At 43.1% G+C, this 232,535-nt stretch overlaps 6 protein-coding genes across 9 annotated transcripts; 3 read left to right on the top strand and 3 right to left on the bottom strand.

The window, feature by feature from the left end:
• Positions 1-12,992: 12,992 nt before the first annotated feature.
• On the bottom strand, positions 12,993-14,674 carry CCDC70 (coiled-coil domain containing 70). Its single transcript, XM_032206214.1, has 2 exons — positions 14,078-14,674; positions 12,993-13,058 (listed from the first exon to the last, which is right to left on the bottom strand). Exons 1-2 carry the CDS (start codon positions 14,672-14,674, stop codon positions 12,993-12,995), a joined length of 663 nt encoding a protein of 220 aa, XP_032062105.1.
• An 11,299-nt stretch (positions 14,675-25,973) lies between these two features.
• On the top strand, positions 25,974-42,285 carry TMEM272 (transmembrane protein 272). The gene is made up of 5 exons (XM_032207554.1): positions 25,974-26,032; positions 28,979-29,058; positions 33,276-33,335; positions 39,523-39,605; positions 41,716-42,285. The coding sequence occupies exons 2-5, from the start codon at positions 29,001-29,003 to the stop codon at positions 42,076-42,078; spliced, it is 564 nt and encodes a 187-aa protein (XP_032063445.1). The 5' UTR covers positions 25,974-26,032; positions 28,979-29,000; the 3' UTR covers positions 42,079-42,285.
• A 10,402-nt stretch (positions 42,286-52,687) lies between these two features.
• Positions 52,688-76,340, top strand: DHRS12 (dehydrogenase/reductase 12). Of its 2 annotated transcripts, XM_032207771.1 has the most exons (10): positions 52,688-52,743; positions 53,280-53,413; positions 56,824-56,906; positions 60,184-60,276; positions 60,660-60,741; positions 69,122-69,183; positions 69,904-70,008; positions 70,563-70,653; positions 71,920-72,057; positions 73,871-76,340. In XM_032207771.1, exons 1-10 carry the CDS (start codon positions 52,688-52,690, stop codon positions 73,996-73,998), a joined length of 972 nt encoding a protein of 323 aa, XP_032063662.1. In that variant the 3' UTR covers positions 73,999-76,340. The 2 variants fall into 2 exon arrangements, with proteins under 2 accessions (XP_032063662.1, XP_032063663.1); XM_032207772.1 differs by lacking the exons at positions 70,563-70,653; positions 73,871-76,340 and having other exon boundaries at positions 71,920-71,983.
• Positions 76,341-80,998: 4,658 nt separating this feature from the next.
• Positions 80,999-136,875, bottom strand: WDFY2 (WD repeat and FYVE domain containing 2). Its single transcript, XM_032206599.1, has 12 exons — positions 136,609-136,875; positions 106,540-106,607; positions 101,524-101,597; positions 95,352-95,406; positions 92,740-92,890; positions 90,784-90,896; positions 89,775-89,901; positions 87,412-87,517; positions 84,097-84,198; positions 83,190-83,320; positions 82,796-82,904; positions 80,999-82,112 (listed from the first exon to the last, which is right to left on the bottom strand). The coding sequence occupies exons 1-12, from the start codon at positions 136,743-136,745 to the stop codon at positions 82,083-82,085; spliced, it is 1,203 nt and encodes a 400-aa protein (XP_032062490.1). The 5' UTR covers positions 136,746-136,875; the 3' UTR covers positions 80,999-82,082.
• A 17,966-nt stretch (positions 136,876-154,841) lies between these two features.
• On the top strand, positions 154,842-197,096 carry INTS6 (integrator complex subunit 6). Of its 3 annotated transcripts, XM_032189805.1 has the most exons (18): positions 154,842-155,110; positions 155,388-155,465; positions 156,154-156,303; positions 173,851-173,940; positions 181,376-181,559; positions 182,504-182,629; positions 183,473-183,627; positions 186,336-186,488; positions 186,620-186,752; positions 187,221-187,315; positions 187,601-187,711; positions 189,301-189,516; positions 189,625-189,751; positions 190,990-191,132; positions 191,559-191,793; positions 192,532-192,903; positions 193,365-193,458; positions 196,526-197,096. In XM_032189805.1, the coding sequence occupies exons 1-18, from the start codon at positions 155,000-155,002 to the stop codon at positions 196,617-196,619; spliced, it is 2,667 nt and encodes an 888-aa protein (XP_032045696.1). In that variant the 5' UTR covers positions 154,842-154,999; the 3' UTR covers positions 196,620-197,096. The 3 variants fall into 3 exon arrangements, with proteins under 3 accessions (XP_032045696.1, XP_032045705.1, XP_032045715.1); XM_032189814.1 differs by lacking the exon at positions 155,388-155,465; XM_032189824.1 differs by lacking the exon at positions 189,301-189,516.
• A 1,298-nt stretch (positions 197,097-198,394) lies between these two features.
• Positions 198,395-216,157, bottom strand: SERPINE3 (serpin family E member 3). Its single transcript, XM_032206083.1, has 9 exons — positions 216,137-216,157; positions 215,693-215,990; positions 211,138-211,371; positions 209,869-210,066; positions 205,019-205,217; positions 204,015-204,115; positions 202,386-202,472; positions 200,453-200,536; positions 198,395-198,435 (listed from the first exon to the last, which is right to left on the bottom strand). Exons 1-9 carry the CDS (start codon positions 216,155-216,157, stop codon positions 198,395-198,397), a joined length of 1,263 nt encoding a protein of 420 aa, XP_032061974.1.
• Positions 216,158-232,535: the final 16,378 nt, after the last annotated feature.

Below are 232,535 nucleotides of genomic sequence, written 5' to 3'. Positions count from 1 at the left end.
TCTGGAGTTTTCCCAGGTAAAGGGGAAGGGATTTGGCATGAGGAGGTGTGCGTTTTGTTTCCTCGCTTGGGCATTCAGCTGCCCCAGGCTAAGGAATCTCCCCTGGGAGATATGTGCTGGTTATTATCAGCGTGTGCTGGTTATTAGCAGTGAGTGCAGCAGCCCAGGTGGCTGCGTGGCCCTGGCTGGGGCTGTGCCACCTGGAGCCAGCACCCCACATCGCAGGGGACCACGAGATGTCACTGCAGGCTCGGCCCGAGGCGGAGAATCCCCTTCATCTGCAAAGCATCTGAAAATCCAGCTCAGTCAGTGCTCGTTGACTCATTAGCCACGAGGGGAAGGAAGATGCAAAGGGGGCAGCTTAAGTCAAAGAATACAGCATGCCTAAATTTTTGGGTTGACTTGACATTATCTAGCTGGGGAACAGAGGATTTCAGGCAAGCATTTATTTGCACGGAGCTCTGAATTGCTACCTTGGTTGTATTATTTGACAGCTCCGCATGTGCTGTCTGCTAAAATTATTGTTAGCTTTCTTTTCTTTTTTTTTTCCCTTTGACAAGCTGCAATGTAAGGAGAGGAGCAGAGCTGCAGGAAGGCTGAGTGTCCTGTCCCTGGCTGCGTGCTCAGCACCAACCCACGCCTTCAGGCAGAAATTTGAGCTCCCCAGGTACCCGAGGGTGCAAGACTTCTTGTTTGGTTGGCTTCTGTTTTACGCAGAATCATAATTTGGGTGAAGTCACACCAAGCCCAAATGTAAATCCTTTTGAAATCAGTCAGTGGCTGACTGTCGATCCTTCTGCCAGTCCTTTTGAGTCGGAGGCACGTGCTCAACGCTCCTCAGCTGCACCTCTCATGGGAGTTATCACACAAATGTAGGCATAAATCTGAACATCTGAGGCCTCCAGACACTTACAGATGACTTCTCTAAAAAACAAAGAGATGGGCTGGGTTTGAAAGAAGTCCACCAAACTACTTGTCCTTCACCGTCATCTCTTTTTACCCCGAACAGAGTGTGGGACATGGGACAGGGGCTGGATACGCACAGTTGAGAGCATCACCCAAGCCTCCTTTGGTTATAGGATGGTTGGTTTCCGCTTTTCTTAAAGCAAGTTGCTTTAAAATTCACAGTTCTTGATCTACTTCTGTTATATTTTTAGGCATTTCTGCTCTTTGGGGGAATACATTGCCATGCCCTGTCCCCATCGGGCTACCAGCAGGCAGGAGGAGTCCTGCTCTCCTGTTGAGACCTCCTCCGGCACCGTTCCCTTATTATGTTAATAATACAGCAGATTTTAATTGCATCTGATGAGGGGTCCGCTCCTCCCTACACCTTCATCATACTTAAGCCTGTGGATTTAATGAGGTCCCTTGAGGGACACGGCACGATCCTCCTCAATTCCTGGCATGTCAGTGGGGTGGTTTGTAGGGCTGAGCATCTCCAGCACGAAGGGCAGGGGATTTGGGGTTTGCAGGGAAGGTTGGTGAGGTTGTGGAGGCTTTCCTGGCAGGGAGGGAGACCTGGCCATGCACGGGGCACATCCCCAGCGTGCTCACATCCCTCGCAAGGGTTAACGTTATTCGGAGACAGCTCTGCATTGCAGTTGCAAATCTGAGGGGCTGGGAGCGACCTGCCGAACAGGAAGCGGCTCATTAAGCCCATACTGTCACCGATTCATAGGAGACAACATAATTACTGTAATTATGGCAGGTACCTGCTGCAGAGTTGCCGTTTGTGTCGGGAATTTTATCCTCTCTGTATGGCAGGAGGATTAAAAAAAAAAAAAAAAAAACAACAAAAAAAAACGTACAGCTGCCAATATATTCGTGCCACAAGTAACTTGCTCAGAGGCTGTCGTTTGGTTGTTCTGCTTGTAGAAAACGGAGGTTGAGCCTTCTCCATCTTAGGGATGAAGCAGTGGTAGGGAAGGAAGGCTTCTGGGTGCTGTGCTGCTTTCCTCATGCCAAGCAGAGAGGCAGGTTTTGGCTGTAAAGGTGACCTGGCCAACGCCACCCTGGTCAAGGTCAAGTTGCAGTAAGAAAGTCTACACCAGCAGCATTTGTGCTAAGCAATTCAGATAAATATAAGGCAGTAGAAACGTGAGCTTGCTCTTGAGCAATCATCAGAGTAATGAGAGAAAGCCCTGAGATAAAGAGGCTTCACAGCAATAAGACATCAAACCTTTTCCACGAGGAAAGTGTTGGTCGTGTTTTGCATGAGGCTGAACCACGGCAGGGGCTGAGTGGCCTGAGCAGTGCCTGCCCCAGCAGGCAGCAGACGTTTTGTGCTACAGCCCTGCTTGGCTAGTTTGTTTAAAAAAATAAATAAATAAATAAAATAATTAAAAAGGGGACTTTAAAAGAGCTCACTTAGCTTCATAAAAGCACATGAACAAACCGAACAGCTCACCAGCAGACAAAGCATTACTCTCTGATTCAGACACGGATCATTCCTTCTCCAACAGCTTCTTCCCCTCTCCATCCTCACCAGCTCTTGAAGCATTTTCGGCGTCATTCTTGGATGAATAAGTCAGAAAAGAGACACGCCGGAAAGGCCTCTAATAAACCTGAAGGGTAATGAAAGGAACAGATGAAAAGTTCTGCCAGAGCATTTGCAATACCCGAGTGTTACATTTACCCGTCCGCGCTAATGACAGCGCTGGCTGTGATTGCTGCCCTTCCACTTACTTCTTTAGGAATTAAAACACTCGTGAGAGATGGCAGCAGGTGTAATGAGAACGACTGCACCTCGATCGAACGGCTGTCCTCGTTCGATCTCCTGTGCTGCATATGTGCGTGTTTGGTGCTGCAAATGGCCACGGTGTTTTTGTAATGAATCCCCCAGTTTGGCAAAAAGAAACCAAAAAGCAACAGCCCAACCAAAACAAACAAACAAACAAACAACAAACAACAACAAACAAACCCCTCTCCTGCCTTACTGACAGAGAGAAAAAACCTCCTTGCAGTCTCTGAAGTTTGGGATGTGCCTGGTCAGATCAGCAGGACTCAGGTGTAGTACCCGAGGTGTGACTGGGGCTGATGTAAGTCAGATTTGGTAGGGTTTTTTCTTCCTAGAAACTGGAAGAAATGGCCATGGTCCCTCTGCAGGTAAGCTTTAGGCAGGATGTGCAGTAAATTCCGTGCGCTCTTACTGTGCCAAACCCTGAGCGTGTTTGCAGGGTCTCTTCACAAATTTCAGACCTGTAAATCCTCGACACAAAGATCAGTGGGGCAGTGGAGCAGGAGCATGGGAAGGAATCTTAAACTGCCTGGTCTGAATAACTGTAATTATTTCATTTGGCTAATAGCAGCCGAGAGTCACGGGGAACAAAGACAACTGCTTATCTCCCAGTAACTCAGCAGTGACTGTGAGAGTGCTTTTTATTGGGGTGATCATACATTTCCCTTGTCTGATGTTTACAGCTCTCATCTATTAGCCCAGAGAAAGGTTGCCTGCCTTACCCTCTCCTGTGCTTTGAAAGCAATTCCACACAAATGATTTCTTAAAAAAAGGTGTTTCTAATGAGGCGGGATGCTTTGGAAAAGAGGAGGCTGGCTGAGCTTTCTTGAAATACAAAGGAGACCTAGGCAAGACCTCTGGGCTGTTTATCCAAATAGTCAATACCCATGTGCTGGATGAGCCATTCTCTTTGGCTGATAATGTTTCCTTCCATCTTCTGCTAGTCTTTCATCTTAGGTAAGTTTCTCTTTTAAAATATTGGCACAGGATGCTAGTGACACCACTTGGAGAAGGAATGGCTAGCTCTGGTGTGACAAGTGGCTGCAAAGAACTGCAGAAAGATGTATCCACCTGGTTTTGTGAAGGGAACGCTACAGCTCTTAGACTGCAGGTGAAACTCTTTCACTGCTTCGTGCGTGGTGCAGCTCCCATTTCCCTCTGACTTCATTGGCATTTGGCTGAATCCCAGTTCCTTCCAAAGATAATTAATTGCAGAGCAGCTATCCTTGTTAGTGGCATTCAGCCCCCACTGAATTTACCACAAAAGCAATTAGCAAGGACTTGGTAGGTGGTTTTCCTACAGAAAAACCTTGGCTTGGCTACAGGAACCAGCATTTCCCATGGCCGCAGAAAGCTGGAGAAGGCATTTCAGCCACAAAACCGCACATGGACATCCCGTTTCTGTGTCCACATCAGATGTCCTCTTCCCACCACCGCTGGCCCTGTGCTGAGGAGTGCAGGCACCGTGTTGGGATCACACATCCCCCAGGGCTACACCTTTCACCTTCACAGAAGATCTTGCTTGTCCCTGCCCCTACAAGCTGAGAGCTGGGAAGAGGTCATGAACATCCACCAGCATTTACCAGCTTCTCTCCAAGTCTGTTCATGGCTTCACTGCCATGATGAGCACCGCAGGCCTTCTTAACACTCACGGGCACACTGAAGAAATATCTTTATGGGTGACCACCCACTTTGCTTCAGAAAGCGTTTGCATGGGCTGTGCCCTTTTTGAATGAGTTGCTGCCCTGGTCTTTCCAAGCTGGCATCATCTCCCCATGGCATGGCCAGGCCTGGAGGATGCCTGCCTGAGAGCTTCAGGGCATCCACCTGCATGTTCACTGGAAACACTCAATGTTCCTGAAATACTTTTAAAACTCTCTTTAAGGATGAAAATAATACTGAGAAAAAAAACAGTGCTGTTTTTAGGCCATGCCTAAGCCCTGCTAGAATCTCTCTTTATCTTGGCCCAAGGTTACTCTTAGTTATTTGAGAAAACCCATAAAATGTAGTAAGATCTGAGCTACGCTATATTTTGAACTGTGTCATGGGACAGCTACATGGCACGTGGACTACTGGTGCAGCCTTATTGCTGATGTAGTATCTTGCCATCTGGACCTTCCCTCACTTGTAAATAGTTGTCTTCTGGCTGTGCTTTGGGCAGGATAACTACAAGCTCTTTAACAACTACAACAGCTACCCACAGTAGCCAGGATATGTAGCCAGCTTCCAGCCTGGCTCCTTGCACGCCTGTTGGGGTACGGCTTCCACCTCTGCAGCTCTTCCTTTTTGTAGACTGGTTGGGCATGCTTTTCAAATCCTCAAGAGCTTGGCTGATAACATTCAGAAGCCAACTCCTTTATTAAAATTAAAAAAAAAAAGGCCTATGCTGGGCCAATGCAGTAAAATGTAAATAGCCCAACATAATCCCGCACCAACAATTTACAGTTCAATACAAGAGGTCTGTTTTTTCCAGCTCCCCGAAGGCTGTGCCTGGCATGTTTAAAAGCAAGAGGGTCATTTTGTCTCTCACTGCTGTTTCCTTCTGGCCAGCTCTGGGGAATGAGAGAAAAACCATATCACGGATCATCTCTCACTTTGATTGCAATTGCAGCAGTGGATATTTGGATGCTGTGATGATGAATACGGTGAGGCTGCCTGGTGAGGTAAACTGGAAAGTGGATTCTCATTATGAACAATAACTAATCAGTGAGGGGGGACAGAATTACTGATGGCATCCAGCACAGAAACACAAACGCTGGGGGGGTTGGTTAGGACTTAATCATCCAAATGATGAGTGTTTATTGTCACCAGGGTCACGCTGCTGCCTTTTCTTTTTGTGGACAAACCATGGAGCTGGTTTTGACGTTGGATGTCCCTCTTGGTTCAGATGTCCCTCTGGCATGGGAGGATTTTCACAGTGCAATGACTTAACAAATCTGCAGGATTTCTCTGATGGATTTTTAAGTGCTAGAAAACTTCTGGCGCCTTGGAAGTGGCTGGTTGGCTGGTGCTCAGCACCAAACTGCTGCCAGCTGCAGAACTTGGTTGAAAGAGAATTAAGGTTGCTCTTACCTTTAAGGTCACATCCTTAAAGGCAAATGCCTCTTGTGTATTGGAGTCTTCCCTTGCCCAATAGCCCAAGTCTCTCTTTCAAACATGTCCCTGGCCCCAAGAAAGCTTCTGGATGTGACCATCTGTGAGCGAAGGGAGGATGCTTGAGAGCATGGTAAAATGGGCAGAGTAACAAAAAATGCTGTGTCTGACATCTCAAAGCCCTTCAGAGAAACAAGCAGAAGCCATGGCTGTGCAGCCTCAGCATTGCAGTAGGCCCCAAAGGCCTGCCCTGATCTGAAAGGAAAACAGAGTCTTTTGGTCATTTTTTTTTTTTGCACACTGTTCATTATATGACCCCTCAGGAAGCAATCTTAATTCCTGCTGGAAAAAAAAAAAAAAAAAAAAAAAGTCTGCAAAATTATCAAGGCACTTCAAAATGGCTGCAAACGCCTACAACAGTCTAAAAATATGCACCAATGGCAATGTGTGCTGCACCAGCTATTGTCTCTGTACTTGAGGTTGTGAACTGATACTTTCACATGCCAGCACTCAACAGAGTGGCCCAGCACCACTACATAAAATGCAAATCATTTCAGCAGCCAAACATTGCATATATTTCTCACTGTTTGCTGTTCGGCAGCAAGTAGGCACGTTATGAGGAGAGTTACCCTGGCTGGAGCTGTTGTCTCTTTGGATTTTCCTGGCCATGGCCTTGCTGTGGTCACTGCCCTGTGTAGTGTCCCAAAACCCAGGGTCAGCCCTCTGAGAGATGTGTTCCTGCTGTCAGACAGGCCTTCAGTAAGGCCTTTGACACTGTCTCCTGTAAGATTTTTGAAGATGGATACCAGGCCAGGGGCAGTGGGCACCAAGGGGCAGGCAGGAGGCTCCCTCTGAGCACCAGGCAGCACTTCTGTGCTGGGCGGGCGGCTGAGCACTGGCCCAGGCTGCCCAGAGAGGCTGTGGGGGCTCCTCCTGGCAGAGCGGCACAAGGCGCCTGCACGGGGCCCTGGGCACCCTGCACTGGGGCCCTGCTGGAGCAGGGCTTGGGGACGGGGGCCTCCAGAGCTCCCTGACAGCCTCAGCCCTGCTGTCACTCTTTGACTCTGTGGATCCTAGTCCAGAGCTTAGGTTTATATTGTGGTTGCTGTCCTACCCTGACATCCAGACCTATCTGTGTCATGTCTGCCTGTGTTTCCTTCCCAGGTAAACTGCAGCACTCTGGGCAAGGACACTGGTGTGCCCCTGGACTTCCAGGATGGCAACAGTATTCACCCAGGCCATGCACACTGGTAGCACAGACTGCTCATTTTCCAGCCTGTTACAGACACATTAGTCCTTAGTGCACAGAAGAGCAATAGGATAAAACTGCTGGAGAGTGTCAGATGCTCAGCTGGTAGAAAGTGCTTGTGATGGGAGCTGAATCACAGATGTCTGTGAGAGAGGAGATGGCAACTGTGCAACATGTGGGAATAAGTATGCAGAGGTGGTGTAGCTATCTCCTCACCTGCTGTCCCCCAGTCAAATCTGGTTGGAGTAGGTTATAAATGCTGTTCTGTGAGGTTCTTGGATTGGATGCTAAAAATGCCAGGTGATTGTAAAGACTGGTTTCTGGCATTAAAATCCAGGATTGGTCCCTTCCATCCATGTATATGAAGCCATGGCCATGTCCCGACTCCTGGCTCAGTTTGTGTCTGCCCACGCCAGTCCTCCACCATCCCTGATGAGTGCACCAGGTCTGTGGGTCTGTGCCTGGAAGAGAACCCAGGAGGTGGGTGGTGCACTCCTGAGATGTTCTGTGGGGTCACTTAGGTGTGGGGACATGAGACGAGCACCAGGGAGCTGCTCCCCCAGCCATGAACCCACCAGCCAAAGATGCACACAAAAGCCCACTGACCTCTCCAGAGCTGGTGCTGTGGGAAGAAAGTGGCTGCAGGGTTGAGGGAGCTGTGCCCTGGGAAGCAGGGGTCTCCTAGGGACTCCTGGCAGTTGTCACCCTTGGATTTTCAAGGCAGAAACCCCTGAATGGGCAGCACGATATGTGCTGGGTGGGAAGCATCCTGCTGCTTTTGAGCAGGGTGGTGCAGGGCTGTTGCTTCCCCATGGAGGGATCCTTGCAGGCCTTGTTATTTACACCTTCATCGGTTTACACAAATTCCTTCTCCCCATGCTGCTCCCTACCAGGGCCATGTCTGCTTTGCAGGGAGGGGGATGTATTTCAAGCTGTATCCACACTGTTAATTGTGTCTGTCTCCATCTATCCTTGATTACGTCTCCTCTTGGGGAGGTGTCCCTCCTTGGCTGCTCTGTGTGAAGAGTCAGGTCACGCAACTGTTTCTTCATCTCTTAATTACTGCACAGTATTAATGACTTTCCCTCGGGCTGCTGTTGGGGCTGCCTTTTTAAATTAAACCTAGCTGCAGGCTGCACAGATGCAAGTCTGAGTGGTGCTGAGAAGAAAAGGCCGCGTATCTTGGTAGGATGCAAGTCCAGTAATAATCACTTGAAAAATGAAATGTGCATATGGCAGGTGTGAAGCAACTGGGGAACTTACAGCTTTCTCTGCAGTGTGACTTTGTGTGTCTGGGCTGCAGCTTGACATTGTAATGGAGCCTATAGGGAAAGTGGCTTTTTTGTGTGTGCTCACAAAAGAGGCACCTGCTTACTTTTGGTCTTACTCATTTCCTTCAGCCTGTAGTAAGGCAGTCAGGGTGCGAGTGTGTGGGTCCATCTGTAAGGACAAGGGGAAAAAAAACAAAACAAAACAAAACAAAACACATGCATGAATTGGAAATCTACTGGCAGGATGAGCAGCTAAATTACAGCTTTTCATCCCAACTTTTATTTCAGTGTTCTCAGTCTACCTGAGCAGCGCCCTGGAAATGTGTTCACATGAATAATAATAATAACAGTAATTCTACTGGAAGAGCTCCCACGCGAAAATGCTCAGAAAGCTGTGCCGCAGGATAAGAAAATCGTGATGCTATAGCTCACGTTAAAGACTTGGAGGGTGGATAGCTGTGTGAGATTAATTTTTGGCATGCTGTCCTTGAGCAGCATGGTGAAGAACTAATGAAGGTGGTGCCATGAAAGGTACGGTGTCACAGCCCCTCGCTGAGGTCCCCAGCATTACTGCTGCGATTTGGCCCATCCTTAGGTGCATGGCTCCTGGTGGGAGGAACCAAAGCACCACTTCCAAGAGCAGAGGTAGAACAGCTCAATGAGTAGAGCAGGGGGCAAAAAAATCACAAAGAAGAGGATAGTTTGCAGCCAAGGGAGGTCGGTTGTTTGCTTGGTGGCTTTGTGTCACTGGTAGTGTAGTGCAAAGCTGAAGATCCAAGACACAAGCTATGTTTTTCTTTAAAACTGCCACCATGGTTTCTGAAGATCCAGCAGAATCACAGCTTTTTAAATACAGATTTAGATTTTTATTTTATTATTTTATTTTTTTTTCGTATTTTTATATACAGATTTAGATGAGGCCTTGGGATATTCTGAGTACTCTGAGGGATTGCGTAGACTGAGAAAACTTCTGGATCAGGACCAAAATCTTCCCCCAAAGTCCCCATATTTCAAGAATCCGTAGTTCTCTCCCTCTTTGGCAATAATTTTCCTGCTTCAATCAATAAGTAATGGAAAAATAAGAAAAGGCAAAAAGAGAGGAGAGATTCTCAGCATTACAGAGTTGTTTAAAAAATACATCTTCTCAGTGGTTCCTCTCCAACTCAAAGTAGATGTTGAAGTCTAAAGGTCAAAAACATGATTATTTTTTGTTGTTATTTGATTCTAATTTGCTTCTTCTCTTTCTGTTACACCCTCTGCATTGACTCCTCAACAACTCAGCCTTGCCTCTTGGCAGAGTGGCAGGATTTGTATTTCTGGCTGGATGCTCTCCATACCTCCAATTTCTTGTGAGTCACAGCTCTTTTACACTCCTCCTATGCAATGACTGACACGAAGAGCTGGAAATTATAGATGTACGCGCACACACATGGATATATATACACACATATACTGAATAGATTTAATTTTATTCTCTTCCAGCTTATGACACCTGCAGACATGTCAGCTGCCTTAAATAACTCCTCACCATTTTTTCCTGTTCTGCGTCTCCCACAGGTTAGCTCCGCGGATGCGTCAGGAATGGTTTTTGATGACTGCATTTCTACAAACGTGCAGGTGAGCTCAGGAGCTATTTATTTCTCCCATTCAAATATTTATGCTGATTTGGCACTAATGACTCAGCCTCTATACTGCTCTGTGAGGAAGTTGGTGCCATCCCTCTGCAAGACACGTTGGGCTTTGGGTGGTTCTGTGTTTCTAGAGGTACAAAGTTGCAGTCTGTCACTTCCACTGTTGTGGCCCTGAACACAAAATAGCCTGCTGTGAATCCCTTGAGAAGAAATTTTGAAAGGAAAAACTCCTGAGTATCTGTTAGAAAGATGAGTTTTAGGTTTATCAGCATCAGTTGGCTTGTGACTGAGGTCAGGGCTGGCGTTCAGTGTGGATGAAGCCCAGACATAATTTTTCTGTAATGTTTTCCGAAATACTTCCATATTTTTCTCCAATTTACAGAGGATTTCCAAGGAAGGATAAGAAGTGCATTGGCCACACCAGAGGACAGGTAAGCTCTGGTACAAGCCAGGCCTTCCCACAGCACCAAAGGGAGAGCAGGAGAGTTATCGGCTTCCAGTGATTGGCACTGCCAACATATAAGATGTGTTTGGGTTCACCGTGTTTCCCTGTATTTAGGTGTTATCCCTCTGAAATTACACAAATTGTACTCTTTTTTTTTTTTTTCTTCTTCTTTTTGCCTGACAAATATCATCTGCAAAACAATATCTTCTGCTGTAACCTAGAGTTTTGACATCTTTGGGATTGCATCAGGATGCTGCAATCTATCTCAGTTTTTTCAGTTGTTTGGAGGGAGGGCCAGAAGCAGGGCCAGAAGCCTTCCAGATATGTAAAGTGTGTGGTCAGTGAAGGAGGACAGGAGATGGGACAGGTTAGTTTAAGGAGAGTTGGATAGAGAAGACAGAAACAGGCATCAGACAAATTAATAAAAGGTAAAGAGAAAGACTTCTCCATGTCTGCAGTGGACAGGGCTACAGGTAAGAAATCCAAAGTGCAACTAGGGAGATTCACCTCAGATACCATAAAAATATTAAAATGAGTGAAGCCTTAGAAGGTAGGTGGTGGCTGTACCACACCAGTGTTGAGGATGAAGCAAGCAAAAACTGCTTAGACGAGCATTTGGGCAGAGCATTACAGGTATGGCAGCTTTTGAGGCATGGGTGCATCTGTCAGCTTCTTTAGGCCCTTCCACCCTCCTTCAGATGAGTCCATGCTTTAAACTTCTTCAGCTCTTCAGGCATGTCCTCTTCTTTCTTGCCCCCCAGCAAACAACTCTACCAAGAGACATGTATTCGTGTATTGTTTTACTCTGAATTTCACGGCTCTACAGCATCCATCTGCATCTTTTAAAGGTGGCAAACTTCAACCACAACAATGGTTGTTTTATTTACTCCTCTCGTCATTTTTGTCAGTCCAGAAAGTCAGCAGAGACTGGCTTCATGCCTGAAATTCATCCTCAGTCCAGAGCTGAGCAGGTGTCCCCTAATTTCCCACTGAGAAATACCAACCCTGGTAAGCTCTTGGTACATGGCATGCTTCTCTCTCCAGCAATGTCACCCCAGCAAGTGCCACTGATGCCAGATGGGTGCAGTGTTTGGGGGGGAGCTACCAGCAGTCTAAAAGTGTATGAGTACACCCTTTTTTCCTGCCTAAACTTTGGTTTCTTCTCTGCTGGAATGTGTAATGTCTCAAGTTTCGCAACCATTGTATGGTACTGACAGCATTCTCACCAGAGAAACGCTGCTCTGCTCTCCTGTGCAGGGGGAAGTGAATAGGAGCTCTCATAAGAGCAGTTCATGTGCTTCGAGTTCTTTGTGAGAGAAAACATACCTAATTTTAGTTTAAATGGATGTTAATTTGACGTGTGGATTTGAATAACTGAGATAAATTCTTGGCTTTCTGACATTAAAATATATTAAGTGACAAGGGCTTTTTGCATACTGTTATTTTCTGAAAGGTTCTTTCTCTCTATAGCACCTAAATGATAAAGCTTGAATGCGTAAGTCCCCTGAATTTGCAGGAAGTTGCACTGAATGGTCTAATAGGTCATTTTCATCTCCGGCTTACATAATAGAATAATAATAACAAAGGTTGCAAAGCATTCCTACCACGGCCGAATCAGCTGGCTTTTTTATGGGCTGGTTATTCACTGAGCAATAAATATTCATGTTTTTTTTTCAGGATAGACATAGTGCATAATCTGTCCTGAGCGCAATTAATCAGGACACCCAGCCTTATCCCACAGCAGATCACAAAGGACTGAACTTGAGTGACAGCCCAGGCATGCCTGGCAGTTGCAGAAGTCACTCGATTCTTCAGCAGCAGTTGTAAAGGCTTCTACACCGTGTCCTTGAGCCTTTTCAGTGTAAAATCCCATATATATGGGATTATATCCCATAAGGGGGGTGAGCTGCTAATGCTAGCATACCAGAGAAAGATCACAGCCTGGTTTGACTGAGAGGAGGAGAAATTGTCACTGTTGCTCTTGTTCCCCACTCTCCTGGATGTGCAGAGGATCACAGGGAGATTTGCCTCTAGATCAGCCTCTCCAGCTCTGCCTTCAGAGGAGCAAAACATCTGAATTTAGTTCATTCTTGGAAAAAAACAAAAAACTAAACAAAACAAACAAAAAAAAACAAACACAAAAAAACAACATATCAGAAAGGCAGGGCAAGAACAACAGCAAGCTCTGCGTCACAGCTGCTTTTACCAGCAGAAGGCACCAGGTCTGTGCTCACACCACATAAAATATTGCTCAACATCCACCGTGTGTTGCACTGCAGCTATCGAGGATTTTCTTTAAGAGGCTCCTGCACCCTGCAGAAGAAGGGGGTGCTCTGGCAGTAGTTGCTCAGCAGGTGAATAATAGCCCAAATCCCTGCGTGTATCTTCTCCTGATCTTACACACACATACATACTCACACAGCTAAATTTATTTCCCCCTTGCTGAGGGACTTGCTGCCAACTTTCCCTCCAGCTTGCATGGTTCCCACATGCTGCTGACTCCTGTAATCTCTCCCACTTCTATCTCATCCTCTGCCCCTGTCAGCTAAGCAGAGGTTGTGTGGGGTTAAACCAAGCAGGCAATGTTCCTGTCATGCTCCTGAGAAGTTATGTGGGGAGTCAGAATCCAAACCTGGTGGAACAGCAAGAGTTCCGTCATTAAGACTCATAGGAGTCTTCACTGCGACTCTTAAATGTGGAGGATTGGAAGGTCATCATTTATCAGTTGATATTCTCCTGCACTCAGCTCTGGTGAGGCCGCACCTCGAGTGCTGCGTTCAGTTTTGGGCCCCTCACTACAAGGAGGACATCGAGGCCCTGGAGCGTGTCCAGAGCAGGGCTATGAAGCTGGTGAAGGGCCTGGAGCACAAGGCCTGTGAGGAGCGGCTGAGGGAGCTGGGGGGGTTTGGGCTGGGGAAGAGGAGGCTCAGGGGAGACCTCATTGCTCTCTGCAGCTGCCTGAAAGGAAGGGGTGGGGAGCTGGGGGTTGGCCTCTGCTCACAGGTAACCAGTGACAGGACCAGAGGGAATGGCCTCAAGCTGTGCCAGGGGAGGTTCAGGTTGGCAATGAGGAGACATTTCTGCTCAGAAAGAGCAGTCAGGCACTGGGACGGGTTGCCCAGGGAGGTGGGGGAGTCACCGTCCCTGGGGGTGTTCAAGGTGTGGTTGGATGTGGTGCTTGGGGACATGGTTTAGTGGGTGACACTGGTGGTAGGGGGATGGTTGGACCAGATCATCTCAGAGGTCTTTTCCAACCTTAAGTGATTCTGTTATTCTGTGATTCTACATAAACTGTTGACTCAGTTGGTAGAAACTTCAAAAAGTTAGCTGAGCAGTTGTGAGCTCCAAAACATGATCTCAGCCATGAAACCCTCACCTCATGGCTTTACCCACCCATTGCTCAGACTGCAAGACCTCAAAAGAACAAATGATGTCCTGAAAATGTGTGCAATGGCTTTAAAGCAAATGGCAGCAACAAACAAGCAAGCAAACTACTCATATTTACACATATATCTAGAGATGTTATTTCAGAGAAGTGGTTGAAGTGCAGCACTGTTAAATAAATGCCCATATGTGTGGCTTTCATGTTTCCAAGCCTAGCAGAACAATTTACGCTCTTCCTCTGCAGGCAGCAACACCCCAGGAACCAACCCCAGCGACAGCCAGGAGCAGCCCGTCCTCTCTCTCGGGACCAAAGGCCTCCTGCCAGATCAATATCTTATCCTCCTCAAGGGTTTTTTCGTCTTCATGGAGTGCTTCCTCATCTTTCCAGACTGCTCTCTCCTCTTCCAGGAGAGCTTTTTCATCTGCCCACAGGGCTTTTTCTTCTTCCCATAGGACTCTGTCCTCATCCAGAAGGACTTTGTCTTCCTCCCAGAGGAGCTGATCTTCTTTCCAGAAATCTGCATCCTTCTTCCAGAATGCATTCGAGTGCTTCCAGAAGTCACAATACTCCCTCCAGAAGGTTTCTGCTTCCTCCTGAAAAGCATTTTCTTCCTCCAAAAAGGCAGCTTCCTCCTCCCAGATGGGCTTTTCCTCCTCCCAGAAGGCTTGGATGGCCATCTTGAAAGCTCTGATTTTTTCTCGAAACGCCTTGATCTTCTCCCGAAAGTTCTTCATTGTCTTCTGAAAGCCCTGAACCTCTTCCCGAAAGGCTTTCTCAGCCTGCAGCTTCTTGAGGAGCTTCTCTTGGCGTAAGGAGAAATAGGGTGAGCAGGACATCACCTGGGAATGGCAGCTCTGGTTCATGGTGCTCCTTGCTGATGGAGGGGGCAGAGACCAAGCCTGGCCCCCACCTCTCACTCTGTGGCCCAAAGGAGAGAAGATTGATGGGTGCCAGTGATGTTATCATCCAAACCTATGTCACAGCTGGCTTAAAATGGCATTATACCAGAAATAAAAACATTTATCATGAGCAAAAAAGAAATCCCTGCCCAGGTCTCAGCCAGCACTTGCTGCGGTGGTACCTAAAAGGGAATTGGTGCCACGTGGGACAAAGGCCAGGATTTCTCTGTGTCATTTCCCAGTGTGACCCCAGGTGCTGCTGCTTTTGAGCTGTCTGTGCTGACCCCAACCAGTGACACCACACTGCTCCCCCTGACCCCACTTCATCTGGTCCCAAAGTGAAGGACGGAGGCACCAGCCTTCCCCTCTGGTGCTCGAGTCACTGCTGCCTCTCTGCCTCTTGGCTGTCTCCTGCCCCTTCACAGAGTCCCACGTAAAGACCCTGAAAATCACAGCTTCCAGAGAAACTTGAACAATGAAAACAAAAATGTGATTTTCCATTCATTAACCTGCCTAATAATTCTGCAGCTAGGATTAAAGCTGGTTACTTATTTATACTGTCTTGTTATATTTATTATGACTTACTGCACTGTGCCTCCAGCCCAGAGCAGGGAGCAGGCCGTGTCATAAATAAAATAAATAAATAAAAAACAAGCAATCAAACAAAAAACTTGCTTATTAATATATTACAAGCCTCTCTATCCCTCACTGAATAATCAGGAAATGCTCCAGGGTCAGCAAATGCAGCGCAGATGATGGCGAGATGATGTGCGCACTCTCTGTGATGATCAAGAAGGCAGGGAGTGTGCTGGGGGAGACCTTTTGGGGCTCTTTGGGTCAATACAGGAAAATTCTGGTTCTGCTGTTTTCTCCTCATGCTGCTTCCTGGCTCCTCAAGCTCCTCTTGGAGCAGGAGCTTTTTGTGGGTGCCAGGAGGACAGGAAAGGAGGAAGGCCATCTTCTGCTTCACTCTCCGGGAGTTCTGGGCCCACCAGTGGCTCCCACTTGGAGAAGTGGAGAAGAAGGAGTCGTTTCCTCTTCCCTCTTGCCCTTTCAGGGTTCAGCTGAACGACTCCTTAGGATAACAACTGGCATTGGGGAAGCAGCCCAGGGGCTTAAACGCAGGCATCCAGTGCCATTTGAGGCACTCGGCCATATCTAACCTATATCTGCAGGTGGTCTGGGAAATGGTAGCATGTTGGAGACCTACATCCTCCAGGAGCTGCAGGTGGAAGCTGAGGGAGATACCCGAACACATACAAGGGCACAGGGCACCCACATGTTTGTGTTAGTCCCTCCTTTAAATCTGTCTTTGATTTCCATGCTTAAAGCTGCCTTCAGATCCTGCCCCAAGAGGCTGCCAAATCAAATGAGGAAAATATTTTAATTTTATGAGGCTTCCATCTCCAGAACGTTCATGACATAATACAAGTAAAACTTTGAGGACTTTTTCTCACGTGGTACAGTAAAAATATTCCCATTAGTTCTTTTACTGTGCTCCATAGGCAGGCTTATGAAGATGTGGGGTAATTACATCAGAGTACATTTTTCAATTAGGGCATCATTAGGATCTCACAGAAAATGACTAAATTACATCATTTTGTTCCACAAGTCTGCAAACGCTCTTTCAATTGTCATCAAAATAATAATAATTGGGTTTTTGCAGACATCTCTAAGAGTGCAGAACTAATGGCTGACAAATCTGATCCAAGCCCAGATCCATTCTTTTACTGGAGTGAAGTCTTATGGATAGATGCAAAATGAAATGGATAAAACGACCCCTTTACTTCCTAAAACTCCTGTTCTCGCTCTTAGCATCTCCTACCATCAAAAATGTAAGACCCCAAAGATATCAAGTGATTGTGGTCCTGCTTTTGGGAGACTTAGCATTTGTAAAACTCTCTAACAGAGACGTGCAATACTTACAGAAGTGCAGTCCTTTATGGCCCCTGGGTATCTGACGCCCACTGGTGACAGTGACCCGCCGGCACCTACAGTGATGTAATTTCACCAAGCTTCAAATCACCCATTCAAAGCCAAGTGATGCGAGGTGGAGCTGAAAGGAGTCCCCGGGCTCCAGGCACAGCCTGAGCCAAGGCTGGTGCTTCGCTTCCTTCTCATCCCGGTTCTTCCTGACGAGCACCCACCTGTGGGTTGTATTGCTCTCGTCACCTCCCCTCCTGCTTTAGGGATACCTGCTGGAAGACGTGAACAGCACTTATATGAAATATAAGGATGTGGAAGAGGCATTTTATGACAGAAGGTATTGTCCCTATTTTTCTGCTGAAATTGTATTAAACCTTAGAGGAGGCTGTTTAGTTCCTGTTTGTTTGCAGACTGCTTCTGTGAGCCACAGGAATCCCTCTGTTTGTGAGACCTTGAGCCAAATTAATCTCAGTAATTGAGCCTGGTTGGTGATAAAAACAACTATTCAGCTGGCAACAGGTAGAAAAGACAGGTAGAAAGAATGAGATGCTTCAAAAGGAGTGTACGAGAAACCAGGATTAAAAACCGCCATGATTAGTAGGAGACAACTCTGGGAAGCTGTTTCAGATCTTCAATTTTTATTTTTATTTTTTTCTGACCTTCAAAGGTCATAATACTTCAGTTAGAAGAAGTTTCTACCAAAATACTTCTTTCTAGTGGAATGGCTCGTCAGAAACTATGAGTTTTTTGTTTTGTTTTGTTTTGTTTTGTTTTGTTTTGTTTGTTTTTGTTTTCTTTGGTTTGGTTTGGTTTATTTGTTTGTTTTACATGGAATAGTTCAAATACAATTCTGTTTACTGAGAAAGTCTTGCTGTCCTGGCAAGCCTCTTGTTGCCCCTAACCCCTTTTCTTCTTCCCAGATGAGATATTTCCCTCTTTGCAAGTGGGTTGCCTTTGATTATGAAAAGGTTTTTCTCTCCTTTTAGGCTTGCTTCATCCCTGCCTCCAGGGACAGTTTCTTCCCAGAATGTTTTTGTGTACTGCATGTTCCTGGTATAGCTCCCTGTTCAACACCATAACTGGAAAACACCAATGATGGAAGAAACACTAATTAGTCAACTGCTGTCTGAGCTTTAAAGGAAAAATTGTTTTTTTTTTTTTTTAGGCAAGAAGTTTTGGTGACACAAGCGATATAAGCAGCACAATAAGCTCTGAGTGCAGAGGTGGCCTGGTGAAACTTTTGGTGAAAATAAATTTGTCATTCCAGCTCTCACCATCAATCCACAGGGTTGCTGCAGCAGGACATGTTGTTTCTCCCTCTTCTGATTTGTTTTCTGTAGTCCCTTTCTTCCTCACCAAGTAGGTTGTGGTGCTGAAGAGGACAAAGAGGGTCTTCATCATTCAGCTGCTCATCCTTTGCCATTTCAACACAAATTTCCTGGTAAAAAAATGAAAACACACATTTTTCCTCTCAAGGTAGAAGGAATGGGGGAGAAAGGGACATAGGAAAGTATGAGGCGTTCTCAGGACTTGGAAATTTATCTGGATTCTGTGTATGGATGAGGGTTTTGGGGATGTTTTTGCTGTGAACCGCCCGTTCCTCACCTTGTGCAGCGATGACAGGTGGCTGCTGCCATGGCAACAACACCTGGAAGACAAAGAGGTGCCGGGAGACAAAAAGGCATCCGAATCCTTTGCCCAGAGCACCAAGCAGTCCTGGCAGCCCTCTGCCCCCCTTGGTTGTACCACAGAAGCACCCTGAGGTCCCAGTTAAGATTGTGGTCCCAGTGCTGCTGGCTGTCAGGCAATGCACAAGAGGAAGCCTCAGCCCTGAGGATCAACCACACCTAGCCAACATGAGCAACCCTACAGCTACCTGAAAGGAAGGGGTGGGGAGCTGGGGGCCGGCCTCTGCTCACAGGTAACCAGTGATAGGACCAGAGGGAATGGCCTCAAGCTGTGCCAGGGGAGGTTCAGGTTGGCAATGAGGAGACATTTCTGCTCAGAAAGAGCAGTCAGGCACTGGGACGGGTTGCCCAGGGAGGTGGGGGAGTCACCGTCCCTGGGGGTGTTCAAGGAGAGGTTGGACATGGTGCTTGGGGACATGGTTTAGTGGTGACACTGGTGGTAGGGGAATGGTTGGACCAGGTGATCCTGGAGGTCCTTTCCAACCCTAATGATTCTATGATTTCTGTGATTCTATGATTTCTATGTGTGTGTGTGTGTGTCACTGTCCTGGTGATGGCTCGGTGCAGTGAGGGCAGGCTTGCCCTTTGGTGACATTTCCACCACATACCAGTGGTCCTCAGGGTGGGTGAGTGGCTGCTCTGCCTTGGTGGCCCTTTATCCTTCATTAAAATGGCATCAATCACTTTCCAACCAATGTTTATAGACACCTTGCCAGATTTTCTCACCTGTCAAGAGCCTTTAATTTCTCTCCACATGGAGCTCAGTCATTCAAGGGAGCATCTGTGTTCCTTGAAATGTTACTGTACGTGAGGGATCAACTGTTGTTGCTGCAAGTGCTCAGGTGTCTTTGGGCTTTGGAAGAGGTACTTTTAGAGAGAAAATGAGATGGCGAGAGATGGAGAATCACAAAATATCTTAACTGACCCTAATGAGAGCCCCCTATATGCCATATAAAAGCCGTTAATGTTTGGTGTAAGGAACTTTGCGGACCTTCCAGTGGTGTATCAAAGCCAAGGTTTGGTTACAATCCCATTTAGTAAATCTCAGCCTTAGCAAAAATAAAATAAAATAAAATAAAATAAAATAAAATAAAATAAAATAAAATAAAATAAAATAAAATAAAATAAAATAAAATAAAATAAAATAAAATAAAATAAAATAAAATAAAATAAAATAAAATTTATCACATAAAATCAAATAAAAGGTGGCACCTTGAATGGCTTAATGAACTAGGCACATGTGAAAGGACAGCACCAGCACTCAGTATCTCCTGGGGAGGAAACTAATGGCCAAGAGCTCAGGGAAAGCAAGGATGAAGTTTTCTGCAAATGAAATGTCATGGGTTAGGGTGTAAGTAGTGTTAGGGTGTAAGTAACCTGAGGTAATCAGTGCACTGAGGGAAGACAGCACAGAAAGGACCTCAGGCTTCATACAGTGGCTCACCAGGAGGAACAGTCCTTGTGAACACCTTCCACAGAGGTTTCTGCAGTGTAACACCTCCAAGGTGAACACGGAGGGCAACACACCGAATGGTTAGGCTAAACAAAGAGAACCAGAACAGCCTCACACCATCATTTTTCTACATTTTAGCTTGGGACCAGATGGGTACCTGTTACATACAGGCAGGTGTGAGCTGAGCAGGCTCCAAAAGGGACACAGACCTTTTCTTTCAGTTACTGTTCAGATCTCCCTCATACTCAGGGCAAGGTATGGCCAACAAAAGTGTCACACTCTGGTTTCTGTGCCTCTTTTCCTACCCCCTGAAGATATTAAGTAGGCCTTGTGACATGCTTTCTTAGCTAATTTGGCTGCAGGTGAGGGAAGCTCCAGTCCTAAATCATTCTTAGCTAGGTCTTGCTGTTTCCTAAGTCCACCTGTGCTGGACTTACAGATCTGAGGATCCTGTGACCCCAGCTGTAACTCAGAGAAAAGGCAGGAAGCACCCAATTTAGTCAAATCAATGCTTCGGCCTCATACGCATGCTGTTTTTGAAGGCTAGTAGAAAATGGTGAATAACCTATTCTGCCTCAGAGCAGAAGAGCAGTGAGATCATCCTTCTGTGCTGGGTTTCTGTTGGGGACCCTACTCGAGGCCTGTATTGAAAATGGTGTCCCTTGAAACTAGCTTTGTCTGTGCTACTTGCAATTGCCAGCATGTATGCCAAGGATCTCCTTTGCTGCTGTTCTCTTTTCCTCCTGTGAATAAGAAAGGACCAAAATATAAAAGCATCTCAGTTATCTCAGTCTTCTGCTTACTCTTAGACCAAAACAAAAAGCAAAGCAAAAGCAGATGTAGAGCAGAACAGCATGTTGTTAACAGCAAGACATCCAGCACCTCTGCTTGGTGCCCCCATCCCTCCTGCTCCTTCTTCCCACTCTTTATTTCTCCATTCAAATGATGGACTATGTTGAATTTTAAATCGATTTCTTTGCGTCAGGAATTGCCAATCCTGAGACAGCTCTTCAGTTTGTGCCATGTGGGGAACGTGAACGAAGCCTGTGAGCAAGATGTTATTGCAGAGGGGATCCATGGACCAAGGAAGCAGAAGTGCTGCTCCTGAAGAGATGGTGTGAGAATACAAGGCACCCACAGCCCATATTCACACCTGTGCCCATATGAATGGGGTTGCTGATCTTGTGTGAGCACTGCACCGAAGTGGTGCTTCCCCAAAGGGCTGTGTTGGAGGCACTCAGAGCCGTGCTCTCCCCAGGGGAACGAGACTTCTTGTCCCACTCTTGACCCATTTTCGGCAGGCTGAGGTTGTGCACCAGCGGCTGCAGCTTGCCAGCCAGGTACTGGGAACTTGCTTATGCACCCAAACTTCATAAAAACACCTCTACATCTCCTCTTTGGACCTGGTCCTCCCCTGTGCCTCCCAGAGTCAACCTTTGAGCATAGTGCCATCTGCTGAGAATTGAGGTACTCGTGCAGCCCAAACAAGCACTGCCACATCTCACTCACAAAATAAAAATAAAACCCTTGGGACAGTAGAATTCATAACAGGGCCTCAAATGGTAGCAGACCTCTGAACCAGGTTTTCACCAGAAGATGCAATGATTGGCCTAGCATTTCACCAAAAACTGGACCATTTGCACAAGTGAGTCTGCTTGCTCATGTATCAGCCAGAGGCCCAATTTACTCTAGTTCCAGGCTGAGCTGGCTCCTAACCTGGCTTTCATACATCCGCAACTAGATCTAAAATTGGATTTAGTACCTGAAACTCAGGATACACGGAGTTCTTGAAGAGACCCAAAGAGAGCCCAAAATACAGGTCTTGTTATGCCATGCCAGTGCTGGCGTGTCCAGGTGTCTAGAGAACTGTGACAACCTCCTGCTTGCAGAGCAAGACCTTGGAGACCACAGGGGATCCTCTTGGGCTCTTGATGAAATAGAAACTGGCCTGGAAGGAAACATCACCGTTGCAGAAGGCATTTTGTTTGCAAAGGCCTTCATTGATCCTTATTGTCTCCCTCACCTGCTTAACACTCACACTCCTCCTTGGTGCTGAGCTCCGTCTTTCCTTGTTATCTGCTCCATGGAAAATGCTCTCCTCCTCTTGTGATCCGTGCAGGTGAGCATGCCCTTGGTCCTGCTCTGGATGCCTTCTTCTCCAGCCGTAAGACAATGCTATGTTCTGCATATGGAAACTCATGGCTAAAGCCCCTTTCTCACAAGCAAACCATGAGCAGGGACTCCCACCTCACACCTAAATACACACACAAACATACGCAGAGCTGAGGGTTATTTCTGCAGGTTCTCTCCCTCATATGGGGGTCCAGCACCTCCAGCATGGCCCTAATTGCTCTACCCTGGCCCCAATGGAAGTTCGTGGGTAGACAACTGCACCAGAGATTCCCGACTCCATGTATCTGAGCGCTGCAGTGAACCTCATCCTCCACCTGTTTGGAGTCGCTCAACTGTTCTGCAGTATTCCTGCCTTGAAACTCTTCACCAACTTTTTATTGCACACTGTAAGCACTCGACAATAAATGTATGGTTGTTTCCCCATAAGACTACAGGGAAAGATCTGGGTCCGTGCCTCTGGAGGGTTAGTGTCAGCCGTCCTGCTAACAGATATGGTGTCAAGCTTGTTCTGTTATCCTCTGAGTTAAATGCACTGACAGGTGGCAAAAGGCATATTTTATAAGTGAAAAAAAATCAAATAAAACACATGAAAATGCATGGTGTTTTCGTCTGTCATCAGCAGAACAATATATTTTATTTATGGCTGTGTACGGTGGGAATATCAGCTCTGATCTGCAGAAGTGCAAATTAAACTGCTGCTTTAGATTATCATATTTTATGCGTAGTAACTTTACAGGCTTTGGCTTTTTTCACTGTTTGTAAAACCTTTATGAGTTATTAACTTTTTGTGTTTTTGTCAACCATATTTTAGATCTGAGAGGTTTATTCCCGCTCTTATACTAAATGAGGCGTTTTGCTGCTAAGAGAGTTCAGCGTTTTATTCAGCTGTGATGACTTTCCCTTATTCTCTAGCACGAAGCACAATTAAGAGAGAAATGTTCAGTAGCTTTATGATGCCCTTGTCGTTGGAGCTAATCCTTTTTTTCCCCCACTCCATTTTTTCAGGGATTCCCCAAGGATTTTACAAACCCTACACACTTGTCTAGCATCTCCACAGTGGCACAAACAAACACATGGACCCCAGCAGGAGCCTTGGTTTTCATATTTTAAGTAATTCCACTTTCTATTATTGCAAGTTTAAAGAACATAGGAATTTCCTGATTAATATTCAGGGCTTATGGGTGAATTTTGCTCAGATTAATTTGCACAACTCATTACTTTGGTAGGTAGCAGTGGCAATGAGGACTTGACTTTTAATATCACTTCATGTGTTATGTCATGGGAAGCTTTCTTTGCCCAGGACATCTCACAGGTTCACCTCCCAAGTTGCCAGTGATGAATGACAACCTGTGATGAATGCAATTCAATACAAATGACAGAAAGCTCTTCATTCTCTACAGGAAAACAGCACACATTCCTGAGGAAGTCATTTTTTTAGTCATTTTTCCCATTTGATAGAGTCATTGAAGCATCAAAGGCACAAGCAAATGAGGCCAGAACACCTTGACCTGGACAGAGGCTCCAGACCCAGAAAACACCTCCTGGTACTTTCTTAGGATGATCTCCCAGCACCCAGACTAGAGGCTTGCAGATGTCTTTAGCCACAGCTGGTATCTTTGTAGCTCATAATCTACTTTCCTAGGCAAATGTAGTCCTCCTCTGCTTGTGGGTTGCATATTTGAAGCTATCCCTTACTGGACTTTAATAAAGTTACTCTTCCCATCAGTTATCCAGCACATTTGGTCCTTTCTCCATCTATTTCTTAGATTACATTAGGATAAATTGCCCTGAGTAAGGAGAAGCGTGAAGCACACAGTCTGATATTTTCTCATTTTCTGCTTTGTCTCTTGGGCATTGGCCAAGTAAACTGCCATGGAGACCAGCAAATGCAGCTCGCTTCCCCAAGACAGTCTTTGAGAAAGAAGCTGAGGAGCCAAAATAGCCACAGTGGCAGGCTTCAGGCCGCTCTGTAACTTACTGTGACAGTCACACGCACAAAAATCTCCATCGTGATGTGGGTGAGAAGAAAGGGCCTTGTCTGATTTTGCATGTATCAACAGGCAGAAGCATTTCACAAAGTCCTCCTTGCACGGAGCTCTGCAGCTCCCAGACATCCCAGGAGATGGAGACGGCGACCTCCTGGCTCACACTGCCCGGAGACTTTGGACCAAAGATGACAATTTGCCACCCCGATGGCACTACCAGCAGGTCACAGTCAGCATCTCCTCAAAGCCGCCTGAAATCTTCCTTTAAAACCACCAGAATGGAGCAGTTTAATGGCACCCCAAAGCGTCACTGCAGATTAGCTAGAACCAGCGCGGGTGGCGCTTCCCACAGGGACTCCTGGTCCCAGCTATTTTTCGCCGTGATCTTTTGTGATGATTGAATGCCATAATTTCTGGGATCCCCACAGCTGGTCATTAAGAAGCTGGGAAGTCAGTACTGATGACTGGTTTCCCCTGAGCTAGCAGAGCACTTCTCAACACATAAGTATACTTTTTTTTTGCCTTGAACAGTGGAAGAAATTAAATGTAAGCTGAATTTCTTTCCCAGGGGCTGTTTATATTTCAATGTACAAGGACATTTTTTGCAAGAAAATGTGACATCCCTGATCACACGCAGCACTTAAGAAAACCAAGTCAGATTCTTCCAATTGGAAAATAACAGCAAATGTCGGAGATGGGGACTGTTTTTGTGTTGATTTCGACTTCTGAGCCAGTGAGTTAGGAGAAAGCCCGATGGCAAAAGCACTCACTTTTGGTGAGGGTGAAAGAAAGGACCCCAAAAGAGGTGGGCAGCGTAGACTCAAGATGTAATGTCAAGACTTGTTGATGTTCCAGCTGTTTCTAGTGATGTGCCAGTGCCTGGGAACAGCTGGGAAGAGCAGCTTCTGTTGGAAGAAGGAGCTTTATTAGCTTATAGCGAAGAAGAACTGGGACCACACAAAGCCACACTGCCTGGGGGAGTTTCCCCTCTCTCTTCATTGACCATACAGAGGAACTGGGTTCCCGCTTAAGTGCTCAAACTCCTGCTTGAGTGCAGTGAATAAAAGCCTTTGTCTTAGCTGCCAAAGTCCCTCAGCCAAAACTCTCCAAGCTTCCAGCCTTCTATCTAAAGCCACATTAGCAATTATCTTTATTGCTACAATAAGCCTCCACCTGTACATTTTTCTGACAATTATCAATGCCGTAAGCTGGGAATTACAGCTGGGATGAGCTGCACCACCCTGACAGCTGAAGGCAGGACTGTCCCTTCTGAGTGAGAGCAGTCCCTTTGCCAGCTCGTCACCTGTCCCTTCTCTGCGGGGCCTTTCTGAAAGGGCTCAAAATGCACGTCCACCTTCACTAATGCTGTCGCTTATCCTGGAGAAGCGCTGTCCCTCAGATCCACTTTTCTCTTGCACCGAACAAGGGCTGTCCAGGAGGTGATGCTACACGCGTAATTAGACCTGAGGTGGCAAGCTGTCACCTGCTGATGGGACGCAAGCACCCAGCTAACAAACAGACCTCTCCCGTAGTCACAAGAAAAAAAGCAGCCAGCTTTCCTAGCTATGCAAAGAGCTCTGTCGATTGCATCAAGAGGAAGGGGGAAAATTGCATGAAGGATGGACTAAGGACTCAATATTCACTACTGATTATAGACGTAAAGCATTGTTCATTTTTTTTTTAGTAAGAGATTTTGAGAAGGAATTGTCTTTTCTCCTCCGGCACAGCCACAGCTCTGTGGGGCCCTTTGCTTCCCCCTGCTGACACTGTGAAGCCGCCCGGGTGGGCTGTGGCTGCAGCCAGCCGTGGGAGTGGGGAAACGAAGGAGGATCGGCTCCGACGGCAAGAGCTCCTGCATCCCACATCCCTCATCCTACATCCTACATCCCTCATTCCACATCCTGCACCCCACATCCCGCATCTCTCATCCCGCAGCCCCTCCAGCTGCCAAGAGGTGCACGAACAGGAGACGAGGAGGAAGAAAAGCACCTGAAAGCCCTTGCCACACCTCATCCCAACGGGCAGGGTCCCAGCACGCTCTCCCTCCTGGCTTCTGCCCAAGGCTGGATTTTGTGGCTCCCCAGCCCCATCTCCCAGGAGTGCCGGTGAAGGGGTTTGGGTCCCGTGGAGCTCGCAGGTAAGGGGGAAGGTGGAGGATGCGCTGGAAAGGTGTGTGGGGTAAAAGACAGTGTGGGGCTGTGGGATTTGTCAGGAGGAAATTGGCTTTGGAGTTACTTTAGAATTACCTTAATTCAGATTGTTCTCTAAACATTCACTTGGCTGCGAAATTTTTTTAAGGAAACAAAGAAAAAACATTTTCTCTAGCAACCTTTGGAGAAGAGCCCTTGCCCTGGAGGTGCTGGCTGGACCCTGAGCACTGGCCATGTCCCAGCAGGACCCTGCACCTTTCGACAGTTTTGGGTGGGAGCTGGGGTTTTGGGAAGTGCTGGCGAATCTGCCTGCTGTGCTCCTGAGTCCTGTCTGGGGCACCTGAAGCTGGCAGAGGGCAGAGCTAAGTTTGAGCAGAGACTGAGTGCTGTAGGGCAGGTGTGGAAGTGGTCCTCCTTTGGGCTGATGCTGTGGGTCACACTGCTCCTTTTCTTTTTTCCCTCGTAACCTAAATATTTAGGGTGAGAACAAAGACCAGCACAACAGTTCAAAGCCCAAACTGCCTGAAATAAAGAAAAGACCGGGCTGGAGGGTCCGTGCTACAGAGGCTTATCACTGCTGCTTGCTGGGGACAAGGAGCAGAGTTACAAAAGAAGTGATGTGGGACATGGCGTTAGGGCCACCTCCAGAGGGGGCACAGAGCAGAGAAGCGGTGTTGGGACAGGCTGCAGGAGGCGTAGGGGTGCCGTGGCTCTGTGCTCCCTGGGTTGCAACCTGCCACCCCAAAAAGTGGCAACGTGGAGAGATGTAGGGGCTCAGCAACTTGTCCCCCACATCGCTGGCATCTGTGAATGCAAGGGTAGTGCTGTCACCTTGTGGTAGTGACCCCAGGGAACAACTTCTGGGAGAAGTTCCAGAAGCTGGCTGTGTTTCACTTTATTATTTTTTTTTTTAATTTATTTTTATTTTTTCCTTTTTGGCTGAGTTTTCCATTGTATGTGACTTTTCTAACTCTCCAGCCATCGTTTCAGCTTTGGCAGGGATAGTTTTCAACAACGGCAAAACTGTTCTTGAGCTGCCTGCCAGCTGAATTGCACTTCCAGCACCCTCGTGCACTGGCAAATAGGAAAATATTTCAATATTAAATAAAATATTAACTTTAACACTCACGGTAGCTACTGCAGATTCACTGACGAGCTGGGGCGAAGGGGCAAAATGCATTTATCCAGCAAACACCGGCTTTTTCGAGGGATTTGTCAGTCTTGTAGGAGTCAAACCCAGGGTCTGAGGAATGAGTTGACACCACCTCCTAGTGGTTATGTGCATTGTGCCCTTGTGTGAGCAGGATTTCTGTGTAACCATCACGATTTTACCCAGTTTTACCTGGCACAACTGCATACCAGGGCTCTGGCTCACCGTCATTTCGGGGCTCCATCACTAGGTGGGGACATGCTCACACACACCGAGCCCTCCTTCGCTTTGTCTTCACCATTTTTTTTCCCCCTGTAATGTAAAAAAACCAGCAAATTTAGACAAAACATACCTTTTACCCTCTGGTTATGGACATACAGCATTCCTATCCAGACACGGATCTGCTCATGGCAATTTGGTGCTCAACCAACTTTTAACGTGGCATTTTGTTATTGGGTTTCCGTGAGACTTACTGCCACAAAGGTAATTCCAGGCATGAAGATACGCATAAAGACAAATCCTATTGATCTCTGTGCATAATTTAGAGCACTTATGTCAGTAGCCAGTAGTATACTCAAAATTAATGTCTACTTGTGCACTTTCAAGAATAAATCTTCACCTAATGTTTTAAGGCTTCAAATTAAGGTGAAATTTGGCTGTGAAAGCTACCAGTTTCCCTTTATCCTTCCAGTTTTCCCTGAGCATGTAACAGAGCTCATGTCCTCCCTGAAAGCGTTCGCCAATACCTGTAGTCCAAAGGCCCAGGACTTGCTCTTCTGAGGAAGGCCTGGATGAGGGATATGTGCTCCCCAAATTTGTTCAGTACTCACTGCGATGCCCACTGAGATTTGGGAGGCTAATTACGGTAGCTATACCTGATGTGATAGGAAATAAAGTTGGCAATGGGCAGGGAGCAGGCCCCATCCCATTCCCCACGGTAGCAGAGGGTCCTGGGCCGCTGAAACTCACAGGCCCTGGGGCTTGAAGGAGAAGACCTCTGGTCTGGTCGGTCCTGCAGACCACAGGGAGAAGAGGCATGATTTGGGATGGCTCTTCTTTCCTGTGCCATCACCACATGTGCCCCTTTCTTGTCACTCTTTCTCCTGCACTGCAGAGCATCCCCAGCTTTGTTTCTCTCCACCCATTCATGCCGTTGGTGCTGGTGATGGACCTGTGGTGTCTTGGAGGCTTGGAGCATGGGCATGTGTGTGTGAGGGAGCTTTCTGAACTCCCACCAACACTCCCACGGACACAGGATGCTATTGAACTGTCTAGTGGTGTCTTATGCCCTGGCCTTGGATGCCTAGCTTGTTGCTCATCCCTCACACCACCTCATAAAAATTCTCCATCACAAAGAGCAGCTTTCTAATCCGGCTACTTTTTAATCAAAGGCATCTTGTTCTGGGCTCCCTGGGGCTTGCAGTTTCTATTCCACATTCCTCTTCAGAATGTTCCTTGATCTGAAAACTGTTTTCTCCCCGCTCTCCCTCTTCCTTTTCTTCCCTGAATTCGCTTTTGCTCACCAAATAATCTTCACAGAGCTTTGTGTCGTGTAGCAAACTGTACCTGTTTCGCTGGGCTTTCTCACAGTGTCAAATAAACTTTGTGCTGCCTCCACCCCAACCAAAAGCAGGGCTCTGGGGACCCCCCCATATGGCTTTGGGGGGTTTTGGGGTAGTGAAAGCCTGCTGAAGTGCGTGAGCCACTCTGGGCTAAGATGTTGAGTCAGCTGAAGACACTGCTTGTGATTTTTGTAACTGTGTTCATTTCTGTATCCCCACAGACACCCCAAAAGGTGCTTCACGATGCCAGCCGGCCTGGAGAAAGCTTGTCACCGGTGCATCTCCAAAATTGCCAGCAATGGTAAGGCAGCTATGGGAGAAACCTCCCTCTGCATTTAAACAGACCTGTAGCTAATACATAGAGATACGTAACGAAATTAAGGTAATACCAAGTCCCACCTGAAGTTTCCTTTTCTTTCTCCCCTTCTGCTTTCTTTCCTGGACAATTTTGGGTGCTGATAGAGCACCCAATAGCAGTTGTATCTCTAAAACACCCACCTGAGCTGTATTATTTGGATTAAAGTAGATTCGGCAGGAGGTTAAAATGCAAGGATTTTAAAGCAACTTACTCCCACTGACTGTATCTCCTTTTTACTCTGAATCACAAATGCCTTTCACTTTCAGTTTTTGGTAGTAACAACTTCTAATTCCACTCAAGTATGTGGGGAAGAAAACTCCTTAATATACTCCACCACTCCCCATAATCGATGCTTCACCCACGCAAACAACTGCACTTGTCAGCCCGTGGCTGTTACCTCGGGGGCTTCTGTATTAATGCCTTGGCTTCACTTGCACAGCTCTACAAGTTCAGAATGAACTTTTACAGGGATTAAGCCTCATAGCTCCTCGCTGTCTTGCAGGCCTTCAGACAAAACAGCATCAGTGAAGATTCCCAAATGCATTTCAGTGTGACTGGATTTGGGAATAGCAAAATTCAGGAAAGCAGCTGGGGCTGCTCTTGGGTTTGGCACTGAAGGAGCACCCACGGTTACTGCTCCCTCCTGGTATTATATTGCCACTGGGGCTTTTAGGATGGCTGAGAAAACAGATAATCTTTCTGAACGTTTTTTGAAAGAATGGGATTAGTTCTGATCTCATCTGTGCTCCTTTACATCAGGAGCACCCTCCTGGATACACGCGGTCACCCATGCATGAGGAAAATACCCTCCCAAGAAATCCATCATCTTTAGCTTTTCTTTACGTTTAAGTTTGAAATCAGCCCAGCTTTAGCAATGGATCAGCCAGTGCATCCCAAATTGATTTTCTGTTCATTAAAATGCAAGCCCTTCTGAAGTGCACTGGTGCTCAATTTCACATTTTCTCATCATCCTGGGTATATTTTTCAGACTGCCTTTCAGCACAGCCCCATATTGTACCTATGGTCTCCAGGTATTTAAACGACTCTGAAGAGACAACCTACTTGTGCAGCATCATTTAAATTCTTTTCATTGTTGGCACAGCAATTGAAGTTCAGAACATCAGGGCAGCTTTAATTAACTGACCGAAAGGAAAAAAAAATAAAAGGCTAATTCACTATGCTGGGTCTATCGCAAAGCAAACCGATGGCTCTTTATGCAATGCCTGTATTGTGTTTAAAAAGTACATCTGGAAATTAATCACAAGGGTCCAAATAAAGGACTGAAAATGCGACATGGCTCTACTTCAGTAGCTAGAGACCTGCCATAACACTCAGGCAAGCTGTTCTGCAGCATTGCCTAACCCCCAAAGTACCTACAACCCATATACACCCTCCCCAACAGCTTGAAGGTCCCAGGTTATCAGCACCTCCTTCTTCTACACCACTGCAGGTGAGAGAAGCACTGCTGGTGTCAGTGCTGGAGCCAGCAACTTAATTTCTAGGTGTCGTGGTGCTGACATTGCTTACCTGGGTGCCCAGGTGCTATTTCACAGCAGCACAAGCTTTGCTAAGCAGACGGTGATGGCACACAGCAAACAGCTGCATCTCTGAGGCTGGATTTGGTTTGCAAGTCAGCTCTGTCACAGCTCTCTGCTCCCCGTGGTGGCTTTGTACTGGGGCTGGAGTCCTCCCCAAGCCCCTCTCGGTACTGTAGGGGATTCCTGCAGATACCATGAAGGAATAAATTGGGGATGAAGACACCTGCTACACATACACATGCTGGTACGCTGCCAGCTTCCTGCTGATTTCCAGTCATCTCCAAGGCTGCACCCACACTGTCATGTGCATCTGCCCCAAGGCATGATCCGTCCCAGGTCCCAGCACCTGAATTTGGGTGTCAGAAGGGAGTAATGTGAATTCACACATGGGCTTCTGCTCCTCAGCTTGCCCATGAAGACAAACCCAGGGGTGAACGCAAAATTTGGTTGGAAGCTGGTAGCAGCTCATAAAAAATAAATAAATAATAATAATTATAATTCCTTTTTTATCAGGACATAGACTCGTGGCAAAAACCTGGCAGGCCACAGAACAAACAGCATTTGAGAGTGATGGCTAAAGGACCCAACACCCCATTTATTCCTGTGTTTGGTGTCAGGGAGCTTGTCACACACTCTACTGGGTAGGCTGCCCACTGCCATATCAGTGTGCCATCGAAGAAGTGGGTAGGTTAGGATTTACACCCATAAATCACTCCAGAACGGAAGAGAGAGCATGACACAGCCATGGTGTCAGTGGTGAATGGAAGTTCATTTACTCCTTGCAGTGGAAGAGCGCGGGGAGCTCTGGCAGGAGGCTGAAAGCTCCACTGAACGGTGGGTTTATGGCAGCGAAATGTCCTGCTGGGCAGGAGGCAGGGGCTGCACCCACCCTGCTGCTTTTCCTACCCACAGATTTCAAGGAATGTGCAAGATATAAAGCTATCTCCTCTCCTCTTTCCCTGCTGTGACTGCACACTGGGACTTGGCTCACTGATACCTCCCAAAGCAGGACCTTGCTCATGTCAAACACCAAAGAGGTGCCCAGCGGTGATGCTCTGCCTGATGCCCTGACACCAGCTCCTCGGAGCAGATGTTCTTCTGAGCCATGCCTTGGAGTATTTCCCTCACCTGCCTGTGGTTTTAGAGACTACTAGCTTTATTATTTTATTTTTTTTCTTGCTACTTTTTCTCAGAATAGGTCTAGGGGCGTCTCTGCCCAGTGGTGGTACCCCCAAGTTGAAGCCATCACGTGTGAAACCGCGCAGAGAGCAGCTCCCTCTCTGCAGAACTGGGCTGCCCTCACAGCAAATATCATTTTCCTGAGCAATTTGTCTTCAGACCAGGCTGGGGCAGCACAAGCCAGGCAAATCCAGGCAAAGCACGCGTGTGTCCTGCCTGAGGAGCGTTTCTGCGAACCGCCCCTCCACGCTCACATTTTGGGGGAAACGCTTTTCCGTGCTGCTAGCAGCGCTCAGAGCCACGCAGAGCCCTGCCAGTTGTGTAGGCAATTGCGTCTCACGCTGGTGAGCACGGAGCTGGAAACCTTCCCAGACTACGCATCTGCCCCTCCAGTTCCAGACCTGAGAGGCTGGAGCTGAATGGGGAGATAATGAGTAAATACATCCCCGGTGACTGCTCTGGGAGGGGAATTAATGAGCCATTATCTTTCCCTCCCGAGCAGCAGCGAGCGGTCCCTGCCTCCCATTTCTCTCCTCCAAAACCCAGCTTTTGGGTAGACGCAAACCCGGCCACCTGTGAGCCAGATGCACAGCCCCAAATAAATGCGGGTCCTGGCGAGCCTTTTACAGAGCTCCCCACAGCATCCCTGCGGGCAGATCATGCACCACACAGGAGGAGGAGGTGAAGCCTCAAAAATACGGGTGACGCCTGAACTTTGATGGTGCCCCTGTGTCCCCTGCCTCAGTTTCTCCTCCTGTAACAGGAGGAGAAATTGTTTTGCAGAGGCTGCAGTTCTGGGCCACGAGCTGGGATTTTTTTCATAAGCTTCCGAGGAGACATCCTACTCTTTTTTTTTTTTTTTTTTTTTAATTGTCCTCAGCCCCTGTGCAATCTGTGCCTACCTCCACGTCCTGCTCTGTTGCCTCCTTGGGCAGCTACTTGCACAGAAGTGCTCTGCAGGGATGCTCGCCACAGCCATTTCCTCATTATGCTTCCTCCTCATTTTTCGGAGCAGCAGCTCGCTTTAATATTGCGAAGTGCTCGTGATTAGGCACAGAGGTGACAGCTCTGGTAAAAGACAGGCCACTCGCACTGTTATTGACGCTATTATTTCTGGGTTTCTGCAAAGGTAAGCACTCATCCTCTGCAGCAGCAGGCTGTGCTGGGGAAGTACCAGGGCTCAGACACACCAGAGGCTCTCCGAGGAGTAACTGAGCACCTCAGGTCCACTTATTCCAGGGAAGAGTTCACGTGCAGCCCCAAGAGCATCCCTCTGTGAGGCCTCACTGCACAACAAACATGGCATCCCCCCACTGCACTGCTTTTCTTGCTATACATCTTTATGGATAAGCAGCATCCAGAAAGCACTGGATGGCACTTCTGATCTTTAAACTTCAACCAGCCCCAATAACACTGTATTTTCTTTCTTTTTTCCATTCACAGCATGCTTTATATTCGGGCTCCTTGCTTTCCTTGCCTTGCCGTTGTCCATGACTTTCACAGGTAAGTCGACTGTTACAGCAGTGTACCAATATGAATTTCCTGACGCTGTGAAGCAGGTTATCCTGTGGGAGAAATGAGTAGGCGACCTTAAAGTTCCCAACTGTTAGCCCCGTGTGTTGGTATTTAAGCTTCAGACAGAGAAGCACAGCCCACGCTGTATGGCGGGGAGCAAGCAGTTCTTGAATTTTGATCCTGTTTGTCTCAAATACATCTCTGGTGTGAGCCACCTCAGCACAGGGCAGGGGTCAGGACATTTGGAGGCCTTACTGACACATGTTGGAGTCTAACCAGGTTTCAGTTTCTCTATATTTACCCATAACTCTGAATTTTTTGGCTGCACATGGCTTATTTCGGGGGCATCTGAAACACTTTCCATCACTGGGTTGGGCCAGGTGACCTCTAGAGGCCCCCTCCAACCTAAACCACTCTGTGCTCTCTTTTTACCATGAAGTTGCTGACATGCTCTGAGCCTCAGCCCTGTTTTAATTCACTTTGATAGCAGTGTATTTACTTCAGCTCTGTTGCTGCTTAGGCTACCAGCAGCTGGCAAGGGGCTGGGGGTGTTTGGGCTCAGTCTGTGGGAGGAAGCTCAGCATCCGAGACACGAGAAGATTTCATTAATCAGGATCTGAGCCACAAAAATCCTAGAAGCATAGGGCTGGAAGGGAGGAAAAGATCATCTAGGCTGCTATTTCTCCGCCTTTTTGAAAGCTCGACCTGTTTTTTGGCTCATCTGTCTCTTTATAGCCACCTGAAGGCTGGATTTGCAAGCAGCATTAAAGATCAACTATTTAAGAAAGGAAAGAAAAAGACTTTGACTTGCATAATTTTATACATTGATAAACCGTGTGAGGCTCTTTCCTTCCCTGAGCAGCAGTTTTTCCTTATCATTAATACAGATTTTAAAATAATGTATTTGCTAACCCTTCGCTGCTTCCTTTGGGCCTTCTACCTCCTCCCCAGGGGCTGTGACCCACACTTGAGACACGTCGGTGGAGGCAGAAGCTCCCTCCCCTTTCAGACAGGCTCAGGGCACCCCAGCAGACATCAGACTTGTCCTTACTCAAGGAAATTCCCCAGCTTCTCAAGGAGATTATTTCAGCCTTTTATTGCTCTCACAGACAAAATATTCCCCCCCCCATCCAATCTAAATCTTCCCCATGGCAAATGAAACAGATTACAGCCTGTCCTACGCCCCGTGATCACAAAGATAGATTGGCTGCTGTCCTACCCACGAGAAGCTTTGAAGTACTTGAAGGTTCCTGTTACAACCCCACTCCATCTCTCTTTTCCCCAGAGATCTCAAAAACCCGATTCTTTCAGCCTGACCTCACAGGCCACTTTTTTTCTAGAGCTCTTTTGCTCTTTTGCCTCCCTCCTTTGGCCTCTGGAACTTACTTTTTTCCCCCTCAAAAAAAAAATATGACAGAACACAAGGCTCAGCTGAGACCCGAGGAACGAGCGGTGCAGGATAATTTCCTCCTCTGCTTAACCTGCAGGATTCCTGTAAATGCACCTCAGAATGAAGGATGCTCTCCGTACCAACTCGTTGGCTCTGCTGTAGTTTATGGTGCGTTGCAAGCCCAGATGTTTTTTGGCAGTGCTGCTCCCTATCTGACATTCCTCAATTTTTTTTTACTTACATTTCAGTTTCCTCTCCCAGACGTAGTGCTTGACTTTATCAGGTGTCATCTCATAGATTTTGGATGTCTTTTTCCAGAGTATCCAGGTCACTTTACATTGTAAGTCTTGTCCTCAAAATCCCTACCAACCATTCCAGCTCGGTGTCCTTGAGAACCTGCCCACCTTCTGCCTCATTATTAACGATGGCCTGGCTCAAACGAGCTCTGCATGCAGATGCTGTGGGCAGGATGCGTCCCACCTGGCTCTGGACTGTACGCATCTGTAGCCAAGCTCAGTGCTGCCTGTTTCCCCTGCAGCCAGTTAAGAGAGATGAGCATTTCGGGCAGCCAAAGTCCCACAGCCTCCTTCAGATGTCTGCACTGGGAGGAGATGGCTTTCAAGGGAGCTGGACAACCAGCCTAAATGTAGGCATCTAGAATTTGGCCAGAACTGTAAAAATGTGTTCAGCTACAGGCTGGCACTGCTCCCTTCAGCTGGGGCCTTCTGAATACCACTGACGGCTGTGGCAGGACTCTGATTTCGGTGTCCTAATTAAGAATTAGGGAGTTCTAATTAGGGATTAAGAAGCAATTAGGAGCTAGGGAGATGGGCTGAACTGTTACATCTCAACACATAGGCTCTTCTGCTTAGCCATGACTTAAAATTACTATTTATCCCATAAGAGGATTTCAGCTTTAGCTTTTCCCTAGGCTGAATGTGCCTGAGCTGTGGAATAGGAGTGGGAAGGTAAAATTTCAAGTGCAGTACAGCTTGCATGCATGTTGACAGCTAGCCTCCTGGAAATGAATACGTGGCTGGAATCTGACCACTTTTAAATATCATTTCTTAGGAATATTTCATTAGATCTTTAAGATCAGAGAGAAGTGGAAAGCGTAAATTAAGACACTAGCCTGGAGCTGTGGGTATCTCCTCCATCAGATACAGATCCCTTTTTTTTTTCTGAAATTAAGACTTACTGAAGACTTACTGAAATTAAGAGATAATGTCACCGTAATATGGTGTTGTCAGAGGATGTTGGTTTCCAGCAGCTACATATCTGCAAAGGCATTTTTAGGAAAACTAAATGTCAAGGAAAATGCAGATATTTATTATCTGAGCAAAAGCCTCTGATTTTTTTTTTTTTTTATAACAGTCTGTTACCATGATCTCAGAGAATAACTTGCTGATGTGTCACCAGTCATTTTGGCTCTTGCATTCTGCAGAGGAAAACTGTGAGATATTTTCAGACGTTAACAAATAAATTATAATAATATTAGTTAAAAAACGGAGATGAATAACTGGTAGCTCTGGTAATAATTATACACGAACAACATACATTTTACAATTTTAGGAGTACTGTAAATCACAGTGTAAGTCATGACACATGAAAAGGAGTCACAACATTTTCCAAGCTCCAGACTTGTGACATCATTTAAGCCATGGCTTGTTCAGCAAATTTCTAACTTCTACTGGTAGGGCTGATACATTTTTCATTAAACACTCCTATAATAGTGACAGCGATGGAAGGACCTCCTAGACTTTAGTTTTTTGGAGATTTTTTCTAGTTTTCTGGACAATGAAAGATTGCTCCCAATAACACAATCCTGTGCATTGTCCAGGCTGTCTTTATGAGCAGTGTTCCCCAGGGGCAGCTAAATCAGATCTGAAGGCTGATGACATCATTGTCTCAGTAGCCAGTCTAAGTCTTCCCCTGTTCAAATTTAACACAGTACTACTCCTTGTGCTAGTGTCTATACCAAATTAAATAATTCCTCAACCCTCAAGTGCTCCCAATAGTTGTCTGAAGACTGCTCTGATACTCTGTACTGTGTTTAGCCAGTCTTGATCTTTAGTGGCTGTTGTTAACATAACCTTTCCTTGCATTTCATTCCTGCAGCCACTGCATGGATTCTGTGAGCTTTCCCTGAATTGCTGATACGTTTTCTGATAAAATGGTGCCCAAGGTACTCACTCTGCAATAAATCCTCTGCAGCACCTAGATCCTAGGGTAAGGCCCCCAGACCAGGGCCTGCCAGAGGGCTGGGCTACGCGATGGTGGCTGCAGCCATCCCCTAGGAACAAGAGAAAAAGGCCTGGTGAGAAGGTGGGGGGAAAGGCAGCAGACATCAGATTGATCTTACCTCAGAATCAAAGAATCATTTGGGCTGAAAAAGACCTTCAAGACTATCAAGTCAAACTGTCAACTTGACCTACTGAGTGCCATCACTAAACTATGTCCCTCGGTGCCACGAAGCCACCCTCCTTTGGTACGAGGTGCATCGAGGTGCATTTCAGCGATTTTCAGCTGCCTGGGAAGAGTAAAGCAATTAAAATGAGGCCAATGCTCGGAGCCAGGACAGGTTGCAGGGAGCACTCGACTGAAAGCAGAGCTTTGATCTCCCATGGTCCATCTACCCCATCATTAAGAGCCGAAACGAGCTCCTGCTCATTTTGATGTTCCCAAATAAATCACGCATATGCTGTGTGTGAACTGCTTAGCACAAGACACATGCACCCAGATTTCACTGTAACATGCAGCACTGCCCATCTGCCAACACTAGGTCCATATTTCCTTATCACCCACAGTCCTGCATTTCTGAAGTTACAACTGCATTACTTCCTTTCACCTCCCCTTTTCCTGTCATATCTGTCTGGAATATTCTCCTGTCATTCAAATTGTTCCCAAGACTGACTGCTGTCATGCTACATATATGAAAGGACCCCATAACAGATTGGTCTGGGAAACAGAATCTTAGCTCCAAGAAAAATATTGGCATGTTTTCTTGATTCCTTTCTTCCTTTTTTTTTTTTTTTTTTCCTTCTCAAATCAAAATCTCAGTAATACACTGGAAATATACTGGAAATAGCAATTGCCTGGGTTCCTAAACTGAAATATATTCCTTGAGCTCCCTGACCAGCTGCTTTTGAGGCAGGCTATTGCAGGGCCAAAGACTCTGGAAACACTGGCAGCTGCTTTCTGAAAAAGATATAATTTTCAGTGATGTCCCTGCTGCCCACCTCTTTACATTTGAAAGTCTGAGCAGGCCTCAGTGTTAGATAGTGGCAAAATGGACAAAAAATTGCAGCTTTGGGAATAGCAGACAAAAAGGGAGAGAGGCCAAATCCAGCCAAGTCCAACCCTTTTGAATTTCAAGAAGACTGATATAAATGTTTAGTCTAGGAGAATCCACTGGACTCAGCCCAGAGACACGGCAGATCACTGCATCCTACAACTAACCTAAAATTAGCAAGCAACCACAATGCAGGACACCTATATTATGCTATGAAAAATGTGTGGGAGGGGTTCAGAGCATCAGCAATATTCTGGACCAGCAACAGGAGTGGATTTGGTGGGCAAATTGAAAAGCTGAAGAAGGCCACAGCTATAGAAGCAGGAAAAACAAACAAAACCAGAAAGCACTGGTACCTCTTTCTTTATCCTGTGTCTTTTTTGGTGTAGTTCTGAACATAGAGGCAAGATGTTCTACCTAAGAGACGTTTACCACTGAGAGCAGCATGTTGCTTTCAGTGTCCTGCATCTAGAGAACCCCAGTTGTTGAGAGGGAAGTCAAAAATGCTCCTAGAAAACAAGTTATGCACCAAGAAGAAAACAGAAAATCTCTTCTGGCCTCTGCAGCTGATCAGCAGAAGTCCTGAAATATGGGATCAATGACAACAAAATTATAGTGTAATGAAGAGTTTAAAATTGAATAAAGATGCCAGTGGGTAGGAGACTTGGGCAAATGATTCATCCCTGCTAACTTTAGGTATTTACAGCTGGCTGTCTAGATTCCTTGTATAGTTATAGAGAGAAAGAGGCACTTTCAGGGCACAATTCATCTGACCTATTTTAAACGCCTATCTTAGGACGAGAGGAATTGAATTTTCGAAGTGTCTATTTCTCCCTGTTGACTATAAAGAGTCTAGGAAACTAGTTCAGATATAGATGCCTGCATTGCAGACATCTAAATTTGGACAGATGAGTCTCACTGCCACAGACCTGTATCACAAGCTTCAGTGTCTAATGCCAACATCATCCTTGCACTGCCATATATTCCCTTCCCTAAATCCTACTCAGCTTTCTAGCAGTAGATCTGAGGGTTGCCAGGATCCCTGGCTCCATAACAACCAGCGCTTTTAGCCTTCAGCAACCCAAACAGCCTGGAAACTTGAGCTTCTCTGGTTCCCCATGAGCTGGTGGGGAGGCTAAAATGGCTCCAGGAGCTCCCACATGTGCTGGCACCCAAGCTTTGAGGCATCTGACTTGGGAACATGCCTCACGCATGGAGCTAATGAGCAGGAAAGACCTGGGAGAAGCTTATCAGAATTCATTTTTTTTTCCACAAATGGTTTTAATTTTCAATTTTCTACTTCCGATGAAAATTCCCTGACCCAGCTCAGTCAACTGATCATTCAACAAAAATGAGGTGGCTGATGCTAAGGAGCAGCATACCTGGCTCGGATTAACTGTGCTCCTCTTGCCGCACCTTTAATTTCCACTGCATAGCTCGTTGCACTATTTGATCTCTCGAGATAACAAACGCTATTAATTTTTGCCGTTCAGGAATGAAGTTTTTGGAAGACTGCCCAGTTCAGCCACTAATTCCATTATATCTGCTGGTGGGTGGCGTGATTGGCAGCTTAAAGGTAATGTGCCTCGTATGTGTGAGAAATATCTTGTGTGACTAGACTTTGACTTGCTAGTTAAGACATAATGATGGCTCCAGACAGCTACGTGCACGCAGCACTGAAGGCAGCTCCCTGGATTGAACCGTGCCTGTTCCAGCACTTAAAGCTCCCATCAGGCAAGCGAGATGCTAATGAGTTTTCTTCAGCGGTGTCCCACACAGCGTGGTGTGACTTTCTCCTGCATCACAGCATCTGTGCTACCATCCCTGCCGGTGGAAATGCCTGCAGAATGTGGCTGGCTGTGGCAAACGGGGTCCTGTTTCCTTGAGGAAAAAAGCAGGCTTTATTAATTTAGGCACAGTATTTTCTAACCACTGCTCCCCATTTTCTAGTAGACTATACTTTTATCTTTGCTGAGCCAGAGCCTGGCAGCTTGACAAGTCCAGGTACCCCCATATCTGTGTCACACCCTGGGCGCTATAACAACGCTTCAGCTCTGCATAAGCTCCAGGGCAAAGGATGGCCCCTTTGATAATGTTTCTAGCTCATTTTCTTTTGCCAGGATTAAAAGAAGGGGGAAAGAATATTCCCCTGCAGGTCTCTACATCCCCTGCGCTCTTTTCGCAGTGGTAACCACACTGTAGCACATCACTGGGAAATGAATCATCACTGCGAGGACCTCTGGTCAGTAAATAAGTAAATGGGGAACAAAGAAAGTGCTTAATCTGGCTGTATGGATTTGCTACGCTGTGAGTTCGCCTGGCAAATGCTTAGTCATTCAATCACAGCATCGGGCCTATTTGTATAATCAAAGATTCATTTAATAATGGTTTAGAAAAGATTAGATCAGAGTTGAAAGGAAATTTTCAGGCTAATGAATTGAAGCATTCATCAAAAACGTTGACGATTTCCTAGCTATTGCTGATTCGAATCCAGTTTTTCTCAACCAAAATGAGTGGGTCGCTTAATAATTCCTGCTGACATCAAACGATGGCTTGAATTTGGTTTCAGCTGACAGCAGGACTGCGTATTTTGCAGCCTGGTGATATATCTGGTTGGAATTTGATTTGCCTAACTCATGTCATCTCATAGCGCTTCATCTCCAGCTAAATTCCACTGCCTAAATTCTACCCTGTTAAAGTCTGCACTGACTGGTACCGGGTGATGGGAGCAGTGCCTGAGCAGTACGTTGGGCTAGCTTGAAATCAGAGACCTAAAAGTCATTCTGGTTGTAAGGATCTGGGCAGATCTGTAGGTTTCTCATCTGTTTCTTTAGGACCTCCAATCTTTTAAAGGCAGTGGTGACCTGTAGGTGTTCACCAAGGTGATTGAGCCATCCTACAGTGCCTGGAGAGCCCTGCTGAATTCATGTGGTGGTGCTCCATAAGCAGATAGTTCTGCAGTTATTAACAATGTGAGCGACAGCCAGAACGTGCTTCAATCGCAGCTTGGCAAGGCAATGAATGCAGGATTTAAATGCACTTTTCCAAAACTTGTCAGATACAGCTGAGATCTATAAATCCAGCTGGGAGGGCTTTCTGACTTCCTCCAAACTGAGGCTCATCCACCAATTAACCCTGCTTCCATCACTGAGCATGACGAGGCTTGAGCACAGGCACCAGCCTGTGTCCTGAGCTCACCTCGAAGCTAACAAGCTGCATGGAGCAGTCAGTTTGACAGGGAAGAGCAAGAGAATCCCGTTCCCAGGATGCCCACCCGATTAACCTATATGGCAATGCTACATGGAACTAGGAGAGACAAATCCACCCACTACAAGGCAGGAACTACTCTCCTCAACAAATTTAGCAGTTACTCTGATCTGTTCTTAAAAATCCCCAGTGAGGGAGCTGCTGCCATTTCCCCATGTAATCTGTTCCCATGCCTTTCTGTCCTCACCATTGGCAAGTTTTTTTCCCATGACTGCCCTAAATCTCACTGGTGAATCAACTGTATGCAAAAACTTATTATTTTCCAGCAGAATCTGCCCCATTTGTGGCTGCTCTGATTCCTCTTACACCATTTTCCCGGGCTCAATTTTAATTTGCCCAAAAAGCTGGCAGTGGTCAGGAGGTATTCAGACTCTCCCCACCCAATTTACTTCCTGCCTTTTCTCCCCCAATGTCTCCAGGTGACCCTTCTGCTGTACGACTCCACCAGGATGAGGCAGCTGCTTTCCAAGTCTGTTGTGATTGATGACGACGACGACGACGAATATCCCTGGAGGCAGAACGCTCACAAATACTACATCCACCTGACCCTCAGCCTCTTCCTCTTCCTCTGGTTCATTCTTGGGAACTACTGGGTTTTCTCCGTGTACCTGCCAAATTTCATCCCACCTTTCCACCAGCCTCAGGATTACTGTGACAAAACCCTGTACATTTTTGCTGTTGGTGTGCTCATTATCAGCCATACCGTGCTCTTTCTCCTTATCTTTTGTAGCTGCTGCATATACTGTGTTTCCAGGCAGAGATACTCTTCTGAGGAAGACTAAATGCCACAGAAATTAAGCTCCAGATGTTTGGGAAAGGGTGTACAATGAAGAAAAGGCAATAACTCACCCTTGTGTGTATCTTTGTTGTACTATAGATATGTATGTTAGCAGTCAACTGCAAGAGGAAATTGTAAAATACATTCCAGTGCCATCTGGAAATAGCTGAGCTGGAATACAGCACATTCGATGTAAAATTGCTGCTACAGATGCCAGGGTGCACTCTTGCTCACTTCTCTATCTCTTTTTTAACTCTTGGATTTTCTCTTTGTAGTGTCAAGCTCTGCAGTAAGCCCTTGCAGATGACGAGCTCCTCTAAAACCAGGTCCCCTTATGTTATTGCAGCATAGCACATCTTTGCCTGTTACAGTAGCCGTGCTGTCCTCTTTCCTGGGACCTGAACACCTCCGTAGCCTTGCTGTTACTGTCCCTGCATTAAAGATGAAGGGGCTGAGGCACAAAAGATGAAGGGCTGTATTCAGACTGCCTTGTGTGGCACGTGGACTGCGACAGGAACTTAGATGGCCACCAGAAAGCTTCTTGGGCCAGTGTGAGACCAGCCAAGGCATAGCTGTGATAGCAATATGAGCACGTATAAAAGGCAGCCTGAATATGGCCCCAAGATCTCTCCTGAACCTGGATGAGAAAGCATCTGTATCTATCTTTGGTGCTAAAGCAGGTGGTCTGAGTATATCCACACATATCCAATACATCCAAACCGAGCCAAGGCCACAGTGCAAGCCTCTGGCAGAACGAGGAACTGAGCTACTGAACACCAGCTCAGCGTTCCCGAGCTTGGGGAGACTCCTCTTTCGCCACTTTTTGTATAACAGCAACGTGTCAGTACCACACCAACACAAAGATGCTTGCCAAGCCATTGTGATTAAGTTCACAGAAAACCTGGTGACGTTATGCTGGTATTTTCACTTTATGATAATGAGACACGGGCAGGGATGTGAGAGGCTCGGGTGGACGTGCTTCCTACAGCAGTTCTCTGGTTGTGGTGTGAGTGTACGTTTGATTTGTTCACCGTGGTGCTGTACTTATGGAAATCTGTACTCAGTGGGCAGACGTCATGAACACAGCTTGTAAGTCAACAGCAGTGTCAGCTCTAAAAGCACCGGCATGCACAGAGACAATTGTTTTGTGACATGCAATGGAACAAGCCCATAACTGGTCCTGATGGACTTTTTTATTTTTATTTTTTAATGTGTTGGTGAATGCAGTGTAAAAGTGCTCTTTCTGCGTCTGCTTTTATGCATTTCTGTTGATACGGTCAAAGTGGAGGGGCTCCCCTCTACATGAGCATGAGGATGGCCCCAGATGGAGGAAGCAGATGTCTCTTTGGGGTTCTTTTCTGTTAAAAACCACACAGCTGAAGCCTGTGTTTTAGAGAAACCTGAGTTGTAGGACACCTGTGGAAGGGCAAGATTTGTTCAAGAGCAACAAAATGCCATAGCTGAACAGGCTTTGCTCAACCTTCCACCCTGGGACTGAGGCTAAACGGTACAACACCTGTGGGAATCACCTGTCATCAGCCGTGAACAGTTATCTCAGGGGCTATTGTGTAGACAGCTAAGGGTGCATTTGGTCCATGCAGATTTTAATTCACGTCCTGGCTTTAAGAATTATTTATTTCCAGAAAGCTAATCTTAAAAAGAAGGTAGGATAAAGGGTGGAATAACCTGCCAAGAGGGAAGCAGCAGTGCAGCATTCCCCAGCCCTGTAGCAGCCACTCAGAAAGAGTCACAGTTAAAGCTGTCCCTGCCCAAAAATCCAAGGAATGGGGATTGCTAACACTGCTGTGGTTGTGTGTTAGGGGTACAGGACCAACAGCATCCCTTCCTTTTAGCTGTGGGCTGCAAGAAGAAATCACAGGCTGTGTTTTTCCATGAGCTGCTCCACCCCACACTCTCTACTGCCTCTCTAAAGGCACTACACATTTCTGAAGGCATATTTCAGAAACATAATTTAAAAAAAAAAAAAAAAAAAAAAAAGAACACAAACATTATTTTAGCTAATGGTGGAATTCCTCCTTCCCACCCCAAATATTTCAGTGGCTCAGCACTTGGGCTCCCGGGCTTCAGCATAGTCATACGTTCAGAGTTCAGTTCTGAGGTGATCTAAGTGATTTTACCTTCAGTGGAGAGCATCTTTCATTCATTAAGATGCCAAAGTGTTTAAGAAATTGCATCTCAGCAGGAATAACTCCATCCATCACTTGAATGTAACAAAGCAGCTGTTTAACATTACACAGGAACTTCACCCAAAACCATAAAAAAAGAAAATTATACTCAGTTGATAATGCAAAGGAAAATTTTCAAGAAAGTAGCTACACACTCTCATGGGACTCCAGTAAAAACGTCCCTGTTCTTGCAAAATGCTGCTGGGATCATTCTTGATCACAAAGAATTAAGGGCTCAAACTCCTGAGTGAGTCAGAATTGATCACCATGCCGCCATGCACCCAGCGATTTGGCAGCAAGTGATGAAGTGTGTGCTCCTAAAATGAGTGGATTTCAGTTCAGTCCACAAGAGAAGAGATTTAAGCTATGTGTGCCTGCGTGAGGACAGCTACAGCAGCTCAGTAGATGAGCAATGATTTATGAAACCCCAGTGACACAACAGTGAGTCTGAGGCCCATGTCTCTTTCAAGGAAGACTAAGACTGAATAATTCTCTGCAGTCTACTTTGGAGATTTAATATTTTAGGTATGAGAATCCAGTGTGTTTGCTGACTTCTTGGGAAACTGCTGCCAAATCATGTTGCTAGTGCTCGGTACATGGTTGATTCAAGTGGAAAATGATGGAGGAGGGATTACGGAATATAATGGCAGCTGTAAAATACTTTAAAGTTCTACGGAGTAAACAGAAACCTTTGTTAGGATCCGGAAAGGAAAATTCTGAATTGACAGCATTTACCTTTACTTGTGTACATGAGTAAGCTGAACATCCACACCTCCAGAACTGCTGGAGCCATCCACTCCGTGTCCGGACAGATCTGAGGATGCCTTCTGCATTTTCACTGCCACTGCCTTCTTCAGCAGGGTAGAATCTCACAGGTGTGGAGCAGGGGCACCTGGTTTTGGGCACTTGATTAAACACAACTGAGTTATGGTGGCTTCATAAGTTTTCACTATTTCTCTGACCCACTGCCATCAGCAGAAGAAGTTCTCTTGGGTTGCTCCAATTGTTAAATAAAGCACGTAGCTTAAACCCAAAGGAAGGCAGTTTAATTGAAGGAATTTTATCTCACTTTGGGGTAAACTAGGAATATTTGCATGATCCACAGCACCTTATCTTGCAAACAGCAACTTCTTAAATTGCCACAGACCGACAGTGTCCCAGGCATATATATGCTCAGTCCCTGGAGGAATAAACACATTCCCTCAGCAAACTGCTGTGGGGGAACTAAGTCATTACAGTCCAAGTGTTGAAGGGCTGAAAATAGAATATACGCCTCGGTATGAAATTGTTTAACATTTTGCCACTAGACTAGAATTACAAATTGAAAAATACCCAGTTTTTTTTTTCTACAGTAATACAAATGTCTTTGGGAAAATCAAACAAAATACACCCTTAAACCAATTACTGTGAACTCAGAAATGTACTGATTGCGATGGAGGAAGTCACCTGTAACTGTTCTAGTTAAATCATCTTCCCTTCTTGAGAAATAAAGCTCTCTTTCTAGCTCTTAAAGGAAAAAATAACTATGATTTCAATGGATTAGATAGCCTGTGCCCTGCTAGTATCTGATAATACAAAGACACAAAGACATTTCTGCTTGCACATACAGACCACAGACATATACATACCATAAATGCAAAGGCAGCAGCCATAAAACACAATATGCTTGTTACATTTTATTGCCCACATAATATTTCTCCTCCCTCTACTCCACCTTCTTTGGCAATAGGCATAATATCCCAAGGCTCTGAGGAGCAGCTTCCCATAGCTTTTCCGAAAGCCACAGCCAGACAAATAAACGTTTCAGTCCTTCATTTCAAATGCTGAGCACAGACAGCTCTGGAGTCCCACCTGCTGACCCAAAAAAGGGAAAGATGGACATCAGCTGTACCTCACAGACTTTGTCTCCTCTGGAGTAGAAACAGGAGCTCCGTACTGCTGGGGAAGCAGGAGATCGTTCTCACACAGCACTTGCTCTCTGAGCTTTATGAGGTCCCAAGACACCAGACTTTTTAAAACGACAAGGTGACTGTGCAGGAGAAAAAAAAAATAAATGAAAAAAGCAGGAGCTATCCCAGGTTATTTCAAGAGCTGTTTTAAATGTCTCAGATCCTGAAATGTGAACACTCAGTGTAAATGAACCTAAATGTTTGGGCTTTACAAGCAAAGGGCTACAAATCTCAAACCAGTGACAGCTCCCATGCTTTGCACAGCATTTTAACAGCTTAGTTTCTGTAAGATGCCTTGAATTTTATCTCTGATTCTGGTTATTCATCTTCCCTGAATTCTAGTTGATCCGGGCTTTGCCTCACGATGAAGACCCATGTGTGTTCTGCCTGTAACAGAGGCAGGATTGTTACATCAGGAATGCAATCTGAAATTGTTGCTTCTTGGCTTATGTTTCCTGATCACTACCGGCGTACGTGAAAGTCCCACAGATGTTAACCATAAGGGGAAAACCTAAACATTTTTAGAAAGTATATTTAGAGGAGGAATAAAAGAGGCTGACAAGTACAATCTGATATTGCATAGTACAAGAAAAAGTACAAGAAAACTGCTGAAAAGTACAATGTTGTATTGCTAGAACAGGTTTCTGAGAAAACTGTACAAAATGCTGAGAAATCACATATACATGTTTGTAGGAGTGAATTTCTATCAAATGTCTCATTTGAATAAAAATACCGGGAGAAAGATATTGACCAACGTAAGCGCATGAGCCTATGTGATTGGAGGTTAAAAACTAAGGAACGCTACATTTACTAGTCAGGCTAATTATAATCAACCCTGCTGCAATTTCCCTGAGATGAGTAATTATTTCAGAGGCTGATTTCCCCCGCAGATTTGAATCCAAGCCATGCTGACTCCTCTGTATGGCCACTAATGCTCAGGCAAAGGGGAAATCCGTGATGCTTTTCCCCACGCTGCAATCTAGCAGCTCAGATGTGAGAGGTGCCCTGAGATACAAACCGTAGGCTGGTGGGCCAGCGTGTATCAAAGATTTTTTTGTAATAAGGTCCTCGTGATTTCCATGTCGGTCAGTTACCTGGGTATCTTAGGGATTTGACTCTCGGTCCTTCAGAAAATAAAAATAAAAATAAAAAAATTCACAGAATCACACATGGTCAGGGTTGGAAATGGAGGTTGGCTGCATGGATAGAAACAGGTAAGTAGGATAATCAATCCTACTAAGCTGTAAGATTTGCAGAAGAATAAAACTAAGAGAAAAAGAATGGAGTGTGGCAGAACTCAGCCAAGTCAGTAAGCCCATGAGCAGCCCTGTCCAGGAGCCAGCAGGAAGAACAGTAAGACCCAGGAGAAGGGCAGTAAGAAGAGAATCAGGTAGCCGAAGGAAATATTGGTGCAGATGTTAGTGCAGATAACTGCATTGCGGCCGCCGCACAGCCACGGACATGGATGTGTTCGAGTATGTGGTGTACTGTAAGGACACATTTTTCAAGATCATTTTTCAATCAAGGGGATCATAAAACTGATGTTTTACTGACTAAAAAATTGATTTTTTAAGATGAAAATCGATTATAAAGTTCCTATTATTTTTTTTTTTTTTAAACCAGTTATATGCTAAAGCATCTATAAACTCTATGATATCCAGGAGCTGAATTAGCTAAACCTGCTGCACCCCATCAGTTCTGTTCACTTGGGGGGGTCACTCAGCAATTCCTCCTCTCCTTTGCCAGGAGATGCCTGTCCCTGGTGGACCCCACAGGCTCTCGGAGACCAGAGCCCTCGGCAGCTGATGGCAAAATCTCTAAGGCAGAGTGAGAGATTCCTTTTACTGGCCACTGAGAGCAGATGATGACAGGCTGGCATTTGTTTTTTGAGAACAAAAGGCTACATGGTCTGGGAAAGCCTGGCAGTTTGTTGAAAACCCCACTGATGACAGCTGCTAGCAAACTTAGCAATGGCTTGGGCGTAAGAGCACACAACAAACACCCCGTTGTTCCTAAAACCACCACCACCAGAACTTCAATTCCTCCCGGTGTTCAGGATGAGCAGCTTTTCCTTCTCCCTCCCTGTTAACAGCGTAAGTACTTCAGACGTGTCCCTGGGACCTCGGGGCCTGGATGTTCCTCTTCAACCACTCACCAAACCCTCAGCTTCAGCCAGGCAAGAGGAAGCGTGCCGACTGCCTCTCCTTGAGCTGCTGACAGCTCGTCACTGCTGTCACACTCACTGGGGCACCGCTGGGCTCTCAAGTTGTTTTCAAGTGCTCTGCATCCGGAGCTGAGGCCAGCAGCATGGCAAAAACTCGCTCGCTGGTGGCTCCCCCAGGGACGGTGACTCGCATGTGGTGCCACTTGGAAAACCTGGCTCCGGCAGATGCTGAGCCTTGCTGCAAAAGCCTGCTCCCATTCCCCTTGCAATCAGCGGCAAGGCTCTGATTGATTTAATGGGGGCAGGCACAGCAAGTTAATTAGAAAATTGGTGACTGCAACGCAAGGAGGGGATGCGCAACAGCCTGATGGATCTCCTGTAGGAGCCAGTTGTGCTTCAGACAGAGATTTCAGCCTCTCCAAAAGAAAGAAAAAAAAAAAAATGATAGAAGAGACTGGCAAGATGGCCTTGAAGCTGCTCTTAAACATCTTGCATAATACATAATTGCTCTTCGGCTCTCGAGTACTCTACCTACCTTTTAGATCTGTCCCCTGGGAAGAAAATATGAAACAGGCTGAAACACAGAGCCCTTACCAGTAATCAGTATTTTTGACTCTTCTTTTGCATTGTGAGGCAATTAAAAACTTGCCTAAAACTCCTTGCTCTTTCACAGATATAATGATGGATCAAGTCTAATATTTATTTTTTTTTCCTGAGCTTGTTTTGGACAGATATTATAATTAATATCTACAGAGAACCTGGGCACCATCAAGTATTTGTGGAGCATGGGCAATACGAGGATCAGGACCTGGGAATAAGCCATGAGTTATTTGACAGCGTAGACATGTCTGAAGTGTTACAGTCCTCAAGGGAAATAGTTAATATGAGTAGATTATATCAGGACTAAGCACTGACAGGGTGAAGTCATCTTGGTTTGTGCTCAAATGAGGGAAATGCTAGGAGCTCAGCAGTCTTGTGCCTTTTTTGATTCTTCCCCCTCCATCGTAGTTGCTGGCTGGCTGTGGTAACTATCTCAGATGTTGGCTGCCAATCCACGAGAATTCCTTGTCCAAAAAGTCCCTCCCATCCCGATTAGCCTCCTGTCTTTGTTTAATGCTAAACTAGCAGTAACCCTGAAAGAAACCAAAAGCTGTAACTTCCCATATTTCCCAAGCTCCAGGATGGACTCTGAGTCAGCTAACAAAGTGTGTCGACCTAGAATTCAGTACAAAAGGCAACATGCAGCCAGAAGTCTTGATGTGGGTGGAAAGTTTGCCTGTGAGAGCACTGCCAGGCAGGCACTTCACTGGCACCAGCCAGCTCCTGGCAAAACTGTCTCAGCTTTCTCCTGCACACAACCCCTGTGGCGTTACCACTGTGACGGCTGGGTTAGCTGAGAGCACTCGTTCAGTCTCTAGTCTCCTGCCTCTGGAACAAGAGTACAAAAGCAAAACACATCAGGGGAGGTGAAATGAGGTAACAGAAACATCTAGGCGGTAGGGCAGTGCAAGAGCTCGCTTCTGAAATGAAGCTGTTCAGACAGATATGAGAAAGAGATTTCACAGCTGAAATTCTCATGCACAGATGTATCGACACGGTACTGGCACAATTCCTTTCGTGGCGCTACCGTAGGCCCTCACCATGCAAAAGAATAAGCGATTCTAAGGGAATTGGGGATTGTTGCGCTAACCCTTCAATGACCAGGACACCATTTCGTTATGCTTACAGAATCTACATTCAAATCTCTTCCTAACAATATCTTATCTGAGGCCCTATTGTTAAATAACAGAAGCATTATGCTGTCATTTACCCCTAAAACCCCCAAATACCATAAGCTATTCTCACTGTCCAGCTGTCTCAGTGTGTCATTGTGCTTGACTAGTGGACAGCTTCTGCCATGCATACCCACACTGGTCAGTACCTCAGTGCTGCATCACCCAGCATCTTCTTGATTACAGTTCAAATGGTTTAGCCTGGAAGAAAGGCAGTATCTTGAGTATCTGCACACTCCCCATTTACTTTTGGAGAGGTCTGCAGACTGCAGAAATGCACCGCCTATCTTTGAGAGCATAGACTGAAACTGCAAACAAAATGTATCAGAGCCACTTCTGCTTTGTATTAAGCCATAGTCTGAGTGCTTAATAAATACACAGGGTAAAAAAGAATGATAAGGGAATAAAGCACAACCTGGCTTAATGCATTTACTTACAGGAACTTCCACAGGGTTTCTGTTTCGTTTGGGATTTACTAATGTTTTTCAAACTGAAACCGTGTTTCCTGTAAAGAAAGCAGCTAATTCTGCAGGTAAGCGACCCTGAAACATTACTGTTCTTGTAACAGCATACTGAGACACACCACAGGTTACAAAGCCCAAGGTGAGACATTCTCCAACTAGCATAAAAATGTCTGGGACATTGGATGTTCCTAATGGCAGGCACGCCCACATCATTCTCTGGTTTTCCTGTGCTTGTGTTTTCCCAGAACCAGCATTCAAGGAGAGTAACCAGGCAGATTTGTATAGGCTGTGAGGGAAAGGGGAAAGCTGGAGGGCTACCAGGGCCAGGAATTCAAAGCAGGGAGAGGGAACATTATGTCAGACTGTACGCAGGACTCTCACAGGCCTAACATCTGCTCTGTTCACAGTGAATGTGATTATCTAACATCATTATAGCAGTCTAGGCTGTGCAGTTCTGGTTGCTAATTGCAGGCTGTAGGTGATGATCACAAACCTATTTCCATATAGCTCACAATTATATATTTACGCTTACCAAGTACATAACTATAGTTCAGGCTGCCATTCACTTTTCATTATAGGAAATAATGTGCTGCCAATTACACCACTGCCAAGCTGTTCCCTTCTGGGCCAGAAGTCTCCATTTTGAGCATCAGAATCAGGATGAATTGTTCAGGAACGCTTCAGTCAAAAAGTCCTAGGCATTTCCAAGAACAAAAACAGTTAAAACTGACTCACTCTGCTGGTTTTAAATAAATTCTTTCAACTGTTTTGTAAGAACACGCATTTTCAGATTTGGTGCAAAGGTAGGGTATTTATCTGGATGGTGTCTATGGGGAAGAAGATATCCCTGTGAAAACATGTCTTTTTGCCCTCTGAAAAATCTTATTCCATGCACAATACCTACTACAAGCACAGTGGTGAGTTCAAAAGTTTTAACTCCATGGTGGGAAGCACCTTTTGTGTGAGAGCCTAACACTTACACAACATGCTGAGAAAGCTGAGTGCTTGAGTAGGAGCTCTTTGCAGGTGTGAAGAGATTTAGGAAAGGAAGTATAAGGCTACTAATAGGGTCAAAAAAGATGGAACATTTCTCCCTGTCTCTCCTATTGAAGCCAGGTAACTTAAGCTGCTGAAAACAGTGTGTTCCCAAAGCAGCTTGTGTGTGTGGCCCTGCATGCTACATAGGAAAATGTGAACTCAGCTAAGCTTGTACACTGAACTTTGTTAAGTGCATAGTCCTTAACTGCTTAAAAACTATACCTATAATGACAATTTCCTTATGGCTAACATAGATTGTCCATATGCACGACTACAGATGATTCTCTTGGGCTTAACATCGTTAACACACACACCACAAGAACTGAAAACACGTTTTAACGTCGCTCCCTTGCTGTAATGGCTACTTGCCTACCCTTTCCTACAGCCGCACTTTACCCCATTAGTAGAGGCAGGGAGCTTCACGGGCTTATCTATCGCATAAAATACTCTGTTGTGGTGCAGTATGGTTGTTTATGGTTTTGCAAGAGCTTTCGTTTAACATTTTTTTGCAGAGCAATGGGTTCACAGGATGCAGGTCCCAGCCTCTATTAGCAAAACCTGCCATCTTTTCTCCAGCCCTAGCGAGGTTGACAGCACCACTTGCCCTGAGCAGATACTCAGCAACCCTTTTTCTTCTTTCTTTTTACTTCTTTTTCTTTCTGTTTCTTTCCTTCCTTCCTTCTTTCTTTCCTTCCTCCCACTGCTACCACCCCTGCCAGACGTGGCCTCATCTCTGTAGCAGCCTCCCGCACAACGTGCCAGAGGCTCACAGCAGATCCCTTTGCTTTCTGTCTGATTAAGAAGGGAAGTAAAACAGGGAAAAAAGGGAAATAAAAAGGATAAGGAAGAAGAAGCCCCAGACCGCTGAGGTGGCTCCCCCTCCCCTCGCACCCCTCTCCCCGTAATGGCGGCGGGGCCGGGCCGGGCCGGGCGGGCCGTCACCTCAGGGCGGGCGGGCGGGCAGGGCTGCACCGGGCCCCTTTATGTAAGGGCAGAGGCGGGGCCGGCACCGTGGTGGCGGTGACAGGAGCACCGCCACCATGTCCTGGTACCGCAACACCGTGTGGTTCGTCAAGGGGCTGCGGGAATACACGAGGTACCGGCGGCCGCAGCCCCTACAGCGGGGCCGGGGGACGGTGGCGGCGGGGCGCTGCCCCGGGGCGGGCGCCGCGCTGTGGTTTTTGTCGGGGCGGTGTTGGTGGGGGAAGGTGTTAACTATTTGAAGGCTTTCCGCGTTTGTTTTCGGCTTGAAACCGAAACTTCAACGCCAGGGCAGGCGAATTTCAACCCCTTGTCTCTGGGTGCTGCCTGAGGATGGGAGGGGGAGCCCGCCTGAGCTCACTCGGAGCCGCCCCAGGTCCCCAGCGCGGTTTGTGCCGTGCAAAACGCTCCCAGATTTTGGCACATAACTGGAACAGTCCCTGGCACGGGGTGTTTCCTGTCCAAAGAGCACAGAGAGCAGTGGGGAGAGGGGAAATTAAGCCTACATTGCATCTGCTGGGAAAAAAAAAAAAAAAAAAAAAAAAAAAAAAGTATCTGAGCTGTGCAGGGGAAGCGCTCCTCAAGCTTCCCTGCGGTTAGCTGGGTGTGCTCGCTTCTGGTTCCTCACACAGTGGTCTCTGATCTGCCTAGGAGCGGCTATGAATCTGCCTCCAAGCACTTCAACCCCGCAGATCTCGAGGTGAATGTGTCTGGAAAATCCTTCCTGATCACCGGCTCAAACAGCGGCATCGGCAAGGCCACAGCCAAAGAGATAGCAAAGAGAGGTGAGCCAGGGCAGAAATGAGGAACCCCAGGAGATCTGTACAGAAAAAGCTCCTTTAAAAAGGCCAGGCAGTTTATTTTACAGTGCTATTAGTATGGGTTAAGGGATTAAGTGTGAGAAAACTGAAAGAGTGGAACAAAAAAATCAGTGGAGAAAACCTACAAAGTTTCTCACGTGCATCTTTACCAATCTTGCCTATGTTATAACATCATCTGAACATGTCAGTGACTTACCAAGGTCTATTTGAGTACAAGTAGCAGCCTGGCAGAATTTGAACTATTTGAACAACTTACAAATGTGTCATATGATGAAAGAAAGCAAATTGACTTTGCAAAGCTGGAGATGGGAGAGTGAAGTATTGTGCTTGATCTTGAAAATAACAACCTGGAATTTGTGCCCCTTAACTGATTACATGCAGACCTATTTTTTTTCCTATCTGTAAACAGGGAGATGGTATGAACTGAAACTAGCTACTTTTTAAGGAAAAAAAAAAATCCCTTTAGGCTAAAATAATTCTCCTTGTGTGAGAGTGACAGGAGTTTGGGCATATATAATAAAATGGAGGAGCTCGTTGCTTTCTTTGCCTGCTTAGGCTCTAGCAACTCTCAAATAAAGGAGAGTGGGGACCTAGTTAAATTAAACTAACTCAAAATTATTGGCATAAAGAGCCTTTGGGTTAAAGATCCCATCAGTGCCAATATATGATTGATCTCAGGTTCCCATTACTGCCATTACACATAATGACCTTACTGCTTTGCCTGGTGGCTGTTCTGCTCACTGCCAGGTGTTGCATGCTGTCAGGCTGGCCTGATACTCACAGGATTTGGTCACGTCTAGAATTTGGAGCCTGGATAATAACGTTGGACTCAGACTTCTTGTCTGATAGATACCCTTTTAGGCCATGGCTGTGCATGTGAAGTTAAAATGTCTTTATCAGTGTCTTCCTGATGCCATCCTTGCATATGTTGCTCTGAAACTCTATGTCAGCTGTTGGGACTCTGGGTTCTAGTTGAATCTCTTCACCATGACAAGAAATTAAGGAGTTCAGACTTGGCAGAAGAATAACCAAGCTACATTGGCTTTATGTTCATGCACATCATACCTATGGTAGTCTTGAGATGACACCTTCTGTAGCCTGATTTCAGCTCTTCTCTGAATCAGTGTCATATGGCATAGTGAGTTAAATCCAGTAGGCAGCAAAGTACCACACATCTGCTTGTTCACTTCCCCTTCCACCCTTGGTAGGATGGAGGAAGAGGTGTCCTGGTTTCAGTTAGAACAGAATTAATTTTCTTCCTAGTAGCTGGTGGAATGCTGTGTGGAAGAACAGAAGTGAGAACTTGTGAGTCCAGTTTCAAAAGAAGAGGGAAAAAAACCCCACCAAGTTTATTAAGTGAAAAAGTGAAAGAAGAGACAAAGAAAATAAAACAAGTGATGCAAGAGCAATCCTTTTCCACCTCCCACAGGTAGACCAATGCCCAGCCAGTTCCCAAGCAAAAGATGGCAACTCCTGAACCCCCTGTATTCCCTCTTTACTGTTGAGCATGATAATATGCAGCACAGACTCTCTGTTTAGCTGGGATAAGCTGCCTGGCCGTGTCCCCACCCAACCTCATCTGCACCCTCCAGTCTATTCACTGGAGGGGCAAAGTGAGACATGGACACTGTTGGCACTGTGCATTGTTCAGCACCAGATAAAGCATCAGTGTGTTACCAGCAGTGTTTTAGCACAGCATTGTATGAGCCACTATGGCGAATGTTAACTCCATCCCAGCCAGACCCGGTACATACGGGTGTTGTGGAGTTGGGCTTTCCTGTGGGACTTATGAACTGCACTTCTGGTTTGATGTGGTCTTGTCCCAGCCGTGTTGACAGTTGCCAGTGTTGTTTAAATTTGGATAATTTTAGATCTTTACCATGGAAAATACATTTAAATGCTTTTTGTAGTCCATGAGTCATACCGAAACAACTCCCTCTCCTTGGCAGCAAGAAAATGCCCATATTCAGAGCCCTTCAAACCCACCACTGGGACTTTACCATGGACTGTGAGAATGTTCATGATCAACTGGAAGGCCAGCCATCTCTTCCTTGTGTTTAATTTATGCAAGTGCACATTACTTTGTGCTTCAGGAAGAGCTCTTCAAGCACAACTGCCTTGAGATCTCTCACTAAAGCCCTCCTTTGCAGTGAAGCCTACGGGTGCTGAGTGGCCGAACAGATGAGCATTGTACACTGCCTCTTCTGACGTTTGTCTTTTCTCACTGGTGAAATCTAATCTCACTGGGGCACAGTCTGCCTTTCATTCTGATCTGCCTGTGTTCGGCGCTTCACTGAACTCTCCACGCACAGCGTATGTGTAGCACAAACAGGTTGAAGATGAGACGTGTCTTAAGCATTGGGTAGTGTCATTATTATAATTATCCTGGATTCAGGAGTTTCAGTTGGGCACTCAGAAGAAGTAATGCGACCAACTCTGACTGGTGACGGAGGAGTCGCACCCTGTTAGAAATTTTCACAAGAGCCTCGAAGCACCAGCTGTGTGCCAAGAATGCTTGCTGTAATTGTGCTCCATGGAAAAACATCTCTTATGGACAGACAATTGCACTTTTGGAGCCCAAACGGGGCCGTGCACTACATGGCTGCTCTATGCCTAGGATAGACTTGGTGTCTTGCATTTGGGTTCTGGATCATCACTCCTTTGGGATTGCATTGCTTAAGCCTTCTGGCACTGGACTGCTTGCAAACTTTAAAACCCCTTCAAGAACAGATAAAAGTAAAGAGTTCATGTGTTCCCGTGACTGAGATTAACAAATTGCCTGTAACAATCAGGGAATCAAAGCATAAAGTCATTTCATCTTCCGCTGCTGAGAAGAACTTTGATAGCTGGTGTTTTGTGTTCCCTTTTCACAGAGCAACTCCAGTCACCTGTGCTGTTCAAGCCCTTTAGTAAACTTCCTAAGATGTGCCAAAACAAGCGTTTGTGATACAAATGCCTTAGCTTTAATTTCCAGTGCAGCCCTGGTATTTCATCAACACTAAAAATGCTGTGCAAACCTAACAGAAAATAGTTTGAGCAGACAGTGCCTAGGCTGCAGTGGCCTTCTCTGTACGTACAGCCGTACTTGGGGACCCTGTTACATTTCTTCATTCATTCACTGTGTCCTAAATGTTTTGTCGAAACACCCTTAATAGCCCGTGGGCCCTGCCAGGAATGCCACTGCTACTGGAAGGCTACAGATATCCCACAGACTGGAAGCAGTCACTAAAGGTTTCTCATTTTTTCTTACTTGTACCAAAAACTAACCCTAAACAAGAACTCTGAACTGGAAATCACTTTCTAACCCTTTTCTTTTTGCCGATGACATATTTAGGAATTAGTTGTCAAATGTGTTTCTCGTTGAAATCCACCAGGTGGCACGGTTCACCTGGTTTGCCGGAATAAGGAACGAGCTGAGGATGCCAAAGGAGAAATAGTGACAGAAACGGGCAATCAGGTGAGCTGTTCCTCAGTCCTTAGCTTACTTCACTTTTTTTTTTTTTTTTTTTTTACTACCACAGGGGTCTTGAGATACTCTGTTTCACTGTTTGGCTGTTTTGCTTTTCATAGTATCTCCATACAGACATGGAAACACACAGTAGCGTATCATTGATACAGTTTCAAGTAATTTAATTTCATATGGGGGATGTTTTCAGTTCTCTGTGGTCAATGACATCACCAGCAGCATGTGTTACTTAGTGTTATGCTGTCATTATGCTTTGTCATGCCCTGCTTACTATTCCTAGCAGTGTGGCTGAGGCTTTTGAAAGTTAATTCATTGCAACACTCTCGCAATAACATTAACGCGTTTACGGCATTGGAGTCGGAGGTTTTCTGTGTATGAATGACATGTTATTGATTTCCTGTTTTATCAACTCCTGTATGTGGTCCCAGCCCCGTGATCTTTATAGGATCTCTTCCTTATCTCCTTGCCTTCTGTTAGGGATTCTTTTTGCTTCTGCTTACATCACTCTGCAGCAGCCCCCTGTAGCTGTCAGTGTTGCTGTGCTAATTATTCAGGAGGGTGTGCTTGTGGGGAAGTGCAGCCTGTGACTTTCTACCTTGGGTGGAGAGCTCTCTTCACTTTAAGTGGTGCCTCGGCTCTCGAACACGGTATTTGGATTCCAGTAATAGTTTTTTAATATGGATCAAAAATCATGAAGACTTTTTATGGTTAGGGATAACATATTGACTACATTTCTGCTCCTTGGTTTCAGCTCCCTAGCGTGACACAACCAGCATTACACTTCAGTTCTTTACTGGAGGTGAATTAGATCAGTCCTTCTGTAGAGATAAATGCTCTCCAGCTGTCTGTGAAAGCACAATCCCTTGGCTGTAGTAAGACACAGTTGTGGAAGGACGGGTGATTTTCGGTGTTACTTCCTTTTCTAGCTGCAGTCAGACAGTCAAGGGGTGAGTTTGATGACCTCTGGAGGTTCCTTCACGTGTTGTGCTCTACCATTGGGTGAAACACAACCCGAGACAGACAGGGTTCTTCCTCTGAAAGCAGCACCTTTACTGCACACCCAGCTTTGGCAGGCTGCAAACCTGTAGTTGGGTCGCGGAAGGGTATGAGGACACTGCAGAACTTGTGGGTGACCTTAGGGACTGGGCGCTTGCATGGAAAGGAGCATTCAGGGAAGTGTTAGATGAGCTGCCCAGGAGGCCCTGTAGGACATGGGACTGCACTGGGAAGAGTCAGTTTAATAATTTGTTCCCAAGAACATCCTTTTTTATAAGTACCCATTCAGAAATAATCCAGGGAGTTACGAAAATGCCTTTTCTGCAACTTGACAAGCTACATCCAGACCTAATTTACTCTTCCTGATCACCTGGAGAGAAATCCTGTTGTAACATACACCAGAGATTATTTCCAGCTTCCACAGCAACACATGCCAAAGTTCAGTGCTGGGAAGGAGTCACTCTTTGGCAGGCACCTGCACCTTGACCTGGGAACTAAGAAGGTCTCCTGATCTGTTAATTTAGATCTACTCGTGGAGATTAGCTTTCACCTTGAAAATGGCTTTGCTGCCATCAAGGACTTTGGTAGGGAACAGATCTGTGGGTCCTTTTTCTGCATCAGCATGACAGGCTTCAGCAGATAAGTGTTGTTTTAGATCTTTTTCAGTCTCTGAAATCACTTGTGATATTGAACATCTGCCCCCAAATCTCCTACTCCTCTGTTCCAGCAGTTCGTTGTAGTAGCTCTAAAAGTAGAAAGCTTTTCGAGAGGTATCTGGCGTGTAGAATAGAGTCAAGGTTTTGGTCAAGAATGAGCATGACAACGAGAAAACTCTGAGCTAATTCAAATAAGGAGCTAAAATGCTAAAGAGAAAAAGCCAAATGTTTTTATCTTCAAGGAAGCAGAGTTATAGGCTGGGAGCGATGCCTTATAATTTTCCCAGCTTCTTTACTTATCTCTTCTGCTTGTATAATGAGTATTTAAAGAAACAATTAGGGAAAAGAGGAGGCCCTTTAATGATTATTTGTTGTTTTCAGTGAGAACATATTCTCTGCATAATTATTTTCGAATGGACTTTTCCAGGGATATGCTCTAAGACGATCTGTGGTATGTCTTTGAGATTAAGGGCTATGCAGGAGAAGGGTAGGATTTGACATCCCCTTTGTATGCTGATAAGTGTTACCGAGCAGGAATTTACAGAAACCAAGAGAATTGCCCTTAACAAGAAGTAGAAGCTCTTAGATGTTTTGGAGAGAGGAAATACTTCTGGCTTTAGTGGCTTGGAAAATTATAACTTCGCTCAACGAAAGGATGGGTGGAGGCTCCTAAGATGGGGAAGCCTGGCGGTTTGTGACTGCTGGCAGGAGAAGGCAGGCTCGTTGTCAGCCTGCAGCTGTGCGTTTGCAGGATAGGTGCAGTGCCATGGAAACAGGGGAAGAAGCAGCTCTGTCAGGGGAGCTGGCAGAGCCTCAACCCTTGTCAGCACCGGGAGGAGGTGGTGAGCATGGCTGGAGGCTCCCTCCTGTAGGATGGAGGCGCCCGTCCTACTGTGATCTGCTGCCACGTGTTGGGAGGGCGCAGAGAGGCAGTGCCGTGCTCCTCTGGCAGGTGTGCAGGGAAAGGACGAGAGGCAGCAGATGCGGATTGCAACACAGGGAAAAGTTCTGATTAGATAGCAGGGATTTTTGTTTTCTCACCCTGGGGGGGGTCAAACACTGGAGCAGGTTGCCGAGAGAGGCTGGCAAATCTCCGTCCTCGGAGATAAAGGAACTGTCCCTGGATAACCTGATCCCAGCGACCTGCCTTGAAACAGGGGCGGGACCAGGGGGCCTCCAGAGGTCCCTTCCAACCTAATATTTTGTCAAATGCTGTGACCTTGAGCATCCCTTCACTATTTCCTGAGCTTTCCCTTACGGGGCATCCATGCCACATGACGCAGCACTGGTTGAACGATGCGTAGGTCAAGTGGGTTCCCTGTGCAGGATTGCCAGGCAGAAATAAAAGCTGGGGTCTCTTCAACCAGGCAGTCAGCATTCAAAAGCCACGGCTTAGCAGCAACTGAGTGAGGTCACTAAACTTGTTTTATGGGCAAGAATTAGATTTCCCAGTTGTGCATGTTAGCCATAAGTGTTTTAGATCTGCTCTGGAGAGATTTAAAGCCATATTTTTTCATATGGCTTTAAATGCTTTTCACCTAGACAGGCCTTAATGGTGACCAGGGCCTATTCACTGTTGATGCTGACTGTAACTTGTTTTTTTTTTTTTCCTTTAGAACGTCTTCCTGCATATTGTGGATATATCTAATCCCAAGGAAATCTGGAAGTTTGCCGAACAATTCAAAAACGAACATAAATTAAACGTGTTGGTAAGTTCGCATACTTCAGTCATGTGTCTGGTTTTGGAGCGCCTGTCCTCTGAACTTATCCAGCGAGGAGTCTGGATTTCACAACCAGTGCTGCAATTCTCTGCTTCATTTTCCCTAAATGCTGCTGCAGAAGTCTCTTTTTTGTTTGCTCTTGTCCATTCTCAGCTCACATGCACAGATCTAATTATAAAAGAGAGAGAGAGAGAAATGCAGTCATTGTTTTGGTTGCAACTTTTGAGTTTCTCATGCCATGTTTTCTGTTTCATGGTTTATAGAAACAACCTGTAGCTTTGTGTTGCAGTGTCAAAACCCAGCTAACTATTATGGGCTGCTTGTATGGTTAGTTGTGTAGGTTGCTTGTGTTTACAGGAGTTGTCTTACAGATCAACAACGCAGGATGTATGGTGAACAACAGAGAATTGACTGAAGATGGACTTGAGAAAAACTTCGCAACAAACACCTTGGGTGAGTGGTGGAGGCTTAGTTCTGAAAAATGATACTAATTTTTGGTTACAAAAGTGTGTGTTTACGGCTGGGTTCATGAGCTGTGTATTCCTGCTCAACGAGGGTTCATATTGTTGCCCTGTCAGGGAAGGAGAAAGAAAAGAAGTATTACAGCTTGTGTGGAGTGTCACTGTTGAATTTCTCCATTTTTCATTTTTTTTTTTCATATCAGTGCCTTTATCACAGCAGCAGTGGGCAAATACAGATAAGATTTAATTCAATTGATTCTGAAATTTGATAGGAAATTTGGTTCCAAGCAGTGCCACTAATGACAGGCTGTGTAATCAGTGTGCTCCTGTGGCTTGGAGAGAGCTCAGAGCACGTTCAGGTGCTTAAAGAGACGTTTGTATGTTTTGGTGGTCCTGAACTGCCCTGTGCATGTGATGGAGGCACTGCATGGGAAGGCTGTGCCCTCTGTAGTGTCCTGGGTGCTCTCAGACACAACACCCAGCCAGGTGACTGAGCAGACTGGGTAAGTCTTCAGCACTCCATATTTAAGGGGTGTATCCAACGAGCTGTATGGTGGAGGTGTAAGAGGGACAAATTAAGGGGAACAAGTAGGGGGAGATGTGGCTGAGCAGGGAATACTGAGCAAAGTGGCAAGTTCCCCCATAAAAAAACGTGGAAAGCTGCAAGCACACAGGCAGGCAGCAGGGAGAAAAGCTGTCTGCTGCCACTGGTATCTGGAAGGGAGAAAGCTGCACTTTTTGCCAAGAGAGGTGCGGTGTGTGCGTCGAACAGCAGTCCTGTCACTCTCGTTTCCCTTTGCTTCTGTGCAGGGATGTGGTTTTCCCAAGTGACTGGCTTTAGTGTGTTCAGAAGTGACACATTAAGGGGGAGCTGCTGTGCTATGTTTCTGCGTTTCCCTCCTCTTCATCAATAGCTGGGATGAGGAAGGGAAGAAGCTTGGGCTGTAGAGATTGGACATTTACAGAGCTCAGCATTCAGCGGCTGGAAACCCTTCTTGGGTTTTATTTATTCTTAGCTTTGTTCCTGCGTAGCTTTCTTAACTCCTATTTACTTCTGAAAACCAACATTTTGGGCATAAATATCTTGTGCTTAGCTGATACGGCACACGCAGCTTGTTCTTCTGCAACTCCGAGTACATTAAGCTGACAATTAAAAATTCAAGCGTAAAGGCACAGTTTTCATTTTCCTCAAATTAATCTTTCACTAACATTCTTCTGCTTCTTGTGGTCAGCATTCAAAATGAGTTTTGTTTTGCCATCAGTTTTCCCTTGTCTATAGAAACACCACATCTTTTACCTCGCGAAAATGTATTCCTCTTAAATTAGCTTAACCCCCTAGTGGTCTGTCAGACAAAAATCCAGCAATGTGCAGAGATGTAGGTCTTGCAGAGAGAAGCAGAGGGGAACAAGCACCAGTTTGAACATGAAAGCAGGGCTTTGTGTAGCTTTAAACACTGAGGAAATTGATTGCTGAGGTACTGTGCTGGTGCATCACTTGAATCAGATTTTATCACGCAAGCAGAAGCAGCAAGGTTCTGCTTTCCGGGCTGTAAATCAGCCTCGCTAGGAGTATGCAGCAGAATAAAGCTGCAGGAAGGTGGTGGAGGAAGCTGAATTATGATTGTTGTGGATTAGGGAAGTGCTTGTGCTACCTCCTGGGTAGGTTATGTATGGATCTTTATTCATTTGCTGCCTGAGTGTGTACAAAGGTCAAGGAGGTGCCTGCACGTTTGAGCAGATGAGGTACATCAGGTAAGTCGTCCTCTGTTGTCCAACCTCTGCAGAGTTTGAGCAAGGAGTGAGTTGTTTGCTTGGGCTGCTTCTCTCCTGTCAAACGTAAGGAGAAACTTCCGAAGCGGAGGAAAAGAGTGGGGCTTGGTTGAGCTGGAAGAGTCTGTGCAGGGGAAAGCTGCTGTGCCTGCAAGTCAAACACGTTGGAGGACCGCTGCTATAAACATCACGGCTTCTTTTCTTCAAAGCCAGAGGTGGGGTAATAAATCATGCCTGTCGGAGTCACAGTAGGAGAAAGTTTTATGGAAAAATGCACGTCAGAGTAGATGCCGTGTCATTTCCCTAAGCACCGTGTGCCTTTTGGGCGTGCTTCACTTTCGAGAAGTTACTTCTGGATCAGTAACTACCTGTGCTTACAGGTTCCTAGAGAAAACCTTGGCTAAATTAGGCATGGCTGGTGTACAGGTTGGCTGTAACCCAGGACGTGGTCTGAGAGGACAAACTGAATTCCCCTCCCTGCCTTTCTCCCCAGAAAAGCTAAAGCCTGGCCCATGGTTTGAAAATCTGCAGCTTTCCCCCTCTTGTCAGCAGCACAGAAACAATAACTTGTGATTGCCTGGTTTCTCCAAAAATAAGATGAAATGTTATTAAGATTTTTTTTTTTTTTTTTTGCGTTTTCACATGCAGGCATTCTTTTCATCTTTGACTATTTGTTTTTACCCTGAATCTTAGCTCTGGTCTAATAAAGGAGTGTGTAGGTTGTAACTATCTAAGAATGCAAGACTCTGAACTCTAAAGTGCTTTAATTACAGAGCACAGGCTGTGAATTCTGCAGCTGATACCTGATTAACGTTTACATAAGCTGCAGAATTGCTCATTTGGGGGTCTAAAATGCTCTCAAACTTTTAAATCCAGGCGAGGGGTATTTTCCTCCTGACTGCCTCCTTAGTCTGTTTTCAGGTGTTTTGCATAATGGATGGTAGAGCTCAGTCCTAATTGATCACCTGACTCGTGAAACCCACTTTGTAGCCTGACCTTTTGTTGGACACAGTGGGCAAAAAAATGAACGTGTGAGTCCTCTGATAGCTGAGATGAATTAGGCACAAAAACAGTGCTGGTACCAACAGCAAGTCAACCTCCATCCCTGTGAAATGCCAATGACTGAGGACAGCCTGCTGAAGTGGGAGGTGCAGCGTCCTCTCTGGTGGAATATGCAGGTGGGTGAGGGTCAGGAAAATGTGCCACACAGGTTGATGGTCCAGGCTTTGTAGGGTTTGTGTAGTATCTGAGTCCAAATCATAAACTGATTTGAGCGCACAGCGTCTGTGCTGACCCGCCACAGTCTGTGCTGGTGCCTGGCATCCTTAAAACGGGGCTCAGGCACAAGCTCTGCGTGGCTCGCTGTGCTTCTGCTGTCGCTGTCAAAACACCTTGCCTTTTTCCCCGTTAGATCCCCGAGGATTGTTGCTGTCATTCCCAGAGCTCGGTGGAGGTGTAGCGAGCAGAATGAGCCGTGGAGCAGTCGGGCTGTAATGTGGGAGTGCTAGCCAGGCACAGGGCTGTAACAGCACCTCGAATCGCACCTTCAGCATCAGATCGAGTGAGTGCCTTGGGTAATGCAGCCTGATTTCTGGGGGAGCTGCAGAGGCTGACGGGCAGGCTGGTTTTGTGCTTTGTCCTTCTGTTCTGTGTGCTCTTGCCCCCGTTTCTCCTCCCGTGGGCTGGCCCTGTACTCAGGGCAGCACCCGGGAGCAGGGCAACGACAAGCAGTCATTTCTTCTAATGAGACTTGCTTGATTTTATTTTGTTTCCTTATTTTGGGGCCTGCCTCACTTTACTTTTCCTCAGCTCATCTTGCTTGACATGGAGAAGTGGTGTATACGTTACATTTTATTGCTACTTTCCAGCAAAAGGGATGCTAAAACACGCTCCGAGATGAATAAATGATGCTCCCAGTATGCATCTTCTTCTCAGGCTAGTGAAACCTCCTCTGCTCCCTTGTTTTAATCACATAGCTGCACATGTTTGCTCTGTGTGCAAGGAGGGGTAGGGACGGAGGAAATAAATGCTTCTCTCCCATAATAACTGTACAGCTCATCTGGGGCAAATTGCCTAACCTCTACGGGTATTTTTCAGCCTCTTCCCTCCACATAACCCATAACCAACTGGTGTCTCACCCAAGCCAGCGCTGCCTAGCAGATTGTGATCTGAGCTACGTGCAGGTCAGGCAGCTTGGATCTGCCACAAGGTCAGTGCCTGAGCTCTGCAGACAGCCTCACCTGTGGAAAGGAGGCTGTGATGCCAGTTTTCTTTTTAAAGAGCTTTGAGACTTCCTGATGAGAAGTGCTGCACGGAGGAATGAAGTTGAATATCGTTGTAAAACTAGTAACAGGCCTAAAATCTAGATTCCCAGGACACAGGGGAACCCTTACAGAGCTGAGCTTTGTAATTCAGGGGAAATGTAGGCCTTAGTTTTGTCTTTCATGTTCATTAGCTCTTCCCATCCTCTCTCAGTTGTCGGTAGCGTGGTGGAATTGGCCCTCAGAGACAGCACACTAAAATCTTCATTCCCGATCTCGTACTCAGGAAACGGGCTCAGGGATGTCTCTTACTTGAAGCTGCATAAATTGAAGGCTTGAAAAGATAACCAGGTCAAGGGAGAATGTCAGTTTGTGCTTTATTTTTTTATTTAAAACTCGGACATAGGAAGAGCAAGCCAATTTATTTAACTGATTTTTACCAGATGAATGAGCCATTGAAATACGTACAATAAAACTTTTTTTTTTTTTTCTTTCTGTTCCCACTTTTTTTTCACAGTTGAAACAGCTCTGTTCCTAATAATAATGCAAAGCTCAGGCAGATGGAAAACTCCACTGAGTGTGGTGCTGGCTGCCTGCCCTCCTCTGAACGTTAGCAGATTAAAAACCTCACCACCAATTTGCCACTAATTGCCAGATAGAGCACGGAGCAAAAACTATTCGAGACTCCACCAAGACACTTGGGTCTGCAGCAATTTGCATCGTCAATTAATTTGATGCTCTAACCAGGTAGTGGCTTTACAGCACGACTGCTGCTGAAACAAGAATTTTCCCTATAAATCAAGGCAAAGTCCAGGTTTTGGGGTCACTTTAAATCTTTTAAGCATGTGTAGCAGACGTGTGGGAAAGACCCGTGTCTGATACACTGTAGGCTTCTGTCCATGCAGGGGGAAGGATTTCACTTTGGTTGTGCTGTTGTGGAGAGGACGAGGCCCATGGTGAGTTATTTGTTACGAGAACAAGCAGAGCTACCTTCCAGCAAGACCTGAGTTTTCCACAGTTCCCCAACTTCTGCTCCAGGTCTTGTGAAAAGCAGCCTAATTTTACGGAGGAGTTTCTGAAGCAGCCCAGCTGATTTTTGTAATATATTTTAAATCAACTTTATGTGTATGAGTAGACCCACGCTGTCTAATCTACCATGTGACAGAGTTGGTTGAGTGGTTTGTAATAGTGGGGTAACCGTATCCTTATAGGAAAGACTGGAATGACGCTGGTTTGTGCACGATTTCCTATGAGGGGGGCTCAGCTTCGAGGCATAAAGCTTACAGGAATTTTTACAGAGAAAAGCAAACGCAGAGAGGACGTTTATCTTCACGAGGAGTTGTGCAACGGTCCCAGGAGCCTCTTTAACTCGAGAAAACGTGGCCAGCGAGGACTGTGTCAAGCCGCATTCCAGGGAACAGGGTTGTCACTTGTCCAGTCGGTTTCTCTAGCTTCTTCACCTCCGCAGAGCTCAGCGAGGGCAAGAAGAAATCCTGGACATGTGGGTGACAGACCGGCCCCTTCCTCACCCGCTTCCGCATTCCTGCTGCTCCTCCGCTCGTCTTGCCGAGCTCCTTTGTGGCACAGCAAATGCTCCTTTTCAAAGGGAAGTGTTATCTACCATTTTACTGCAAAAATGTGTTGGTTTTTCTTCACCTTTTTGCCAGTGGGAGCCGAGCTTTCAGGCCGAGGCAGGCGATAAACCTTCAAAAGGTGGGAAAAGTCTGGCCTCCGTCACACGTGCGTCGATGCAGGCAGTGCAGCCGTGTCCAGCACCTGCCAGATCTGAGCTGTGTGATGGAGACAGGCTCCTGCTTGAGGAATTCATGGCAGGAATCCTCCATGAGCAGTCCTCAGACCTGTGCAAGAAACGGGTCATGGTCCAGGCGAGCTGTTCAGGCACAAACATTCCCGATTGCTCTGTGTCCTAGCCAGGCAGCTCAATTTATTGTGCATCTTCTTGAGACAAAGGCATGTTTTCACCAGAGTAGCCCCAATATCATTGAAACTTTTTGTCTTTCCAGAAAAAAAATCTTCCTTTGTTTCTGGCAGAATCACACAGGTCCCCAGTGGAGGGGCAGGATCACCGGGCTACCCAGTGCTCATTGCTTTTCCAGCACAAGGAACATCGCTGGTGGTCATCGTCTTTCCCTCCGTGCCCCTTTTAAATAAGAAAAGAAAAGAAGCCTCAAAAAATCTGTACTGTTTGAACACGGTGATAATTAAGGATTAATCGCATTTGAAACGCTTATTTTAGCTACGCTCTGGGGAAGGAGGTTTAACAGACAAAAATTTTAGTGTCAAGGACACGTCCTAGAGTGATGAAATGTGAAGGCAGCTGGCCAGCACTTTGATATTAACAGTCAATTATTAGCAAAAAGATCAATAATTTGGATCTTGCCTTGATTTCCTGAAGAGGGGTGGGAGGAGGGGAACTGTAGTCTCTCCTCCCAAATTAAAACCTTGGTTTTCCTGACACAAAAAATAGCTAAAAATAACATTTTCCTCTTTCATTTTTATACTGTCAGTGCAATTCCTGTTTTTATGAGGACTGTGGCAGGCAAATCATTCATTTTCGGCGTGCCCTTTTGCTCCGAAATTCATTCCTGTGTTGCTGCAAGCTGCACTGCAGCCCTGCCTGGCAAAATGTGTGCCGTGAGGTACAGGACCGGCTGGGTTTCACGTTGCTCTTACCCACTTGAACATGACGGTGAAGCCACACGCCAGCTTTACGTGGGTAAAAATGCAGAGCTTTAACTTGAGAACGATGGACACTGACCACTGATACGCTTCATTAATCTCATGCTACCAAGTTTCTTCTCCAGGCTGTTTCGCCTGACAGCCCAGCCCGTGCACATACGGATACAGAACATCTGAAAATATTTTTTTAAACTACTGAGGAATTTGTGTCTGGATGCCTAAGGCTGGGGCAGGAGGCGGAGGAACGAAGCACTGCAGGCGCAGTGCCTGATGCATCACAGCTGGGAGTGCTTGGAGACCCCGATGCCTACCCTAGGAGGCTGGGATCACAACCGGTCTTGTCCCGCTGCCTCAAAGCAGATGCGTGACTGGTTTTGCGGGGCAAAGTCCGAATATTTGGGCTACGGGGGATTTACTGGGTTCTTAATAAGCTTGAGGACGAGAGGACGGCTTGTGTTTTAAATCTAGTGAGTGAATATGGATGTCCTGCTGCTGACACAGAGAAAATGAGGACGGTTGTGACCCAACGGGGGAGCTGAAGAGTTTGTTCACCAAGCGTTCAACTTTGCTAGCGTATTTATAAACAGGCTGTGGAAGAGAGGTTATGAAGACACACGCTGAAGTCTTCATGTCCAGTGAAAAACACGGAAAGCCTCGGTGGCTCGTGGAAAAAAATTGCTGACAGAGAGTTGTTGAACTCGGGCCATGTCTGGAGAGACAGGGGAGAAGTGGTGCACTCAACACAGAAATGCTGGGCTAAGTGAGGCTGGGTTCGTTTGCAGTTCAACAGAACTTTTTAAGCACACTTTAAAGTGGGGGGAAAAAATGAAAGAATCGCTCGTAAGAGATAAAAACAAGCAAAAATCCCTCTATTGCAACTGAGTGCAAACTGCACGAGGTGTGTCTGAACCAAGCACAGGAGCAGATGAGCAGGGTTGTGAGTAACAAAGTGCTGGTCGTGGGAACAGCCGTGACGGAGCATATCTGGGCTGTGTGTGCACCTTCTGCTACATGGACACGTGGGGAAGGATGCAGTTAAGTTTCCCCAAGTAAACCCAGCTCAGCCTCGGACACACAATACGAATACTTTTTTCCCCCAGGGGCTCCCGATCTTCTGTCCTGCTGGGGATTTACGAGGCAGTTTTTATGTGCAGCAGGATCCCGAAGTGTCGGGGTTCTCTTTGATGTTTCTCCCTTCTCACCGTGCAGTTGCTTGGCGTGATGGATGAGTCTCCAGTGCACACGAGAAGCGTGGTTTGCTTCTCTTGTTCACTCTGCAGCATAGACGTGTGCATGTGGCATGCACAGAGGGGAAACACCTCCCCTGTTTCTTCCCTGGTGTCGCCTCCCTTCCCAAGGAAATCCATATTTGCCTTCAAAGGCCTGGCTGGAATGTACCGAGCAGCTTATTCAGTAGGTCTGATACACAGAAAAGCCTGTAAAACAGCAGATGTACCTTTGGAGAAGTACGAAGCAACACAGACAGCTATGAGTTGAAAATTTTACAAGAAAAGCAGCACCAAAATCATTAAACCCCACTGAAGTTTCAGAAACAGACTTCATATTTTTGTCGTAGGGGGCAGGGAGAGAAGAAAGCTTTTTAAAAAGCTAAATGAATGTTCATGTCTGTCTGTCCTGTAGGTACGTACGTTCTGACAACGGCCCTGCTGCCCCTGCTGGAAAAAGAAGCAGACGCCAGAGTGGTGAGTTTGTGATGCTGTTGAAAAGTGGAATTTTATGGTTCTTTCCTTGTGGTTTGTGACAGCATCCCCTTGACTATGTTAGCAATGCAGGATTATTTATAATGCATTAAGCATCGCTAGAATCCTCTCGGATTTTGCCAACAACAAGCTCCTTCTCCAGGGCAAAGGTCCTGCCTGCTGCCCTGAGCCCTGCATTGGAAAGCAGAGTAAAACACTTCTGGAAACTTCTCCTTTTCCTTTCCCTGGGGCAAGTTGTCTCCTGCAGCAGTGCAAATTACTTATAGGCTTAAGAGAACTTCACAGGCCTTGGCGTAAAACAGGAGAGCAAGGACATTTTTAAAAGGAAATTTCCCAAGTTTTATAGAGTTTCTCTTGTTTTCTAATTGGCTTATATGCTCTGCTATTTTCTTTCTCCCCACTGGTCTTTACAAAAAGGAAAAGGACAAATTGATTCCTGATGGAGTTGACACCATTTTGAATGAATATCAGTTTTTTGCTTTGTTTCTTTTCTTTTTTCTTTTTTTTTTTAATTATTTCTTCCACGTCATCTCCAGGTAAGCTGCACATCTGAGCTCAAGCACAGTGCAAAGAGTATGCAGAGGATTCCTGCTCCGAGAAACTTCAAAATATGGCCTGAAGCTCACATTGCATGCATGAGTACTCATGCTGGGGAGCTGCTGATTTTGGTTTTTCATTAATTTATTATTCATTTGATTACAGATAACTGTCTCGTCTGGGGGCATGCTGGTTCAGAAGCTGAACATATCTGATTTGCAGTCAGGAAGTGGGACATTTGATGGGACGATGGTGTACGCCCAGAACAAGGTACAGTGCAAGGTTTTGGAAACAAAGCCCACAGCCTGTTTGCTAGGTGGCTTGTACACTGTCTGCTTTGCAAAAAGCTTTGCAAAAAGAACCAAAAATAAAACCATTGTGGCTTTTCCGTTGCATCTGACCTGTACAGAGATGCACGGGCAATAATCTTCAGTGGATGTCCTGCGCTCACTGTGTGTCATCATCTTGCATAGGGAGTGTGGCTTTCAGTTGATTTAAGTCTCAAAGGAGAAAACTGTCTTTTGCTGAAAAGCCCTTTCTGCTTGCTCAGCTCTCCCCTGCAGTCTGCAGCAAGCGGACTCGGTGAGGAAAAGCACTGCAACTGCTTTAAAAATGAGCTTTTGGCTAGGGTATGGACTGCAGTGATCATGATGGTCTCTGACAAAATCACCCACTAAACCCAGTCAGGGTGACTGAGGGTATTTTTCTGCTGTATGTGAATGCTCTGATGTTCACAGCACATTTGTAGTTTATTTCCCTGGGAACAAACTCGGGGACAGGCTACTGAACTTGATGCTAGTTTGGCTGTTCTTGCTCTATCCTAGAGACAGCAAGTTGTCCTGACAGAACAATGGGCAAAAACTCACAGAAACATCCATTTCTCTGTTATGCACCCCGGCTGGGCAGACACTCCAGGTATCATCTCTGTGAAACGTATTCTTTTTTTTCCAGATTAATCTAAAAGCAAAGAGAAATCAGACTTTCTGGTAAATTCCTCTAGCAGGTGCTGTGATTTCTTGGCTCCAGACTGGTGCTTTGAGTAGTTTGGTACCACTTGGTAACCCTGCTCTCTCTCAGAGGGCACAGCATCTGCTCTCTGTGTATGGCTGGAGAATAACAAAGGGCTGTGAGTGATGGCAGCCCCACGCAAACACACAGCAAAGCCCGAGTGCTTTAAGCTAACCTTTAAGTTCTGGGATACACAGATTCTGCCTCCTTGTTCCTCTGCTCTTCCTCTAAACGTTTACAGCCCTCCCGAAGCAGTGTGTTTGGCTGGACAGCCCAAAGTCTGAGCTGCAGCTGTTCTTTGCTGACTGTGCCTCAGCAGGAGGGCCAGCAGGAGTTATCTGGTATGCACGTTGTGTTCTGCAACGTGTTCCCAGCCCCTAACACCCCAGCCTGAGATGCAGACCAGCAATCCAATATCTAGGTCTCCTCCGGAGACACGGTTTGCCGGAGTTGTTTCTGATCAGAGAAGCATTTAAACCCATCTACTCAGGCTTGGAAGCTATGCTTTCAAAATAAATGCCTTGGTGTTGCCTTTTCCTTAAAATCTATTTATTTTTGCACATCGTTCATGGGTTTCCAAACCTAACGAGCTTTAAAGTTATGCCACCTTAAAGTTCAAGGCTGCTCCAGCCCTCAAAATAAACTGCTGCAGGGGATAGGCCCTCAATTGTCATCTGTTGGACAAAATAAAAAGAAGCCAGTGTTTAAACATGAATAATGTAGTTGGTACCACTCAGCATAAGATTTTGAAATACTCTGCTGCAATTGTTTTCCTAAAACTGGTGTGAAAATAAGAGCTAAAAAGCCTGTGATTTTAGCTCTTCTCTAAAAATCCAGAATACCTGTGTTGCGTTATTTATGTTTCCCCCGTGTTTAATTTCTTTGGGATTTAGAACAGAACTGGATCGGAAACCTCTGGCCGATCCTGTGCTCACCTCCTTGCAGCTTTCTGCCTCCCATTTTAACCCAAGCAAACGACTGTTTGATCACCTGGCAGCTCAGCACCGTTACCCCACCACCGCCGTACCCCTAGCTATGTGGGAATACTTCTTCTTCATGAGCTTCGAGCTGCCTTCTCTTCATTGTAAACCCACAATGGCAATTTTTAGCATTTTCTTTTAAATCATAAAAGCCTGGCGTGGCAGCCCACCATCCCATTGTTCTTCTCTCTAGCTGTGAGGTCCTCCATGCCAGATTTCTATCAGAAGATGAAGAGCAGCTTGCGCACAGAGGCCCAGGGAGCTGACACCGTTGTGTGGCTGGCAGTATCATCGGAAGCAGCAAAGCTACCGAGCGGCTTGTTCTTCCAAGGTGAGGCAGCAGGGTCTTACTTTGCACGTCAGTGGGGACAGCTGAGCTGCCTGGAGCTGTAGGATCCCCATCTGGCCTGGAAGGGGATGAAGGCTTGGCCTGGCAACAGTTTTTCAAAGGATAAAATGTTTCTGAAAGTTGTTCCAAGGCGAAAGGTTTCAGTGAGCCCTGTGCAACCAGAGAAAGACTGTATTAAGCTGTTACGTTCCTGCTTTTGTCCTCCAAATCATCTGATACAGACTTCAGAGCGTTTCTTTAGGGAGCTTGTTTTTTTAAGTGAAGATGGCCGCATGCAGGCCCATGCCAAGGGAAGGTAAATCACAGCGGTCAAGCAGAATCTTCAGCCTTTGTTTAACCCCAGCTTTAGTGAACAGGAAGCACACCTTGGCTCTTCAGCTGTACACGGTGATTTTGAGAGCTTCAGTCCTTGCGTGATGGCTTTTAAGGTTGGAAGAGAAGTTTCTTGTTACGTTATTACTGAATAGGGATGAAGTCAGACAGGTTTTTTCTGTCTGCAGCTGCCCTATGGAAGCCCCAGCTGAGTGCAGGATCTCCGGGCCCCTTCAGTAAAGGGCTTTGCGTCCTGGAGCTCTTTAGCAGCACAGACCCTGCTTTTCTGGTCCTAGACAGCTGTTTCCTGAATCAGTAACACCTTCCCTCCGTTTCCTCTGTTTCCTTTTATTCTGTTCCCTGTGAGTGCAAACCAGCATTTCTTTTTCCTGAGGAGTAAATATGGAAGTGAGAACATGACTTGTACAACCAGAATTCTCTGCATCTGCCAAAGTAAATAAATAAAAATGTTTGATGGAGTCCTGCTTGCCAAAGCCTGGAAGCATCCTTTCCGTGATGCCGAGTTTGGGTTTCGCACACAGTTCCCAAACTTTAGCACACGCGATTTGAAACACTCCACTCAGGTAGGGAGCAATTCATATTTGGGGATGGAGAAGGGGACTTTCCTCTGCATGTTTCTTTCTCCTCGGGTTTCCAGGAGCAGAGGTGATGTGGCGTGTGCAGACAATTGCTCTTAAGAGAGCAAACATCTCTGCTCCCCTGTAGCAGTGGCAGTTGCTTCATAGACATCTAGGAACATTGCCACCAGGTTCCTAGGCTCTAGATATCATGCTTTTGGAGAGAAAAATCCCTTCCAGTGGGCAGTGATATATTAACACTGAGTGAGGAGGACAAGATTTGGAAAACCAAAGTAACAGAAGCTCAGTCACACATCTTCATGCTGGCTATGTGTTACTTCTGGCAGTTGAGTAATTAGCAGTTCTTCAGCATTTAGAATTTAAGCATTTATTATTAAGGATGAAAGTAAGCATTTTGAGACTGAAAAGAATCTAAGCTGCAAAGTCCCAGCTGGGGAATTTGTGTCGCCCTAGAAGCTCTGTGCAGGAGACTGGGAAAACTCATGTCTGATGCTGAAAAAGCAACTTCTTCCTGCAACAGTGATCTCAAGTTACTGGTCTTACAGGAGCTCAACTACTGACAGAGAGCAGGTGTAAACCCCACAATAATGCTTCCTTTCTCTTGTCCCAGCTGCAAAGGAGATCTCACTTTCCACTCTTGAGCCATATTGAGCACAAGGGCAGTAATTCTAGTTCCCGAATACAAATGGAAGTAGTTCAGTTTCTGGTTTGGAAGCCATACATAACTAACATTGTTTACAGAAACATAGAAGGTAAATTTTCTGGCTTCAAGGCCATAAAATATGTTTGGGAAATATAAAGTCTAGCAGAAAAATCTCCTGTGTGATGCTAGAAGAGGTAGTTAAATATATCCATAAGGATTTTGTTTTCTTTCTTTCTTCCAGACAGGCAACCAGTCCCTACACACTTACCGTTAGCGAGCACCCACAGTCCACCAGGAGACGAGGAGAAGCTGATGGAGCTGCTGGAAGAATTCTCCCAGAAGTTTAAATCCCCTTCTTCAGGAACTTAGCAGCACGGTTGACGCAACACAGCCACAAAGCTGCTAATTACAGAGGAACAGTGCTGTAGAGGAGAGGTAGGATGCTGTAGGCCTGTTAAAAGTAAATTGTGTTCAGGAGTAGTGGTGCCTGCAAATCTGTTTTGTTTCTGAGAGTCTCGACCATTGTCAATATGCAGCTGCTGTCTCAAGGCTCAGTATGGTTGTGGTCTTCGAATTGGAAGGAAAATGTGGAGGCATCAAAATAAAACCCAAGCAATAACTCTAAGCTTTGTGAAGTTGCCCAAAATCTTCAAAGCACTGAGCACAAACAGAAATGCAAAGGAGCGTACCTTTAGTAGCCCTCATGAAGGACTTAGCAAAGAAGTGGGTAAAGTTTTAAACAATGTTTAAACACTATTTGACAGGTTGGTGGCTTCCTTCGGTGGGTGAGGGTGATGAGGCTCAGACATGTAACTGGGAACGCAAAAACTCCCGCATCGCCTGCTTAGGTTAAATGGAAGGATTCTTCACAGCCTTCGGTTTCTGTAAATCAATGCTGGTATGCAACAGTGATCTGCTTCCTCATGTTTAAGCAGCAGGAATTTAGGAACGCTGCCAAGTGCCTTCCACATTACTTTATGGAGCCAGGGCTGAGCATTACCCCGTTAATGTCAAGACACCATGAAGTATGAAGCTTTGATACATACTGCACCCAGTCGTGGCTGGATCCCTCCCCTTCAGGAAGAAGAGAAATGGCTGAAAGACTCTGGACATGAAAAGAAATAAGGTGCTAAGCCCTGTGCACCTGTCATTTCTGTGAAGGATCAGGGAATTGCTTCGTCATTGTGAATGGAATATGAAAGGGAAGGGAGGCACAGCCTTTAGAGGCGAAATCCACCTCCTGATACGAGGGCTGTATTTTGCCTGGAACTGTTTTATTTCCAGACACAGAGGATTGGATTTGTCTTACCTGACTTGTGGACATTTGAATAACTCATTGGGATTCTCACTGTAAATCATTAGAGAGAAAAGAGGCTCTTTCACTGTGATTTATTGGATCTGTTTTAAGAAACAACCCTACATTCCTACATCTTTCTGCTTACTGTAACTAGCTCAGACAAAGACATTCAGGGGGTATTTTATCTTACATATTTCAAATTTACTGCAGAGCCATGATTGTTAATAGCAGCAGTGGTAACGTTTTTCTCCTGAACCAAGTGTGTTTGATGGCAAAAACAAACAAAGAAGCAATAAAAACCCAAGAAAGTTGCACAATTCTTTCTACACATGGCTGCAGACTGATGTGGTAGTGCAAACGGACAAGACATTAAAAAACCCACGGGTTTTCTTTGGGGCTCTCTACAGTGACTGGTAGCTAAAGACCATGCTGATAGACAAAGAACTCATTATGTCCTCTTTCCATAATTTAGTTTTACAAAAGATATCCTCCTGGCCGATGCCTCAGAGGTCTGCCTTCACTCATTATTCAGAGCCATTCTATTAGCAATTTAGAAAAAACCTTCCCTTTTCAGCGTTTTGTCAGTCTCCTCAGAAAAATGGCTTTACTGTCAGAGAGGCACTGAAATAAGTTTTCCCATGATAAGCAGCGCTGGAATACTTTAGGCTGTCACAGCTCTTCCTGCAGAGGCTGGAACATCATTCAAACTGTTGCTTTATTTTAGAAACTTAACTCCTTCTTACACTGCACTGGAAGATAATGGTGGCAAGGCTTACACATTCCCAAAGTCTTGAATTAACAACATTTTAGATTGTTCAAACTAAATACAGCTACTGAAAACAAAAGCACAGCTGAGAAAGGATTTAGGAACTGCGCTTCTCAATCTAGTGGCTGCAAAGCTAATAAAGACAACGTTTGTCTACTTGAGTGTCTAAGCCAAGTTGCTTCACTGCTCTGCAGAAGAGAAGTTGAATGACAATGATATTTATATAGTTCATAAAAATAATCGGAAGTGCACCTTAATGTGTATTAAATCCACGTTCTTTACCAATGCATGTAAATATCCTGGATTTGTCATTTTAGTCACGGCTTATGTTGGAAATAAGGCCAACAGTATGAAAACTGCGTTAATCAAAGTTTGGTCACAGCGTTAAAAATAGCCAGCTATTGTGTTTTAAGAGCACTTGGGATTTTAAATAAAGTTAAATACGGGGCAGCAGTTAGAAACAACATCTGGAATCTCCCCTAGTGCTGTTGTTGTTCACCATGATGCTTTATTTCACCCCTTTCCACAAAAGCAAATGAGGTATGTGGCCATAAAGCCAGCCAGACGCTTTGTGTTAATGCGATTCAGAATAAATTTTCGTTTAAAGCAAATACATTTGGTGTCACCTGTAAAATTTTTAGGGGTGAGAGAAAAATGGCATCCAGTGACAGAATCAGAAATGCAAGGCAGCACAGACTCTTGCTAAACAGTTTACATCAAGGACTTCAGGACACACCTGCTTTATGGGAGCTGACATACAAGCACAACACTTGTTCTTCCTTCCCTTTCTATGCTCAGCCCAACACTTCTTGTATCAGCTTTCAAGCTGATGTGACTCTGACCTCAGTTCTTTAATTATTCACATTCTGAAGGCTTTCTCATTTTTCTTCATTTTTGTAATGTCACTGAATCAGAAGATTTTTGCTCTTGGGGGTTTTGCACAAGCCAGAGTGCCCAGCCCACACGTAGAGCTGCAGGACTGACCGCGGTGATGCAGGTGCCACTGAAACTTTTCTCATTAACAAGCGAAAACTTTAGGAGGTTCATGCAACAGATGGTCATGTACATGACATTTCCTAAAGTTTCATTGCTGGGCCATGTTTATTCATTCTTAAAAACAAATAATTCATATTTGGTTAAAGGTATAAACCATTGTTTATAGTCTGTCTTTGAGTGCCAGGACGTACCCATATCTATCACTTTTTTGGAGTAAACTGCAAGAACCAACTGTTGCATTTGCACCACCGTACCCACCAGCTTTTGTGCTGTCCTAGCTGTGCACACTCACCCTGCTTCCACTCGCTGGTAAAAAAGGTTCAGGCAGGGCCAGCCCTTTCTGTTAAACAGGATTCAGGTGTCGTGTTGACCATGCCGTGCTTGGGCCCAAAGATCACAGAATCACAGAATCACCTAGGTTGGAAGAGACCGCCAAGATCACCGAGTCCAACCTCTGACCTAACAATAACCAGTCCTCCACTAAACCATATCACTAAGCTCTAAACCTAAACCTAAACATCTTTTAAATACTTCCAGGGATGGTGACTCAGCCACTTCCCTGGGCAGCCCATTGATGGGAGTTTTTCTGTAGACTTTAAGGTAAACAGCTAAGTCAGTGCTGAAAAACTCATCGTAAACTATCTATTTGGTGGACCATAGTCCTGGGCCAGACATGCCAATGTTTAATTCCATCAACTGCTGTATTTTTGGAACGACAGAGCGTTTTTAAAGGACACAATATTAAGTCACACTCTTAAATCTCACACTCCCTGCAAAACTAACGCTCCCCTCGTGATAGCAGATCCTACTTGTCTGAAGTTAGCGCTGGGCAACATTCACCCAGCGGCTTTTTCACGGAGCTGTTAACACTTCGGATGGAAGCAGGAAGCTTCAGATCTCTCTCTTGGCTCAGAACAGTTCCCTATTTGTTTCTTTGTTTTATTTTATTTTCTGTTTGTCAGCCTTAACATTTCATGTTTTGTTGGGACAGGTGGTTTGGGTGCATATGGGCAGACCCAGTGGTGGGTTACAGAAGATAATTTTGAAATGCAAAGAAGATAACTGGAAAAAATCATATTCCAGCAGCACTCATCCCAGCACTGAGCTAGGCAATGAGAAAGAAGGCATTGAACAGGCAAGAAACAAAACGGAGAGGAGAGTAACAAAGCATTTCTGGGACTAAAAGTGACTGAATCCAAGAGCTCCGGTTTGCGAAGTTGGTCAGTATTTGTGCTCCTCTCTCCCTAGAGGGAGCCATCAGATAAGTGTTAGGAAAATAGCGCATTCTTCTGAAGAAAACTTGCTCTCCACCAAGCCTGCACAGCCTACGAAGAGACACAACATCAGCCTAGCCAAAGGTCTTCAGCTGGCCAGGTTTTCAGCCTTCTGTTGAGCAAAACAGCTGTGTTTGCCGTGCCAGCAATGTCAGAGGTACTGCACAGATAAAACTTTGGAAGAACAGAAGAGTGGCAGAACCTGAACAAGTACAGCATCTATGAGCACAGCACAGGGAACCTCCATGCCCAAAGCAGAGACAGCGGGGATTGCCCCAGGCTGTACACCAGGGAGCTGGGCTATGGGCTCCAGGTGGGGTGGGAGGAGAAGAAATAGATCTTCATGGACCCCATCTGCCACCCCATCACCAGAACAACTGCACGCTCCTCCGGACTTCAGGATCCTGACCAGAGCTGCTGCTCAGCTCATCGTGCTGGGACAGGGATGGTTCAGCCTTGTGCAGGTCTTCTGAATATTCATTGCAACATTACTGTTGGTTTTTTTGGTGTGCTGATAATAGCATATATTTATATTTGCAAACACTTTTCTGGTAGACTGGTCTCTATTGTTTTCATTTTGTCTTGAGTTTTATGCCCACACATGGCAGAAATTTCAGTGTTTTTGAGTTCAACCTCTTGTTGTCCTGCAGGAAACAGTTTCAGATATGGCCAAAAAGTCACAGTGGGAAATCCCCACGAACTGGGAAAATGTAATGAAAATTCACATCACGCAACCACTGGGTTAATCTCTGAAACTGAAATTCCGGAACTTCAGGTTACTGTCAAACTAGGGAATGTTTTTGTTTTGTTTGTTTGTTTCTTCTGAGGGGCAAAGATTTCCTGCAAGATTTCCTATTTGATTTTAAAGAGAAAATCCGAGAAATTCCTCATTTTTACACAAGAGGTCAACACTGAAGGGACTCATCATATAAATCTTAGTATTTGACATTTCAAGATACTTATTTTTTCTTTTTTTTTTTTTTTAATTTTCTGAGTCATGCAGTAGATGTAGACATGGACTTTTATTCATAGACTCGTGGAATGGCTGAGGCTGTCAGGGAGCTCTGGAGGCCCCGTCCCCAAGCCCTGCTCCAGCAGGGCCCTAGCGCAGGGTGCCCAGTCCAAGTTCAAGAGGACGAGGTGGGGAGGTCAAGTGGGCTTCACTGTACCAAGCAACTCTAAATGAGTGCTGCCAGATGAGGACATGACCATCACCATTCGGGGCTGTTCCAACACCGTCAGACTGCCAGCCCTGTGCATTACCCTGTTTTAAAACGTCTAACCATGGTGCTAGTCTTAGAAGGACCATCAGTGCCAGCCTTGCACTGCCCACGTTTCCCTTCCCTCGTGTTTCCCCCTGTCCTTCCCCATCACCCACACGACCATCACAGATACAGTTCACGTTAAGAGCAGGACGGGCAGGTGGATTCTCCGAAGAACACTGCTCCTTCCCCCAGAGAAACGCCAGCTAAGAGAGAAACGAAAACCAAGCTTTATAAAAACGAAGAGCAGGGGAAAGCCAGCATTGTTTGCGCGCCCTCTGGCAGAGCAGGAGGGAACACTAAAAGCTTGCCGCTGTAATTCAGCAGCCCTGGGGATGAGAGACTTTGTTTGGCTCCAGTGTGTGTGGGTGCATCGTATGGTTTACATCTGTACCAAAAGACACAGCACCCTCCGTCCCTCCCTTCTCTCCCCCACACACCCCAAAATAATGTAATTCTTGAAAAACAGCTCGGATTCGTTATTTGGCAGCTATAATGTAAAGAAAAGCACCAGGCAACAGGCATCCCTTCTCGTGCTGATCTAGAAGACAAAAGAAATCAACATGGTTACACTAAATAGCACAAGACAGAGAGGTAGGTATTTTTACCTCTCCCACTGTCAAAGCCTCCTCGTTTCATTTTTCATTTGGGATGCAGAGGGATGATCGTTAGGCAGACTTATTTATCCCTCATATCACTACATTATTGCTCTAAAGGTCAGAGCAAAGGAAAGCATTCTGCTTTCCTCCCCAGCTTCCCTTTCACCTTCCCTTTTCTAAGCCACGACCAGTCCGACCTGCGATTGCAAGGTAACCGAGCATTCGTGTCAAATTCAGATCACCCTCCAGGTAGTGTATTTGGAAAGAATAACAGAGGAAATTTTGCAAAACGGGCTCGCGTACCCAACATCCACCCACAAGCAACACCAAAACCACAACTGAGAAGATGGGGACAAGAGTTTACTGCAGGAATTTGAACAAACCTCGCTCCCAAGTCCAGTCACCAGGAAAGAAAGTATAAGGGCTTACAAAAATATTAACATTTGAGCGGGAAAGAGTCTTTTTAGTGCTATGTGAATGATGTTTGAAAATATACTTTAAAAAATGCTGCCCAGAAGGGAACCACCACCAGGCTGTATGACCAGGAAAGCCAGGGTGGCATCATCTCAGCCAGCTGCAGAATGCTTCAGCCCCATTTATAGGTTGTACAAATAGAGAATTGTCCCTGAAAATATGTAGCTGTCATACCACGCACACGTGAAAGTCCAAGCACTCTTCACGGAGGCAGCTCATCGGTCTGAGATTAACGCCATGGATTGTGTTTACCTTTTTGTTTCCTCGAAAGTGAATTACTGCCAGGCAAGCAAAGGAGAAGGTTTGTTTTCTTTTGACATTCCCTCTCATGAGAAAGCAGAAAGCTCTTCTCTACGCAGCAACATGCTTTGTAGTGGTAGCCATCATGACTTCCCATTTAGCAGGGAAAAGTAAAGTACAAAATGGGGCAAGACTGAGCACCACTGACCCGCTGTGTCACGGCAGGTAGGAACCGACAGCCCTGCTTAAAGAGGAGACACAGGAAACCCCCAGCCTGCTGCTCCATGCCAGTTTCTTCCAAAAGCATTGGCAATAATGTGTTAAATACTGCAATGGATGTAGAGGAACTCAAAGATGACTCCTCAGATAACATCCCTCTGGAAAAAAAAAGCTGTGGGTTTGTGTTGTTGCTGTTTATTCATCTCGACAATTTCCTTTTAAAAAGGTAAGTTAGTAACCCAGGTTTTTAAATACTTTTTATTTTTTAAAAGAAACTGTCAAATATGACAACAGGACAACGGGTGTCATTCAGCAATATCAGTTTCTGATCTAAGGAGGAAATTAATAAAAACCATCAGCATTTTAAAAAATAAATATGACTAACCGTATGGAAAATAAGGAAAAACAAATTCATGTTCAACATCACCGACAGATATAAATGCTGAAATGTTGCTGCGCAAGGTAGAGGTAGAGGTAAAACAGACTTTTCAGACCCAGACCAGCTTTAGAGCCGCTCCCCACGCCCCCATGCACACCCTCCCCAAAGCTGCTCACAGTTGTCAATGATTTCATTTGAATCAGCCCGCAGCCTCATCAAAGCAGGTCTGCGTGCTCCTTGCAACGCTCTGAGCTGGAAAACTATTTCAGCTTTTGTAGAAATGAGTTGCTATGCAACCTGGCCCCCCGGTTTTGCAACTTGTGCGGCAAGGAGAGCGGCTGGAAGCTGCACTTCAGCTCCTGCGAAACAACACAGCGCTCGCCAGCTGATATCTGCGAGGAGAAGTGGATGGCAGAGCCCTTTTTAGGAATTTTAAGTCCACCAAACGCAGGGAACGCGCAGCGCCGTGCCTGGAGCTCCTCCACGGAAGAGAGCATCGTCAGCAGGACCGTCCCCAACGGAGAGGTGCTCGCTGTGGGGAGAGCCGATTGCCTTTGTGCCGTCTGTCGATACTGAAAACGCACGTGGTGAGACACAAACCCAGAGCCCTCTGTACAAAGCAGCAAGTATCCTGACACAGGGAAATACAAAAACTAAAAATTGCACCGCACACGGGTTTTCCGAACGAACTCAAGACAACCGACGTCAGGTCGTACAAACCATTAGTTAAAAAAATACCTTCTGGGATATTTTGAGAGTAAGTGGAAAGAGTCTTCGTGCAAATGTTCAGCCTTGATCAAGCAGAGGACATAAAATCGTTGTAAACACATTAGTTCCTTTCTCATCTGCCGTATGCGCCCGGCGTTATCTATCTTCTGCAGTATGATTAGGGTTAGGAAATCTGCTTCTTCTGTCAATGTCACCCTTCCAGTTCCACTGATGCATCATCAAGACACTACTGGTGTCATATCCCACAGCTGTTGATGTAAGAACATACAATAACATAGTGAATAGTGGCAAAATACAATAAAATACAGTATGTAATGTCAGATCTAAGCAATTTGTATTTATTTATTTTTGCCTAAGGGAGGCTACTTGGCCAGGGCTGGATGCACCAGGTCCAATGGTCCAACAAAGCTTAATTTCATTTTCTAACACTCCTGTCACTTTACGCTTTATTCCTACAAGTTGAGTTTATAGCTGGCTTTAAGAGAAACTAAACAAAATCCACACTGTATTGCTAACCTGAATGATAAGCAGCCATACTATGATTACGAGGTTGTGTTTTTTTGGTTTTGTTTTTAATTGCTGGAGCTTTGTTATAAACTTACTCATCATTTTAGCTATTTCTCTGCATGGAGATTTGACATCTGTGGGGCCTTTCTTCACCTGGCCACACAAACTAATTAGCCACATCAAAACATGGTTTGTCTTCCTTGAAAAGAAGTCACCGTGAGCACTGACTTTGCTGCAGTGTCGTCCCTGTCCCTTCAGGCAGTGATTCATAGACCAGGACCTCTTTGCTCTTTACTGAGCAGAATTGCATCAGTTGGTGAGAGAGAGCTCTAGGTGGAAGACAGTGGGTAGGACGTACATGGATCCACAAGGGAGAGAAAGGGGAAATGAAATAGAGGAGCTAGAGCCATCCCCTCCCTCCTACCTTAATAACCTTGTCTGTCCCCGAGGTCAACAGCCATCCTCTGGTGGCATCGAAGTGTACGTGAACTATGTTGTGCTTGCTGTCGTGGAAAGTAGCTGTGGGCGCCCGCCTGAAGGAAGAGATCAAAATCAGCAAAAAATGTGTCAGCAAGGAGCATTTGAGTGCTTCTGTAAGCCACCAACTCAGCAACCCCCCTGTAAACTGCAATTTGAGACCTTCCCAGCATGACAAGAGGAGGGTTGGACATCCCTGCACCCCTCTCCAGTCTGTGAGGCGCTTCAGGGGCTTCTCTTGCCCCTTCTCCAGGGGCCACCCCACCGGCTGCTCCCTCCCACAGCCCCACAGGCCCTCCCAGACGGGGAGTTTTGTCCTGCCCCAGGCTGTCCACACTTACTCTTCATCCGTGATGGACTCGTGGCAGCTATCGCAGACCCTCACTTCAAACTCGAAGCCCATCAGGGGGATGGAGGAGCGCTTGGAGCTGCACTTGCCGCAGACGGCCTTCCCGCACTTGCGGCAGTGGTGCTGTAGGAGACAACAAAAAAGTTGTCCAAGCTGTCCTCTTTTTGTTAGGAGAGAGAGAGAGATGGGAAGATGGGCGTACCTAGGGCAGGATGGACATCTTTTGAGTCTCGCTTTGGGGCTGTAGGGGACTATACCACCACCAAGCAACGCCTGCCGTGTTGAAGGATGTCCAGGTCAAAGCAAGAGAGGGCTGCGGTGCTGCAGCATCATTCTAGGGCCTTATCCCAGCCTCTCCCCTAACACATACCACCAAACCATCTCAGTCAAGCCCTTGGTGTCTTTCAGCCAAGGCTGTGTTTTCTCACACGTGTTCCAGGCAGACCAGTAAGCCGAAGCCATTTCCAACACAGCCTGAGCAGTTACAGATGTTTACCCAAGCCCATTGAAAACAGCTTTGCTTCCAGCACCATCTCCAAAAATCATCTGCAAATTTCTTTCTACAGCAGCCTCAACTGACAATAAGCAAAATCCCACATGGCTAAAGCTACAGACAGCCCCAAAACAATTTATTCAGCCCAGGCTCTATTATGTGCATTTGCTATTGGAACTGGCTGCAGAAAGAAAAAAAAAAAAGGGAGAAAAAGCTTCTGCTTCTGACGGGGCAGGTTTTTGGCTCTCAGTGTGTTCCTCCCAAGCAGAAATCACAATTGAGCACTCAGCAGAAGAACAAAGTGCAAGTTCTCAAGCTGTTAGGGAGGAAAAAAATAACCAAAATACATAATGAGAGAGAAGAAGCCTAACTGCATCACATTATGCACCAAAGGACCCACACGAACCTGCCTGAGGCCTATTTTCTTACTGTCCCACATTTGCTTGAAGTTCCAGAAGAAAGGCTGGTCACATTTTTGGCAGGAGTCGCTGTCCAGCCACTCAGGGGTCTGCAACATAAACGGAAGGAATGAGCAACAAAATTCTGCAAGAGCCCAGAGACAGGACAAGAGAGATGTGTTGGGGTGCAGTAATGTTGTTGGATTAAAAACCATTTTCACAAGAAGCCATTTTACCTGTTCGTGGGGGCGTCTATTTGGGCTCGGCTCCGAGCCTTGAAGGACGCAGGAGGAACACTTCTCACCCACCACACGAAGCAGAGTTTGATTATAAGACCCTAAAAATAACCCAGGAAGAAACAAACCTCCCCCCACCTCTTCGCTTTTGGAATTAGGCGTGTAAAACCGAATGTCCTGTCTGGGCAGCATTTACCATCTGCTGGGGGAACTGGAGGCAATGAGTACTTTCAGTAGCTGAGCTCCTTATCTGGAGGGAAGGGGGAGGTATCTGAAATGTGGCTTCCCCCTCCACCTCTCCCTCTCTTTCTTTCCTTTTCTTTCTTTCAGTGCTGTAAGAGGCGTTCCTGCTGTCAGAGGTATCTGTGCTGCAAATCACACAAGGCAGGCAAAATGAGGTTCTCCTGAACAAGCCTGAAACCCAAAACAGCTTTTTTCCCTGCTTTCACACAAAGATGATGAAAGGAAAGCCTTCCAGTTCCTAATGCAATGCACAGATTGGCACTCACGCTGTGGATAAAGAGGGTAAAAAGATTTAAAGAAAAAGAAAGAAAACGTCAAAGGCCTTTCTCTCTCCTGCAGCCAGGTTTTGCTGTGAAGAGCAGCAAGGCACAGACTCCCCATAGGGAAGCAAGCCTTGTCAGATCCTGCAAGATCTCAGAAAATGCCTGAAATGGCAGAGGGGGGCTCGTGGAAGGAGCAAACGACCTCCTCCCCTACACTTGGATCCTGACACGTGTCGCGCATTGAGCTGCTGGTGGACATGCAACCCTTCTCCCCACAGTGTTTAGTATTAATATTCCTACATTATTATTATAGGAATATTCCTAAATGTATTTCCATGTTCCTAAATATTGTGACAGGCAGGCAAAGATAAGGTAAGGCTGATGGAGACCCTCCACTCCCACAAAAGGTTTGACCTCCAACAATAAAGCAACTTGCCTGCTTCAGCTTCTTCTGTCACTTACTTTGAAGGCTGTTCACTCTGCAGGGGCAAATCTGTCTTTTCTACCCACAACAGCATTTTAGATTAATGCCTACAGATCTGCGTGAATAAAGTTTTCATCTCTTCAGCATCTGAACATGAAACATGAAAAAGGTGTTTTGCTCATGACAAGGAATTGCTTTGTAATCAAAACAGAGACACACTGCTAGGATTTTTCAGATGTTCCCTTCTCACCGTTTTTTAAAAATAGAGATTAAAACAAGGAATCGAGGGATAACATGGCTTAATTCACTCGAATGCAAATCTCAGAGATGTAGGAAAACCTGATATCAAAGTGAATGCTGAGCAAACATCAAGTGGAAAAAAAACAAAAACAAACACCTTAAATCACGGGAAAATACCAAAGCCAACATCCAAAATAAAGCGCTGTAGGACCCCAAAAAAGGTGCTAAAATCTCAAAGGTTTATGTTTTGGAAGTGTTTTAGCACAATGGAGAGACACCCTATGGTGTTGTGGGTGACAAGAAGAACCCAAATAGCAATAGTCAGGGAAAGCAGCGCACCCATTAGCACCTGCTGCTAAGCCCTCATTTAGCTAATTATATTTTTCCTCCAGTCTTCTCACATCACTTCTGTCTGTTTTGCAACAAACCAACCTTCACCCCTTCCTGCAGCCTCTCGAAGGCAGCGGCTAAGTAAGGTTTTCATTTCTGGGTGAAGTAAGGTTTTCATTTGTGGCTGAAGTAAGGTTTTCATTTCTGGATGCTCAGGCTGCAGCAGAAAGGAAACATCTGGTGGGAGGGAGGAACCTGCTTTGCTTTCGTTTCACTTTTGGAGCTGATGACATAATTGGCCATTAGATGAGCAATTAAAGAGAGCCAACTGGAATGCTAATTCATGTTAAAAAAAAAAAAAAAAAAAAAAGGAGCAGGAGTAGCTCGGCTCCTGCCTAGGCCTATTTCAGTCAGTTTTAAAATCCAATTTTCCACTTATCGTTCCTCCTTGCTCAAGGGAGACTCACACAGCCCGAGGAGACCAAAACCCTCGTGGAGAGGCAGCAAAGCTGATTAGAGACGGTGCTGCTACAAGCACAGGCTGCCCTGAGAGAAACTCATCACCCTTATCCCTCCTTGCTTTTCTCTACTTACAGCGGTCTTCCCCATCCCGTGCTAAAAGGATAAGGTGGAGGAAAGCACCCAGAAGTGTGTTTTCAGCTGAATTCCTTGCAGCCACAGCCCCACGCTGGCTGGGATTAACCTCTCCTTACCCCAACCTGCCTACCAAGGGCATTCGGGGTATTTGTGGTGCCTGTGCCCACCCGCAGCCTCGCCCACCCGTGGGAGCAGGGCAGAGCATTAAGCACGGCTGCTGCCTCCGTGCAGGAAAGCGCAGAGGCTTGCCGTGACTCATTTTGCCAGAATGTGCCACGTTCACCACCAGGGCTGACGCCTGACTCACTCGCTCACCCCGCTGAGCCAGGTCTTCGAAGCTGCTGAGCAGAGGCAGCTCCCACAGCACCGAAGACCCAGGGTAGGTTTCTGCACGTGGCTGCGTTTGCTGGCCATGCAGCACGAAAGGAATTGGGAGTGCGTGGGTGAGATCTCACTGTCTGGGGCACCAACGTCATCATTTACCCAGTTATGTGTGTTTATACCAGAAGGGAGCAAGACCTGGTAGCAGGTGAGGCTGAAGCCCTAACTAAACGCCTTTTAGCAAGAATAAGGGAAAAAAAAACCACCTGGGTTGCAGGTTTCCAGAGATGACAAAGAGCTTTCTTATTCTGCTTCCTTAAATAAAAATAAAAAAATATCAATCTATCCATTTACCTCTGAAATATTTCTCGTGATGTCCTGAAAAAACAAAGCAGAACATCTCACGATACCCTCCTCAGAGGATGTCTTTTAGAGTAGTAAAGAACAGAAACCATTTAGCAGCTTACCTAATACACATTTTCTGCCAGATAATTTCCCCTGTACCGTGTTATCAAAGGCATGGCATAATTGCTGTATAATAACTGGAGCATGTCCAACAACATTTTTAATGCCTGGAAAGATCTTGTTTGAACGGAAAGCTGCACACCTTAGGAAGACCCCTTCTTCCCAAGACTGTTTCAGACCGAATCGGCAAGAGCAGGCCCCTACCTCCTGTCTCTCAACATCCATGTTCCAGACAACGATTCCCCCGTCGGCACCACACGAGATGAGCTGCCGAGTGTGGTGAGCATAGGAGAGGGACTGAACTCGGTCACTGGAAAAGAAACAAGACAGTTACTAATCAGCCATTTAAGGCTAGCACAAAAGTAAGCACAGAACGTACAATAAAGCAATATAAATCACCCGTTTGTCTGTATGCTGTTGTTTCTTTCTTTTTTTTTTTTTTTCCTTGTTTTTAATTTTCTTGGTATTCACTGGATGCAAATTGGTGGCTTCGCTGTCCAGGTGGGACCAGAGCCAGAGCGTTGCTCACCTGGGCAGCATCCACAAAAGCAAGGACCGGTTCTGGTAACTGGTTTCACTGCTCCTGGGACTGGGAGCTGAGCTGGGAAGCCAGAACAGGGCTGCAACTGCAGGGTCTCTCCCACTCACACCTGAGTGCCCCGGTAAGGCGGCCACAATGTGCCCTTGTGGCCAAGAAGGCCGATGGTGTCGTGGGGTGCATTGGGAAGAGTGCTGCCAGCAGGGCAGGGGAGGTGATCCTCTCCCTCTACCCAGCCCTGGTGAGGCCACACCAGGAGTGTTGTGCCCAGTTCTGGGCTCCCCAGTACCAGAGGGACGTGGAGCTACTGGTGTGAGTCCAGAGCAGGGCTGCTTAGGTGATGAGGGGTCAGGAGCACCTGTCATGAGGACAGGCTGAGAGAGCTGGGCATGTTTATCCTAGAGAAGAGAAGGCTGAGAGGGGATCTTATCAGTGTCTATAAATATCTGAAGGGAGGGTGTCAAGAGGATGGGGCCAGACTGTCTGCAGCGGTGCCAGAGACAGGACAAGAGGCACTAATTGAAACACAGCAAGTTCCACCTGAATGGGAGAAAGCACTGTGAGGGTGACAGGGCACAGGAACAGGCTGCCCAGAGAGGCTGTGGATCCTTCTCTGGAGATATTCAAACCCCACCTGGATGGGATCCTACGCAGTGTGCTCTACATGATCATTTTTGGCAGGGGTGTTGGACTGGATGATCCCCAGAGGTCCCTTCCAGCCTCAGCCATTCTGTGACTGTGTTTTGGTAACACTCTGCAACATCTAGAAACAAAGCCCTGAAGGACTGCTGAAGGTTTTCTTTCAGCACTAACAAGCATGGAGAATTTCAAAAATAACAGAGGAATTGCTAAACTGTTTCTAAGCCTTCCCAAGGTAAGGTGGATGATTTAGGTGCTTTTGCTTCTTCTTTGAAAGAAAAAGCAGCATTTAAGAAACAATACAGTTTAAACCCACTATGTATTTTTTGATTCTTTCTTCCTTCAGCCTACCTTCACAGCGCTGACCTGCTGGCTCCAGCGTCACCATTAAGCGAAATGTTTCCTGATCCCCATTGTCATTAGGACCGGGTCTGTAAACAGCATGGAGCCAGCCAACAGCCATGCTACCGATTAAGATCCAGAGGCTAACTTCATACCAGAAGAACTAATTTCCACAGCAATAAATATAGCACAAGTGCATTAGCAAGCGCCAGCGTTAGGGTTCAGGAGTGATCTAGGAATTCCCACAAGAACTCTGCAGTGCTCTGAAATCCCAGCGGCCTGACCAAACCACTCAGCAGAGCACAGCATCACTCGAGGGAACTGGATGAATATGGAAGAAGCTGTAAATACTGCCAGACCAGAACCACCACGGGATTTTGCCTCTCCACACCTGAGCCTGGCGTGCCAGTCCCACATGTGAGCCAGCATTTAAAAGGCTCAGAAGTCATTGCAGCTACAGCCAGCCTACCTCTAGCCTAATGAAGGCCCAGCACAGGCTTACTCTTCTTCAAAGACTTCTACTGTACAATGCACGTGTGAGGTCTGTACGTGCAGAGATGAAGCCTCTTAGCATTACAGAGATGTTGAAGGCCCATATGGGCAAAGCACATCACCTCCAGCCTGAATTACAAGTAAAGTGAGACGGAAAAGACCCGGTTAGCATGGAGTAAAACGGAACTAATTGTCCAAGCCTGATGCTCCCTCTAGGGGAATGAAAGAACCTGACACCTTAAAGCAAGAATTTCCCTGCAGCTGTTTTCGTTTGAGGACCCTTCCTTTCCAGCAGAGGTGCACTAACACATTCAGGACTGCAGATAGTTGTGCTTTCTTTCACTACCCTTTGCAGACTTTTAAACTAGCCTGTGGGCCCCAAACTGAAAAACTCACTTTAAACAATTTATTCTGGTTGTATATGGGCCACAGGGAGTCACACATACAAGCTTGAGGCATGTGAAAACTGTAACCTCTGGGCTGTTTCTGTTTCCAGATGTGGCTTCTGCCTTCAGCTTTTCTCCCATAAAAGCAGAAGGAAGGGCTTTGAACGTACTTATGTCCTTGCAGCTCGATGGCTGTTCCTTTTCTTCCTCCAATATCCCACATTATAATGGAATGATCAGAACTGCCTGAGAATAAAACTCGCTGTATTGGGTCCCAACAGAGAGCAGTGACGCCGCCTGAAATAGGAGATGCACAGAACACTCATTTCATTACAGAAGAATGCAGCTAAATATACAGGTACATATTTAAAGATATCACCAAATATACAGATAAATATTTAAATATATCACCAAAAACAAAGAGAGTGATTAAAAGCGGTCTCTTTAGCCAGGGCCATGCAGCCACTGTACTGGCCATCTGCCTGGAAATGTTACCGAAGCCCTAACCTGCTCTTCTGCAGCCAGAGGGCTCAGCTGCTGCTCCTGTGGATGAGCCCACTGAGCAGCAGAGTGCAGCAGCAGGAAAGCCACCATATGATGGTCACGGTGTGACTGCACAGCTTTTCATCTCCACCACTCCCAGGTGACAGATTTTACAGCAAAACAGAAGGCAGTGGGAAATGTACAGAAATCTGCACAGTATCACAGCATTTAGTCACAGAGGAGGGACACGAAGGGAAGGTGCTGAGGAATGATCATTTCTTCTGTTAAGCAGCAAGTTCACATCCCAGGGCTGCTGTTTGTAAAGCATGATGGAGCACAAGCCCCAGCAGCAAAGCAACCACTCAGCTCCTCCAACGAGCACATCTTGGATGTGCATATCCCACCGGGGCAGTAACATCTACCAATATGGGTCTTTCCCCAGGAAGCATCTTTTCCACCTTCCAGAGTTACTGCCACTTTTGTCCACATTCTACTTTAATTAGCAGTAACTGATTGGGGTATTTTCTGTACTTAGTCTAATCCCTCTTCTTTTCACCAATAAAGAACAAACTCCCCTGAGCTGTAGGGACAGTTTGAGCTCCCTTCCATGCTATTTACTGTTTCACAGGAGGGTTACATTGCTGTGATGCCACGCACAGATGAAGAACCACATAGGGTCTCCTCCTCAAGCCTTACCTGTGTGTCCCTTAAATGTTGTAACAAGGCTGCAGGACTCTTGCTCTAGCTTGAGTATGGTTACTTGCCCAGAATGATCACCAACAAACACGTGCCGGGTTTCCACATCAAATCTGATGGATAAATGCTGAGGAATATACACTGTTTACACACAATTTTGTTTTATGCACTGCTTTTCATGACTTTTTAATGCTTTTAACGTGAGTGTGCTGCAACCTCATGAATAGTGCTCCAGTTTCAAGGAGGTACTCAGGGTGTACTTTTAGATATCAAACTCATAGCTGTTCATATTAATAATGCAGTCTCCCTGAGTAAACCGAACAGCAAGAAAAAAAGAGACTATTCCTGAGGATATAAGAACATAATAAAAATACAAATTATGAAATGCCTTGGAAGTAGCTCTTTGCCATGAACAGAAGAGACTCATCTCCCCAGGCTCTCTAGCTTAGGTGCTAGAGTCTGATGGTGTTTATTATTCCTCTTTCCTTCCATAAAATTGTTTAAAATAACTGTTCCTTGTTTCCTGCTTCTTTGTTATATTTAGGTATACAAATAAAACTCTCATCTTTTTTCCAGACCACTGGCCAGTGTCACAGAAGTCCTCCAGAAGATTATCTCCGTAAATGGTTTTTAATAGCAATTGCTCATGTTGCAAGAGCCAGTCAATGTTTTATGTCCAATCTGGGGAAGTGCCGGCTACACCAGGTGTATCACACACCATATTCTAAACAGAATAAAATCCAGACCTGTTCAGCCACCTACTGGAACAATTTCAACAGGTTCTGACCTCTTCATCTGATTTAATTGCACATTTAGATTCCATAGTGCATATTAAAGGATCAATTGCTTCACATTGATCAAATACAGTCAGGACACTGGGGAAAACGACAACAACAACAACAACACAAACAACCAAACCCAAACATTCATGGTTCTGCCAAGTTTTTTGCAGTATTTGTTAATGGCTGTCTTTTCCCCAGCCCCCCACCAGCATGACCCAATGATCCAAATTAAAGCGTCCTCCAAAACTTGGAATCACTCGAACCAGTCTGCTCTCTAGAGAGCTTTAGGAAATGCAGTACCAATTTCTATATCACACTTTCTAAAATATTAATTAATTAATTTAAAACTGAGTTCACCCACTATGCCATTTAGATCAGTTTGCCCTTCATTCAGCCAGAAGATATAAAGCAAGTACCTAAATTTCCCTTGCTCAGAGTATAATTTTGAGTCAGTCTCATTTCCCATGAACTAGCAAAACACACATCATCTCTAGCACATATGCTATGGGGCACTAAAAGTCTGTTTATGCTAACCCTTGCTTTCAGCCTAAGAGCTCATACTTTTCTACTTCCCTTTTCATTTGCAATAAAGCTGAATTAATATTTCTTTTATTGTCAGGCAGCTGGGGCAGCTCTAGGTGAATAAGCCACTTGAGTGCCATTTCTGGAGCCATTTATTCTTTAGTTGGCCCAAATTCCCAATGCACAGTGGGCTGTTCCAGAGTGAAGGACAAGTACTCATTATTTCATATTAAAGTCATTTAATTCTTCCCATGCATAGACATACACACACACACATGCTGACCTGATCGCCGACCTACTTTGCTACCATTAATTTTTAGAAAAAAAAGAATGCACTGCATGTTTGAACGAAGGCCCTGTCCTTATTTATTACAATAGCAGACCACAACAGGTTGCAGATTGCCCATTGTTTTGCTCAGAAATGCTAAGACCTAAATATGCCACCACATATTAAGGAGACAAAGCAAGGAGAACAGTTAGTGTTGGGCTGTTGTGTTTTTTTTTTAATCGGCTTTAGATAACTGTTTCTCTAACAAAACACTGAACCTACACAAGGCACTAAAAACGGAGGACAATTAGGGAAATAAAAAAAAAAAAGAAAGCTAACAAACAAAGAGGCTGTTTAAGTGCCAAAGAGCTCAGCAAAGGATACTGCAGGCCACAGGCTCCCGCGCTGGTGCGGTACCCTCCCAGGCGCTGGCCGCTCTCCGAACAGTGCCACGTGAAGTTCTTGTCTTGGCCGGTGCTCAGCACCCACTCCATCTCCAAGACGAACAGAATCATTATGACCCTGCTTTGATGAGCTGAAAATTAAGCAGACAGACATATAATTGTACTACTGCAAAGAACATGCAGGCAGAAGACCCCTGGAAACGGCACCCCTTGCACCCAGCTTTGCCATTCCCTACTCATCTGCTCACCCTCCCCTATAGAAGAAGCTCCTGGTCAATAATCCTCTTGACATGAGATACCATAAAAGCCTGTAAGGTTCTTCCCCTGAACATTCAACATTTGTGTGAGGAAGAGAAGCAAAACTTAATTCCTTCCACGCCTACAGCAGCCATCTATTGTTTCAGGTAGCCCATGTCTTCCTTCCATCCTTGTACCATCACCGACAAAGCAGCCATTGTGGAAAAGGCTCTGTTTAAACCTGTCTTGAGCTGGTTTTCTGACAGCAGAGCAGATGCCCACGTGGCAGCATGCTGCTGCTCCTCCTGCTGTGAGCTCTGGTGGCTGTGGGCTGCCGATCGCGGTGCCCCAGCAGCAGGAGGAGTTAGGGGCAGGCACAGCCCGACAGCAGAGGGAAGCTTTAGCATCGCATGGGAATCAGCTAAAAAGAAAATGGGGAAAAAACAACAAATAAAAAAAGGAAAAGATCACAGCTGGGCAAGATGAATAAACCAGCTGAATGAATAAATTGCTGCTGCTGCTACCTAAATAAAGCCCTCAAAAGCTTTTCATTAAAGCAATGGAACCCAGGCTTGTACAGAGGGCTTTTTGTATGAATGACCAGTGGGTTTGGTTGTGAAGTGCTGATTGAGCTGACGTTTTAATAAAACAAGTGGCTTGAAAGATGTGCCGAATTATTCCCAGCTGTAGCTGAACAGTGACTGCCGTGCTCCTCAATCCATGGGCCTACTGGTTTATTACTGTTCTGGGACCCGGCAACATGTGTTGCACAAAGAAGGCTGCTTGCATTTGTTTGTGTAAAAGCTGACACTCTGGAAAGATTAAATGCCTTTGGAAGCATAAAAACCACCCCAAACCCTCCATTTGAAATGCAGAGAAGTTCCTTGGAACAATATGGAAAGATTGCTGTCTACCCTACAGGAATTTGGGTACAGAAATTGAAGGAATCTGGCCCGTGCAAGGCTTAAAGAAGTAAAGTTTCAGATGGTTGGAAGTTGGTAGTAGAGCAAGGAAGAAGCCTGAGCCCTGGGATCAGTAAAGGCTCAGGAACATGAAGCAGCAAAATAGAAAGCTGGTCCTTCATTCGTGGGTTTGACCACTGCTGGTGTGCAGAAAAAAAATGATTTGAATTGTACTCCTAAGAGAAAGCAGCAGCAAGTGCCATGCAAGGAGCAGGCTGGAGAGAAGATGGAAAGGGGAAGAGCCATGCCTGGAGAAAACAGGCACGAGGGTCTGCACTGTACATAAGGGAAAAAAGGTAACAAACACAGCCAGCACATAGCCATGCACAGTGCAGGGCAAGAGGTTTTGCTGGGGGAAAGCTGCAGAAATGAAGAGCAGCATCAAGCAACAAAAGAGAGGTAGGAGTTAGTAGTAATAAATAAAAGGGATGGACTGCCTGTTTCCAGTGTGAAGGGGATACATACAAAACCTCACTTCAGCTCACCCACCCTTCCTAGGGTGTGATTAGCCTGCAGGATTGAATCCAAGCATGCCACTGGATAAGCTAATTGCAAAGGGAGTTGCAGAGCTGATAACAGGACTCTGCATTGCAACAATTTGAACATGAAACCCAGCTGGGTCAAACTTCGGTGACCGTGGAACAAACCATAACCTCAGATACTAATGACTTGTAGAGCAAGACTGCAGCAATCTTATGATTTTCATACAGAGACTTTCATAGAGAAGCATAATGCTCATCATATATCACCCAAGTCTAATAGCTAAGGAGATAAAAGAATAAACTGTAGCATGTATTTATTACTTTTATAAGAATACCTACCCCAAGTGCAGCATCGTTTATAAGTTTAACAAGGATAAATAGCCAGGCTTCTTAAAGCATCACATTAATGAATATGAGAAGGCAATTAGAGAAGTTATGGTTTAATATTTCTTGGCCTTTTACTATGACAGGTATCCAATGATAATCTTGAGACTACTGAAACAAACGTTTATTGAAATATAACCAGACTGACCCCAAAAGCTACAGTCCTAAATGCCTCAGCCCTAAAAGATGGTTAGTCTTCTAAATTGCTTCATTAGATACGCTATATTACTACACAATAAAAATTAACATTTCCTTTCCCTCCACAGCCTGGATTTTGGACTGTTTGCTGTCTAGAATGATATTCCTAAGGAACATTTAAAATGAAACACAGAACATGAAATAGCTCTTTAAAAGTCTTGCAATCTCAGAACAAAGCACATTATTGATCTACTGGTAAAAACAACATTAATATTAGTTTAAAAACAAAATCACAGAAAAGGAGGCTTCTTTCAATTCACAGCCCTGAAGAGCACTTCAATAAAAATTAATGACAATACAGACTCATTAACATGGATCAGAGGTCTTACCTTGGTAACTTTTCACTAGTGTCATCTTATTGTAATCTTCTGATAAGATGAATTCCTGAAGGAAGAGAAAAACACAAAACAGAGAAACAGTGCTTAGCTATGTGAAGTGTTTGGGAATGTTTTCACTTGAATTTGTTACCAATGTAAGCTCTCCCTTTGCAACCACAGCACTATCTACACTTTTGCTAATTTTGAATACCTCGATCTAAAAGAAACCCCACAAGTTATTTCACTTTTTAAAACTGCCTAAGAAAGCTTCACGAGTGCTTCTGAACAGAAAGGTGGAGATAAGGGAGGAACTAATGAAAAGAAGTTCTAAAAGCTGGCCAAAGTGGCTGGCACAGACCAAACAACCCCTGGTTTAGGATTACTTGGGCAGACATCTCTATGTGCATCCAGCTATAAATGCATGTGTGTGCACACGTGCATGCACACCCCAACTCGTACACATAGGATAATTAATTTAAATTTGTGTGAGTGCCCCCTGAAGTTGCTCATTCCAAACTACACACCGATAATCTGGGAGGGGGATGCAGTTCAGATTTCTGTTCAGAAGTCTCTCTGTACTCAAATAAACCCAGACCTTTTCCTCCTTGATTTTATCCCACTGTTGGTTAATATTTACTCTGGTATCTCAGAGGCAGACCTTCCTGCTTTGCTACTGCTCCACCGCGGCTAACTGTGCACGGGCAGGGAGGGCAGCTGAGCACAGACTTCAGCTGCCTGGGGACACATGCATGGGGTGACCCATCCTGCTCCCCTGCAGCCAGGGAAGAGCACGCCTAACAGGAGATGGTCTGCAGTCCTGCTGCCTTGGATTAACCACTGATCCAGCTTTCTGAGGAGGAAATTATGAAAAACAGCAGTAAAGAGTCTGCATTGCAGTCTCAGCTCCTGGAAAAGTCCCATATGGTTACACCAAAGGAACACCTGGGTGTTTCTGCCACTTGTTTTAGAGAGGGGAGTTGCTCAGGGCAGGGGAAACAGCGCCACAATACAACCCCTGCAACGTCACTCTGGAGGAAAAACCCAGGCAAAGGGTAGGCTCAGCAGCACCACCACATGAAATTAGCTTTCAAACCACTCTCAGGTATTTGTGTGCACACGCCACGTACTCAGAGAAACACAAGAAAAAACAAGGAGCTTGAAAACACATTGTATTAATTATTTATAAACAATCTTTACAGAAACTCCCCGGGCTAATCTCCCTAGGGGATAGAAGTAAAACCTAATTTGTTTAATCTAGAAAGAGAGTGAAAACAAGAGGAATGTCATTAAACACAAGATAAACTGAATTTTAAAGCACACAATTGTGAAATATTCATGTATAATAAGCACTGCCAAAAGCACTGTGCAGCAGACAGGTAGAGAGGCCTGAGCTTCATGAGACTACAGACTATTATCATAGCAAACCAAATGCTTCGTGCAGGAGAGTATGAGAAGACAGTCTAACCACTGAAAAGCTGATATTTACCCACATTTTCTAAACTGGAGCAAAGACGGTTGCTCTGTGCTTCCTGTGGGGTCACTAGGTGATTAGCATGGCTTTGCAGCACCAGGATTACCCCTAACCCATCATACCTAATGCTTGGCATCAATGTGGAGAGGCCACCATAGCCGTCTCTTGAAAAGCTACAGAGCCCAGCTTCCAGGAAAACAACTGTGAGTGGGTTGAGGCATTTATGTATTTTGCTGTTACTAGGTTTCTGCTTGTAAATTAGTTATAAATATGTTCTCTTGAATTGTGCTATTTCATCTTCCCCTCCTTTATTCTGATCTCCCTCCCCTCAGCTTTCCCCAGGCAGCCGAGGCCTACACCGGGGAGCGTTATTTAAACAGCAGCAACAAATCACTTAGGGCAGCTGGCTTTGTATACCAGGGTCACCTTAACTCGACGAACTACAGAGCGTTAAAAATCTGCTGCACCTCCCTGCCTCCTTCTGGGGGAAGTGGTTTCCATTAACCACCGCCTGCAGAATGTTAAAGCCACCACATGAAATGCTTCGCTACAAAGCCCGACTGAAGCAGCACGCTTTGCTACGAACACTAACTGTCTGCTGTCGTCGCCCCTAAAAACAACAGCTTTAATTGCTGCAGCGTGTGGTGGGAGATGATGTCTGCCTTCCCCACCGATGTGCCCGGCCTGGTACTGCCCCCAGATTTCACTGTGGTGACGCACGGATGCTGGTGACCAGAGCGTCAGAGGAGAGGAAGAACGTGGTTTGCTTTCTCACTATATTTTGGCATTTTGCCGTTGACAAACTTGATGTGGCCAGTCTGTTCAGCTACCTGCAGTGGAAGACTGAAAAAGGCGTTTGAAACTCTCCGTTGTAATGCACTGAATCAAAACACGACTGCAATTCATAAGGTTTACCCCGGTATTGACTACCTATGTCTGCTGTAATGCCAACCACAGTTCCACACGACTGCTACACCACGCCTTACAAACAGATGGACACAGTCCCAGTAACATGAATATTGGATATCATGTGTTCTTTTTTATGACCCCAAAAGACTCCTTGCTTCTCCTTTTCTCCCCTGAAAGCACACGTTACTCTGAGAAGCATCTCCTTGGCTTTTCATTTTCTAATCTTCCTCCATTTCTTTTCCTTCTTGCTCCCCTGCACGCTGTCACATGCTCTTCTCTTCCACTGCCCTCCTTCCCCTATCCCTCTCAAGGCCAAATGTTTTAGTTATGTCAACAGACAGGTATTTTAACACGGGGCACCTTGCTCCAGAAATTCATGCCCCGTTGCACATACATTGTTGTCCGCACCGCAAAAACACTGACTACATCTTTTTAACGTTAATTATTCCCGTTAAGGTAAACAAAACCCATTCTGGGGTGCATGTTTTTCAGGGTCCTTGTCCACGGGGCTGACCGATGTGACCCAAGGACTAAAGAAGAGCCGTGCCCTTGCAGGGCTGCAGGTGGATATCAAGTGATGTATCACAAAATAGCTCTAGAGACCTCTGCACAGGCAACTGAATCCCTCTGAGAGTCAATAATGTTTATATATTAGCCATGTGTTACCCATTCACAACTGAGTTTCCACCCCCGGGAATTTACAGCCTGTGCTCTGATAGATGCTGCCATTTCGACAGCACCGTGTGGATCTCCTTAGAGGTTTGACTTCATCCTATTAACACAAGTGACTGACAGCGCTCTCACCACGTCTGCCAGGGAACTGGCTTCATAAACGGAGGAGAACGAAGACCCTTAAATCTGCTGCCAGAGCCCATGTCTACAACTGTCACAAAGAAAGCTCTAAAAAACGATTACAGCGTTTTCACTTTATAAAGCACAAAGAGTGGAAGGGGATAGAAGCTATCATGTACTTTTCTTGAGGGAAAAAATACAAAACTTCCCACTGTGGCAGAGGTGCATACCAGCAGACAGAGCCTAGGTATTCAAGTGCTGTTTACAACCAAACCTGTGGACACCTGCAAGATCAAATGATGTGGACAATGAAACTATCCTAAGTGCCACCCCCAAGGGATAATTCTGAGGGGGCTGCTCTGATGCCCTGTTTCCTTGTGGCCCATCTCAAATCGTGTAATAGCTTCAGTTGGACACGTGCAGGGCCAGAAAGATCATTGTCATTCAGCTTCAGCTATTTAAAAACTAAATGCCTCTGTTAAATCTTCCCAGAAATAGGGAGGGAGATCTATGCCATTCTAAGACAGATTCAAGGGTAAATAATACGGGTATCTCCAAGGGCAATTCACCTCTCTCTACCAGTGGCAGAGCCTAGTGATTGACTTTGTCTAGGAAGCTGACTTTTGGATGAAATTAGGTGAGGAGTTAGATCGTGGCTATGGACGTCTCCTGTTTATTCCAAGCGATAAACCTTTCCTCTGTTGCTTTTCATTGTGATTTCTTGAGGGACTTTGCACCCATTAAAGTATTTTTCCTCCCATTCAGAGCAAGGAATTTATGACCACTGTAGCATCTTTTGGCAGTCTCGAAGACGCGAAGTAACAGAAGTGCCATTTCTCCTAAAAAAGCAAGGTACATATATATTTATGTGTATATATATATATATATATTTATGTGTATATATATATATATATATATATATATATATATATATATATGTGCGTGTATATGAAGATCACAGGAGACTCTTTGCTTGTTGGTTGGTTTTGCTTTAGGTACCAGTGCTTTTCAAGTAAGATGCTTGACAAACTTTCACTCAAGAGAACAGTACATTGTGCTGCACCAATGTTTGTGCAGCCTGAGAAGTTATAAAAGGTTGAAAACAATCTCTTCATCTTTGTAGGAGCAAAAATTGTCACCCTGCTTCACAAGGAAAAGCGGGGCATAAAAGCTCACCTCATGGTGCCAAAGCTGGAACATCTCTCAGACAATAGCAGTGCTGCCCATCCATCTCGAAAGGCATCATCAACATTGCTGGAGCACCAAAGTTTAACCAAAAGCCATATAACTTTCAAAAGTTTCATGTAAAAGGCAGTTTCACTTTCTTATCCCTATTTACATCTGAAAGTAATATCAAGACTCCCTCTCACTGCAAAAAGATTCATTTGACAGTACGTGAACTATGTTAGCTTATACAGCCCAGGAGTCTTTTAGCCCTCACCAGGAGTCCTTTGTTCCTTGTTCTGCCTCCATCACCACCTTCAGCCCTCCTTATAGCATATTAGAGTTGTGGCTTTTCTTACAAGCCTTAGGTTTGCTGCAGAGGGAAACTTTTAATTGCTCGTGGAGCTTTGTGGAGCATATTTTCTGCAAAAGCCTCCACCACACAACTGCCTGAAGCTAGGAGGGACTAAATGAAGCAACACAGACCAGCCCTTCCCTGCCCTATGCAGTTGTATACAGAAGAGGGGAAAAGAAAAATGCAGCATGGCAACAAATACAATCTGCCTTAGATATGGCAGTGTAAGTACCCTAAGTGGCATGTTGTTTTACCATCTGAATATCTCATTCACATTCTTTAGTTTTAGAATGGAAAATACTTGACTCCATTCAGACTCTCTGACTCTTCAAAGGAAAATGCCCCAAAGACAAAGGACACATCTCTTCCATCGAGCTGGAGTACTTAAATGCTTTCTTTACTGTCGCATTCACATTCCTCAAAGGCCTGGTAAAAACAAATGTCTCCAGTAGGACTGGAAAATTAAAGCTATTTCAGAGAGTGGGAAGGAGGGAATTTCAGAAGTTCAGGGAATTCTCTGGCAGCTGTCCCACCTCCTAGATACAAATAGAGAAATCTCCTACAGGCACCCAAAATCTCTGGTGCTGAGCCATTAATATTTTTATGGGTCAAAACCTTCGCATCTTTGATACAGCTCACAGGCAACAGCTAAAAGGGTCACACATCCATTCCCAAATGCTATCTTGGCTTTAGTGCTGACAGCTGCCTTTATGTCAACCTGCAAACATTCATTCAGTTATTAAGCCCATAAAGCAGAGACAACAGCAGTAAGAGTCTGAAATGAGGATAAAAGGTTATTAAACTGAAGAGGAGTCTATTGATGAGGCAATGGTGAGACCCTCTCTGACCCATGGCTCCCTTCTACAAGGTGACATAGCACTTCACCAACCATTCCACATGAAAAATCCAATGATTAAGATCAACTGCTACTCTCTGTCCCATATCTAAAAGACAGACTCTTGTTTTAATATCCTGCCTCATTTCCATGTACACAGATCTTTCTTAGATGCTAATGAACCAAATCTTTCAGCAACAGCACTACCAACTCCTATGAAGGAAATGAGATGAAAACAAAATCTGAACCCTGAAATTTGGAAAAGCAGCTAAATATGGAGCAGAAAACCACCTTCTGCTTCTCAGAAGATGATTTTTCCTCTCTTAATTGCTGCTTTCAGGAAACTTTGGTATGACATGATTAACAAGGCACTCATTTAATAAAACAACAGCTGTTTTCTGTTGTTGTATTTTTTTTTAAGATATATGCAAATTAGGACAGTTTGTTTAGTTGCCTAATAAATATTGCAAACTTATTGCAAACTCCACTCAGTCTCTGTGTGAGGGTTGGAGCAAAATTTGCAATAATCTACCATTTTCCACACTGCAGCTTCAGTTCCACTAGCAGTAAAAATTATCTTTCCCAAACGCTAGCAAAAATATCCTCACCACAGCACACATGGGAAGCATTCCAACTAGAAATCTTTGTATGTACTTACTGAGATTGTACCATTGTCTAGACCTATGGACAGCCTTCTGGTTTCCGGGTTAAAAGACATGCATGAACATGGAGCTGAAAAAAATGAACATGATGATGAAGTTAACAAAACTGCGATTCTCAATTTCTTGAAGTTCTGGAAATCCTAAAAGTAGCTAGCATGCTTCACGATGCTTCATCATTTTGCCCCCTTCTAATAGACAAGCATTTAAAAAAAAAAAAAAACAACAGTGTTCGTGCAATTCAATCAGTCCTATCCTATTAGGACATGGAATAACTACTATTTCTTGCTCCAGCTCTTTCATTTTTCCTTACTAAAGTTATCTGAAAACAGTCTTGAGGTATGTCATACAAGAACAGCGCTGATGTCTTGATATAAGCAGTACCTGACATTCCTGTACGAATCTTACAGTTACTTAGCTGAATAATTTAGGTAGGTATTTTGTTATTGTTGGTTTTGTTTTTACTTTGCTAACAATAAAAGAAAGCACTGTAGTATGTCAGAGGCTCACATCCTATACCTGTGGTAAGAAAGTTGACTTGAATCAACGTTAACAGAAATCAGCTATCAGCCAATATCTGATATGGACTATGAGTCCAGCTGCCCCCTACTCTAGTTTCACCACAAACAACACTACTACAGTACTGCAAAATATGGCCAAGACTATTGAAAACTAGCCATAGTTTCTTATATCAATACTACTCTAATAAGCATCAGGATACACTCTTAAATTGCACGTAAGTCAGTCAGTCCCTCGAGGACCTGGAAAGGTAGGTATCAAGGGTAAAACAGACTTTTCTTGTAAAAACTCAAGAGCTATGCTTGGCTTAATTGAGAAACTGTGAAGCTGCTTTCAGAAGGCAGGGATTGTTTTCACTGCTCAGCACAACATGCAGCTGGGGGTCCTGCTGTCCCAACAAAACATTCAGTAATCGTTTTTCAGCATCAGTTGCCACAGGTAGCTAGGGGCAGGCATTCTTGCCCTTTCTGTAGTGATAAGAGTGTTTTCTAAACTGTGTTCTTGTGGTAAATATAGAGTACAGTCAGGTGTGCTTTTAGTTCTGCTCCGGGCACCCCTTGTTTTCTATTCTCCATGATGATGACTTGCAGTGCTTCAGTGACTAACAAGTTTGGAGTTCTTTCTTCCACAGTAAGCTGTACTTGGTATATTCTCCATTTGAGCAATGTCTCATCTAGGATTAAACACTTCATAAATCAGCTGTTCATCCTCATTAGTTGACCACAGAGCTGTATCAAGAAGAGGACAGTCTATGTTGACTGTTTAAAAAATAATAAAATATATAATCTCCTACTTTCATTATTGTCCCCCTTCTGTCCCCCTTGTACATTTCCTAAAGGACAACTAACTGCAAGCAGAAAGCCTACCAGATTCACATCCAGACTGACTGAATTAAACCAAAGAAAAGGCTTCAATTCAAGGAAATTGCCGGGATAGAAACAGTATATTATGGCTACTAACAGTGATGAAATTGCTCCTTTCTTTACCCCTTCCTCAGAAAAGGCAAATCCAAAGCCTCCCTTCAGATGGTGGTGCATTACAGTTATATATTCAGACTTCTAGGGTAGTAGAGAATTAGAAAGTTGCAGAAAAAGCTGAGAGAGACAAAGCAATTCTGAGCAGAGTAAACATCAAATCCTTTTAAAAGGCACTTTATGCCAGAAGAGGCATATTCTACATACCAGCTTTAAAATGCCAGACGTTGCGCATACATTGAAAGAACTGTTAGTAACTCTGAAGATGATAAACAGCTCACAAAGAAAAAGTCTCAGGTAAATTAAGCCATTTCAAGTATGCTTTTTTCCAAACAGCCTGAAACACTTCAGATACAAAAGGTGCAAGCAACTGTTTGAGACAGGCTGCTAAAAAAAAGTCACTTCTGAGTTCCAAACCCACGTGCACATAGTCACGACAGCGTAAAGAGATTTTGCTGTAATCATTTTCCTAAGGGAATTCTTCAGTAATATTTACTCTTCGAAAAATTAACATGTCAGCACTAAGCTTATGTCCACACTAATGTGGTTAAAACGATCCCAGTTGTGACCAGACTGCAGCAGCTTATGCTTTAGATGAAAATTAGACAATGCCATTCAGATACTTTAGCATGTAGGTTCATTAAAAGGAGGGGTAAAATGTAAAAAACCCTAAGCCTCCAAGATGTTTAAGAGCCCTTCAAAATAATAACCATGAAAAATAATAGCACTTTGAAGGCTCTTGACTTTAATGCCTAGCTGATTTGGATTTCAGACCAGAAAAAGATTGATCTGAACTATGACAGAGGATGTGTGGGATATTCCTGACACAGAGGTCTGGCTGTATGCTTTACCTTAAATACAAATTCAGACTGATGCTGAGATTTTTGCCTTTGGAAACTGAATTATGCAGGGAAAAGAAAAAAAAAAATAATGTCCTTCATGCACTCAACAGTGCGTCACCTCAATCAGAGGCTGACAGAAGTAGAAGAGAAATAAACTCTGTATCCGCAGTTTCAGGGACACCCCATGAAGTGCCAGAAGTGGCACAGTTTAAGGAACACATTTTGCTTTGCACAGTTTTTGACCTTCCTCTTCAAAACAAAGTGTTAACTATAAAAACCATCGTAAGACAGACATCATAAGTCATTATCTGACTCAAACCCTGGGTACTCTTCTGTCCCTCAATAAAACCTTTAGTCAGTTCTCCATCTGAGACAGTTTTTTGTCTAGTTTGGGCCTTTCTGTGTGTTTTATTTTTATGCAAAGCTTACATTTACAGACTACAATGCTCTTTCATAATTTTGTGAAAAGCAATGTGTTTTTTTTCCTCCTGTACAGATACCACCCAAAAAACGTAAAGGTTACACATATATCCATGAGGAGGATTAACTTGCTCATCAGAGGTCCATTGTTAATACAGATGTTGAGACAACTCTGGCATGAAGGAGCAGATTAGTCAGACTTCCAGTTCAGCTAGTTAGCCATACTGATACTATTCAGTGTGTATTTTTAAATAGGGGTTCTGCCTGTGGTGGTTTTTGAAAGCAGACCGAGTTCAACCAGTGGTTCAGCATGGCTGAATACAACCCACTCTGGCCACCAGCCTCCGTGACCATGCTCTGTGCAGTGCTCCAAAAAGGCCTCTTGGTGCTCGACACTGCCGTGACACTGGCTGAGAAAGCCAGCAAAAGACCACAGAAACTATACCCACCACAGTATGTTTCCATTACCCCTTCTCTTTGTAAAGGCTTGGCTGTGCAGCAATCTGGTTTGAACACCCACAGCTCTCTCTAGGCAGTCTAGGTGGGGCCGCCACTCTCACAGCTTGCTAAACAGCACAAAGGCACCACGATGACCACTTTTTTTTTTTTTTCCATAGAGAACCTCTGTGCAGGTTTGTTCTCTAGACAACAAAAACCAATGTGAAGCTAAACCAGAGGACCATCAAAAAGGTGATCCATGCAGAAACAATCATTGCCAGTCAAGCGGAAACTTGTGCAAAGGCTGACTTGGAGCCCTTGCTATGATTTCCAAGCTTAAAACCATGGCTGATAACAATGTAAGTGATGTTGCTCCAGTCTTTAATTATACCTGATCATTCTTGAAACCGGTGAATAATTCAGCATAACTTAAATGTCTCATGACTCAAAAATTTACCAGCCTTAAGTGAAGGAAGAGTATCAGATGTTCAAATCCATGAAGGAGCTTTAAAACAGCCCCCTTTGAGTGGGGCTGAATCTACTCAATCTTTTCCAACGTAGCTGTTATTACTGGCAATAATGCAGCCTCTCTTAAGACCAGAGGAAAAGCTAACAAGATTTTAAAATGCAAGCATATGCAAAAACACCACATGGAAAAAGAGAAGTATCAATGCCTAACTGTGAGAAGAACCATTTCATAACTATTTGACAGAGGTCCACAAACTGCCACATCGTTAGTTGCTTTCCAATACCCTTTTGAGTATAATCTTGAACAGAAAATAATTCTGAGGCTTGAAATATTCTTATGAGTTTGCCTAAAGGAAAGAGATCTTCCTCTCCATTTACCAGGCAGGCAAACATCAGGGCTGCTCTACAGTCCCAAGCTGCTGCTGGGTTACTAAAACTGTTTAACATTTATAGCTATTAAGTATTTTATGCATTATGGAGACAGGTGCCCTTTTCCAAATCTAGCCATGTGAGCTTAAAATACTACCTTCTCCAGATAGAATACCTCAATGGGATTGATAAATACTCCTTGATCAGTTTGATTTAAGGTCAGTTTCATTAGCTTTCTAAAGATGGGCTAACCCAGCACATTTGAAGGCAAGGGAGGAATATTCGCATACTCCTGCTGCTGGTGACCTGAGGAGTTATACCCCTGCACTCAACCCAGGTTATGACAGGGCAGTACTTTCTTCAGCTGCCTCCTGGAAAAATGGACATTGATCTGCAGTTTCTTTTAAAACATGAACACTCTCTTTGGGAGAGGAGGCCTACAGCAGATTGTACTGAAAGGATCCATCAGGGAGACTTGGTTTTTCCACATCTAATTGCAGGGGTAAAATGATTCTGCTCCTCCACTGGAAAATCTGCCTAGTATGCCCTCTATCATATTAGCTACTGCAGGATTTTAAGTTCTTATCAAATAAAATCATTTACCATTGCACTCTAATGGCCTGAGCACATGAAATAGGAAGGGCAGAGTGATTTATACTGGTGACTTACAAAGCTTTATGGACTCCATTAGAGGCAAAATGCAAGCCTACATTTTGAGCTCCCACATTTGTTGATCTATGTCTGCATTACATGCTCATCCCTTGCTAGCATATTTGTGTTCTTTCGCTGCTGTAATCCCTGATGTCTCTTGGGAGCATTAGCATACAACTTGGTAAAGCTTCGCAGAAACCAAGGGGACTGTTGAAGCATTGAATTTAACATGGATTAGTAAGCTTGCAAATGGCCGTAAACATTAGGCTTCATCAACATCAGAAGAGACATTTTGTAAATACACGGTAGATAATGAATGCTTCCTTATACTTACATGGCATCGCATGGTATATGCTGGGCCAGTACTGCCCGCTGTCTCTCTTCAGCCAGACACGAACAGTTCTACGAGAGAACAAACACAGCGCACGTGAGGAAGAACGGAAAACTATGAAAGAAAACAAAGTGGTGGCGATGAACGTGGAAGACCATCTTCAAAACTGAATTATTTCACTGAGAAGAACAATAAATGCAGAAACTCCTACAGCAGGCCTACATATCAAGCTTGGATGGTGATGAGGGTAGCTGATTCCTTGGCACGATGCAGTACTAAGCTGAATGCCTCGTAACAGTTGGCTGCCTGGCAGCCCTCCTCCTCCTCCTCCATCAGTACAGAGTTACTGAAGTGCTCCAGCCTCTCCGCAAACACATCAGTGGTTTTCCTTAGCTAGAAAACTTTCCCAGTCTTTAGGTTTCTCATATTCGTATCATATTTGCAGCTCTCTGGCACTCAATCAGCATGCCCTTCGCACAGCTGAGACGCTTGTTAGTTGTTTCCTGAACCAAGGACTGAACTGATGTACCATCCAGGTCATTAAAGATTTATTATTTCAGCTCTCAGTATCATTTACTTCGTCGGACCCAACCTCTAAAACTTCTTTCTTAACAAGACTCTCTCAAACTTCAGCTAATTTCATCAAAATGTGAGTACTAATGGTGTCAGTAGTTAAAGCAGCTGGCACACAGCCCCTAGTTAATCTCAGTAGTCATCTCCTGCTCGTTGCTGCTCATCTCACTGCCATCTATATTTCTGCCAACTCTTACCTGCCTTACTGCTCTTCAAATCCTTATTTTCTCTAATTTTAACTAGTGATTGCTCCGTCTAAAACTGCATTCCATGTTCTACTGATTTACACTAAATGTGTTAACCTTATCTAGACAACTTAGTTATCCAAGACAGCATCAAGTTAGTGTTAGCACAATGCATTTTAATCCATGCCTGTTTATTTTTTCTACCAAAGTTAGGATATAACAATAGATACAAGAGGGATCTACAAAACTATTGTTAAGTATAAGCCTTATTCTCTAGCAGCAAATCTATAACTTGCACTCAATAGTATTAAAAAAATAAATACATCAATCAAGAATGGCTCTTTCCAGGTATTGAAACACATGGAAATAGGGGGTTATGGAGAGGACTACATTGCTATTCCTACTGTTACCTCTTTTCCCTGGAAAAACGGATTCCATCCCTTTTTACCCAGTAAAAGTTTAGAGCAATACATTAATATAATTTAATATAAATCGATCTGAAATGTTACATGTACAAATCATGTCTGAACAGAGATGCCACATGATAAAATAATGCAATTCAAAAACTAGTTATTTGCCCTGTCAACAAATGAGTGTGCAAATTTCAAGTTCAGGGCTACATTACTCTCTGTTCCTGGATAACATATATCCCAAATCAGTTTTCTCTTCATCGTGCCCTGAATCCAAACTGATTTTTGAGCAGATAATTCAGGGACCTGCATATCTGGCCACCATGCAAGCTGTATCATTCTAAAAATGTCTTGTGTGTAGCTGAATTCACTGTGGGAATGAACATGGATGCACAAAAAAATAATGGGATGAATCGTGGGGAACTGATTTGAAACTGCCTTGAGGAAATACACCGATACCCTGTGAGAGACCAGCATTTCTCGGCCATCCCAATCCATACATTCAGTGCCACTGGTTTCCAAAATCCCAGGCTTAGAGAAGGTCGCCTCTCCTTTCCAAGTTAAGGTCCTAGCAAATAATAAATCTAGGGAGGTATGACATATTAGACATTATTCAACTTGTTAAAAAAAAAAAAAGGTGGTAGGAGAAATAAAAATCAAATTTATTTACAAAAATAGCAATAATTTGGAGGTTTTGGTGGTTGTGTTCTTGTTTTTGAAACTGTACCCACTGCAGACTTACTGTTTAATTTGACAATCATGACACAGTTAAGACTGTTAACCCAGTTATACTGAAACAAAAATATTCTCTGCCTACATTAAAAAAATGCAATATCTGGTGGTGGTTCCTTGTTAAGAGAGAAACTACATTTACTAGCGTATGCCTCTTCTGCAGGCACATAGTAAATTCATTTCATTACATAGTCAAATGTATCTCTATTCAGTGACTGCTCATACAAAATGAGAAAAAATATTGTAAGAACAAAGAGTATGAAAAGATGTTATCTTCCTCTAAGGTGTCTGAAAGGGAACATAATCAGAAAGTCTGCTCATGTAATTCATTACAGAAGTGCTCATCTTCCCAGCAAATTGTTTTAAATAAAGAAAAACAAAAGGTCTTGTAAACAATTTATTTTTTAAATTAAGGATAATTACTATGCATAGCTTTAAAACAACTACTTAAAAGTTATGTTAAGCATTATAACAGACTTCTAATGTCTATGTATAAGATAGAAAAATAGAAAAATCCTCACATCAGAAAATGATGAATCATGACTTTCTTCTCTTAGATGACTGGATTAGGTAAAGACTTGTATTGAAAGAAGAAAAACTGACCTCAGTTCATTAATCTTTTTTGGGTAATTGACATTTTTCTCAAAGTAGGCTCAGGCTGAAGAACAAACAGCACCAACAGCTGAATCCAGAAGCCCTAAGAAGGGAGCATCTTTTTCAGCTCAAGTTCTGCACATTTTTGTGTACCTCTTGATACAATACTACCCACTAGATGTGGAAGCCTGATCTTTTGAAGCTTCTAAAGAATGCAAAGAAAAAATGTGTGAACGAAAACATCATTTTTTTATGGATATATAGAATGAAGAGTACTTGCTAGCTGCATGGTTATTGGACTGCAACCCAGCACCCACCCAGGTCAGGATCCATCCTTCAACTGCTCTGGAGTGATTCAATTGGCATCACCATGGAAATGAATTGCCCCTTCATTTTGTTGCCAGTGAATTGGCTTGGAAAGATTTTTTGAACCTGTCAAATCAATGGATACTCTTCTGCTGCTTTTATAAAAGAGATGATTTATTTTTAAATGAGACAGGCTATGCAGAAGTAATCCTACCAGGCAAAATACAGGTTTAGTCTTCATATATTAATGGGATGTGAAAAATGCATATTCTAAAAATTGCTTTTTCTCTGTTATACTTGAGAGCAGGTGTCTCGAGTCCAGGTTACTGTGGTGGTACCAGCAGGTCTCAAACGCAGGGCTAGGCTGTGCATATGTGCAGGAGGTGGGCTTCACCTGCTTGATGCTAGTAACGGTGCTGCTGAGGAGGTGCTTACATCTACAGCAACATGCACACCTCAGCGTAGGAGCTCTGAGCTTCATCACCTACAGAAGCTGATTCAATTACTTGTATGTACCCAATTCTACCATTACCTAGAGGAACAAGTTATCCTGTCCTCTGCAGTTCTCCAGAATACCTGGAGAAACACTGGCTCCAGCTGCATAGATACATGCTGTGGGTACAGAAATGTAGGGTATTGGTTTTATTCAACAGATCCCACCTCTCTTTGTAAATGTTTTCCTTCCTTGCTCCTACCTTTTTTAAAGGTCTGTGTTCACGGAGATGCATGCTGTAATGCACCACTGCCTTCCTGCCCCAGGGACACGCTGGCCGCCAGCTGTGCAAAAGAGCAGGGGCAGCCCTCACCACATACAATTTACTGTAGTATTTGTAGGTATTCCTGGGCTTCAGGAAGGTGTTTCGAATAGCATTTTAACATATCCTTCAGCATTGTTTATAGATTAGATCGTATATATGTGTATTTTCAAACCTCCTGTCTTACTAAAGGGCTGGGAAAGGAGGGGTAAGCATCAGACCCAGCAGAAGGTATGAACTGAGTTATACTCGTGAGTGCCTAGCAGAGAAATTTCAACCTGTCACCTTCTAAAGCATCGGGCTCATCCAGAGATCAAAGCCTGCCCTCTTGCTGCTCTTTGGAAAGGGAGGGAGGTCATCGGTGTTAATGACATTACATGGTTAAAAATAAAGGCATCCGCTTCTGCCAGCTGTCCTAACCCCAGAGCTGATTTAACCCACTTACAGACCAGTTTGCAAACAGGGAAAGGATCCAGTCTGGAGAATTCTTTAAAAGTTGTGGCTAGATATTTAACTGGCATATTTAACTGAGTATTTAACTGATTCCCACCATCAGTCTTTTAAGTTTTCTTTAGCGTTGAAACAAAAAAAATAAAAATACTACCTGTTCCTAGATATCCAATAATAGATAATTTAGGAGTATTCAAAAGCCACACCCCTGGAAAAAAAAAATGGACTGGAAACAGCAGAAGCTTTATCTGCTGTCATTAAATAAACATGACAACAGTAGTATGTAAAAATCCAAGCCCAGCACTGACAGTTTTACAGCCTTTAACAGACAGACATTGTCATTAGAAGCAAGATAAAGAAAAATATTTAACCACTGCACTAAAGATACTACAGCATTATAACCCTCTCCCCCGGCCCTCCCAACTTCTCCAGGGGCTTTTGTGGGCGTGAGACGTGAAGAGCTTCTGGCTCCTGTCAGTTGACGATACGAGCCACTGCTGGGGTTTTCTGCAACAATAAGAAGACCTTTCATGTCTAGTGGCAGCTCATGGACCAGTGCCAGTCACCGGGACCAGTGACAGTTTCATTTCTGATAGTTTTTGCAAGATGCGAAACCAAAAGCCAAAACCAGACCCGATTTCCAAAGCAGCCTGTGCTTCAGGGAAAACAGAAAGAATTTTAATAGCTGAGAGCCAAAACCTCAGGCACCAAGAGGAGTTTATCTTATATATCCTCAATCCTCTGTCTTTCTGGAAGCAAAACAAGCCCCACAAACCCCCCAACACTTCCACCACCATCCCAGGGAAGCCCATGACTGTCCCTCGCATGCTCACCCATAGTGGTCCCCACGGAGACCACCACACAACTCTGCTGGATGCTTCTGCAGGACCCATAAACACTGGGGCACATTTCAGGCTTCATCTCATTTTCACTGGTTTTGTGGAACAAAGCTGTAGGAGGGGTACGACCTGGGCCACCTCCCAGCAGCCAACCCCTTGAACATCCTCCTGGGGTATCCGAAATCCCACCACCGTTGCCACCAGTCCATCAATCCCCGTGCACAAAGCTGTTCTCAGCACCACAGAAGCACAACCACTGCTGAGGAGCCAAAGCAAGCCGTGCACAGTCCTAGAGGTGAAGAGCACAGTGAGCACACCAAAACCCACAAAAAGAGCTGGATCTGTTAGCAGGTAGCACAGGCACCAGCTCTGCCAGAGAAAGGCATCTGATGACTCCTTCAATGTTCAAGCACACAGCGAATCCCACCCACTGATATAAAACCCCACTGCTCCAATTTTCATCCATGCCCAGGCTATTAGAGAACCTTTTAGGGCCACAAGGATGATACGGGGCCTGAAGCATCTTCCCTGTGAGGAAAGGCTGAGAGACCTGGGGCTGTTCAGCCTTGAAAAGAGAAGACCAAGAGGGGATCTTATTAATGTCTACAAATATCTTAAGTGTGAGAGACAGAGGGATTTGGCCAGCCTCTTTTCAGTGGTCTGTGGGACAGGACAAGGGGCAATGGCCACAAAATGGAGCCCAGGAGGTTGCGCACCAACATGCAGAAGAACTTCTTTACGGTGAGGATGATGGAGCACCAGGACAGGCTGCCCAGGGAGGTTGTGGAGTCTCCTTCGGAGATAGTCAAGGCCCGTCTGGACGCCTACCTCAGCAGCCTGCTCTAGGGAACCTGCTTTGGCAGGGGGGTTGGACCCGATGATCTCTTGAGGTCCCTTCCAACCCCTACAGTTCTGTGATTTTTAGGTGAAATTTAAATAGCATTATTAAATCTTTGCTTTCCTTGCTTTGCCTCCTGTGAATGTCTCCTGCTTCATGCATTCTGAGTAACTAGTGTAGTTTCTTGCCATGGACCACAGCAAGAGCCTGGATCCCACAAAAACTAAGAGACATATGTTTTATGAAACTTTTAATCATGAATAATCTCATTTTGAGCCAACATCTGCTGAGAAGACGGGGAATGAACTACTCAAGAGTTGTGCAAAGTAAGATCAGAGGTTACTGACCTTGCAAAGCACTTTGCTAGTTCCTCTCTCCTCAGGAGGGAAGCAGCAGAAGAGCCCTGGAATGAAGCTCTGTGCTGAAGTGCACTTGGAAGAAAACTGCAGACTTTAAGGACTGCACATCTACCACCTATCTTCAGGAAAAAAACACATTGCACACAACAGCGTGCCAAGCAAGCAAGCAGATGTATCAGAAGGTGGGATTTTTTCACACAATGTTCTGTTTGAAGGGATTCGAGCCATTTTCAAGAACAGCTGCAACTCGCACTCAGATGACACAACATTCTAACTCGAAGCTTGCTTTTCAAGATATTTCCCCATTTAATTCATGCTGCTGTAAACCAAATGCAAATGCATATTGCATAATAGGGAAAATTTCAGAGTTTTGGCAGGTTATATGCAACCATGGAGTTACATATCAAGGAAAAACTTATGACTATCAGTGGTACTTTGACCTAAGAGAAAGAGACACCTCCTTATTTAACACAGCTTGGTTTACAAAGAAGTTTTTGTTTGTTTGTTTGTTATTTTGTGGAAAGCGTCTCCTTCATTTTCTAGTCAATCTCAGGAGAAGTGGATTTTTATTATTCAGGAAAAAAAAAAATGATAGCAACATGACAGTTTTTCTACTCAGCTGTGAAACAGTTTCCAGCCATTTCTCAGCTTTCTGGACAACGAGCAGCACAGTTCAGTGATTTTTCCAGTTACTGGAGCATGTATGCCTGGAAGCTGTGTGCGCTCTGCTGTTCAGGCACTGGACCAAAATCAGATTCTGACCGGTTTCCACTGCAGAGAATATGGGCAAGTACAGACTGACCAAAATGGACTCAAAGTCACAACCACAGAGAAATAATATGTTGCCTTGAGGTTACCAGCACAAAGTTCAGGACGCCGAGCTGCCTCAGGTCTTCAGCAGCTCCACAGAAGCTCTGTAAATCACATATCACATGAAGCAGTGCAGTGACTACACCACATTCCTGCATAAATGCTGTAGGGAAACTAATTTTATCTGCAAATGCAGGTAAATGCAGGGTTGAAGTTCTCAGTAAGCATCGGCCTACAGCTTGGGAAACCATTCAGCACAAAGTGTTATGTCACGCTTGAGTTCTTTTCCAGCAAAGTTTCAGAATTAACTCCCTCATCAAGACCTGTGCATAAATCTTCCTTTCAGGTCTTTGGGGGAAACAAAATAAATTTCATCACTCACTCACCCACAGATTTCCCCCCTCTGCATCCCACTGAACGATTTTATTCCAGGTCAGATGCAGTTTTGGTGCTTCTTGCTCTGATCGATTCCTGTTTGCATGTGGGAAGCATGAACACACAACCTTTTGAAGGTAATCACATTGGCTAATTTAATTATTTCAACCCAATTACTTTCACCTCCTTCCCACATTCAAACCTCTAAGTAATGGAAGTTATTAGAAAGATCCTCATTAGATTAGAATAGAGGCCTGCTATGCAATAAGTGACTCAGTGGAACCACGCTAAAAATACCTGGAGGATCAGTGATTTGCACGAAAGCCACCTTCCAACTCTCCTCTATGTTCTCCATGAAGCAAGAGGTGAAGAATAAGAATCTACCAGGTGATCAGCCTGCTTCTACACTGCCCTGCAGGAACACCTCTTCGGCATTTTTTTTTCCTCCAGAGCTTCTATGGGCTTTCAGCTAAGTTAATGATCGATTTTAAGTTTGTCGTTTATGCATGCTTCACCCTGAAAAAACAAATTCTTTACACAACAGATTAAAAATAAGATGCTTTTAAATCTTTTTAGTTAAAGTTGGATATACCCATGTCAATATACCCACCATCAGCATTACATTTCGAAGAAATAGTGTTTGTGTATGGGCTACAGGGTGAGGATTGATGTTTGATCCAAGGACTAAATGAAGTCCCTAGTTGAAATTTGTAACAAAAATGACTGACAGATGGGGCAGAAAGAATTGCCTCGGTTTTACTCTTCATTCTCATTCTGCTCTGAAATGATACCACGGCATCAGCGAGGAAACAGCACAGCACCTGAGAGGAGAGATGAGCACCGAAGAACAAAAGCTTGCAGGTAATAAAGGGATATGGAGGAAGACGAGAGATCCTGGCTCAAACAGCCATACCCTAAGGCCTCGATTTATTTTTCATATAAATACTTCCCTTGGTTAACTATACAGTGCAGCACATGGTGAATTATGTATTTACTGCGGGGGAAGGAACCCACAGTTCCACTTCCACAGGATGCTGCTCCCGCAGCATTTTAATTTCTGGGTGTAAGTCATCTGCATCATCTGTTGCAAAAGAGCAAATTAAGTCGTGAACTACTTCACCACTTCTTGAGGGATATTTTATGTATTAAACAGAGTATGACCATTTATCGCAGATATTTGAGAATACCAGTGTAAATGTACCAGAAATAGGGGTCTGGCCTCTAAAAGAGGAAAATACAACAAAGTTGCAGGGGAAAACCTGTTTCCATGAGTTTCTTAGATTTCAAGAACAGCATCAATCATACCCTGGCGCAAACAAACTCCTTTCCAAGCAAGGAGCTTTTAGTCCTAACACCCACATAGCTCCCATTACAGTTGTTATCTCCCAATTTACACGTGCATTTCTATCACTATATGAACTTTCACTTTAATTAACCATTTTTATTTTTTTTTCCTCTGTGCAAAAAAAGAAAACCCCTAGACCTGTACTATAGGGGTAAGTTCCTTAGTCAACAAATGTAACCAGCTGATTGTTCTATGTGGCTGTAGATGCTGAGGGCTTACTGAAATCCCCTCTGTAAGCACAGCTGGGCTCTGTTTTCCACATAGGGATGAACAATCATGGCACTGTTTTTCCAGAGACAGCAAACACATCGGCTTGGAATGCGTTTGCCTGCTCTGCACCACACCAAGACGCCTCTGGAAATGCTGCCCTTGGGGCATCAAGGACTTTCTGCACAGCCCCCCCATTTCCAGTTTGTCCAGTTTACCATTGAACCATGATTCACAGGTGATAAAATGTTCCCTCAGCTTTTCTGCTCCTTGCTGCTTCGTTCTCAGGGCAGCCTGACTCAGAGATGTTCTCACTGCCCTTGCACAAACCCAGCCCCTACCTGCTTTGGTCTGCCAGAGGAGGCCAGAAGCTCCAATCAGCAGCACAGCTTTGGCTGGGGACTCAAGCGATCATCTGGGAACGAAAGCAGCAAGCCCAGCAGCTTCAGTGCCAGCAGAAAGGAACAGAGAAAGCCAGGCAAAGCAATACAAACCCAGCCCAGTCCTAAAGGGCTTGCTCTTCGGCTGCAAAACTGCAGCCCCGAAGTGCCATGCCAGGTGTCTCAGGTTTCTTCTTTGCATGCAGACTGAAAAGTGCCTTGTGAGGTGCGAGCAAAGCCCAGACCTCCGTGTGTGTGTAATTTAGAGGCGATCTGACATTGAGGGGTTAGCAGGCAGTCACAGCTTGTCACCCCAGCATTCCCACGAGGGCTGTGTGCAGGAATGGAAAACAACACCAGTCAATAGGATCTCTTTTTAAACCTGTACTGCGAGACCGAACATCCCACCTTAAACTTTAGATGTTACTATTAAAAAAAAAAATAAATCCATTTCAAACATGCAAAGCCTCTTCACATCCAGACACCTCTTTCATACAGCCACATTGCAGCTTTCCCACCCTGTGGTATTCAGTTTCATAGTGAGCTAATTTTGTTTTGTCACCTTTGAAGTTAGTTAACTGCTAAGTTCACAGAACATCCTCCTGCACTTGTGTTACAAGACTGGAAGATTGTTGTCCCCAGTATCTCTGTATGTTAGTTGGTACGTATAGTCCTACAATTTCTTACGTGCTTCCTCTTTAATGTAATCGATCTTTCCAGCCTCTTGGGAAGGCTGCTCGTGTGGCCTGTTCTCCTCACCTGTCTTCCACTCCCTCCAGTAAGGCAACATCCAGACAGAACTGGCATCTTCTGTGCCAGACACTGCAATCCAGACAAACCTGCTGAATTGTAAGAGCTTTATCTTTCTTCTCTTTATCCATCTCCCCCCACCCTTACGTCCCCCAGCAGTGTTTGCTTATTTGACAGCAGCTGCGCATGTTTTTTCATTCAGACCGGCATAACTTAGAAACTTCCAACATATGGATGAAAGAAAAAGAAAGATATATTTATCAACATTAGATTCTCTCTGCAATACACTGTCATCCACTCGCTATGTTCTCCCACCGTTCTTCCCATCTCCCCAGTCCCCAAATCAGCTTATCTGCTGATTTGGGGCAGCTGACTGGCCCAGACTGCATTAGGCTGGCAGGAAACAGCAGATTCACCAGCTACAGCCCCAAGGGGCGATCCCAGAACCACGTGTTCCTTGCAAGAAAGGTGGAAAGAAAATAAGGAATGAGAGCAACAGGCAGAGGCAGTCACATACCAGGGGAAACCTCGATGGTACACATCATGTTTTCTCCTTGTAAAGATGAGCCCAGAAAGCAAAGTCTGTTGCATAAGCATAGGGGGGACACAAGACCAGCTCCACCATCAGGTCTGGAAACATGCATCATTTAAACATGTCAAATGATGCAATGCATTGCAGTGCAGCTTTGTAAAGGGATCTGGAGGAACTCTGTACTGACAGGAGGCCATTGCTTAGGCGGCTGTTAGCCATCCACCAAACCAGCAATGCCTGCAGCAGCTCCTGTTCGTTTATCCAATTGCTACCTTACAGGTAACTGCTGCTTTGCACTGAGACAGCTTCCTGTTCATGGCAAAACCATCAAACATTATTAAAGCCTCTCTGCACCTCGTTATTTTTTATTTTTTTTTTTTTACTACTTACTATACCTTGTAGTCTGCATTGTGTTCTCCTGACTGATTTTTCTCTAGAGGGTTACAAGAAGAATCCTCTGCAGTTCCTGCCCAGACGCTGCCTCTGCTTTTATTCTCCAGGTCTTGATTGCTGCCACTCATCGGGGAAGTACTGGCCTTATCTTGGAAGAAACAGATTTGAGGTCTCAAGATAAAGATCAGCTCTGAAGATCTGCTTCTGTGTTTTGCAGCCCTTCACGTTTAAGTCTTATTCCAAGCTAATACAAAAGGCAACATCTTGAAGTCCAAAAGTTCTTACAAGGTCATGCTACTGGGCACGGGGATAACAATAAAGGTGTTAATATTTATATATTCAAAGGAATCAGGTATTTGAGGCAGAGCACTTCAAAGCAAGGACTTTCAGCTTCATTTCTCTTTTTAGCTCCTGGGCAACTACGTATTTTCATGGGAAACCTGATCCACTTTTCCCATCCGGAATAAAGAGAGGGTTCCTCACCAGAAAGCTTACGTTCAGTAAGCTCCCATCCCAACATGTCCAAATTCAGAGAGAGAAGGATTCTTGGACTCACGAAGAAACACCGAGAGCTAACAGATGCACAGCTTACAGCAAATGCAAACTACTTCATAACAACACAGAGCTGGCCTGTAGCAGCAGCACAGCACATCATCAGCTGTGCAACACCATTAGAGGCAGCACACAGCATCCACAGCATGGTCAGCGTGGTGCCTTGCCTGTTACTGCTATGAACAAAAGGCAGTCCTGAGCTATTCTGCTAGCAACTGGAGGATGACTTGTAGGATTTCTTTTTAGGAAAAGGGCAACGTGGTGTAAAACAAGACAGATACACACCACAGATCGTTGGGTTAAGAAATATTTTCACGGTGGCCAGAATTACATGCAGAGGTGTTGCATGTCACAGCTTCTTCCACACCGCTTTACTCACAGATGCTGCCTTCCAGCAAGACACTGCTAGTTAGCACAGAAATGCAAAGAAAAGTGCCCGAAGTAATGACCTGGGCTATTTGAGAGCCATCAAAACCAGGGGATGGCAGCAGATTGAAGCGGACCTGATCCATCGCTGCCCTTGACAGAGGACACCAGATTTTAAGTGGTAATGCAAGGCAGGAGCCAGCTAGAGCCTACCCAGTGGGCGAGTCAATCCTGGTGTTATCAGTTAAAGCCCCAAATCAGCTCACAGCATCTGCTGGGGGAAAAACGAGCTGAGAGGAGGTAAAGGCAGTGAATATGGGAAGGCTGCTTTGCGATTCTGCTGAATTCAGCAGGTTCAGCACCGCCTGAAAAACCAAGTCAGGTTTGTAATTCTGGCTCAGCTCTTCACAGATCAGACAGGATTGCTTCTTAAGTGGAGGGCACGGGGGAGAGGAACAGCTTTCCCTGCAGACAGTTAAGCTACTGTGCAAAAAGTCGGAGAGGATACATCCAGTTACCTCAAGCCAGGAGATGTGCTTCCCACAAGCTAGAACTACACCCTTCTGGTTTCAAACTCCACGCATGTTGCGCTGTATCAAGCAGTGCCTCCTCCCACTCTCCTGCTCTGGCATTTGAGTCACGCCGAAGCCATCCAGGTGAAACAACCTGACAGTCCGGTCAGCCTCTTCCACGTTTCATAACTTCCAGGAGTGAATCCTGTCTGGTTATCAACAGCTTTGGAAGGATATGTGCAAGCCAGGAGCAGTATTAAAAATGTAAATGATTAACAGCCTTCAGCAGATTAAGCAGTTTACTTAATTCAGCCATGTCCCAACTACAGCATCTGGAGGGAGGCAATGCACGGGGTGGTGGAAGTGTTTTAATAATTTACTCAGAGGCCTTTGGGAGCTAAACATTTTTGTTTGTCCCGGGGGTAGGATCTGGCCCCTAAAACAGATCAGCTGGACAGTTTGCTCTAAATTACACCAACAAACAGCAACTGCAAGTTTACAGAGAAGACCCAAAACAGTTATGACCTTGAACACTGAAGTGAACAAATGGGTTGTTTTGGAAATACACACAGATTGTCATCATCTGCACTGCACAGGATAAATAAGGGCAAGCTAAAAATGCAGCAACCAGATGATTTCACAAACACATCTTCCCCTCGCTTGTACTGCACCTTTAAATACTTACTTCACTCATGTAAGTCTGAAAAATCGAGGTTTGTCTTTGCTTTTCCCACTCTCTTTTTATTTTTTTGGCTTGATAATTTAAGCTTATTTTGGTCAAGTGTTTAAAGGAAAATACCTCAGTGTAAAGAAACAAGAGCTCACGGTGCAGCAGCTCCATGCTAATCAGAAGGCACTGATCGTTAGGGATTTACATCCTGACTTCCCCGGTGCTTGACTACTAACTTGTATCTAAGACATACAGGCACCAAAGACAGTCCATTAGTCTCCTTCCCTTCCAAATCAATCACTTAAAAGCTTAGAGCCATTTTTCTGGACTCCCATCAGTTCTCCCAGCCAGCCCACGCTGCCTGCTCCTCTGGCACCCCTCACGCTCACGCGCATTTCAGCCATGCTGTTCCTCTCCCCAGAGCTTTGGCTCCAGCACTCTGGTTACGCGAGGGCTGACAGTGATTTACACGTCCTGCTAGGCTCGGCCATTTAAAAACACTCACGCAATTGGCAAGAACATAGATTTCAGATGTGTGTGTACGTGGGGGAAAGGCACAGACGCTCGCTCTGCATCCCAGCCTTCCTGTTTTCAGCAGCGCCCATCAACCAGGGACCAAGGTCACCCCTCTCCTTGGCAGCAGCGAGGTTTCAGCATTGGTGCATCCCCAAATAACTGCAGTGGTAGCCCCCATACCTGCTCCAGCAGCTGTTGTCCCCTTCCTCACCAAGTCAAACACGGCTTGGAAGCTACAAGGCAAAGGTAAATATTGCCATCCCCTTCGTCTCATCTCACTGCAAAGGAAAATCCCTTCCCATCTAAAAACAGTAGAAAAATGCAACTCAGCATCCCAGCCCACTCCCCGTTGCCTGAGAGGCATCACGCGTTTGCTGTCTCAAAAAATCTGAATGCATTTCAGTAATAAACAGGTTTAATCAAGTCCACTGCTAAACTGGGGACTGCTGCGGGCTGCTGGTGGGAAAAGGGATGCAGGAACACAAAGATGCAACGGGACTTCAGGTTTTCAGAAGGCGACATCTGGTAGATAAAAACAGCTGAACGTGCCAAATACCTTTCACATCACCAATGCACGAGGCTTTTGGTGTTGTTTTCAAACCAGATTTCTGGTGCCAGTGCTTTTCCGATCCAAGCTGTCCCATCTCGCTTTCGTATCAGATGACTGCTGAATATTGCTAATGCTGAATGCTGTTAAATACCAAGGATGTGCAACTGCTCCAGGACTTCATGCAGGAAGTCTTTTTTCAGCCTGCCTCTTCTGAATATCAAATGGCTAAGACAGAGCCAGGGAAAGAATGAATAAACAGGAAGGTGAGGAAAAGGAGAGAGCGAGGTGAGAGGAGATGTATTATTGATAGAACATGAATGGGAAGAACAAGCAGTAGGGAGCAGGTTATAAACTACAAATGACACACAGCCTGCAGGAAGGATGGCAGTGAGCATTTGATTTAGCAACCCCTAGGCAAGGAAACTGAACCAGCACAGTATTCTGGTAACAACAGACCTAGCCAACTGAGGCAACAGGCTGCAGACAAACCCTCCGAGCCCCAAGACTCACCCTGCACCCCAGTTATTGAGATGGCTGGGGCATCAAGGAGGTGTGTGTGAGGTCACCCCAACACCAGAAGGAAGGGAGAACTCAACTCGTGTTTATGAAGCAGCCTGGTGGTGACAGACGTGGTAATGAAAACCCTTCCAGCTGCACTCGACAACTGAATATTTCCCTGCTTGTAATCTCCAAATATGTAACACGGAAAGTATTTCCTCCATTAAGGCTTCTCTGCGTGGTGTGCTGGCACCTACCTCAGTGCTTCACAAATGGGAGGTTGGGACACTGCTACCTGGGACAGGAAACACATCAGGCTGATTAGCTTTTGGCTAACAGGTTAACTGGATTATTTTTTTTTTCCCAGGAGTGGGAGGAGGGGAATGGTATTTAAGGCAAACAAAGGTTCACTATCTATCATTGTGAAATAAGCATATTGAAAATTAAGCAATAGTTTAAAGTTTAAAAAAAAAAAAGAAAAAAAAGGGAGTCTAATGAAGACTATTTACCCAAATTCAAATCCAAGGTTTATTCCCCCCTGCCCCAACAGTGAAATTTGTACTCGAAAGAAAACATTTTCACTGTGCATTTTTTCAGGGAGAGAAAAAGCTTCAGTCCAAATGGCTTCCTCTGCAGGGCTCACAGAAAGTTTCAAGTTTCAGCACTGGCTGTTAAGAAGTTCCTCCTCTTGTGCCCTCCCAGATTCAGTCAAGTTGCTATTGAGACTCAAGAATAAAAACTTTTGTTGTTGTTCAAAAGAGCTTAGCTAACAATAAGGAAACACACACCGTGGAATCAGACTTGGTCCTGTCTAGAAAACATTTACAAAACACGGATATTAGTTTAAAAAACAAAAACAAACAAAAAATGAATCAAAGCATAGATATTTGAGATTCTTCTAAATCAGCCCTGGGTGGGTAGAGAAAGGATCCACCAGGATCCAGCTCCACAAGAGAACCTAAACACAGTGATACCAAACGTGAGCAGGTTTCACTAAGTGCACAGATTTGGTAGCGCTGCCCTGACAAAAGAGGCAGGTTCTCAAAAATGGGGCCGTTCAAGCCAACCACTGCAAAATGCCAAAAAGACAGTCTTCCCCAGACCCTGACACATCCTACAGCTGTAGATTGGACTGCATAAGCACAACAATCCCAACCTGCCTCCTCGTGTACTCCACAACAGCTTAGCTGTAAGAACACGTAACGGGGAGGACCAGGAGGGCTCTGAGATCTCCTCAGCGTGCAGGCGCTGACACCACACTCTCCAGAATCGAAGCTCAAACAATCTGGGGGAATAAAAACAAATTAAATGAATAACTGATACTAATTCACCTGGCAGGACGGCCAGCTTCTGAAACTTTCAGTTTCAGCAATTGATTCCACCCTTCTTCGCCCAAGCTGCTTGATTTTTTTTCCAGGTACTAGATAACCTCGCCAAACAGCAACACCAGTGTCACTCTGATCTGTGATTTCTGGAAATCATATCGATTTGGTTGCATAGGAGGAAAGGGGAGCCAAGCTAGACATCTTGTCCTGTTTATTTTCATGTTACTCATGCATAAATTATGAGTAGCTATCAGTTAAGTATATTTGACTCCAAACCTTCTCCCCTCCCTCTTACTAGCTGGTTAAAATTGTTTCCATAAGATTGATGCAATGGGTCCTCAAGGACAACTTCTGTGTGCATCTGGAGGGAGAAAGTGCAATTTAGTGGTACAGCAAAAGAAGCAGATTTTGTAGACAAACGCTATAAAAACTGCTGTAAAACCACTATCACCTGGGTATTCGAGGTACACAGGATTCTAGGGAAGTCTTTTTATTTTCTTGATCCTCTGATCTTGGACCTTGAAGAGGCAGTAAGCCTTGTAGCTGGCTGAGCTGAAATGATCTCACACAATCTCCTCGGTACCAGAGGACCCAGACCAGGGGATAGTTTCAGATCAGTCATCCTGCGAACAGCTGAAATGATGTTAAAAAATAAACAAGAAACTTTCCCTAGAAGAGGAATAAAGACAAAAGGCTCCTCCAACAGGACACCCCGCCGTGGCAGTGGAAGGTAAGGGACCCCTGCGATCCCTGTCTCGTGCAGCGCTTCAGCAGCACTCATCTGATCCTGCTCACGAGGTCAGCAGCAAAACTCTCAGATGACATCGGAGCGGGGTGAAACCAAGCGTGATACTTCCGTGTTTGTTTACATGTGGAAGCAAAGCAAATTAGTTGTTCCTCCTAGCAGGAGACCTATCAGGGTTAGTGGGATGGGAGGTGGATAAAGCATGCTTCAGTTCAGGATAGGGTCTTCCCCAGCTCCCAGACTCTGTTCTAATAGCACAAAATTGAAGCAAGCAAAATGAAGTGGTGTGGGGGTAGGCAAGCAGCCTGTAAGCAGCCTGGACAATTTTGTCAGTGGCGGGCAAACTGGACAAGGCAAAAAGACCTGCAGAACAAGTGTCACTCCCTGGACAGTGCTTTCTGTTGCAAACACATTCCCAAATACTTCATTTAATTTGTGTACTCAAAATTTCCCATGCTTTTCTCAGGTAGAGAAGCTCACAAGCCGTGGAAGTTGCACGCTTCCTCTTCGTGGTTCCTGTGTGGCATTACCAGCTTTGACTAGGAAACGAAAGTTTCTTATCTCCTGTCCACCTTGAAGTTTTAGGCCAGCCTATGTAGGACAGTTCTCTACAGTCACTTGGCAGCAAAACCAAAGATCTTACTGAAGCCTTGAGTTACAGCAAAAGATGCTTGAGGTGAAAACAATGCTTGGAATAAGGCATGGATACTCCACACTGGCAGCCCTCAGAGCAGCCCCACTGCCATGAAGATGCCACCTGAGGATGATGCAAGCGGGGCACGAGCTGGCGTGCAAAGATGAGTTCCCATCTCTTCTCCCCGATCTCCAGGACACGATGAAGCAATGCTCCGCTCAGACCAGTCAAACGTACTTCTCCGGGCATCACATGAGAGGAAAGGGCTCACGCAGAGAGATTCCCTTTACTGGCTGATGTCCCACGCAGGAATTTGGCAGTGCCTGCACTTCTGCTCAGTGCTGCAGCCTCCACAGGTCTGCCCTCCCCCAGACATCTGGTTAAAGTTAATCTTAAGAACCTCAAGCTACTTTTGGTCTCAAATTCAGGCTTTTCAAACTTATTGTTACACATCTCAAACCAGCAGAAATGCTGACAGATTGACCATTATTAAGGCCCACGCCTTGTTTAAACCAGCAATTTTATTTTATTTTTTAATCACAGAACCAATATCTCTTAGGCAAATTGATACCTCATCAACAGGGGCAGCCACATGAGCTGGGTGCCCTGGACGTGTGAAATCTATCTAGGTTAATTAATGATATAGGCCTGGGACAGGACTCTGGCAGTGAAGCCATCTGACACAGAAAAGAGAGGCTGCATCCAAGCTGTGGATTGGGAATGGTCCCTGGCCCAACCTCATTTCCACGGCTGGGGTGGTTTGGGACCAAGCGAATTGGCTCACAGCACGGACATTGCCTGGTACCAGCAGTCAGGCAGGACAGCCAGCCAGATTCCCCTGCCTGAAAAAATACACTGGCACTTTTAATCTTATTAGAAATTATCCATTATAGCCACTGGCTCTAGGTTCAGCTGCCTGTTTCTCCCAGCTAGTTGATGTAGTTACTGGAAAGATGGAGCAATACTGATCTTGTTGAAGTCTGTCCTACATGTACTGCTATTTGCAATTTTGCGCTCATCTACAAGGACTAAAAACTTGGAACAATGTGGGGCTTATTGTCTCTACTCACAACAGCCTTCCTTTTCTGGTTACATTGTACCACAGTAATACACCAAGGTGGTCCACGTTTTCCCATTTTTCCTCCTTCATTTTTATTAGCCTGAGGTCACTGTAAAGGTATAAGCCAGCAACTGAATAAGCAGCAATTTCTGGATTAAAAAGAGCCATGACTCGCAGCCATAAAGGGAAAAATCAGACAAGAACAACAACAAAAGAAGGGCAGACCATGGCCAGGATAATGCTTCAGAGCATCAACAGCTGGCTTGCAAATCAGGAGCCTGCCAGCAGACAGAGACAATGTCTCTTGTTTCTGGAAGAATACCATTGAATCTGGGGTGTCAATTCATGCACACACACCACTTTTTGAAACCACATTTTGCACTTTTCAATCTGCATGCAACAATTTTGAGCACAAAATACCATGTCATTTGTTGTCCCACATCCAATTTTTTTTTTTTTTGGTGGTCAAAACAGTCATTTACCTACTTCTTCCTTACCACCCACTACAGAAGAACACTTGCCTACGTATTAATGGACACATTTTTGTAATTAAGTGATGAATAACAATTATGCTTGTTTCTAAATGAATCTGACTCTATAAACCATGTAAAAGTGTCTGTTCATGTAAAAAAAGTGCACATGAACACAAGCTCAGCTTTAGAGCAAACAAAAGGAAAGACGATGGGAGACACTGACCTAGGTGCTCCAAGCCATTTGTTAGCTTCACCCAAACTTCGTGCTGGGCATCTCAAAGTTTGCAGGACTTGGGCCATTCGTTCAGACTTGTTTACACCCCATAAAAAGCAGACAGCTACGTTCATCCCTGATTATTCAGAAATGGTTTTCAAATCATCATAGCTTTAGAAGGACAAATATAAGCTGTTACCTAAAGGATGCTATGGATGAAACTAGTTGGGGATGGAGACTTCTTAGATTTTCTGTTAATAAAAACTTATTAGGGAAATCCTCACCAAGCTCACCTGCCATCTACCAAAGAACCTATTTGGGAAGAAAGAAAGGAGGTGTCAAAACAACCTAAATAATAGAGGACCTTTCAGAATTCAGATAAATTTGATGCATTTCCAAGCATTACAGCATGTATTTTTTTAAAACAATCAGCACATTCATTGTTCTTTCCCTACTGCTTTCTCTGGTATCTAATATGGGTCAGCCACAGCATTTGAGAAAAAAAAATTAATGACTGGAAACTTAAGTACCAGGTCAATCAGTACTCACAGAATTTCTGGTTAGAACAGAAACCCCCTATTTTTTCTTTTAATCTCCTACTCCAAAATGAAGATTTTGGAACAGAATTAGTGGTACAAGCTACTGCGGGATTTCCTACCTTCCTGCTGGTCTTGTGCTCCCTCATCATGAAAGCAACTACAGGGAGGAAAGAGCACAGAAAGGGGAAGATAAGGTGCCAAGCATCAGTGTCAGAGCCCCACTGATGCCTCCCAAAGCAACATGCCCATCTGTGCAGCCTGGAGAAACCATGCCTGCAATGGCTCATTGCACTCAACAGGGCTCCTCATCTGCCCGTGCTTTACAGCTTCAGCTGCTGCAGGACTCCAAGCACCACAAGTTCTCTACATTTTTTCAGTGTTTTTGCTTTTTGGCTACAAATAAATGTAACAACAACATGAATAAGAACCTGAAGGATGTAGCTCAGTAAGTTTTTTGTATGAGGCTGAGCCGATGTCCCTGCTGAAGTCTGACAGAGCCATTTGCTAGCTGGTATTTTGGAAGCATGGTAACAGATTCAACTATTCCCGTTCATTTACTGGCAGTTGCAGAAGTCAGCGAGAAGAGATTTGTTTATGAAGTCTGATTCATTTCCTGAAGGGAAGAGCCTGCGCTCTTCTTAGGAAATGGATTAGTGTCTATATGTTGTGTAACCAGCCCCTTCTACATAACTTACTGTGCCAATTACAGTGGTCTACTATGCATCAGAGCTGAAGCTAACTGCTTCCCCTGCTCCCTCCTGCCTGAAGAAATCCAGCATATGTCTATTCTTAGCTGGTAATGGCAGCTAATACAATTTCAAAACCCCTATTACTCCTGACTTCGGATGCAATGCAACCTAGAAAAACGATGTGCCATTAGACAGACTTTTGCCCTTCAGACAGTGCTAAAAGCCTTAACTGTTAAGGCAGCACACAGCACAGGTGGGGCAAGGCTCTGGTGGACCTAACACACACTTTTGGAGCTTTATAATTCAGACAGACTGACCGGGTGGAACATAAAATAGGGCTCTGTGGCAGAGAATAAAATGCATCATTTCCCTGAAACAAGAAGTATCAACTTTTTAATTCCAGCCATTAAATAACTTTAGCCCAAGCTAAGGGTACAATAAAGCCAAAGGTGTCCATTCTGACTTGACAGATGCATTATTTTTTCATCCCTCTCCCTCAGCACGATTACTATAGAGCTGGTTTATTCCTCCTCCCCATGGCTTTTAGCACAAGCAGAAACTGATTAAAACCAACCAAACTAACAAAACAAACAACAATTGTCATAATGGCTTATTAAAAGCAGTCATTTGGCTCTGAAAGCCAAACGCAGGGCTCTTTGGAGAAGGCCCTGCCACCTCCCCCTCAGCTGCCGGCCTGCAGAAAGTAGGCCTCAGGGAGGCCGCTGGCTGCTGAGGGGATCCTGAAGGGATCCAGAGGGACAAAAAGTGGCCCCAGGGACTACACGTCCAAGCCCAAGACTTCCTACTGGTCATCTGGCAATTGTGGAAGTGTGGTCAGCTATTGGGGCTGTTATTGGGTCAGCTATTGAGGCTGGAGCTGCTGAAATAGCTGGGGAGTGAACGACACGATTCGTAATGCCAACCAAGACACCATGAAGAGAAACCTGCCCGCCACCAAAATGCTGTTGGTGATTTTTATTATATTGTGTGTGCAAAACTATCCTCTGCACGTGCTGCTGTAGAACAAGAGGCTTTCACAACATCAATTTTTGAGCCACTCTTTGGATGCCACTGTAGCCTACATCTGCTCTAGCAACATGAAGGGGGAACCAAAGTGACCCTGTGTCAAACACAGAAGCAGGGATGGAGTAATGAAATGAGAAGACACTGCTTAATAACACTAAGGACCAAGAAGAAATATTTAAAGTTAATTCAGCACATTAATGAAATGGGTGCCAACTACTGACAAATAAAATGTAAGCCATCATTTCCAGTTTCACAGCGCTGAAATTCCTCAGGTTTCCAACACACATAAAGGGGGCAAAATACTTAATAAGGAGCCATCTATTAGAAGAGATTACTTTACGTGGTTTTCTGAGATAAGAGGCAACTCGATGATATAACCAGGCAATCCCTTCTAGATCCCTGAATAATAAACAGGCCTAGAAAGAATACAGATAGGCAAATACCTTACAGATTATTGAGTCTGACAATATATTCAGCCAGAATCTGTAAAGAAAAAAGCTTCAGTGTGTACACTGTCAGAGAAGCAAGCAAATCAGAGGACATCTGTACGATAAGCCGTGCTGTGCTGCTTCAGAAAGGATGAGCAGCAACCCAAAGGAAAGCATCATAGCAGATGAATTTCAGTGCTTTCCTGCTTCATCTTATCATGCATCACAATAAACATACCCATTTCTTATCTTAATCACTGCCCAAATATATTTTTTTAAACAAAAAACCCTACAAGCCATGGATAAGCTAAGTAGTGTGGAAGTAGGAGACCGCTGGTACCTGTATCTCGAAATCTTGAAATCCTTGCACGCAGAGGATAGGCCCCACTGTTGGTGTCCTGAAGCAATACCAGAGCCTTCTCTCATCACTCATCTGCTGGCAAACACTAGTTAGCATCAACGTAATTGTGTGTTTGCTCTACCTTATTACCTTTAAAGCTAAGTAAAAGCTTTAGCACCAACTCATGATGAGACCTTACTAGACCTTCAAAAGCAGAAAAACTGTTTACTTTAAGACCCTAAAGTACTCCACAAGGCAGATGCACTGCCTGCTTAAAAATACAATTAAGCCTTTATTTGCTATTTTAAGTGAATTTGGAGCTGAAGGTAAATTCATCAAATTTGTACTCACTGCTGGAGGTGCAAAATCTCATTATCTATCACATTTTAAACACAGGAATGGATCTTCCTTCCGTGCCCCTTCGAGACAGCGCAATGCATTTGCTCTATCATCTGAATCCAGAGAATCCAACCTGGTGGCAAAATAGGCCAATTCACATTAGGACAGCCTTTTCTCAGATTTCTCTCGGCAGGACTCGGCATGAAGGAAACTGCTGCTACAGGCTGGTAAAGGTCAAAAGCATTGCCTTGTGGGGTTGATCGACCACCCACCACTGTTATTTCAAAAACCTGCTAGGATCATTGATCTTTACCTCACAGTAAGACGGAACGATGCAGAACTTGAAGAATAAAAGACTACTGAGAAGTTTGATCTGAAGTTAACTTGGCAGCAGAACAGCCATGCTCTTCTACCCAGGACTGTGCCTTGGCATCGCCTTAGATTCAGTGCTCAAAACCTTAAGAGTTCCCTGAAAAACTTGATTTAGATGGAGAATACACATGGTATGATGAGCAAAGCCCATATGTTCAAAGTCTGGCCAAGGTTAGTTACACAACAGTATTTCCTGCAGCCTGACTAAGAGAAAAATTAAAACACCACTTTTTTTTTTTTTTTTTAAACCCAGCCCCCACAACTGTTCTCCCTTTAATGAGGATAAAGGCTGTATTTTCACTATACAAAATTTCAGTGCAGTCTAATGTTCAAAGCTTATTATCCACTTTCGGATACACAGATATTCATTTTGACCATTATTTATTTGCAGTTTCAAGTCATTAGGCACACAGGCTATGACACACAAGGGTCCTAGGAGATGCATATGGTTATGTGATTATGCAAAGCTCCCTCCCTGGAGGGCTGCCTGGCAAACTCACCCTCGCCTGCTTCTCCTTTCACGTAATTGTTCTTCCCGTTCTCCAGGCTTGCTCCAGCCACTCACCCAACCTTGGATAACATCTACAGCATTTGATACCTCACCTAATGAAAGGATAAAGGAGGCCATTGTATTTTCTCTTTGCTAAAGTGACCGACGTGGGATGAAGCTCAGCTGAGCAGCCTGCCTGCCACCACTCGAGGCTGTGCCCACCACCATCCCAGCCTGCTGCATCCTACAGCACCGGGGCTGCATCCATCACTCCCCCGAACCACATGCGGAAGGGAAACAGCTGTTTTCTTTCTCACTCCTGTTTTGCAAGAGCTTACAGTAGGGATTACTGCGAGATCATGTAGCTAGCTGCAGAGTTTTACATAAAACCACCCGTATTTGGCAGGTGTGTGATGGAAGAACCACGGGCAGGGCAATTAAAATGCAGCTTCTGGAGAGTTTTTATGCGAATGGCCCTTCAACATCCGAGAGGCTACGGTGCACAGAATGCAATGATGTACAGAGGATGTGTGTGCAAAAGCCAGCTTCTCTCCTTGGGGCACTCTCCATTGTGTACGAAGCTTTCAAAGCCTCCTAGCACAGGAGCAGCGCATTACGCTGTCCCGTATTCTCCTCCCCGTTTGTTCTCCGAGACACCAAGCATGTTCTGACTTCAGACTGTTGCAAATGGCATTCTGCAAAACAAGGGACAGCAGGTTTTTGGAAGCACTCCTGCACTACTTTTCAGCAGTTTTCCTGCATACATTATTGTGTACATGGCAGCTGCTGCACACAGATCACAGGCAACACACAGCTTGTAGAAACCAGTGCAGCTGGAGAGAGGGAATGAAGAGAGGAGTCTGCCTCAACAACCCAAATCCTTCCGGGCAGGCCAGACAAGCTATTGACGTATTTTTAAGGTGCCACAACTTCATACAATATTTGAGAGCTTCTATCTGCTAACTGAGCTTCAATGAAAAGCCAACCTTACCACACTAGCCTGGTAGCTTCAAAACCATTGCAATGCATTTATTTTGTGGTATTGCAGTTGTATAACACTGCAGCATCACTGTCTCCTCTAAACATCTTCAGCTTTAGGAGAAAAACCAGCAGGTTTTCTGCGAGAGTCCCTTTTGAGTTATATGCCAGCCCCGTGCTGCACAGCCACTCCGTAACGCCCATTTGTGTTTCTGCCAAGGGCTCAGGGCGCACAGAGGTGGCATTGTGCTGTCCCCTCTCTGCAAGGGGCATTGTTCGGCTGCGGAGCTGGAGCAAGTGCAGGGGAAGGTCACCGAGCCACACAGCGAAGCCTGACGGATGGGAGATGTGGCGATGAGAGATCTGCGTAAAGAGATGCCGGTGAAATTAAGCTGGGGTCAGGGAAGACAAAAAGAAAAACAAACCCCAGTTAATGTGGGAGATGGGTGTGCCATCCCAGAACTTGCAGAGCACTGTGCAGCAAGCGGCAGAAAATTAGGCTGCTGCCAGGCAGGTGTATTAGGCAGCTCTCTACTTCAAACAGAGCTTTTCCGATATGAAACACACATTACACTTCTTCTACAAACGATAATCTTTAAATCAGAAAGGGGATTAAAAACCACCGCATCTCCGGCTCTAAATGCTCAAGTGCCTGATCTCCCGCTGTATTTTGATGCCCAACCACAGCGCAGACGCTGGGTTTGCAGGAGTTGTGGTCCAAGCCATGCTTTCACATCACATTTTTGCAGCTGCCACCTTGCAGTTAAGGCACGAACTTCACACAGCTGCAGGAGCTGCAGCAATTTGTGCACTGACCTACATGAGCTTGCAGTAGCCAGAGAGCTCACGTCAGAAAAACAAGAGGGAATCCTTGTGCTTTAAATCTTTAAATGATGCCCAGTGGAGAGCATCGTAAGGCAAAGTGCATACAAGCTTTGCCAGCCTCCAACAAGTTATGTGCCAGTGGCACAAAGTGCATCGCAAGGTCGCTCAGGAACCTACAAGTTCCTAAGCAGAGTTCCTCATCCCCAGCAAGTGCTCAGCGAAACATTTTATGTCCTAGTCCCCAGGTTTTGGCATCTCCACGGGATACATGTTAGTCAACTCAGGAACAGACGCTCTTCAACATCTGGAACCAGTTCGGATTCCGTGAGCTTTTGGGCCTCCTGTCTTCTCTTACGCGCCCTGCCAACATCCACTGGAGCAGCCAGCACTAACCTCCGCCCCGAGCTTTAGTCCAAACGCAGCCGTCCAGTTGCAACGCGTCCAATTAGCTGACAAAAAAAAACAGTCTGAGCAAACAAGTTCGCATCTGCAACAACAGGCCTCAAACTTTGACACCGTTATTGCAGGGTTCCTCCATTTCCTCTCAACAATCTTATTTGCGCCTGATGATATTAACCAGAATTTAAAGAACAAGTCCTTTTGCACCTGTGAAGAACGTCCAAACCTGCGTGCTGCTGTTCGCACTGCACTAACCTGGGTGTGAAACCGACGGGCTTGGACTGAGAGACACACAAACAGCCCCCAGCAGAATCCCTCCTCACACCACCTGCACTTCTGCCGCGAGCCAACAGCCACACGCCAGGCAGAGCTGCTGTCGGGGGCACAACCCTGCGCTGAGCTGAGCACGATAAACCCATTCTGCAACCACTGCTCTGCAAAGCAATCGCTCTGCATCGCTCCAGCGCAGAAGGGAAATTCGGAGAGCTTACCAGGAGCCTGCAGTTCCTTAATTCCTGCCTGGATGCAGGACAGCGTGATGAATCCCACCTCACCTGGGCACAAACTATAACTCCGGGCTGTCGTTCACCTTTGCTACCCCTACAAACCATGCTGGTTAGCTTGTCCAGAAGAGCTTAAGCGTGCATCTGCGTTTCGAAACCACAAACTGTAAAACAAACCTAGCAGGACAAGTTCTGTACCGTTTTCTCCACGTGAGACAAAGCCACTAATATGAATGCACATGACAAACAGCCTGGGCTCACTGCCACTTGTGCCTGTACAGCGATCCCTACAAAGAAGCCAAGACATCCCAGCACAGAAGGAACTTCAGATGATAAAGGGTAGCGCAGATGGCAAAGGTTTCTCTTCCCGTATTTAAAAATACAGAATTATTTCCTGTGGCATAAATTTTCCTCCTGGATTTTGTCTCCTTCTAGGAGACAAGAGTGCCTGGGTTTTGTTTTTTTAAAAGAATCCCGAAGAATTTTGACAACTTTCAGTTGCAGGCTACAAAGGTTTCTGAATACTTTAAGGGAAACAATTCTCAACTGCAACACTGACATTTTAAAGGTCTGTCGCATGGAAGCCAGCACAAAAGTCCCACCTAAATGAGGGCACAGACCAGAGTTATCAATTATCAGGGAAGTTGTCTGCACCAGCAGATATCTAAGATTTCCTCTCCTACAATATAGCAAGCGGTACCACAAAAAAAAAAAAAGAAGGCAAACGCAGGATTACCACCACGACACCCAGCCACCTCCTGCCAGTTCATGGTGACACCAGCTCAGCACATCAGGCACCCACCTGAAACAGCACTCACATCACTGGTGAAATGAGATATTTCCCACTCGTGGGAAATACAGAAGCGTGCCAACGCCAAAGGGACTTGTTCGTGCTGAAAGCTGGGTGAGTCAGTACACTGCTCCCACCGTATCGCCACGCTCAGGTGAGATTAGCGATGCTAAATCTTCTCCGGAGCGCTGCGTGGATGTGCCTGAACTTGACACGCCGGTGACCTACTTTTCAGAAGTGCCCAACACCCACATCTCCCTCTGAAGTCAACAAAAGACGAGGCCACTCAGCAATTTTGAAATGGTGGTGCATGCTTTTTACATAGGAAGCCAACGATAGCCTAGGGCCAGCTGTGCACATTAGGAAAACCCCATTTTAGCTCCCCATGTAGAACCCAGTGCGTTCAGTGCTCTGGATCCCTCAAGACTCTACATGTTTGATGTACGTGCCTGCTAATTCCACCCCTTCGCTGCCAAGGAAAAGAGCATGCATGAAAGCTAATAATCCCTTTCTTACAGCCCTACTGCATCAGGCACATACATTCTTGGACAACAAATGCCGCCACTCCTTTAACCTTCACCTGCCTAGACAGGTGCATCCCTTTCCCTTAGAAGGAAAACACAAAATAAAATTACATCTTGTCCTTCCCAATGTACGCCTGCTGTCCTGCAAAGAGATACTGGCTCGATCTACTTTGCCCTAACAAAGAATCAGCTAAAACAATTAAGATTAGGAGACGATGCACGCTGTTCAACTGCTGTGATTCTGAGTAGGGTTCAGAAGAGAAAGTATGTAGAGGATATGCACACTGAAAACAAACTCTAACCCTGCAGGTTATGTATAATTTAGATAGTCTTAATTAAATACGTAAACCCTCCTGAGGTTCCTTCTTTCCCCACCTATGCCCTTCTTTATGAGGAACAACCATACTCTGGTTTATTACTTTGTTTTCTTTTTTTTTTATTATTACTAAGTTTTCATTTTATTCCTGAAAACGTGTGTGTGTGTGTGTGCTATAAGCACAAACAATTCAGGGCTACATAATGCGTGGCTATGTCTGCAAGCTATAGCTGGAACCACTTCCGCAGTCTTTTAAAACCAGATAAAACCACTGGTGTCACACGAAATACAGACTGGAGGCCAAGCTCCTGCTTTGAAGGATTTACAGCTATAGGGCCATACCACGCAGTAAAGAAAACTGCAAAGCGATGCCTACGTGTTGTGTTAAAACTTGTTGTGTTAAAAGACTACCAGCAACTTCAGCTTCGATACGCTCAGCTATTAGCTAGCGAGCCAACAGGGAATTGCCTTCTCTTTCCAGATGAGCTCCCCAGTCCAAAGCACAAGCTGGGAACAGCAAGTCCTTCCAGCTGAAGTCCTCTGCTAAAGTTTCAGAGCATCTCTCTCATATGACCGACATATCCCAGGCTGGTAAACTCAGCCAAAACTTCCCTCATTTCCCCAAGTAAAGAGACAGATAACATCTCCATAACCACCCTTTGCAGTTTCCAGGAATCTCTAAAAGCCCTCCAAATTCCAAGGCCATTAAACAACAACCTCAACACTAACACCAGGAGGCAGGTCCAAACAGGAAGGATCTGCAAAAGCCTGATCATAAGGCACAGGTACTGAGAGGCTGGTAAACTTTTCACCAGCCCCAGGTATAGGGAAGCCTTCAAGATTGAATTCCATACTGCTAGGCCTTCCAAATAAGTTTTGGCCCCTGAATCCTCTAATCACAATAGAAACGCAGATGGAAAATGCAAGGAAAAGGCATCAATTAACATCTTCATGCCTTAAGAAATAAAAGGCAAGATCACAGCTTATAGCACCTCACATACACCACAAACTGGCCCATGAGCAAGGAGGTTACCTCGTAAGTGCCTTTATACAGAGAATGACCTCTGAGCCTCCAGACTTAACACAGCACTTGTTTCCTTTGAACTATCCCGTATCACCTTTAGACACCTAGCAGCAGATTTCTTTCTCCAGCTGCAGCAGCAAGCAGGACGGACATAAATTAGGGTCCTATGTTAAGGGTTAGTGCTGGGATAGGACAGAGAGGGTGATGCTATTGAACTAGCAAGTTGTTGAGTGAGAAACCTCTGAGCTCTGCTTCACCGCTGTTTTGTTGAACCTAACATCTCAGTTATGAGTGAAGCAAACACACGTCACCAATCCCTTTCTCTACCAAGAAGTATTGACTTGCAGCACCCACCTACTCTCAGCAATTCATACCTGCTAAAATAGCAGAAGCTAGACACTAATTGTTTTGTGCTGTGGGGGGGAGAGACAGAGGTTGAGAGAGACCCATATGAGAGCACATTAATATCAGGAATACTTTCTTACTGATAAAAAGAATTAGCTGAGTAAGTGCTATTCAGTTTCACAACAGACAACTAAAAAACACAAATAAAATAAAATCATGGCCATGTAGCACTTTAAAACTCTGTTTAAAGTCTCTTCTACAGTGTACTTGTTTGAAGCAGCTCTTTTCTTCTCGCTATGAGGCACGACAGCTCACTTGGAGACCACGGCTTAGATGAACTTAAATCATCTTGGATTTACACGGTTCACATGCCTGACAACTAGCTGGAAACTAACGCACAGTGAGGACAATGACAGGATGAAAGAAATGCTCACAGTTTTCAGGATAGCTGAGAGAGAAATAAAAGCAGACACTGAACAGGATAACGGGTATCCAAGAGAAACAGTCCCCCCAAAAAACCCTTGAGAACCGCGACATATTCACGCGTTGGCCAGTGTTTGCCCTTTGAGCAGACAGCTGGGGACCCGGGTTACGTGCACCTGAGCTGTAAATTAATTCTGTTTAAAATAATGATGGATGGATAGTGCAGGAAAACTGGGCTTTAAAGGAAGGCACCTTCAAAACCCGGTGTGAAACTTCAGCAGGAAGGCTGCATGACGCTCGGGCTCTTGCAGGGCAGCACCAGCCACGCGTCCACCCCACGCCGCGCAGCTGACGGGCCCGAAAACATCCTGCTCCTTGGCAGCTCCACAGCACGGGACCGAACTCCCAGATCTTATCACCACGATTTTTAAAGGGCATTTTTAAACAACCACCCAGAAACACTTGGGAGAGGGGGGAGAGGGGAAGGAGCACTGCCTCGGCCAGCAGCGCCGCAAACTGCGGGCAAGGTCAGGAAGGGTCCCTGCGGCACCCCCAGCACCCTCACCACAGGACCTGGACCACCACCAGCAGGACCAGGACCACCAGGACCACCACCATCACCAGGACCTGGACCACCACCATCACCAGGACCACCACCAGCAGGACCAGGACCATCAGCACCAGGACCAGCAGGGTGGCACCACCACCACCACCGCCCTCCTACACCCCCGGCTGCTCCGGGGGAGCCAGCGCCCGGCTGCCCCTTCCCGCTACCTGTCCTCGGAGACGCTGATGACCCCGTCCTCCTTGGGCACGATCGCTGCCATGTTCACCACCTCCTGCGAGCCCTCCACCTTGTTGAGCAGGAGGGGCTTGCGGGTCAGCGCCTTGGGCTGCGGCTCCGCCGCCATGGGCACCGCCGCTGCGGCGAGGGGAGGCTGCGGCGAGGGGAGGCGGCCGCACCGAGGAGGAGGAGGAGGAGGAGGAGGAGGAGGAGAAGGAGGGACTCGGTGCACGGTGCCGGGCTCTGTCGCTCATCCCCCGGGCTCCCCGGGAAGCAGGAACCGAGGAGGAGGCGGCACCGCCCCCGAGCCGAGCCGGGCCGCCCCCCTGGGCCGGGCCGGGCGCTGCGGGGGGCTGAGGGGGGAAATGGCGGCCGGAGGCGTCGCCATCTCGCAGCGCCCACAGGGGTGTCCCAGCGGCAGGGCTGCCCGGGCGCTGCGGGCAGGGTTAACCTGCTCGGAGGAGCCGGGCTGCTAAAGGGAGGCCTTAAGCAGGTCGTGGTGGTTAAAAAACGGGTGCAGATGGCTGCTTTGCCGAGAGGGGGTGCGGGTCCGGGTGCCGGAGAGCAGCCCCCCCCTGCCCCGTCACCACACGGTGGCCGGCTGGTTGCGAAGCTCCTCGCTCCAAGGCTTGTCTGTATTTAGGTTACAAACTCTCTCCTGGTGAATTTTTAAGGGAAATGCAATGGGGCTCCAGCAACTGTTTTTCAGCGAGATTCTGCTTTTTGCTCACTTTTCCTGTTGGATTAATGGAAGTCCGAAAAGGGCAGGTCATGTGCCCAAAGCTCTGTGCTAAAGTCAGCAAAACAAAAACAAACTAACACGCTTTCTCTTGAAGTGCGTGCCAAAGACAATCTTTCATAATCTGTCTGGAGAACTCTGGAAAACAACTGTAGGTATCTGAACAGTTGTCCTACATCGCAGAAGTGATTTGCAGCCTGGAAAGCGTTACTTCAAGTGTAACTTCAAACTTAACCCATGGTAAGATGAAGAGCAGCAGTTCTCCGAAAATAAATAAATAAATAACAGGGCTCCTTCCCATCAGCAGAGAAATTGAGGAGGCTTATGAGTTTAGCAGATAGGGCTATATTTGTTGTGCAATTTGTGACTGTCACTTGTGGAAGTGAAAACTAAACTCCAGATAGTGCTTAGTAAACCAGCCATATTATGCTAAACAAACAGGGTCTGGAGGTCGGCAGGACCACAGCAAGGCATTTAAGCTCTACTTGACCGAACTATTTGAAGTTCACAAGTGTACTGTGGAGGGAAGTGTCTGGTCAGCAACAGATAATGGCTTGTAGGAAATGCATCTGCAATCTCAAGCTGTTTCCCAGGGGATGTATGATCACATTAGATAACATCCCATTCTCGCAGTTCTTAGAAGGGAATTGCTACTAGAGAACCAAAGATGGAAACCAGCCCTTTTACAGCTACAGATGACCCTGCAATCCTCGGCTAGACCTACAGCTAGAAAACCTTGCATTGCTACACAATGTATGAAATATTCTTTGAAGACATTGATACACTTGACAGTTTTCAGAATGGATGTATACCTTAAAATGTCTTGGAAAACTAAAGTCTGAAGAAATCTGGCAAGGGCTGCCGTCTTTGTAGTTTGTTTGCATTCAGGATTTGGCACTGTGCACTATTCATAGATAAACATGGTCTGAAAGTATGCTGGAGGCAACATACTGCAGGCTCTAGGGAGATGTAGAATACTTTTTGCCAAACAGACCTTCAAGAAAATGAGTAAGGGGGAAATGAGTATCTTAATAAGGTATGGGTTACGGGACCAGGAGTAGTCCTATGCATCCCTCAAAATACCTGTTTTTTTGTTGTTTCTTTTTTTTTTTTTTTTTTTTTTTTTTTTTTTTTTCAGCAATTGCCTATTGAGACATTGTTTCCCTTGCCTCTCCTTTATCTTTAAACATTCTCGGACACAACACTACTCCTTCAAGATTTAATACACAGCCCTTCTGGAGGAAAACACTAAAAACAGTCCTAGATGGACATTTTATTTAACTGTCCTGTTTCTAAAAAGGTGCACAAGAAACTCCAATTGGTGGCTATGACATGGTTCAGGTGCACCCGTTGAGTGCAGGTTTCACAGGCAGCAACAGCCTGGATGCCAGGGGCGTGTATTTGGATCAAAATCAAATAATGACTCTCTGAAATGAAATCTATGCTTTATATAAAGGTCTAATCTTTGGTAATGATTTACCTGTTTTAAAAAAAAGCCTACAACGCAAGAGATGCTCCAGTGGGCTTATAGTCAGTCAAGATAAAAATCATAAGGGCTTATTTTAAAGCTTATCTTTAATGGTGACTTCCTCAGCAAGACCAGGAAGGTACTTAAATAATAGAAAACGAAATCCTGAGCTCTGGTACATCACTTTACCAGGTGTCCAAATCTGGGGTCAGTGCTCTCATCTCCCTTATAAGGTAGAGAAATATGCTTGGGAAATTATTGCACACAAATAATGGTCTTGCTGTGACTGAGAGAAAAAGAACATTGCTTGAAAAGCTGGGGAAAGGAAAGAAAGCAGAGAAAAAATAGGATTTTAGAGTAAGGCAGAAACCTGGAGCTTACTCCTGCTTTGTACCTGACAGGCTAAAAGAATGTGGTCATAATGGTGGAGAAGGCATTGAAATTACCAACAAGATCTGAATGTTTTCCCAGATCTACCATTCTCACACAAAATCCAATCAAAAATGATTCACTTTTGAGAAACAATTTTCCTATAACCACGTAAACTAATGGACAAAAAGACTTCAAGCTAGAATAGCTGTAGTCATCAATTTTAATGACTACCTGCAGAAACAAAATTAGGGTAGTTTAGAAAAGTGTTTCCCCATATAACGGGAAAAAAATCAAGAAAATAAATCTTACCAATACTTATTAGCAGATATATATTTTTTTTTCATTTGCTATCATAGCTTTATGGGAAAATTGCATGGGTTGAAAATATTTCTAGGATGACTCCTTGTAACTGAACTAGAAGCCAAGCAAAGCAAGCATATTCAGTTCTTTTTCAACTTTCATAAAAATGATAGGATTAAAAATTATGGTGTTTTTTTTTTTGTTTTGTTTTGTTTTGTTTTGCTTTGTTTTTTTCAGGTACTGCTGTGGTATGCTTGGAATATTTGAACTGTCTTCTAAGAACACATCTGCCAGTAGCATGGGCTGAAAAAAAACAAACTGGAAAAGGCAGCTATATATCAAATGAATATTGCCTCATCTTTGTTTCTTAGTGTCCCTTCTCCTACTCTGCATTTTTGGCATGCCACAAGGTAAATGAAGCACTCAGCCGGCTTTTTTTCTTGGTATGGGTTGACTTTCACTCCTTTGATTCGGATGGAGTGGATTGAGCCTGCCTGCCTGCTAGCAATAAGTCTGGCCCACGTCTTCACGGACTGGGTGAGGACAGAACAGCTCTGGGAAAGGGTGCTGCTCTGAACCACTGTGTTCACGCACAGTGGAGCCAATTCCATGCCGTCGTACCACACCAGAGTCTTGGTTACTTTCTCCGGTTTCTCATCTGCAGTCTTGTGAGCTGGAGCAAATTCAATTCCCGATCTTTGGCACTTTGCTTTAAAAGTTGCTCTCTGGCTCCATCTTCTGTTTTATCTTGTTTGCTGACTTTTGGTTTTGTTTTCTCATTTCGGTATATCGGAGTGAGATTTTCCTGAGTTTTAGGAACTAAATTTCTTTTAAAAAGTAGGCAATCACTTCTCGCATGACAGTTGCAGCAACATGGAGAGGATCTGGACATGCAGGTGAGCAGGGGGCCCAGGGAGGAGGGACCTGGACCTCTCCCAGCTCTGCTGTCAGCCCTATTTTTAGATACTTGTATCTTCAAGGTTGTTGCTTCTTGTTAGAACAAGAGGAGTAATCCCAAGCCCCAAAAGCACTGTCTTGGCATAAAGGTAACTGTTCTGCAAAATGATGATCGTGACATGATCTGGCAGCATCGTGACATCTCGCAAACCTTTCAGCACAATTCAATAAATATGTTGGCACCTTTGCAGGTACTAACAAAAACTGTCCTCTTTTCTAAAGTGCACAACAATAATTGGAGTAATATTTATATCCCCAAGAACAAGCCTTTCATAAAGGAAAAGATATTTTATGGTGATTAAAATTTAAGAACTATTTAACTTGTGCCCCTTTGAGCCATTTCGTAAACTGATTGGAGTTGCTCTCCCTCTGCAAGAGGGGACCAGTGTGGAAGAGAAATTGCATGTTGCCTGAGTTAGTGCTTAGATTCAGAAATGCTCCATTGACAGTGAGCCAGATTTCAGCTTCTGAGGCCTCTTCCTCAATTACCCATGTAAAACCAAAAGGCCTGTACACACAAAGGATAACCACATAAAAAAGGTAAAAACACTTGGCAACAAATAGAGCCACCTCTCAATAGCCATTGAATGTAGCAGCAGTTTACCCTCTCTCGTGCTTTTCTTCTCTGCTTGTTGGTAAATTAAATGTTTTCCCACTTTGCAGTATATGGGATTTACTATTTCTTCAAAACTCCATGAGCTATGCAACTGCAAAGTGTTGTGCTTAAAACACTCTCCTTTGCAGTTCCCTTGTTTTGCCAGCAGTGATAGCCGTCATGAGATAGTTACTAAAAAATATTTTTAATTTCAGATGCTACATCATTCTTAGAAGCATGTGGGAAACAAATATAGATCCATTCTTTATATAGAAAGGCAAACTTCGCAGAGTACCAAAGCGTTCTGTGGAAAATACACTTGTCCATCTTGCTTAAAAATACAAAACCTTGTAAAAATACACCCTTATTTTGCTCCAGGTATTTATCATTCACACAACGAATAACACTGCCCATCACATTTCTGATAATAAATCCTACATGCTCATTATGACAGTTTTCTTCTGTATTTCATTAGTTTTGCTTCATGTTGGCATTCAGAAAATGGGGACCTATCAAAAACTGATCCAAAATTCAATCTGCTATATGTCGAAGTTCTGGAAAAAAAAAAAAATTAGCTTTAAACTATGGGCAAGGCACTGTGCATGGCACTCTGTAGAACCTTACTGAGAAGTACACTAATTTCTAGCTGCTGTGCAAGTGCTGTTGGCTTTGTAACTGACTGTGAACATGTGAGAACAAAAAAGTGATGCTGTGTCAGTGTGTGGGCTGCAAATGAGAACTCCTGGCTCATGCATTTTGCCCCATAAGCAGTTCTGGCATTGTATGCAGTCTTATTGCTGTTTCCTTTGTCCTCACTGATCCAGCTATAGTATTACTCACATTTTGGGCTTCCAACTTGCTGTCAAAAATCTCTCTAATTTTATTCACTGTCTTTTTAGTAGAACTCTCTGATCATTAATTCTAAGATCATTATTCTTGTACTTTTCTAGGCTTCGGGACTTCAGAACTTGCTTTTCTAAATCTTCCTTCCCTCTGTGATGTTGAAGAATCATGGAGAAGCACCAATAAATACATTTTCTATTTGGAAAATAGATTAAATTATGTAATTTACTTAAAAGGTAAATACATTTCTTTTACATAATACACTAACTATATGAAAGCTTTGAAGCTTTTTTTTTTTTTTTTTTTTTTTTTTCCTGATGTGTACAATTAAGAGTGTGTCTAGGGAATATCAAAGAACATTTTCTTACAACTTGTGTCTTTTAATTATTTTCTTCAAGTTTCTTACCTCTATGGGCAGTCATGTGGCCCAACAGTGGATGACAAGATAATGAGCATATAGAAGTCTGGTTTGAGAAAACCAACTTTTTTGTTTGTTTTTGATTGCTAATATTGAAAGTTAGAAGTAGAATGGTGGAATATTTTACAAAGCCAAAACAAAACAAAACAAAAAACCCACCAACTGACCAACCAAAAACAAACAACCACAAAACAAACAGAAAAACCCGCAAGGAACTCTGGTACAAAAAGGTCCCAACAGTGCTATTGTGTTTTTGAGAGGAAGTTTTATGAAGCTGAGCAGTTTTCTTGAAGTGGAACCACTTTGTAGATTACCTCTTACTGCAATCCCATGGAAAGCTTCAAATTGTACAAAACCAGCATCTGAGTCTTAAAAAAAATAGGTAGACCTCCTCTAAAGCTGACAAATTTTTTCAACTCAAACCTGTAACAAAAGATTTATTTAAAAGCTTGTGGTTTCTGAACCACGGTGGGTAAAGTCATCCTTTAAGTGGAAGAGGATTCCTGCAAAAAAGTCCTGAGAGGCAGCTTATGACTCAGTATGATAGGGCTGTTTGTGGAGTTAAAAAAACATCCCAGATCATCTAATCAAACTCGTTCATGTGTTGTTCTGTGCAAATGTTATGAGTCACCTCCACGCTAGCAGGTAAGCCGGCATTTCTGGCCCTCGCTGGAGCAAGGAGTTTCTCAGTCTGTGAGCATGTCCGTACATCGCAGCGATGCTGGATTCAGATGGCACTATTGCAGATGGCGTTGTGGAGCATTTGGTTCTGATTACCTCACGGCCATTCCCGATCAGCATCTTTTTTATTCTAGATAGATTACAGCCGGAATATCTGATTGCCTTGGACATCTTGCACAGTAGTAGGCCCATATGTCTGTAGTCAGAATCTATGGAGTGCACTTTGATTTTGAAATGATAACCATATCTAACTCAAATTTAGCTGCTTTGGGGAGATGTCCTTTGGAGAAGAGTGGGTGCGGAAGCACTGGCCCGTTCCAGGGCAGACACCTAATGAGAAAATCTGTGAAAGTGAGAGTAATGCTTTTTATTTTTAAAAAAGCAAATGCTCTAGAGACAAGAGGCCACACGCTTGGAGGGGAAAACCAATTATTTGATCATGTCCTCATCTGTAACTTGGTGACTTCCTTGTGCAAAAATACCATCTGGCAATTACCTCAGTGAAGACTGAGTGGAATTACCTCCGTGAAGACTGAGGAACTGGTGAATCTGCATCTCATACCCCTGAAAGTGGATAAGGAAAGTCCAAGTGGAGGGGAAAAAAAAAAAAAAAAAGTTCATCTGGGACAAACTAAAAAAAAAGTCTGACACTTTCAGTTTAGCTTTTGATGTTCAAGCTAACTGGCACCAGAATAGCCTCCATATGTAATATCAGAACAAGAAAATTTTCACACAGAGGCTCCAAATCAGATATCAGTGTCAACAAGAAGATGCTCAAAAGATTCCATGTGAGGGCAAGTGATGCTCTGAGGTCAAAGGAACTCATCTGCTGTGTTAGTTAGGTCAGCTCTCAGTAATAGGAGGGAACAAGGCAATAGTTATTTTTTTACTGAACCATGGCAAGAAACAGTGTAAAAATTGGCCATGCTAGTGCTCCTGAAGTGTTCAAATGCAAAGACCTTGGATAAGGGACAGACAGTAATTACGAGCATGTAAAGACCCTCAAGTTGTAATGAGGCAGTCTTGGAAACAGGTTTCTTCATTTGAAAAGCCCCATGCATATATATGGATGTATGCACATACCTAAACACATTGAAATGAAGAAACCTTTCCCAGAGGCCAGAGAGCCTGAGGCCATAACTGCAGCAGTAAGTTTTGCTCCAGAATGGGTCTGGTTCTATTGGTTCATAAACCAGACCTTTTTTTTTTTTTTTTTTTTTTTTTTTACCAAAACCTTGCTTTTTTGGTTTTGTGCCAGCACAGCCCGGTTAACATCACAAAACTAAATTTTCATCTTCCCATCTTCCCCCAAGACAGTGTGGTGATGTAAAACTGACTGTGGGGAATGGTGCCTAGTCCATCATAGAATTATAGGAAGGCTTGGGTTGGGAGGGACTTCAAAGATCACCTAGTTCCAGCCCCCCATGTCTTTTTCCATGCCATATCCAGATACCTTTTGAGAAAATGCCCAAAGTCACGTGCCAGAACTGCCAGGTGACGTGCCCACAGTTCAGTTTTAAGAGCTCTGCGTAGCACTGCCTGAGCATTGGCCTCTTCAGTTTACAGCGTAGATCCAGGTGATGAATCTCTCCATAGTTTTGGTCCCTCTCAACCCAGCAGTTTGGCCACAGCGACTCATCCACCACAGGAACGGGTACCAGCAAGGCATCTAGCGAACTTTTTTGCACTCCTAGGCAGCTGCTCAGGAGCCTGAGTGCCCCAGGAGTGCTCGTGTGTGGGCAGTCCTGAGTTAGCTCCTCAGTGGCACACAGCAAAGCACGGGCCGTCCTCTGAAGCACTTTGCTGTACGGATTCACATTTTAGGAACTTCAGCATCTGGCTTGCAGAATCCCTCTGTAGAGATGTCTGAGCAGGCCTTTATCAGTCAGCAGCCAATTCCTCTGTTCCCTCCCCTGCGAGATGAATGCCAGGTGTTAGGGACTCTCTTACCTCCTTGGTACAGCCCTGCCTGACACTTTTCTTCTCCCTAATGCCAGCAGTTGAAGAGAGCATAAAAGCAGATGACAAGCCAGGACAACTTTCCTGTGCAGGGCTAGCTCCTGATATGAATGGCGAGGAGGACGGAGGGGATGGTTGTGCAGCTGCAGTGCCATATTACAGTGTGCACACATCACTACCTGGGGCTAATGATCTGGCACCAGTGCCTCAAAATCCTCTTGTAACACATTTGCCAGACACATAAAGGTGACAGTCAAAGATTTTCCTGACGTGGACTTTTCTAGGCATTTACCCCTTCCCCAGCTGGAGGGCTGACAGTGTCAGTTCTGGCTTGTCGTTATAGCAGTGCTTTTTCTTTGAGTTATATTTTGTTTCTTTTCATATTATTTTATTTTATTATTATTATTATTTTTTTAATTCATGTCCTTTTTTGAATGGAAAAAAACGTAAGTATGCATGTTTATATATGTACACATAGATGAACATAAAAATTCAAAAGAGAACAAGGAAGAAATACCCCTTCTGACCAGGCATAATGATTCCGAAGGGGAAATTATACACTTTTTGTGCTTTTTTTTTTTTTTTTTTTCTTTTTTAACTAAGAGGTGACATGCTGCCCTAGTGCTGACTTGTAGCAGAAGAGATTAAAAATTCTTGGGCCATCAATAGCAAGAAATCACAGGGCTGTATTTACAGAGGCCATTAACTGTCCAGACATCTGTTGGGTAACAAATTCTGCTAAACATAGATCATGAAATGATTCTTGAATTATGCAGAGGGCAATTTCACAATCCAGAAAACAGAGAATTCAAGTGGAGAAAAAGCCATGCACGACCCTCTTACTGCCAGTCGGGGAGGAATTCACGATGATGTCAGGATTACAGGAAAGTTTGGTGCTAGTGACAGTGGTCTGCTGGATTGCTACCAGTGTGATAAGGAACAGCTTCAGATGATGGTCACAGTTACAGCTCCGTTCTCAACAAAGTAACCGACATTATGGCAAAATTGGTCATGGTAATTAAAGGAACACTGTGATAAAGCTAGCTGGACAAAAGTAAAATTTGCAAATGTCTTCGTGAACACTGCTGTTAAACACGTTAGCACACGGGTAATAGATTTCAATACAAAAAAAAAGGACTTAGGGAATGACAAGCAGATGCAGCAATGGAAAAAAAAATTGCACTCTGGTGGAATTTGGAGCATTCCAAGTGATATATAATTAAAGCACAACAGATCTTAACTCCCCTTGAGAAAGGCATAGCGCCCCTTTCCCTGTAACTTAACTGCAGCAGCTGCTTGGGAGAAGATCACAAGTGAGCCCAGTTCTGCTGCACTGTACTGTAATTGGGTTAAAGGGCTGTCACTTACCTCTGAAATGAGAGCTCAAGTGATATCTGTCAACCTTTGGAAGCTTTTGCTGGATCAGGAGTTACTTATTAGCTGCTGCTGAAGTCAAGCACAGAGCACAACCAATCATCAAAAACACAGAGAGTGAAGACTTGTCAGGGCAAATTAGTAGTTTTGGCTTTTTTTCCCTCAGCCAGCTGAGGAGAGGCATGCTGAATATCTAAGCTGAAACACCGAGAAAAAAATCCTGTAACTTTTTTCTGAAGGAAAAGGTAAGATAGAGAGGATGTGAGATGGAAGACATGAAGAAAAAAAATGATCAAGGAAAATCAAAGAAAATCAAATAAATAAAATCACAATACCTTGAAAATAGGTGCAATGGATATAACAGTTAAAAGCCTGGATTTGCCTCCATTGCTTTATTAACCTCCATCTTCCTTCAAGACCACAGTTATATCGATCAGTGCGAGCTGTGCATTCACAACCCACATAACCCAGTCAGACATGAATGACTGTAACAGAATCGAGGCCCTCACAAAAGAGAAACAGCAGCAAATAGAAATATCTCAGGGGAGGGAAGGCACAGAACAATCTCAGAGGAAACGTTAATTCATCACACAACCAGTGTACACAATATGCTTTGCCAAAACTGGCCAACTGTACGCTTAGCGTCAGCCTGAATTACGGGATGGGCTTTCTTGGGCTTTTTGTTTTGGAACCGTGCTTGGAAAATAACCATAAAGTGTATATTGGCTTTCAAATGGCTTACCAACAGGAAAATATTAGAGCTGATCCTGAAACGGTCAAGGCTTTCCGATTGCAACATCGTGAAATTCAAAGCCATCTCCAACAACAAAAGAACCATTGCTGACCAAACAGCGCTGCTGGATGCAGGCTGTTATTATGAAGAAGGGTTACGCTTGCAATTCAGGGTTCATTATAAGCTGGTCTCAACTCTGTTCTAAAATTTTCCTCATGAGAAACGCGTTTGTGATTTCAACTTGGTAAGAATTATCCTTTTGCACTTTTCAAAGCAACACTTTAAGTGTCTTTCCTTCCCATTCGAAATATTTCTACAAGTCACTTCTTTTTCTGCAAGTCAGTGCAAAGCAGATTTGCCCGCCGTGGCATCCACTTGACTTCCTTGTGCAAGGCTCTCCACCTTTTAAACAAGTAGGTCTTATATCAGGGCTTCAATGTGCATGTAAAAACAGAAATAAAACCCCTCTCCTTTCATTTCACCTGTACCTTCTGAATAACATGCTCAGCACATGGTCCCAAATGTCTAGCCAAAGGTGCTAGAAGTCAGAGAACGCAGATGGACAGGTTTCTTCCTTGGATGAGAAGCTTTTTATATTTTTATCAGGTTTGTTTTACTGTAGAAGACCTACGTCTGTGCTTTAGAGAGGGCTTTTGTTCAGGTTTCCAATTATCTGCTTGTTGAGATTTGATACGTTTTCATTAATTGCTAAATGGCAAAAGTCAGACCGCGAGGTATATGTTCCTTTTGACACCAGTCGTGCCAGCTGCCTTGCGGAGGGAGAGCAACCAAGTGCGTCTTTCTTTTACAGCGTTGTGATTTGGGGCAAAAGATGGCAAGGCATAATAATCACATTTAGAGTAAAGGCTGGATAATAAACTTCTACAGCATGGCAGTATTTTAGGGAAAGAGTTCCCAGCTCTCAAATACCACATGCAGGTGTGCTACCTCAGTGGGAAACATTTTAGGGATGAATGAATAACTCTGCCCTCTTGTTTACTAAGACAATACCCATTACATTGGCTGTTAAAAATAAATAAGAATAATAAAAAAAATACATGTTTTGCTTCTCTGGGAAGTGCTTGTAGAATATCTTTTAGCTGTAACCACTTTATGCTCCTAGCTGCCTGTAGCTGGGATTGGTGTCCCTTAACCACTCGATTAGTTAGATAAATTCTGCACGCCTGTGTCTGGGATCCATGGTAATAGAGTTACGTTGCTATGCTATGAAATGTGCAGGAGGGTCCAACCCTTCAGAAAGGATATGATTTCCGGGGCTACTGAAACTTTGCAGTGAAGGCAAGAAAGAATGCTTAAAGGAGCAAACAAAAGAAATCTCTGGAACGGTGACAAGTGGGATCAGGCAGATCGGCGGGTACGGGCAGGGCACTGACCTCCCAGGGAAAGTTTTCCTCCTGGAAGGTTTAACAGCTCTCTGAAAAAAAAAATAAAAAATTGTTTAAAAATGGTGTTGTGGGGGAAGATTATCCTAGTTCTGTTCCTGACATCCTGAGGAGAGCCTACATGGCAACACCGTGTGTTGCATGTATTTGTGCGAAGGAAGGGCTGAATTAACCCGTTAGGATACCCAGAGGAGCCTTCAGCCCAGGCTGCAAAAATGAGACGAGAAAAAACAAACACAACCAGGATGGGCTGCTACAAGCAATCTCAGCCTACCCGACTGATGTAACTATTATCTCTGGCCACACTGATGACAGGATTCTTACTTCCCTGGCATAATAAGCAAAGGTCTCCTCAGACCTGTTGTTTTAGAGAGTGCAGAAGCCTCCTCCTGTTTTCATGGCCTGGGGAGAGGAGGGAAGATGAGAAGTCTGTACCTGTATTTCCCTGGGCACTCTGGTCTTAGCAGGAATCAAGTGGGCTGCTGCTGCTTGCTGCTGCCGGCATCTCAGGGATGGAAAATAAGTTTAAGAAGAAAGGAGGGGGGGAAAAAAAGGTAAAAATACCTTAGCTTTTATATGCTAGGGAGTGTTTTCTGTTCTCTTTGGGTCTTGACACTGCCAGCTGAAATACCCAAGGGGCAGAATAAATTTAAAGGCTCAGAGCTGAGACAGGTTTTTGTTCTTGACCAGGATCCTACCTTAAGTGAAAGGAGCAATGTAAAGCATCAGGAAGGATATATGAAGACAGTAAATCTATTTGAATTCTCACATGCGCTACCTTATTAAAACTGTAATTTTGCCATGTTTGTTTGAAGCAGTTATCTCCACGTTAAATTTCATATTCCCTCCCAGTACCAGGTGGAAAAGGTCCTGCTCTGTTAAACACTGTTAAATACATATGAAGACAACACGCTGCCTAGAAGACCTTTCAATCTAAGGCCAGTAATACCAAAGGAAAAGCGTGTATCAAATATACAGTTTAATTTGATTTTTATCTTTCTCTTCTACTCAGGTGCCTTCCAACCTCTCAATCATTAACTGACTGACTTCTACTGTCACAGCACAGATGGTCCTCAAAGAGATCAGTTTTTCCTCTGAAAATAATCTTACCGTGCACTTCTACCATAACGTACTTTCCAAGAGCTTAAGTACTTCACAAATATTCATGAACTTCATCTCTCAGTGCCCACATTCAGCCGGGACATTTAGAAAACAAACTACTTCAGACTACTCTAATCCCGCTTTCCTTGCAAGCCCGCATTAGCTATGCTGCCCCTGGATGGCACACCGCTGTTCACTCTGCTTCCAACTACCGAGCCAGAAAACAGCAAGGGATTTGGATGGCTGAAGCGGTGGTGGAGAATACAAAAATCCCTGGGAAGCTTCAAAGGCTATCCTCTGGGTTTCCCGATCCCCAGGCAATGAAAACGAAGCTGTCTTTGAAGATGGGCCAACAGAAGCCAGAAAGCAACTGCTTTTAGGGGTCATCGTTCCGCAAAGCGGTGTAGGTTCACCGTGTTCTGGTGCTGGGAAAGCCAAAGTACAGACTTCTAAAAGGTGCTAGACGGTTTCAAAGGCAGACAGCTGCCTCTGCAAATTTTAGAAGAAAAAATGGGCAAAGTCCTAGAATACACACAAAAAATTGAGATCCAGTTTTCTCAATGCCACTTTTCTGAAAAATTTTGAGGGTTACATCTTATGTGATCCCAGTCTTCTCAGTAATTACTCATCTAGGAAGAGTTCTATACATGTATCCAAGCTACCTGAATTACAGGTAACAATTTCAGGGAGAGGAAAAAAAAAAAAAAAAAAGCAGGGTCAAAAATCACTGAAGAGAAACTCATGAAAAACAACCCCAAACCACAATTTAAGCTCTCATTTATTCAAGTCCAAAACAAGTGGAAAATAATATTTTATTTATGGAGAAAGCAAATAACTTGAATGCACAGAACTTGGCTGAAGGAAGGGTAAAAGGAGTAGGATACAAGTATTAAAAAATAATAAGTAATACTCAGAATGATATATATATACATAGTGATGAACAGTGGAATAAAATTAACCAATGGAAAATTTAAGACTCTTAAGCATGGAAATAAAAAATGTTTAATGATGATAATCTACAAGACTATGGAATTGCATTCTCATGGGGGCTCTGAAAAATTTACCTCTGTCACTAGAACCTGGGCTGACCAAGATCTTTGTATCTTTGTGAAACAATTCTGTCTGAAGGAGAAAGCCAATTAAAAAAAAAAAAAAAAATAATCAAAGCTGAACTGCCAGTTCTAGTTCAAGCCTGTGGTTCAGGACAGACAAAATAAGCCTAACACAATCTGATAATATAACAATAATTTCATGGCTATCGACTGGGAGAAGCTGTTGTTTATCTTCAAGACAAAATAAATAAATAAATAATAACACTAAATGACACCAAAGTTGTTTTTTAAAATGATGTTTTTTCAGGCATCTTTTTATCCTCTTATTTTGCTTTATTGAGTTAGAATTAAATTTTAAGTAAAATTTGCATTTTTAATACTGTCTTACTTGTCCTCAAATGGACAATGCCCACTCTGAAGATCAGAAAATGGGTGTTCATAGATACAGATTTGTGTTCAAGCTCCCTCATGGATGAAAAATAACAAACAAAAATTATGTATGAAATAATCCTTCGCAGGATATATGCAGGAATCCTTTGTAATTATCCTTTGCATTATCAATACAGCAGAGGTATTCCTTCAGACAGCACCATGCTGAAATAATTCATCTAGATTTAGGAGAAAAGACAGAACTGCCTCATTTAGCCTGTACAAGGGGTATAATTTTGCCCACCATGTAAAAGGGCTGAATCCAAAAACGCATCTGTTTTCAGTGATAGTCTCAAGCTCTCTCCCTGCTCAGCTGCATCAGCTCTCCCAGTAATGAGCATAAGCACTAATATCACTGGGTTTTGTTCCTTCATAGCAAATCCCTTGTACAGATTTATAAATGTGGCTCTGATGGCAGCACTAGCCATTATGACTCTCGCATTAAGAGGCTGATACAGACTTAGGCTTGGGTTGATTATCTTTCTTTGAAAGAATCTTTCTCAATATTAATCAAATTGGCCAGCTCCCAGCAGAAAAGTACTAATGCCTACCACAGACAACACAAAACCAGCCTTGATTCTGCCCTATAGGGGATCTAATATGGATCTAATATAACATGCACAGGAGCAGGGAGAACTGAATGTTCCAAATGGCTTCAAAGATAATAGCAAAAAGAGAGTACGTACAGAATTCATAAAGTGTTTTTGCTTGTATAAATCCCAATGGAGCTGCATATAAGTTTTGTCGGTGGGACTCCTTTATCAGTGACAATCCCTGGACTGAGGGGACTAGGAGCAGGAGAGGCCCAGCTGCTTCGGTCTCACCTTCCCCTCATGTTGGTGAGAAAAACACGGTGTGCCTACTGCATCCACTTTTCAAGGTGACTCCAGAATTCAAGCTGGTTTATGACCGAGTCTACCACGAAGAGTTAATGCCTTCCTCCCTCTCTTCCCGCCCCCCCTACTGGCAACAAACAGAAAAATTAAAAATTCCAAATGACCTTCCAGGATTTACGTGAAGTCTCCATGCATGTCCCAGGCTGCCTTTCACAACATTTTCCTAGTAAGGCGAGTGCTCTAAAATGCCTTTTTTTTTTTTTTTCCCCCTGCACTTAGGAGAAGGCTACTTTCCAGAAGTTTCTGAGTTTTAGAATGCTCTCCAAGAGGATGGATGCTTGACACATAAAAGAGGTGCTCTTTTATTAGGCCAGTCAATGAAACATCAATGATATTACACATAGGAGAGAAGATGGCATGTTTGAGGAACGTGCCTGTCTAAGAGATTTAAAAGGAAGCCAATTAAGAGGCCAACAACATACACTCACTCAACACTACTCCCCAAAGGAGTTACAAATCCCAAGGCATGACTTGTTAAAGTAGCACCACGGCCTTTACTTAACAACTCGAATCCCACCACCTTAGGGAGATAATTACTAGTCTAGCAGTAGGCAACCTTGCTGACCTCCTCAGGAGCCGCACACCTGACAGGGAGCCAGAAGATGCGTGCAACTTTCTGTGGAGAGCCAAGGGGACAAAAGGCATCCCAAACCACAGATGTAGACAGCAAGAGACTGTGTTGTACCAAGGCTCTCCAACAGACCAAATATTTTATTGTACAATGGGGGCTGGCATGCAGCTGGATTCCAGGGCAATCCAGCAACATGGCCTCAGCAGCACCTGCTGGTTTGCTTCCTCTAGCAGCAGGGGCTCAGATTAAGCAGTAGACCCTGGACCAGCACAGCCTTGCTGTCAGTCACAAGACACAGCCCCACCACCGGAGCTTTGAAATTGAATGGCTGGAAAGATGCAAGCGGCTTCAGACTCACACCAGCTCGGCTGGGCTTATCACTGCCCGCAGGATCCACGCTGAGTACTCACAGCAGAGGACGTTGCTTCTGAAGAAATACAGTTGTCATAATTTGCCTGTACCCACTCCAAAAATCAAGTTTCATTCCCAACTCCCAAAGTCCTACAGGACTCCGAGGGGTGACCTGGGATAAAAGGAAGCACCCCTGGGGTTGCTCCAGCGCCTCAGAATGGATGGCACAGGCTGCAGATACCAATGCGCAAGCCAAAATATCAAAATACCATGCTCACAGGCCTAAGAATGCCTAAAAACTGCAATGGAAATACAATTCCACCCCTCTCTCTCCAGCCTTCCTAGAAACTAAATGCTAATCTTTCATTAGTCTTAAAGAAAAGAAAAGAAAAAAAAAAAAAGCCAGAAACAGCTCTTGCCTAACAAGACAGAAACGTTGCCTGGAAGAACAAAATGAATCAAACCAGGCCACTGCCAATTTTATCTTGAGAGAGGGAGCACAGTGGCTTCGTACCTTCGAGAGCAGCGGCTGTGGGAGCACATCAGCCGGATCGGGAGAAAAACATCAGGCAGAGAGGATGCGGAGCAACCCCCTGAACAGATTATGCTAAAAAATGGCTCTGGAGTTAGTGCTCGAAGGCTAGCGGAGCAGAAACAGCAGAGACTCAATTGTTGGGGGAAAACAAGCAAACAAAAACCGAGGACAGATCTTCATCGCTAATTGGCTGGAAACGCTCCACGATTGTATGATTTATAGGAAGTAAACTCAAAAGAGTGCCTGAGCACGGATCAAAGGCACATTAACGTTCATCTCCGCCTGCACGTAGGGGAAAAGGTCACAGCGAGGGCCGGCCAATTTTTTTACATTTTTATTTATTTATTTATTTATTTTTACACAGAAGATCAGACCGAGTCTGTCGGAATTCCCTGCCACACGCCGAACCCCGCTGGACACGTCGGGCTGCCAGAGGCTGAACTTTTCCCTGATAAACGAGCCCCCTTTCAGCCAGGCCGGCGGATTTCAGCCCGACTTTGGGTTTTCCCCCTCGGCCTCCTGTCCCGAGGGGTAATTTGGGGATCGGAGCGCCTCAGGGGGCCTCTCCTCCCCCCCGGCAAAGCCGGCATCAAGACGGGTGAAGCGCTGCCTCAGGGGGCGCCTCGCAGCCCCTCAGCGGGAGCACGGCTCCCCCCCTCAGCCTCCTTTCCCTCAGCCTCAAGGAGATCATCTCCCCTCACCCCGCGGCTCCGCCGCCCGTTCCCGGCGGGGCCGAGCCGCCTCCCTCCCCTCAGCCCCGCCGCAGCCCCCCCGCCGCCATTTTCTGACGAGCGGCACCCCCCGCACCGCGCTCCCCCCACCCCCCCCCCCCCCGCCATTTTCTGCCGAGCGGCGCCCCCCTGCCCGCACCCGGCGCCCCCCCCCCCACACACTGCGCATGCGCGGCGCCGCCGCTCGGGCCCGCTCCCCCCCGTATCCCCTTCGCCCCGCCCTCTATTTGAATATGCTAACGAGGCACCGCCCGGCGGCCCAATGGCGGGGCGGGGAGGCCGTCACGTGGGGGCGTGTCCGCGTGCCCTGGGGGCGTGGCCAGCCCAGCCCAGGCGGCTTTAAAAGCCGGCGGCGAGCGCGGCAGCTCCTCAGTTAGAGGCGGAGGGGGGCGGGCGGCGGCCGGGCTGCGGCTGCTCCGCCCGAAACTTCGGAAAGGGGGGGGGGCGGCGGCGGCAGCAACAGCAGCAACAGGGGGAGGGGAGGAGAGGAGGAGGAAGGAGAAGGAGAAGCAGGAGGAGGAGGAGGTGGTGGTGGTGGTGGTCGGGGCGGCGGCGGGGGGGAAGGTCAGCAGCGGCGCAGCCCTCCCCGCCGCTCCCTCATGAGCCAGCCCGTGCTGGGCTGAGCAGGCCCCGCACACAAAGGAGGGCAGGGCAGGCAGCGCTGCCCCCCCCCCCACCCCCCCTCCACCTCCCCACCACCTTCCCTTCCCCTCGCCCTGAGGGCAGGGGCGGCGGGGAGGCGCCGTTCCCCGTGCACAGCACTCACGGCCACTCATTCCCCCCTCCTCTTCCTCCTCTTCCTCCCCCTTTGGTCCTCCCCCCCCCCCCAGCCCCGGTCCATGTAGCCGCCCCGGCCGCCGGCCCCTCCGCACTATGCCCATCTTACTCTTCCTGATAGACACGTCCGCCTCCATGAACCAGCGCACCCACCTGGGCACCACCTATCTGGACATAGCCAAAGGCGCTGTAGAGACTTTCATGAAGGTACCGGCTGCAAGGAGGCGAGGAGAGAGAGAGAGGAGGGGAGAGAAACGAATTTGGGATGGGGGGGGAGAGGGGAAAAAAGGGGAAGGGGGGGGCTGCGGGGGGCGAGGGCGGCGGTGTGCGGGCACCCGGGGAGGGGGAGGAGGGAGGGCTGGGGCTTGGGGGGGGGCTCCTGCACCCCCGCCTTCCTCCTCCTCCTCCTCCTCTTCCTCCAGCCTCACCCTCTGCTTTGTGTCCCCCCCCCCCCCTCCTCTCCCCACCACCATTTACACCGCAGCTCCGAGCCCGGGACCCGGCCAGCAGGGGAGACAGGTACATGCTGGTCACTTTCGAGGAGCCTCCCTACGCTATCAAGGTAAACCCCCCCCCCCCTCCCCATTCCTCCCCTGCTAATCCTTCCCTTCCCTTTTCCCTTCCCTCCCCAGCCTCCTTCCTGCCCCCTCGGCCGGGCCGGGCAGCTCAGCGCACGCCCGGGCTCTGGCAGCGGCAGCGCTGACATCAACATGGCCGACATTTTATTATTTTTTTTCTTTTTTCCCCCCCCACCCCTCCTCTGTCCCTCCCCTGTGTGGTTTGTGAGCAGCAATGAACTGTGGGGGATATTTAATTCGAGTTGGGAGAAGTGACAGCAACTCCGAGGAGAGTTTGTATGGCTGGGGGGGGGGGAAGGTTCCCTCTGTCCTGCCCTTTTCAGGGGGGGAAACAAGGCGAGGGGGTGGTGGGGCCGCATGACACAGGGCTGTGAACCTGCTGGAGATCGCTTCAAGGCTGGGCAGAGGAGTTCAGATAGCTGCGAGGGCTATTCACGGGTGGCTTCACAGAAATTTGCCCTTTGGATCATCAGATAGATCCAGCTTGTGAGGATTTTAAACTATTTTGAGGCTTTCCATAATGGCATTAAATGCTCATAACTTCCAAGGTATTTTGCCTTTCTGCTGAGCTGCATGCGCCTACAAAGTGTCTTGCTTAGTTGCTGAACAGAAAACCCTGATTCCTTACAAAGCTTCTGTCTGAAGAATGCCTTCTCACGTTTCTCTTTTCAGGCTGGCTGGAAGGAAAACCATGCAACGTTTATGAATGAACTGAAAAACCTTCAAGCTGAAGGACTTACGACTCTTGGCCAGTCCCTAAGGACAGCTTTTGATTTATTAAACTTAAATAGATTAGTAACTGGCATAGACAACTATGGGCAGGTAGGTTGACTGTTAATAGGTGGAAAAAAAACAAAACACAAACTTCTCAGGGACAGCTATTAACTAAATGTCCAAAGAGGCATCTTCGTGAAATACGTGATGTGGGGGCTTCTTCAAAAGTAAGCAGAGATCAGATAGTTTGAAGAAGTGTAGTTGATGTTGATAGTTTTGTACCTGACTGTTTATTTCCCCCCCATAATTACTCAGTTCTTAAACAGTGATGTAGCCTCCAAGTTGATCTTCTCAGTTAAACTTTGTAATTTTTTTTCCAGCAAGTCTTATGTTTCAGAACCTTAACTGATGAGCCTGGCGGGGGTCATGAAAACTTGGCTTTATGTATATAGTGCTGTATGATCACATAAGTACGGTTTGGGAGATGAGCTGATTTTTGAGCAGCACTGCATATTCCAAAAGTATTGAGTGGAACACACCTTTTTAAAAACATTTTCTTTCTAACGAGATTACTACAACTTTTCTCTGAATACCTGTATTTTCATAGACCTGCATGCTGTATCAAGCCTCGAGGAGCTGTGCTTTCCTAATGTCTGTGTTGCAGCTGTCCCTTTAAAGCAGGACTTCTTTTGGGGTGGGCCTGAATTCTCTTGCTCAGTAGTGAGTTCCTATAAGCCAGTGACTCTAGCCTAAATATGTGCTTTAGGAAGAGTATCCAGTACTTTCTGGCACTGGATCAAACCCTGGATTTGTTTTTTATAAAGCACGTTATTAGTATTGGGCAAAGTATATCATGTATTTTTCACATGGGACATGCTAACTTGAATCTCCCCTTTTCATTTGTTTGTTTGTTTTTTTTTTTTTTCCATGTAATGTATCATCTGCTATCTGAGGATTAGTTACTGCTCTTGGTATTTAACATGGGAATGTGGCTGTGAAAATAAGCCCCCTCTCTCCCCCTCCCCTTTCCAGTCTGAGCAGAGTTTGTGATAACATGCCATGTTTGTTTGGGAAGGAAATTTCTCTCTCGTGTTGCGTTGTATGGCTTTGCCACTAGGTGATCAAGTGAGTCTAAACATTTTTAAAATGCCAGTTTGGTGATGAAACTTTAAAAAAAAAAAAAAAAAAGTGCTAGTTCCACACATGGCTATTTTTTTTTGTCTATTACCATCTGCTGTCCTCTTGTACATCTGTGTGCTAACCTTTCCCATTTTATGACATTTTTCTTTAGTTACGTGAGCTATGTGAAGCTTTTTAGAACATTTGCCATTGTAGGCATGTACATGGAATACTTGCTCTTTACCATTGCTCTTGCTAGTGATAATACAGTGTTTAAACCCAAGTATTTAAGCTTTCTCTGAGCGAAGTTGTGCTCAACAGCCCTGTCAAGTAGGCAAGCTGACTTGTCACTCTCTTGACTAGTTAGTTTTCATTATTGTGGGCTGTTGCTGTTTTGTCTGTTGAGCAATTCTTGTCCGGTGTGTTTTGGTTACAAATCTCTCTAAGATTGAACCCACCATGATTATGCGTGCTGTTTGTTCTGTCCACATGTTGAACAGACTGCTGGAGAGGTGTTCAAATGCTCAGTCAAGTGACTGAACAGAACTTCTGCCTTCTTTTAGCATCTGCAAAAGTAGATGGATGGATTGCAAGTGCCAAATCATCTGCTGCTGAAGTCTCTGGTTCCCATTCTGGCTCTACTGATCAAAGTAGCAGATTATTCATAAATAAAATTAAATTCTGAAGCACTTAACTGGTCCATCAGCACTCACAGGATGATATCCAGGGCAGTTAAGATGCCTCAGATTCACATTGGCCTTTGAACAATGTCATATCTGTCAAACTTCCTATCGTTGAAGTCTACTACCTAAAATTAGCTTAAGATAAATCTGATCTTAAACATACACAGTATGAGGAACTTACAAATTCAGGGTAATAAAAATGATCGGAATGCTCAGTTACATTTGAAAATATTTCACTCAGAATCACTTCTTAAGCAGTTTAAAATATTAAGTCCACAGAACAACTGAGTAGTTTACTTCAATATAGCAGATGTTTGAAGAGTGATTATCTCAGAGTGGGAGGAGCAGATAATTTTAGAAAATGCGACAGATTATTTTAGGTGTGGTATTGCATGAAGTAATAAATCTAAACATTTATTAAGCTTTTCCCTGAAAAAATGATCTGGCTTAATATCTTTTTTACTAACATGCTTGGCTTTTGGTTGCATTGACAAGCTTCTAAGGTATTTGCTAAGATCCATTTGTTTCACATGTGGATTGTAAAACATATGTAAAAATGACAAGACATGATGCAGACTCAGTGGGATTGCCTGGTTATGTCATTCAACAGCACGATGTCTTGTCCCCCTGCTAACTTTGAACTGTTTGTTTAAATGGCAGTGCGACTCACTATGCTTGATTTCTTTCAAAGTAGACCAGAGTTCTCCATCAGCTCAGCTCCTGAACAAGAGTGGTGGCTGAACAGTCATTCTGAAATTGAGGAAAATCTCCTGCTGCTTATGTGCTTGCAACATTGACGTTCATATTTTTAACATGAATATTTACTGCTATTACTTTTTCAGTAAATACATACAGAGTTGATAATGATTGAGTGTACAACTACATCAGCTGATTAGAGTGTTTCACATTCAGGTCTTAAAGGGGCACCGTCAACATGTTTAGATTATCAAGAACCTGGAAGATTTTTTCAGAAGGTGTTTCTGATATTAATGCTATATTATTTGTCTCTAAACCCTTTGTCTTACCTAGGATTTTTTTTTAGATCTACATTTTTGATGGTTTTTGTCAACAGCACAAGAAATGTGCAAGGAGGCAGTAAACCAGACAAAAGGAAAATAATGTGACATTCTTAGAGGTCAGCTTATTAGGATTTTAGAAAGCTTATATATTTTAAGGTGACTATTTCATTTTTTTGCAGCTCTTTCAGATGGGTAAATTCTGTATTATTCTTGAGTCTGCATACTGTGCTTTGTGCTGATTACGATAGCAGAAGAATGAACTTTCAAATAAGGTGTCAGCTTTTTGTTTGCTAAAAATAGTGGTCCTCTTCACCTTCTGCATTTTTTTACAGAAAACTTTGGAAGAAAACACAGGATTTGGATGTGTTCAGGAAGAATGCAATTTAAACATGCTAAGTTCAGTAAACTCACAGTCATCACATAAAACACTTTATAGGCTCAGTTTGCACTTAGCTAATTGACTTTGCCATATTTTCCCCAGTTCAGCTTCCCCATTATTTCAGGCAGTCTGAAATACCAAACCTATAACTAGCAGGTTTTCCTTCCTCTTGGAATACACTCTTACATCTCACAGATATGGCTTGCTCAGCAGCATGCATGCAGTCACAATTCAACTGAGTGTTTTTGAGTAAGGCAAATGGATGCAGGTTGTTAGAGTTAATGGAAGGGTTAAATACTAATAGATGTTTCTGGAATGATTCTTTCTGTGTAAACAGAAAACATGAAGGTGGCTATTATGTAACACAGTAAAATGTAACCAAGTGGCTGAGTGGAACTAAGTATCTACTTCAGTAACTTGCAATCTGTAGCAAAGTTTCTAAGTATGAGCTGTAAACTCAGGTAGGTAAAAATGTATCAGTGGAGTTTTGAAACTTACATGCAAAGCACCATTGCAGCACTACCATAATGAATCTGATGGATGTCTGAAACTTCTAAAACATACCTGAAACCCCTCGTGTTTCACCTTTCCTATTATTTGTATAATGAGGGTCTCTTACTAGATTTTTGTGCGCAGAAGATAAAATAAGAACCTACTGGTACTTATTAGAATGGATTTTGGTGTTGGTGTATCAAGCTATTCTTCAAGTTTTTCTCAGGATGAAACTTTATTTTAATATTGCCAGTAGAAACAACTCTTTTCAGTAGCAGAAGCTTTTTGTGAGCTTTTTATCTAAATAGAGTATCTTGGACATATTCTTCAGCATCGTAAGTATCAGTATGGTAAAACCTGCCTAGAGGTGAGTTGGTCTTGTTAAACAAATATAACTAAATATATTAAACGTATATTAAACAATTGTTAGCACATGCTAACATAATTGTTTTGAAACCAAGAGGCCAACTATGATGCTTCTGTAATCCAAGGGGACTTGAGATAGGTATTTTTCATTTGCAGTGTTGGGAAAGGTACACTCTGTATTTAAAGTAGTAGCAGAAGTACTTTTTTGATGGCTTACCAAGCTGTGCCCAGTCTTGGTGAGAGCCTTTTTTTTTGGCAGCGTATTTCACGTATGTGGAAAAGTGAAACGAATCTTGAAGCAAACTAAAATCCAAATGGAAACCAATTGATTATGGATATTTTGAGACTTCAAAAACATGCGGAAGGCTAGAAAGACCTATTTCTGACCTGGAAGTTGAAAGGTGTCCTGCATTGGATGACTTTTTTTAATATTGCTTTGGTTTCTGAAGGCTTCAGTCACATCATATATGAGCATCAAACAATCTAATCTTAGGCTAACTGCTACTTTATAGTTCTCTGAATATATGATTAGACTAATGTGTAGCTACAGTATTGCCGAGGTGTTCACACAGTAAAGCTTAGCGTTGGTCTCTAGAGATCAGCGTGTTTTGCCATAATAGCTTAAATATTCTAATATTCCAAACACATGTAGATAGCATGCTTAGGAGATCAATTCTAATTGTTCCTTTAGGCACACTTCAGTTTTAGGTTTATGTCATGAATTGCAGACTAACTCCTTGCTCATGTGCATATCTACATCTAAGATACACTGAGCTTTAAAAAACAAAACACCCATATAAAATATTGTCCCCAATATTTGTATATGTTATGCTTTGTGTGACCTGTTATTTTGAGCAGTTTTATATTTGGATTGTTTTTTTGAGGGTTGTTACTGGAATTCCTTACTTTCTAAAGTCAAAATCCTTCAAGCATGACTTTTGTCTTGGCGTTCTGGGGCCATAAACACTGCACTGGAATGGCCTGTGTTGAGTGTGCATCCAAATTTGGAACCAAAGTTTAGATTAGGGTTTCCTGCTTTGTCATGCTGGCATGGTTGCACAAGCAGTTTGCGTTTCATGTTGGTAGAGGCAGAGATTTGCACTCCTAGTGTAGCTCTCCAAGTTCTCTGTTTTTCCCCTGCCCCAGCAAAACTAAATGGGAAAACTTCAGGCAACAGAGAACAACATAGCAAGCTGAAGCATGGCAATAGCAGAAATATGTAAGAAAGGATTATTTGTAGTTGCCTATTTTCTGTAGATTAGAAATGGTATTAATGTAAATTTACATGCCTGTTATGTCCAAGGTCTATATGTGAAATGCTGATGAAAGTCAATCCTGATGTAATACATGATGAAATTAAGAATACTGCTTCCTAATTTATACAGTTTATACTGTAACTTACAAACCTGCCATTTTGTTCACTGTTGAAATGTTTTAATTTTTAGGTAGCTTTGTTTCAGGGTGTCCTTTAACGAGAGCTACACCGTCCTTTTTCCCCACATTTTCCACATGAGGTGGAACTGCGTTGCTTTCAGCTGTCCCATACCAACCAAGTTCATGGAGTCTCAAGAGTAATAATCACATCAAATTTGGATGTTATTAAAATCACTTGTCTAATTCTAATCCATTGCATTTTTAAAGAAGAGACAAAAAGTTAAAACAAGCTTACACAAAACACTATATTTTTTCTTGGCCAAAATGATCTCATCCATCTGTTTTGTTAGCAGAAAGAAGTGAGATACATCCCCATGTTCCGAATATTAAGTATACTTTGGCCACTTTGGTTCTTTAAGTGCTTTATTTTCAATAAATCAGTTCTGGAAGGGCCACTGCCATAACATGTCTGCAGTGACTTTGACTTTTAGGGATCAGGTGGGGGCAGGCTGCCAATGCTTAAGCAGCTGATATAGCTTTCTGTCTCAGGCTGATACTTGGCCTCACTAAAAAGTCAGCAGAGAAAGTCCGAGGACAGTTTGGAGTTGCAAAATTGTATCTCTTGCCTTTATGCCTTGAGCAGTGTAACTGCCTCTGTTAGTCATAGACTCCTTGAATATGTATGTTAGCTTTCTTATTTAGGTGTTTAAAGGTATGTGTCCCATAGCTGAAGTATTCTCTGAAGTATTTGCACTTGGCAAATGGCAGCTAGTTGTCAGGGATGTGAAGCAAATGCATATAGATACAGAGCCTGGAGTGTTTTTTTTTTTTTTTTTTTGTGAAGCACAAGTATTTTTATTTTCCCTGGTGTCTCGTTATATTTATTCTCTTTAATTTTTTCCTCCTTTCCTTACTGAATAGTTATGCTCAGTCTTGGAGTTTTGTGGTAGACAGTCTGTACCTCTGAAGCTTGAAGGGAAGAACTGTGACTTGTTATGCATCTGACTTTACTTGACCGAGGCTCAGTTGAAACTGGTTGTGTTGCTTGAGAGTCCTGCTTGCTGTTGCTTTTCTTTTTAGAGTGTATTTTGTGCCTGTAACAACACAGTGAGTCCTTTAGTTCATAGAGTATGTCTGTATATGCAGCTACCACTTGAACACATTCATATTTGCACTTCATGTGTTTTTTAGCATCATACTGTGTGGCCCTTTATTCAAGTTGTTTTCATCTGCTTATGCAACAGATTGGAATTTCATATGATTTGTGAGCATTAGCATCTGGCTAATAGAGATCTCCACGGAATGTGCGCTTTGCATTGTGTGACTGTGGTGCTAAGTTTAATTGTCCAAGTGTGTGCCAGGCTCATTTCAACAAAAACTACTTCAGACAGGAGATGGTGATTGTGTATATTTAGGGTAAATCTTACATATTAGAAGATCCTTGCTTGTTTTTCTTAAATGGGACTAGTCAATGATACAAACATACAAGATGTAGGATATTTCTGATAATCCTATAATATGTTGTTGTGCTTTATTGCTTGTATACTTGATCTTAAAGTTAACATGGAAGCAATGTGTTCAATCATTCTGTTACTGTAAAGTTGACCCCCTAATGGACTAGATTTCTCAAAAATGTATAGGCCACTTCAATCCTACAATAATGAGAACTCAAATATCTGTTATTTAAGTACCTGTTTTCATTCTAGAGATAGTGTCTGTGCCTCAGTTAATTGATTTGCCCTAGCTTACATAAACCTACAGTGTACTATAGATAAAAGCCTACATTTTTCCAGTGGGGAAACTGGGTTAGTGTCTCTAGCTGACTAGAAATAGGTAAGAAGTTGCTGACTGCAAGGCATTATATTAACTTTAGCTGGGGAAACATGAGTGAGCATGACTGGGAAACTGAACAGATAAGGCTTCTGGTTGTATGGAGAGGACAGGAGGTTTTACCAAAATCTGATTCTACTCTAGTTGCTCTGAAATGTGGATCTTGCAGCACTGCAGTGGTAGGTAATCAGAATAATAGATAAGGAATTATGCTAGACATAACACGGCTTTAATGGCAGAGGCCTTTGGTAAGACTGATCTAGCAGAAACTGGTGCATTTTAGTTCTCTAATATGTGGTTCTGAAAGTAATTCAAGGATGTACGTACTGAAAATCATGTTTAATGTCCTGTTGTTAACTGGGCCAGGAAACTTACCGGAATAATCATATTTGATGGCTGTCTGGTGTAGCCAACCCTATTTCCTTAAACGTGTGCATTTTTCAGTCTATATGCAATTGCTACTGCTTGTGGAGAGCTGAGTGTTAATCTAATATAACCCATTAACAGTGCTTGAGGATAAATGACTTGAATACGATGTGCATTTTGCCAATGTCAAGCCAAAAAACTACATTGAACAAATCTAGAATATTTGTCATTAGAATCAACGTAAGGTGACATTCTTGCTTCTGTTGAAGAAGCCACTTGCTCTGTGTGTGTTTATCTCTTTTCCTTCACCAAATGCCCTACCTCACGCCTGGGGCTTGGGATCCCAGAATACCAGCTTAATCGCATGCATTACTGTAGGACTGCTGAAGTGACATCCATCCTAGCTCTCTGCTCTCCTCCACTCCTGAGCTTATTGCCTCTCACAAGGTCGTAGTTATACCAAACCTGAAGCAAGCTGTGACTGCGACTTCATGTAGTAAATTAAACCAATGATTGATTCAGGTGCCTTAATAAGCTGGACTGCGAACTGAAGTGGTTCAGAATCAATTTTTTAACAGCTAGGTTGCTCCTGCTGAAGTGGCGATAAACTCCGCGAGAGAATCATTGGGAAGCGTTGGGGCAGCAATCATTCAGCAGAATCATCCTATATGCATGAGTCAATAAGCTACCTTCAGTCAGTTTGTCAGTACCCTGTGCTGATAACCTCCCGAAGGGTGGAGAATTTTGTATACATCCCTCTCTTTGGCTTTTCCACTTGGGTTATTTGATGTTTCCCTACTCGGTATGCTGGCAATTCTGAAATTCATTACCCTTCTCCAGTATATGAAGAGCAGAGGCCTGGCCTAGCGCTCTCAATTCCACAGACTGAGCCAGGACTAGCTATGTAAAATCACTGATGTGAAGCAGAAAAGCTGCAGTAATTAGGGACTCGGTCCAAAGCATGACAAGGTCAATTATTTTTGGAATAAAACATTCAGAAATATTTTTAGAAAATATGAAAAAAATCATCTTCAAACCCAGATTCTTTGGGGCTGGCTCTGAAGATGTAGTTGTGCTTGGTATGAATAGTTATTCTAGCTGTTTTTTAAAAGGGTGTAAAAGCTCAAATGTAATGTATTTTTTTAGCAGCTTGTATTTACTGTATTCTGCCAAATAACTCTGGAAACCACCAGGATTTGTTGGCTGATTTATCCAATTTAAGTGATTCCAGTAGTGATTCATTTGCTAATCTGTAACTAACTGATAAGGTGCATCTTTTTTTAAACAACTGTTTCCATTACCTTAAAATTAAGGTACAAGATGCAATCACAGTTGTTTTGCAGCTTATATATTCCAATTAATTTAATACAAAGAAATGTTAATATTTCTGTTCTTGTGATTTTTTATAAACTTCAGTGCTTACATGTTGAAAATATTTGTAGCTTTTCTTCTTGTTCTTCATTTCATTGCTGCTTCTCCATGTTCAGTTCCTTACTGGAGTTCATGTGTTGGGTCACAAAGAACATGGTGTTGTTTCAATTTATTTGAGAATGTCACACAGGTATGTCATAAATTGTGAGGTTTAAGGAGTGAATTGTTTTTGAAACTTATCAAGGACCTAATCTAAATTGGAGCACTTAGAAGTTAATCAAGAAGTTATCACTTACATAATGTATTATTTAGAACTCAATTAAATTTGTTCTTAGGCGAAAGGAACAGGACAAAGCTTTATAATGGAGTGTTTTAGAAGCTGATTTAGGAATGTTTGCATTTGAGTGATTTAGGAACTTCAGAACACCAGTGAATCCTGGGATTTGAAGTCTGTCGTAGTACATCCTACTGTGTATTCATCATTTCTGTATTATTCAGTATGAACATGGTCTCTAAAATGCTTCCTTCTGTTTTCACATGTGCACTATTCAATGGAGAGATTTTGTATTACAGAATGATCACCTTTAGTTCTGAGTTTCCATTTTAGGCTGCTTTGTATAGCTTTTTTTCGGTGCTTCTTGCTGTTTGTCTTGGTTTTGTTCTTAGGACAAATGTTTTCGTTAGCATTCTAAGATGACTGAAGCTGCACAACTAAGTCTTTAATACATTACAGTCTTCAGTACATTCAGTACCAGATTTCAAACCCAGAATTTGTAAAGTTAATAGCATCTACAAAAACGATGCTCATCACAGAGCTTTCGTTGCACATTTTGAGATGGATCTGCAATGAATTTATTGGCTAACTCACAAGTTCAGGTAATGCAAGCAGATATGCTTGTTATATAATAATACATATTTAAATACATTTCTGTGACCTTTTTTCAAAGGTTTTGATATCTCTTATGCAATTGGTGTTTTGTCCCTGAAATACTTGTAATTAAGTAATACCTGATTGGGCCTTGGAATTCTTGCTCTAGGGCTTCCTGATTAGCAAGTAAAAGTATATGATAATGTATATTTGGAGCTTCAATAGTTAAAGTAATTTTAAGATCTGTTCAAAAATACTCTGGAGAAAGTTATTTTTCATCCCATTTTCTTAAATATGTTACATTTCTTAAGTGGAATTTGCGTAACTGATGTAATGGAGTTGGCAGTTGTTTCAAGAATGCACCTTTTACTTCAGTAGTCTGTAACTGGTGTGCTGTTGTGTGTAATTTCTTTCCTGGCTTTAGGAAAAGTCTGTTACACTTGTTCTCCTTTGATAAACTTTTTTTTTTTTTTTTGCCAGTTGTTTCATATTAGCACTTTAAACCTGCAACTTATTTGCTCCAGTCACCAGAAATACAAAAAGCCTCAGTTTTACCATAGAGTCAGTGTCCTAACTGTGTGTGCAGAAATCACTTAAGTCTGTTAAGTCTAGCACCAGCAAGAAATGAAGCAAAACACATGTAACTACCTTGTAATCCTTTTCAGACACTTCAAATAAGAAACTGGTTATTGCATGTATTGGGCATCGGATGAGTAACTCTTAAATATTTGTAAGGTAGTTAACTAAAGAAGAATTGCCTTGGAAACAGAAAATTACTTTGTCTATAATAATCTTGCTGTAGCCTATAGGGAAGGATAGCTGTACACAGCTCAATCTGGGTTTTGAATTCCCTTCACCTCATGGAGGAAAGATCCTTTGTGGTGTCCATCCTTATTGCAAAATCATTGGCATCAATACCCCGACTTTCAGAGTGTGAATGAGTGCAGGACAAAACAAGTCTGCTGGAACAGCATTTTCCCATGCCTTGAGGGAAAAGATGGTGAGTTAATGGAAGTATGAGCTCTCACCTTGATAAATTCTAGGAGAATGTTTCTTAATACGATTCTTAAGGCTTTCTCCAGAAGATATGTTTCTTTGTATCTGTTAGCTTCAGGAAACAAAAGGGGGGGGGAGGAAGAACACAAAACACCCACAAAAAACTATTAATTTTGTGTGCTGTCCCTTATGTTAGAAATTATGAGCTAAACATAGATCAAGAGACTAGGGTCAAGTGACTGATTGCTTCTTCTCTGTATTTATTCAATTGTTTATTTTTTTTTCTGGTATACACAATCATAGCAACAGGTAGGTGCTCTTTTCTATATATTTTGAGACAGTATTCATACAGAACATGCCTCAGGTTATATCACTACTCCTCAATCACCTCCTGAGGATAAATTTTACTAACTTGTGCCCCCTCTGCTGGCTAGCTTTCCAATTGCAAAGTGAAAAAAGTTTGCCTAGGTACTACTCTCAAGCTACTTTAGTCAAACACTAATTTATAAATCAGTCCCATGGGGGTAAAAGTGTAATGAAAAACCTGTTAATCCCAATCTGTGGGAGTCAGTGGTGATGCTGGGAGTTTTCTTCATAGTGTATTTGTCGTGGACTCAGTCAAGACTCCTTTGGCATTAATCAAACTTGTTTTTTTCCCCACATCCTTCTGTCAAAGACACTTTGGTGTTTTTTAGCTACGGTGTGCATGAAATCTGTAAGGACTTGTTAAGTTGTTTCCTTGACAGAAGAGCTAGATCTGTGTTTCTTGGGACTACCGAGGGCTCTGCATTGAGCTTCTAAAATCTGCTACTGTCATCTGCATTTCTGATTCACTTTCTCCTCCGGATGTGGAGTGCTCTAGTAAGGAGTCTCAAATTACCTTTAAGACATGATTGCTTTATCTATGTTGTTCATGAAACCTGTCTTTAAGGGTGAAGTAGTATTCCCAGCTGTCTGTCAGGAACAGAAGGTAGAGTGTAAATCCTCCCATCTTGGATACTGCGGGGAGAACAAAGATTTGTGTTGTGGTTGGGAGTGGATATCCATACTGCAGATGCTTATTTGGACTATAGAGCTAGAGTAATGGTAAGAATCCTACTTCTGTGCTGCATCCCTTTCTGAAAAATGCTGGGTGCTTTTTCCTTGTGGTAGAGAATTCCTGGAATAGTGTTTCATTAGGTTATTTCTGAAGATCCCAGTCTCTTACTGATCCATTGTTTATCTCAGCTGTTGATCAGACATCAAGGGAAATGTCATAATGGACTTCAAAACACATATCCTGTGTAAAATTCAAACCAGTTCAGCTTTCCTGAAACTTGTAAGGCTTCTGAATGTCATCTTGAAATTCATCTGCTGTATTACAACCTGATGTTGTAATAGTGAAACAGTTGCTACTATTACAAAGCTGCACTGTCTACTGAATGATCAACACTGTCAAGGGAATATAGCAAAATCTTATGGGTAGCAAAACAGATGAGTTAGCAGTTTTTCTCATGTGAAGCCTGGCATGTCAGATTTTAATCCCATGCAGAATTCAAGTGCCTTCAACTCTTCGTTCTTGAGGCTGAAATTACAGAAGTCTAACGCTTACCCAACTTTCATGGGATCAGTCTCTATTCTAAGACCTCCGTAACAAATCCAATTTCAAAGCTGGCTTCATCATGCATCTTCAATTGCTTGGATAACACCATGATTCAGTTCAGAGTTGTACTTGTCAGCCTGGCCACAGAGTACTGTAGTCTGTATGTCCATGTACATTAGCTATAGTATGGCTACAGAGATTTGATAAAATCTTCAAGGCAAAGTTTCTGTGAATGCTTGTATTGCTCTGAGTACAGCTCTTAAATGCCTCTGTCTCCTTGACTAATGATGTTCTGCTTTGAGTAATTGAAGGGTGAGGTCTCTAATAAGTGTTAATGTTTTGGACATTTCATAATTTTGCTAGAGCACAACTGATATTGCAAAGATAAGTGAGGAAAAAAAAACATGATAGATTTGGATCATATTTTCAGTTTACCATAATTCAGGTTCAGTCTTTTTAGTATTATTAAAGTTGTTACCAGCTTAAAATGTGCAGATCTTCCAATTTTAGTAATAATTCTACCATAACTCTGACTTTTTTAGAGTTCATTTTAAGCAGTCATTTTTGAGCCATGGCTGTTCACAGATTCTCATCACCATTTATGAAAATCTTGACCTTTTAAATTCTGAAAAAAATGGACTGAATTGAAAAGTGCACTCTTGTATTTCCTGGTCAGATGACTAAATTCATTTTACTGACAGTTAGGGCTGGTATTTCTGAAAATAAAAAGGGGTTACTGCAATAATATGTGATAGACGAACAACAGAAGTTTAGTTTTTCTGTTACAGTCTGTGATTTACTAAAATGAATGCATACTTCTCAGAGGCTTGATCATAATCTGAAAATGTGTGAGAAGGGCTTTCCATGAGAACTTTTTTTAGTGATTACTAATATATTCTGTTAGAAGTATTTACTTTAGCTCAGTTTGCATTTATTTTCCACTTGAAGCCTTTGCAATTTACATGTGTTTTTCTTTCTTAGGCACTATCTTGTACTTTTAATAGTAGCTGCTTGTTGAACATGCTATTTTCAGTACTGACGTGGCTTTTTTGCCATATTTCTACTTCAGCTATTTCTTAAATTTTTCAACACTTCTGACACTGAGATTAATATTTAAATGTATGCATGATAGTTGTCAGTAAATATTGGCTTACTGCATGTGTAATAACGTAAAATACTGTGTTTGCTCATCCAAAAGTCACAGTAGCTCTTGAATTGCTTTGGTTGTGCACTTCGAAGAAAAAGATCCGTGAATGTATTAATCATGTTGGAAGTGGTTGGTGGACTTACCTGTGAAATTGAGGTTTTAGTTCTGATGGTCTTAACCAGACAATTTGATTCAATAACTTTATAACCAAGGCTCTTAATGTCACATCGGCCAGCGTGGGCTGGGCTGTGCCTCTTGCTGTGACTTGGGAGAGGTCAGAAGCTGTGGTGTTCACAGCTTTTTTTGGTTGTTTTGCATGACGTGAGCACAGATTTAGTTCATCTGGACACAGAAGAAATGGCTAATGTAACTGGGGTTGCGTTGTGAGTTGGAACAAATAGTCTCCTAGCTATCAACTGTTCAAAAGTATGCATGTTGCATCACAGAAGTTAGTTTTTTAGGACTTTGAATCTCTTGCTTATCTAATTTTAGCCTAGTAAACCTACAAGATAGCCCTGGTATTTATATTCATTTTTAAATAACTTCCTTCCAAAATTTTTTTTTTTTTTTTTTGTCTCTTTGGTGCATATCTTTTTTAAAAAAATGCAAACTGTAGGTGAATGAGAAAAAAACACCTCTTGTGTCACTTTGCAGTACTTGGGGGTTAAACAGATCACCATTAAAAACATTGGTGCTTGTTTCTCAGTACGTTTTTCACCACTGCTAGGAGCCCTCAGAAAGAAGACTGTATTAAGAGTCTGCAGTCAGTTCACTCAACTTATTTGAACTAAAAAGGATATCAAGTGAATTTACTGATATCATGCAATTAGCTGAAGTCCCTGTGGGAGGTAGTTGCCACTGAATTTTCAGCTGGAAAAATATTTATTTTTTCAAAGGTGCTTCTCTATAAAAATGTCTATTTAAAAATACGAATTTAAAATAAAGCTTGAAAATATCTCTCTATTTACTGTAACCTGAGCAGTAAATTGAGACTCAAACTGGCACGGTTTAAACATAGCAATTGAGTTTCTAGATTGTGAAATGTTAATACCCTATAAGTGGTTATAATCAGTCTGAACACAGAGAACCCAAGAACAGGAATATCTGCTTGTATGCTAGTTAGGATAGGTCTATATAATGCTAGCTTAAATAGAGAGTGAGGTTCTTGTTTCCAAAGTTATTGGTACTGAGGCAGAGCTATCTTTACCTTATTTACTTCAAGAACTGACTTTTCCACACTTATCTTTGACTTTCTTGTATAGGAATGCCAGGTGTTTTCAAGAATGCAATATTTCTAAGGTGTAAATTAATAAATTGTATACTTCTCAAGGAAAAGCAATGGAAAGTTATTAGTTTGAAATGAAACTCTAAATTAGTAATTGACAAACCGCTACATCTTACTTAAAAGAAGTTATAAATGTAAGTCTTTAGTAATTTAATTTTGCCAGAATCACTAATACACCTCTGAATTTTAAGAGCTTATAAGAGGGTACTTCTAGGAATGCCTGACAATACTGGTTTTCTGTGCCTTTGTATGGCTGAGGAAGTTTGAAAGAGTCTGTGGTGTTCTTTAAGAATTTTAAGATATTTTTTTAGTTAAAAATAGTAAACCTCAAAAATTGGCATTTCATCTGAAATTATTCCTTCTTGGTATATTCAAATTACATTTCTGCTCCTCTAGGTGGAATGTAGATACTCATTTCATGCTTCTAAATTGCATGGAACTGTGAACTTAAGTGCAGCTCAGCGAACTCGTGACTTTAAATAATTAATTGATGAATTGTGTACTCTGACTTGATTTCATACATCCTTTCTAGCAAGGTTAATATTTATAACACTATTGATGAACTCAAGATTACTCAAGTAATTTCCACAAGTGGAGATGAGATTTCAAGGGGAAATGTTTCCTTATTACTTATATACATGAAATACTCTGCAGCAGTGCACTGCAATTATTTCCACAGATAACATGTGGGTTATACATGTGAAAATGGGTTACTTGGTTGTTGGGATTAGAGCTTCACAAATATGTTGTTACTCTGGCCATAAATGAATGTTGCTGTTTTTCTGGCTTAAAAGAAGTCTTGTTTTTGTAAATATGTTGCTTTATTATTTCCATTCTAGATGGTATCTTGGTTATCTATTTTACAAGTAAAATACTTGTGAAATTATGAAAGAGTAAGGCCAAAGTCATTATTTAGATAATCTTCCTCCTAGATAATCTTCCCTCCAAAAAAAAGACTTTTTTTTTTTTGGACTGTAGAAAGGGAAGAAGGGGGTTGAATTTTGCTTTCCATCCTTATCATTTTATAGTTCTGAGTCCAAAGCATTTAAACTTAAGGCTTAAATCTTAGATGGGAAGAATTGAGAGAGGTGATAATTGGGTTACACAAAAGCATTTAAGACAATGAGCAAATATAGATAATAAGGTTAGACTAAATTTTTAATAATTAGATTTCAAATTGAAGCAGAGCATTCACCTGGAAGAACACTGCCTATTATGTTCTAAATCTAAAATATTGTATTTTTATTCTCCTTCACACACTTTTTGTAGTGCTAGGATGAGTGTATTTTATATTCCATATTCATGAGAAAAATATTTTCCTCTAGCAGAAACTCTTGTTTTAAATATTACTCCAGTGCAACATAATTAGCTTCCAGCTGATATTTTGCAGTTGGGGTGAAGTACTAGTTGGCAGAATAACGTACTGTAACTGTTCTTCAGAATTAAATAAGGCTAAATATTCTTAAATTATTTTAATTAAAACTGTATTTGGAGAATCCTTAAATTCTTGTAATTGTTTAAATAGGATTATGAACTAGCTTACCTTTTGTGGAAGAAGTGGATCTTCACTGGTTGATTTCCGATTTTGCCTAGTTTTTGTAGTGGTGGTGTGCTGTTTTAGAAGAAGAACAGAGCAAATAACTTTTTCTTTTGCTGTCCTAAACTAAATTTTGTCTGTGGTAAAGACATTGACACTTAAAAATGGGCAACCCTCTCCAAATGGAGTTCAAATTCAGTAGTGATATTTGTTTTAAACACTAGGTAGTAGGTAAATGATCCTATGTAATTAACTTTTAAAAATGTTTTTACAGAGTTTTTTATTAAAAACTTAATTCAATGTCAATTATTTTAGAGTAAATTACTAACATTCATGAGAGTTTGTGTTTGTAAATGAAACTTGGCTGTGGGTCTAGTGGCATCTATTGTTTTCTGAAGAAGAAAAATGAGGCTTCAAGATTGGCAATAGAGAGTAGGACCTGTTAAACAAAAGCCTGTGGTGGCCTTTGTCCTGTTCTGTCTTTAACCCCAGCTAGGATATAACATACTAACTTGATTTGGAGCTGAAGTGTCAATGGATTAATTTGGGATCCTGTTATTCGGGGGGAATGAAGGCTGTTAGCTTACTCACAGTAGCACAAAGGAAGTGTCAATAGCAAACCAAGACTCTTCTTTTGTTACAACTGAACTTGCTTAATGTCTTAGCTTGTGTATGTTCATATCTTAAATAATTATAGGAAGTTTTTTCTGAAGTATTCTTGTGGGTTGAATGGTTATGGTTGAACCCCTTTGGTAAAAATGTAACTGGTTATATTAATTTCAAAATTTTCCTTAATATGTTAACATCAGTTGTTAACCCTAGAATCGTGATCACAAGGTGCTGTGAAAATGATCTAGTTCGTTACACTAATTAAATTGAGAATAAAATCAACTCTGGAATGGGGAGCAGGATGTATCTTTGGTTTGAAGAGCAAGTTGCTCCTCTGAATAGCGGCAAGGTTATCTGAATACTCAAGTAAGCATTATTCTTGAAGTCACATGTTAAACATTTTTGCTGTATTTTTGTATGTTTTTTTGAATAGCGATATATTAAGTGTCCAGCTTTCCATGACCAAGTTCCAAAAGACTCAAACACGTAGCACTATTCTGTAGTACATGAGCACATTCCTCAGGCCCTATTGTTTTGTCAGTGGGTATCAGTGACTGTGTAATGACTGAACAGAAGCTTACAAATTTGTTAGAGCATTTTAAATGAAATTGCTTTTTTTTTTTTCCCCTTAGGGAAGAAACCCATTCTTTCTGGAGCCAGCAATAATTATAACAGTTACTGATGGAAGTAAATTAACTACTACCAGTGGAATACAGGAAGAGGTAAGAACAGACCTCTGTTTGTAGTGATATGTATTAAACATAGTCAAATGCTGTTTTATAACATGATCATAGATGACTCCTCAGAAGTATGTTCATTAACAGCTTAAACTCGCATGTTTTCTCCTTTTACTTGGGGTAATTTTATGCAAGAGTACTGCAAAAATTGAAATAGCTCTCATTACGTGACAGAAGCATGTAGTACAACTGTCAATCTGTTTAGACTCATTAGTTGACTATTTCTAGCGTGTGAGTTCATTGCATTTCAAATGTTAGTGGAAGAAATTCATTTCTGTAAAGCATGCATGTCTTTAACTGATAGAGATGTAAATTCTTTATATATAGATAGATCCAAGTTAATGTAGTGATTTCCCAGAGGAAGTGGCTGCTAGGGAGTATGTGCAGTACATACATCTTTCACAAAGGGGTCTTAAAAGTGATTGAACTTGGATCAGTTAGTGCCCTTATCTAAAAATAAAAGCTGAAGAAATGTATTTCAAATGAAATCTGTAGTGCAGTTTAAAGCACCAGGTTTTAATATACTGGAGTATCTGATCAGACATCTAGCAAACTCAGAGCTATAGCTAATGCAGAGGCACTGAACTATTTTTAATTTACTGACTGCATTTAATTCTTTCCTTAAAAAGATGTAAGAGGTCAATAGGGATAGGCTTCATCTGGCATCCTCAGTGCCCATTCTGTGCAGTAGGAAAAACAAAAACTTAAGCTTATTCCCTTTTCAGGAAAAGGTTAATATCCAAAGGTCCATCCTGAAACTTAAGGAAAAGATTCAGACTTTTCCATGTGGTACGCCACGTTTGTGCATGCAGGTTAACTTGGCAGATATCAGTGTTCATTAGCTACTTGAACTTTTACTCTGTTATATGGCATTCTTAGAGCACTTACAGAAGTTGTATGTTTAGAAAGTGATATTTGAGTGCTTTTGTAACATATTTGACTTAGAGGAATAAAATTAAGAGACTTGAAAATTCTGTATGGACTGCAAAGAGTCACAGCTGGTAACTGACAGGGAATGCCTGGATTTAAGGTATCAAGTAGGTTACCATTATAAAACCTTACTTTAATAGTATTTTTAACCATGCAAGCTATTTCCGACAAAAATCAGTAATTGAGTGTGGTCCAAACCACTGAGAAGAGTAGCAACTTGATATCAACCCTGATGCTCAGTGAGCAAGTGTTAACTAAAGAGTAGACACAGAGAGCTCTCAACAACATGTAGTACTGCTAACAGCAGAGTACTGTGTTTTTTTTTTTTTTTTAAGAGCGAATTGGGTAATTGCTCAGCTATGTAAGTCCTTCCTTGAGGATAAGGAGTTTCTCTGCTATCAGGTGACTTGTAAAATCTGGCCCTGACATCCTGGGGTGAGGGAATGTGATCAGTGGGTGAAGCAATTGTCAGCTGGGTAGAGGTTGAGAGCTGTTTCTGTACAGTCCCTAGAAGAGAAGCCTAAGGGTGGTGTGTGTGTGAGGGGGGAATCCCACCTCTGCCTGCAGCTGCTTAATGATGGAGGGAGCCTGACTTTTCTTGGAGGAGTGCAGGGCTGGGATGGAACTTGGGAAAACCCTTCTGGATATTAATGGAAATTTTAATTATGTAGCTGATTAAATACTGACATCTGAAATCTCCATCATTGGAGATGCTCAAAACTTGGTTGGACAAAACCCCTGAGCAAATGGAAGGCTCTGGACTCTGTAAACTTTGACAGGCCCCTTCTAATGTACTAAATTCATTACACACTGTTTCCTTTCATCTTCATTTATCTTAAATGATTTAGGTAAGAAAGATCTCTTGGCTCTTTCTTACAACAAGAGCCTGGATTTTTTTGTAGCCAGCAAGTTACTTGGGTTTGTATTCCTTCAAATGTGAGTACAACTGCTTCACCTTTAGACTTCACAAGAAGACTTCTTACTGTCAGGCAGCCATTTGGTCACAGATTCACATCTTTAAATGGTTCTGTGTCGTGGTGAGGAAATGGGTTTTCTCATGGCTACTTTCTAAATTTAAACTTAGCTCTTGAACAGTACTGACTGGAGCAGTGTGGATCATAGTGGTGTTCACAGTGGCATGAACATGACATTTAGCCAAAAATGGTACAGGATTTTATTATGATTAGAGATGCAGAATCTGTTCCACTAATGATTTTGTTGGTAAATGAACACATTAGACACGTTGCCTTCTGGAGGAACTGAAAGTGACCACTTCTTCCTGAAAGGTGCAATGCAAGTTTTTGACTGCTTTTTTTTGTATTTCCATATGTTTAGAGGGTGTATATTTAGTGCTCAGCACTGGATGTGACTTTTTTTTTTGCTGCTGCTGTACCAGTGTGAACTGTCCTAACACTATCAAAGAGTAGGCTAACATCCAGCAGTGCTTCTGTCTTTCATGGATGATTTTTGCTTTTGTCAACGTGTTTCCTACTGATCAGAATTTTTCCTATCTAGCTTGAATGTCCTATTACCATTGCCTCTCATGTTGGACATGCAGAAATGAAACAATTACAGTAACATCACCCAAGAGATACTGAGATCTGTTGTTGCTCTTCTCTTCAATAACATAGGTTTTTGATCTCTTTGAAATGCTTCTTCTGTTCTTTGGGTTTGACTTTGGAGAGGCTTTTCAGTGTTGGAAGTGATCATATCCCCCTGAGTGGCGATGACAAGAGTGCTTTTACTTCCCATGTAAAGTTCTTATGGACTAAGGCAGTATATTTATAGTTCTCTTAAGTCTTCTGTGCAAGAGAACTGACAAAACTTTGCTTTTGGAAAGCCTTGAAACCAGTATGGAAGCTGGAGATAAGTTTTTTCAGAACTTTGTCATTCAGATGGACATTTGCATTCTTGCCAACGAAATTGGCTTTCTTACTGTGGGAACATTGTCATTTGCCCTGGTGTGAAGCAGTCAAGTTCAATGCTGTTTTTGAGCTCTGGCTGAATTTTTCAGATGTCCTGTCTTTTTGTGGAGTTTAATGTTTTTTGCAGATAAGGATTCTACCTATTCAGCACTACCTTGTCTCAGGCTGAAGACAAAAATTGTGCAGTCTGTACAATTACCACCAGCACCACTTAATAGGACTTTCAGTCTTGTCCTTTCTGGCACTGGCTTCTAATGAACCAGCATGGAGTGCCAGCATCAGTTCCACGTTCAGCATGGTGTGTTGAGTAGATGTGTCCTTGGATTCACTTGTCATAGTAGTAACTTGAGGAAAGATGGGGTCATACCATTAATTAATACCATCATTAGTTATTGGTCTGATGCTATAAATTCCTCTTGGAATTGGCTTTTGCTTCTGTCATGGTCCTCCAAATCTGGTCTTGGCTTTTCCTTAACTTTTCTTTAGAAAATTTTCAAGCAACTGAAAGGATTTCTCTTTGCGATATGAGATGCAGTAACTTCATGGCTAGTTAATGAGATGTCACACTTCTCCAGTTTTGCATCTCTTGGGCCATCTCCTTATGTCTTCTACATGTGCTCCGTTTTATTAAAAGCATTAAACTCCTGTTTGCAAGTCTGGGTTATTGGCCCATTGATAACTGAGCCATTGATCACATGAGGGATGTTCTTTTGCTTCTGTTTGTTGCCATTCTTCTGATCTTTGTGTTACAGGAGACTCTTATGGAAGGTATCAGTGATTTTGAACCCCTTATCCATGAACCATCAGCATTGTCCCATTGATTCTTTCCAGGATTTATCTCACATCCTAGCTGTAACAAAACTAAAAAGTGGCAAGATCCTCCTTATTTTCAACAGTAATCAAGAACTGGAAATACTCCACATCTTTTTAATAATAGCTCTTCCAGCTCAAGTCTTGATTTCTAATCAAATAGTGTAATAAGTATGTGGCAGATCCCATTCACTGTGTTCCCATCCTTCCTCATCCATGTTGTTCCTGTTAGCAGTTTCCAGGATCACAGTATTTGGCACTGAGTCCTGGAGCTCCTGACTTGTGAATGCTGTGCAACTACCAGCTTAGTTATCAGGATGGCAAAGTCAATCGTGTCATTAACATGGTTTGTCTGTTGGCTTGGTGTCTCTGTGACCTGAAACTATTTCCTCTGGAAGAACGATTTGTGGTTTTGTCTGTTTTGTAACTGCAAATGATTGCATAGAAAACAATAAGAGCACTCATTTCCTAAAGATCTGAAGTAGAGAGTCGGTGAAGGGATCACTTTCTCAGCTGGGCTTGAATCATGTTGTCTGTCCTTAGTCCTTGTGTCCTCTAAAGATGCTGCATTTGCTTGGAAAGTTGTATGTGCCTTGTGAGACTCTTCAGAAAGTCTACTTGCAGATACATATCTAGGAAAAACAGAAACAAAAGACAGAGGTTGGCTGTTGATACACTTATTTTGAAGTACTTACTCATGTAGCGACCTTTTATCAGTTTCAGTATGATGCGGCTGCCTGTAGTTACCTGTGTGCTAAAGCTTAAGCAGCACTAGTGCTGTTCCTTGTAACATGAGGCTCTGTTCAGTCATTGCCAAGAGTGCTTTGCACTCTTTTCACCAGCTACAATGTCACTGCACAGTTCTCTAATGGTGATTTACTTTTTATTTAACCTAGAGGTCCTCTATTTTTTGAGGATTTCAGGCTGTGCTGCACGACTGTGTAGAGACGAGTGCTCAGACAAAAGATCAGCTCACCAATAATAAATTTGCTCAAACAAAAGATCTGCTCACCAATACTAAATCTTCTTGATCATATTGTCATGTTAGAGGTTGACCCCTAACCTCTTCCACTAGATTCCTGTACATTTCAGTAAATTTGAAGACGGAAGAGGGCCATAAGGCACATGCTGCTGTCTTGTAGCATTATGGCAATTGGGAATGGTAGGTCTTGTGCATGCTCTTACAAATAAGTTTTGTCTCAAAACAAATCTGTTCTCTAGCATTGAATTGTGAGGGCTCTCATGTGACTTTACATATATAACATCTTGAAGACCACTGCTGGTAAATGACTTCCTTTTCACTTGTTCATTCTATCTTAAGCTCAACAACCAATGTGAAAGACAAGGCAGAGGAAAAGATGTGAAATTTGTGGGGAAATAAAAATAAAAGGCTAGTTGTATGTTTCTAGGCTCATCTTATTTTCTGTTAGGTATGTGGTTGTTACAGTAATACAGTGCCAGTTTTCAAACAAAAAACAGTGTGGAAAGATCGAGTTACTATCAGGTGGAGATTGAGGCCTGGTTTTGAATCTATAACTTTAACATCCTATCAAGAAAAATTCACTTACTATAACCAGATGAGCCAAAGAAAGGTTTTGTAGTTTGAGATGAACTGAACTCAGAATAGCACTGGGGGCAGGGTCTGATGGGATCCTTATAATGTGTGTGCTGCTGGAGAGGTACAGTGCTGCAACACAGGTATGTTTTGTAGATGAAATGTGCTTTGCAGAGCCTCTAAGTATTGCCTGTTGGCTCACTCCTAAATAGCTCCAGATGATGACAGCATGGTGCTTGCAATTGGATCGTCTTACAGTCAGGATCGAGACTGGTTGTTTATGAACTATGTGGCTGTTCTTTTTACCAAGTTACCTTTGCCAGACAGGCATTGGAGGCTGCTTGTTCAAAAAGTGGAGAGACATGCATATCAATTAGTAATAAACCATGTACATAGACAAGTGCCTTTGGAAAAACTTTGTGAAACATTTGGTGAAAATGTTGCTCTTCTCATGTGCTGTCTGCTTGCATCAGCAAAAACGCATTCAGGAGGGAGCATCAGGTGTACCAAGAAGTCCAAAATGTTCTGAATGTTGCTCACATGTTATGAGTGACTGTCATATTTGATCCTGGGTCTGAGACTGCATAAACTAATTATTTTTCAAGCACAAAGACATGTATTTTTCCCAATATGATATGCTTGCAGTTACGTAAATAGGAATAGCTGAGGCTTCACCTCCTTTAAAAACAAATTGTCGCAAACTTGTTAACCAGCCACTACGAACTGAAAAGTGTGTTTTTGTGAACTTGCATCAAGTTTTGCATCAATAATGGTTTCCTTTGCTGGCACAGATAAGATTTAGATTTGAAATTTTTGAATGCTGTGTGAGAAAGTTTCATCCTAGAAGCCATTTTTGAGTTTCTGCTGTTGTGCCTAACCTCTGAATTTAGCCAAGTAATAGAACTGTTGCTACCATTTGTGTCATTACTTGGGGACTTTGTCCTGTCTTTATGGCTGCAGTACTCCAGATTTAAAAACAAGGGTTTTACTTGTACTGACAATGGTATCATCTGCCAGGGGTTTATCATTTTTTTTCCTGAAACTTGTAGTTACTTGTTATAAGCCCAGTATATCTACATGTGTACAGGGTTTCTAGAGTTCAGTGTTTTGATAAACTTTGTTCACACAGATCAGTGGGGAAAAATCTGTATGCAAAAGCAGAGACTACAATCTTCTAAACGTTTGGTTCCTGAGAAGCTAAAGCACTGATTTTATTTAAGTAGTTATAATTCTACAGGTAGCCCTAGGAATTTTAATGTTCTGTTGGTCTCTGTGGCTGTTGGTGGCTAATAAATAATGCCCTGACCGTTCCTCTATCTTTAGTGCGCTACGTTTAAAGCCAGAAGCTTTTGAATATTTGCTATTTCTTCTGGGAATTAAAGGAAAGTGAAATACCCCCGTGTGTTTTATGTCCCTGCATGGCATCTGTAATATTTTAAACTAAAATTTATGTAGCTCTTCCCAGAAAGAGGCAACACAATGGCACATGGCAGGCAATTCTTGTATAGATAGCTGTAGCTGTTATTGATTAAGTAAAAGTGAGAACACATTTTACATTTCAGTGTTGATTTTAATGTTTGTTTTTTTTTGTTTGTTTAGAGAACAGAGGCATGAGTTTAATTCTGGGATATGCCCAACTTACCTAAAATCTGTGCTTTCTTATGCTGTAATGTAACCACTGCATTAGTTTGCTTGTTGGAGCTGTGTTATTTGAAGCAGATGATCATGGCAGCTGGATCTCTTTGAGCAATTGTACCTGAGATAGATTTCTTCTGCAGGAGTCTTAAATTAAAATTACCTTTTCATTTGGTTGTGCCTTTTTTATCTCCAAGAATCCAAGAAAAGACTGAGCTGAGAATGGGCCTATTTTGCAGAACATTATTTGAACAAGAGACTGCTGCAGTAAAGCAGTTGTTACTGCTGAAATTCTAAGGAAAATATCCTGTAGGTTCTGAAGCTTATATTAGTATAAAAGGTGTTTGTTCATATTTTGTTTGTAGTTCTCAAGTTTAGGCATTGTGTTGCCCTGAAATATGTTTGAAGTGTTGATTAAATAACAATGTCTCCACTTCTAATGTATGGTAGCTGAAGAAAAATGACAAATCTGTGAAAGGTTACAGGTGTGTTTAAATAAAGTGAATTGCCATAACTATGTAGGTTTTTTTAAGCAATGTATTCACAGATTTAAATTCCTTTTCAGCTCCACTTACCTCTCAATTCCCCTCTTCCTGGAAGTGAATTGACTAAGGAACCCTTTCGATGGGATCAGAGGTTGTTCGCTTTAGTTCTTCGTTTGCCTGGTATCACATCACCAGAATCAGAGCAGATGACAGGGGTACCAGTGGATGATTCTGCAATCACACCGATGTGTGAAGTCACAGGAGGTAGGTGTCTTGGCTTCCTTTGATAAAACAGTGCTTTTGGAAATGAATTGAACTTAGCTTTATTAATCAGGTATGTGTGGTGGCGTAACTATTAAAAACTCAGTTATAATAAATCTCATGATGTTTACTGCATTAAAGCTATAGATAATTTAATGTAACCTGTTTTGGAAAAGCATGAATTTATTTTCTTTGAGTTTATTAACAGAGAACTTATTTTTTTCCCAGTGCATTTCAATTGATATTAGAAATCGTAACAATTGAGTCCGTTTTAGAGTATGCCAGAAATTTAGCATAACCGTACTATAAGTAAGCCAGAAGTGAGGGAAATGCTTTGTTTTCAGAGAATGCAATGCAAAATTTCTGCACTGCAAAATGCAGAATTCTGCAAAATTGATACTTCTCTCACCATCATAACTTGTATTCTTAATCTCCGAAATGATACTCAAGATCAAACTCAGGCATTAGTTCTATAATTCCTTTGTAAAAGGCTTTGATTGCATAACATACTAAAAGCGTAATGATTCTTCCTTGCATTGGAGGGGTTGTGGTTGAAAATAAGCAAATTGATTTTAAAAAGCATTCCAAAAGGATCTGATTCAACTACTTTCTGACTAATGCAGGTTATCCCAACTGGCGTGTTGAGATCTGTGGACAGTTGAGTGTTGTCTGTCACAAGGGGGAGCCCATTTTCCATGAATCCAACCAAGAATTTGAGATAATGTCATTATGGGGCTAAAACCCAAACGTTTCAGATGAGATGCATGTAACACTGCCACTGCTTTGTTAGGCTGCCTTGGTGCTTAAAGAGGATGTTTTGTAGATGCTTTAGATCAGTAATCCATACAGGTGTCATTGGATGTGGCAAGGCAACAGTTTTTGAATGATTTAACTGAAAATAAGGGCAGCAACACTGAGCAACCTTAACCTTGGCTGTTTCATTCTAGGTCGATCATACTGTGTATGCTCTCCAAGAATGCTGAATCAGTGTCTCGAATCATTGGTGCAAAAAGTGCAAAGTGGAGTGGTAATAAATTTTGAAAAAGCTGGACCAGATCCCTCACCAATTGATGGTACTTGAAATTTTTATACTGTTAGCAAACAGCAGTGATAACTGTCAATATAGTTTAGTGAAGTTAATGTTAAGAGCTGTCAAAACAAAAGGAAAACTAGCAATTTAAAAGACATCGCTACAAAAAGGTTCTACCATGTTTGTAATTTCTTTCAAAATACTGGCAATATAGCTATTAGACACTATAAAACCTCTACATTTGGTAGTGTTACTGAGGTAGTCTTAAATGCAGTTATTCTCTTCAAGTATATAAAAATGAGTTCATGGGTTTTAAGCAGTAGTTTGCTACCACCTAGAAATGCAAATAGCTTGATGTTGAAAATACTGTGTTTTTATGCTTATCTCTTCGCTTAACATAGTAAAGTGCACACTAAGATTTAAAATAGCAATTATGATTTTGTATCCTTAACTTTTCATTCTAAATGAAAACCTAGGACCCTTTTAGGATGTTTCTGGGAGAAACATGTTTTTGTGAGACTTTGTAATCCTGCTTTGCAGTAAGAAGTTAGCTCAGCTGTCTCAGCTGTGTGCGTTAAATACTGTCTATAAGCATGGAGATTTGAAGGTTATCTGGGAATAACAATGGGAGAAAGACATTATTATGAAGGACTTGAGATATTTGGTTCTCAATTCTGATAGTGTAGACATCTGGTGCTTATTTGGTTTCTCATCGTTTCTATCTTTTTGCAGAAATGCTTGTTAACAGTTATCACATTCGTAGAAATAATATTAACTAAAGTAAAAGCTTCCCTGGGATTGTAGTTCTTGAACTCTTCACAGAAGTTGCTTAATGCTTTTTGAGCTTTAACACTATCTTGACTTATAAAGCCTTTTTCTTTTGTAGATGGACAGGTGGAAATAGCTAGGCCCTTTGGACCCCAACCTTGGCACAGCTGTCACAAACTTATTTATGTCAGACCAAACCCTAAAACTGGGGTTCCTATAGGTCATTGGCCTGTTCCTGAATCCTTCTGGCCAGATCAAAATTCTCCAACGCTGGTAAGTACTGAAGTTAGATGAAGTAAAAGGTGTGTGCATGCGCAAATATTCCAAGAGTTCCTATTTAATTACTTTTAAAAAAAGTCTTGAGAGATATACTCCATTGGGGGCACCATAAAAGCTGTGTGAACTAAGACAATGTCACTGTGAGCAGTTTTTTGTTCACAAGTAATCTGAGATAACATGGTGTTCAGTTTGAAGTATAAAGAAACTGGCTGTATATCACGTAGCTTTTCTGTTTGAACTCTTAACATATAAAACCAGAAATAAGGTGGCATTTTGATAATGGACTACAAAATTTTATTACCTGACAGTGTTAACAGAACATAGTATGATCTTCCAAGTTCTGAATTGTTGTGATAGTTCTATATGCACAGCATCAATTGAATGCAACTTCATCTACTGTTGTTTGGTAGGACTATACTTTTAACTAATTCCAAGTAGAGAAACTTGGTTTTTCCTAAAATACTGCCTGTAGAATTATTGTCATTGCTCTTTTTTCATGAGAGTATGCTGATGCCTTCTGTTGGATATGAAAGCTAATCTCTAGTATAAAGTATTTTTGTATTTTCTGCTTATCTTTGAAAATCATTAAAGTGGAATTGTTCCCTGCCTATCATGATTTTTCACTTATTTGATCTGAAAGTAGTTTGACTAGCAAATTCATTGAGCTTTTCTTGAGCTGTATATCCCTCGAAAAAATGAGTCCTTTGAAATACAGGTTGTTCCAGAGTGATACAAGTGTAAAAGTCATGTTTACATATATACATAAGTCATGTTTATAGACTTGGGTATTGCTGGCATCTATAGCCACATTCAGTGAAAGATACAGATGCTGTTCTTAACTACAAATCAAACTATTGTGTGAATAAAAGTAAATCTCCTATAGTCATTTAAAAAGCAAAAAGCCATTGTCCGTTGGGTATTGAAAAGCTGCTTTGTAGAACTACCCTGTGTATTCCTTGTAGTTATCAATGGTGTATCTGCATCATTTCACTGTGTAGAGTCTTTAGAATTTGTCTGCTGCTGTTGGTCTTGAGATTACTAAAACAGATCTTACCAAGTGAAGAGTTACAGCTCTAAATCCACTGAAAAGTTGATGTTAAAAAATTGCAAATTGTAACTCACCTAAACTGTGAAAGATAAAGTATTTGCCTCACTTGTAGCAAGTATAGTTCTCATAACTGCACAACCACTGAATTACTGCACATGCAGATAAATTTCTGTTAATGTCAATTGGAATTTCACAAACTTCATTACGTAATGTGGGGGAGTTACATTTGCTGATAGTTCCAAGACTTGTATTTTTGTCTTTACTGAAAATATAGTGTTAAAACTTAGCCAAGAGTTACAACATTGACTTAACAATTTGTGGTTATTTTTCTTTTTGTCCCCTGCTCCACAGTGGAGTTATCAAAAACAGTCCTACCTTAACAACTGTTCCGTATAATGTAGACAGTACTATCAAGGCTTTCTTAAATGTGTGTGAAAGTCTGCTAATAATTCTATTGGTACACCATTTAAATGGCTGCTCCCACTGCTGGGGTTAAAAAAAAATTAAAAAAAAAATCTGCTGTCCAGACAAAACTTGTTGGACTTCTGAAGTCTTAGCATTCAACTTCTCTTGCAGCCTTCTTATTCCTAGTATAACTGCTTCATGGCTTGGTCAGAAACTCCACCACAACTATTTATTGGAGGCATCTTCTTTGAAGAGAATTGCAGTTCCTTCAGTTGGTTGGGCCTCCTGTTTTGTGTGCACTTGGACAGTACACCTTCCTCAGAGTGGAGACACTCAAGGCAAGAGCAGCTCTGTGGGCAGATAATGTTGTGTGGCTTATCCTAAAAGGAAGAGGCTAGAGCTTGTAGGTTTGTAGAAAAATTACTTTCAAGGTGAGGTGGTAGGAAGGTTCAAGAAACCCCATTTCCCTAGCTCATCTTATGTATTAGTTGCTTTCTTGTAATGAGACTAAGTGGAAGGAGGCTTCCCAATTGGGCTTAAAGGAGGTTAAAGGTAAGTATTAAAAGCTTAAGTTTCTCTTCTGAAAACCCTTCAAGAGTAGGCATATAGTTCCAATTTTCCTAATTTAAAACAGGCTCTTTTGCTTTAAGCAAAAGAAACTTCAAATATTATCAGTTTATACTTAAACTATATTTTCATCAATCACAGCCTCTTCCCTGTGATTGATAAATTTAAATTGAACTGGAATAAGTTTTCACTGTTGCAGTTGAAATGCGAGTTCTTGTAAAACTTGTTTTCATATTATATAAATTGTTCTCAATCAGGTTTAAAATTTTGAATGTAAATTTTTTCTAGGAAATGTAATGTTAAAGGAAGTCAGCAAATGAGAAATTGCAATGCTCGCTTCTACAGTGAATAAAAGCGGGCATGCCCCAGGGTAACATTGAAGATTATTTTTGTCCACACAAGGATTTATTTCCATTTGTAAAGTTTGTGTATATGCAGTAAATATTACTGTTTTTGACTTCCTAAAATGACTATGTATTTAGAAAATTAACTTCCATCAGTTTTTAAGACAGTGCTGATGCCATAAATTGAGCTTTTAGGGCTTATTAACAATAAGTATGAATACTGTATTGAATAGGCTCCTTAAATGCCTGTTTTCAAAGAATCTGTATTACCTTAGTTATAGAAAGATTAAATTTTAGTTGTTGTGCAGACTCATTAACAGCAGAATGTTTATATTTAGCCACCCCGCACATCTCATCCTGTGGTGAAATTCTCCTGCACTGACTGTGAACCAATGGTCATTGACAAACTGCCTTTTGATAAATACGAGTTAGAGCCTTCACCACTGACCCAGTTTATCCTGGAAAGGAAATCTCCTCAGACCTGCTGGCAGGCAAGTAGAATATACGCTTAAATGAATTTATCTATAGAAAGATGTTTTTCATAAACTTTTTCTAGAATCAAAATACGATGCAAAATTTAAACACAATATTTTGGATTTACATATAATGTGCTTTATTGCAGGTATATGTGAGCAATAGTGCAAAATACAGTGAACTTGGTCATCCTTTTGGTTACTTGAAAGCTAGTACAGCGCTGAATTGTGTGAATTTATTTGTGATGCCTTACAATTATCCAGTCCTCCTTCCACTGCTAGGTAAATACCAATTCATGAAATCCTTTAGTAGAGAACTGAAAAATTGATCTGATCCAAACAGATGACTCCAAATGACAGTATTAGTCACATACCTGTAGAAATCTAGAATGTTGAACGATGTATTATATTGTTAACTCATTTCACTAGTAAATAGTTCAGTGATACTGAATTGCATCCAGAGTATAAGAAGAATGTAATCGTCATTCTTTCAGATATGTTGTAGTCTTCTTCCTTTTACTGTTTCAGTAGCTATTTTCCACAGTCTGTGTCGTCATCAGTTCAATTTGATAAAATAATTTGTCAAGTTCCATCTTTTGGCTGCAATTTTAATCTCTTGTTCATATTTAATTGCATATATGTTAAAACAGTGTATTCAAGAGTTGAGGAATTAACATTCTCTTGAGCGTTTCTCCTGTTAGAAAAACATGTATAGACATTTCATTTTGTCTCTATTTCTATAACCATCAGATGACTTGTTTAAAGTGCACAAGGCAAAGCCAACGTTAAAATGGCTGCAGTCATTTGAAAGCTATTTGAAGACAATGCCTCCTTATTATCTTGGGGTAAGATGACTTACTGTGTTTGTGTTTCTATTTTATTATGCAACTATAGTTATCTTTCCGCTTATGGGTGTTTTCTTCCTATTTCAAGTAGAATGTATATTCATTTGAGAGAATGGCTAATTTTTTACGCACAGTGATGCTTATAAGCAAAACCCTGCCATGAAAAGCTTTTATTTTCTGTCTTTAAGGACTTCAGGTTCTATATGAAATGGATATAGTTAGTTGAAATATGTATATAACTTCTGTAAAGTTAAATATGACTCTACAATATATTCCATGTTTCAGCCTTTGAAGAAAGCTGTGAGAATGATGGGAGCACCAAACCTTATAGCTGACAATGTGGAATATGGACTTAGTTACAGTGTCATTTCATATCTCAAAAAGTTGAGTCAGCAGGTAATGTTGAAGCAAAAGAGCAGTAAAAACTTGTAATATCAGGATAATCTTAAAATATTCAAGTTCAATGGCTTTGAAGGAAAAAAGCAGAAAGATCAAGTTAATGTGTTCCCTAAGCAACTAGCAAAATATTTTGGTTTTGTAAATTGAAGGAAAGCATTTAAACAGACTTTTATAGACTGGACTATAAAGATAGGTATGGAGGTACAAATTATTTTTTATATTTAAGGAACATTTTTACATGTATAGTTAGTATTATACTTTTGTCCAAAAGAAAACATGTTGTCTTACCTTAGGTTGTAAAGCTGTTCTAGCATTTTTCTGAAAATAGGGTTTTATATTAGGTGCATCTGAATCAGTGTCCTGTGAAATGGGAAGCGTTCAGTAAATATAAAGTAAACTGACAGAATTCAGAATATCAAATAGGACAGACAGAAGTGGCAAGTGACCTTTTGAAAATTATAAAGCTGTTGACTATACAGAATAGTGCTGGTGGTCCCCTGCACCAGCTAAAGCATTTCAGTCTTGCTACCTCCACTTTTAATTTGTTGAAATGTGCACGTTAAGCTTTCTTGTTCAAGAATAAAAGAATGCAATAGGCTTGAAACTGTAAGAAATAGTAGTGCAAGTACTTCTAATCCAGCTAACAAGTATTTATGGAAACACTTTCTTAAAACGTTGATATGAAGTGTTATTTGAAGGAGGATGCAAGCTTCTTGAAGTCTAGAGTAAAGTCTAGAGTATATTTTAGGAAATCATGGTCACATTGCTTAGTATTTTTGCTAAGTGGGCTAATCTCTCAACTTAGCCTTTTTACATTTCTAAAGTTCAGTGATGTACACTGCAAATTGCTCTTAAAGCTTTTCTAACTTCTGAAAAAATTCTGCCAGTAGAGACAGAAGTATTCTTAAATACATATTCGGATTTTAAGTAATCTATACATTTGTGAAAATGAAAAAGCATTGGCAGATGTATTACCAAATTACTTCTAGTTCTTTGTTCAGTTGTATTCTGCCGAAGAGTTGGCATTTATGAACATGTTTAATTTTGGTACAAATCTAATGTCATATTGGGGGTCAGGTCTGTCTAGTCAAACAGGATTGGGCATTATGTATTTCATTTCTTACTTGACTATGACTATCTGTATTGAGCGTTTAGGAAGTTGATACCATTGTATGACAGATCACAACTATAGTTGTGGGAGAATTGGTCTTTTGAGAGTTAGTGTTCAGCTCTTATAGCAGAGAGAAGTTTGAGTGCAGATAGATTTGCTGAGAGTTGCTAGCCAAATTATGGCTTTCTGTGAAAATAAAAGCATTGCATGCATATTGGTGCTTAGATACCATAATGGGCAGCAGAGGAGAAATATGCAGAAGAACTAGGCACAAACTGTTCACTATATTTGAAATTGTAGTAAACATTAAGTGGTTTTGTATTAAGCACTCCTTAAGCACTCATCCTGGTTATGGTCGTCATAGTGTATTAGCACATTGTTGAATCTTCTAGGTAGGAATTTAAAATGAATAAGTCTGACTAATCCTTTTAAGAGCATATTGTCAATTTTATTTATTTATTTATTTCAAATTAAGGCCAAAATAGAGTCCGATAGAGTCATTGGCTCTGTAGGCAAAAAGGTAGCGCAAGAGACTGGAATTAAGGTCAGAAGCAGATCACACAACCTGTCTATGGCACATAGGAACGATTTTCAACATCTGCTACAGGGGATTACTGGGGAAATTCCTCATAGACCTCTAGACCTCAATATGAAGGAGTATGCTGGGTTCCAAATAGCTTTGCTGAATAAGGTAAGCACCACTGTGTGTAATGTTGTTATTTTCAATATACTACCATTGAAATGCTAGATATTGTTTCATACATTGTATTAATTGAAACTTTATTTGCTGAAACCGCAGGATTTGAAACCTCAGACTTTTAGAAATGCTTATGACATACCTAGAAGAAATCTTTTGGATCAGTTAACACGAATGAGATCTAATTTACTGAAGAGTACTCGGAAGCTCCTCAAAGGACAAGATGAAGGTTAGATAACTTTTTTTTTTGCCTACCTGTGATATGGCTTGTACTAAAAAATGAAAACTGTAAAAAAAAAATAAATAAAAAAAAAAATCAGTTCTTAAAAACTTAGTAGGTGTCTGTTGCCATAATCTCCTTTTTTTCCTTAAATAACTTAATGGAAGAAAAATAGTTAAGGATAGAGAAGGTAAATTCACTGGTCTGTCCTTTAGTCTATCCAGAGGAGACCTGGTCATTTGCTTAGGATTCTTAGTTCTTTTTTCCCCAACCTTCATGATAAATCCAAACAAACTCAGGACAGTTCTGAACATTATGATCTTTCTCCATACAATAAGAGTGCATTGTGAACAGTGGAAAGGCAAGCCGGCTTACTGGGTGCTACCAGTGTGATTCTTTTGCCCTTTAGGCCAACAGTGAATAGTTCAGTAGTACAACTTATTCCTTACCCACCTTGTTCCTTACTCTAGTCATACTTACTTCTTACTCCTTTCTCTTTCTGCCGTGTCTTCAGGTGCTACTTTATGGTATCTAACATAGATGATGAAAAAAGTGGAGAAAATGGGAAGGGCAGTGCAAGTGAAAGTGTATGTTATGTTTTCATACATAACTAATATTGTTTGAAAAGCAAAGTTGCTGTTTGGGGTTAAACCACATCAAAAATGTTATTTTTTCTGCTGTTTCTGGTAGCATATATTCTACTTGACTAAAGGCTTGGCAGCTTTAAATCCATCAGAATTGTTCATGTCCTATGGATTTTAAAATCTTATCAATTCCAGTGGTCAAAAATCAGTGCTTCTTCAAGGTTAAGCTAGTTTCAACAATTAAATTTTGATTAGCTAAATTCAGGTAGTTGTATTTCAAATCTATATGCTTGGCATTACTACTTTGCATTAATGTAGTTTTTCTTTGTAGTAATGTTTTAGATAAAATTTATTGCAATTGCTTTTTCACCCATCTACCTCGTTGAAAAGCTATGGGACACTGGAAAGCTAAAATCCATGCATGACAACTATTTCTATTTCCATGTCATGATGGAACTCAAGACACACACTGATTCGTTTAAGCAAGCTTTCTACACTCAAAACTTGATGCTGTAAATACCAGTTAGGTGAGAATAATGGTGAGTTTTGCACATCTATTTTGTTAATTTGATAAAAGACTGAAAATTGGAGTTAAGTGGATATAGGCTAAATTCTTGTAAAGTGGGCAGTATTGTATATTAATAAATGTTTCTGTTGAAACAGATCAAGTTCACAGTGTACCTATAGCACAAATGGGAAACTACCAGGAGTATCTAAAACAGATACCCTCTCCGCTCCGAGAACTTGATCCTGATCAACCACGAAGGCTCCATACATTTGGCAATCCATTCAAATTGGACAAAAAGGTGACTTTTCTATAATGCTGCTCTTAAATTGTGTTGTTCTGTTTGTCTGCTGATTGGGCCATTCAAAGAATGTGCATAGGAAAAGTGCTTCCAAGTATATGGAAAGGCACTATCCATAAAGTTCCTCAAATGTTTTTCCGTCAGCATTACTCTCCCTCTCATCCAAATCTGTATTGGACTTCACTAAATCATGAATATAATTGAAATATTTTCCCTTACATATTTACTTTTTCATTCTGCAATTATGAAAAGTTTGACAGCCCTCTAACCTTTTTCCTCCTGTTATTTTGGTTGACACTTAAGTCAATACGTGATGGCATGTTGTACATTGCCATATACATGGTAAACATCGGTATAACATCAAAGCTTTCACTGTTTTATATTATGTGTTTCTGGTTTAAAGTTTATTCTACCCATTCAATACAGGGAATGATGATAGATGAAGCAGACGAATTTGTATCAGGACCTCAGAATAAACATAAAAGACCCGGAGAACCAAATATGCAAGGGATTCCAAAAAGACGTCGGTGTATGTCACCCCTGCTCAGAGGTCGACCACAAACTCCTCCAGTTGTGAATAACCACATTGGAGGAAAGGGGCCACCGATACCAACCACACAAGCACAGCCTGACCTTGTTAAACCCATTCCTATTCACAAAAGTAAGTGAATCTTTGTTTTTAGAGAGTTCAGTTTTTATTTATGCAGAAAAAGCTTGTTTATGTGAGAGTACCATTGGCTGATTTCCCAAATACGGCAATTTTTGAAAATGAAGTGTTTAAGTGTGCACCAGGGACTAATTACAAAGAGTTAATGTAGCCCTTCAAACAGAAGTCTCTCTCATAGGAACTTTCCAGTATAAACAGTGAATTTCCTGAATTAAATGAGGAGACAGTGTAAACAGTAGAATGTTCTTCCTTTTCCTGGGAATTCGGATGCTTTGAAAGTAGCACTGCATGAAGTCACTTTGAATTTCACTGCAATGGGGGTGAATTCAATTCCTTTAGTGTGGAGTTGAGGTGCTGTGCAACAGTCCTGCTCACTATTCAGCACTACAGTAAATTTGTCAGTTCACTTTTAATGGGAAAAGAGAAACATGTCAAAAGTACATTTTACATTTTTCTTTTTGATAGTACATGTAGTGATTTCCTTTCTCATGTGAAGAATATACTTGTGATCTAAGCCATTAATTACCAGGGGATAAACTGATGTGCTTACTGGTATAACCCACAAACATTTTTGTATGTCTGGCATGTATGGTAGACTATAGCATATATGGTAGACTATACAAGCTGGAGCATAGCTTTCCAAGAATTTAATCAATATTCAATATGCTCACTGACCTCTATCAGATCATAAAGAGTGCAAAATTTGCAGGTGTAATCTGTTTTTTTTTTTAGTGTCAGAAACTAATAATGAGATTGCAATGGATGATGTGGTGGAGAATCATGTTATAGACCCACTTTCATCGGATGTTTTCCCAAATACCATGGATTCAGAGTTCTCAATGTCCTCTTCTCCATTCAATTCATTGGATCGACCAGCAGCTCATACAGAGGATGTAGGCCACGAACATTTAGGGAATAACTTGAACGTTGATGGATTTTTGGAGAATCATGAGGAATTGGATAGTAAAGAACAAAGTACTGAGGAAAACTTGCCAATGTCTTCACCCAGTAAAGGGAAAAAAGCAGTGCACTGCAGGAGTTCCACAGAGATTAACATAGAGCTAAGAGCACAAATTATGAAAGAAATCCGAAAACCAGGAAGGAGTAAGTATACCAAATATCTTAATCAGATGATTGACCTGAGAGCTAGACAAAGAATTAATATTAGATCACTATTTAGAAAAATACTAAATCACAAGACAAATTTAAAGATTTGTTTTTAAAACATTGATTAAAAACTGCGTGGATGAGTGATTAAGGATGAGTGATTAAAACATTGCTGTATCTTTCTATATCAGTGTTTATGGAAGTCATGGTTTTTATGTTCTTGGTATTAAGATTAGCACGTTAGATGCTCCAGTAATATCCTGAACTCCCAGTATCCTGCATTTGCTAATGTTAATATTGATAAAGCAGTATGTTGTTATGAGACTGGTTGTTAGGTGATATATAAAAGGTTATGAAAGCTGAACAAAATACGTTGCGTTTTGCTCACATGAAGGGAAATGTTGCAACAGGTATCTGCCTGGTATCTCTTAAACTGTTTTTGCTCTTATTTTTTCAAGAGTATGAAAGAATCTTCTTTTTACTGAAACATGTACAAGGAAGCTTACAAACCCGTCTGATATTTTTGCAAAATGTTATTAAAGAAGCTTCAAGGTAGGTAACTGAATTGTATTAATCCTGTAAAATGACACCATCGTGTACTGCTATTCATAGCTGCTTGACAACCATGCAATTGTTTGAAACTTCCCACACAGAGCTTTGCATTGCAAGTAATCTCCTAGAGGGGGGGGGAAAAACACAAATAGGTAAGCTTCCTGATGTGTTTTTTTGCTCAAGCTCACCTTTTTGCCTCACATCACATCTTCAGTTTTAGCTTAGCTTTAACTGCTAAGGTGCACAATGGTAATTAAAAAAATCAGTCAACTTCCAGAGCTCAGGTATGGGTGTACTGCTAATTTGAAGAACTGGAGGTACTGCATTTTACTGAGAACTAAGCTTTCAGAAACAGTTTAAATTCATTATTCTGCTTCAACTCAAAATCCTGTTCTAAAAATAGTTTTTGAGATTCAGGTTTGCTCCGTAAACATGTTTGCTCTTCAGATTTATTTCCTTCTGAAATAAGTCCTATTTCCACAGCGGCAGACAGAGGTAGGGTTTGCTGGGGTTTTAAAATGTTGTTAATCCAGTGACACTTGTTCTTACATCATCTTCAGACTATTTGCCTAGCCTACTACGTGACTACTCAGAAAGGAAAAGAGAAACGTAATGCTGACTGAAACCAGGACTGTTAGATTTAAAAGAAATTCCAACATCTTTTCAACTGTAAATATAACTTTAAGGTTTACTTCGGTGAATAGTTGATTTTGGTTTTTTGTTGAAGTCAGCTTTTTTCCTATGGCATTATTGATCAAAATTCATTATGAAATAAAAGTGATTTTAGCATAAAACCATGCTGCGAGGTAAAGGTATGCTGACCATAGGATGTGGTTCATATGGCTCCTCTAGCCTTCTACTGCCAGCATAGTTGGTCAGATAGGTCGTGCTCTCCCTGTAGCAACAATTGTTATTATCATGCTTTTGCTTGATCTGTCTTTATCACCTGTCAAAGTTGTTCCTTAGCCTGTAGATTGTACATACTTCCTCACTATCTCAGCAAATCCATATAATATTATTGCTCCTGTAATCTTTGGCAGTCATTAGTGGGTTTGGAGTATTTGTGCCCCTGAATGTGGCTCTTGAGATCTGTAATTCTTACTTCTGTTGCACTGCTTCTGTATTCTAGTTAACTTGAGCTGACTTTTTCCCTACAAGGCTTGGCAGTAGTTGAATGTTGCTGTTAGATGCATCAGAACTAAATCCTATCTGTCAACATAGCCAACAGTTTTTTGTATATGCTGATGGAAAAAGTTGGCTAGAGAGGTCTTGAATATTTCTGGAGTTGGCATAGCAAGCCATTTATGGCCCTACCAGAAAGAAGTTTTTCACTTTCTGCTAAATAAAAACATAGAATCGTAAAACAGCCTAGGTTCAAAAGGACCTTGAAAAATAGTTCCAACCTTTTGTGAGAAAAGGGAGCCTAGATAAGACTATCTAGCACCTTGCCCAATAGTCTAGCACAAGCTGACAGGAAAACATGAATGAAAATTCTTCAAATTGACAATTCTCAGTATCAGAAATTCAATTCCCTTTTATTTATTCTACAAACTGAGAGCTTTGAACTGTTAATTACATAACAAAGCATAAAGTGTGTACCTAGGCAAAATGCTAAGAAATACCAACTTGTAATAAAAGCACTAGAAAGAATTAATACAAACAGTTTTGAAATAATAACCTTAGTGCTCAATAACTACAATTACCCTAGGAAGTTTTACTAGGAATACTGATTTTCTTAGCAGGTTGGACAGTTAAATAAGTAAGAGTCAATGTTTAATTGTATTAATCAGTGTCATTTGATATGATGAAAAGTTCTTTTGCCTTGAAAACTTGTTCCTGTGGTGTTCAGCATTTGGATAAGAAGCTTGTGAGATGTACTGTGGGACTTGACATAGTTACTACTGTTGGCACAGGGTTTTGATGTATTGTGATAGCAGTTAATATATTTTTCCTACCTTCCATTAGGCTTTAATTTTCTAAGAAATGTATCCTGCTTCAAATGTACTTAATGGTATTCTGAAAAGTAACATTACTCACAGAATATAAGCATGCTGAATTTTCACTAAGATGTATTATAGTAAAACACCTCGTTATTAGCTTAAATCATTTGGCTTCTATTAGAGCAAATGAAAAGGAGTAGATACTTATTTTCTGGGCTGGTACTTTTCAAGAAGCAGGGATCAGGTATGAAAAGAGTGGTGAAGAATGGAGGGGAATCAGTACTTGGTGTGGGATTTATTTGGAGTTACTGGGACTTATAAGTGAGCCATGAACATGGACTGGGGGGCCTGACTGGGATCATAGTCTTATAAGACCATAGGACTGAACTCTTGAGTACAGTTCTGAAAAGTGCTGAGTTGAGAAAGTGTGTGATCTTTGCATTGCTGCTTGTCACAGAGTATGTGTACAGCTGCCAAAGTGTCAGTCAGAATTACTTCTCAGATGCAGAAACGTTGCAGGGGTTAGGGTTCTCTGGAAACAGCGATGGACAGTAATGCTGCAGTGGGTTCAAGCCCAAAATGGTCTGCTGTCCATATTTCTGTAGTCAATAAGGAATAGAAGTGCAGAGATTCCAGGTGTGGAGTAAATCTGTATTCTCTTTAGTTTCTTAAACTTCATTTGTATTTTCTTGATACCTGCTCTGCAGTGTATAATGGCTATTTCTCCACCAGTACCAAAATCACTTGGCTTTTGTGAAGGTGTGCAAATAATCCCTAAAAGCTGTTGCTAGCTTTAGGATTGTAGTTTTGGGATATATTTTATTTCTGTACTTAAGAAGTTTACTGATGGAAATAGTGACCACTTCAGAATTTCTCCTGGCTTTCCGAAGGCTGAGTGGTGTTCAACAACATGCTAGAATAGACTCGAGTAACCCTAGTTTTATATTCTCTCACTAAATTGAAAGCAAGTTAGTAGCTTAACAGAACTTGAGGAGACAGCAATATATGTAATGTCATCATGCACTGTACCTAAAATAATTACTTAAGATTCCAGGGTCCAGTAAAAGTTTGGGAACAATGTTTTGTTTACTACCATGTGTATTCATTATGCTTTGTTTTAAATGCAGGTTTAAAAAACGAATGTTGATAGAACAGCTAGAGAGTTTCCTGGAAGAAATCCATCGCAGATCCAATCAGGTCAACCATATCAACAGCAGCTAAGGAACTGCACCCAAGAGAAAGCCACAGCAGGGCACTGCTGTCCTTACTTGCATTCATTTTTGACATGCACTCTTATCTCAAGTTCTGTATTGGAAAGAATGAGAAGCTGCTCTATAAAATGATGAGAAAAGTATCCATCATCTTTTTTCTTCATTTCTGTTATTTTTGTAATGTGAAAAATATCACGAAAACATTTTTATTTAAATGGAGAACTCCTTGCTTGTCATGGACTTAAGTGTCACTTTCCCTCAGGTTCTATTTTCTTAATCCAACCTTCAAAATTATCACCTCTTAAGGTTGAACTTTGCCAAAAAGTTGCTTTGTAATTTTCAGAAAAAAAAAGCACATACATAAAACAAGGTAATGTTTTGTATATACAGTTATTTTGGATATATTATTGTAAGTTGTATAAATGTATTTTGAAAAATATTTAAGAAAAGCACTTTTGTTATTCCATCAATAAAAGCTCTATTTTAATCTTTGTGTAGGACTGAGTACATTTTTTACTTGGAATGGTTCCTTCTGCCTTCCTTTCACAGTGCCTTATTGTTGGTGTGATACTGAACGATGAGCAGTTTTGTATCATTGGATATTCTGTTCTTAATCAGAACATAATCAGAACGAAAGAAAAGCAAAACAGTCACGACTATGGTAGGATGATGATCTTGGCGTTGTGTACTTCATGCTTTACTGTTTAGTGAATAGAGTGACAAACTTATGTACTGTATGTGCATTGACATCAATGACAATTTTATGAAGATACAGGGTAGAAAAGCAGAGGTCAGTAGCTTCTGAGGAATTCTGCACACTTCTGTGTCAGAAGCTTTTGTGTGTTTATAAATGGAACCAGTCCAGCAATCTTGGACACAAGTTATTACTGAATACTTTATTGGTCCTGTCTTTCATCTTTGCTAACTTCTGGAAAGCTTTGACTCAATGGGAGCAGCACTTTTCTGAAGAGTTGGATTGTGATCTTCACCTAAAATCTTTATGGGCAGGGGTTTCTGATGCATCGTGTAATCAGTTGATGACTTGTACTAAAACACTATATCTTAGCTTTTAATAGGGTGCTGAAAAAGCTATTTTTCAATATATCGTTAGCTTCATTTTGTGTTCTTCAGGAATGTGTTCTATGGTGTGTTCGTTTAAAAAGAAAAAGATGGTGAAAGTAGGTATTACTACCTTTTTGGTAGTAATATTTTTTGGTTACTGATTCAGTGGTATATCTACTTCCTACCTGCCCTTCTGTCAGTTTTGGAACAACTTCTCAACTTTTCACAGCTTTTTGCTGCTTGCTTGCTCCCTATCTCAGCTAGAGTATAGCGAAGTCTGGGACTAGACTGAACTTCAGTTTTGTTCTCAAGACCTCAGGAAAGAGAAATAAAGCTGTGCTTGAAAACCTGGCCTTCCTGGGGGATGCTTTCAGATAGCTCGATCTGTTCGGTATCAAGGTTGACTTCAGTCAGTTACCTGCTAGCATGATGAAGTTGATCAGAAGCTGTGGCTCAGATTATTAAATGTTTAGGTGGCAAAATCTGTTCAGCTTTTCCTCAAATGTGTATATGCCTACAGTCTTTGCAGTTGTGGTGCTAATGATTCCTAGACAGCAGCTTCCTGTGGTGTGTATGAAGTAATCAGGTGGCAGACTTGCTCTTTTCCTTGCAAGTGTTGTTTTAAACAATTTTATTAAATATATGCATAATGTAGCCTTTAATTTAATTGAAGGAAGGTTCACCATAGAAAGAACAGAAGACAGTGTAATTGACTAGCATTTATTATGAAGGATTTGTAATTCTTCCTATAAAGAGTACTGAACCTGTAAATGAAAATAATATTGAAATTTCAGTGTTTGGGACCAGGTTTTCAAAAAGCGTAGTACAGTTTAAGTACAATTAAGTACAAATTAAGCATGGAACTAGCAGATTTGTGATCATTTGTTGCAATTGCACATTCAATTGTTCCATACATAAGTTGTATGCTTGCCTTTTTAATAGAGTAATAGAATAATTTAAAAATTTCCATACTAAAAACAAAGGCCTTTCTAAATAGTAACCTAGAAATGTGCCCAAACCAGAAACTTGCCCAAAGCATTGACTAAAGAATCACCTTTGAACAGAAAAGTAGAACCCTTCCCCATTTTCCCCTTGGAAAAACTTCATTCACGAAGTCTAAACAAAACACCTGAATGTTCTCAATTTTCTTTCTTCATTAAAAAGCTTAAACTACATAAATGCACTTCTGATTTTGAGCTGATTGGAGGGTATGTAGTGTTTCATGTAAGGATCCTGTTACAATCTGATTTGCTTCTTATACAATTTACCATACACTGTAAACAGCAAATTTATTCGCCCAAATCCCTGTTTGATCTGACTGCAGCTCAGGTTTCATAGATCAGATTTCCTTTTTTAGTGCCTTTTTTTAATTCCACATCTGCTAGGCTAGAATAGATGTTTATTCGCTACACGGTAATGATTGTCAAAGCATTTATAAATTAGTGTGCTTTAGTCTTTAATAATTGTATTTTGGTTCTTAAAGTTTTTAAGGCTGTTAATTGCATATGTATTCACACTCTAAGGGAACATCATTGGTTTCTTATAAGCAGGTAGGGAAAATGATTCCCTTCAGTTTTTTGGCAGGCCCCAAGCAGTGTGTTACTGGGCCCTAAGAATGGTTGTGTGTTCCCTGAAAATCTGAACAGGAGTGACCGACCTGAATTACAAGAGAAATGTGGTGGTTTAAAGGATTTTGTAGGAAGAGACCTAAGGTGCAAATTTCCTGCATGGAAAGGAAGGGTAAGGGTTGTTGGAGTTGGCCTGAGAGTGCAGAGGAGCAAGGACATGCTAAAGGTGTGTAAGAATTATTTGTTACTGTCAACTGGCCTTATGGTGTTCTCCTTTGGCAGAGAATCTGGGGTAGTTTAAATAACTCAACAGTTGAAAGGAGAGAGTCTGATGCAGAAACCAAAAAAGCACGGTGATGCTTCAGGTTTTCAGGTATATTCTGCGTTTTTTTTTTGTTTGGGGGAAGTTTTTTAGTGAGAAAGTTGCCATTTGCAGAAGAAAACGTGTTTTTTGGTAATTATTTGTAAAAATTAATATATAAGTTAAATTTTTTTGCAGGGCTGAGGTTTCAGTTTCCAAATTACTTACAATAAATATCTATGGCTTTTTATAACTCGAGTGTTTCATGAGGATGTGAAGCAGTGAGGGGTCTAATCTCCTTTAAGGTGTTGATATTTATTTAAGGTGTTGATATTTATGATACAAGGGAAGTTTTGTTTCTGTGTATTCTGAGCTGTAGCTGGGTAAAAGGTTGTTAGTCTGCAGAACTTCTGAACTTCCATAGCCTTTCAAACTAAGGAAGGAATTAAAACAGGGAATTTCAGGCCCTGAAAGCCTGGTGTCTACAATCAGAAGTCTATTTTGCTTTGTGCTGTGTAGGCATGAGCAAGTTTCGTTTACGGGGAGGATCTAAATTTTAACTTGAGATACTGATCCAGCCAATTTATGATTTGAGTTGCCCTGTGGAGGTCTGTCTCCTGTGCTGGGGCATTCAAGATCTTCAGTAAGATATTTCTGGTGTCTATAATAGTTGTGGAAAGGCTATTTAGGCTCTTATAAATGGAAGAAGGGAATTTGAGTTCTGTACTTTGACTACCATTTTTAAAACAAATAAAACTATTATTTGTGTATACTTGAAAATCTAAACCTGCTATTTTCATGGTTATTAACATTTCCTAGGCTGAAGAACGTTGCTTTATGTACAACAAACTTTTAAGTGATTTCAGTGCTACTTGTGAATGATCCTGCTACTGCATTAGACAGCATACATACCTGTATTAGCTTGTCTCAGGAAAAATGTAAAAGGTCTGTCTGCTTTGAAAACAGGAGTTCGAGATCTTTTTAGTAATACCATTGCTGCAATGCAATGAAGGAAACGTTAGTAAAATGTCTGTTTTCATTCCATCTTCTGTGCAGTGCCCTCAAAACTCATGGTACCAAACACCAGAGCTTGAACTGCTGCTCTAAGGATAAAACAATGATTTTAGCCAGCAGTGAAATTGGTCTAGGTGAATGAATAAGTGTTGAGAGATTACAGGCAGATGATGCATGTGTACTTCGTTGCTGAAGTCTGGCTCTGGATTTCAAAGGTAACAAAATCTTTGTTGTTCTTACAGCCCTAACTCTGCTGAAGTCATACCATGCCATTACGCAACCCCTTAGCTCTGCTGTTCCAGTCAAAAGATAAGGCATGAATATATTCTTCTAAATTGCTGTTCTTCTCAATGGGAAAGAACAGAGAAGTAGTATGCCATCCTGGAATTTGTCAGAGCTCTCAACAAAACCTGAGCATCCTTGATCTCAAACTGCTGCATGACATAACTTTCTCTCTGAGTGTGGGTTAATGAGAGTAAATAAATTGTCCCTAAAAAGTATGATGGCTCAGAAAGCTATTATTGAAATAAGCTGTTTTTAATGAATTCTGCCTTGTATCTATCTAGTATTAAGACTATATTGTCCAAAGAAAAAAAAAAAACAAAACAAAACAAAAATTAATTTAACGAGTGATTAAAACAGAATCCAATTGAAAAATTCAAGTAGGACTCAATAAAATAAGTCTGGTGCTGTTTCAGTGCTTCTAAGAAAAGCTACCTTAGTTTTCGAGTCACTGTGGCTAGCAGCAGAGATTTTATAGTAAACAAACATAATTAGACTTTTTAAAACCAGTTTCTTAGCTTGGTTTGACTGGAATCAATGGAGGTGCTGGCATTGATTTCAGTGGAGCTAGGAAAGGTCTGATGTTGTCTGACTGCAACAATCTTTGGTATGTGATTGGAGCCACCTAAAGGCTTTCCTTTTGTACAGGAATTGCCAGCAAAAAGTGACTAAAAATATGAATGCACTGTTAAAGACGAAAATTGCTGAGATTTAAAATTCTACAGCTCTACAGTAGGATTAGTTTAGCTATGACAAGTGGTTGTGATATGTATGTGTATATATAACATGAGTCTTATTCAAAGTTGCTGCTGTGGGTATAATACCCACAAATCTTGGCCTCTTCTGGATTGGAGCATCTCTGGAGCATCTGAGGCTTCCATAGAGGAGATGAAAATGCAGGGTGTTTTAATAAAGCTCATGTGGTTTAAAAAATTGCACAACTCAGTAATTTTATGCAATGGAGGACTTGTGAACACATCATTCAGCTTACAAAGGTAATTTGTTAACTCTGCAGTCCAGTCCCTGCTGCGTGTGTGGAAATTATCTGTTATGAGAAACTACTGCATGCAAATTGTCATGGTTTTAAGTGCTTAAGTAACAAGCTTGGAATTATTTTCACAAAGAAGAAACTTTTGCATCATGAACTTCAATGCTCACCAAAAAAGGCAATATTCAGAAAACAAACCTTGTAACAGGAGTTTCAGGAGTTATGGATAAAATGATAGTAACCCTCTTATTTTGTTTTCATGATCTGACCAACAGAGAGCTGGGTTTATTTTGTTAAACTGGATTTTCCCTGGGCTGGCAAAGCTGGTTTTCACTTGATCATTTGCATGCTTAATTGAACATCAGACATGGAAAGGGAAGAGTTTTAAGAGCTCTAATGAGCAATCACAAAGGTAAAATGGAAATGTGTTAGATACAAATGTTTGCATTTAGACTAGGCATACTTCTAAATGCTGGCATGCTGCTTTAAAGGAAAGAGTAGCTGTTGTTTTTATAGTGATAAGCTTCAGGAGTGATAATTATATCTGTATATGTGATTTACCTGTAGCTCCTGATGCCTTTGTACCATCTTCTGTTACTTCAATCTTTGCTTTGTGAATGGCTTCTGAAATGTAAAGACCAGCTTGCTCTTGGGAAGAAAAAAAGAAAATACAACAAGAAAAAGCACAAGTGAATATTATCAGTGCCTTCTTGAACCTCACTTTGAACATTTTATTTTTTTATTGTTTTAGAATGCTTTTACCTTTTTTTTAATATTTCCTACAGGATATAAGAAATGCATAACAGATACTTTATTTGGGCAATTACTTTGACTGAAACTAAACTACCCTGCAGGTTAGATAGGCCAAAGGATTCCAGTCCTTTGGTGTTTAGCTGGAGTAGTGCTGTCTGCATCAGGATCTGATCCTGGTTTTCAAATACTGATGTGTGCCTGGCCTCTGCTGGTTTCCTTTTTTTTTTTTTTAATAAATGAAACATAGCTACTATTACTAGTTGAACTTTGAAGCCCTTCTTATGACTTCTAAAATGTTCTTAAGATTGCACCGCTTATGAAATACCTAACACTTACTAGAAGGAATATAATTTTAGACAATGTTTAACTTTCGGGGAACTTATTGCAATAACGTGGAGTATGTGCTATCAACATGTGAACTGATGCTGAATACCATATGTCATGTTATCAGCTTTTCTTCTACTGTCATTTCTTTTCCATGGTTCCTTTATCACATCAAATTCAGCAGGACAGCACAGTATGCATCTCCCTCTCAATTACTTTCTCTGTATCTGGCTTCCATGTTAGAAGATCCTCAATTCTAAGTTTGATTCAGTGTTTTCATAGATGTGTCTTTATAGATGGATGAATATAGACAGCCTGAATGTCTAAATTAGCTCTATATTAAGGACTTCTTAGCTCAGCATGTAGCTGAAATCATGGGACTGCGTGGCTTTTGGGTCAGCGTTCTCCAAGTGCAGGCAAATCAGAGAAAAGGTTAAAACTCTCGTTTGTCTTGAATCTCTGTCTGAGCATGTCCTCTGTCACAGGCTCAGGCCACAGAAAAGCATCACTTTGAGGCAATGTAGGAACATCTTTAGAGTGAGATAATGCATGAAGGTGGCATCAGGTTACTTCAGCCTAGGGAGGACAGCATGTCTCAGATCTCCGTTGCTGATGGAGGAAGGCCGGGCATGAGCAGAAATGCACAAATTCGACTGTCTCTGATTACAGGGACTTTCCAGGTGACTTAAGTCACTGTGAATACCCCTTTCTCCCTCGTTTTTACCTTAATTTACCTGTTCTTTCATCTTTATGAATATTTTCCTACCACGTGGACAATGGGTGAACTAAATGCTGGACCTGATAGGAATGGTTTGTTTGAGAGGTCTCCCTAGTTGTTGTGGCTGAAAGCAGGGTTACTCGGTGAAAGTAGAAAAAGGAAAACCCCAAACCAACCCTGTCCCTATCAGATTCCTCTTTTCTACAAAGCAACAGCTCAAAATGGAGTTATCAATAATAAATTAGACTGGCTGAATGTGATTTGTGTTTTGGAGTTTGTAGAGAAGGAAGCACAATCAGTCCAGCGGGCCCATGTCTATTGAATCATTCAAATATGATCTGAGAGTCTACAACCATTGTGTCAATGACCACTTTATATTCAGTCAAGCCTCTTACCTGAAACACCTTTAAAATTAGCAGTGATGGGATCAAATGCATCTCGAATTCCCAAGGCAGAAAAAACTGTCTTTAGGTCAAAAAGGCTTTGAATACTGAACCTGGAATTAAGATGATAGATCTTATTTAAATGCAGCATTCATAGTTTCATAGAGCTAAAAGGTGGAACAGATACAATTTACTTCAAGCCTTTGCATTTCAGCCATCTATTTCAGTATGATCTCAATGCCTTTCATCTGATTAAGCATATTTTCCAGAAAGGCAACTCATCTTCACTTGAAGACGTTAACAGGAAGAATCCCTTGCCTTCACCTCTTGCAATCAGACTGCTGCTCATTCTTCTTGACACATGAACTTTGCGTTTTCCTGTATGTGATTTTATTAATGCCCTACTTAGCTGTAGCAAAAGGGCTCTTTGAAACATTACCAAAAATTAGCTTGGAGGAAATGGGTATTAGTGTACAGATTGTTTTTCAGTGCTATGTTAATGTGGGGAATGTATTGTAAGGAATGTGTAATGAGGCCCTTCCATGCTGATGGATACAATAGGTGCAGCTACAAAAGGCTTGCTTGTGCTAGATTCCTCTTGCTACATGATTTCATTTGAGTATCTGATAGAAAGTACTACCAGGGATATGTGCATTTGGTAGCAGCAATTAATGACTAATGTTCAAAACGTATGGCTGAAAGTTGCTTTGTGCACAGAAAAATGGGTATGAGTTGAAGTGGGGACAAGTTAGTTGGTCAGTGGTTTTTTGTAGTATGTAGTAAGTTGTAAAAAATATGCTACTATTGTTTTTTTCTAAATAGTACAGAACACATTGAAAAACTTTGGTATTCTCAGCTCACCTCTTCATCATGACTTATTAAAGGGTTAGAGCTTTTCTGATTGTGAAGAAGAGATCTCAAAGTATCACACTGTCTTGGAGGTTACTCATGCCAGCACTAACACTCGTAATTGTGACAACTGGAGTAGGGAATTCATTTTTGAGGAATAAAATTACCTAGGTAGAAAAACGTCCATCTTCATCCTCTTTAAGCTGCTGGTCCAGAATGTTATGGTTTTGGCAGAAAGGTGAGACTCAATCTGGGACAAAGGTGTTCTTCTGTGACTGGGAAGCACTATGAACATGCTGAGTTTCTCCCCTAGGTAGGGTAACTCAACCACACTGAAAGGCTCCAGAGTTGCCGTCTGGAATTGGCCTGTAGGTGGGCAAATACAGATCTCATTTCACCATTGAAGTAGGAAAAAATAAAATAACTCTGGAGAAGTTTTCAAAACATTACTAAGGCAATGACAGTAATGTGATGGTGACTGTTTCTGCAATGCGTGCTCTTTCAGTAAGTGTACTGTTCTCTCCGTGATTTCCATCTATAATACCTTTCACTAAAAATTCATTGCTGAAAGAATTTGTGAAAAAAGAGTATACTATTTAATTAACTGAAACTTACTTTGCCTTATGTTTCTATCTTTACTACCATTAAAAAATATATATATTTTTTCTAATTTCAGGAGACAAATAGCTACATTAAATGATAAAGTAGTTAGGGTTATACTTATGCACCAAATTTATTAGTTTTGAAAATCTAGGCCTAGAAACTATGAAAATCAAATGAAGGTTTTAGAAAAATAGTGTAAAAAGTAATAGCTGCTTGGCTTCCAACCTTGTGATTAGTTATGCAACATCTTGTAAAAAACATCTTAAAGTACCATTTTAATTCTATATTTTGCTGAACAATTAATCCAGACATTTCTAGTGAGCTCTGTTAAACAACAGAACAAACCCAATTATCACAATTTTCCTCATTTTTTCATCTGTTGATCCAGTAAATATCATTTCAGGAACATTCAGCAATAGTGTGCAAGGAGTTAAATACAAGTTACGAGTAAGTGACTTATAATTGCCATTGCCACAGGCTATCCACAATGATCTACTCCCTTTTCACCAAACTGTAGTAGTTTTATCTTTAAGGTTAGATATTCATGCTTTTTGAGTCAGCAGCTATAAAATAAAAAACAAAACATAGCTAGCTAATGCTCATCATACCTAAATATTTTTTCAGAAATATATAGCTATAGAAAGTCTCAAATATTCCATGTACAATGCTTGTTAGTTTTGCAATTCTATGTTAGATAGCATTCATTAAATGTTGGTTATTCTGCTAGATTAAGTTTTAGACTCTTAGATTAACCCTCACACCATGCAGCGCAGTGAGGGAATTGCACTCATAAAACCAATTCCCAGCACATGGATTCTTTTGCTCTAAAAAGACCTTGTTTGCAAGCAGACAACATTTACATTTGTTGTGCACTGGCCAGGAGTGGTTTAATTTGTGGGCATGCTGACACTTTGAAGCTTGTGTCTCAATTTGTGTTGTCCGCTGACCTGGCTTGTTAATTAAAAAGAAAACCAAAGACTTGAGATGACTGAGTCAGGATGTTTCATCTTCCTTACTTGAGCTGGTTTTGAGCATCCCATAAGGACTATATGTACACATGCTAAATCAGTATTCAAACACAGTCAACAAATCACTTAGGGAAAAAACAAACAAACAAACAAAAAAAACACAACACTAAAACCAATACAAAATAGCTGCAGCATTTAAAAAACATGTGTAAATAGTACTTTGACACTTACTCAGAGCAGTGTTAATTGTCCCCAGGCTGATCTGTTCTGCATGGTCACGTTAAAAGGATAAACAATGTTGTAAATGCTAGATCAATACAGGCCACAACTAACTCTGCATTTTGAGTGCTGACAGTATACAGCTGTGATCATTTAATAATGAAGGAAAGTTATCTCATGTCTCTAATTTGTTGTAGTAAGCCTGTCTTTTTTTTTTTTTATTAATTTCAAACTAATTTGTCAGAGATGTTTGTAGCATTTCTAGGGACAAAGACTGAATTGTCCCTACCAAATCTGAAAATCAGTAAAATTTCAGTGATCTGTCTCATTTCTATTTTCCTCTAAAGTTCCTCTAAAGTCTCTCCAGCTAAAGAAAGCTCACGAATTTGAGACTGGATGAAGAGGTAACCCCAGTATTTTGGTAACTTCCCTTTTCTATGGAAATATTACGGATGAACAGGATGGACTTCTTCTATTTAGACAAATGGTCAGACGAGAACAACTGATTTTACACCAAGTTTGCAGAGGCCTCTGAGCACATTTATGCTCAGGTAATGTAGGTCAGCTGCTGAATTTCTGATCACTGGTCTTTACCCAAGTTCTCCATTTATATGAGCCTGCATTCAGTCATTTCAGATGTCTCATTTCTTTGTCTCACCCTACTAACTGTTCAGATAAAAGGTCTGTTCCTGAGCTGATAGTCCCAAGAAACCCATTTGTTTAACCAGATAACTTGTGAAGGAACAAAGGATGATGCTCCTCCAGATTTCAGGGGTAGCAAAGATCCTGCAGTGAGCTAGGGGTACAGAGTCACCCAGGGCTGAACAACTGTGAGCTGATGTAGTAGTTTACACTACTCAACAATGAGGATGAGAAGGCAGTAGGTTTTGGAAAAGGAAACTTGGCAATCCTTGGTAAAGTCAATTAACTTCTGAAAAAGTCAGAATGCACGAGAGGAATGGGAGCTCTCCAAGTCAGAAGTGTGAACATGCTCAGGAGTGGGTGGTCCCAGCAGGAGGAGGAAGTGTGGCTGACACACCATGGACTTTCTGAAAGAGGAAATACCACAAAGACATAGCAGTATGGGCAAGCTTTCCAAGACTAGAAAAAATGATTCCTTTGCCAGGTTAACTATGGTTCAGAGATAAAGAGGTATAGAAACAATATCTGGCTAACTGCCTGCTTGATGTGACTGTGGACCAGAAAAGGAAAATGTTTTAACCATATAAAAAAACAATAAGAGAAAAATGAAGGATGGATGGTGTTTCTGAACGCTGAAATCAAATTTTTTTTTTTTTTTTTTTTTAGATTCCTTTCCAATTTTTTACTGGAAGCAATGGGAAAGAATTAGTTTGATGATATATCATCGGATAATGATGGAAATGAGGAAAGAACAAGAGGAATTACAGTACCAGAAATGGAAATGAGGCTTAACCTACTTCAGAGAGACAAATCTGGGGCCTGCATAATTACCACCTCAGAATTCAAAGGCAACTTGGATGTGAAATCGCAAATGTGTTAGCAAAGATTTTCAATAAACCTGTAAATTCAGAGGTTGTGTCTCTAGACAGTAGTCTAGAAAACAAGAGTGTATTTATAAAGAAAAAGAAAGTTGTCTGGGAAATTTTGGGTCTTCACTTGAAAAGTTTTGAGTATACCCTGGAGAAATGAATAGTCAAGTCATAGAGGGAAATAGAAAGTGAGATAAACTGCAAATCAGGTAGACCCTAGCAAACAAATCTATAATCTTTTTGACTGGATAATTGGCTTGATAAAAAAGCATAGATCCAGCTGTCTAGTTTTAGGTGAAACATTGGACACGGTTTCTCTATGGTGCTGTTTACAGGTAGAAATGGTGTCAGTTAAAGCCAGAACTGGAAGGTAGCAATCAACTGCTCGAAGGGGTTCCTGTGTTGAAAAGAAGTTACCAGTGGCTTTCCAAAGTGTTGCCAATGATCAAGATTTTCATCAAAGTTGAACAGTGAGGTTACTTTTATCACTGGGGTGGTGGAAATCCAATAATGTCTCAGAAACTCACAAAAAAGGGCATGTATTTATTGAGATTTCCCTCCCCTTGATTTACCCAGGACTCAACTGAAAAAAAAATAATGGAAGGATGAGTGGAAAATGACAAAACAGGTGGGGTACAGCCTGAGTAACACCCAATGAACTAAACAAGGCATTTTAGCAAAGGCATATAAACACTAAGAGTGGAGTATTGAGCATGTGTATGACTCAATAAAATTATATAAATTTCTGGTCCCATACTTTCAATGAAGATTAATTCAAAATGGAAAAGTACAGTAGAGAATTGGAATACCTATTTACTGAGGAGATTAGATGAGCCTGGCATCTCACTCAAAAATACATTTAGGAGTAAATATCAAAGATGAAAAAAAAAAGCTATTTAAGTTAAAGGTTATATCTTGCACAATACTAAGGGATATAAACTAGTCTTAAAGAAATTTAGATCAGGAATTAAAAAGGTTTTTATACAAGTGAGATATTGAAATTTAGAACAGAAGGGAAAGGAGCTTTTTATATTTGAAAAGGGATTGTAGAGTTAAATGGAAGAATCCCGGGTTGCTGAACATCAAGTCTACAGTATGAATCCTTGTGTCACCAACCTTTATGCTCCAAACATTTGAAAGAAGAATACAATATGTTTATATATTATACAAATATGTTTGACCTATATTCATAGTGTTTTAATTCCATGCTGATGGCATCCACTCGCTGGATGTAAGGGCCAGAAAAATTCCCCTCCTCTTTGTTGCAGAATTTGCCCTGAATATTTTACCCTAAATCCTTGGAGACGGACTGTGACCAGAGCACTGATGCTCACAGTGATATTATCCTCTCTCTGGTGCTCGCACACCTGAGGGACAGTGATCAGGGTGAGGGGACAGGACTTTACCCAACCCACAAGCCAAATTGGTAGGGGCTATAACTAACAAGCTTGTTGATGGGTGCTGGCAAGCGTTGGTCTGTTAGGGATGGGCGAGGGACAGTAGATGTTTTAGGAACCATGTTGAACCAAGTATGTATTTTGTGACTGGGACTAAGAGTCAATTCAGTTACCCAGTTGGTGTCTTTGTTTTAGGTGATTTTTTTTCTCATCATTGTCTCAGCTGGGAAAATAGCTTAGTGCAGTAGCTGTGGAAAACTAAATAAGTAAAAATATTCTGTGTTGTATTATAGAGAAAGTCAGGGATAAGGACAGTTACCGTAGTTAACTTCAGCTGTGTGATGCATTGTGGGCACTTTCAGGATTATGCCCTCTGCCGTGGTAAAAGGCAAGATCTGTGTATCCATAAAGGAAAACTTCTTTAGCCACACGCTTTTGAAGTACATGGTGCTCACCACAGTGACCCGACTGAGTGGCGATGCAGCTCCCTCCAAAGGCAGGCCGTGCACGTCCCCATCTGCATGGGAAAGAGATGGGGAGGGGGACACAGGCTGTCCTGTTTGTGAAGAAATAAAGCAGGCCAGGACTGCTCAGCAGCCCAAATGGCAAGAGTCATCGTACAACTAGTTACATGGACCTCAAGGTTGCCTCTTGGTCCATGTTGTCCCCATAATTGAGCTCAAATTTCTCAATGCTGAGGGCCATTGTACAAAGATGAAGTAACTAAGTCAACCGAAGCTCATATCCTAATTCTCCCCGTATCCAATGTAATTAGCAGTTCAACTCATCCCACTTTGGGTATCTCAAAGAATTTTGTAGGTGTGATCCACCTTTAACTCATCTGAGTACCACAATACGAACTCCCATTCTAGTACCCACTTCTAGAGCAATAATTTCCTTTCTTGAAGCTGGATCACTTATTACAGTCCATTTGAGAAGCACAGATTATTTTTTTTTCAATAACAGCTTTAATGTTTGTGTTAAACACCACATTACATGTTGATGGCCAAATTAACATTCATGTAACTGAAGTCAATGGGGCGAATCAGGGATTGACTTGGTCTGCTGCTTATAAGGACTTTCTTTTTCAATTATTTTTTGTTTTCATTAACATACAATCTCATTTTACTAGTTTCCTTGCTTGTGTGGAAAGCGAACTCTCTTCATTTCCCATTTTGACTTTTTTAAACTCAGGAGCCTAACTGCTGAGCTTACAGCTCGGCACGTTCCCCAGCGCAGCGTGAAGGCGTTCAGCGCAGCAAGCTCCGTCCCTGGGGAGCTGGGCTGCTCCTCATTAAAACTGAAAGCGCTGCAAAGGATTGCCATTTTAAAAACTAGAGGAATAAGGCCATGCGGTTGATGGCTTAATACTGCAGGCTTGTGCTCACAGATATGCTGGCTCTTCCCTTCCATTAAAAATGAGCAGCAGCACCACAAGAATTAGATTTCCTGGCTGTTGGTCTTGGTTTAGGCAACGGGGAGTGTGGTGAGATGCCTGGTTGTATTTACACTTGTTTAAGTGCATGCTCTCTGGTTATCATTTTACATTTTATCCATGTGCAATCATTCTCGTGGGCTGTTACACTACCTCCGAGGTTACTGGAGATCCACTCCTGTATTTGGGCTGCAGTTCGGTTGGGGTCGGTGAAGTCGGTCTGCTGCAGGCTGCTGTTTGCCCAGCGCGCGGCACGTGCAGCGAAGTGGGGTGAGAGCATCACGCCGGTGGGCACGAAGAAGGAACATGCCAGCTGGACCACCGTGCTCTGGCCAGAGTCGGCTGCTCCTTCGTACACTGTGTGTAAAAAATCCTGCACGCTTTGATCTGCCAGGTGAGAGAGAGGGAAAAACTGTAGTTATCATGTTGAGGCCAAGACAGCAGAGACTGCAGCAGGGCTCAGCAGCTCTCAGCTCTGGTGCTGACACCAGTGCTCTCTGAAAATTACAGCACTGTCACAACTGAAGCACCCTTGACTTTATGGGGTATTACTGTCAAGCACGGTGATGCACTGGGCGTAGAAAAGCACTCTTCATGCTGCTGCAGAAAGCACTCCAGCGCAGATATGTCAAATGGGTGATTCAACATCAGGCTCAGACCTCTACGTGAATATAGCTCTTACAGTTTGTAAGGAACATTAAGCTCTTCTGGGCACTCTCTGAGTTCCCGTTAGATCAAGCACCTCCAGCTGTGACTTGCCGAGCTGCCAATGGTACAGTTACAGACATCTCGTGCCATCGTCAATGCCACCCATACCAGGAGGAGCACCTCCCTGACTGCCCCAGGTCTGTCTGCTACCCTTGGCCCTCATTATTATTATTATTATTATTATTATTATTATTATTATTATTATTATTATTATTATCATCATCATCATCATCATCATCATCATCATCCTCATCATCATCATCGAAGGACAGTGCCCCAGACTGACCCAGTATTGCCTGGCAATGCTAAGTAGAGCTGCTAAGTTTCCTGATGTGTGTTTTGAAGTACAATTACATTTCACATTTAATAATCAGTTTTTAGGATTTCCTAAGAGCCCTCAGATCCTTTTATTAAAAAAAAAAAACACCTCCTTGTTAGCTCATAGTTCCCGGACTTGAACAGCTGATTGTTTCCTCTAAATGTGGAATTTTGCACTTCTCCTTATTGAATAGTGTCCTATTAGCTTCACACATTTCTCCAGTTTGCCAGGAGCCTTTTAAATTCTATTCTGGTCTTACAAAATGCTTGTAGAAACTACAAACTCAGCGTCGTTTAAAAATTTAATAATATATTATCTAGTACATTGTCCAAAAATGAAAACAGTGGAATAGTGCCCTACTCTCCTTTTCCTGGGGAGTTCATGGTAGGCCAACGGTGGGGGCTTCTGTGATGGATACAGGGTTGTGGGGTGGGCCACCAGGGAGGTGAGTTTTCCAAATGTAGAGGATCTTACGTTTCTAAAATCTCAGAGTTTCTAATAGGCTTTCCTGAAGGATGGTTTAGCAGCCTTTTCTAGCTGTCAACATTTTGTTCACTCTAATGGTTTGTGGTGAGACAATTCACTCTGAGGTGACCTCCTGAGGCACACACTTGCTCTGCACAGCGTTGACGCCAAACCTCAGACCTCCCATGTGTGTGGGTCAGCACCTTCCCCTTAGCCCTTGAAGGAGATGTGCCTACATCCACCCAATAAAAGTCCTGTTGAGTTTGTGACTTGCCATTAAGTTTCCATCAGGTTCCTCTTCCCGTAGATAGACTGCCCTAGGGAAGGGGCAGCAGTCTTTCGGCAAGGCATCAGTGCCTCTTGGCTCTGTGGCACCAGTGGGCCTTTCTGCTTTCCCTAGGTGAAATGTCACCACGTGTCCTAATTTCTGTGTGAAAGCTCAGTAACTCGCTGTCATATACAAATGTTGGCCACCATCCTCATGGGGATAAGTACTGGAGATAAGATAAGTACTGTGCCCTAGCTTCTTCAGGGCTGCACTCAGCTCAGGTGCTCCTCTGCCTCGGCCTGTACACCTGGGGCACCCTGAGCAGATCCCAGGTACCTGAAACCCCAAAGGGGGCATGGCTAGGCTTAAGTTATGGCTCGGACTGGAAATATTGGTTTTAACACCAGGTAGTGCCTAAGTCAGAGGAAGGAAGCACCCCGTTTCCCATAGGCAGAGCTGGAGGGAATGCAGGCCGGGCTGCTGCCTGGGACATGGGCGATTTGGGGCTGATAACCCAGGGAGGATTTTGGTGGGCTGGATCCATCCTGCCTGGACCAGCCTGTCCCAGGCTGATCACCAAGTCAAGGGGAGGATTGCCATGAGACTCCAGCTCCTAGCCAGGTCCCTGATCTCAACAGGAGACTTCTACTACATCTGCTCAGATTTTCGCTGGGGTAGAGGGAAAGCTTCACTATTTCTACCACCCAAGAACCCAGCACATGCTTTCTAACCTAATAGCTCTCCTCTAATAACCTGCAGGAAGACTAATCACCTATATGAAGGTTGGTATTAAGACTCAGATCTATTACTCTTTAAGGGATAAAATACTGAACTCCTTGAACAGATGTCAAGAAAACTCACACAGTCTGAGGTGTAAAGTACTTTCCTTGTGTGTTTTTCATTAGTGCAGGAGTGTTTGGCAAGCTCTCTGGAGGATGTAAGAAATCAAAGATGGTAAATTGGAAGCAGATGTTAATGCGAGGTGTGGTATCCTGAGGTTGTAACTTCAGTCGTATCAAAGTGCTTAGCTAACCAAAGTCCTGAATTCTTACTCAGAAAGCATTTCAAATTTGCTTTAAAATACTCTATGACGGGTAAAGTAAAATAGCAAGGAGAAAATATTTAAAATACAACATTTTATCTGTGCTGTCTAGAGAGACATCCCTTTAAACATTGTTTTTCTTAGTACTAGAATAAAGGTGAACAAATCTTCCAAATGTTAAAAGAAGATTACAAGTGCATGTAAGAGCTGATTCTCTGTGAATAGTGAATGAACCATCAATGTTTTCATTGTTTTTAGTCTGCCAAGGTTTTAACCACATCCTTCATTATTGTGAAAGAAAGACTGACTAAAATATTAATGCAAATATGGAAGAATGGAATTTTATCAGACATGCATATATATGTAATTTGGTTTTACTCATCTGATAGGAAATTTGTTCAAAGTATTTGATCTTAAAGTGTTTGATTTTGGTCATTTCCTAATCCCCCACTGGAAATTTGCTATTACAACCAATAGCAATAGATCCCATCCTACTTTTCTTCCCACATTCATACATTAATATTACTGAAAGCCAAGACTCACGTGGCTTGTGCCACAAGAGCTAAAGTAGAGATAAAACGTCTGCTTCGTATTATGTGAGAAGACAGAAGTCAGACAGTGCAAAAGAGCTAGCAGGTCATTAACAACCTCTGCACTTCTCTTTGTTATATTTTGTGTGGAGGTTTGTGCCTAAATTTCAATGTGCAATGTTCTCTTTAATTTTTTTTTCTTACTTTTTTCTTAATAGATCCCCTACATGACAAGAAGTGTGACAATTACCAAGTTAAAATCCTTGTATGAATTATTGCTGTTTAAAATTACCCTACTAAATCTACAGAAAGGGAGTCTTATAGGCAAGGTGTCATTATATCACCTGCTCACAATATAGAGACACTGTCCTTGTGTCAGTACACGTATCTGTACCTGTCTATATCAAACAGAGTCAGCTCTTACTGCTGTGCTGGTTTTGAATATCAATGATATAGAGGATGGTAATGATGGCTGAAGCAGGCTACAGGACAGTTCTGAAATTTCTGTAGGTTTTATCTTTAGTCTTCAGATGCTGAAAGTAAATTTTATGCTGAGGGATAATGGTGTCATCTCTATACATAAGTCTTGTATGTAAGCTGCAAATTTTGAAGATGAGGCAGTCATCCACTTCTCATAAACATTGTGCCCATCACGCAAAATAGTTTTTGCCATGTGGTGTGAGATGGTAGGATAATCCAGAGTTAAAATGAAAACAGCATCCTTCAATTCAGCTCTCTTAATGCTGGCTTCTGAGACATCTGCCTTTTCCATATCTCTTCCAGATTCCCAGTGAGAATTTTATTTTAGCCTGCTCTCAGGGAAAGATGCAATCGCACCATCCGTCTGTCAGCATATCTCACTGTCTGCCAACTTCCTTCTGCTAACTTTTCATCTTTTTGGCTAGTTGTAGTAACATTAGGAATAGGGCTAAAGTCATAAAGATAATTCATTTTCCATCAAATTCATAAAATTTCTGAGTGGGATAGGAGACAAATTACTATCTTCTTCCTATCATCTCCTTGTAGAGGACATGGTGGAGACCAGGACACAACAGGAACCAGAAAGCCCTAGGAAAACAGGATCACTTCTGCTTTTCATGGGAGTACCTTTTTTTTATAATTGAACTTCAGTGAAGTAAAACAATAAGCATCACCCCAAAAGAAGGAGGAATAATAATGTGTGCATCTGCTACTAAGTGTTCTTTATGCATCTGATACCTGTCTATCAAATGTGGAGAAAACATTTCTAAATTACATCTTTGCAGTGAGACAGAAGAAAAAGAAGTTTATGATGTTTGCTGTTGCTGTCTTCTAAGTAAAGCTGTGAATTTTCTGCAAAACATAAGGCAAGAAGTTTTTTTTAAGCAGTACATTACCATGAATGTTGTATCCTAGGGCATCCTGCAGCTCTGTAAAGGTATTTCCTTGAGCTCCAAACTGCAGCAGCTCCAAAGAAATGGCCACGCTTGCTGGGGAAACCACCAGGTTGGTTCTGTTCTCTGCTCCGGAGATGTGGTGATAGAGCGTGATAGCAAATTCAGTCTTCAGGTCTCTCAGCTCATCGTAGGAAATGCAGTTACCCTGCTTTAAGCAGCAAGCAGAAAGGACGGATACAGAGAAGATAATGGGCAACATGAAGGTGAGCTGGGAATGCTCTCCACCAGATAACCATACCTGCAATTAATAACACAGATATTTAGAGAAAATAATGATCACTAGTAAAATACCTGGCCAGATCTTGTTGCCATGAAAAAATGGGGTGTAGGGACATGCTGACAACTGTTGGCTAAGAAGAACCAAGCTTTTCCTGGATGCTGTACCCATATAGGATGTTTGGCCATCACAGTACACACTGTACTCCTCTATTAAAAAGCCAGCAACCTGCATGCACGATGGGACACCTCGGTGGAAGCTGTGTGTTCTCTGTGCTGCCAAGCACCCACAGCTCTTTTCCATCCCCAGCAGAAAAAGGGTCACGTCCAGCACTCCCAGAGGGAAATCTGCCCCCCACGAGGGGCAGGCATTCAGCTGGAGGCTCCGGGCTGGGGTTTCAATCCACGTTTGCAAAAGGCTGTCTTCAGGTTTCCCCCCCAGATATTCCTTCTGTGCAATTTATCCCAGTGAAAAAAAGAAAAAAAAAAAAAAAAAAGGTTGTATTTGCAAAAGGCTCCAGTACCTGCAGCACAAAATCAACGCTTTGGATTTTTATGGGAAATCAAGCATTGGTCAGTGCTATATTAAGAGATATTTAGATTTGTATTTAAAGGAAAAAAATGCTAAAATGACAGAATAGCATTCTTTTACAGAAGTTTGCCTCTTGAACAACGTATGCAAATATATTTTTAGAAATATTGCGCCTTCTTTCACTTGAGGATTTCCTACAAATCTTTCTCCATGCCCTTTGCTCTAGAGAGCACCTCTAATGCCTCGCGTTTACTCACAGTTAGCTCTGTTAAATTGTCTTGCCTTTCTGTGTCCTTCTGGGTGTCTGAATGGAAGCTGTCTATGTACGTCTTGTCTCCTTCTTTAATAGGTAGTGGAGTAAGGACTGGGTCATGAGACTGCCTTTAAAGGGATACTCAGTGACCAGAGTCTCTGTCGGCGATGTCTGTACCACTCTGTCCAAATTCCTGTAGGCTACAAGCTCTATATAGAGTCAGGCAAAGCAGCATGCCACGGACCAGCAAATCCAAGGCAAGGAACAAAAAGGTACACACGGAGATAGAGCCAGCAGCTCCCTTCCAAGCCCTGCTCAAGCCTCATGAGACTTGTGACCTGCTGGTACCAAGCAAGGAATCTCCTATCTCTCTTCCCACCCCCCTCCTGCTTTTATATGAATTCCATTGATTCCTCTGCCACAAAGGGGAAGAGAAAGGGCTCTCTGTGTACCAGGCACATACCTACTTTTTTTTTTTTTTTTTCCCCCACTTTGAAACTTTTTTTTTTTTCTTTCCAGAAATCCCATGCAATTAAAATGTCTTTATTTGCCATTATTTTTTTTTTATACCATCCTGAACAGGAAGATTTTCATTCACTCTTTAGTTTCCGGGAGGAAAGAAACAGCAAAGCAGCGCAGTGCACTTTGCTTGAGATGGAAGGGGGTCACTCTGAATGAACCAGGAGCAGAAGAGCTGTGGTGGAGACCGCTTTAGGCACAGGTTCAACTACGTGTGGCTTTCCTTGTGTGACAGGATCAAACCCTGCCTGTCACATCCACAGTTTCAGCCTCACAGCCTTCTCTGAGGCACGCAAGGTTGCAGCCTAAAGGTGTTTGTAAAACTGCAGCTTGATGATCCTCATGGGGTTTGACATTATACAGGTGCTTGGTTATCTTACATTGTACAGTCCTGTTGCAACCAGGAAAGAAAAGACAGGGGAAAAGGTCATTGCAATCAAGTAATATCATTTAGGTGCTACCATTTCATCGTTAGCAGTAGAGGAGCAGCTGCTGAATTAATTAGGGCCCAAATGAGAATGAAAGCATGATCTCCTCTATCTGTGCTTGTATTGCTCCACTTTTTCTGCTGCTTTCACAAGGTGACAGAATAGACACTGTACCAGGGGCTGCCTCAAGATCCTGGGATTTAAACCTGTTAGGACAGAAGAAGGGCAACAGTTTGGTCAGTCCCTGTGTAGCGTGACAGGCGTGTACATAGGTTTTGCCATTGATTTCAATGGCAGTATTCTCATGCTGAAAGTTGTGCTTGGGCTTAAGAGCTTTGCTGAATAAGGACCTCTCTGCTGAAGCTGTTGTTAATGGTACCACTGAACTGGGGATGTATTCAAAGGGAATTAAGCTGAGGATGCCAAATGATTTCTTGATGGGCTTGGCGCTGTCATTACAAAAAATGTTTCTGGTCACTGGTGAGGATTGTACAGTTGGATTTGATGTGGTGTTCCCAGAGGTCCTAGAACCTATGAGACATTTCCTCTGTGCCCTACCTGATACTCTCCTGTGGACTTACTAAGATTTGGAAGAAGGACAGTGAGCCCCTGAATGCTTTAGATACTGCTGTCAAAAATTAACGTTCAGTTCCTGCATGGAAAAAATGAAGCCAATGTTGCTATTCAGATCTGGCGTGTCTAAGGAACATGCAACTGAAAATGGGACCTATTAAAATAGGACGTAAGATGACAAAGTTTATGTGGAAAGCAGAAAAAAAAACATTCTGGCTCAGCAAAGAGGAGACCTACAGCTTGGGGTGTGTGTTTCCCTCCACCTGATTTAGGAAAGGAAATCTGTGGAGGAACCTTGTCAGCAAAAACAATGTTTGTAGGCAAGGAGGGAGGACTTGAGAAAACTCAAAATGAATCAATGCTGTTCAAAGAAGCTGTGGGGAATAACAAATGTTCTTTAAATATAATAAATAAAAAAAAGAAGAAAACCCATTAGGAGGTGATTAAAGGGATAAAAGGCATTAAAGTAAGAAAGGATGAGTCAATTAAACTAGCTGTGGCTAAAAAATAAGTGATAAAATGGGAGGGAGAGGGGAAAAATGAACATTTATTATGATTGAGGATAGATCCAAAAATCTCATGCCCTTTCAGTTTAGCAGCCTGTTTTAAGTTTCTCTTTCCCAAACTGGGGTCCAAAGCTTAGAACTGGGTGTATGAGGAGAAGCTGGTGCCACACGGGGGTGAAAACCGTGCTTGCCAGTCCTGGGAAGCCAGACACTGAGCTATTCAAGTGAGGGTGGGTTGGGGGCACAACCCAGGGGATGAATTTTTGTTTTAATTAAAAAAAAAAAAAAATCAATTAGTCCCCAAGATAACTTTTCAAAGATAGAAAGGGGCAGATATAGAAGCTGTGTTTTGGGAGATGGTGCTTGAAGATAGCTTAGGCTGCCTCTGAGGGATGTGAGGAAAGGCACAGGCTGGGGATGTCTGGAGAAGGCACGCTGTGGTGGTGTGGGGTACGAGGCTGGAGCATGTGGTGCTGTGCCTCCACAGAGCTCCTCAGGGCACCTACAGGAGCAGCTCAAAGGGCTTCAGAGGGAGCCCAACCTCTTGTCTTCAAGCTGAACAGGGAAAATAGCTGCTCTTTGGGAAGGAAACAAGCAAAGAACCTCCTGATGTCTGAGCAGACCCCCAAAAATTTCAAGATCACTGAGGAGGAGAGGTTGGTGGCAGTCACTTGTGCCAAGGGACGATATCCTGCCTGAACCTGCAGGGTGGGAGTGCTGCTGCCATAGGGGCACCCAATGCTGCATAGTTGGATGGAGCTGCTGGAGGGCTGTGGGATCTGGGGCTCCTTGTGGGAAGAGGTTGATCACCAGATGTGGAAAACACAGTTTATTTCATTTCTTTGTGCTCTAATAAAACCAAGCCTTGGTCTGGTGTGGCTGCTTAGGGGAGATGGGCAGCAGTTCTGCTTGGGCTCCTGCTGCACTGACCTTACACAGCCATTGTGAGCAGGATTTATCCCAAACAAAGGCTGTGTGGAGCACGTGTTCCTCTTCAGAAACCTCTTGCTTGTTTTCTTGCATCAGGTTGGTGTCCAGCGATCTTCCTTTCACTCCACCACAACCCTCGTATCAGCAGAATTGTTGTACTTTAAAATATATTTCCCTGGGGAAATTAAGCTGAATCCAAACCAGCTTGCCTCCCGCTTACATCTCAGCTGCACCAGAGAGCTCTCACTGCGAGACACCAACACGTTTGCCCAATTAGGAAGAAGTTTCTGCTGAATTTCAGGATAAGAAAATTTGCATCATCATTTCAAAACACAGAGCTTGTTCTTTTGGGAGGCGGTTACCTGCAGAGCCACAGAACACCTAGCGGAGCCAGTTCAAGTGAATTTGCCTGCTGCTATCTACGGGTCATGTAAAAACCACCGCTGCCTCTGCCTCCTGCACTGCTTCCCTGCTGGGGCATGAAGAAAATACCTGACTCTTCAAAGGATGTTTCTTGTACAGGTTCTTCTTCAAAGGAGAAGCTCAATGGAATGAAACATGGGTTCGTTTTCTGTATTTCTGATGCTGTGAGTGGAATATCAGAGTGATTTTACAGCATGACATTGAGGACTGATGATGTTTCCTGCCCTGTGAGTTGCCCAAGAGCTCGTGGGTGCCCTTTGGGGTGTGAGGGCTGATGGCTGGCACCAGAGGACTGGTGCTGGAGGACTGCATGGGACCACAGCTTGGTGCAGACTCTGCCACGGGGGCTCTTGGGGAGAGTCCTGGAGTAAAAGAGCCCTGAACTGTACCCAGGAGCAGTTCTGGAGACTGGCAGTGGGAGCAGCCCAAAACTGAGCTAGGCAGCAAGCTAAGAAGCGTGAGCTATCGGGGATCCAGTGGTGGGATCTACTTTATTAGGTTGTGTGGTGGTTATTTCTGACGTGTCGTGTGTTGTGTTCTGCAGTGGGCAGAATTGTGCCTTCCTCTGGTGCAAAGCAAAGTTCTCTCTGAATTAGGCTGGCATCGTAACACTGATAAAGTGACACAAGTTTCCTCAGGCAGAAACCTAGACTGAAGAGGAGCCCAGATCAGGTCAGCCTGGTGGTGACCATTCTCATTATGTGGCTTTCAGTAGACAGAATTTGAAAGAGCTGCAAAATGAGGAGGACACGATCACCTTTTCAGGTTGATAAAAAATGTTTGAATTAAAAGAAGAAAGAAAAGCTGATTGAGGAGGGAGAAAAGATTTTGTACATCCTTATTTTAATCTGAGTAGCTCTCCTGTGCAAGTCTCATGAGGAAGATAGCTTAAGAAGCTCTGTTTGGGTAAAACAATGCGTAAGCTGCAAAGACATCATCTCAGCTCTTCAGCATCCTGCTGCATATGTATTTCCTGCACTGCCATATGAAGAACTTAGTAGAAAAGCCTATTATTCCCTGTGGACTCTCAGTATATGATAAGACCCTTCCTCTGTGTCCAGCTGACCTGTGGTGGTTGCTGTCACAGATCAGCCACTTTGCTGTCCGCAGTAGCTCAGAGGTGCTGCATCAGCGTGCTCAGAGCCGAGTTGGCAGGCTGTGAAACGCCACCTCTGCCCCAAAAAGTTGCCCTTTTGGTTTTCTGTGCATTCAAAGTGCAGCTGGGAGGGAGTCGGTTCCCTACGCTGGGGCCTGGTTGAAATCCACGCTCATGCCGGTGAGCCAAGGGCAGTGCTGGGGAGCAACACGTTTTTATCCCAGCTGACTAGACGAGCTGACAATTTAAATACATCGGCTGTTGACAGGGAATATAAAGTATGGCAAAAGCTGATCTTAATTCAGATACCCTCCCAAATGCTTATCTCACTGACTATCACAGACTCCTGCAATGCCAAATAAATGATGCCAAGTAAATGACACTGGAAGAGGTCCTCAGATAAACATGTTGCCAATGCAATTTCTGCTATTGATCTGGCTGGAACAACAGGGAACCAAACAGAAGATGAAAGCGTGAATATGTTTATGAAGTTGCAGAGCTGGCTTCCCCTACGAAGCCTGATTTTCAGAAAGAGGGATTGGACTGAGTGGACAAGAGAGACATGAGATCAAATGGGAACTTCCAGAGTAGATGAAGTCCAAAAACACTGTTTATGGGCACATCTGCACAGGCCAGTTTGTCAGCTGTGGTTTTGCTTCTCCTGTGGCCTGAACAGACCAGGTGGCCATGGGAGCAGTGAGGAGCAGCAGTGTAGGTGTGTGCCCAAGCTCCAGAGGGCCTGATACAGCCCAGCTCCCCTGGCAGAGCCCCACTGGGTTTTGGAGGCAGCAGCAGAGGGTCCTTTAACACCAACCATGTAAAACTTTAATCCTTTTACATTATTTTTTTTTACAGGGTCCTGCTCAACCAGGACAGGCAGAGGAGGAAGGGCAGGTGGATGCTTCCTTCTCCTTCTGCTAGCAGGGCAAAACAAAACCTTTATTCTTTGTGAGCTGATCTGCTCTTTGCAGCTTATGCCCGCCCTCAGGTCATAAATCCCTCCTGTTGACATCACAGGTATGGCCACGGCAGCCAAAGTGATGTCACAACGAGGAGCTTATGGCTGGATATGGGGAAAAAGTCACCAGGACAGATGACCTCAAAAGGAGCTAATGTCCTGTTATTACATAAATGTCACTAATACTTATATAAATGTACCAGTAGCAAAAAAAATAATAGAATAAGTTGGGAAGAATAGCAATGGTCTATCCGTGCGTGTGAAGATGTGTGTGAGTTCACCACTGTCTTGTAGGCCTGTTGGTGTTTTATTAGTTTGCATTGTTTCTACAAATCATCCTACTATTTTTTCCATTCAAACAGCAACTCAGCTCTTTTAATCAGCCTCAGGATCCTTTTTCATTTAAAATAAGAGTAATGTGTAAAATAAAGAGAAAATCATGAAGGATCTCCATGTTTTGACATGCCATTAGAGAATTTCATGCTTAGCAATAGCTGAGCATCTCAACAAAGTAAAATCTACATTTTATTGTCAGGCACTCGTTAAATAATTTTATACAAGCTGTCAGCCTGGGCTCCAAGAGGAGTGCCATAGACAGGGTGTAAATGCAAAGTTATCTAATGATTAGCTGTTGTATTTTTATGACAAATAGAAACTAATGAAATGGAGATCTAGGCACAGTTGTAGCCTAGAAGAAGCTTTATTCCAGCTATACAAATTATATTTCATATGCTGAACTAAATTTTTACAAGTTGAAAGAAATACTCAGACTCTTTAAGACCTCGTTTCTGCAGAAGTCTTGTCTCCATTGTGCTGCTGGTTCATTATTTTTCATTTCCATTTTTGTGGCATTTCTTCCCAAAAATTTTTAGATGGGTTTTCTTGCTTTGATAGGGTAAGATGCATGTTTAAATGCTTCTAGGAGTAAATCATTTCACATCAGCACTTCCAAGAACAAAGTCTGGGTCTTCACTCGGTTTTCACGTTATGCAAGTGCACATTTAAGGCACTTAATACTTTCTAACCTCTAGTGCCCTTTTTACACAGAGACAGGCAGTCAGCAGGGATTAAACTGATCCTAATTAACCACTAACTCTTCTGATATTTGGTCACTGCACAGTAGCGTGCTGCCAGGTACACGGAGGTAAACTGATCTGGATTATCTGCCGGTGCATGTGCTTCGCAGAGGGAGGTCTAGCACTGGCACTGGGAGTGAGTTACGGGCAGAGACGGCTTTAACACAGAGCGTGGAGGCTGCTGCATAAAGCTGGGGGGCTGGAGAGAGCGGAAAGCATGAGCTGAAAGGTCTCTTCCAAATGGTTTTTTTACCTAGGTTTCTATTTTGTAAATAACACTTGTGACTTTGACATTGCAACAGGGCAGAAACTAAACAGAATAGAAACCCAAAGAGAAGAATAGTTTCATCTTATTTTTCAGCAGTAAGGGAAGACGACTTTGCAGATACAAGTCCTCTCCCTTTGTCTTTCCTATGTGCAAGCACCATTTCTGACAGAGCCCTGGGAAGGGATGAATGAAAGTTTGTCTTTCATTGCATGCTTCCCAGCGTGGCTCTTGTCTTTCCTTGAAAACCCTGGGACAAGCAGAGAAACTCTGCTCTGCTCATGGAAATCCCAGCCCCGATAGCCTTCCCCAGCCCCACGGCAGCCTGTAAAGCAAAAGCAGCACGCTGCAAGGTGAGCAAGGTGGGAATGCAGCAAAATGCTCAGGATGATGTTTTCCACGTGTCCTGGTGCAACCTGAAAGCCCAAAACAGCCCCTGTGAGGCTGGACTCCTGCTCTCCCATTGGGATCAACCCCAGTGCTGTGAGCTGATGGCAGGCAAAGCCTTTGGCTTGCTGCCTTCCTAAAAAAATTATAATGTCCAGCATTTCTACCTAGTGGCCTAGTGGCGTCCTCTTTTGAATGAAAATACATCTCTGGTAGTTGAAGCCTGTGAAAGTCGGTGCAGAAGAGGGCAATATAAAAAAATAAGGGGTTGATTTACAGCAAGGTAGATGTGTTGCACCTCCTCCTGGTGTCCAATTTAATATGGTCTGGCTGTTTTGGCTGAAAAATGAAACAATTTTTGCAAATTCCCCCTGGTTGTACAACATTGTTTCTCTAATGACAGTTTCCTACAAAAAAAAAAAAAGAAGTTTGCATTTGTATTTATAGCAGTTTTTTTTTTTTTTTTTTTTTTTTTTTTTTTTTTTTCATTTTCTTTTTTCATGAAGAAAACTGCCATAGCACACATCCTCCATAGGCCTAAGCTGGTCTTCACCAACTCAAACCTGGACATGGCATTTGGTTCCTCAACGAGGAGATGCAGCTGTTGAGGCCACTTTGTCCCTTCTCTCCCGATGGAGAATCTGAGGGCCCCACTGATGTCCTGGAAGGACGACTCCTGTATCTCTCTGCTGTGTTTGAGAGAGAGCTAGCTGCTGAGGATAAAGCCCAGGGCTTTTCTCACTAGGAGGCAAAGCAGATTTCTTCAGTCTTCAGGGAAGAGCTCATTATCCACCTGAGAAATTATCCACCTGAGTCCCCTGGCAGCAGCTGGCCTTGGGCCACCAGTTTCTCCTCCCTGCCTTTCTGCAGAGGCTGTGATGGCCTGGTGTTGCCTGCTGGCTGTTCTCCAGTCTTCCTCCCTCCTCCTGGGGCTTTGGGAAGCATTCAGTCTCTGGCACCAAGGTCATAGGAATGTAATTTCTCCCCTCAATGCAGAGTTAGGCCTGAAGGCCCCACAGAAACAAGGGTTGGTTTGCAGTTGCACCCTCCTACCCACCAGTGTTGGGATGGGATGGGATGGGATGGGATGGGATGGGATGGGATGGGATGGGATGGGATGGGATGGGATGGTGCGATGCTCAGCTCTGCCAGAGATGGCCCACTCTCTGCAGAGGGGACAGGGAAAGCTGGGTACATGAAGTAGCAGGAAAAACTTGTTATGGAGCCAAAATAGGCCTTGCACGGTGTTAATCCTGAATGTTAATGCTGCAAGAGGCAACAGGGCTTGCTGTCTGCTGTCTCTCTTTCTCTGGGGAAACCAAGCTACCATGTGGCAGAGGGACTTGTGTGAGGCCACGCAGAGGGCATGTGCCATCAGCTACAGGACAGGTGCTGGTATTACAGCCTAGACTCTGCAACTGGAGTTGTTCTCCATGAACTTTTGTCCCAAGATGCCTTCCAAGCTAGGTCCCTCAGCACTGCCATATTGCCAGCCCCTGAGGCTGTATGTCTAACAAATACATGTTCTAGAAGAAGAAATTCAGCCTCTAAACTATCCTGTTTCATCAGAAACTTTACTAGTAATAGGAAAGAAAAAGTGCTAGAAAACTAATTGCTCTTTCTGAAGGTCACTTCTTTGAGGATACAAGGATGTGCTGATTCTGCTTGAGATGTGGCACAGCACATATGCTCACTGCACGACTGTTGTAATTAAATATCAAACGTTTATTTCTCAGCGGTTTTTTTTCTCCTTGCTTAATGTGTCTCTCTTGCTGCTTTGTCTCTTAACAACTCTATTAATTAAGAAAAAGTGTCAAAGGACCAGCTGATGAATGAATCATGAAATTAAGAAATTGCTGTTTTTCAACTTTTTTTTTTTTCTTTTTTCTTTTAGAGGTAGAACTGTTACATCTGTCTGTAAATGCTCTTGTCAAATAGGAGGACATTTAATATTTCAGTTCCTTGAAAAATAAGACTTTTACGTCAGTTTTTCATTAAGAGATAAAAAATATTCAGTTTATTTAGGGAAAAAAAATAAAGCTAGCAGTTGTCATAGTGTCAAAACTAATTATTTTGGATTGATCCATTTGCCTTGATCTTTATGACCCTCAAGAATTCTAAATACTTATCCGTCAGTCATCTAAATTCCTCAGCTAAACCCTGTGCCTCATTAAATAAAGAAATGGGGAAGGCCTGGATATGCTTTTCTTTAGGCCTGTCACTCCACGGTCTGAAAATACAGATTATGGTGTCTTAAACGATTCTCAGGAGTTTCCTTTGTAAGTAGCAAAAGAGCCTTACGTTCCCCTATGAATTTTGTCGTGTTCTCATCAGTGTCACTTTCCTGATGGTCCCTCCCTGGGCTAACTTCAAGTTCCAGTCTCAGCATCAGTGGTGGAAGGGGGTGGATGAAGCATGGGACATTGCATCTACTGGTCGCTGCACTAACGTCACCAAGCAAAAAAAAAGATTGCTGTGTGTTGCCATGGTGTAATGAAAGGGAAGGGGACAGAGAGAAAGAGTGGATTTAGAAGGCAGATATAACAAAAAATTAAGACACACGTGAACCTTTTTGTATGGGTATTCGCTTTTTAAAGACATAGTGGTCTAATGGGAATATTAGATGTTAGATTTTAAGATTTTATGATGTTAGATTTTAAGATTAATTAAATGTTAGATTTTAAGACTGCATGTGTCCCAGGTTCTGTGCTCTGTTCACACCTCATTTTACTCTCAGATGTGGGAAGGAGGCTCCCCAGTATTGGTCATCTTCGTGTTTCTTTGCACCAAGACCACCATGCTTTGTTGAGCCACAGTAACGTGCGTTATGGCATGCAGGAGTGGCATCAGCTTTCTCTTCCCAGACCACCCTACCATCACAGCCCAAGTCCTGCTGATGTGTCAGATCCAGTATCCAAACCATGCCAGTAGATGCATTTCATGTACATCATAGCTATCTACTGGTCCATGAAAGCCAGCTTTTGCTCTGTGTTTTCTCATGATAGATCATTTGCTCTCTGAGCATTCAGCCTACATTTTTTCCTGCTTCTTTAGGATGGCACAGTCGGTTTGTTTTCTACTTTCAGCTTTTCACCTCTCATCCTCTTTCCCCCTTCAGTCACACCACGATGAGCATTACAAAACAGTATTTGGGCCTGGACAGCTGCCAAATGGAAGTCAGAGCCATTTACAAATCAATCCTGCATAGATTTTGCTGCAATTAGCATCTTATAGTATTGTGTGCTGTGATAACTTGAAGAGGAAAGGTGTCAAACAATCAGGGGGTTAAGAAGATTGGGATGCCAGCATTTAAACTTAGCTCCCCAGAGTCTGGACTCCTCAAGCTTCTCTGCCCCTAGCAGGTAAGACCTCACGCAGCGTGGTGGCCCTTGTCTGGATGTGAGGAGTTACCCTTGCCAATGGCCCTTATTCCCCCAAGACAGCAGATCAGCAGTTAGATCCTTTCCTGGCCTTGGTGTTCCCCCAGCCCCAGTGGATGAAGCCCGAAGGCACATCACACAGCAGGCCAGACAAATGCAGTTCATGCACATGGATGTGGAGCAGGCAGGAGGCCAGCGTGTTGCCCTAGAAATGAGTCCCAGATGTAGGGGGAGGAGTGGGACAGGAACTGATTATGAGAGTCTTGCACTGACCATTGAAAGAAATAAAAATGACCAGCATCTTCCACTTTACCTTGCCTCTCACTGCACAGACATCTTCAAGACAATCCCTCCTACACTCATTGCCCTCCTCTCCATCATTCTGATTAGCTTTTCCCCTCCTAACGGCTGTTTCATGGAAAAGTTGGTGCTCAGTCCCTGAGACTGCAGCTCCCTAAAGATTTCTGGGGCCCAGAAATAAGAAATAGGGCCGACTGTTATTCCTATCACTTTTGTGGAATTCTTTGTGTAACTTCTTTGGATTTACTTTGCTTCACATACTGTTTTCTCTACAGCACTCTTTCCATGTGCCCAGAATCTTAACTCCTATATCACAGATTGCAGTCCTCTGCCTGTACGTCTCATCCATCCGTGTCTCAAATCTTCTTTTTATTCATTCCAGCCTTTACATCATTGCATATCATTTTCAGAAGATTTCACACTTCTGAAAGTCCATATGGTTGTCAGATTCTTTTCTGATGCCACTTGTTTATGGCTTCAAAATAATCAACATGGATTCACACATCTTTTTTTTTTTTTTTTTTCTTTTTTTTTTTTTTTTCTCTTCCAGTCTCTTTTGTACACAACTCCAATAAGATTAATTCACTTCTTCTCCAAAAGATGCTGCCAAACTTAACACATCAGCAGAGGATGCCTGGGGCAAAAATCTGTTCGGTCCTGCTATTCATCCGTGTCAGGCTGCAAGCTAGCTGTCACTCCAGAGAGCAGCCAGGTTTTCCTTTGACCATCTACCAAAACCCAGAAAAGACATGTTTTGGTGACCTGGCACGTCTATCAGGCAACAAGCAGCCATGTGCAGAGAAGAGTGGGGCACCCCGGCAGCCGCATCCTTGTGGGTGTCTCTGGATGATGACTCCTGTTGGTGCTGAAAAAGGTTTTGTGCCCAGCAGCTCTCTAGCAGATCCCTCTGATTTAATAAGGAGATGCTCAGGAGAGGAGTGGCCAGAAGGAAACAAGGCTGGTACCTGTCCTGCTCTGTTCTGGATGCAGAAGTGCAGGTGCAGCCCCAAACTTGGGTGCTGTCAGAAGAGATGGGAGCAACCAGGTACTGAAAGGAGGCAGCGAAGTGCCTAGGAGAGAGCAGAGGTTGGGGGCAGAGGTTGCTTTGCTGTGAATTTATGTGGCACGGCAAGGGAACGCTGGTGACTGGTCAAAACCCATAAGCAGAGCAATAAATTAAAGTTTTGCTGTAATTGTGACCAAAGCAACAAAAACAAGGAGGAATAATATAGGAAAATCATCGATGTGTCATGGCAAACTATGCAAAAAATAAAAATAAAAATCATAATCACAATTCTGTTAAAAAATTCGGTCTGTGCAATAGCACGTGTGAACTACAAGAACCATGTCTGTTAATTCACCAGAGAAGGAGGAGTTATGAAATTGGTGCTGTGTATTGCATTCTTAACCCGTCCGGGTTCCTGGAGGCCCTGTCGCGGGGCGCATTGCCCCCCAGGAGCCGCCACGCGCTGGTGGCACCGCTGGACACCGGGGCCTAACAGGCAGCATTGTCTTGGCAGCACTTGGGTCATACTTAGCAGATTATCCCCGTACCAGGAGGGCTACAATTTTCAAGTAATAGAGGAATTTGTGACAGGCAGGCAGCTTACCGCCCTGTGCTCTAGGGCTGGCTCACAGCAGATGCTCGGCTTGCTCACGGCAAAGCCATTTGGGCCACCAAACGATTCAGATATTTGGCTCAGCAGCTCTGTGAGTGAAGGGAGGGCGATGAAGAACATGGAGGGGGTGGGAGCCCAGCACAAACCCGAAAAGCAGCACACACGGTGTGCTCTCTGGGGATATTTACTACACCCAATGTGCCTAGGGGAAGGGGACATGGTGCTGAGGGCACCCTGTTGGGGACACTGGTCCCCAGTCCTGGGCCTTGGGGCTGTCACCAGTGTGGGCTGACAGCTCCCTGCTCGGACACTCGTGTTCAAGCAAGCCACCAGATGGCACCAGCAACTCTTGCAGGCTGGTGGCTTTAAAAAAATGAAGTTAAAAAAACATGGTTAGCATGCTGCATTGTTGTGTTCCCCTCACAAAACACGCAGGTACTCTGCAGTCAGCTCCCCACAGTCCTGCAGCTGGTTGGGTATTCCTCTTAGTGACCAGCTTCGGCTAAACCCCTTTCAGTCGCCACTTCATCAGGCATTAATGGTCAGAAGTTTTGATTTACAATGTGCAGGTGAGATTAACAGCCCCAATCTACCAAGCTAGTTTGCATTTTATGCCTCATCTATCCAGGAGAAAAGCAATTAAAAAGCACAAGGGATTCGAAAGTGAGCCATTTTTAAGCCAAAAGGCTGAGTGGAAGAAGAGGCAGACTGTGCCTGTTCTGCTGTGAGGCTCTCTCAGACTCCAGATGCCCTTTCTGTGGCCAGATAACACTGTCTATCTGTAAGTGGCTAAATAAAAGCAGGCTGAAGTAACATTGCCCAGCAGTCTGCATTGCCCTCACCTGGAAGAGGAAGCACTCAGTGAGATGATCTCAGTGAAGGCTGCAAATAAACATGAGTATCTTTTCATGCAGAGGATGAATTCAGTGCTGTTATTGCCACGAACCATTGTGGAAATGAGAGGAATTAAAAGAAATTCAACAGGGAAGAATGATAAATCAATTGGTAGCACAATATAGCAGGTGCTGACACAATGATCTGAACACGGGGTTTGGCTCAGGAAGCCTGGATTCTGTGTAAATTCATCAATTTACACTGTGCTAAGTCCTGGAAGCTGGAAAGGGATGCTGCAGGGAGGAATGCTCTATACTCAAAGGACACGGATACAGTTGAGAGAATTCATTATTTGTACAGAAACCATTTTGAGTCAGTTTGGGGACGAGTCAACATGGTTTTATGCAGGAAAATCACACCTCATAAATCTATTAGACACTTCAGAAAGCATCAACAGATATGTGTACAGCTAAGAACAGTTTCCAAGGCCCTTCATCACAACCTGTTAAAGAAACCATGTTGTGATGGTTTTAGAGCTAAGGTTATGTGAATAAAGAACCATTTTAAAACAGGAAACAGAAAGTAGAAATAAATGGCCAGTTCTGACAGTGGAAGGAGGTTGGCAGTGGAGTCATGCAGGGATCTGTACTTGAACATGATGTTATTCATCATGCCTTAAAGCTGGAAAAAGGGTGGGCTCATCAGATAGGAGTTTGTGGAGGACATTAAGCATTAAAGATACTAAGGATGGTGGACAACTGGGGAAGCTGCAGAAGAATCTTACAGGGCAGAGCAATTGAGCAATAAAATGGCAGATGAAACTCAATGTAACCAATTCTAAAATAAATTAAATTGAAAAATAAATCTAATTTTACATACATGATAGTAAATGCATTGACTTTTACTGCTTTGGAATTGGACATTGGGACTATATAAAGTTTTATGAAAAGGGTAACTCAGTCATCAGCTGCTGTTAAAGAAAACGATCACATTTTACAAATTACTAGGAAAGGAACAGAGAACAAACAGGAAAACAACTTCAATCAATTCTGTTAACCCACAATGCATCTACATCTCTAAAACTATGAGTGATTATGGACACCCCATCTCTAAAAGCACATTGTAAAATAAGATACAGAGGGGTAAGAAGGATAAAGCATTTCCTACATGTATATATATAAGGCAGTTCCTATAGCCTTTTATTATATTCTTCTGAAGGCAGCTCAGGTGTTCAAGGTAGGCCACTGCGGTTCTTGTCACCTAGGCATGAAACTGCAGGCCTTAAAAAGCTACGGTTCAGAATCACAAGAGCTGTTTTCCTTGCTGATACCAGTCATTGGAAACACCAATCTGTTCCAATATTCTGGTTTCTTCAATAGTTGATGTATCTTCTGCCTTGAAAGCCCTTCATTGGATTGGACCAGGAGACACAAACCAAGAACAGGATAGCTCCATGCTGTGTCATCTTTGTGGCCCTCCTCTGGACCCGTTCCTACATGTCCACATTTTCCTGTGCTGGGGGCCCCAGACCTGGACGCAGCACTCCAGGTGGGGCCTCACAAGGGCAGAGTAAATGGGGACAATCCCTTCCCTTGACCTGCTGATCACCCCTCTTTTGAGGCAGCCCAGGATGCAGTTGGGAGTTGCCATCAGGTTGATGGAAATTATTCTTCCTTCCTACTCAGGACTCCTCAAACCACATCCAGACTGCTGTGTACAGTTTTGGGCTCCCCAGTACATAAAAGATATCGACAACCTGGAGAGAGCTCAGAGGGGCTGTAGCCACTGAGATGGTCAGGGAGCTAGAGCTTGTGATGTGCAAGGAGAGGCTGTGGGAGGAATTGCAGTCTTCCACCACAAAAAAAGGGGATCAAAGAGAAGACAGAGCTAGAGTTTCTCAGCGGTACACAGCAAAACAACAACAAAAAAAGATCACGAGTTGGAACATGGGAAACTGTGAGTGCAGAGTAGGAAATAATTCCTCACCATGACTGTGGCTAAACACTAGCATAGGTTGCCCAGAGACACTGTGAAATTGCCATCTTTGGAGGTTTCAAATGTGACTGGGCAAGGCCCTGAACAACCTGATCTGACTTTGAAGCTTTGAGGTTTGAGCCTGCTTTGCTTTGGACTAGAGAACCTCCAGAGGCCTCTTCCAACTTCTGATGTTTCTACAGTTCTATAACTGCCATATAAATATATACAAAACCCACAACGTTAAACCATAAAACCATAAAAACTAAACAAAGCCAAACCTACATAGCTTTGCATGTACAATGTAATGTTGACATGCAGACAAATCTCATGAGGAGAATAAATATATATATATATAGTAGATAACACCACAGTGATGGAAATAATGGGGAAAAGCTGTTATGAAGACCAACATACATGGAACAAACCACGATAGGGTTTAAGTATGCAGGGTTACCAGTATTTGTCACAGCTCCTATTGCATCATTCAGCTTTACTGGAGCAAATGATTTAC

This window comes from Aythya fuligula, chromosome 1 (assembly GCF_009819795.1).
Source record: "Aythya fuligula isolate bAytFul2 chromosome 1, bAytFul2.pri, whole genome shotgun sequence".
Lineage (NCBI taxonomy): Eukaryota > Metazoa > Chordata > Aves > Anseriformes > Anatidae > Aythya > Aythya fuligula.
Note: the sequence above shows the minus strand (reverse complement) of the source record. Positions and strands in the feature narration are given on the sequence as shown.

Coding starts and splice junctions, on each gene's coding strand:
- INTS6 (XM_032189805.1), top strand. CDS start 155,000: ATGCCCATCTTACTCTTCCTGATAGACACGTCCGCCTCCATGAACCAG. Junction 191,133..191,558: donor CATTCAAATTGGACAAAAAG/GTGACTTTTCTA, acceptor CATTCAATACAG/GGAATGATGATAGATGAAGC. Junction 192,904..193,364: donor AATCCGAAAACCAGGAAGGA/GTAAGTATACCA, acceptor TATTTTTTCAAG/AGTATGAAAGAATCTTCTTT.
- WDFY2 (XM_032206599.1), bottom strand. CDS start 136,745: ATGGCGGCGGAGCCGCAGCCCAAGGCGCTGACCCGCAAGCCCCTCCTG. Junction 95,407..101,523: donor TAGACAATGGTACAATCTCA/GTAAGTACATAC, acceptor CTCTTCCTTCAG/GAATTCATCTTATCAGAAGA. Junction 83,321..84,096: donor AGAAAATAGGCCTCAGGCAG/GTTCGTGTGGGT, acceptor TGTCTCCTACAG/CACCACTGCCGCAAGTGCGG.
- TMEM272 (XM_032207554.1), top strand. CDS start 29,001: ATGCCAGCCGGCCTGGAGAAAGCTTGTCACCGGTGCATCTCCAAAATT. Junction 33,336..39,522: donor GTTGTCCATGACTTTCACAG/GTAAGTCGACTG, acceptor TTTGCCGTTCAG/GAATGAAGTTTTTGGAAGAC. Junction 39,606..41,715: donor GCGTGATTGGCAGCTTAAAG/GTAATGTGCCTC, acceptor CAATGTCTCCAG/GTGACCCTTCTGCTGTACGA.
- SERPINE3 (XM_032206083.1), bottom strand. CDS start 216,157: ATGGCCAAACATCCTATATGG. Junction 200,537..202,385: donor AAAGGCATCAGGAGCTACAG/GTAAATCACATA, acceptor ATTGCATTGCAG/CAATGGTATTACTAAAAAGA. Junction 198,436..200,452: donor CCTGAGACAAGCTAATACAG/GTATGTATGCTG, acceptor TTTCATTTACAG/GTTCAGTACTCTTTATAGGA.
- DHRS12 (XM_032207771.1), top strand. CDS start 52,688: ATGTCCTGGTACCGCAACACCGTGTGGTTCGTCAAGGGGCTGCGGGAA. Junction 60,277..60,659: donor AACATAAATTAAACGTGTTG/GTAAGTTCGCAT, acceptor GTTGTCTTACAG/ATCAACAACGCAGGATGTAT. Junction 72,058..73,870: donor GAGCGGCTTGTTCTTCCAAG/GTGAGGCAGCAG, acceptor TCTTTCTTCCAG/ACAGGCAACCAGTCCCTACA.
- CCDC70 (XM_032206214.1), bottom strand. CDS start 14,674: ATGAACCAGAGCTGCCATTCCCAGGTGATGTCCTGCTCACCCTATTTC. Junction 13,059..14,077: donor TGCTCCTGGCTGTCGCTGGG/GTTGGTTCCTGG, acceptor CTGTTCCACCAG/GTTTGGATTCTGACTCCCCA.